The sequence below is a fragment of the Rhineura floridana genome, chromosome 17 (genome assembly GCF_030035675.1).
Source record: "Rhineura floridana isolate rRhiFlo1 chromosome 17, rRhiFlo1.hap2, whole genome shotgun sequence".
NCBI classification, from domain to species: domain Eukaryota; kingdom Metazoa; phylum Chordata; class Lepidosauria; order Squamata; family Rhineuridae; genus Rhineura; species Rhineura floridana.
The window spans coordinates 23,914,479-24,159,858 of record NC_084496.1 but is presented as its reverse complement, the minus strand read 5'-3'; the positions used below and the strand labels follow the sequence as shown (position 1 = coordinate 24,159,858).

General features: G+C 45.4%; 1 protein-coding gene and 1 pseudogene across 5 annotated transcripts; both read right to left on the bottom strand.

Moving 5' to 3' along the window:
• Positions 1-11,905: 11,905 nt before the first annotated feature.
• LOC133371852 (voltage-dependent T-type calcium channel subunit alpha-1H-like) lies at positions 11,906-241,672 on the bottom strand. 5 transcript variants are annotated; one of them, XM_061599740.1, is made up of 3 exons: positions 241,449-241,659; positions 226,443-226,748; positions 11,906-11,932 (listed from the first exon to the last, which is right to left on the bottom strand). In XM_061599740.1, the coding sequence occupies exons 2-3, from the start codon at positions 226,731-226,733 to the stop codon at positions 11,921-11,923; spliced, it is 303 nt and encodes a 100-aa protein (XP_061455724.1). In that variant the 5' UTR covers positions 226,734-226,748; positions 241,449-241,659; the 3' UTR covers positions 11,906-11,920. The 5 variants fall into 5 exon arrangements, with proteins under 5 accessions (XP_061455724.1, XP_061455720.1, XP_061455719.1 ...); XM_061599736.1 differs by lacking the exon at positions 11,906-11,932 and adding an exon at positions 122,756-123,372 and having other exon boundaries at positions 241,449-241,668; XM_061599735.1 differs by lacking the exons at positions 11,906-11,932; positions 241,449-241,659 and adding exons at positions 137,393-137,676; positions 233,387-234,490.
• Positions 219,224-219,327, bottom strand: LOC133372139 (5S ribosomal RNA; annotated as a pseudogene).
• Positions 241,673-245,380: the final 3,708 nt, after the last annotated feature.

Sequence of the window (245,380 nt, the reverse complement as noted above, 5' to 3'; positions counted from 1 at the left end):
TCTGCCCTCGTCCAGCCCCCACTTGGCCCTCTTCTTACTTAGAACTAGCAATAGGCTCCATTTCTGCAATAATAGGATTTGCCATCGGCTTAATTAATAATATTTTCTATCTTTGTGGAGAGAATTTTGAAGTAGCTACTCTCCATGCCTGGTTTCCAACTCATTCATTCTTTTTTTCTGATTCTTTTTTTTAAATCGCTTTGAAATCATCAATACTTTTATCGATCTACTTTCTATGTGTGCCCTTCAAATGTGTATTCCCTTGCACTGATGTCAATGAAGTGTTGATTGTAACTAACAGACAGAAAGCAGCAGGGAGGAATGAGGTGTTGCAGCAGGGGGGAAGACACTGACCTGATTATCTGCCTTGATCTGCTCTGCAGTGCACTTGAAAAGGAATATAAACAGGCAATCATTACAGAGTTCAGAATAAAGATTGATGCCAGTGGAGACTTGTGAATAAACAACAATTATAATATTAATAATTCTCTGCAAAGCAAAAATTTAAAAAATTGGAGAACAGAAAAATGAAAAGATGTCACAGGAAAAAGGAATTGTATCATTAATGACCACCAGGGGGGCCACACTTAAAAACAAAACATAAAAAAGGAGAGGATTTCATCGCTACTTACAACCAATCCAGGCACTGCCTATCAGCTTCCTTCTCCCTAGTCTCATAGTTGCTCCTTGTAGAACTAAGCAGCGAGGACGATGGGGACACAATTAGAATTTATTGTTAGAATTTTGTCTCACAAAAGCTAACAAAAGACTAACAAAAGAGTAGATAAGTTGAAACCCAGGGTAAATCTCCCAAAGTGGAAGTGCAACAGAAGGAATCATTCAGTTAGTAACTTAAGAGTTAACTGTTTATGTTAAACTCAACCAGCCAAGAGAGGGACAAGTAGAACATTTTGCAACTAGGCAAAGCGGCATGATATTTGTTCAGGTAGCATGTGCTCTGACTGAATGTCTTCCTGCTACGTACAAGGCCTGAAGAAAGAAAGACAAAACCTCTCTGTTCCATTTCTCCTCAAATTATACACTGTTTTTGTTCCATTTTCTCAGTAAAGTGTTCTCATGATTTCTTTTGTCTCTGGATTCCATCTGCATTATTTAAATGACTTTGCTAACTGAGGGTGTTGTTGTTTTGCTGGCTTTGGAGAGGGTTGGTGGGAGGTGAGTTGGAGGGAGGTGACACAGTTGGCTCATCAGCCTTCACATACCCTTGTTAATTTGATGATTGTGGGATGGAGCAGGAGGTGGGTGGAAGAAAGCTAACTGTTTTGTGAATGATCCACTTTTCCGTTCTTGAAATAATGCAAAACAGCAAATAGCGAAAAAGCCAGTCTATTTACTGAGCGCAAGCAGCAGGGTAGAAAATTAGGAAAAATGACTTAAAGTGGAATTCCCACTGGGCAGATTGCATTAAATTATGCAATAGTACCAGTTAAGAAACATTTTTTTTAAAAAAGAATTCAGATGAATTAAATGCCATTTTAGGTGGCAGGGGACAAAAAAAACCTCAGCAACATGGGTTCATTCGGATAAAAGCAATGCTGTTTCAAGGTCAGCTTCTGGTGAAATGTGTACAAGGAAACAAATTTTGCAGAGATATACCGTTTTCCACTTCAGAAACACTTTTTCAAAATCTGGAGCTTTGCAGACAAGAGAGAGCTCATGTGCACAGAGTAGGGGCGAGGATGCTTTTCCAGCCGCAGAGCCACGTTCCCTTCTGCCCAACCTTCTGGGCAGCCCATGCCAGGGATGGACAGGGCCAGAGGCAAAAGTGGGTGGGGCAATAGATGCAAATTTTACCTTTGTACAGCAGGTTAGTGTCTATACATGCTCACACCCCTCTCTCTCCTCCATCCATCCATCCAAGCAAGCAAGGTCAGAGTTCAAGGACATATTCTAGCCGGGCAAAACCACTCAAAGATGGTCTGGAGCAAGGGTGGTGAGGGGGTGTGGTCTGGAGAGAGTCCCGAGGGCCAGACAGAGGCCTGGAGGGCCACTTCCGGTCCTTGGGGCTGAGGTTCCTTACCCCTGACGTAGAGCAATGGTGTCTGAGGATGCTTGTGAACCATCTGCCTCCACCGCTTCCCCCTTCCCGAAGGCCCAGAAATGTACTCTGGAGCCAAGGAAGGTGATGGAGGCGGCTCAGCACTCCAAGGCCTTGGCAGGGCACCTTTTCTACGAGGGATTGGATCTGGGACTACAAGTCCCAGAATCCCTGGTGCGAAACTGACCTTGCACGTGTCATTCCATCAAATAGGATGCTTCAGCATCTGAACATCAGAATAGCCCTGCTGGGTCAGCCCAGTGGCCAACCTAGTCCACATCATGTTCTCACAGTGGACAAGCAGATGTCCCAATGGGAAATCTACAAGTAGGGCTGGAGGCCAACAGGACTCTCCCCTGAGTGGTTTCCAGCAACTCATATTCAGAAGTACGCTGCCTCCGACCATGGAGGAAAAGCATAGCCAACATGGCCAGAAGCCACTGATAGCCTTCTCCTCCAAGTATTTGTCTAAACCACTTTTCCAGCCATCTTAGTTGATGGTCATCATTGTCTCCTGCGGTCATGTTGATAAAACAGACTTGTCAAATGTCACTCATCTGCAAGGAATAACAATTGCCAGCAGGGGATCAAGTTTTGGAAAGCTTGAGAAGAGTCGTGTCTTGCCTACCCTCCCTCTTGCTGTCTGGCACACGTGGCAGGCAGGAAAGTACTGTTTTGGATGGACTAGAAACTTTTCTGCACTCATTCACAGCATTCGAAAAGAAAACACATTGGCGCAAAGCCTTGGCAAAGGGCTCTTGTTTCAAAAAGGATTCACCTATCTTACTTAATCATTGCATTCCAACTGTTTGCTTAAGAATTGGGGGGGGCAGCTCCTACAACTCTCAGTTTGATTTATGCAATATACTTGTTTGTATGCTGGAGGTGTGTAGCAGATATGCCCGGATGAGAGGAGGTTTCACATTTCCAAAAGTGTAAACAACTCATTTTCCCCCTGCAATACACTCTACTTGTGGTGATTTATTTGTTTATATAAAGAACAGTGCTGGGTGATTCACACAGTTCCTGTTATTATTGGCATTCAACCAAGGGCCCACTCTGGAATAATTAACCATGGAGGGCAGAGGGATGGCTTTATTTGTTGGTAGATTGTGTTGATATTTCCAGCCAAACCTTGTCCTCCGCTAGGCTTGAATGGGGGAGTGCAAAGAAGTTATTCTTAAGCTGCCAGTTATTTTGCCTTGTTCCAAGACTGGAATCAGAGACAGTGAGTGGAAACAAAGGGTATTTAGAGATGAAGGACAAGTGTGATTCAGTTTGCATTTAAGAGAACCGAAATACATCCGTCCTTCAAAATTTGCATGTATCTGAATTTTGCAATGCAATTCTCCAATGTTTACAAAAATGCAGCTCTTAGGGGAAAATGTGCATAAATATGAATGTATTAGTGAAAACAACATACAAAAGTGCATTATATTAGGAAGAATTGCTTGCAAAAATGTGAACATTAGTCAAAACTACATACGCTAATGTAGCTATTAGGATATATTCACACTAAAATGTTGAAGAATTTTCAGGAGAATTTTTTTAAAAAAAAATAGCAAATTGTTGCAGAAATGCTGAGAACTGAATTTAAGATTGGAAAAATGAGAACTGAGGTTACTGAAATTGACAGAGCCATCCATCCATCCCTAGCCATATCCACTGCTATCTCTACTCAGAGTAGACCCATTTAAATTAATGGTCATGACTAACACAGGTCCTTTAATTTCAAGGGGTTTTACCATGGGTAGAACTTAGTTGAATACAACTGAAAGAATTACGATGGTCATCAGTTACTATAAAACAATATCCTTCAACCTTCAGTCCCCCCAATGTTGTCAGACTACAACTCCCATCATCCCCAATCAGCTGACTCAATGATCAGGGATGATCATTGATAGTCCAACCCATTGGTGGACCGAAGGTTGAAGCACACTGCACACTGCAAACACTCTGTAAGCTACCTTATACCATGTCAGACCATTGGTATGTCTAACTCAGTGGTACCTACACCAACTTTTCCCAACCTGGTGCCCTCCAGATGTTTGGGACCACAATTCCGAGTTCACAGTACAATCCAAAACATTAATAAGGGTTGTGCCCGAGTTTGCTTCTTTTCCTCTTCCCTCGCCATCCCTTTTTCCTTTTGTGTTGTGTCTTTTCAAATGGTAAGCCTGAGGGTAGGCACTGTGTTGTTATTGATATATATAAGCTGCTCTGGAATTTTTCCTGCCTGAGAAGTTCAATATAAATGCTTTGAATAAATAAACAAGCAAGCAACCTGACCCCAATAATAGTATAAACACTAAAAAGAGCCCTTTTGGTTGAGACCAAGGGTGCACATTTAGACCAGTATCCTGTATTCAGCAGCAGCCAACCAGATGCCAGAGGCCTTGATCAACAGTTTGGTCCCAGCAGCTGTTTTTCAGACGCGGACCGCCCCTGAAAATGGATGTTCCAATTGGTCAGGGATGGGGAACCTCTTTTAGTCCGAGGGTCATATTCCCTCATGGACAACCTTCCAGGGGCCTCATGCCAATGGTCAATGTGGCAAATCGGGTAGGGTGAGACACACACCTCTCTCCATCCTCCATCCTGGATGGCTTGTCAAGAGGACGAGGCAAATTCTCCTTCCACAGTTGGGGGCTGGATGCCTCTGAACGCCAGTTGCTGGGAATCGCAAGTGGAGCAAGCGCCGTTACACTCAGATCCTGGTTGCTGGCTTCTCATGGGCATCTGGTTGGCCACTGTGAGAACAGGGTGTTGGAGCAGATGGGCTCCAAGCTCTTCTTAGGTTCTTCTCCTGACAACCAAGAGGCATCACAATTCAAGGACAAAATGGAAATGGACATGGACTGCCTTCAAGCCGATCCCGACTTATGGGTGACCCTATGAATAGGGTTTTCATGGTAAGTGGTATTCAGAGGGGGTTTACCATTGTCTTCCTCTGAGGCCGAGAGGCAATGACTGGCCCCAGGTCACCCAGTGAGCTTTGTGGCTGTGTGGGGATTTGAACCCTGGTCTCCCAGGTCGTAGTCCAACGCCTTAGCCAGTACCAGGTAAAATCACTAGCAGAAGGTGCAGGGCAGGGGAGGCCTGGGTAGAGCTCTGAGGGCCAGATAGATTGGACTGGGGGACACATTTTACCCTGGGCCTGACATTCCCCATTCCTGCAGTTGGCATTTATGGCAAATACCCATAGAGATCTCTCTCTCCCCTGGCTCTGTCCAATCCCCTACAAAACCATCTAAGCCCAGGCCATCACCACATCTCCCAGCAGCAACTCTGATGCGCAGCATGATGAGAGATCCTTCCCTTCGTCTGTCTCGAGCCAAGGCTGCAACGTCCTGTGCTTTGCTTACAAGCATCCAACGCAACTGTCTTTCTCCCCCCCTCCCCACACCTTGCCTTTATTATTTTTGAAAGGGTCTTTGGGAGCCTTGCCGGAAAAAAATAATAATACACTTCAGCGGCTGTAATCAATCAGTGGCCACCTAAGGTTTCACAAGCATAAGCTGAAGCGAACACCGGCTCCCTTTCCTGCTATAGAAGATTAAGTCTCTGCCACAGTATCAAAAGGAGCATAATCTCTTGCTCCTTTTTATTATTAACCCTACAGATATATTAGTTTGTAAGAGGCTGCTGACTACTCACCTGAGGCATACCCGGTTCAGTACCTGCATCTCGCTCTCAAGGAGAAGGAGGTGTGAGGAGCCAATGCAAAACGTGCTTTCACCCCACCCTCTGGCATGGGTCGAGCTTTGCTTTTTACCCCCCTTTGGACCTGCCAAGCCTGCTTAATGCAGCATGAAAGAGGGGGAGCTGGCATTTAACATTCAAACTGCAGCCCATTTTAAAGTCTCAGTTGCCGTCCCCAGGAGCGGGACGGCAAAGGCTGCATCACCCAAGCTTTTATATCTACAGAGGCATATGCGGGCACAGGAAAAGACGATGATGTGGATTACCACGTGTGATGGTTATGCATGTGTCTGCACCTTCAGGGGGAAGCCATTGCCATCTTTCCTTCCGGAACCAGAATCCGTCAATTGCAATTGCTCTCTGTTTCTCAGACAGCATTTGCTCATTTTTGCTGTTCTTCACATTTCCGCCATTATCTGTCTACCGACAGTTATTGCCCTATCAATGTCATAGGAACAGAGGAAGCAACCTTATGCTTCTAACGTGGACTCGGGTGGTCTGGAACTAGAATCTGTCAATTTCAGTTCTTCATTTCCCCCCTCTTAAGTTCACTCTCCTCATTTCCATATCAGTTTGTATTAATAATTTAAGTCCTCCTGGAAATTCATCAGCATTTTAAGTGTTAATTTATCCCGAAATACACGTTTGTATGCAATTTTGCCTAATATACACATTTTTGGGGACAAAGCAATTTCCTCTAACCATTGGGTTGCCTTCAACTAAATCCTACTCAGAGTAGACCTACTGAAATTAAAGGACCAACATTAGTCATGTCCATTAAGTTCCATGAATCTACTCTAAGTAGGACTAACACTGGCTATAACCTATTATACTGTAAGTTAACTACATAGTGAATTCTTAATGAGTGTCTGGGTCCCAGTTCCTGCACAGCAGGATACACACCCAAGCCTCTTTGCAAAGGTTTCACATTTTTCATTTGCCACTGGGGGTGGGGGATTCTTTAACAGCCATCCACACTTATTGTATAGAAGTATTTGTGGAAAATAACTTCTAAGCAGTACCTGATCTCAGATGAACCCACTAGAAGAGAGGTGCATCCCCGGCTGCCAGGATAAAAACTAGAAAATAAGATAGAAGCAAAAAACAGCAACTCTTTAGGGCACTATTGCCTGACTTCCCTCACTGGCTAAAAATGCTGGAAAGCGGGGAGAAAACTGGCTTATGTCACAGAAATGGGGGGTGTCACATTTTTTGCTTTTTACCTTTTTTTCTTCTGGAGCATGTAGAAACTTACTTTTTTAAAAAAATGGAAGCTAAGTGTCCAGACTTCTTGCTTGCTCTGGGCTTGATACCCCCTGTCCCTGCCTTTCAGGTTCCCTGGTGGTGAGCAATAGCGTAGAGGGATTTATCAGGGAAAATAAGATTAATTCATGGAAGAAGAGAAGTCCGCCAACAGTTAGTAGGCTATCAATGTCATAGGCACATAGGAAAGTGCCTTATACTGAATCAGTGGCCCATCTAGATCAGTAATGTCTACACTGACTGGCAGTGTCTCTCCTAGATTTCAGGCAGGAGTTTCTCCCAGCCGTATCTGGAGATGCTGGGGATTGAGCCTGGGTCTTTCTGCATTATGTATGTATTTATATATTATTATTTTTTTATTTATATATTTTTTAAAAAACTATGCTTTAACCTTTTTCTTTTTTAGAAAAAGATGGCTTGAAAGCTTTTAAAAATGTTTTTAAAGATGTTTTGTTCTAATGTATTTTAAAGTCTGTTTTCATGATGTTTTAAAGTGTTTTTAGTGCTTTTGCTTGCTGCCCTGGGCTCCTGCTGGGAGGAAGGGTGGGATATAAATAAAATAATACATAAATAAATTGTTGCTGGCCATATTGCCACAGGCACCTTGTCCACGTCATCAAGCCTCATCAACTGAAACCGTTCCCAAGAAGTTGCAGCAGAAGTTGCGTGCAAGGCAGATGCTCTGCCACTGAGCGGTAGCCCTTTCTCTACTGTCTATCGTTATGGATGCTAAATAGAACTTCCGTGTCCAGAGGAAGTCTACTTCTGAACGACCTGGGGAACAGCAACAGGTGAGTCCTGTTGCCTCCATGTACTGCTTCTGGACTTTCTGGAGACATCTGATTGGCCACCTTGGGAAACAGGATATTTGACTAAATAGGCCTTTGGTGTGAATCAGCAGGGCTCTCCTTATTCATCAGCTTTGTGCCATCTGCAGAGCCCAAGGTACAGTGTCAACGCTGGATTCCTCAGCTTTACATTGTACACCCTCGTTTTTTAAAAATTGAATATGCACACTTTCAACAAAAACAGTGCAGGTCTAGACAGAAGGGATTGGGAACCTGCTGCTCATCAGAGGTTGTTGGGCCCCAATTCCTCCCAGCCTCAGCCTGCATGGTCAACAAATGGTCAGGGATGATATCGTCCCTGCTATACAGAATTGGACTGGGAGTGCCTCAGAGCTTCCGTGCCAACAGCCAATGATGTTCATGGGCTTCTCCTTGGAGGTCCTTCCTCATGACAGAATCCAGCTCTGAATTCAGTTTATCAACAAGCAGAGCAAACTCAAAAGGTGGCACAAGTCAAGGAATGAGTAACCCAGGAGTGAGTGTGCAAACACTGCAGCCATGCAAGGCACCCTGATTTGGTGATCCTGATTGGACCCCAATCCGACCTAGAACAATTCAAGGCTCGAACCAAATTGCAGGCCTTGCATAGCCCTGAATGTACAAAAAATGAGGGTTTAAACCCTTAATTAAACGTGTGATTGGCGGCATCGTCCCCGTCTCCCTCCTCCCAATAGCATGTTTAATAAGGTTTAATCCCTAATTCAACATGTGTCTCCTTGCTGCCCAGCTGCCTCCTGTTTTGACTGCCACAGATGGCTTCTGAGGACCCAACCCAGGGCGGTTTGGAGTGTCTTGAGCCGCTCTGGACAAATCCAGGATCAACTCGAATCGGCCTAGTTTGCTTTGGGATCTGGGATTTGTCCAGACTGGATGCACGTCCTAATAAAAAGGTCTCAGGGTCACATCCTTTCATCAGCCATAAATACAGCATGCCTGAAAAGTGCTCATCCTCCAGAGTAGCAGTCTATAGTGCCTAAGACAGCCTTTCCCAACTAGTGGGCCAGCAGATGATGTTGGACCACAACTCCCATCAGCCTCAGCCAGCATTGCCAATGGTCAGGAAAGATGGGAATTGTGGTCTGACAACATCTGGTGGCCCACTAGTTGGGAAAGGCTGGCCTAAGAGTTCTGATGTACTGAAAGGCAGGCATTTTCCAAAATTACACACAACACACACATGAAAACAGCCTGATTCTGCTAGCCGCCGAGCCATTCTCAGAGATGCTATGTTCCAAGGGACTATAAACCGAATTTGGGATTGCGCAGGATTTGAATCGCAGCAGCATTAACAATACCACTTAAAAAGCTGGATGCTTTTTCCAGCCCCTTCCCCAAATGAACCGGCTTGCTGCAGTTTCAAAAGCGTGACATGACTCAGCATCTTGGACTCACTTATTGTAATTATGGGATTGGTTTCTAGAGAATGCAATAATGGCTGCAATTACACCGATTGTCACAATTTGTCACTGGCACAAACTAGGTCAGCGCTTGCGATCTGGAATGCGTTTCAATATCCTGAGTGGCTGACCTTCCTTTTTTCATTCTGTGCACATACACCCTCTCCCCTTGCCAAACACATCTTTAGATAACGTATTCGGACCCCCACCATGCTGAAGAATTGTCAGGAGCAATTCCGTGAAAGCTAATGACATTTTGAACACGTCTTCTGTATAGGAGTGGACAAATCTGGTTTCTTTCCTTTTCTCAAATTCAGTTTTCCACATTTCTGCAGAAATTCGTAAGGCTTTTAAAAAAATCCTCATCATAATTTCTCTGCATTTTAGCCAGAATCTGTCCTATCAAATACTTTTTTGTATGCAGCTTTGACATGTTTGGCAAACAGTTTCCCCCTACTATAATGCATTTTTGTATATTATTTTCATAAATATATGCATTTTTATACATGCATTTCTGTACCTATCATTTGATTGGAAAACTGCACTGCATAATTTGGGGAAGTGTGGATTTTGGAGGCTAGCTGTGTTTTGGTTTGCATACTGATTTGAGAAGTGCAAATTAGGTAGTTTCTCATTAATATGCAAAGAAAACTGAATTTGTCCCCCATCCCAACTCCTGCGTATGGTTTACACCTTCTTTTCCAGAACAAGAGGCCCTTCTCAGTTGCCATCAACACACACAAGGGCATCTACAAAGCCAGGACCAGGCATGGAAAAATGTGTCAGTTCTGGTTCTCTCAGTTTCTCATTTTCCCAAACTTAAATTCAGTTCTCCACATTTCTACAGCAATTTGCAGTAGAAAATATCCTCACGGATATTCTCCCTAAAATAAAAATAAAAATGTAGGAAGTTTTGACTAATGTATGCATTTTTGCAAGCACTTTCATGTCATATAATGCATTTTTCTATGTTATTTTCACTCATATATTCATTTTTATACACACTTTCCCCTAACATATTTAGTTTTGTAAATGCTGTTTGGGCGGTGACCTGCATTGCAAAATTCTAAGAAGTGTGAATTTTGAAGGATGGTTATATTTCAGTCCTCATATTGTTTTGGAAAGTGCAAACTTGGTAGATTGGCTTGAAATGCGAACTGAATCAAATTTCTCTCCCATCCCCAGCAAGGACGCACACAGCGCTGGTGTCAGTTTAAATCCATCTGGTGTTCAAACTCTCATCATTTCTAAATCTACATTAGAAACATTGTTCACATCCACACGATTCAGAGCACACTGCTTTCCCCAAATAATCCTGGGAACTGTAGTTGCTGGGAATTGTGGCTTTGTGAGGGGTACAGTTCCCAAGATTATTTTTTTTAAGAAGCCATGTGCTTTCATTGCGTTTTAAATGTATGGTATGGATGAGCTCTGCTCATGGCCGGAGTTCGATTCCAACGGAAGGAGGAAGTCGAATCTCCGGTAAAAGGGGTCAAGATCCACTCAGCCTTCCATCCATCCGTGGTCGGTAAAATGAGTACCCGGCATATGCTGGGGGGTAAAGAAAGGCCGGGGAAGGAACTGGCAATCCCACCCCATATATACAGTCTGCCTAGTAAACGTCGCAAGATGTCACCCTAAGAGTCGGAAACGACTCGCACTATAAGTGCGGGGACACCTTTACCTTGTCTGGATGAGTTCACAACCCTTCTTGAGGAATGGGGGAGAGAATCAAGGTTACAAGTTTAGAACATTTGGAGCATAGAATCATAGAATAGTAGAGTTGGAAGGGGCCTCTAAGGCCATCAAGTCCAACCCCCTGCTCAATGCAGGAATCCAAATCAAAGCATTCCCGACAGGTAGCTGTCCAGCTGCATATTAAGTTTAGAAAAAAGGTGAGTGAAGCGGGTTGTGTTAACAGCATACAGAATTATGTGTGGTGTTGGGAAAGTGAGAAAGAAAGTTTTTCTCCCTCTCTCATAGCAGCAGAACCGAGACAATCCAATGAAGCTGAATGCTGGAAGATTCAAGACAGACAGGTGCAGAAAGTTCTCCTTCACACGGTGCATAGTTAAACTGTAGAATTCGCTCGCACAAGATGTAGCAATGGCAACCAGTTTGGATGGCTTTCAAGATTAGACAAATCCATGGAGGATAAGGCTATCAAAAGCTCCTAGCAATGATGTCTGTGTTCTACCTCCCCTGTCGGAAGCTGTATGCCTCTAAATGCCAGTTGCTGGGAATCACAAGTGGGAAGAGTGCTGCTGCACTCAGCTCCTGCTTGTGGGATTCCCATGAGCATCTGGTTGGCCACTATGAGAACAGAATGCCGGACTGGATGAGCCTTTGGCTTGATCCAGAAGCTGGGCTCTTCTGATGTCCTTATCAACAGTTGGGTGTCAGAGGGTCAAGGTGCAAACCCTTAAAAACAGCCATACACCTTTGATCCATTAGACCAGTGTGGTTTATTCTGAATCTCCAAGGTCCCAGGTAGAGGGGAGCAGTCTTTCCCAATCTTGCTTCCTGGTTTTTGATGGTTTGCTTCTTTTGTGTACACTGGAGATGCTGCCGACTGGAATCTGCGCATGCAAAGCACTGTGCTCCACCACTGAACTCTGGGCCCTCTCCAGTGTTTGGTCTTCCGTTGCATCTCATTTGGGGGACTGCAAAGAGTTGGACACAGAGGTGGCTTTGAAGATGGATTGGAAAGTGCAATGGGTTCAAAACACAGGGAGCAGATTACTGACACAGAGCGGGCAAATGGCACGTCTCAGACCACATTTAAGAACAATGACACTGGCTCCCAGTCTCATTCAAAGCACAATTCAAGGTCACACACCCTTTCCCCAGGCTGCACATCCCAGCCAGGCAAAAGCACCGGAAGAGTTCATGGAGCAGGGCTAGTGAGGAGTGTGGCGTCGGAAGAGGGGATGCAGTGTGGAACAAGGGTGTGGACTGGGGAGAGGCCTGATAGTTGGACAGAGAGATCTGGAGGACCACATCTGGCCTCCAGGCCTGAGGTTCCCCATTCCTGATCTAGCCCCACAGTGGCCAACCAAGATGCCTCCCAGAAGCCCACAGGCAGATCAGGAAGCCAATAATCCTTCCCTACCATTTACCATCCAACAACTGATATTCAGTGGTATACTGGTCCGACCATGGAGTTTTCATTTAGCAGCAACAGCTAAGGAGCATAAGAGGCGTGGCGTCTAGCATCCTAGACCCAATGGCTCTTATGTCAGCCAATCAGATGCCTCTGGGAAGCCGTCAAGCAGGGGCGCCAGGGCAATAGCCCCCCTCCCTGTTGTCCATAGTATCCAATGCACAGATTTCTGTGTGGAGGTTCACGGAGAGAGAGCTATCTCCATGCATGTCTAGTTCTTCGCTCAAAACCCATCTAAACTAAATGTTGCCACTCTAGTTTTGGCAGTGAATGCCGTAAGTTAATTGGATGTTCTGCAGAGAAAGTTTGTGTTTTGTGTGACATGAATGTACTGCCAATTTTTGTTGCTGCTGGCTGACCCCACCTTCTAGGATTTGCCTACTACTGAGAATATTTGTGCTTAGCTCCAGTGCAAGCTCTCAGTTTTATGTGGTGTTTTTATCTGGTATTATAAGAGAGAGAGAGAACAATTTCTCTCTCCCTGCCTACCACTGAAAATATGTGTCCTTAGCTCCAGCGCCCAAGTTTACATGGTCTTCCTACCTGGCTGGAAGGCAAAGAGGTAGCTAGAGACTCATTGCAGCTGACGTTTATTTCCTGATCAACAGCACCGAGTCATTACACCAGTTAAAAAGGATCAGGCCAAGGCTGGCTTTGCTTTGAGTTCCTTCAGCTTGCATTACGATCGCATGCTCGCTTAAATGGAAAACTTAATTTTCTCTGCCCTGCTTTGGGAAGGGAGGTGGGGAATGGTCGGAGGTTAGAGGCAGCCCCCGTCAAGGTGATGAGTGCAGGGGAACAGAGGTGCCTTCCACCTCATTGCTAGAGAGGTACAAGGGAGTGTGTGAGGAATTGGATCTCTCGAATTCTGATGCAAGCAGACCTGATCTAAAGCTCCTGGACTTGGGTGCAGTTTGGAAGTCAACTATGCACCGGTTTTTGCACTTGCCAAAGCATGCCCAAAGGCCAGCAACAAAAAAGGTATCATAATAGATTTTTAATCTTGGGTAGTTTCAGAGAAAATGTATTTTAAGATGCATAACTAAATGTGTAATTTTGTATTTTTTAAAACAAAAAAATTACTAATGAGAAAAAGGCTCCCAGAGCTACTTACAGATCAATAAAAAACCAAGACAGACCCTACCCTTAGCCATACAATCTAAAAGACACAGCATAAAAGGAAAAAAAAATAGATGGGAAGGGAGGAGGAAAAAACAACAACCCCAGGCACTGGTTCTTAAAGTTACACAGATGAAAGCGACACTGAATGGAAATAGATGGATTTGTCTACTTCTCATTAGACTACAAGTGATGGTCAGAATTAAGCACCTCCAAATAAATCTTTAAAGCATATTAGCTAGAACACTGATTTCAGGAGGAGCTCATTCTTGGTGGTGGAGGTGCATAACTCAATGGCAGAGCACAAGGTCTGCATAAACAACATCCTGATTAGAAGGAGATGAGGAATTCTCTAACATGGGCTCCAGTCTTTTGCGCCATCTAGTCTAGTACAGCCCAATTTGATTGGTTGCAAGTGCAGAGATTCTTTACCGGAGACTCTATTAAGGGGCTGCAGTTTGGAGGCAAAGCACCTGTTTTGCATGCAGAAGGCCCCAGATTCAGTCCCTGGTGTCTCCAGTTACAAGGATCCAGTAGCAGGCAATGTGAAAGATGAGGCTCTGTTTGAGGCCCTGAAGAGCAGCTGCCAGTCAGAGTAGATTATACTGGGCTAGATGGACAAATGGTCTGACTTGGTAAAAGGCAGGTTTCCTATTTACCTATTAGTAAAAAAGAAAGAAAGAAAAGACTTTGCAAAAGCAACAGAGGTCAGACCAGAGAAAATTGTCAGATTTCTCTTACAATACCCCAAAAGGCATTTTTTTCACTTACAACCAGGGGTGTAGTTGTCCGGGGTCTCAGAGGGTCTTAAACTCTTTATTTTTTTGGAAGCAGGGTCCCTATGTCTCCAGCATCGTATGAGTCAATCAGCATGAAAGGGGAGTGTGTTAGCCACTGAAAAGAGTCTTCTAACATGCTTCCTTGTCCTTTCCTGCTGATTGGAGTCAATCAGAGGTAAAGGAGGGGAGTCAGACTCTGAGAAGACTCCCTTCAGTAGCTAACACTCTCCCCTTTCATGCTGATAGGCTCCTAGGGAGTTCTGCTTTTGTGGGAGAAGGCATTAACAAGGATCTCATTCTCAGCTGCGCAGAAAAAAGGGGAGGGACGTGGCTGTGACTAACATGAATGGACCCTGCACTTCTGAATTTGCCAATACACTACTGCTTACAATATTCCTTCCTCCAACCTGGTGATGCCCTCCAGATGTTGTTGGACTCCAGCTCCCATTAACCCTGCCCAGCACGGCCAATGGTCAGGGACAGTGGGATTTGTAATTCATCAAATGTCATGTTGGGGAAGGCTGCTCCTTCACGTCAGCTTCTGCCATTCATGAATCTCCAAATAATGAGTGCTTCTAAACGTTTAGAGCCAAACTATAAGTGATTTGGGAGCTCCATGTTCTGATCACCCACTGTCTTTGTCTATCCTTAAAAGCAGGGGTGTAGTCGTCCAGGGTCTCAGGGGGTCTTAGACCCTTTACTTTTTTGGGAGCAGGGTCCCAGCAGGGTCCCTATGTCTCCAGCATCCTCTGAGCCAATCAACACGAAAGGGGAATGTCTTAGCTACTGAGAAGGATCTTCTAACATGCTTCTTTAACATTTCCTGCTGTCAATCAGAGTGAAAGAAGATGAGTCAGCCACTGAGAAGAGTCTTCTCAGTAGCTAGCACTCTCCCCTTTCATGCTTATTGGCTCCTAGGGATGTCTACTGTGGGAGGAGGCATTAACAAGGATCTCATTCTCAACCCGCAGCAGAAAAGGAGGAGGGGCATGGCTATGATTAACAGGAAGGGACCCTGCACTTCTGAATTTGCCACTATACTCCTGCTTAAAAGCAGCCGTGCCAGGTTCTGATTTGGATCAGGGCTGTGATGCAAGGAGAGGGGCAGGGCTTAACTCTCCTCCCCCTTCACCATTTCTCTGACTTAAATCCCTTCTCTTCAATGCTGTTATTAGCCTTGGAGGTGGGGTAGGTGAGGAAGACAAGCAGAATATTAATACAATTTGGTATCATCTGATGCAATGCACACAGTTTTGCAGATCTGGGTGTATTTTATTCTGCTAGGTCTCCACGCCCCCCCCCCGGTGCCCCGAGGAGGCTTTATTTTAATAGTTGATCTGCCTCAAATCCTTGAGAGATCACAGGTTAAAAAATCCATATCCTATTTCTGAACCACCACACAAACACACTCTCCAGGCAAACTCAACATTAAAATGTTTTTGATGTCTTAGACAGGCCCTGAGTCAACCAATTTGCAGGGATATATATATATATATATATCCTGCAGATCAGATGGGGGATCAAAATGGCTGTAATAATCCATCCCTGAGCTTATGAGTTTGAATCAGCTGCAGGCTGGATGTTCAAAAGCAAGCATCTTTTTTGAAGATGGAGAGAGATAGGTTTTAAATACCAAAAACTCTAGGACGTTGCGGGGGGGGATGATGGGATGCAGACCTGAGTGCCATCCAGAGAGCTTTAAACCATTTGGTCCAGCTCATTGAGTTGTCTTTGTTCTCCCTTCTTTCAGCAGAGGTTTTTAGCTCCAAGCAAACACACTTCTTGCCTCCAACTGAAATCCATCACCTTTAAGGGTAATAGTGGGAGCCGAGGGAATCCAGCAATCCGGAGAACAAGACAGATGTGGCAAATGCAGCGGACAAATTTGTGATTGCATTTCACTGGTTGGAGGAATTAGCTTACGAGAGGCTGGAGCAGAGCGTTGAAACTGCCACTCAGAAAGCGAAAGGCATAAAACAAGAGACAGACCCTCTTCCCTTGTGCTGAAGTTGCTTTCATCAGCACACGTGGGCAGGTGTCAGGACTGGAACCCACAGCGGGACCAGAAAGGGTGACCTGATTGATGTCAGGAAAGGGACCAGCTTGCATGCAACCACTTATTTCTGGCTAAAGGAAAAGACTGTGGGGAGATCAAACCCACCTGTATCAGAACCTCTTTACCTCAAAAGAGGGGGAAAAGTGCTATACCTTCACCTCTACCAAGACCTCTTGGTGAAGTTTGCTTGGTCATCAGAGCAACAAGCATTGGAAGTGTTTGTTTGTTTGTTTGTTTATTTATTTATTACCTTTGTATACCACCCCATAGCTGAAGCTCTCTGGGTGGTTTACAACATTAAAAAGTGTTGGGATGCATCTCAGCTTGCTGAGAGGGTTTGCACGGGGCTAAAGGAGATAGAGAGGGGAAATTCCAAGCTTCCTAGACTGTCTTCCTAGAGTGTCTTTCCTAGACCGTCCAACCTCTGCTGACCTTCCTTCAGGTGCTAGACTGATGCTCTTAGGGCTGCAACTTGCTGTCCTCATTTCTTGACTCCTCCGTTCTTCTCCATACCACTTGGGAAGAGGAAGCATTTCCCCCCTTTCTTTATCTCTCTCTTCACAGAGATGAAAGAGCAAGTCTATCTCTTTGCACCTCCGACTTAGTTAGCCAGAACTAGGATCTTTACTATTTCAGTAGGCACTTCCTGTAATAAACTAAGCTTTCACGTTGTCCAAAACAAAGTTTCTGTGTGATTGGAACCAAAGGGAAGATGACTCATACAGCATCCAATAGACAGCCACCTTCCATGCTGCACCCACTAATTCCGCTATGTAAATCCAACAATTAGACAACTTGCTTTTATTTGCTGTGCAAGCCCGTTGCCTTGCTATCTCTCAGTCTCTCCTTACCTTACCTCTCCCACAGCATAGGATGAATCAGGTCTGATTGCAAGGTACATGAGCCTCACATAATTCTTGTTCAAGAACAGGGATGGAGAACCTGAGGCCTGCAGATTCAATGTAGCGCTCCATGGGTATCTATCTGGCCCTCAAGACTTTCCACAGGCCATGCTCCTCCCCAGCCTTGCTGAAAGTCTTCCTCAGACTTTGCCAGGCATGGATAGGTCCTTGAGCCATGATCATGCCTCTGGCTTGCCTCGATGGATGATGGAGACATATGTGCACACACAGAAACCCGTGGCTTTTGTGCCGCTGAAATGTCGCCCACTGTTGCTCCACCCACTTTTTGCATCTGGCTCCACCCACCACCAACATAGCCCAATTGGTAGGCTGCCTGTGAGGGAATGTTGCCCTCAAACGTTTCGCACCCATCTTCATGAGGAATGAGAAAACTCCAGTATGGCTATGAAAGCTTCAGCACCTTGGACAGCACCTTGATTAGCAGGGGAGAAACTGAATCTGGCGTCAGACGGCTGGCCTGTCTTACCTCTCCCCGACCCAGTTAATGTTTCCTTCTCTTCCACTAACTGTTGTTCATACACTGGTAACCTCCAGGCTGGATTACTGTAAAGTGCTCTATGTGGGGTTGCCCTTGAGGTTGGTCCAGAAGCTGCAACTGGTGCAAAATGCAGCAGTGAGACTGCTCACTGGGGAAGAGTATCACCAACATGTCACCCCGCTGCTGAATGAATTGCACTGGCTGCCCATTAGCTACCAGGCTAAGTTCAAGGTTCTGGTTTTGGTATACAAAGCCCTATACAGTTTGGGACTAGGATACCTGAAAGACTGTCTTACTCCTTATATATCAGTCGATCACTGCACTCTGCAGGTGAGGGCCTCCTGCAGATACCATCTTATCAGGAGGTCCGTTCTGCACAACATAGGAAACGGACCTTTAGTGTGGTGGCACCAACCCTTTGGAGTTCCCTCCCCTTAAATATTAGACAGGTGCCATATCTGTTATCTGTTTGGCACCTACTGAAGACCTTTCTCTTTCAACAAGCCTTTTAAGTAGAGACCTTATCCCAGTCTGCGTCTGTGTTGGAATTGATTTTTTAAAAGATTTTACAGCTTTTTTTTTTAAAGAAAGATGTTTTAAAAGATGTTTTGTTTTAATATGTTTTTAAGGATGTTTTAATATATTTTAAAGTTTGTTTTTATGATGTTAGGAGTGTTTTTAGTGCTCTTGTTTACCATCCTGGGCTCCTCCTGGGAGGAAGGGCAGGATATAAACAAACAAACAAACAAACAAATACTCACAAGTCAAAACTATGCAAGTAGTGGCTGGTTCCATAACCACCTTCTGAGTCCCCATGGCTCCATCACATGCCATTCTGGTAACTATCTATTTTATTTACAGCATTTGCACCCTGCTCTTAATCGAAAAAGGCTCCCAGAGTGGCTTACATACAATCAATTAAAACAAGACAGTCCCTGTCCCCAGGCTTACAACCTAAAGCAACAACAACACATGACACACAAAAGGAAAGCAGGCAGGGAGGGAAGAGGAAAAAAGCAAACTCCGGCACCGACTCTTAAAGGGTAGTTCTTAGAATGACCAGCTGGCATAGAAACAGTTCGGGGGCAGGAGGTGCCTGATGAAGCTGGTCTTTCAGCGAAGCTGTTGGAAGAAGCCACCTTACCCACTGAGGCAGCCTGATGGAATGTAGGGATCATACAGCAACTCTGGGATTGCATAGGAAGAACCACAGTAGTGTTGGTCAGCTCAGATACCCTCCCATGTGTACACATAGGTTCTCTACAGCAGCACGGGGAATCTCTGTCCTGGGGAGCCAAATGCAGTCCTTCAGGGCTCTCTGTCTACCCCCAGACCATACCCCCTTCCCAGACCACACCTCTCACTGCACCCCTCAACTGCTTTTGTGTGGCTGGAAGGTACCCTTGAGCTCTGATGATGCATCCGGCTTGCCTGGAGAGGAGAGTGTGTGTATAGAAACCTCTGACTCTTACATAGCTGACCTCTGTCATATTGCTGCTCCATCCACTTTTTAATTAATCTGGCCACACCCACCTTTTATTTAAAAAACTGGCCACGCCCACTTTTATTTTCGAAAACTCTGGCCACACCTGTTTTTATGTAAAAACCCTGGTCACACCCCTTTAAAAAAATCTGACCACACCCCCTTTTAAAAATCTGACCACACCCTCTTTTTATAAAAGCCTGACCACATCCCCTTTTTAAAAAAATCTAACCACAGCCTTTTTCTTAAAACAAAACTGACCACACCCTCTTTCCCCCCCAAAATTCTGACCACACCTGCTTTTTTCAAAAGACCAGAGAACATCTTTTTTAAAAATAAAAAATCTGGCCACATCCTCTTTAAAAAAAATTTAAAAAATTCTGGCCACACCCACTATGGCATGCAGGCCTGGGAAGGTTGACGGAGAGAGAGAATGAAAAGGGTTCATTGGCTTGAAAATGTTCCCTCCCCCTTCAGGCTTTACAGCCTTACGTTGCTATCTCTGCTACCATGGGACTAGCTCTGCATGCCCAATGGTCTCAGGGAGAACTTGTTCTTCCAACAGCAGTTCACCCCACTCCCTGCCCCACTCCCCCCCCAAAAAAATGCTACATAGCAAACTGCTTTTGCAACGGAAAAGTTTTAAAAGCAGCTTATGATATTTGCCTAGCTTGAAAATTTTTTTTTAACCACAGCTCACAGCCTAGGCTCTCAAAGTGCCTTAGGATGTTGAAAATCTAAAATAAAATATGCAACAGATCACAAGCAACAATTCCATCCCATGACCACCCTTTCAAGCCAACGCTCAGACGTTTGTCCAAGGCAACAGATACGGTGTTATGTGTGTTATCTGCTATTTTATTAAAACGCAGAGCTTGGAAAAGTTGCTTTTTTGAACTACAACTCCCATCAGCCCCAGCCAGCATGGCCACTGGATTGGGCTGATGGAAGTTGTAGTTCAAAAAAGGAACTTTTCCAAGCTCTGAAGCAGAAGGCAACTAACCCACTAGGGCAATAACGGTACAGTAATACCTCAATTAACAAAGCACATGCACTCCTGGAGATTACTCCTTTAACCAAAACTTTGGTACCAGAGGTAGGAATACGAATAGGGATAGGTTCCTACATGACAAAAAAGAAGAGCTCTTCAACACATTTCAGCAAACCTTTTATTCAAAACTAACAATAACGCACGCCTGAAATGAAACAACCAAGTCAGATAAGCCTTGCACACAGACCACTTGAAGGCTTCTTCCAAAATGCATCCAGCAATGTCTGCCTTGCCTTTTTTCTTTTATCATGTAGTACCTTTCTACAGCAATCTAAAGCTTTGAGCACAGTTCTCCTCTCCTCAAGCAGGTAGGTAAGGGGCAGGCACAGCCACCACCACCCTGTGCTTGGTCTCTCTCTCTCTCTCTCTGCCATCCTCCCCTACACTCGAGCAAGTACGTCTGCAGTAAACAGGACACCCGATGCACTGTTTACTGCGGAGGCACCTGCTCCACTTGGCAAGGAGAGCCATTCCAGCCACGCGTGAGAGAGCTGTCTGCAGCCGCCGCAATCTAGTAGACAAGGAGCCACATGCTGACTTTATCCCATAGTGCACAGCCCCCCATGCCACCCACACCCCAAAAAAGAGCTTATTTCCTGGAGGATTTGTTAACTGAGATTTTACTGTATTATTAAGTATTAATTGCCCCTGCATGTCAGCTATCAAACAGTGCAAAATTCAAATACTGAATGAACCTGGTATCAAGTCAGTTGCCTGAGGGAAGAACTGTGTGGCAGGAGTGGCCCTGTCATCCTGGCCTGGATGTTATCAGCTCTGTTTTTGGATCTGATTGGCAGGGGGGAGTGCTTCAGGAGAGGGACTGCTCTCAATCAAGAGCCACCACTGACATCAACTGTAACTTTAAGAAATGTGACATGGAGGATAAGACTATCAGTGGCTACTAGCTATGATAGCTGTGCTCTGCTTCCATGGCAGAGGCAGCATCTTTCTGAATACCAGTATCTGGAAACCACAGGAGGGGAGAGGTGCTGTTGCACACAGGTCCTGCTTGCAGGCTTCCCATAGGCATCTGGTTGACCACTGTGAGAACAGGATGCTGGATGAGATGGGCCACTGGCCTGATCCAGTAAGCACTTCTTCTGTTTTTAACATGAAGAACAAGTGCTTGAGCTTACATTCTCCTCCTCCCTCCTCCTCCTTTTTTCTTCATGCACCATGTCTTTTTAGATTGTGAACCCAAGGGCAGCGGTTGTCTTCGAACTGATTTTTGTAAGCTGCAGAGGTATAAACGCTGCAAATAAATAAATATTAATAAACCAATACCAAAACATCCAGAGAAAAGTCAGTGTTAAATTCCCCCAGAGGACAGTTTTAGGGAACAAATTTATTTCACGTTCACCTCCATGCAGCACCCGTTTCTGTCAGCCTCTCTCCTCCCCAGCCTGCCGTGCCCTTGGGTATATTTCATGAGACACAGGCTGCTTTTGCTGAATAACCTGGCAAGGACTCTGAAAGCTCTTCTTACCTAATGTTCACTTAAGGCTTGGGTGCGAAAAGGTTTAGAGGATGGTGGGATCCCATTAGGTTTCATTATCGCAGCACAAGGGAGGCAATTACAAGATTCCTGTTCTGTTCCCCGTACCCCCCCATACAAAAGACACACAGAAAGAAAGTGTTCCGTCTCATAACAATGGAATCCATTGCCACAAAATGCAAGGGTGACCATTAGTTTAGGTGGCTCTAATGTAGGGTTAGACAGCTATTCGCCACATTCATGAAACAAAACTTCCATCAGCAGGGGCAGTATATCTCTGAGTATTAGAAAGTACAGGCGAATAACAAGGCAAAGGCCATCTCATTCATTATATATGTATGGGCTTCAGGTTGGCACTTTCTTGGCTGCTATAGGGAAAGAGGATGCTGGCTCTTTTGGTGTTCCTTTAGCTTATTTGCGCTGGGGACAATTTCTGTGTTTCTACTGAGTGATAACATGTCAGCAACACTAAATAACATGTCTTCTTTTCTTGTGCAATTATTCAGCAACCCATGAAAGAGGGTGAAGGAGGTATGCAGGTTATTGAAACTTCATCCCCTGTCTGCTTGGAGCATTCCTACCTAGCCACACAGAGGAGGGCCAGGATCCCTTCTCAATCATCCCAGAGTGCAGGACACGGAATAATGGGCTCAAGTTGCAGGAAGCCAGATTTTGGCTGAACATTAAGAAAAACTTCCTAACTATTAGCGCAGTATGACAATGCAACCAATGACCTAGGGAGATGGTGAGCTCTCCAACACTGGAGGCATTCAAGAGGCAGCTGGACAGCCACCTGTCAGGAATGGTTTAAGTTGGATTCCTGCATTGAGCAGGGGGTTGGACTCTATGATTCTATGATAACTTTCCATCCAAGGTCTGATATTCTATGAAACATCACCCACATGCTTTCAAATGCACAGCCATGAAAGCTAGAAAGATACTTTAAAAAACCCATAAACCAAAATTAATACTGAATTCTGCCACATATATCCCATGCTCTTGCTGTTACATTCGGCACACCAATGAATTGGTATTCATGGTACATAGCCTTCCCTGTTCCTGGAAGGATAGATTCGGAAAGACAAACACTACAAACCTCTATTGGTTTTGTATTAGTCTAACTGCAAAAAAGACAAATAATTGGGTGTTAGAACAAATTAAACCACAACTATCACTAGAAGCTAAAATGATGAAACTGAGGTTCTCATACTTTGGACACATCATGAGAAGACATGATTCTCTAGAAAAGAGAATAATGCTCGGAAAAACAGAAGGGAGTAGAAAAAGAGGAAGACCAAACAAGAGATGGATTGATACCATAAAGGAAGCCACAGATCTGAACCTACAAGATCTAAAAAGGGTGGTTTATAACAGATGCTGTTGGAGGTTGCTGTTTCATAGGGTCGCCATAACTTGTAATCAACTTGAAGGCACATAACTACAAAAAACTGTCATAGATGTTGGTGAATGACTGGCAATCCATAGCTCACTCACAAAAAATTGTGCGCTCAAACTAGAGATGTGAAGGCCTGGGGAAAACCCCCACAAAGAATCAGGGGAATTTTTATTCATTTTTTCTGCCCCCCCCCCGGTTTTCCAGTTCAAGCCAGTTTCACTGTAGCCCTCTCCATTGTACCCCCATTGCTAGAGATGGGCGACAAATTAAATTCTGTTCCCAGTTAAAGGTAAATTTGCCTAAATTGCACTTGCCAAAACAAAACACAAACTGAAATGCAGCCATCCTTTGAAATCTACACCTCTCCAAATTTTGCAAGCCAATTCTCCCAGCAAGGAACGTGTACAAACCTGCATATACTAGTGTGCATAAAAATGCAAATATTAATCAAAATAACATACAAGCATCTCGTATTTTATGGGAAATGGCTCCCCCCTCCCTTTGTGCCATCAGCGGGCGGAGGCATAGTAGTAAGTTCTGAAGTGCAAGAACTGACCATGACAACCCCCATTGTCACACCCCCATGGAGGGTCCACATCCATGTGAATTGGAATTCACTCCCCTTAAATATTAGAGAGGCGCTGCCATTTTGGTGCCTACTGAAGACCGTTCTTTTTCAACAAGCCTTTTAAGAAGAGACCTTATCTGCATCTGTAGTATAACTGTTCTTAAGATGTTTTGTTTTTAAGATTTTTTCAAAAAGATGTTTAATTTTTAAAGTGTTTTTAAAGACGCTTTTAGTGTTTTATTGTTTGCCATCTTGGGGTGCTTTAGGGAGCAAAAGTGTGATATTAATTAATTAATTAAAATGTTTGCAAAGAAAGTCCAAAAAGGCAGGGAGCTTTGCTGATAATTCAGACCGACCGACCGACCGACCGACCGACCGATCGATCTATCTATCTATCTATCTATCTATCTATCTATCTATCTATCTATCTATCTATCTATCTATCTATCTATCTATCTATCTATCTATCTATCTATCTATCTATCTATCTATCTATCTATCTATCTATCTATCTATCTATCTATCTATCTATCTATCTATCTATCTATCTATCTATCAGTTCATTTAACTCAGTAGTGCTTACCCCTGACTGCATTGGTTCCCCATGCAAAACACATTTATCTATAAAATGATCTTCAGATGAAATGAAACTTTTGCCTTTTGAACAGAAATGTAACCACAAAATTCTACCTTTTACAGTGCTAGCTTGAAGGGAGGAGCCCATCAAAGAAAAGGAAAGATGGTTCCAGCCTCTGCCTGATTATTTCCCCCACTCCCCCACTTCCTCTGTGGTAAACTGTCACAACCAACAACAAAACCTGAATGCCTCATTATCACCTCATTCACTTGCTATAGCAAGTGGGATCTGTCAAATTACTCTGGCACTCTGGCAGAGAATATCATCATTACTTTTCTGAACAATAACAACATGCCCTTCCCAGCCCTGTTCCTGTCAATGAGTATGGGACTTGAACCAATCCCCCCCCCAATTTTTTACGAGTGTGGTGTTGCTATATTTAATGCGGCATCCCTAAAAGTAGGAAAATAGGGATAATGGATCACGAAATAGAAATTGTCCTTGGTGAATAAGGACAACCTGAGTGTATACTACCTTCAATCTTGGGTTCCCAAAAGCTGTTAGACTACAAATCCCATCATCCATGGCCAGTTTGGCCAGTGGTTAGGGATGATGGGAGTTGTAGCCCAACAACATCTGGGGCCCAAGTCTGAAGAATACTGTACTAGTCCTTTCTAGAAGGAAGCAGGGGTGTAGTCATCTGAGGTGGTAGTGGTGGGGTCATAGACCTGTTACTTTTTGGGGACCAGGTTCTCAGCCATGTCGCTATGTATGAGCCAATCAGCATGAAAAGTGTGTTAGCCATGGAGAAGAGTCCTTTTCTTTTCATGCTGATTGGAGCAATCAGAGTGAAAGGAGGTGAGTCAGCACTGAGAAGACTCTTCTCAGCAGCTAACACCCCCTTTCATGCTGATTAGCTCCTAGAGATGTCTGTTGTAGTGGAGTGTGGACCCACAAGACAACAGGGAAAGCAAGGGAGATGAGGGAAAGTGGAAAAGGGTGGTGGTGGCTGTGACTATCATGAAGGTACCCTGCACTTCTGAATTTGCCACTACACTACTGGGAGAGAGGGCTAAGTTTATACCTCCGCAGTGACCACAGGTTTTAATCTTATTTCAATAGTGACAGATTCAAGCCCTTCTCCCCTCTCCTGGGGGCATCAATTTGGCTATATTTGCCTCCTGGCTGGCATCTATCTTTGCCCACCATGGCCAGTTCAAGTCGCACTGATAAATCAACCCTCCTGTTGGAAGGCACGCAGCGTGGCAATCAACAGAGGCTTCATCAGAGCGCAAAGCCGAATCAGGGGCGGTGGGAAAGGAATCGTCCCCCAGCCAAAGCCTCCATGCTAAATTTGGAACAGCTTGAATGTCCAGCTGATGAAGCGAGGCCATCATTACCCCCTACCCACCCTCGAAAGGGTACTTTAAGCAGCTTTTGATTCAAAAGACAGCTCAAAGTGACGCTTCAAATGAGCTCCGATTGTACGGGCCTCTTACTGTCCGTTGGCAGATTCCTCCTCAAACTGCTTTAAATAACTCAAGGCCCCCATCATCGTTTGCCATGTGAAAAGTCCCCCAGTCATAATAATCTCAGTAGGCAACAGGGCTGCAAGGATTGGGTGACCTGAACTGCTGTTGTTGCAGTTAAACAGGCTGGAAAAGATAGGAACATAGGAAGCTGCCTTGTACTGAATCAGGCCATTGGCTTGTCTAGTGCAGTATTGTCTGCACTGACTGGCAGCAGCTCTCCAGAGCTTTAGGGCAGGAGTCTCTGCCTGCCCTACATGGAGTTGCGGGGGATTGAACCCGGGACCTTCTGCACGCAAGGCAGATGCGCCGCCACTGAGCTGCGGCTCTTCCCAAAGATGCCATTCAGAGAGGAGACACAGAAGGCCCAACAGCCTGGAACTAGGCTGGCTGGAAGAAATGGCCTCTGCAGGGCTTGGTGGGCCAGCACAGCCCCCAGCTATTCCAGATCCACTTCCTAATCCAGGGGTGGGAGATCATTTTGGAAACACTAACAGAAGATCCCAGCTGAAGAATCATTTTCTTGATTCCTCTGTACGCTTTTAATGGCATTGTATGCTTTTTGCACTGTGGCTGTACACGGCCCTACATTTTATATGAGGGGTGGCCTATAAATATTTTTATAAATAAGCAAAACAAGCCCCTGGCATCTCCAGATTGGGCTAGGAGAGACCCCTGCCTGAAACCCTGCAGAGCTGCTGCCTGTCAGTGTGGGTGATACGGAGCTAGATGCACCAGTGGCCTGACTCGGTATAATGCAACTTCCTCTGTCCCAGAACAAAGTGACGCAGCCCATGCTTAGTATTTAGAAAGGCCCATATTTACACCCCTCGCACCTGACCCCTTTTGAAAAGACCTTAACTCAGCGGTAGAGCATCTGTCTTGCATGCAGAAGGTCCCCGGCTCAATCCGTGGCATCTCCAGGTAGGGCTGGCAGAGACCCCTGTCCGAAACCTTGGAGAGCCACTGCCAGTCAGTGTAGACAGCACTGAGCTAGATGGACCAGTGGTCTGATTCGGTAAAAGACAAGATTCCTGTATTCCTGTACCTTGTCATGGAAGCAGATTCTCTCTTTTCTGCCTCCAGCCTGGTCCTCCCTTCCTCCACAAAGGTCTGGTCTTCCCTTTCCCTCCAGAGGTCGATCAGCAAAACCTGTTATTGTGTTGCGTAATCGGCCTTTGTACCATTCTCAGCAGGAAGCCGAGTGGGGTGAGCACCATCTTTGGGAGCCACCCACCCACCACCCACACCCCACACCAGAGGCTTAGGCGGGCACTCGCTCCAATCTCTGCACTGCTGATCAGCTACATTGCCACTGACATCTAGTTAAGGTAACACTGATAAAAAAATTGTGCTGCTAATGAAGGGATGGGGTTAGGAAGAAGCAGTCTTTCCATGTGGCCAAAGGAGGCATTAGCCTCAAGGCAGTTTTTTGGGGTCTCTGGAGAAAAAAGGACAATCAGGAGCTTGGATGTAATTTGCTCCACATTGTAACACAGGGTGCATGCACACCACACATTTAAAGCACATGTAATGCACATTCTTCCTCTCCCCCACACACAAAAAAGGAATCCTGGGGATGGCAGTTTGTTATGGGTGCTGGGAATTGTAGCGCTGTGAGGGGTAGGAGTGTATTGGCAAATTCAGACGTGCAGGGTCCTTTCATGTTAGTGACAGCCAGGTCCCCCAATTGTTTTCTGCAGGGTTGAAAATGAGATCCTTCTTAATGCCTTCTCCCACAAAAGCAGAAATCCCTAAGAGCCCATACGAATGAAAGTGTGGTGCAGTGGTTAAGGCAGCCTTTCCCAACCAGTGTGCCTCCAGATGTTGTTGGACCACAACTCCCATCAGCCTCAGCCAGCACTGCCAATGGTCAGGAAAGATGGGAGTTGTGGTCCAACAACATCTGGAGGCACACTGGTTGGGAAAGGCTGGGTTAAGGTGTTGGACTACGACCTGGGAGACCAGAGTTCAAATCCCCACACAGCCATGAAGTTCACTGGGTGACCTTGGGTCAGTCCTGCCTCTCAGCCTCAGAGGAAGGCAATGGAAAACCCCCTCTGAATACCACTTACCATGAAAACCCTATTCGTAGGGTCGCCATAAGTTGGGATCGACTTGAAGGCAGTCCATTTCATTTCACCCCTGGGGGCCACCTTTGAGAGGCGGGTGGGGCCACCCCCCTGTCTGTCACTGTTATCATAATGATGTCAGGTGACTGATAGGTGGGCAGTCCTCCCCGCCTCTCAAAGCTGACCCACAGGGGAAGGGGTCTGCTTTGCCTGTGTGTTCCCTGCAAGGCTCTAGCCAGGGGTGTGCCTTGCCAGGGCTTTCCCGGCAGGGAATGTCCTGGCAAAGCACACTCGGCAAGGTTGAAGCCCACCCATCAGCTGACATCACCTGGTGACATCAGCTGATGGACAGGTGGGGACGGTTTGGAGAAAACGGTCTCGCGGGCCAATTTGGACCCCGAGCAGACCAAGATTGGCCTGTAGCCCAAAGGTTCCCCAGCCTGATGTAGCAAAATGTGGGTGCATGCCCAGAGGACACAACGGACCCCCATCCTACCCTCCCAAGGCATCCCTGATTGAAATAACCTTATTGTTTTCCTAAAAACAATATCGGTCTCCTTCTCTTGGGCTCTGTCCTCTGCAGTCCAGCCATCCAGAACTTTGTGGTCAGACTTTCTAATTAAGTTAAGTGGAATTGGGCTGCCAGAAGGAGTTTTCCTAATCACCTTCAGTGGTGGAACTATTGATCGCTCTGCCACCTGAGCGCTTTCTGCTAGCAAGGCTAGTCTGGTCTGGCCTTAGCGACGCATTCACCTTCCTCAATTTATTGCAACCAAAAACAGCTCTGGACGAGTAGCTGCTGGGACCCCTTTTGACCCTTCTCCCCGGCAGCCAAGATCAAAGCAAGAAAGAGATGGAACCGGGGCAGCTGTGTTATACTCAACCAGACCATTGGCCCATATAGCTCAGTGCTGTCTACACTGACTGGCAGTGATTCTCATGGGTTTCAGACCAGGAATCCCTCCCAGCCTTACTTGGAGATGCTGGAGACTGAACCTGGGACCTTCTGCATGCCAGACAGATGCTCTACGTCTGAGCTACACACAGCCCCTTTGCCCTAGCAAAATTCAAACAGTTCCTTTCCCCTTCCCCCCCCATCACTTGTGCTCTGTCCTGACTCTGCCCTTCCACACGTGTTTTCATTTCAATAGGGCTTGTAAGGGACAACCTCACAGCAGATCTGTCTCCCACTCTATTGACCCCCGTACCACCCAAGAAGAAGAGTTCTGATGGATCTGACCAAGGTCCAACCATGGCCAGATGCCTTCAGACCTACGACAAACAAGGCATGATGACAACACTGTTCTTCCCCAGCATCTGGTATTTAGACAGAGGTATACTACTACTGACCATGGAGTTTCCATTTAGTGATCACAGCTAATAATCTGTGGCAAACATGTCTAATCCCCCTCTAAAGCCATCTAAGCCAGTGGCTCACCACTGCATCTTGTGGCAGTGAGTCCCATGCATTAGGGGCTGGATGAAATAGCACTTCCTTTTGAGTGAGGTGGCTCCAATTTCTAGTGTTGTGAGAGAGGTTGACAAACATTTCTCTAGCCACACTTCTAAATATTTTTCATACTCCTCTATCATATCGCCCTTAGTTGTCATTCCATCTGAACTAAAAAGAGAAGGAATGGGAGAAAAAGCCTCCAGTGGTTTCGGCTTTCCTTTCAAGGAAAGTCAAGATTTCTGCAGCAGATCATAGAATCATAGAATAGCAGAGTTGGAAGGAGTCTCAATGCAGGAATCCAAGTTAAAACATGCCCAACAGATGGCTGCCCAGCTGTCTCCTGAATGCCTCCAGTTTTGGAGAGCCCACCACCTTCCTAGGTCATTGGTTCCATTGCTGTACTGTTCTAACAGTTAGGAAGTTTTTCCTGATGTTCACCAAAATCTGACTTCCTGTAACTTGAGTCCATTATTCTTGCACTCCGGGACAATCGGGAAGAGATCCTGGCCCTTCTCTGTGTGGCAACCTGTCAAATACTTGAAGAGTGCTATCACATATCCCCTCAAGGCTATCATATATTCTCTTCTCAAGGCTAAACATGCCTGGTTCATTCAGTCTCTCCTCATAGGGCTTTGTTTCCAGTCCCCTGATCATCTTCGTTACCCTCGTCTGAGCCTCTTCCAGCCTGTTACAAACGTAAGCTGGCTTCAGACTTGCACCAATCGAGGCATTACAGGGAAAAAAAGTAGCTTGCAGGAGCACATAGGTGGCAAAACCTATTACTAAGGGATTACAGATACTCTCTTGTCATAAAGGGCCTTAATGTTTTGTGGCTGAAAGCTGGGGGAATGAATGGGAGAGTAAAAAAAATATTTGTGGGAACACTCCCTGGCTCTTGGGCGTCAACCCTGGCTCCAAGTCATTCAATATTTTATCTTTCCCCTAGCTGGCAGAATCCTGAGTATTTTATTTGCATGCCTTGTGTTTTCCCACCGTGACTAAACTGCATGATGGGTTTTGTAATCATTGGCCTGCAGAAATGCTAATTCTCCTGCTTGTGCACACTCAGACCAAATACTGTTGTTCCTAATTAATTGTCTTCCATGCACAAATCTCAAAGCAGTGTGCAAGACCCAATAAAAAAAGGTAAAAAAATAGTTAAAAATATGGAAAACCGCAGCAAAGGTATATTTTAAAAAACAACACAGAGTGGACAACCACGACAGAATCCCATTTATCCAGCTGGGAAGGTTTTTCAAAACAAATATGTCTCCAATAGTTTCCAGAAAGTGCAGATAGTGGGCACATGTATCTTGACAAGGATGCTATTCCATAGGATGGGGCAACCGCTCAGAGTAACTGCGGAGTGCGCTTCTGATATCTTTGGAAGTTGTAGGCTAGACTGTAGTGACCTACTAGGTATAAGAGGGGTAAGGTGGTCTCTCAAGTAACCTGGTCCTGAGCTGTATAAGGTCTTACACGGTAGTACCAATGCCTTGAACTTGGCCGAGGAACTGATCAGCAGTCAGTGCAAATCCCGCAAGCAAAGTGTTATATGCAAGAAGTAGTTTGCCCCCACAAGCAAGCTAGCTGCTGGACCAACCTCAAGGGTAGCCCTACATATCATACGGTTTGTATGATGCCACAGAATCTGGACAGATCGAAGATGACACGGCACTCAAGGGTTAACACATTGGATGAATTCAGTTGCTTTGGTAAGGCAAGCTTAAAAACAGGACGATTTTTTTTAAAAACGGCGTGCACGGCATCAGTACTTACTGATAAAGACCTTCCTTGGAGTTGTGATTCCAATTCTCCCTCCTTAGATCACTATCATTGGAGGAACAAAGCTATCCATCTCCAGTTTACAGGTGACAGGAAAAATTGCTTCCCCATTGCCTTCATAAGCATCATGTGAAACAAAAATATCTATTTTATGGCATATCTTAAACCATGTTTTCTCATTCAGTTTGGATCAAAACTTCAGGGGTTTTAGTGAAAGAAGAAAGAGGGAAAGAATGAGTCTCTGCACCCCGAATGCTTAATATTTAGGGGGGTGTTATTGTGTTACTTTAAACAGCAATAAAAAGCCTTCTGTTACAGAAAGATCCCTTTGCAAGAAAGATAATATAATCTTTGTCTTCTAATGCGGGAGAGATGTGGAACAGCTGCAGTTCAACTGCTGGAAAGGAGGGGGTCAGCTGAGGACAAGGGTGCAAGTCCTCTAGAAGGGTTGGATGCCTGTCCTACAAGCCCTGATGCTTGGGAGCAGAGAATAGGGGCTGTTCCGAGTAAATCACATCCATGCTGCACATTTAAGGTAAAGATAGACAAACGGGTTAGCTTTGCCAACTGTTTTTCATTTTTCCAATTTGAAATTCGGTTCTCCACCATTTTTTAAAAAGTCTTCATGAATACTCATCAGCATTTTTGCAAAGGAATTTCCCCTAATATAATTCCTTTTTGTATGTTACTTCCACTGATAGATGCATTTTATGCACATAGTGTAGACATCTTTGTCTATGTTACCTGGCTGGAAAACGGCACTGCAAAATTCAGAGAATAGATTTCAAAGGAAGGCTGTGTTTTGGTTTGCATGTTGTTTCTGAAAGTGTGAATTCAGTATGTTTACCGTTAAATGCAAACTGAATTTAATTTCTCACCTATCCCTAATTTAAAGCATTCTTATTCCACTTTAGCAGACATGGCTTTCCTCAAAGAAACCTGGGAACTACAGTTTGTTAAGGGTGCTGGGAATTGTCGTTCTGTGAGGGGGGGGTCTCCTAACAACTCTTAGTACCCTTAACAAACTAGAGTTCCCAGGATTTTGGGGGGGAAGCCATGACTGTTAAAAAGGAATATGGAAAATGGAAATGGACTGCCTTCAAGTCGATCCCGACTTATGGCGACCCTATGAATAGGGTGTTCATGGTAAGTGGTATTCAGAGGGGTTTACTATTGCCTCCCTCTGAGGCTAGTCCTCCCCAGCTGGCTAGGGCCTGCTCAGCTTGCCACAGCGGCACAAGCCAGCCCCTTCCTTGTCTGCAACTGCCAGCTGGGGGGTCACTGGGCTCCTTGGGACTATGCAGCTTGCCCACGGCTGCACAGGTGGTAGGGCGCGTAACCCCAGAGCCGCTCCCTGTGGGGGTGATCTTTAGCTGGCCCTTGACCCCCAGGAGACACAAGCGGGGATTTGAACTCACAGACTCTGGTCTCCCAGCCAGGCTCTCCTCCCCACTGTGCTATACCAGCTGTTGAAAATGGAACACAAGAGTGTTTTAAATGTGTGTTGTAGATGCAACCAAAGTTGCTGAGAATCCTTAATGAGAGATTCTCCGCCGTCAGTTCTCTCAGAACTGTAATTACCAGGGTGCTCAGGGGAGAAGTAAAGGCTATTTAGCTCTTAGGCTGCAATCCTATACACTGGGGGAGAGGGCGTTCAGACTGAGGGCCACTTTCCCTTATGGGCAACTTTCCGGGGGCCATGTGCCAGGAGTGGGTGGGGCTGTGGGCAAAAGTGGGCGGAGCAATGCATTCCAGCCAGGCAAAAGCCTGCTGTTGCATCTAATTACATCCTACTCAGAGAAGGCCTCTCAACATTAATGGATCTAAGTTGGACACACCGATTAACTTCAGTGGGTCTGCTCTGAGCAGGAGTAACTCTAGTGATAGCCCCAGAGGTTTTTACATGCCCATCGCATCCACCTTACTCCATCCTAACAAGCGAGAGGCATGATCGCAGTTCAGGAATACATTCCTGCTAGGCCAAAGTCCTTGAGGAGGTGGTCATGAAGGGTGGGCTGGTGAGGGGTGTGACGGAAGGAGGATCATGAGGGCCGCATTTGGCCCCCAAACCTGAGGTTCCACATCCCTGCTCTCCACACTCACCTGGGACTAAATCTCACCAAATTCGATGGTTCTTACTCCTGAGGAGACATGGAAAGGATTGCCCTTTTAGTGTCTCCAGAGAGAGGAAGAAGCGCCTGTTTTCTGCCCAATTAATTTAGCAGAAGGGCATCAATTTTTTGCAGTGGGCTAACCACCGCTTGGAATTCTCCACCCTAGCAGCAAGCAGAGAAGTTGGTTGCCAGACTCTCCAAAGTCATCTGGGAGCAGGGACCTCCCAAGGGCTGCCCCGAGACATTTTGCAGCCTGCGGTGGCAAAATGACAAGATGTTGACTCCTGCCCATCCTGTGTACAGAAACTGACCGGAATGACAGTTGAATCTTACTTCAGCACTGGTGACGAGGTTGCATCCTTCGCTGTACTTGAGGGAAGCAGACTAGTTTGGCGGGGTTGGGATGGCCATGTAAGATATACAGCTCTGTCTTCCAATTGGGGGGCTAGCTGGGGGCGTGGGGCTTAGGAGGAACATCCCGAAGGCTACTGCCCTCCTAGCTCTCAGTGCCTGAGGCAGATGCCTCATGTTGCCTAATGGCAGGGCCGGCCCTCTACTTGCTGCCAGCTCATTTCCACCTTCAAAAAGAAAAGAAAAAGAAGTCACTTTTGACAGAGCGGGTTACAACCCGATTGCCGAGCGAAAAACAGTCAGCCAATCAGATCACGGGGATTTATCAACTGCTATCTTAAATAACCCACGGAGCTGTTTGAACAAAGGGGTCTGGCAATAAACGCGCCATGGCAACAGGGTGGAAGAGATCCAGCATTATCTTCAAGGCAGCAGATGAGTTGCTCTTGTCACCTCTGTGCTTAGGGGGGCGACGGACATCGCTGCCCCCCACAGCATTTGAGCCTCCTTGAAAAGCTCATGCACATTCTTCCTTCCGCAGCTGCATGTTGTTCTTTTGCAATGTCAGAACATTAAGTGACATCAATGAGTTCTTCCCTTTGCGGGGAGGGGGGGACGACGACAACAACAACCACCTTTCTCAGAGGAAGGAGGTGAAACTCAGTGATAGAGCATCTGCCTTGCATGCAGAAGGTCCTAGGTGCAATCCATGTCATCTCCAGGCTGGGCTGGGAAAGTCTCCTGGTCTGAATCCCCTGGAGAGCCTCTGCCAGTCAGTGTAGACAATTCTGAGCTAGGTGGGCCAATGATCTGACTTGGTATAGGGCATCTTCCTATTGGGAAGGGCTGTAGCTCTGTGTCTTGCATGCAGAAGATACCAGGTTCAATTTCTGGCATCTCCAGGACGCGCTGGAAGAGACTCCCTCACTGAAAGCCTTGGAGGGTTGCTGCCGGTCAGTGTTGGTGACCCTGAGCTCAATGAACCCCAATGGTCTGACTCAGTATAAACCAGCTTCCTATGTTCCTAAGTATTCAGGGTGAACAACTGTTCATAACTGCCAAAGAACATTTTTTTTTATAAAGCAACTAAAAATGAAATTAGGAATACTAACAACATGAGTAGTCACCACGACAAGAAAGAGCCCAACATCCTGTCCCATGCTTTCTACCCTGATGTCCCTGATGTGCTCGGTTTCTATGTGCAGGGATACAGAGAAAGGCAGGGAGAAAAGTTAGAAGACTTTAAAAAGGGTAAGATACATCCACCTAGGACAAGTCTTCCGACACATAGATTGAATGCAAGAGCTGGACCAAATATTCAGAACTCACCAGTCTTTCCCAATTCTGCCACTCAAATTTTGGATGCAAAATTTCAAACCCTGCCTTCTGATTCGCACGTGCAAGGTGAAATTAATGCGACCTCCAACTTGCACGGGTTAGATTCCTTCGAATCTTGCAACCGGTGTAGCAAGCAGCATGTGCAAAGAGCCATCAGTGGTCAGCTGTTAAATACCGTGAATCACACCATTACAAGTTGGACCTCAAATGCCACAGACTATTGCATGCCAGTTATTTAACCTGTTGAAAATCAAAGATCACTGGCTGTCAAATAGGGGTCTCAGCTATTCATGGAATATTTAACAATTATAAAAAAATCTAGGTATGGGGAAACCTGTGGCCCTTCAGTTGCTGCGGGACGACAACTCCCGTCAGCCCTGACTTTTGGCCATGCTGTCTGGGGCTGACAGGAGTTGGAGTCCAACAAACGTCTGGAGGGCCATAGGTTCCCCATCCCAGACTCCTGAAGAACGTTTGAGGAGAAGTACTGAAAGGCAATTCTTCTCTGCTGCATTTAATGCTTCCCATCAGTTTGCAGACATAATACCTCTCTGTGCAACATGCAAACAGAATCTCCATGACGGATGCTTTTAGAAATCCCCCGCCCCACATTCCAGCTGTGCGGGACACCAGGCCGGTCGCCTCAAGGCTCTGTTGGCTGTGCTTTTGGGAAAGCAATTAAAATGATGGATTATCCAGGTACGGGGCTAGCGCTCTCAACCAGGAAAATAAATTCATCAGGTTGCGGGGAGGGGGTGTTAAGATACGTTTATGTAATCGTGCTAAAGGGTCACTATGGCATTGGCTTGCTTGTTGATAAGGGAAACGGCGGATGATGGGAAGTAAGTGAGGACTACAATCTTTTCTATTCAAGTATGTACTTCCTATAATAAAGTGAGCTTTATCGTAGGGCCATAGCTCAGTGGTAGAACATCTGCTTTGCATGCAGAAGGCCCCAGGTTTAATCCCTGGGATCTCCAGGGAGGTCTGGGAGAGACTCCCTGGCCACATTCACATCACACATTTATTCCACTATTATTCCACTTTAAAGAGTCATGGCTTCCCCCAAAGAATCTTGGGAAGTGTTGCTTGTGAAGGGTGCACAGGTGAAGGGTTAGGCAGGGCCAGCGCCAGGCATGACTGGGCCCTTGGACACCAGCCTTCCCCAGGAGCACAATGCCATATAGCCTATCATCCCTTCCCGAATCCCAGTACAGGCAGTGTGGGGCTTAAACAGGCCCACCCACCCTACCTACCTCTCATGTCCCTGTGCATGCTGTGTATGCTACATGTGCACGCCTGCCATCAACCAAGATGGTGGCGGGGGCATCAACCCCTTAGGGACGCCCCTGCCACAATCTTAGGTGATGGCAGGCATGCGGGCACAGAACATGGGGCATGCACACTGATGCACTAAAGCAACAGGTAGGTGGGGTGGGCAGTCTTATTGAAGCCTGCGCTGCCTGTATCAGGTGTATGTACCTGACAGCTTCCGCTCCATGATCCGCAGCAGCATTGGGTCACCTGATCGATGCTGCCGCGGATCGTGGAGCAGGAGCGCCACCCCCCGACCCTAAGGAGGGCCCCCTCTGGGCTGCAGGAGCCCTCGGCCAGGGCCCAACCTGGCCACTCGCTGATGCCGGGCCTGTTGTTAGGAGACTCCAATTCTCCCCACAAAGCTACAATTCTGAGAGTTCTCTGAGAAGAGGGGCTGACTGTTAAACCACTCTGGAACTGCCCCCTTGCCCCCCACAAGTGGACACTCATGCTTCCATCCCTACTCTACAGCCAGCTGTATTAACCCAACCGTGTTGAGCACTGTCTCTTTCCTGGAGTATTTCATCCAGTGCACTGATTACCTGCACTCTGCTGCCACCCTTCACACCATGGCAAATCAAGACAAAGGAACCACCACAGTGGGCAGGGATCATTCAGACTGGGCTTTGCAGTGGCCCCCTCCGAGTTGCAGCGCAGCAAGGTGGAAAATGCTCTCCTTCCGGCCTCCACCATCAACAGCAAGGACAACCGATCAATACTTAAGCTAATTTCACAGGTCATAAAGTTTGCAATAATGAGGCGGAGAATGTAAGCAAGTGGGAAATCCACTGGGAAGAGGAGTTTCGCTCCTGTGGCAAGAAGCGGAGAAGTTAAAAGAGAGATTTGGGAGGGCGAGCCGGGAGAGGGGATGCCTCATGGGGCTAAGGCAGGTTTCCTGCAAGGAAATGCAAAAGCAGTTCTGGAGGCTTTTTTCCTTTTGTGAGGTTAAGAACGATGACTAAGGGAAGAGAGGGAAGAGGCTGGCAAAACGACAAACTGTGGGGAGGGAGCTCACAGAGAGGGAATGTTCTCCTCCTCTGACACTATAAGTCAGAGTGACCTGACAGATCTGATTGGAGGCAGATACCGGCCAGAGCAAAAGAAAAGAATGGTAAAAGTGCAAAACAAATCCTTCTGTTTCGGAAAGCTCTTTTCGCTACATTTGCAAGCCAAGGGAAACCGCATTTCCAAAGGGAGCCGCAAAGTATGATGGGAGAGTCTGTCAGTCTTGGATCTCTCTTTTCTCATTTTTTCAAACCTTAAATTCAGTTCACCATATTTCTGCAGCAATTTGTGATTTTTTTTAAAAAAATCCTCATGAAAATTTATCAGCATTTCAGCACAAATTTCGCCTGATAAACACATTTTCGTATGCAGTTTCAACTCCACATTGGTGCAAGCACTTTCCCCTAATATAATGCATTTTTTTAATGATATGCTCACTAATATATGCATTTTTATGCACACTTTCCCTTAATGTATGCATTTTTGTACGCACTGACTGGAGAACTGCATTGCAACATTCGGATAAGCATGGATTTTGAAGGAGAGCAGTGTTTCTGTTTTGCATATCGTTTCAGAAAGTGCAAATGTGATTGATTCACCTTTAAATGCTGACGGAATTCAATTTCTCCCCCATCCCTACAGGGAAGCAACTTCAGTTCTGCTGGTGGAAATACTTCAGTGCGCAATGCGTAGCTCATAGGGCTGTCACCCAGTTCAAGGAATCTTGGAATCTTTGTTCATCCAGCAATCTGTTAAACTAGAGTTCGCAAGCTCCAACCTGGTGCCCCCTTGATGTTGTTGGGACTTCCATCAATCCCAGCCAGCATGGGCTATGGTCCTAGTCTGTGTCGGTGCTGGAATGGCTTTTTAAGTGGTTTTTAAAGTTGTTTCTTAAAGTTGTTTTTTGTTTTAATATGTTTTTAAAGATGTTTTGTTTTAATATGTTTTAAAGTCTTTTGTTTTTAAGATGCTTTAAAGTGCTTTCGGTGTTTTTGTTTGCTGCCCTGGGCTCCTTCCCTGGGAGGAAGGGCGGGATATAAATTTAATAAGTAAATAAATATATAATGGTCAGGGATGCTGCTGCTTTGAATCCAGCAATGTGTGGAGGGCACCAGGTTGGAGAAGGCTGTTCTAAAGGGGGGAAATGATACTTCCTTGGTTCCCTGTCCAATGATATCTGAATGTATCACAGCAAACATTATCTCTTACCCAAGGGTGTGCGTGCATGTGCACACCTCTTTTAAAGATGGTGTTGGCCATGTGGAGGTTTTCTACCTTTGAGGCTGATAAATATTTTCAGTCAATTTGAAATGCTGACTGATTAATCGGGGTATGCCTTTTCATGGAATCATAGATTAGTAGAGTTGGAAGGGGCCTATAAGGCCATCGAGTCCACCCTCTGTTCAATGCAGGAAAAGCAATGACAACGCTGCAGCCCCAGGTATTACGTTATAGAAATGGCTACTCCAAGACAGGAGAACAAAACAGAATAAAACTATATATCGCTCATGAAAGTGAGCAATGCACAAAACAGGGAACAAAGAGCCAGAATAGTTTGGGAAACAACCCATATACATTTTCAAAGAGGTATTTAAAAGTCATGACCGTCTCCAACTCACAAAGTGCTCAAGGGAGGGCATTCCAGAGGCTGGATGCTAACCACTGAGAAGGCTCACTTTCACATAGTCACCAACTGCAGATCTTCTTGGAAGATCTCAAAGATCAGCTTATTCTGAACCTGGCACGTCAGTCTGCTAGACATCCTGGTCCAAGGGTTTAGGGTTGTTAAATGTCCACAACAAAACCATTAACTTCATCTGGTAGCTAGTAGGTAGTCAGTGCAGGGCTTTCAACACCACTGAAGAGTGGTAAGCGGCAGTAACGCAGCCGAAGCTCTGCTCACGGCCGGAGTTCGATTCCAACGGAAGGAGGAAGTCGAATCTCTGGTAAAAGGGGCTGAGGTCCACTCAGCCTTCCATCCATCCGTGGTCGGTAAAATGAGTACCCGGCATATGCTGGGGAGTAAAGAAAGGCCGGGGAAGGAACTGGCAATCCCACCCCATATATACGGTCTGCCTAGTAAACGTCGCCAGACTTCACCCTAAGAGTCGGAAACGACTCGCACTACAAGTGCGGGGACACCTTTACCTTCAATAGTAATAGTAATTTATATCCCACCCTGCAAAGGAGCCCATAGTAGTGAAAACAAAAATGTTCAAACAATTAAAAGATATATTTCAAAAATACAATACAGATGCAGACTGGGAAATATCTCTACTTAAAACACTTGTTGAAAGAGGAAGGTCTTAAGTAGGTGTCCAATAGACAACAGAGACGGTGCCTGTCTAATATTTAAGGGGAGGGAATTCAAAAGGGTAGGTGCCACATCACTAAGGGCCATTCCTATATTGTGCAGAACAGACCTCCAGACAAGATGGTATTTGCAGGTAGCCCTTGCCTGTAGAGCATAGTGATCGACTAGGTATATAAGGGGTGAGATGATTTTTCAGGCATCCTGGTCCCAAGCCATATAAGGCTCTTTAATCCAAAACCAGAACCTTGAACTTAGCCTGGTAGATAATTGGCTAAAGATAAGGTTGGTCTGTACCAGGGGAGGCTAGATATCCTGCTCCCAAGTTGTTTAGGGTTTAGGGCTTTTAAATGTAATTATCATCACCATCGTCTTGACTTGGTAGCTAATAGGCACCCAGCGCAGATCTTTCAACACTGGTGTAATATGTGTAAAGGTGAGTGTTCCACCTCTGGTTGCACACTTCCCTGGGGGAAATGGCTGACCTTTGGGTGACTCAGTAGAGGCCAACAGACAATACAGATACCACATTGACTGAGGCCTTCATTCAGTAACTGAGCAGAACTCCAAGGCCAGGCTTACTATTCTGTTACCCAGGGATTCACCTTCTGCCACAGAAATTTTCCATGTCCCTACTTAAATTGCCCACTTCAAAATTCTTTTTTTCCCACTCTGAAAACGGATGCAGCAGAAAGGCAGAGCAGCATGCTGAAATTAGGCCATGGGTTTTGCTTAGACAGGCACCACGAGGGGGGAAAAGTGGAAAGCTTGTAATTTGCTCTTTTCAAAGGCGTTAATGTTTACAGAGCGCTTTTGTATCAGCCCGGGCGGCTGTCGAGCAGCACGCTGGAGGAAAATGCTAATTCGGCACGGCAATCAATGGGACTTTTCTTGAGAGACGCAGGATCATTTTGCCGAAAGAGAAACAAATTCTGCAAAAGTGGTAAACAGCTGAAATTCATGAATGCCTTCCCCCACCCCATCTACAGCCCCAGCCATCCTCTGAATGGATTGGTGCCTTTGGCAAAACGTGCCTGTGTATACCAAACATTGTGAAACTGCAGTGCCATTTGAATATCTGTGGTTCCCAAATGATGTCTGTCTGACGGAGCCATCAGTCACCACAGACTAGGGGAAGGGTCACAGCTCGGTGGCAGAGCATCCACCTTGCATGCAGAAGGTCCCAGGTTCAATCCTTGGCATCTCCAGTTAGGGCTGCGAAAGACCCCTACCTGAAACCCTAGAGAGCCACTGCCAGTCAGTGAAGACAATACTGAACTGGTTGGTCTGACTCGGTGTAAGGCAGCCCCAGGCAACATGGCCAAAGGTCAGGGATGATGGGAGTTGGAGTCCAGCAACATCTGAAGGGTACCACCTTCACTGCTCCTGAACTAGATCAGCTGAAAGGAGTATGAATGCAAGTTGGGGCTCATGCGAGAGGGCTTCTTCCATGGTGGCTCCACAATCTTGGACTTCATTGCCAGTGGATCTCCGTGAAGCTGCTACAAGTCTTCTGAGAGGGCTTGAAGCAGTGATGGCTGATGCCCATTGGGACTGGTGGGGCAGAAGGCAGGGAGACCAACAGTAGGTGGACCCAAAGCCAATGGTGGGCAGAGCCAACTCATTCTAGTTTTCTCCATCCTTTTCTCTGTTGTTCTGCAGGGGGCGATACTGAGACAAGGAGGAGGAAACAGACAGCAAGTGTCACCTCCTGAACCGGTCAGAGGTATGGCAGGTGGATGCTGGCTGACAGCAGAGGGAGGCTGGTGAAGCAGAGTCCTTTCATCTCTAATGAACCAGCTTCCACTGCCTCAAAGACCACCTTATTTTTTCCTTCCTGGCTTATTCATGAGACATTTCCTATGCTGCTACTGAGCTCTTTTGGGTTGGTGGATCTGTGGGCAACTTTGTGTTCCATCTTTGGGCTTGCTGTATATTTATTATTGTGGATTTTATTAATGATGTGAATGATTGTTTAATGAGAATTAGCGAGTTTGATGGGATACCTTTCCATCATATTCTATTGTAGTTACTTTTTGGAAATGTCATTTTTACCTGTTACTTGTCACACCTCCTTAAGTGGGTTTCACCCATTAGGACAGCCTACGTATACCTTAAGAAAAGAAATTGAAAGCATCCTTTATTACTTCTAACCCTCCTCCCAAACAAGTTTTTTATTTTCTTTTGGCTCTTTGGCCAAAAAGAAAAGAAAAAAGTGGCTCCCAAAGCAGCTGTCAAATAACCATGATCAGAGAGTCCCAGCCCTTAGTCTTACAATCTAAAACACAATTTCCCAAAGTGTGGTCCATGGACCACCAGTGGTCTGTGATCTTCATTTGGGCGGTCTGCAGCATGTCCGTATTAAATATTTATATTTATTTTAATTGTATTTTGTGTTCTTCTGTTTCTTATATTACATTTTATTGCATTATAACTGGAATTCTGTGGAATGCAATTTGTAATGCAATATAAGAAATAAAGGAAGCAATCAAAATACAATTACAAATCATACCGCATCTAGCACAGCACGTTACAATTGCTACAACAGGAAGAAAAACAATTATGTGGTCCACCAAGACCATCAGCAATTTTCAAGTGGTCTGTGGGGGAAAATGTTTGGGAACCATTGATCCAGAAGACACAACACAAAAAGAAAAACATTTGGGAGGGTAGAGGGAAAAAAATAATCAAACTCAGATACTGTGTCTTAGTGACAGAGTTCTTGTAATGAGTGTTCTTAAGTGCTATGTAAATGCAGTTTTTATTATCTTGCTTGTATACCTGGAGTAAATACGTTGAAGTAGGCAACCTTGGGCTCTCAGCAACGGGAGATGTTTGCTGAAGGAGAGAGGGGAGCTTACAGCCACAGATGACAGACCGCTGCACCCTTAGTCACGTAGCTGTAGCATCAGTGATTGCAAACCCTCTTCCATTAAATCATTTCCCCTCTTTGATATCAAGAGCAGAAACACCTTGCGTGTTTATTACTGAGAAAACACCAGTAATCTGGTTCTGTTTTCTGTTCAGCGCTTCACTGATGGGTGTGCAATAGAACCAGGTCTCCACCTTGCCATCAAAAAGTGGACACTTTAATGCGTTCAACAGTAAACTGTTAGGCAACCTGAAGATCACTGATGAAATAATGTTTTTAAATTGTGCTTTGGATTAGTTTTAACTGGGCTTTACAATATTTTTAACTGTGTCTTAGAATGTTTTTAATTGTAATTGTTTTGGAGTGTTTTTAACTGTTTTTGTTTTTCTTTTTAAACTGTTTTGTTTCTGTTTGCTGCGAGCTCCTTGGGAGGAACGGTGGGATATAAATTCAGTAAATAAACAACAACAACAACAATAAATGGAATAAGTGTTGGAGGTATATCAACATGGCAATGCATACAGATCGGGGGGAAAAAATCGGTCCAGTTCGCATTTAAAGGCAAACGGGCCAAATCTGCATTTCCCGAACTAACTCATAAACCGAAACCCAGCTATCCTTCAAAATTCACGCTTCTCTGGACTTTGCAATGCCGTTCTCCAACCAATGTGCACAAAAATGCATGTATTAGGGGAAACAACTTACTGCAGTGCATTAGGTGAGGGGAAATTGCTTGCAAAAACATGTGGATTAGTCAAAACTGCATACGAAGATGTGTTTATTAGGAGGCGTTCACACTACACTGCTGGCAAAATTTTCATGGGGAAAAATTTGCAAATTGCAAAAAGGTGGAGAACTGAATTTGATTGGAAAAATAAAAAACTGACAGAAACCCACTGCAGATTTGTCCATCCCTAGCAATACAATAGAATCTGGGAGCTTGTAGGGATGGATGGGTCAGTTTGTTTCTGGTCCCTGTTAGTTTCACATATATTTATGGATACGTCTCATTGGCACAATAAATCTGTGATTTAAAAAAATATATGTTCAAAAATCAGATTGAATTATATATTTAAATGCATACTTAAATATGTATTTTGTCACAAAATATATAAATACAGTAGGGCCCTGCTTACCGGCACTTCGCTTCCTGGCGTTCCGCTACTGCGGCGGCTTTCATTCCCCCTTTTAAAAGCCAATTTTGTGATTTTGCGTCATTTTTGCATCATTTTTGTGCGACGCGCCCCATTATATTCAATGGGGTTCCGCTTTACGGCGGGGGTCCAGAACGGAACCTGCCATATAAGCGGGGCCCGCCTGTACATATTTTCTCTCAATGTACATCTTTTCCCTTATCTGCTACAGCTGTGGCACCATCCACCCTCCCAGTTAAGTTCCTTTCACTTTCATAGAGTGGTTCTAGCCAATCAGGGATCACACTGTAAACATGATGTTACAGCATTACATAGCCTATTAAAACGCTATTATGTGCTGACCTCAGAGTGAAAGGAAAACTTCCTGGATGAGTTGCATGGGTGATCCTAGCCAATCAGGGAAGCGGTGGCCTCACCAAGGACAAGTGAAGCAGATTCAAGGGAATGTTTCCTGAATAGGTGAACTCTGCTGTTCCATTTTGCAATGATCTTTGACAGCTTTCCAAAAGGGCACATTTTTAATGCTGATGAAAATTAAAATTGCACCCCTTTTCAGACTAGACCTAATCTAAAAGGAAACAGAGACCTACAAGAAAAGAAAAACCTCTCCCTGAATACCCACTGAACAAAAGAAATATATCCCTCAGATATACTAGGCAAGTTTAGTTAACTCTTTGCTGCCATTGGTTGATAGAACACGGTTACCTAGTAACCAAAGTTCCCATCCGTGGCTTTGAGACACGAGGGAAATGCACCAATGATTCTATGGAAACGGGCATTGTCTCTTTGAGAGCCTGACGCTGGTTCTTTGCTCTCGAGCTGGCCACCACCACCTCTCTCGCTGTCTGTTGAGGAACAATGTGAATTCAAATAAGAAGGACAACAGTGTGAGAGTCTATTATGACCTTGACAATTAACTATCCCAGAGCGGACTCAAATGAAACCAAGATAAGTGAGTGGGGATCACCTCTTAAACCTTCCTTTAAATATTTTGCTTCATACCAAGGGTTTTAAAAAGAGGAGCTTTCAAGACACCCCTTGAAATCCCACATTCTGCCCTAAAAGCTGAAAGTGGTGTACATGGTCCCTCCCCATGTTTTATCCTTACAGCAACCCTGTGATGTAGGCAAGACAGAGAGAGAGAGAGGGAGACTGGCCTAAAGTCACCCACTGAGCTGGGTTGAGGGAGATCTGAATCTGGTTCTCCTTGGTCCTAGCATGGCACCCCAAGCCTGGTGTGAGGAACGTTTGGCCCTTCAGAAATTGCTGAATTACAACTGCCATCAGTCCCAGCAAACATGGCTAATAGCAAGGGATGATGGGAGGTGTAGTTCAGCAACATCTGGAGTTCCAAAGGTTCTCCACACCTACTCTAAGCTCTCAGAGTTCTCTGCGAAAGTGAAGGAAAACTGTGCTAATTCTGATGTGAGCCAGGTATTGTTTCACCCATTGTCATATTAATGCTCTTCTAAGTGATAGGCTTGTCTTTTCATTCATCTTTATTTCAGGGCTCTCTGTTCTAGCACCAGTCAAAATGGAGAGGAATTCCTCTCCCTCCCCCGCCTCCCCCCTGGGCAACCCTGACAATTGCAATGAAATGCAGAACAGGAGCACTTGAACAGAAAGGAAAGTGTGTTCTATTATGTGCGCTAAATGGTTATTAAAAGCAATGACTTCACATTCCGTAAGAGCTTTGGAGTAAATCACCTTGCAATAAACCGCATCATTAATAAATTCTCTGCCACCAAGGCTATAACAATGTACCGATAAACACACAGAATCACACACACGTAGTCACTTGTTAAACCCCAAGTCAAGAGCTGCATTAATGCACATGTTGAAATTGATTAGAGGTCTATTTGGGGTAGTTACCCATGAAATATGATGCTGGCATCAACCTAGGATAATTAACCAAAGAGCCCATATTCCACTACCCTCAGTTCTAAATCTAGTTCCCTCCAGTTGTCTCACAAGTGCCTCCCCCACAGGGTCAGGGTCTTTCAGAGCAAGAAGATGATTTGATTTGGGGTTTGGATCCAGGTCAGCCCCAGATGATCCAGGGCCAGACTAGGGCCAGTCCAAAATGCCAGATAGGCCCCAGATCTGATCGGGAGGGGGCATGCACAGCTCTACTGGAGAACGTGCAATGCTAGGAAGCAGGGATAGGACTGGAGACTATAAGATGCATGTCATGGATGCTTTGCTGCACAAAGTCTGATAAATGATCCCAAGGTCCCACAAATCTATGTGGGGCTGCCCTTGAGGTTGGTCCGGAAGCTGCAACTGGTGCAAAATGCTGCAGCGAGACTGCTCACTGGGGCAGGTTATCGCCAAGATGTCACCCCGCTGCTGAAAGAATTGCACTGGCTGCCCATTTGCTACTGGGCCAAGTTCAAGGTTCTAGTTTTGGTGTACAAAGCCCTATACAGCTTGGGACCAGGATACCTGAAAGACCGTCTTACCCCTTATATACCCAGTCGATCACTGCGCTCTGCAGGCAAGGGCCTCCTGCAGATACCATCTTATCAGGAGGTCCATTCCACACAACATAGGAAACGGACCTTTAGTGTGGCGGCACTGACCCTGTGGAACTCCCTCCCCTTAAATATTAGACAGGCACCATCTCTGTTATCTTTTCAGCACCTATTGAAGACCTTCCTCTTTCAACAAGCCTTTTAAGTAGAGACCTTATTCCAGTCTGTATCTGTGCTGGAATTGCTTTTTAAGATGTTCTTAAACCTTGTTTAAAAAAATGTTTTTAATCTTAGAAGATGTTTCGATAGCTTTGTTCAAGTAACATTTTTGAAGATGCTTTGTTTTAATTTGTTTTAAAGTTTGCTTTTATGATGTTTTAATGTTTTTAGTGCTTCTGTTTGCCACCCTGGGCTCCTGCTGGGAGGAAGGGAGGGATATTATAATAATAATAATAATAATAATAACAACAACAACAACAACAACAACAAATGAATTGGGAGTTTATATAGGGTCCATGGAGGTCTGAGGCTTTCCATAAAAGTAAGTGCTCCCTGGAAGCCCTCAGGTCCTCCTAAGCTTTTGGATTTCACACTGATATTAGGAACATAATGAGCTGCCTTATCCTGAGTCAGACCTTTGGTCCACCAAGCTCAGTATTGTCAACAACAGTGGCAGGGAACCTCTACCCTGCAGGCCAGATTAGATCAGGCAGGGGTCCTAATTTCGTCCATGAGGCCATTTCCCTCAGACAGCTCCCATCTGCCTCACACCAGACATCCTATGTGAGGTCAGGAGCAGTGCAGGTAAAGACGTGGCTTTGAAGGATTAATCAGGAGCCTTAGAGTATGCTCCTGATTGTTCCTTAGAAAGTGAGGCTTGCTGTCAGTGCCTATAAGCTGAACAGTGCTGGTAGCAAGCCCTGCTGGGATTGGCTGCACTACCAATCTCTGTACTGCCATTGATTCCTGCCCAAAGTGGGGCTTACTGTAAGTGCCAATCAGCAGACCAGTGCTTAAAACAAGCCCCATAGCGATGAGCTGCACCTCAGAGTTCCCAATTGGGAGCTCCACAGTGCAGCCAATCCCTGTCCAAAGTGGGGCTTGCTGTCAGCTCCATTCAGCTGATAGGCACTGATAGCAAGCCCTGCAGGGAAACATTTCTTTTGCCCACACAGTTTGATTTCAAACTGTGCAGGCAAAAGAAGTGGGGTTTGCATCTGATCTTCAGCAATGGCAAACCCAGTTTCCGTTACCTGTGCAGTTTGATTTCAAAGGAAAACGCATCACTTGACATCATGGTGATGGCAGGAGGGTGTATATTTTAGCAGAAGATGTGAATCAACGTTCATGTGGACTTTTAAACAAAGTGTCACCAAGTGGTGCTGAAATGGATCAAACTGAACTTATGACTGGACAAATATGAACCGAGAGAAATCAGGCTAGGCAGATTCGCTCATCACTCCTCTGATAAAGAACACTGACCCTTGGGAGGAAAAAAGATGGAAAGGGGGAGAGAGCAACTGGTGGAGAGTTAAGGGTTGGCAAAGAAAAGGAAGCAAAGTAACTGCCAACGCGAGTCACAAATTAGGCAGCAGAGAAGCCAGAAACCCTTTCAAGGGGTTTCATCTAATCTTTTCTGATAGAGATATATGTGAGGGTCTTGCTGTAGAAAACCCATTCCAATTTTGCTTTCTTCCCAAAGGCATCTGTTTTTGCATTTCCTGCATCTGTTTGATGGGGTCATGCCAAAGACACTGCATTAAATGTATGCATAAGTGATTATGTATGCATTTTTTAATGGTGCTGTTGGGAATCACATTGTCGCATTATGCAACACGTTACAATAGCTTTTAAACTTTGGGGAGGAGTGTTTAGGGGACAAGAGCCAGCGGCTTCAAACAGGAGTCCCACTGAGAAGGGGGTAATTTATACGTTGAAGGCAGAGAGGTGTGCAAAGTGAAGGAGCATCAATTTGGAATTAGCTGGGAGAGCGCTTGATTTATTGGAGGGCGGCTAGTGTTGCTTTGGGACTAGCCTCACCTGCCTGTGTGCTTGCCCCTGGACCTACAGTAATGGCTACCCAACCTGCAGTCTTGTAAAGAAGCTATGAGTGTTCTGATTTATTTTATTATATTTAAAATATATATTCTCAACTGCCCTTCATCAAAAGATGCCAAGGTGGTGTATGGAAGTGTGATTAAAATTAATCCACAGAACATAAACACAGTTTAAAACCAACAAATAAGCACAGCAAGATACAATGAGACAAAAATGAAACCCACAAAGCTGAAAACAGAAAAATCACCGACAAAATATCAGCACCGTTATTCCTGGGCAAATAGGAAAGTCTTTATCCGGTACTGATATCTACTGATATGGCTATTTCTATCAGCAGGCCTTGTTTCTGAGACTGAAAGATCAAGGGATACTTTTCATTGGATAAGTCAGGGGCAACCAATGTGATATACAGTCCAGATGTTTTGGTCTACAACTCCCATCAGCCTCAGCAAGCATAGCCAGTGATCAGGGATGATAGAAACTGTGCTTCGCAGCATTTGGAGGACACCACATTGGCCAACCCTGGTCAGAGTATGCCTAATTTTTTTTTTTTACATGTGGCAACTGAACATCTCTCTCACTCTCTCCCACCTCACCTTTCAGTCTTATCTGGAAGCTGTCCAGCAGAGATTTCCCATGAAAGAAAAAAGAAGAGGAAACAAAGAAATAGTCACACTATAAACATCTGGCACAACTATTCCTTTTCTTTGATGCACCATCATACTCTGCAGTCTTAAGTACTTTGAAAACTACAGCCATTCTTGCAAATATTGTGGGATCCAAATAACTGGTCTGTCCTTCCATATTTCAGCAAAGGAACAATGGAAAGCCTACTTTAACCTCCTGATTGTCCCTCTGAAGGTCTTACATGCCCCACAATCATGTATGACATTTGTTTTTAAGATGTATTAAAGTGCTTTCAATGCTTTTTGTTTGCCGCCCTGGGCAACATGGGGGAGGAAGGGCAGGATATAGCAAATAAATAATAAATACATAAATAATAAACTATCTGATTATTCTGACGACAGTCAAGATCAAAATTCACAGGAAAGACGTTTGGGGGGCAAATCCATTGCAGTGCTAAGTGGGATCCCATCAGATGCCAGGGATGGTGGCCCAACGTTGTCCCAAGACCGTGTGGCTTCTATCAGACCAGCCTGCAGGAAGTCTGGATTTTGACAGACTAATTGCCCAGAGGGATCATTGCAGGAGAGATGACAGACAAACGCCAAGGAGGCCACTGTTTACCGGCTGTTCCACAAATTGGCTGCAAGGCGGTTCTTAGATTCATTCACCTCCACTCCCCAAAGCAGAACATACTGGCTGCCCTCCATGTCTCTGCAGCTCAGTGTTTGCTACAAGCATACAGGAACAAGACTAGAAAACCAGAGGAGGGAGGGAACAGAGAAGCCGGGGGGGGGAGGAATCTGTCAAAGGAAGGGCTATGGAAGCTAGGAACATAGGAGTATATTCAAGTAAGTTACACTCAGAGTAGACCCACTGAAATTAATGGACCTAAATTAGTCATGTCTGCTAAATTCAATAGGTCCACTTTGAATGGGACTGACGTTGGATGCAATCCTTAGTAAGTTGCTTGATTGCAAATCAGACCATTGGTCCACCTAAGCTCAATATTGTCTACACTGACCGGCAGGAGCTTTTCAGGGTTTCATACAGGGAGTCTCTCCCAGCCCTACCTGGAGATGCTGGGCATTGAACCTGAGACCTTGACCCTGGAAGGCAGATGCTCTACCCACTGAGCGATGGCCTTTCCTGCGGGCAAATGCACAAGTCTGAACCAAATGGCATTGCTAGATATTGGAACTCTTGGTTTCCTGTGTGGAGTTCCAACTATTACTCATGACAGGTGACACAAAAAGAACATTCACCACAGGGAGGAAATCCTCTCACAGCCTAGACAAGCCCAATGGTTACCAGGAAGTGGTGAACTGTGAGTGCATGACGCTTTCCATCTGATCATTCAGGCCATTGGCCCATCTAGCCCAGAGTGATCTATGCCAGGGTAGCCAATGTGGTGCCCTCTAGATGTTGTTAGACTCCCAACTCCCATAATCTCTGACCACTGGCCATGCTGGCTGGCGCTGATGGGAACTGGCACCCAACAACATTGGCTGGCCCTGCTCTGTTCCAACTGGTAGCACCTTTCCAGGATCTCAGGCTGAAGTCTCATCCATTTCAGCTGAGATCATTTAAGTGGAGTTGCTAGGGACTGAACCCAGGGCCTTCTGCATATTTATGAGTTATGTCCCCCCCACATCAGCCAATGAAATGGCCTTATCATAGAATCATAGAATCATAAAGTTGGAAGGGTCCTATAAGGCCATCAAGTCCTGCTCAATGCAGAAATCCAAATTAAAGCACATCTGGCAGGTGGCTGTCCAGCTGCCTCTTGAAGACCAGTGTTGAAGAGCCCACCACCTCCCTAGGTCATTGGTTCCATTGTCGCACTGCTCTAACAGTTAGAAAGGTTTTCCTGATGTTCAGTTGAAATCTGGCTTCCTGTGACTTGAGCCCATTATTCTGTGTCCTGCACTCTGGAACAAGTTTCCCCCAGGACCGGAGGAACAGAGGAGATGGCGAACCAGGCAAATGCTTCTAGGCTGCTAGCCAAGTGGCCAGGTAGACTACTTGGGAGGATGGGGAAGCAGATACAAGCACCTGCCTGGATCAGGGCCTGGCTGAAAGCCTGGATGGGGTGGTCTGCAAAGCTTATACAAGCTCTCCGTCTGACTGCCAAAGCAAGAGCCCCTGAGAGTTCCAAGCTCAAGGGAGTAGCTGGTCCTTTTGAATGGTTGCTGTTGTTAAAGTTTTCCTTTTAATGTTGCTGTACACTGCCTGGAAATTTTGTGAGACAGCGGTATATAAACACTTCTATAAAATAGATGACGTGCAAAGCCTTCCTGGACCAGGGAGAAGAACCATGAGCCACAAGTGTCGCAGACCCAGTTGTGCCAAAAAACCCGCCCTTGAGAGCTTTCCTGGATATAAACCCTTATCCTGGCTCCACAAAACTCCTTAGATATTGTGCCTTTGAAGGCAGAACTTAAGCCAGATTGGCACATGAAACACAATAATGATTTAGAAATTGGGGGTAGGAGGGGAAGGAAAAGGGAAAAACTCAAAAACATTGTCATCTGTATTTGCAGAGGACTGTCCCAAACTCAGTGGTGTAATCATGCGGGGTCATAGACCCATTACTTTTTGGTAAGCAGAGTCCCAGCAGTGTCCCTATTTACAAGACAATCAGCGTGAAAGAGGAACATGTTCCCCTCTGAAAAGAGCCTTCTCACTTTTCTTTTTGTACTGATTGGAGCCAATCAGAGTGAAAGGAGGCGAGTCAGTCACTGAGAAGACTCTTCTCAGTAGCTAACACGACCCCCCCCTTCCATGCTGATTGGCTCCTAGGGTAAGTGAGAAGTGAGCTTCGTAGCAAAGTACCTTGGTCTCCCAAGTCCCAGTCCCACACTTGCCTTCATTTCAGAATCCTTAAAATCAAAAGGCAACATTTAGCCCCCAGAGACAGAGAGAGTGAGGTTTTTTTGGAGGCGGGGAACCTGTGTACACAGCAGTTTTATTCTGGCTCTATAATTCTGTAATTGCAGAAAAGACAGTGAATCCTAGGGGTGTGGCTATATGGGGATGTGGCGTGACGATCATGAAGGGACTGTTCCTTTTCTGAATTTGCCACTATGCTGCTGCTGAACATGCAACACAAACATGGACGATGGAAGCCGTACCATCCAAAGAGATCGGAAGAGGGGAATGTTCAACAGGGAAAGGCAGGGGGAAAAAACAGCATGTGGAACAGAGGGCTAAGAGGGGAATTCAATTCACTTTGCATTTTAAGGCGAACCTACTTCATTCACACTTCCGGAAATAACGCGGACACTGAGACACAGCCGCCCTTTGAAATCTGCACCAATCTGAATTTTGCAGTGTGGTTCTCCAACCACGCAATGTGTACACAAATGCATAAGCTAGCATAAAGTATCTGTTAGAATGCCTATAAATAGTGAAAGCAACATGCAAAAGTGCATCGCATTAGGGGAAACCACTCTGGAAAAATGTGCGTGTTAGGTAAAATGCGGATGTTGTGAGAAATTTGCACTGAAACGATGGTGAATTTTCACGAGGACTTAAAAAAAAAATAAACAAACCCCAAACAGATGTGGAACTGTACTTAAGACTGGGAAAAAATATGAAACTGACAGATTCACCCATTCCTAACACAACAATCCATTAAAGACTGTTGCTCCATTTTAAATAAAATGCAGCCCTTCTGACCAGCACAGCCAACTGCTTCCTTCATCCACCCTTTCCTCCCCATGTCCCTGAACCTGGTGCTTTTGCTGCGTTGCTGATGCAACCCCACCGTCGCCCTCCCCTTCTTATGAGATGAACAAAGCCCAACCGCTTGTCGCACATCACAAGCCTTATCTACCATGATGTATCTGGTGGGCCCTGATGAAAAACTGTAAACCTCCCCCAGACAACATCTCTTATTGTGGCCCGTATATATTTATTGCTTGAGATCACAGCAAATATATCAGTGTTGAATGCTGGACTTCTCCTCGGAGACACTCACAAACTATCTTTGCTCCCTGTCTGCAGTTTGATATTGAGATGTTTTCGCTCCGAACCTGCCGATCTTATCAGTGGAAAGCATTCTCTCAGTAAAGCTTCGGGATGCACAGGCAATTTTGGAGAGGACGTGAATTGGCTCAGAACACCCCTCACCCCACAAACACAACCCGATGCCCTCCAGATATTTAGGACTACAACTTCCATCATCTCCAGCCAGCTTGCCAAAGGCCAGGGCTGATGGGTGCTGGAGTCCCAATAACATCTGGAGGGCACAACATTATCTATCTCTGGGCTGCAGGTTCTCCGTCATCTTGGCCTCTCTCCATGGGAAACATCAGTTTTACTTTCAATAGTCATGGCCTGACAAATGTTAAGGTGATGCAGGTGACCTGGAGCCAGGCTCTCAATTCACTCCAGAGTTGAGAAATCAAGGCATATGTTTGCAGGTGTGTAGGTGCAGGGCTGGGTTAAGAGATGCTGCAGCCCTACGCTGTGTCATGTTTAAGAGGCCTCAAAGCATTACCCAAAACCCCCCAAAACAGAATGGACAATAACAAATAGAAACAATAAACTTTTATATTTGCACATATACCGATAAGCAGGTGAGGATGCAAATAAAACATAAAATATTGTTTTGTATTTAGAGGCCCCTCCTTAACTGAGAACCTAAGCTGCAGCATACTTCGCTTGTGTGTAAATCAGGCTGTGTGTGTGTGTGAGAGAGAACTGGGCCTTGATGACAGGTGGCTCAGTGTGTGAACTGAATGTATATGGAAAAGCGTGGTGTCTGCTGCTCACTCTACAATGGCCCATTCCCACATGCAAGCTGCCACCTCACGTCACAGCCTTCAAGAGTTAAAGATGAACTCCTGAGCTCAGTGGTAGAACACCTGCCTTGCATGCAGCAGGTCCCAGATTCAATCCCTGGAGGTAGCTCCAGGTAGAGCTTGGAAAGACTCTTGCCTGAAACCCTGGATAGCTGCTGCCAGTCAGTGTAGACAGCACTGAGCTAGATGGAGCAATGGCCTGACTCAGTATAAGGCACCTTCCTCTGTTCCTCTGTCTTTGGGGAAGGGTTGTGGCTCAGCAGCAGAGCATATGCCTTGCATGCAGCAGGTCCCAGGTTCAATCCCCAGCGGTATCTCCAGGTCGAATTGGAAGAGGCTGCTGCCTGAAACCCTAGAGTGCCGCTGCCAGTCAGTGTAGATGATACTGTATCTAGATGGGCCAATGGCTCTGACTCAATATAAGGCTGCTTCCTAGGTTCCTGTGAAGAAGCCCTACTTAGCCAAGCACTGCCCAAGCAGATGTGACCTGACCCTTTGAGTTTGTGGCTTCCAAAATATTGGGGGGGGTGGCAGGGACGGAATTAAAAAAAAAAGAGTGGCAAAGCTATCTGTCCTTTCAAGTTCTCCTGCCTTGTGTTGAGGGACGAGGCAGGCTGCTCCACCACATGTGAAATCCCAACATTGCCTTGTGTAAATTGCCTCCCCTCTCCCTTCCGGCTACTGTTACAAGCAGGGCTGACATGGCCTCCCCTTCATCTCTCTGAAGTTGTCAATATTGCAATTACGGGCTAGAGTGGAAGTCAATTATATCCATTATGTCCTCCCCTTACAGTTGATGTTGCCATTCTGTCTTCTGTGAAAGAGCTTCTTCCCAACCAGACATTTGAGTCTCATTTTCCTTAACGTCAAAATTACCCGCTGCGGATCCTTTCTCCTGAAGCTGCTCGTCTCCTGCTTCTCCCACTCGGTTGCCTCCAGTTTTTTCCCTTCTGGGTCCTTCCTTCAGTTCTTGCCCTGGCTTCCTGTCAAGACCAAGCTCCTTGTCCTTACCATAGAAGCATAGAGTTGGAAGGACCTCCAAGTTCATCTGGTTCAGGGGTTCCCAAAATGGTCCACAAGCGTCATTCAGGTGACCCTGGGCATGTCTGCATTAAATATTAAGATTTATTACTTACAACCCGTCCAGGGGGTGGCACTGCCTACCACCTTCCTCCTCCCAAGTCTTTTGCTGTTGTTGTTGTTATGTGCCTTCAAGTCGGCTACGACTTATGGCGACCCTATGAATCAGTGACCTCCAAGAGCATCTGTCATGAACCACCCGCTCAGATCTTGTAAGTTCAGGTCTTTGGCTTCCTTTATGGCTCACATTCCATGTTCTTATTGTGTGCATCATACAACTCCGGACTCTCCTTTTGTATCTGTGCGCATCAGCCTCTGGGCTTCCTTTCGGCTTTGACCCAGCTGTGTCATTAGTCACAGCGCTACTCATACTTGTCCTTTCTTCTTCCCCAGTAGCTTGGTGAGTGCCTTCTGACCTGGGGGGTCTCATCTTCCAGCACTATCTCATGTTGCATTTTGGATACTCTGTTCATAGGGGGGGGGGAGAATGATGGGGAGAAATCTAGAATGAGTTGGCTCTGCCTGTCATTGGCTCTACTGTTTCATCTTCCTGCTTTCTGCCTACCAGTCCCAGTGGGCACCACTGCAATAACCCTCTGGATGATCAGGCTATCCATGGCTGCAAGCTATGATGTGTAGGTACTACCTCCTCAGTCAGAGGCAGGATGCCTCTCAATGTCAGTGGCTGGGAATCACCAGCGGGGAGACTGCTGCTTGCACTCAGCTCCTGATTTTGGGCTTCCCAGGGGCAAAGAGTTGGCTATTGTGAGAACAGGATGCAGGACTAGACGGGCCTTCATCCAGCAGGGCTCTTCTGATGCTCTTCTGAGTAAAATGCATGTAAAATAAGGTTGCCATCTTCCCCCATAACATAAACCCGTGTGCTTCCAAAGTGCTGAATTAGTAGGCCAGAAACCAACAGGCTAAGCTTTCTCCATTGCTGGCTTTTCAGGGTTGAAAAAGCTTCATTATACAAAAGAGGATGAGAGAAGGAAGACAGTGACAGTGTCAATGCTTCATAGTTTTGTTCTCAGAGCAGGGTGGCATGGACATCTGTTGCATAAAGCCTCAGAGACAGCCAGGTCCCAGATTGCCTGAGAACACTTTTCCAGTGCTATAAATAATATTTCCAGAATTAGATCTCTGGAGCCCATTGAAGCTGTTTCCCAATGGAAGATGCAGATTCTTGTCTATGGGAAATTAGGGTTAGGGGAGCAACGTGGCCCACATTTTAATTCACACTTCCCAACACAACGTACAGACCAAAATGCCCCATGCTTAGAAATGTGCACTTCTCTGCATTTTGCAATGTAGCTCTTCAATCTAATAATGTGCAGGGGAAATTATTTATTTATTTATTTATTTTATTATCTTGATTTGTACCCCGCCCTTTTTCCAGCGGAACTCAGGGTGGCTTACAACAACATCAGTACAGATGATTAAAACATTCAAAATTCTACATTAAAATAAGATGAAACCCTTAGCAAGATTAAAACATTTAACATCCACTTCAAATAAATAAAACAAATTAAAATAGTGCAATTAAGCAATAGACAATGCAGCAACCAAACTGCAGGGGGCCAAACCACGCTCTTCCCAAATTCAGACAAACAAGCTGGGTGGCATCCAATGCTTGTCTTGCTCAGAGTAGGCCCATTGAAGTTATTAGATATGACTCGCTTAGAGTCATTAATTTCAGTGGGTCTACTGCGAGTCGGACAATCATTGGAGGCAACCCATTAGGAGGAAGTGTGTGTAAAAAGCATACATTACTGGCAGTAACATATAAACATGCATTATATTAGGGAAATTACATGCAAAATGTTTATAAAAGGACATAAGATGGACATGGACTGCCTTCCAGTCGATTCTTATAGGCGATCCTCAGAGCTTGGAAATGTTACTTTTTTTGAACTACAACTCCCATCAGCCCCAGCCAGTATGGCCACTGGATTGGGCTGATGGGAGCTGTAGTTCAAAGAAGTAACTTTTCCAAGCTCTGGCGATCCTATGAACAGGGTTTTCATGGTAAGCGGTATTCAGAGAGGGTTTCCCATTGACTTCCTCTGAGGCTGAGAGGTAGTGACTGGCCCAAGGTCACCCAGTGAGCTTCGTGGCTGTGTGGGGATTCGAACCCTGGTCTCCCAGGTCATAGTCCAATGCTCTAACCACTACGCCACACTGGCTCTGCTACAAAAGGACAAATAAGCACTAAAATACTGACACATTTTCATGAGCTGTTTTGTTTTTTTTAATTGCAAACTGATGTGGAAACGTGGAGAGAGAGAATTTACAGTTGGAAAAATGAGAAACTGGCATTCAGATATTTATCCATCCCTGGGAGGAGGGGACTGGAAGTCTCCATATTATGGAAGGTACTGCAATGCTTATCTGGGCTATCTTTTCCAACACAATGCAGCCACTGAGACTACAGCAGAGACACAAGAAGCTGCTTTCCAATGAGTCAGATCACTGCTCCATCTAACTCAGCGTTCTATACACCGTCTGGAGTTTCAGGGAGGGGACCTTTCCAGCCCTTGGCCTTGTCAGGGATTTATTGTGATGAAAGCTACTATCCTGCGCACACTTCCTTGAGGATAAGCCTCATTACATGAAATGGGACTTGCTCAGGAATACAGGAAGCTGCCTTCCACTGAGTCAGACCATGGGGTCCATCTAGCTCAGTACTGTCTACACTGACTGGCAGCGGCTCTCCAAGGTTTTGGACAGGGGTCTCTGCCAGCCCTACCTGGAGATGCCACGGATTGAGCCGGGGACCTTCTGCATGCAAGACAGATGCTCTACCGCTGAGTTAAGGTCTTTTCAAAAGGGGTCAGGTGCGAGGGGTGTAAATATGGGCCTTTCTAAATACTAAGCATGGGCTGCGTCACTTTGTTCTGGGACAGAGGAAGTTGCATTATACCGAGTCAGGCCACTGGTGCATCTAGCTCCGTATCACCCACACTGACTGGCAGCAGCTCTGCAGGGGTCTCTCCTAGCCCAATCCGGAGATGCCAGGGGCTTATTTTGCTTATTTATAGACCACCCCTTATATAAAATAGCTGAGCAGTTTTGTCAACAAAAGGGCAAAATGCATAAAGTATCGGGGTTTCAGGAAGGGACATCCCCAGTTGTACTTGGAGATGCCGGGGTTGAACCTGGGACCTTCTGCATGCAAAGCAGAAGCTCTGCCACTGAGCTACAGCCCTTTGGAAAATGCAGGTTGTGAGGGTGTGCTTTTGCCAGTGTGGTGTAGTGGTTAGAGTGTTGGACTACGACCTGGGAGACCAGGGTTCGAATCCCCACATAGCCATGAAGCTCACTGGGTGACCTTGGGCCACTCACTGCCTCTCGGCCTCATGAAAACCCCCTTCATAGGGTCGCCATAAGTTGGAATTGCAGGCAGTACATTTACATTGTCGTTCTAGAACTCCTCCTGCAAATTTCCTTCTCCCTGTTGTTATTGCTCCTGCTAGGGAAAATATATAAATCCCGGAATCAAATGGGATGGGTGATTTTCAGCAGAAAAACACCTAGAAGGGAAATGGTTAAGAAGCCCCTCACCCTCTGCATGGCTCTTCCAATTCAGTGTACGAATAGATGTCCACCCCCAAAGAACTAAACGCAACAGGGAAGGGCTGTGGCTCAGCGGTTAGAACATCTCCCTTGCATGCAGGAGGTCTCATCTCAAAAAGGATATTATAGAGTTGGAAAAGGTTCAGAAGAGGGCAACCAGAATGATCAAGGGGATGGAGCGACTCCCTTACGAGGAAAGGTTGCAGCATTTGGGGCTTTTTAGTTCAGAGAAAAGGTGGGTCAGAGGAGACATGATAGAAGTGTATAAAATTATGCATGGCATTGAGAAAGTGGATAGAGAAAAGTTCTTCTCCCTCTCGCATAATACTAGAACTCGTGGACATTCAAAGAAACTGAATGTTGGAAGATTCAGGACAGACAAAAGGAAGTACTTCTTTACTCAGCGCATAGTTAAACTATGGAATTTGCTCCCACAAGATGCAGTAATGGCCACCAGCTTGGATGGCTTTAAAAGAAGATTAGACAAATTCATGGAGAACAGGGCTATCAAAGGCTACTAGCCATGATGGCTGTGCTCTGCCACCCTAGTCAGAGGCAGCATGCTTCTGAAAACCAGTTGCCGGAAGCCTCAGGAGGGGAGAGTGTTCTTGCACTCGGGTCCTGCTTGCGGGCTTCCCCCAGGCACCTGGTTGGCCACTGTGAGAACAGGATGCTGGACTAGATGGGCCACTGGCCTGATCCAGCAGGCTCTTCTTATGTTCTTATGTTCTTATGATTTGTGTCTTAGACCTGGAGGTAAGGGTTAGATGGTTTGCTTAGGAATGGGGAAGGGTCCTAGCTCAGTGGAAAAGCATCTCCCTTGGTCGCAGCAGGCCCCAGGTCCAATCCCTGGCATCACTAGGGAAGGCTGGGAGAGAACCTGGCTTGCAACCCTGGCGAACCGCTGCCAGCCAGTGTAAACAACCTTGCGCTAGGTGGACCAGTGAGTCTGACTCAGTATAAGGCAGCTTCCTATGGTCATGTCACTCACTGACTTGGGAATAAGTCTCCCTAAACTCACCACGGCTGGGTAAACATGCACCGTGGTGGGGAACAAATGTGGCCCTCCAGGACTCTCTGTCTGGCCCTCAGCACTCTCCCTCGGCCACATCACATCACTGGCCCTGCTTTGCACCCTCCTTGAGTGTGTTTGCCCAGAAGGAATATGTCCCCGAACTCTGACCTTGCTTCTTGCTTCTCTGGATGAAGGACAGAGAAAGGTGTGTGTGAGTAGAAATGAGCCTGCTGGACAAAGGTAAAAGTTACATTAATCGCTCCACCCACTTTGGCTCTGACATGCGGCCCTTGGAAGATTGCCCAGAAGGGAATGTGGCCCTCAATCGGAAAAAATGTTCCCTATCCCTGATGTATAGGAATGAGCTGCAAGCGCCACAGTATACAAGAAGGCTAACTCTTCATGGACTGGGATGCTACAGGCTGCTAGCGGGGGATTCCATGTTTTAATGCTCCACTTTGGTTAAAAAAAAATCTCTGCACACAGAAAGCATGTCAGGGTAAGGCTAAACTTCAGCTGTAAAGTATTATTAGGGTTGGCTATATTTTCCCTGGCTGAAGCTCTCTGCCTTTAATTGCTTGTTAATATGTTTTTAAACCTTTTCTTTTTTAAAAAAAAGATGTTTTTAAAGCTTTTAAAAATGTTTTTAAAGATGTTTTGTTTTAATGTATTTTAAAGTCTGTTTTTATGATGTTTTAAAGTGTTTTTAGTGTTTCTGTTTGCTGCCCTGGGCTCCTACTGGGAAGAGGGTGGGATATAAATTAAATAATATAAATAAATATATAAATAAATAATAAATAATTGGTGTCAACAGCCAAACATTCAACTGATGAAGGTTTGTCAAATTACTGCACCTCCATGGAGGGGGAAGTTACACCAGCTGAATTTCTGCCTGTTTTGTAGATGTTAAAAGACCCAAAAACTCAGCAATCTTTTTTTAAAAAAAGATGGCAACATCACATTAAATACTGGAAATATTCAGATATTTGTCATTGCATGGGGTGTGTGACTAAATCAATAGTGACACTTTCAATGTCAGATCAAAAGCAATGCCAACAGACGCCATTGGTGGTATGAATGAAATATGACTAGCTGTGAAGGATGCTTTTAAAAAACAAAGAATGAACACATACATATTTAAAACATTAAAGCTGCCATTACATATTTTACCAGCATTTCCAATTCTCTGCAAATTGTCTCATTTGGGTAATCTCTCTATTCATGGAATATTAAAAAGGTGTCACAGCTGTGGAATGTACATCAGGAATGAACTGCTAATCTGAGCTGCAGGCAACTTTCTGTCTTGGACAATGGAGGCCAAACATAGCCCTGGTGACCATCGGTAGACTTGTCCTCCATGAATTTGATGAATCCACTTTTAAAGTCATCCGAGCTGGTAGCCATCACTACTTTTTGTGGAAGCAAATTAAGTGGTTTTAACAACAAGCTGTGTGACGCAGGACTCTTTATTTGCCTGTCCTGAATCTTCCACCGCTTCACTGAGCTTCCAGGCCACATTCGCACCACACATTTATTCCACTATTGTTCCACTTCCAGAGTGGTTGAACGGTCAGTCCCTCTTTCCTGGGAACTCTGGGGATCGTAGCTCTGTGAAAGGTCTCCTAGCAACTCTCAGCACCCTCCACAAACTACACTTCCCAGGATCCTTTGGGGGAAGCCATGAGTGTTTAAAGTGGAATAATAGTGGAATAAATGTAAGGTGTGAATGTGGCCATAATATTATGAGAGGCGGAGAAAAATGCTCGATCCACTTTCCCCTCACTGTGCCTAATTTTACAAGCTTTGTCATGTCTCCCTTTAAATTCATAACATTATATAAAAAAGACATGGGAAATCTTTTCCAACCCATGGGCGGCATTCTCTTGGGGGTAACTTTCTAGAGGCCGCATAGCAGTGGTGCGCTAGGGTCAATCAATGGCTGTGACTCTTACATCTTTGTACAGGACGTTCTATTCCAGCCAGGCAAATCTTGGAGGTTTCTACACACACATTAGTCAGTTACCTTTCAGTGTAGGGTACTGCAGTGGTTCGAGTATCAAACTGGGACTTGGGTGACCAGGATTCAAATCCCTGCTTGGCCATGAAGCTCACTGGGTAATCTTGGACCAGTCACTGTCTCTCAGCCTAACCTACCTCACAGGATTGTTGTGAGGATAAAATCGGAAGGGGGAGAACCATGTTTGGATGCCACCTTGAGCTCCTTGGAGGAATGCTGGTTTAGATATGTAATAACAACAATAGCACAACAACAAAAAATAATGAGGCTTGAGGAGTGCTTCATTTGGCCCCCAGGCCAGAGGACCTTGATATAAAGCAACATAATTACAACTAGGGATGGAGCATTCTGTCGAGTTTGGTTCTTTCAGTTTCTCTGTTTTCCAGTCTTGAATTTATTTTATTTTTTTAAAAAAATCCTCGTGAAAATTCTCCAACATTTTAGTGCAGACTTCTCCCTATAAACACATTTTGCAGGCAGTTTAGACTAATGCGCACATTTTTGGCAAGCCATTTCTTATCATGTCATGTATTTTTGTATGTTATTTTCACGCACATATTCATTTTTATGCACACTTTCCCCTAACATGCACATTTTTGTAAACATTGGTTGGCAAACTGCATTGCAAAATTCAAATAAGTGCAGATTTTGAAGGATGGCTGCGTTTCGATTCTCATGTCGTTTCAGAAAGTGCACATTTGATAGATGCAAAGGAGCTTCTACAGAGCTTTTGGAAGGAGTGCCAGGGAAACAAGTAGCCATAGTGTCCTGCAGATCCACAACCTTATGAGCCGCCTTGAGGGCCTCTTGGCCAAAAGGCGGCATAGAAATAGAATAAATAAATAATAAATTAATAAATGCAATATAATATATATATGTGCAAAAAAGCATGTCATATCTAATACGTAGGGAAAACTACAACTGACCAACACACACGCTCAGAAACAACAAATCAGCAATCTTGACTAAAAAAGTGGAGCAACCAGTTACAAAACATTTTAACCCTGAGGGCCACACAGCCTGTTGGACTTCTCTATAACAGCTGAATAGGTGCCAACAGATTCAACAGCATTGACTAAGAGGGAGAATCAGCTTCAGATGCAAACTAAATTGAAATTCCTGTCCATACAGTAGCATAGTGGCAAGTTCAGAAGTGCAGGATTTCGTGTTAGTCATAGCCACCACCTCCCTCTTTTTTGCTGCTGAGTTGAGACTGAGATCCTTGTTAATGCCTTTACAACAACAGACAGTCCTAGGAGCCAAGAAGCATGAAAGGAGAGAGTGTTAGGTACTGAGAAGACTCTTCTCAGTGGTTGACTCACCTCCGTTCACTCTGATTGGCTACAATCCACAGGAAAGGACAAGGAAGCATGTTATTCTTCTCAGTGGCCAACACCTTTCATGCTGATTGGCTTGCAGGACACAGGAAACATAGGAACTCCACTGGGATCCTGCTCTGAAAAAAGTAAAGGGTCTAAGACCCCCTGAGACCCTGGATGACTACACCCATCTCTAATGAGAACCAAAGAACGCAAGCCCAGTGCCATCAATAAACAACAACAGGCAATGATAAATATCGAAATGTGTCAGAAATGATTGTGGATGTTCATGTACTCTTATATTCTGGGGGTGGGGGCTAAAAGGTGGGCAATGAAACTGGCTTCTCCAAGCCCTTATGGCAGCTATGAGACTTACAGAGCAATCTAAATGATAGGAGGCCAGCATGATTTTTGCCAGGGTAAAGTATGCCAGTGTAATGTACCTCTGTTTCAAACTCCATTCAGGAGTGGGGTTACCACTGGCTGAGCTGTCCCCCAAGCTTGGCAGAGGGAAAACAGGCCTTTAAAACAGAGGTTGGCTTACCGCACCATTTCTGCCAGTGTAACTTCCGGGGGCTTGCTAGGTCATGTGAACGAGCTGAACGGAGTTTGGAATACGGATCAACGTCTGCATGCCCTGTCCTCCTCCTGCCACTCCCCCAGAACACCCCCTTTTCAAGACTTACCCTAGCCTTGGCTGAGCTGGCTGAGAGAGACCCAGCTGAGCTGGGATGGAGGATCTACATCGGCACATCTTCATCTGAACCAGGATGAGAGACTTCAGCCAGGTGAGTCCCAGCTCAGCCAGAAATCTGCCTATTCCAAACTCCACTCCTCCTGGAGAATCTTGGGTTTGGATTCCTCCCTTATGTTGCAAGGCTGGAAGGACAAACATCCATCATCTATAACCCAGTGGTTTGAGGATCTCACTGCCCTTTCTACATTTGAACGCATAACTTGTAATTGTCAGTTTCATTTAAATACCTATTTTGATGGCTTATATTAATGTATATGTTTAAAACTGCACTGATGGAATATTCTTATTGTCAGTGTCAGCGGGCAACTGGGCTTTTAAAATTACGTTATTATTGTCATTTGCTTTTATTTTTCTTCTTTTTTCTGTTATAATTACAAATAAACATGCACGCACAGAGAGAGAGAGAGACACACAGACAAGGGATGGAAAGATCTGTCAATTTCAATTTTCTCAGTTTCTCAGTTTTCTAATCTTAAATTCAGTCCCCCACATTTTTGCAGCAATTTGCAAACTTTTTATTTAAAAAAGCCCTCATGAAAATTCTTCAGCATTTTAGTGTGAATTTCTCCTAATAAATACATGTTTATATGCCGTTTTGACTAATGTACACATTTTTGTAAGCCATTTCCAGTCATATAATGCATTTTTGTATGCTATTTTTACCAATATATGTATTTTATACACATTTCCCTTTAATATAGGCATTCTCCAACCAACCAGTGTTTATAAAACAGTACTGCAAAATTCAGATAAGTGTGAATTGTGAAGGGTGGCTGTGTTTCGATTCTCACATTGCCGCGGAAAGTGTGTTTGATTGATTCAGCTCGAAATGCGAACTGAATCAAATTTCTCACCCATCTCTCTCTCTCTCTCTCTCTCTCTCTCTCACACACACACACACACACACACACACACACACACACACAGGTCCTGCAACATAACTTATGTCATTGAATGCAAAAAAAAGGATGCCATTATGTAAGAAAAACTACAACTGACACATGCTTCAGAAACCACAAATTGGCAATCTTGACGAAAAAGTGGAGCAACCAGTTGCAAAACATTTTAACACTCAGGGCCACAGCCTGTTGGACTTATCTATAACAGCTATAGAGATGCCAACAGATTCAGCAGCATTGACTAAGGGGGAGAAATTCTGGATATACTCCCTGGACACATTGGCACCCCATGGCCTTAACCTGGAGGACAGTTCAAACCTCACCTTCTGCAAATGAAGACCCTCTGAGCATTTCATCCTCAAAGCTCTATAACTGCCAGCTTGGTAGCATTTGTATATTAGCAGATGATGAAGGCGGAAGCAGAAATGTTTAGCTAGTAAAATAAAAAAACCTCTGTTTTGTTAATCAGAATTCTGTGTACGTGTGTATGTAGTGTATATATACACACACACACACATACATACTGCGTTGCCTTCCCATTGCTCCCAATGGGAGGGAAATCAATCATGCCACTTTCAGGGATGGCATCATTTCACACCGCTCCTATTCCAGGAGCGTTTTGGATCTCCGACACTCCTGGGCTTCTTTGTGGATTAAAACACAACTCCCGGTTGGATTACTCAGCTCTCTGGACTTTACAACAGAGGCAATCTGGGAGTGTCAGGCTGGGTCAATCCACTGTAGAAAACGCAATGAATGGATTGTTCCTCTGCTCCGGGAAGAGCGGAAGGGGAATCTTGGAAGTCTAGGTATGATGCACAGTTCCGCAATGGATGAAGAATTGTAGAAACTGTGACAAAACTAACGAGGCTTTGTCTAGGACAGCCTTTCCCAACTAGTGGGCCACCAGATGTTGTTGGACCACAACTCCCATCAGCCTCAGCCAGCATTGCCAATGGTCAGGAAAGATGGGAATTGTGGTCCAACAACATCTGGTGGCCCACTAGTTGGGAAAGGCTGGTCTAGGGCTATTTCCCTGTATTTCAGTCTAATGACCATACTAACACACTACTGCTGCCTAGCAAAGGGGCGGGGATTTTGGTTCAGTTTGGATTTTGATTCAACCCTATCTAATTTGCACTCCCCAAAAGAAGTTTTTCTCCTTCTGTCACAACACTCAGGGACATTCAATGAAGCTGAATGATGGAAGGTTTAAGGCGGACAAAACTATGGAGTTCACTCCCACAGGAAGCAGTGATGGCCACCAGCTTGGATGGCTTATAAAAAAGATTAGACAAATTAATGGAGGGCACTAGCCATGATGGCTGTGCTCTGGCACCATAGTCAGAGTCAATATGCTTCTGAATTCCAACTGCTGGAAACCTCAGGAAGGGAGAGCGCTCTTGGGCTCAGGTCCTGCTTGTGGGCTTCCCATGGGCATCTGGTTGGCCACTGTGTTAACAGGATGCTGGACTAGATGGGCCACTGGCTTGATCCCACAGGCTCTTCTTATGTTCTTAATATCCTGCTCAAAATGTCAAGGCACTCATTGTGGGCATTGCCTCCACCATGAAGAGATGCCAGTGGCTGCTCTGTTTAGAAAACTGACTCTTTTCTTCCATGTGCCAATCTATGCCAACTCCTTTCAACAGAGCTCAGGTTTTCACTTTTGAAAGAGAAGGACCCCTGACCTACTGCAATGAATCAATTAATTTCCAAGCCTCTTTTCTCCTTGTTTCAGATGAACAAAGAATAGGTTTATAGAGCAACACTCGGTCCTAATTAAATGGTGTTGGTAAAGATGACGCACTGGTGTTGGCCTAAAGCCATGCTACTGAAGATTTATTAAACCCAGCAGGCTAATATGCCCCGGATATTCTTGCCCCTTGGAAAGTAGTCCTTAGAAAACAGTTCAAATATGCTCTCAATTTAATGAGAATTCATAAGATGCCATAGCTCTCGCTGTCCCACAAGGGCGGTAGTGGCCCTGGGGGATGGACTAACCTTCCCTGCAAATCTTGTGTAAAAATCTGCAGCAATGGAGGAGTTGATCACAGACATTGCAGGGGTGTTTAGAAGACAATCCCACCTTGGAATGATAAGGTACAGGGCAGGGTTATAGCTCAGTGGCACAGCACATGCAGAAGGTTCCAGTTCAGCCTGATCCCAAGTTAAAAAGACATCTTAGTTAGCAGAGCTGGGGAAGAACCTCATCTACTCAAAGTCCCAAAGAACAATTGCCAGTAAGAATATCCTGTTCTGTAAAGTGGTACTGAATAATCAGCCCTTTGCAAGTCAAGGCAAGGCAAGGCAAGGTAAGGTAAGGCAAGGCAAGGCAAATCAGGACCCTGGCCAGCTCCCAATGGGCCCTGCTGGTCCAATATGTGCTGTCTGAGCAAAGGCTTAGAGTCTTAAAAAAGACTTAAAAAGAGTCTTAAAAAGGCTGCCAGGGCTTGACTTTCCAGTGGTTCCCCCCCCCAAAAAAAGATATTTGCCATATTTGGACCTGTTGCCCATTCCTCAGTTGGATGCTCCTGCATGGTTGTGGAGCAGGACAGATTGCAGGGGAAAGAACCTCAGAGTCTGAGGATGATGGAACAGCCACATCCCCAGTTTGAGGCTGTAGAGAAGGAGGATGCTGAGGGCTCCTCCTTAAGTGGAGCAGCTGGTGCAGTGCTGTAAATTAGTTACAGCATTGTAAATTAGTCCAGAAAATTTACTAGCCTATAAAAAAGTGTTACCAGTCTGCTGGGATCTTGGAGAGGAGGAATGGAGAGTTCATCCTCCAATAGCTTGCATCATTTCTGTGCTTGGTGCAGATAAGGGGGCTTCCTCCCTCTGGCAACCCAGTCGGTTTCTACAGTGGGCACAGAGGGTGTGTGTGAAGCACTGTATTCCAGCTTCACCTACCGGCTAACTCACCTGCATGCCATTTCTTGTCGCCCCAAGCGAGCACTGAAATAGAAAGATGCAATGCTGGGCCAGGTAGACCAATGGCCTGGTTCAGAATAACAGTTTATTCTGAAGGAATATCCATTGCTTATTGATAGGGATGGGGGAGGATTTCAATTCAGTTCACATTTAAAGGCAACCCTATCTAACTTCCACTTTCCCAAGCAATACAAGAGCCGAAACACAGCCATCCTTTGAAATGAAAATTTCTCCAAATTTTGCAATGCCATTCTTCAGCAAATAACGTGGATGAAAACGAATGTGCGGGGATAAAGTGTCCATAAAAATGCATACGTTGGTGAAAACCAAATCGAAAAAATGAATTATTGTAGAGAAAACGGCATTGCAAAAATATGTAGATGAGACACAACTGCATACAAGCGTGTGCATGTTAGGAGGAATCCACACTAAAATGCTGTTGAATTTTCATGGTTTTTTTTAAAAAATGTAGATTGTTGCAGAAATGTGGAGAACTGAATTTAAGATTGGGAACATGAGAGAGAACTGAAAGATTTGCCCACCCCTAGACGATGGTCAGAGTGAACGCTTTGCATCCCAGTCTAAAGCCTCTCCAGTTCAGAAGGATCTCAGACAGAAGGTGATGGGAATGGGCATCCACAGGGGGAGACAAGAGGGGGGCAGTTGCCCCACCTGGATAAACCATCGCCCAGAGATTCCCAGTTTTCTCTTAAAAGAGTAAGTGTCTAGCATGCAGTGACGGCTGGTGGCTGCAGGTCAGTGGGGCAGTGCAATCCACTCTGGGTTTTAATGTGAACTTTCAAGGTGCTGAAATCTATTCCCACAACAGGTCCAGAACCTTGGACAGCTCCTTGAAAGTTCTGACTAAACCCCGGAGCGGATCCCACTGCCCCACTGACACCGCCTCTGCTAGCATGCACAGAACCTGAGTTATAAGGCAACAGGTGCAGGCATTTTTACTCTCAGCTAGCCTTCTCCTCCATTTCAGGGTTTCACTCCCCACCCTGGAAAAAATCCTACGGATGCCCAGCAGAGCTGCTTTCAGTCAGATCTGACGATCCTGAAGCAGAGGGATTAATGCCCTGACTCGGTATAGGTCACCTGTTCACATGTCAGTTTGGGACTTCAAAATAACAGCTAAGAGTGAAGCTCTAACAAAGTCATACGAACCCAAGCAGAACCCTGCTGGATCAGGCCAAAAGGGCCATGCCGTCCTGCAGCCTGTTTTCACAGCGGCCAACCTGATGCCTCACTGGATAGACCACAAACAGGAAATGAACACGACAACACTCTTTCCACCGGTGGTAGGTGCTCCACTTGGGCAAACGCAGCACTGCCCCACCTGCCTCACTCTGCCCTCAGCCAGCTCCCACCTGCCTGACTTCTTACATACAACTAATCCAGGGGATGGATGATCCTGGCTATCAGTTTCTTCCTCTTCCATCTCAGTGTTGTCCCTTGCAGAACTAGCAGGGAGGAGAATGGGGGACAAAACTAGAATTAGTTGTCTCTGCCTGTCATTGGCTCTGGCCCCACCTACTATTGGCCCCTCTGCCTTCTGCCCTGCAAGTTCTAGTGGGCGCCAGCCACCGCTGCTTCTAACTCGTGGCTCAGGCTTTTTTGCTTGCTAGATTTGATCAGCGAAGGGCATTTCCCCCTGTGATGTCTCCCACGGTTGCTTGTTTCAAACGCTGTGTTATTTTGTGCATCGCCGTTGCTGCATTTTGTTTCGGGTATTTTGAAGATATATTGTTAATTGCATTGCGGTTTTAAGAATGGTTGCAAGCCACCCTGAGTGGTGAATGGGCATGAGAAGGATGGGATAGAAATTCCTATGCAAATAAATCAGTTGGATATACTTCGCCCAAGCAAACTTCCTAAATCCTACCTTGCCCCTAAACCACCCAGGAGGCTTCACTGTCTCATGAGTGCACATGTGAACAGCTCTGCCTTGACCAAAGTGGAGAACCTTTTGTTCAGCCTGAGGGCCGCATTTCCTTCAGGGCAACCTTACAGGGGCTGCGTGCCAGTGGTGGGAGGGGCCAGAGGCAAAAGTGGGCAGAGCAATGGATGTGTCCAATGGATGGATGCACAGCCATCTGTCGGGAATGCTTTGATTTGGATTCCTGCATTGAGCAGGGGGGGGTTGGACTTGATGGCCTTGTAAGACCCTTCCAACTCTACTATTCTATGATTCTATGATTTCACCTTTGTACAGTAGGCTAGTTTCTACACACACAACTATCCCGCTCCCTCCTCCATCCCGGCACGCACGAGGCATTACCAGAGTTCAAGAACACAGGCAAAAACTCGCAAGAAGAGTGTGATGCAGGGCCAGTGAAAGCTGTGGTCGTTGAGGGGGTGTGGCCCTTGGAGAGTCCCAAGGGCCAGACAGAGAGGGTGACATTCATCCCCAAGGCCTGAGGTTCTTGGTCTACACCCATGTATTTTTTGCAGTGCCAGCCCATACTGTTCCCTCTCTGACTTCTTAAAGTTTGCCTCTCAAGAGCAAAAACCAGAGTGCAGTTTTGCTTAGGCAGACTAGTTTCCCCGCCCTCCCCCAGGACTGGTTAATTAAAACGAAAGCCACTACCTTTGCCCTTAAACTACTGTGGCAAAAGGAATGATGTCCCCACGGGGCAACTGGACTCAGGCAGCCTTGCTGGACGTCTGGCAATGTTATGAAGCTATCTGCAACGAGAACTCGGGCAAGAATCAGATGGTGTTAGTGAGCAAATCCTTTACAACAGCTGCTCAATGTTTGAGGACTAAAATTCCTGGAGTGGCAGTGCTACATCTTAAGGACAGATTATCTCCAGGCCTGTAAAGAACCTTGTTTTTTAAACAATGTTAATGTTTTGTTGTTTGAATTTCTGTGCACTGTATTCTTTTCTGATGTGTATTTTGTATTTGTGTTTATTTTATTTTTTTGTGAGCCGCCTTGAGGGCCTTCGGCCAAAAGGCGGCATAGAAATAGAATGAATGAATGAATGAATGAATGAATGAATGAACTCACCGCGACAACTTTCTGGAGGAGGAGGAAACCTAGACAAAGGGAACTAACAAGCCGCCTGGCCTACGCAGCCTTTAATTTGATTTATTTATTTTTTATTTATTTTATTTATTTGTTTCATTTTTAAACCGCCCATAGCGAGTAGCTCTCTGGGCGGTGTACAAAAGATTAAAAATACAAAAATACAAAATATCACAATAAATAAACAGTAAACAAAGAGATTTAAAATTGTAACATTAAACGCATTAAAATGCCTGGGAGCATAGCCAGGTCTTAACCTGGCACCGAAAAGATAGAAGTGTCGGTGCCAGGCGTACTTCTTCGGGGAGGCTATTCCACAGTTCGGGGGCCACTACAGAAAAGGCCCTAGATCGAGTAACTGTCCTCCGGGCTTCCTGATGGGTTGGTACCTGGAGGAGGGCCTTAGATGCTGAGCGAAGTGACCGGGTCGGTTCATAGCGGGAGAGGCGTTCCACAAGATACTGCGGTCCCACGCCATGTAAGGCTTTATAGGTCAAAACCAGAACCTTGAATCTGGGTCGGAAGCAAATGGGTAGCCAGTGCAAACGGGCCAGAACAGGTGTTATATGCGCTGACCGGCTGGTCCTCATCAGCAGTCTGGCTGCTGCGTTTTGCACTAGCTGAAGCTTCCGAACTGTCTTCAAGGGCAGCCCTACGTAGAGCGCATTACAGTAATCCAACCTAGAAGTTACCAGAGCTTGAACAACTGAGGCGAGGTCATCCCTGTCTAGATAGGGGCGTAGCTGGGCTACCAAACGAAGGTGGTAGAACACATTCCTTGCCACCGTGGCCACTTGCGCCTCAAGAGACAAGGAAGGATCGAAAAGAACCCCAAGACTACGAACCTGTTCCTTCAAGGGGAGTGTAACCCCATCTAGAACAGGGTAAACATCCACCATCTGGGCAGGGAAGGCATTCACCAACAGTGTCTCAGTCTTGTCTGGATTGAGTCTCAGTTTATTAGCTCTCATCCAGTCCATTATTGCGGTCAGGCAGTGATTCAGCACATCCACAGACTCACCTGTAGAAGATGAAAAGGAGAAATAGAGCTGCGTGTCATCAGCGTACTGGTGGCAACGCACTCCAAAACTCCTGATGACGGCACCCAGAGGCTGCATGTAGATGTTAAAAAGCATGGGGGACAAAACCGACCCCTGAGGGACTCCACAATGGAGAGTCCAAGGTGTCGAGCAATGTTCCCCAAGTACTACCTTCTGGCGACGATCCGCCAAGTAGGAGCGGAACCACTGCCAAGCAGTGCCTCCAACTCCCAACTCTGCGAGTCTCCCCAGAAGGATACCATGGTCGATGGTATCAAACGCCGCTGAGAGATCAAGGAGAATCAACAGAGTCACACTCCCTCTGTCCCTCTCCCGACAAAGGTCATCATACAGGGCGACCAAGGCTGTTTCAGTGCCAAAACCAGGCCTAAAACCAGATTGAAACGGATCCAGATAATCAGTCTCATCCAAGAGCACCTGGAGTTGACCGGCGACCACCCGCTCCAGAACCTTGCCCAAAAAGGGGACATTCGCCACCGGTCTATAATTGTTCAAGTTATCTGGGTCTAAGGAAGGTTTCTTTAAAAGAGGTCTCACTACTGCCTCCTTGAGACTACTAGGGACTACTCCCTCACTCAATGAGGCATTTATCACTTCCTTGGCCCAGCCGGTGGTAGTAGTCCTGCTAGCCTTCACTAGCCAAGATGGACAAGGATCCAGAACAGACGTGGTCGCCCGCACCAATGCAAGCACCTTGTCCACTTCCTCAAGCTGCACCAACTGAAACTCATCCAATAACGAAGGACAAGGCCGTGTTCTGGACACTTCAATGGATTCGTCTGTCATAACATCGGAGTCTAGGTCCCTAACTGACAGGCTTGTAATTAGGGAACAGAGGAAGCTGCCTTACACTGAGTCAGACCATTGGTCCATCTAGCTCAGTACTGTCTACACTGACTGGAAGCAGCTCTCCAGATTTCAGGCAAGCTCTGTCTGGAGATGCCAGGTATTTGAACCTGGGACCTTCTGCGTGCAAAGTAGGCACTCTGCCTCTGAGCTATGGTCCTTCCCCTAAATTACTACCACGGGCTATTCGACAGTATAAATGTGTGCCTGGTGGACTCATTTGAGGTAGCTTTGGCCTTGGCCATCCTCCTTTAGCCATGCCCATTTTGCAACATCCCTCTCCCTCCCTCTGGCCACACCCATCTTGAAATGGCTACCTAGCCATTTCAAATACTGATAGTATGGTGTAGCAGCCAGAGGGTCAAACTAGGACTGACAGCTAGAGCAGGCTGGTGACAGTGGCAGTGGGCCCCTGGCATTTGCCCCACTGTGCCGGGTGGTAGCGCTGGGTCTTCCAAACTCAGGCTCCATCGACACAATACATTTAAAGAACTATGATACCACTTTAAACAGCCGTGGCTTCCCCCAAAGAATCATGGGAACTGTAGTTTGTAAAGGGCGCTCAGCATTGTTCGGAGAACCCTAATCCCCTCACAGAGCTACAGTTCCCAGAGTTCCTTGGGAAGAGGGACTGACTGTTCAACCATTCTCAAACCTCATACCCAAAGGCCTCTTGTGGAAATCTGGAACTACAATTCTTATGGTTCCCATTTCCCAAATCTGGAATCTGCCAGCTACTGTAAGTCTCCCATCCTGGCTGCAAAAATGATGAGAAACTGACCAACGCATTAAGGTCAGACCCTGTCCGTCACATCATTCTTATGAGCCACTAGTAGCATGCGATTAATAACACAATAACACAACTGAAAAAATTGTTGGATACAGTCCAAAACCTTACTGAATATTCAGAGGATGAATTTAGATTCCTGAGGTGCCAAGTCCCTACAACTGAATTCCACTAGAGCAGGGATAATCAGCGTGGTGCCCTTCAGATGTTGCTGGACTCTAACTCCCATCAGCCCTAGCTAGCATGGCCAACGGTCAGGAATGATGGGATTTGTAGTCCACGACACCTGGAGGGCACCACATTGGCTACAACTGCAACACACAAGTCTAGGATTATAACTTCTTTCACCATGTGGCAGTGCAGTGCCTGTAAAATAAATCTGGGGGAAAGGATGAGGACTGCAAACATTTTCATCAGAAAAAAATATGTGGAATTTAATTGACTAAATTCATTCCAAAAGATACAGAGAAGATGTTAGGGTCACCTTCTGACCTCCACATGAGTTATGCATTCCACTCAGTTGTGAAGGCATTTTGTGTGTGTTATGAGCGGTGAACTCTGACTACAGATCCAAGAATGCCTGCTTTCAATCTTTAAACAAGCTGCTAGTCCTCATGCATATCCACGAAAGTTCAAAAACTCAATGGGAAATCAAACTATAAGATTGGAAATATGTTGGAGTTGATGATAATGGTGAACTGCCTTCAAGATGATACTTATCATCTGACTTATGGCGACCCTATGAATAGGATTTTCATGGTAAGCAGCATCGGAGGTGGCTTACCAATGCCTTCCTCTGAGGCTGAGAGGCAGTGACTGGCCCAAGGCCACCCAGTGAGCTTCATGGCTGTGTGGGGATTCAAACCCTGGTCTCCCAGGTCGTAGTCCAACACTCTAACCAGTATGCCACACTGGCTCCCTTGTTGGTATTAAGAAATGATAACCCTTCTTTACTGAGAGCTGACACGACTCTGGACTGGGATCCAAAAAAAAGCCAGAAAAGATGCTCATTTCTGTCCCCAAATGAATTGCTGTCAAGTGTTGCATGTGTGCCCATCTATGACGCTTGATGTGCAAACTAATACGCTTTTGGAAACTGTGCGTCTCAGTGTCATCATGCATTGAACTTTATTTAATCATGTTAAAAGCTGCAGAGATAATATTATGATGGATTAGAGATGAATACAGCTTTAAAAGGAAGGCAAGGGAGGGAGAGAGTCGGGGTAGAATAAAAGGCCAGCAAGTGAAGCTGGTGGAATCAATCTCTTTGAAAACAGCTTTAGGATCAAGGGAAAATCAGATTGGAGGCATTAAATGCATCCTAGTGTAAAAACAACAACAAGAAGAAACCAATAAAACTTAGAAACGTCCAGGTGATGCTATGCTGCGAAAGAGGCTGTTTAGAGCTGCATTTTTCCATGAACCACTCCACCATCGTCTTTTGTGAGAGACGGAAGGCAAATTGGGCTCAGATCCAAAGACCTGGGGGGAAGGGAAGTAAACATCATGAAGAGACATCGACCTCTTCAACCCTAGCTGACTTTGGTCCAGAACAACAGGAAGACCATTTGTGGAATGTATGTTTGCCCACAGGCCTTAAGATACTCTGGGGAAGCCCTGCCTATGGTGTCACCCCACCTGGGAGGTGGCTACTGGTTCAAGGGTCTTCTTGGTAGCGGATCTCCACCCCAGCTGAGCCCCATTTGGCACTGTCCTGGAACAGCTAAAGCCTTGCTCAGGGAAGACTGGGTGAAGAGTGAAGCAGCGTGGCTCATTTGCAACACCCTTGCATAGGGTTTAATGTGTCCCTAAGAGGACTCTGTCCTTGGGTGGCTAACAGAGGTGGGGACATCCTTCTGCCCTGTGCGTTGGCCAGAGCTTGGGAAAGTTACTTTTTTGAACTACAACTCCCATCAGCCCCAGCCAGCATGGCCACTGGATTGGGCTGATGGGAGTTGTAGTTTAAAAAAGTAACTTTTCCAAGCTCTGGCGTTGGCTCAAAATGGGGATAGGGTCCCTGTGATGTCCCTGTACATTTAATACTGTAAATATGGTAAGTGCGGGTTTATTAGAGTATATGTGGTAAGCAGACTGAGTGAGAGGGGGGAGTATATGGGTTGGAATGTTGAAGAATATTGTATGGTGATTGGCTGAGTGTCTGGAGGAATAAATGAGAGGATGACAGTTGGGAGGGGCTCAGTTTGGTTCGTTCTGAGGGTTCTGGAGGGTTGGTTGGTTTTGGAGAGGGTTGTTGGGTGGATTGGATTAGGTGGGTAGTGGGGCAGATTATTGATGACTAGAAACATAAAGAGTAACACATCTTATGAAACCACACACTTGTTGACTAAACCTTTAAGTAATCTTGTTATTCCCTGTGTAAATAAATAAATAAATAAATAGTTCTTGGTTTACCAAAACGCCTGATCCTTGGCTGGGTTTTCACAGACCAGACGGGTGGGCAGGGCATGTACCAAGGTTGGGAAACAGTATCAGTGGTGGCAGCGGTGAAGGGATAGTGTAACATCACAGGTATCCAGAGCAACCCAGGGCTGTAATCTTTATAGGCACAAAGATACAGGGAGGTTGTGGCCTGTAAGTACACCCAGACACAACGCAGCAATAAGCCAGGAGGAGACGAAGGCACAGTCTCAAGGCAATATTGTTTACAGGGAGTGTCTGGTGGTGCTGCCTAGCAGTGGGATCTTGAAAGATCTTTGCTAGAGCCGGTGAGAGAACCGTTTGGAGAGCAGGACTCTGAGGTGGGACTGTGACAAGGTGGAGACCACGGAAGGGGACTGACAGTCCCTAGTTCAGTGGTGAACTTGAGTGATAAAATAGGGAATCAGTGCCTGAGCTGAAGGGCTCCCAATGTGAAGGCTGCAGAACCTAACAGGATCTCACACAGGGGTGGGGAACCTTCAGTCTGGCACTGAATGAAGCCCTCCAGGCCTCTCTCTGTGCCCCTCAGGACTCTCCCATGTCACTCCCCTCTCTCTAAGGAACACCCCTCAGACCTCACCCTCACCCCAGGCGATATCCCTGCTCGACACCCTGAGTGTTTTCGCCAGGCCAGAATGGGTCCTTGAACTCTGATGGGACTTCTTGGACAGAGCACAGACAGGAGTGTGTGGGCGTGTGTAGAAACGGGCCTGCTATACAAAGGGGAAATTTCCATTTATTTATCCATGTAGCCTCTGGACCTGCCCACCACTGGCACTCCGGATGGGCTGCCCAGAAGGGAATGCGGCCCTCAGGCTGAAAACGATTCCTCACTCCTGCTCTAACAGATGGGAGGAATGTTCTAGACAAGGCATAACAGAATTGCAGGATATATAGACCAGTTCTTTTAGATGCAAGCAGGAGTTCCACCTGAAAGAGCGATATGGACAGCGAGGAGAGTGGTCTGTTGGGGTGAATGTGGCACTGCCTCATCACCCTCAGACTGCCCTCAGCCAACCCCAACCACCAGGACTGGTGCCAGGCATGATTGGGCCCTTGGGCACCAGCCTGCCCCGGGCCTGCGGCACCTCACCCTCTCCTGTTCCTGTGAATGCCATGCGCACTGTGTGTGCATGCCTACCATCAACCATCAACACGTCAGCCCCTCAGGAAAGCCCCTGCTGCCATCTTAGTTGATGGCAGGCATGTGTGTGTAGCATACACAACATTCACAGTGATGGAGGAGGTAGGTGGGGCATGTGTGTGTGCTTATTGAAGCCTGCACTGTCTGTATGGGGGGTGCCTGGGTCCCCTCAATCTGCAGCAGGGTCGGGAGCCACCACTGCTGCAGATCACAGAACGGGAGCACTACCCTTCCACCCTAAGGAGGGGCCCTTTAGGGGCCCCTCTGGGCCACAGGGGCCCTTGGCCAGGGCCTGATCTGACCACATTCTGGTGCCATTCCTGCCCACCACCTTGCCTGCCTTCTTTCTTAAAACCAGCCCAGGAGATGGCACTGCCAGTCGGGTTCATCCTCCTCAACCTCAGGGTTAACCCTTGCAGAACTCAGCAGGGGACGGGGAGGGAAAACTAAAATCACTTGCCTCTGCCTGTCCTTGGCTCTGGCTTCATCTACTGTTGGGCTCCCTGCCTTCTGCCCCCCCAGTCCCAAAGGGGCACCAGCTACCATTCAATCCAACGTTCTTCCAGGAGGAACCTTCTGGATGACCTGCAATTTCGAAGTGCCGGGAAGGGGTGCGGGGATATCCCCTTTGCGCCTAGGAAGGTTCTGTGCTTTTCATTTCTTTTTCATTTTGCAAACAGAAGACGGCAAGGTAGTTTGGGGTGAAAAGGAAAGAGTGCTCCGGCTCTCCGGGAGAATGTGTAGGAGAGGGTTTGGCTGGCTTTTAATTTGTTCTTTTTCCAGTTAAAACATTTCTGATGTGCTGGGGGCGGGGGGCAGAGAAAAGCCTTTCTTTTGCTACAAAGGAGTGTCCACAGGGTACTTTTTCATGTTCGGATATTGGTGGGGGTCAGAGAAAAGTGGGCGTCGAGTGTGGGGGATGTGCTTTGGGGGAACGTGTTGGTTTCGGCTGGTCTGCTTTTTCAAAGCTTTTCAAGAATCAAAGGAGAATAGTAGAAGCTCTTATTTCCCCCCCAAAAGAACACCAGGTGTGCAGGGGAAACCACAGGGTTCCCTATCAACTTGGTTAGCTGCCTTTTGTTTGGGTCATCGCCCCTGCCCTCTAAAACTCTTTATTTCTGAGGCACCTCTGTTGAAGCACAGAAACTGGAAAGTTCCTCAAGGCAATGAAAAAGAAACACTCTTTTTTTGTTGTTCTGCACTCCCCAGCCATCTAGTGGAGGGAGAGCTAAGTCAGTGAGAGACACTGAGGGACATTCCAAGGTCACCCAGCCGTAGAACATCCTCTGATCGGTTCTGGAGGATTCAAAATGTGTGGCCTTGAGAAAGAAGGGAATTCCTATACAGCTTGGGACCAGGATACCCCTTATATACCCGGCCAATCACTGCGCTCTGCAGGTGAGGGCCTCCTGCAGATACCATCTTATCAGGAGGTCTGTTCCGCACAACATAGGAAGCGGACCTTTAGTGTCACACCCTTTGGAATGCCCTCCCCTAAAATATCTTTTTGGCACCTCCTGAAGACCTTCCTCTTCCAACAAGCCTTTTAAGTCGAGACCTTATCCCAGTCCGTGTCTGTGTTGGAATTGCTTTTTAAGATTTTTTTTTAAAGATATTGTTTTAATATGTTTTTAAAGATGTTTCATTGTAATATATTTGAAAGTCTGTTTTTAAGGTGTTTTAGAGTGTTTCTGTTTGCCGCCCTGGGCTCCTTCTGGGAGGAAGGGCGGGATAGAAATTTAATAAAATAAACAAATACATGCATAAGTCCTCAGAGCAGGGGAAGGTAATGGAGGCTGGTTCATTAGGGCAAGTGGGGGCACTGTCCCCTTAACCTCAGTCCTGCCCTCAGCTAGCCACCACCGGCCTGCTTTTCAACTTACAGCCAGCCCAGCAGGTGGCCCTGACTATCAACCTCCTCCTTTTTGGCCTCCGTGTTGCCCCACACAGAACTCGGCGAGGAGGAGGAAGAGGAGGACAAAACTAGAATGAGTTTGCTCTGCTATCATTGGCTCCAGGCTCTGCCTGTCATTGGCTCCGGCTCCACCTACTGTTGGGCTCCCTGCCTTCTGCCCCACCAGTCCGAGCAGCCACTGGGGGAATGAGAACGCCGGCATCATTGGGAGCAATGCAGGTTGACAGACGGAAAGAGAGAGGGAGGGAGGAGGAATTGTGAAGCCAGAGCGCAGCCAAACTTTCTCAGAAGGCCCTTTTCTACATTTTGGAGATTTATCTTTCTCTCACCCCTCCCTGAGGGGAAAAAAGCTTCCTTTGCAGAATGCCCTCTGAATGTTCTCCACCTTTCCTCCCCCAACAATGCTCTGGAATGAGGCTAGGTCTGGGGCACGGTGGAGGTTGCAAAATGGTGAGCAAGCTGCTTACACTGTGGCACCCCCTCCCACAAAAAGAAATGACCTTATGGAAAAAACAGATGCTGTGCTACCACCTCTGCTCAATGGGTGAGTCCCACCACCCGTGAGTCGTCCCCCACAAACAAGGTGGAGACTTTTAAGGGCCCTTGATGCTCCAGCCTGTCAAGCAACCAGACCATACTTTTTACCGGCACCGGAATCTGATCACTGCTGTTGCTCTCAGCGGCATTGGGGGCGTCGATGTATGAGGCTCAGGGCTTTATCAACTGCGGCTGTCTCTGCAGGGTAGGGCAACAGAGACTTAAATCTACCAGGAAGGAACCTCTCCAATGTCGGTGGTCAAAAGGGAGGGTGCATGGCTGAGTGGCAGAGCGCCTGCTTTGCACGCAGAAAGACCCAGGTTCAATCCCCAGCATCTCCAGGTAGGTAGGCCTGGGAGAATGCCTCCTGCCTGAAACCCTGCAAAGCTGCTTCTAGTCAGCATAGACAACACGGAGCTCCATGGACCAATGGTCTGACTCAGTATAAGACAGCTTCTATGTGAAATGCCTCCTGCTCCCTCAGCAGATGATGCCCTTTCATCTTCCTCCCCCACATGCCTTCTAGGCCAACTGAATGATGCCCCCCACTCACTTTTCCTCAAATCCTTCCCCGTAATTCACCTTCTCCATGAAGCCTCTGGCATCCCCCTTTAGTCCTTATGTACCACTGTAACTAAGGATAATGATGCGTAACTGATCACAGGAACATAGGATGTTGCCTTGTGCAGGCAATTGCTCCATCTAGCTCAGGCAGGGAGTCTCTTCCAGCCCCACCTGGAGATGCCAGGGATGGAACTTCGGATCTTCTCCATGCAAGGCAGACACTCTCCTCCTGAGCTGCAGCCATCCCCCAATTGGTAAGGAGCCGCTTTATATGTTCAGACCATTAGTCTCTTGAGCTCAGGATCGTCACCAACTGGCACCAGCTCTCCACGATTTCAAAAGAGGAATCTCCCAACCTGGAGATGCCAAGGATTGAACCCGGGACCTTCTGCATGAAAGGCAGATGCTCTGCCACTGAGCTATGGCCCGTCCACAATGGGACTGAAATTAATTACACCTAACTTTTCACATGGATTTCAGTGGGTATGTAATGGGAACCAACTTCATCCGGATCCAGCCTAGTGTTCTAGGTGAGGTCTGACCAAAGCAGAATAGAGTGATGACCGTTAGATCTCATGATTGCAAAAGGCTCAGTTGCAGCCCTGCTGTATGAGATGCTGGATGGCATCCAACTTTTACTCAAAATTAGGGATGGAAAGATCTGTCCATTTTGATCCTCCCAGTTTCTCATTTTTCTAATCTTAAATTCAGTTCTCCACATTTCTGCAGCAATTTGCAGGGTTTTTTTTAAAAAAAAATCCTCATGAAAATTCTCTACCATTTTAGTGTGACTTTCTTCAAATGAACATTTTTTTGTGGGCAGTTTTGACTAAGGTACACATTTTTGCAAGCAATTTCTCATCATAGAATGCATTTTTGTATGCTGTTTTCATTAATATCTTCATTTTAAAGCACATTTTCTCTTGATATATGTATTTTTGTAAACACTGTTTGGCTGGAGAACTACATCGCCAAATTTGAATAAGTGTGAATATTGAAAGATGGCTGTGCTTCAGTTATTGTTTAAGAAAGTGCGGATTTGATAGTTTCACGCTGAAATGCAAACTGACTCAAATTTCTCACCCATCCCTACACAGAACAGACCCACTGAAACTAATGATCCATTGATTTAACTGCATCTTCTGTGAGTAAGACTAGCATTGGACACAACCCATCTTTCCTGCTCCTGAAGCAGCCCAGGAGAAAAAGCACAGACTTGCCTATTGCCTCACATCCCCTTGAACATCATGCGCTGCAGTAGAGCAAATTACCATCGCAAGAGTGGTAAGCCTACCTGTGAATCAAGGTTTGTGTTTTAGTCTGATGCCTCCAAAATGATGGACTGGGAAACAGGAAACTTGACAGAGTTATCACAGCAATGGAGAATCTTATTTTGGATTAGGAGAGAAAAAGAAAGAGGAGCGGAGCGATAAGGAGTGAAGTTTGTCTGTTTTTGAAAAGAGATGGAGATGAAAAAGGAGGACTATCCTCCAGGAAAACCTCTGATAATCTCTGAGTCCGTGCACGCCTGTGATACCACAAACCATTTGTCTCACTCAAGAAATGCTAAATAATGTAGGCGCTTCTTAAAGCAAATTCCCCTCTGCTTGATTTTTATTAACTTTGTTTTGTGCAATGAAAAAAGCAACCCGCTTCTGGAAGTCTTTACGGCAAGCTGAGGAGCTTCACAGCACAGGCTGCCCATTGTCGAGAGTTGACAGAAGGGTAAGCGAGTGAGACCCTTTTTTTTCAAACACGTGTCATTCTCCCCCCCACGCCCCCATTGCTGTCTCCAGATAATATCGCACAACAGCTTCCTTGGAAAAATAAAAGCAAGCCACAGTAAAACCAAACGAGAATGTTGGCTGTTCTTTCAAAACATTTTTTTTTCGGTGCAATCAACAGCTTCAACCATTTCAGAGAAGGTACAGAGTACATTATGTTCTGAGTCTGTTGACTCAGATGGGTAGAATCTGAAAATATGACTGTTTGCAAAAGGGAATGTTGGACATTCCGTCAAAATAACAGAGATGGGAAAGAATCCTCGCTGTATCTGCCTAGATATGCTGTGTGAGCCTACGTTTGGGTGGATGGGGCATATTTTTGAAGTAGCTTCCCCCTCTGGGCAGGGCCACCTCTCAGTGGTAGAGCAACTGCTTTGTGTTCAGAAAGTCCCAGGTTCAATATCCAATCCCTCTAGGTAGGGCTGGGAGAGACTCCTGCCTGAAACCCTGGGGAGCTGCTGCCTGTCAGTGTAGACAATACTGAGCTAGATGGACCAGTGGTATAAGGCACTTCCTATGTTCCCAACCTCGGTTGGTTTCAGATACCAACTGAAAATGGGGACCTAACATCAGGCCTTTCATGAGCAAGATTCCTGGACGGTACTTAAAAAAAACACACCCTGATGTTAATATTTGTGTTTGTCGGTATTGATTGTTGTAACTTTTCCTCAGTTTATGGACAAATGGAAGGCTATAGATTAAAACCAACCAACCAACAAATAATTTTTTTGGGGGGGGAGGGAGAACCCTCTTAAAATGCCTAAATGAAACATGTGAATCAGATAAAGGGTAAAGGTTGATCCCTCCCAAGGGATTACTCATTTCCAACATTTGTAGACCACCCTACAGAACAGGCATGGAGAACCTCTGGCCTTCCATGTGTTGCTGAACTACAACTCCCATCAGCCCCAGCAAGCAAGGCGTATGGCCAGGGATGATGGGAGTTGTCGTTCAGCAACATCTGGAGGTCCAAAGTCTCCCCACACTTGCTATAGAACCTATAATCAGGTTCTTTAATAATGGACAGATTAAAAATGAATACAATGACCTAAAGTGGGGGTGGATGACCTCAGGCCCACGGGCTGAATATAGCCCTCCAAGCCTCTCTGTCCGGCCCACGGGACTCTCTCCAGGCCACATCTTTGGTTTAGCTGCTGTTTGAGCTAGTTCTGAATTTTCCATATTTAGGACTCTGGGAATCCACCACGAGGCATCCAGCTGAACAGATGGGCTGCAGATCAGAATGATAATGAAATGAAATGTTTCGCCAGAGGGCAAATCGCTGGTATTAACAATAAAGTGATATAATTTTATTAAAAACAAAATTATACCTTGCTGTAGGGATGGGGGGGATTTGATTCAGTTTTCATTTAAAGGTGAATCTTTCTCATCTACACTTTGTGGAACACTATGTGAACTGACACAGCCATCCTTTGAAATTCGCACTTATCTGAATTTTTCAATACAGTTCTCTAACCAACTAATGGGTACAAAAATGCACGTACCAGGGTAAAGTGTGCAAAAAAGGCATAGATTAGTGAAAATGACATACAAAAATACATTGAACTAGGGAAAATTGCTTTGCAAAAATGTGTATATTAGGAAAACGGCATGAAAAATGTGTAAGTCAGGAGAAATTCACACTAAAAATGCTGATGAAATTTCATGAAGCCTTTAAATGTATATATCATCAACTGATGTAAGAATTTGGAGAATTTAGCTTACATTTGGAAAAATGAGAAACCTAGAGAAAGCAAAATTGACTAATTGGCCCATCCTTAGCTTAAAAGGCACAGGAGAGGCCGTGTATAGGGACACACAGGTCTGTCCTCCAATTTCTCACCCCCTCCCAGCATCTGCTACATGAGGCAGCTGCTTCGCTTTGTCTAATGGTAGGACCAGCTCCTGTGCCCTCAACTTCCTCTACTGGAAACCTCTGTGCCTGAGAATCCCTGCAAGGGAAATGATGAGGCAGTATTTTAACATTTCTTCCCCAATGCCATAGTTGGCTCCATAAAAGCATATAGATACTCTCCCCTCAGGTACTTCACAAGGGGCAAGTGAAAAGTAGTGACCTACTTTGGTTCACAGGAAAAAACACACGAGACCAAGGTTTGAAAAGTATCTTGCCCAGTTAGAAATATTGTTAAACCATCATTCTTTGCTGCAATGAAAAATACCTTTGGGCGTAAACAGGGGTTTCTTTTCGGGACCTAGCTTCATATATCCATCCAGAGCAATTGGATGCAAAAGGTTCTGTGAACTGCAATTTCATATATATATATATATATATATATATATATATATATATATATATATATGGGCGATCTCAGGCCAGTTTCCTAGCCCTTGTGGGTATTTTTTTGGGGGGGGGGGAAAGATAAATTTAAGAATGTGTAAGCATAAGAATAGAGCCCTGCTAGATTAGGCCAAAGGCTCATCTAGTCCAACATCCTGTTCTCATAGATGCCTCTGGGAAGCCTGAAAGCCATTATGCACGTATTTGGAACTGTGCTCAGTACAGGTCAGGCAATGTGGATTGCCAGTGGCTGAAGACAGAGGCTTCCCAGAGTACTGATGTCGTCTGTGTAGTTCACACTCAGATCACCATTGCCCCAGCCCCCCCCCCCCACTCTTTGGCCTATGTGTCCCCATTGCTCTGTTTACCAACCAGCCTCCGGAAAAGTCCTGGAGAACCCAAAGGGATGCATCCAACTGAATTCTACTCTGGGTAGACCCACCAAAATGGATGGACCTAATTTGCTCATGCCCACTCCTTTCAAGGGGTCTACTCAGAGCAGAACTTAATTGGAGACAACCCAACAGCTTGTGTCCGGAGAAGTCGAGAATGCACACTATGTTGTGATATGCTGTGTGGCCTAATAAAGGTATTGCCTTAATATGGATGTCAGAATGATGGGGATGGAATCCAACAGGCGCGGGGGCTCTCAGTTTACATGGTGGCCCCCAGGGGGTTCCCTCAGTCAATGTATAGCTGGAATTTGATCTCTCTTGGTCCTTAACACCATTGGCAGGTCTAAAAATAAGTGTGGGGCATGGGGGCACGTGTCTCATTACTTGGCAGACAGAAATAGCCAAGTATTCAAGGAACTGCATGGAGGGGGGGCTCACCCTGCAATTAAACAGGATAGTGTAGAGTTTGGGATCTCCCTCTGCCCTACAGCTATGACACATCTTTTCTTTTTTCTTTTAAAGTGTTGTCAAGGAAACGATCTGGGAATTCACTCGAGGGCAGCTGCCGCCGAATTAAAGTCAAAACAAATTTGAAGCAAGCTGGTTATAATTCCTTGCAAAGCAAGAGATGGGAGAGGCAATCACTGCATGGCCTCTCTTGAACTCAGGTGTGGGGAGACTTGGGCCCTCCAGATGTTGCCGAACGACCACTCCTATCAACCACAGCAAACATGGGCAATTGCCAGAGATGATGAGAGTTGTGCCTCATCTGGAGCGCCAAAGGTTCCCCACAACTGCTCCAACTGGTTTATCTGGAAGGCCTGAAGGACAGCATTGATCCTAGGCTGATGTGTATTCATGCCTTCCCCCAAAGTACCCCTGGAATCAGGAGTCTGGGGAGGGTGCCAATAGTTTTTGGTTAGAGGCTTTTCACCCCCACCTCCTCCAGGACTCTGGTTACGAGGATTCCCCTCACATGAAGAGGAAACCAGTACAAATCTACAGAGACCAAAAAAAGAAGCTAGTGTGTTTAGTTCTGGCTAGCGCCATCAGCATTGGAAGTCCCCATGCAACCACATAGTTTGCTGGGCGATCTCAGGCCAGCCGCTCTCACCCTAACCTGCCTCACAGGGTTGGGGTGAAGGCAAACGTGGGTGTAACCCACATCATTGTATGCCACCCTGAGTTCAATGGGGGAAAGGTGGGGGTGCATAGGTGAATTACTTATTTTATTGATTGATCAATTGATTTCAGGGTTAGGGAGCCTGTTGCCCACCAGATGTTGCTGGACTCCACCTCCTATAACCTCTGACCATTGGCCATGCTGGCTGGGACTGATGGGAGTTGGTGTCCAACAACATCTGCCAAGCCACAGATTCCCCACCACCAATTAATTTTATTATAATTGTAAATTATTATAATTTTATTATAATTATAAATTATTATAATTTTATTATAATTATATCCCACCCAGGCACTCAAGGTGCCAAACTTCTTCTTTTCCCCTCCCTAATTCCATCCTCACAACTACCCTGTGAGGTAGGCTAGGCTAAGAGTTGGTGGCTGGCCCTGGGTTGCCCGGTGTGCTTCATAGATGAATGGGAACTTGAACCTAGGTCTCCATGGTCCTAGTCTAACCCAGTGGTTCCCAAACTTTTAAAATTTATTTTATATATTTATTTTCTTATATCCTGCCTTTCTTTCATCAAGGAACCCAAGGCAGCATGCATGTGGTTCCCAGGCGGTCTCCCATCCAGGCACTGACCAGGCCCAGACCTGCTTAGCTTCAGCAAGGTCGTGGCCTCATATGCCTTCAAACCATAACCTGGGACCACTTGAAAATTGCTGATGGTCTTGGTGGACCACTTAATGATTTTTCTGCCTCTCTGAGCAATTGTAATGCACTGTGCTAGATGCTGTGTGATCTTTAATTGCATTTGTATTGCTTCTTTGGTTTCTTATGTTGCATTTTATGTGTTACAATTTGCATTCTGTAGAATTCAGACTAATACCAAAAAATGCAACATAAGAGACAAATGAAGCAATAAAATACAATCAAAAGCCAATATGAATATTAGTGGTGAAGGTGCTGGACTACAACCTGGGAGAGCAGGGTTCGAATCCTCACGCAGCCATGAAGCTCACTGGGTGACCTTGGGCCAGTCACTGCCTCTCAGCCTCAAAGGGAGGCAATGGTAAACCACCTCTGAATACCGCTTACCATGAAAACCCTATTCATAGAGTCACATTCATAGAGTTGGGAGCGACTTGAAGGCAGTCCGTTTCCATTTTCCATGAATATTCAATGCTAATATGCCACAGACCACCTGAATGAAGCTCAGGGACCACTGTTGGTCCACGGACCATAGTTTGGGAACCCCTGCTGTAACCACTACCCCAAACTGACTCTCTAACGGTGACAGGGATGGGGAACATTTCTCCACCTTTTTCTTTCCTCTGGACAAGCACGGCTAACTTTAACAGCTCAAGAGACGGTGTGGCTGAAATTGGACCTGATGGATTTCTGCCTTCCTTGAGGTACAGGTTAAGGGCTTCTACAGGAAATGCCACCGATCCTCTGCCTTACTGTCGGTAATCCTATCTCCCCTAGAAACCTAAGTGTTCATCTTTGCTGAGTTGAAGAGGGTTCATTTCAGATGGATCTCATCCCCCCCCCCGGATGTCTTTGTCTGATTTATAATGATAATGATGATGATGATAATGATGATGATAAATAATAATAACAATTCTTTGCTTTTTGCTCTTCAGGGAGCAGCAGAATATCTGCTTCCTTTCAGAAGCAACACTGAGAGAAAGATACTTGGCATTATACTTGCTTATCTCAGTAATGAAGGGCATAGTTTCCTTGACTTGATAGCCCACATCCTGTTCTCTCCCCCCTCTTAAAGGATGGAGAGGCAGGGAGCATTCCACTTCGTTAAACAGGCCCTGGAATGCCATTGCCCTTTGTCTCTGCACACGACACCCGGAATGTGAATTTGCTCAATGCGCCAAAGAGAGACAACGGGCCATTCAAGGGGAGAAAGGCCATGTCCTCTCTCCTCTCCGGTCTGAATTGCCTGTCTAAGATGATGCCGCACAGATGCCCCGATGCAGTGTCCATTTTGCCAGACTGCAAGGCAGTTTAAAAGGAACAGAGTTGCATTCAACCAAGTTCTACTCAGCAGTGGCTCCATGTCAGTGGGGCAATGGAATCCGCTCTGGGTTTTAGTCCAAACTTTCAAGGAGATCCCAGAGCGGATTCCACTGCCCCACTGACATGGAGGCACCATCTGCTACTGCTACTCAGAGTAGACCCACTGAAATGAATGAACTCACACTAGTCATGTCCATTAACTTCAATGGGTCTACTCTGAGAAGGACTAGGGTTGAATACCACCCATAATAATTTTAATTGTTCCCTCTATTTCTGAAGTTCCCTCCCCTTAAACATTACACCGGCTGCCACCTCTGTTATCTTTTCGGCACCTATTGAAGACCTTCCTCTTTCAACAAGCCTTTTAAGTTGAGACCTTATCCCAGCTTGCATCTGTGTTGAAATTGCCTTTTAATATGTTTCTAAACCTTATTGTTTTTTTTTAAAAAAATATGTTTTTAACCTTTTTAAAAAATGTTTTGGAAGCTTTAAAAAAATTTTTTTTTGAAAGACATTTTGTTTTAATGTATTTTAGTCTGTTTTTATGACATTTTAAAGTGTTTTTGGTGCTTTTGTTTGCCGCCCTGGGCTCCTGCTGGGAGGAAGGGTGGGATATAAATAAAATAATACATAAATAAATAAATAAGTAAGTAAGTTCAAGCTGTGAGTCCCTCATTTAGCAAAAACATCATCGGGTTGTCACAGGATTCTGACGAAAACAGAAACAGGAGCGGAAATGGCAGATGTTCACTTGTCTGTCCCATGTCTGGAACAGAAATCAATCCACTGAATGTGATTGGAATTTGCTGTTGCCTTTAGTCCAGAAATGATACATAATTGATTGCACCACCCTCTTGGCACTGTGTTTCCTTTGCATTGAAATGAATGGGGTGGAATAATGTAACTTTAGTGTATGTAACTTACGCAGTTGGTTACATAAATCATGCCACTACACTGGACAGTAGGATGAATAACGTAGTTTTTGGAGGAAGATGGACTGCAGCAGAATGGAAACAGATCTGCATACAATGCACAGGAAAACTATGCCTTATTAAAGCCCTAATCACAAAAGGGAGACATTAGCAGACTCAGGGGAATCCCAAGTCTTGTGGAAGTGCAAAAAGACAATCTTTAGGGGAGGAAAAAACCCTAAAGCAGGGGTGGGGAACATTTTTCAACCAAGGGCCACATTCTCTTCTGGGCAACCTTCCGAGGGCCACATGCCAGTGGTGGGCAGGGCCAGAAGCTAGAGTGGGCAGAGCAACCATAGTAAATGTTACCTTTGGGCTAATTTATGTACACATTCACACCTAATTTATATATACATGTACCTCTCTCTATCCTCTGTTCAGGCAAGCAAAAGGGAGTGTTAGAGTTCAAACACACCTTCCGGGCAGGCAAAAACACTTAAGCAGAGTGCAAAACAGGGCCAGTGAGAGGCTTGGCCGCGGGAGAAAGTATAGCTAGGGGAGGGTGGGAAGAGTACTGAGTAGGGCTGTGGAGTCGGAAGCAATTTTGGGCGGAATCGGAGTCGGAAGAAATGTACCGACTCCGGCTTAAAAATAAAATTAGTATATTAATATTAATAAATTAATATTAATAAATTAATATACATTTGCCATTTATGAAGGAGTCGGAGTCGGACAGTAGAAAAACAGAGGAGTCAGAGTTGGAGTCGAAGGTTTGATGCACCGACTCCACAGCCCTGGTACTGAGGGCCAGATAGAGAGTCTTGGAGGGCTGCATTTGGCCCCTGGGACTGAGATTCATCACCCCTGCCCTAAAGGGTGGGTGGGGCTCCAAAGCACCCCGGGTGGGGCCCAAAGCACCCCAATGAGGATTGAGCATGCTCAGTGCCCATAGAATGGTAACTAACTGTTGGAAGCAGCAGAGATGGAAAATGGGGGGAATGAGAGGGGGTGGAATGGGTGTCTGGAACCAGGAGGAGGATTCAACACTGCAGCATTTTGTTGCAGATCTCACTTCCAATAGTAAAAATGTTTATGTCGCTTGCTTCAACTGCTTCATACGCATCACCATAATGACACCAGTAGTGTAAGCAGTGGAGGCTGATCCATTAGGGCGAATGGGGATCTGCCCCACCAATGTCAGCCTGCCCTCAGCCAGCCCCAAGCCGCCTGCTGCCTCACTTACAGTGGGTCTCCCTGCCTTCCGCCCCACCAGTCTTAATGAGGACTAGCCACCACTGATTGTAAGGTAGGCCCATATTGCCATCACCATATGTGGGTGTGGGGGCTGCGGCTGACGGAACAGCACATTCTAACACCCTGCAGATGGAAATACCTCAAAGACCCTAATTTCTTATACCAACAACCAATCCTCAAGCCGCACCTCCTCTGGTACAAGTCGCAGAGGGCTCTAACTCTGCAAGCCGCCTGCCCTGCTACTCATTTCAAAGTAATGAAAGAAAGGGGAAGAAAGAAGTACTGGGGAAAAGATAATTGTCCCAGAATCCACGATCGACACTTCAAAACAGTCCTCAACAGCTGCAGGGCATGAAATAGCAGGCGGCGCACTGCACCACGCTTTATATATCATATACACCTTATATATGCTGCTCTGGGCTCCTGCCGGGAGGGAAGGCGGGGATCGATCAATCAATCAAGAATATATCACCCCTCCAAAAAGAGGACACCATTTTGCATGAAAACTGCATTTGCTAGTTTATATGCAGAGATGCAAATGTAGAAACCATTACTATACTTTAAATAGAGAGACGTCTTCCCCATGATGGGGGACGATGTGACCAGCTGAGGGCCTGCTCTGCCTGCGGCCCAGGTGCTCACTGTTGATGGGCTCCTCTGTTCTCTCTTCTTAGGGTTCTGTAACCCAGCCTTGGGGCAGACAGCCCTTCAACCAGAGGACTCTCCTCTGCACCCCAGAGATGTGTCAGCTTTGGTTTCTCTGAGTCTCATTTATCCAAACTTAGACCCCATCTGCACTATACATTATACAAGTGTGATGCCACTTTAAACAGTCATGGCTCCCCTCACAGAATCCTGGGAGTGGTAGCTTGCGTATGTGCCCAGGTTAGTTACGTCCATCAATTTCAGTGGATCTACTCCAAAGATTGGATGCTACCCACAGAATCTAACCATGTTATTTCTACCTTGGTGATGGGACAACATCCTCCACCGCACCTGAGGGCAGCAGGTTGGCTTACGAAGTGCAGAGGAGGCCAACTTTGGAGATTCAGGAAGAATGAAGGAAGGCCGATATAGCTCAGTGGTAGAGCATCAGCTTGGCTTGTAGAAGGTCCCAGGTTCAATCCCCGGCATCTCCAGGTAGGACTGGGAGAGTCTCCCTGTCTGGAACCCTGGAGAGCCGCTGCCGGCCAGCGTAGACGATACTGAGCTAGGTTGACCAATGGTCTGGCTCAGTATAAGGCAGCTTTCTATGTCTTCGGTTTCTGAACTTGAAGTGTTATTCTGAATGACGGAGCCCACTCTTCCATTTCATGACTCTGCCGTCTTATTTTCACCCTGTGCCACTGCATGTAACCAACAATGCCCACCCTGAACTTTTCAATGCCAGAGGACAACCAGGTACAAGCCAGCTTCCTAGGTCCCAAGGTTCCCAAAGGGATGCTCGGACAGAAGGGACGGAAGGATCTGTCAATTTCAGTTCTATCCATTTTCCTTTTTTCCATTTTTTAATTTTTGTTTTAATGGACATTGTTCTTATATGGTACGTAGCGTACACTGCTGAAGAGATATTTTAAAAAAATATTAAGTGGTTTAGACATGCTTTTAAATAAATAAATAAATAAAATGCAGCTCTTTCTTTTCTTTCGATTGTATCCAACGTGAGTCCTACTCAGAGTAGACCCACTGAAGTTCTTGAAATGACTGATGTTATTTCATTAATTCCAATGGGTTGTATTAAAGTCCTAATCAGAATTGAACCATTGAAATTAATGAACCTAACTTAGCCATGCCCATTCACTTTAGTGAGTCTATTCTGGGTAGCACTAGTGTTGAATACCACCCAGTCGAGCAGGACTACCATTGGATGCAGCCCTTTCTTTCTTTGATGTCGAATTTGGATAAAGATGGTAGCAAGGTTTCCTGAGATGAGATGGGCACGCTAGTTGAAGTTCCTGCTTTAGGCCCAAAGAATCTTTGGGATCATCCCTGCCTAATATTCTCAACCCTGAGGGTCCTTTCTAGGAAGGAAAGGGGGAAAAAACCCGACCCAACAACCCCAGAAGCTGAAAATTTCATGAGACTGAAATGATCCAAAGATCCCAAGCATCCTACTTGGTGGCTTCTCTCCTGATTGGCGGCATTTGCTACGCCTGAGATTCGGATATCCTAGACTAACAGCTGTTCCCTGAAGGCCCCATGGGAAGCCTTATTCCATCAATAAAAAGGAAAGAAAGGGGGTGGGCAGGGAGAAAGCCGCTATGTTTGGAACAGCTTTGGTGTCTCATCCGTCTCCAATGGCAGTATGTTGAAGGAAGCAGCTGAGAAACAGCTGCATAATTACCAGAACAAAGCTGACAATAGTTGGGGACAGAGAATCAACAGGGGAGACGGAGAGGGAGAGGAGTGTGGAGAGAAGCTGAGGTATAGGCGCCATCAGGCCACAATTTGAACTTATAGGAGAGCAATGGAGGCTGTTGGCTCCATGTCAGTGGGGCAATGGAATCCACTCTTGATATTTCCAGGAGCTCTCCAAGGTGATGAGACCTATTGTTTAAGCACCTCGGGCAGTTCCTGGAAAAATCCAGAGTGGATTCCACTGCCCCACTGACATGGAGCCATCAGCTTCTATTGTAGGAAAGCAAATGTATGCATAAGCATTCTTTGAGGAGGGAATGCTGAATGTATGGGGCAGAAGAATCAATTAGATTTGCCAGTGTTCCATCAAGAAAAGAAAGATTTTCTGATTCCTGTCCTCCCTCCAAACAAATATATGATATCTTTATTTACCCAGGCCTTTGGAGCTTATTTTTAGTCAGGTGGGGATGAATTGGATTTTGGTTTTTATGCATTTTGTGAACATTTTAGGATGTTTTTATTCTTGTTTTCCTAGCTGTTTTTGGGGAAAAAAGCAATTATTATTATTATTATTATTATTATTATTATTATTATTATTATTATTATTTCTGCCACAAATAGCCAGAAGAAGGGTCACTCTCTCTAGGATTTTGTGAAACAGGAGGGAGGGAAGCTTTTCAGCCTGAGGGCCACATTCTCTCATGGGCAACCTTCCAGAGGCCACATGCCAGTGGCAGGCAGGGCCAGAGGCAAAAAGTGGGTGGAGCAAGAGGTGTGACTCTGACCTTTGTACAGGAGGCTTCATTCCAGCTATGCAAAAAGTCAGCGGTTTCAACACAGATAGCTCTCCATCTGGGTAAGCAAGAGGCATGAATATAGTTTAAGGATACATTCCGGCCAGGCAAAAGCACTCAAGGAGAGCATGGCACAGGGCCAGCGAGAGGTGTGGCCTGGGTAGAGTTTCAACTGGATTCCAGTGCTACTTACTCTGATGGCTATGTTCTCCCTCCATGGTTGGAGGCAGTATGCTTCTGAATACCGGTTGCTGGACACCTCAGGAGGGGAAAGTGTTGTTGTGCTCGGGTCCAGCTTTTGACCTTCCCACGGGCAAGAACTTTAGTCAAATTTAGACATGTTCATGTAGGATAAAGCTACGTGGCTACTAGCCATGATGGCTATGTTCTGCCTCCACTGTAGGGTGCAGCATGCCTCTGAATGGCAATTGTTGGGAATCACGAGTGGGGAGAGTTGCTGTTGCTCTCTGCTCCTGCCTGCTGGCTTCCCACTGGGGCACCTGACTGGCCACTGTGAGAATAGGATGGCGGACTACACAGGCTTGATCCAGCAGGATTTCTCAAGTGCCAAATAGAGAGGGATGGAGGGCCATGTTTGGCCCTTGGATGTGAGGTTCAATACCCCCATTAAATAGCTTTCTACTTAATGGAGAATAAGCGGTGCCCATTTAGTGGGCACTTAGGCTACTCTTTATCTGAAGTCGCAGCTGGTATAGCACAGTGGGGAGGAGAGTCTGGCTGGAGTCCAGAGTCTGTGAGTTCAAATCCCCGCTCGTGTCTCCTGGGTGTCAAGGGCCAGCTAAAGTTCACCCCCACAGGGAGTGGGTCAGGGGTTATGTGCCCTGCCACCTGTGCAGCCGTGGGCAAGCTGCATAATCCCAAGGAGCCCAGTTGTCCCCCAGCTGGCAGCTGCGGACAAGGAAGGGGCTGGCTTGTGCAGCTGTGGCAAGCTGAGCAGGCCCTCGCCAGCTGGGGAGGACTAGCCTCAGAGGGAGGCAATGGGAAACCCCCTCTGAACACCGCTTACCATGAAATCCCTATTCATAGGGTAGCCATAAGTCAGGATCGACTTGAAGACAGTCCATTTCCATTTTTATCTGAAGTCAACATGTACTCCGACATGCTGATTCTTGTTTGGCTTTTTCTGCAGGGGCCCTGTGGGTGCAGCTAGGTAATTTTAGACCCCGGACTTTAAACGGTCTTATGCGCCCTTCCACACTTTAGATGTCGATATGGAGGAGTTCAGTGGTGAAGTGCATCGCTGACCTTTCTCTTCTCTCCCCTTCCCCCACCCTTCTGTGCTTTCCAACAGCTTCCACGTTCCTGATGTGCTAATACAATCACCCCAAAAAATGTTTCACCAGCCCTGAATAAAAACACACAAAAGGAATACTCTTGTGCATTTGACAAAGTGACTGGAATCACTGTCACCATCAGGACTGCAGGAATGGCAAGAGGTTTGCTTCTGTTGACCTAATCAAGGCCAGAGATCAAATGTGGCCCTCACTATCTGGCCCCTGGGACCCTTTCCCATCCATGTCCATCACAACGCAACCTTCTCAATATTTTTGCCAAGCTGAGATGTAGCCCTGGATTCTGAGAATGCCTTTTGCTTGCCTGGATGGGGAACGGGGTGTGTGTGAGAGCGTGTGTAGAAACTAGCCTACTGTACAAAGGGAAATTTACATTCATTGTTCCACCCATTTGCCTCTGGCCCCGCCCACCAGTGGCATGTGGCCCTCAGAAGGTTGCCCAACAGTAGGTATGGAAAGATCAGTCAATTTTGGTTCTCTCAGTTTCTCACTTTTCTAATGTTTTCAGTTCTCTACATTTCCGCAGCAATCTGCAATTTTTTTTAAAAAAAAAATCCTCATGAAAATTCACCGTTTTAGTGCGAATTTCTCCATGTAAACCCATTTTTGTAGGCAGTTTGGACAAAGGTATACATTTTTGCAAGCCATTTCTCATCCCATCATGCCTTTTTGCATGTTATTTTCACTCATATATGCACTTTTATAAATATTGTTTAGTTGGCAGACTGCATCCCAAAATTCTAATACATGCAAATTTCAAAGGACGGCTGTGTTTCGGTTCTCATATTGTTTCAGAAAATGCAAATTTGATAAATTCTGCTTGAAATGCAAACTGAATCGAAATTCTCACCCATCCCTACCCAGAAGGGAATGTGGCCCTCAGGCTGAAATAGTTTTCCCAGCCCTGCCCTAATGCTAAACACCTTTACTTGTACACATTTTGGATGCTCTTCCCGTAAAACGCACATTTCCCCATGCTTTTCAATAATATGCATGGTGTATGCATTTTTTTAAAAAATGGGGAACATTGCATTTTTTGGGGGTGCACATTTTGGGACAGAAACTGCACTGCAAAATCCAGGGACGTGTGTAATCTGACTGATAATTGTGCTCCAAGCTGTACAAGAAAGTTTGAGAACACTGAACTGGGTCAGTCCATCGTCAAAAGTAGGCCAAATAAATTCTTCCTCTATTCCTTCCAGGTCATCATGGTTCGTTAAGCCAAGGGTCGCCACTCTTTTGGGCCATTGGGCACATTTGAAATGTTGAGAGAGTGCTGCGAGTGCCAGTCACAAAATGGCTGCAATGGAACATGTAACATAAGACAAAATGGCTGCCATATCTAAAATAGGAGAAAAAGAGACAGGGCTACAAAATGGTATGGGAATACCTCCCCTATCAGCCACCCCTCTCAAGAGAGAAAAAAGATACCTACATCAACCACCACTGCACTTACTCACAGAGAAACTCTTTGCACCTCTCCTCTGTTCAGAATGGAAGGTGAGTGGACGTCCATTCCTGGCATCTCTGCGTGTTCAATACAGAAAAGTTGCAGCCAGTGTAAAGAGGAACTGAGCAGGAAAATGAAAAGTTTTTGAGGGGATATTTACTGAGACCATTCACAGGCACTACAGAAGGTACTGGCGGTCATTGATGCCGATGGGCACCATATTGGCAACTCCTACTTTAATCCCATCCCGTAGTTTTTCCTATGTTTATACACTTTGGAAGAACTGCCCCAATCCTGTGGAATTGTGTTGACCTCATGGCTCCTTAACTCTAGATTAATAACTCCAATCGAGCTGGCAGAGGCCACCAGCCAAAGGTGTTGTGGCCTGCAAGGATCTCAACACCCCCCCCCCCACTCCATGGCTGTTCTCGCAATCCCAGGCAGGGGACAAAAAGGTTTATCAAGTCCTTGGCAGACTCCTCCATTCCTGTCTGGGGACAGCTGCACTGCAGCTTGATGGGTCGAAAGATTTCTGCTGGTTTATTTGGGTGTGATGGAAAGCCCTTTTCCATTTTGGATGCTGGGCATCGAGTGGGGGGACACCCAATCCTGAGAAAAGAAAGTGGAGAACTGCAGCGCCATTTCAAACATGGTGGCACATCTCAGAGAGACTCCAAGACACCAATTAATTATCCATCCTGTGCCATGCTTTGCCAGCCACACCCGCCACATGCTGCTTTCCTGAACTTAGCCAGGGCTTCTTGATTAAGCCTTGGGCTTGTGTGACCCCCAGCTTCCATTTTCTGGAATAATTATAGCCATTCCAGCAGATCAGCTGCTCTCTGCAAATGTTTACTGCTTCCTGTCAGTCACTTGGTAAGCATGTATAATTAATGGCCCTCCCATGCCGTGGCTGAGCTCTCAAACACCACGGGGTGCTGGGAGGCCAACTTGTCCTTATTGATTGAGCACTACTATGCAGGGTGTGTCACAATAGCTGGTGGTGCTGAGTCAAAAGTTCTGTTCAGAAAGATTTGGGATGTGGGCTGGAGGAAAGGTACCCTGAAATTGCCTCCCAACTCGCTCTGCCAGTTTCAAGGGGGTGAAGCATCGTTAAGATGGCAGTTGGCCTCTATTTATCCCCACAGTGGGGATGTTTGGATGTCATTGTCGTGAGCCATGCTAGCGGTGGGTGGATGATGAGGATGAGGTGGGTGAGGAGGACTTGGTGGGTGACGTCCCAGGTGGGGAAGGACTAAGCAAGGGGTGTGACACTGCCCCTGCGCTGGAGGTAGACAAGTCACCTCCAGCAGTTCCATGTACCCCTTGGAGAGACCACCAGACAAGGCTCCTTTCCCAGTGCCCATGCCACCACCGGACAGCCCTCCCCCCATGGAGGAAGAGGACAGGACACCTTGGACCAGAAGATGTATGAGGCAGGAGATTCAACAATCCCAGCTGAGGAGGAGTCTGTGCTTATGTGCATGCACCCAACTGTGACTCGGGGCACATGCAAACAGGGAGCCCGCCTGGCCTCACTTAAGCTGGGCGAGGGGGAAGGGTTAGTTGCTGAGTCAACATCTTATTGCAGCCAAGTTGTGCTAGATAGCTAGAGAGGGATGCTGAGTTCTGAGTAAGTCGTAGGTAGGTTCATGAAGCGCACTGAACCAAAATGTTCTCTTACGTCAATAACAGAGAAAAATACAGCTGTATCTGAGTCCTTCGCGTTCGGGCAGGACAGTCATCATGGTGTGGTGTAGCCGGTGTGGTGCAGTGGCCAGTGTGTCAGGCTACAACCTGGGAGATCAGGGTTTAAATCTCACTCAGGCATAAGGAATGTCCTGCTGGATCTGACCAGGGGCCCATCTAGTCATAGTGGCCAACCAGATGTGGATCCTCAGCCATAAAGCTCACTGGGTGATCTTGGGCAGGTCACTGTCTCTCAGCCTGTATCCATATTGTTTTTTTTCCCTTTTAGTACATGTTTTTATCGTTGCCGTTTCTATTACGAAACCACTCCAAGATGTTTCATATGAACTGATTCGTAAATGAAAGAAATGAATAACATCTGGAGGGCACCTCTTTGTCTAAGTGTGGTTGAGACAATGCTGAACGAGATGGGGCAATGGAGGCAGTGAGGGCCAACAGCTTGGATGGTTTTCAAAGATGACTAGACAAAAACATGGTGGATAAGGCTACGCTCTGCCTCCACAGTCAGAGGCAGTATGCATCTGAACACCAGCTGCTGGAAACTGCAGGAGGGGAGAGTTGTTGCACACAGGCCCTGCTTTTCGGCTTCCCTTTTGGGCATCTGGTTGGCCACTGTGAGAACAGGAAGCTGGGCTAGATGGTCCATTGGCCTCATCCAGCAGGCTCTTCTTGTGTTCTTACAACTGGCCACCTCCTTCCTATGTCTAGATCTCCATTCACTTTCTAAGTTCCTTTCCCTTCTTCACTTAGGCAATCCACAGAAGAGTAGACAAACCCATGGAGGATAGCGTGATCAGTGGCTACTAGCAATGATGGCTGTGTTCTCCCCACACTGCCGGAGGAAGCCTGTCTCTGAATGCCGGTTGCTGGGAATCACCAGTGGGCAGAATGCTGTTTCACTCTAGTCCTGCTTGTGGGCTTCCCATGGGCATCTGGTTGGCCACTATGAGAACAGGATGCTGGATTAGATGGGCCACTGGCCTGATGCAGCGGGCTTCTCTTATGGTCTTAATGGCCTGTCTCAGAACAGGGCAGCTTCTGAACCAGCAGGCAGCATGTGGTCCACGGAATTACAACATATCTTCTGACTTTGTCTCTTCTGTGCACTCTCTCTCTAGTCTGAGACTAGGCATGGGGGAGATTTTCAGTCCAGTTCACCTTTAAAGGCAAACCTGCATTTGCATTTCCTGAAAGAACACCCAAATTAAAACATAGCCGTCCTTCGAAATTCTAGCAGTGAGGATAAAGGTTATAACTTACATTGCCAACCATCAGTTCCACTGAGGTTTCCCAGTTGTTATAATGTCATTGCTGTCCAAGTTAACTTCCCGAGAGTCTGATTCATAAACAATCCTCAGTACATATTTCTCCACCAAGGAGAGTGAAGAATGCTTTGCTGTTATGCTAGGAAATAAATTGATTGGGACCCAATGACCCAATCCATGGTTTTCTGCCGGAGAGAGATTCACATATTGAAACTCGCTTCGACGTTTCCTCTAATGCCATGCCTTCAAATTTAATTACGACCATGAGAAACACAAATAAACAATTTCTCTGTATTTTGTTTGCTATGGCTGGTTAAAGCTGATTGGTCTCGGTGGGTGCAGGATCACCCAAAGATGCTTTAGCGGCATGGGAGAAAAATCAACCAGGGAAGCGGGGGTTGGGGAAGAAGAGAATGTTTTTGAAGAGGATCAATATGAGGAATTGATTGCTAAGAAAAGACATCTGAGTGCAATGACCAGATGAACAGCAGAAGCAACCCAGGGGGTATTTGGGGGCATAGCCAAAGCAAAAGCATCAAAGACAAGGAGGGTAAAAAGGGAAAGGTGAATTATCCTGAACTACAGATGCACAAAGCAATCGTCAAGGGAGAAGGGCAACCTGGAAAGGATCCACAACTCGACATCTCTGACAAGTTAATGGAAACAGATGGCCTTCTGGGCAAGAGCTTCCTCTCATCTCTCCTTGTTTAGAAAAATTGGCTTGATAATTTCATTTGCCAATTTTTGTTTTAACCTTCCAAGGAACACGAGCTGGAGAACCACCACCTTCTGCAGACACCAGGCTGCTCTGAAGGTATCGAGCTCCCCTATATCAAGTCAGGCAATTAAGATGGCCACATGTCCTACTTTGCAGAGAGGAAAGTCCTCTATTTGAAGGCGTTAGATAGGGTTTCTGATCCAAGTCTGGATCAGACTTATATATATCTTATATAGATAGATAGATAGATAGATAGATAGATAGATAGATAGATAGATAGATAGATAGATAGATAGATAGATAGATAGATATAAACGTAATTGTGATTAACCAAACAGAGGTTTTTATTATATTAACAAAACGTTTCAGCTGATGAAGGTGGAAGCTGAAACATTTTGTTAATATAATAAAAACCTCTGTTTGGTTAATCACAATTACGTTTTTATATATATATATATATTAGGTGATTAACGGAATCCTTATAGGGATCCAGAGCAAGCTTGAGTGAAGTTCTGTTTGTTGCTTTCTAAACTGTCTTATATATATATATAAGACAGTATATATATATATATATATATATATATATATATATATATATATATATATATCTCCCGCCCTTCCTCCCAGTAGGAGCTCAGGGCAGCAAACACATGAACAATAAACAGTCTCTATATACATGAAAAATGTAAGGTCATCACACTGCAGTCATGCTGTAGTTTGCTTCGCTGGAGAGAGGTGGCGCAGCAGACTACAGTGTGGCTGCTCCTGCCCAGCCAATTATGTTGAAGGGACGGTCGTGTGAACGACCGATCGTGAAGTGCAAGTGGGTGCTAGGTGGGCTGGCATCTGGTGAGTGAGGCAGAGGTGGCCACTCACCAATGCCTGGGGGCACTGGAGGTGGTTTGGTGAGGGGGTGGGGTACATGGGTTGCCATTCCTGGGGTTAGATGGTGGGGATGGCATGTGGAAAGCACAGGGGGGGTAGCCAATAGTGAGGGAGACAGATGCATCTCACCTGGGAGGGCAGTCCACAAATGGGGAACTCTGACTGAAAAGGCCTTGTCATGGGTCATAGCCAACCGGGCAGCCCCCAGCGGCACCACCACCAACAAGGCCTCTCTGCCGATCACAGGGTCCACAATGGACTGCTAAGAAGGGACACCAGGGTGGGGGGCTCAAAGGTGTCCGTCAATCTGCAACGAGCAGCTAGACAGCAGACTGGGAAGGCACACTGCTCACCTAGTCACAGTCTGGTGAGATGGACTGCATTTCTCTTTAAATTACAGTAAATTGTATCCAAATTTGCATATTTTCCTATAAATCAGCACATGCAGATTTTATGCAAATCTGTGTCCACTGACCTGGGATAAAGCACCAACTTATATTAACCTATATTGCAACAGCCCTATAAGGTAGAGTCAGCCAAGTAAGCCAAGAAATGTACACAAACATACATATGCTGGTAAAGTGTTCATAACAATTCATATAGCAGTGAAGATAAAATAAAAGCATGCAGTATATTAGGCAAAATCGCGTGCAAAAATATGTATATTAGGGGAGATCCACATTAAAATGCTGGTGAATTTTCATGAAGACTTTTAAAAAAACACGCAAGAAACCAAAGAAGCCAAAATTGATGTATTTGTCCAACCCTGCGACAGCCATGATGAAAAAGTATGGTTGGTTAAACAGAAAGGCTACCCTCCCCCTTGATTTGAGCATTGATAAAATTATCTTCTAACCCTATGTTCATCGCTCACAGGCCATGGGGCCTATGTAGTGATAAACATTTTTTTAAAAGCCTTTGCAAACAAATTGTTATTGCAAGTGGCAGCCTTTCCAGAGAAATTGCCAAGGGTCTTTCAACTCTCTCTCTCTCTCTCGGTTTTTTTTAAAGACAGCATATTTCTCAGCAAATGTGACCCATATCTTTGCTAGAGGCCTTCCACATCAGAATTCATAGTATAAAAATAGTACAAAATTTTGATTCAGTTATCCCAGTTCCTGCTGAAGAAGCAGCAACTTTTCCAGCAAAGCAGGACCCTATTATTGAAAGTGGCAATGCTGCTCATGAATATTTCTGAAAGCAGATTCCCTCTCTCTGCACCCAGAAAGGTGCCTGATATCTGCCTCCACTCCCAAAGAATAGACCATTTACTTCTCCTGCACCAAGCACTCTTTCTTGAGCTTCCAAATTCTGCAGAGAGCTATAGCATATACCATTGATCCTGCCCGTTGTAGCCATCCCAAAAGCAGCTGTTACTCATATCCTAGTGTTAAACTCGTCTGCTTTTGGTTCGTGTGTGCGTGGCTGGCACCAGCCTGCCCCAGGATTAAGGTGCCGGTCCGCATGTGCCACCTCTTTCTCCTGCTGCGGTAAATGGCACACTTGCCTACCATCAACCAAGATGGCACCAGGGGCATCAGCCCCTTAGGGAAACCTTGCCTGCCACTTTGGTTGATGGCAGGCATGCGGGCACAGCACGGCAGGCATTCGCCACAATGGGAGAGGTAGGTGGGGCGTGCAGGCAGGCATTGCGGGCCTGGGCAGTTGTGTGTGTGGGTGCCTGGGAGCTCCCCCTCTGCAATCTGTGACAGGGTTGGGAACCGAAGCTGCCATAGATTGCAGAACAGAAGCAGTACCCACCCACCTTAAGGAGGGGCCCTTTAGGGGCCCTTGGCAAGAGTCCGACCTGCCCACCTTTGGTGCCGGCCCTGTGTGTGTGTGTGCAACCTTTGCAGTATTGGGCTGGGATCCAGCAGGTTCAAAAAGGGCAGCATCTGGTATTCACAGCCCAAGTTACTCAAGCAGTGTAGATGACCCATCTGGTAGCAACAAGGATCCTTATCCTGAGGGGTCCTATTATCTCCAGCCAGGGGATTGCTGTTTGTTCATAGGCACGGATCAAACTGCTTACTTTAACTTTGAAAAATCTTATATGGCAAAGGTAGGGAACCTTTTTCAGTCCGAGGGCCACATTCCCTTCTGGGCAACCTTCTGAGGGCCACATGCCAGTGGTGGGTGGGGCTAGAAGCAAAAGTGGGTGGAGCAACAAATGCTAGCTTACCTTTGCATGGTAGACTAATTGCTACACACTCACACAGCCCTTCATATCCCCCATCTGAGCAAGCAAGAGGCATCGTTGTTCTTGTTAGACTTGTCAGTTGTTGCGCCGGGGTCTCCAAGTGACTGACAACACATTTCAAAACATAGGGTTGTATTCAACTAACTTTTACACAGAGTACACCCATTGAAATTAATAGACCTTAGTCACGGCCATGAAATGTGGTGTTGGAGGAGAGCTTTGCACACACCATGGACCATGAAAAAGACAAATAATTGGGAAGGACAGCTATGAGAGAACTAGAACAGGTCCTCAAATGCAAAGATGTATCACTGAACACTAAAGTCAGGATCATTCAGACCATGGTATTCCCGATCTCTATGTTGGATGTGAAAGTTGGACAGTGAAAAAAGCGGATAAGAGAAAAATCAACTCCTTTAAATTGTGGTGTTGGAGGAGTGCTTTGCAGACACCGTGGACCATGAAAAAGACAAATAAATGGGTGTTAGAACAAATTAAACCAGAACTATCACTAGAAGCTAAAATGATAAAACTGAGGTAATCATACTTTGGACACATCTTATTTATTTATTGAATTTATTAGTCGCCCATCTGGCTGGTTATCCAGCCACTTCACATCATGAGAAGACATGATTAACTAGAAAATACAGGGGAAAACAGCAGGGAGTAGAAAAAGAGGAAGGACAAACAAGAGATGGATTGATTCCATCAAGGAAGCCACAGACCTGAACTTACGAGATCTGAACAGGGTGGTCCATGACAGATGCTCTTGAAGGTCGCTGATTCATAGGGTCGCCATAAAACATAATCGACTTGAAGGCATATAACAACAACAATAAAGTCACGGCCATTAATTTCATTGGGTCTACTCTGAGTAAAAGTTAGTTGAATACCACCCTTATACATACGTAATAATATTAACACAGTCATTAAAAAAATATATCAGAGTTCATTGAGGAGTGCAGCCTGGGGAAATGATGGTGTCACCAGGGGAGAGTTCCAATGGCCAGGTAGATAGGCCTGAAGGTTCCTCACCCATGTGCACAGCGTTAATGTTTTATTATTACTAAAAGTTCTACGGTTGTTGCTGTTTTGAACATGTTGTAAACCGCTTTGATGTTTTTAACAAAATAACGGTATACAAATGTTTTTACAAATAAATAATTTTAATATCTACTTTTAACACCTACATCTATCACTCACAATCTTAATTTTAGTAATTTTAACATTAACATCTTAAACAGCTTAATATTTTAACTGATTTAATACGTTTTTATACTTAACATTTTAGGATTGTGTCTGCCGTTGTCCATGTGCTTAACTATGTTTAGTTATTTTGTTATATTGTTTCCATGTGTTTGATATATGTTTTTAATTGTATACTGGATGTTTTTATGCTGCAAACCGCCCAGAGAGCTTCGGCTATTGGGCGGTATAGAAATATAATTAATAAATAAATAATAAATAAAATAAATAAATAAACGTGGGACCTGGGTGGCTGAAGGACCCTCTTCTACCCTAAATTGCCCAGGCATTAAGATGAGATGCCCCTGACATCTGAGATTAGATGTTTGCTGACTTGGAGAAGGACCAGTTCAGTGTTGTCCCCAGCCCAATTGCTATGAAACACCCCACGCCTGCTGCTTAGCCTGATAAGTTTTAAGAGCCAGGAAGAGGCTTGCATTTAGCCAGGCTTCGACAGACTGTAGCTGGCATTTGACAAGATTTCTGCGGTGTTTTCTGCTGTTTTAATTGCACATTTTATGTTGCTTACTCATTGTCCCACATACACGCTTCAGCCAGATGCTTGTGCTGGAAAGTGGGATACAAGCATTTACAAGAAATACGATAAAACAAAGATCGGTATCCACGGTCAGCAGCTTTTTAAAGCACAGGGTATATTTGCTGGCTGCTTGCTTCCCATACACAGGCCCAGCGCCAGCAGGCAGCCAGGTTGGGCCCTGGCTGAGGGCCCCTGCTGCTGAGAGGGTCCCCTGCTGCTAGGCCCTGGGGGTGTAGCTGTGGGGCATAGGCTGATGCTGGCATGGATCACAAAGGGGGAGCCACCCTTCTGGGCAACACCCCCCTGCTGCCGGCCCTGATGATACACTGAGGTAGGCCTCGCCTTCCTGGTTGTCTATCCCTAAGCCAGGGGCGATGAAACTTTTTGAGCCTAAGGGCCACATTCTTTCCTGGGCAACCTTCTGGGGGCCACATGTCAGTACTAGCCAGGGCCAGACGATAATCTAAGTCACCAATCCAATCCGAACAGTTCTTAATCTGGATCTCATAGAATCACAGAATAGTAGAGTTGGAAGGGGCCTACAAGGCCATAAAGTCCAACCCCCTGCTCAATGCAGGAATCCAAATCAAAGCATTCTCGACAGGTGGCTGTCCAGCTGCCTCTTGAATGCCTCTAGTGTCAGAGAGCTCACTACCTCTCTAGGTAATTGGTTCAATTGTTGTATGGCTCTAACAGTTACAAAGTTTTTCCTGATGTTCAGTCGAAATCTGGCTTCCTACAAGGCCATAAAGTCCAACCCCCTGCTCAATGCAGGAATCCAAATCAAAGCATTCTCGACAGGTGGCTGTCCAGCTGCCTCTTGAATGCCTCTAGTGTCAGAGAGCTCACTACCTCTCTAGGTAATTGGTTCAATTGTTGTATGGCTCTAACAGTTACAAAGTTTTTCCTGATGTTCAGTCGAAATCTGGCTTCCTGCAACTTGAGCCCATTATTCCGTGTCCTGCACTCTGGGACGATCGAGAAGAGATCCCGGATCTATTTTTTCCCCACCCATTGCAACATTTGCATCTGGTTCATAAGCATTTTTTACTCTGGTCCTCTTTCCAGAAATCTTCATTTACTACTTAATGCTTGAATCGTATTAGAGGTGGTATTATTCTCCATATTCTGTCCTTACAGTAACCTCTTGTCCAGAGTATAGGTTGCACATCTGGACAATCAGATGCTGTGGCACCCCCATAGAGAAACTGATTGGTTCCCAATTGGAAAGGGTGTGAGACAGGGGTGTATTTTATCATCCTCTTTGTTTAATCTATATGCAGAACATATCATATGGAAAGCAGGATTGGACCAAGATGAAGGTGGTGTGAAAACTGGAGGGAGAAATATCAATAATTTAAGATATGCAGATGATACCATACTACTAGCAAAAACCAGTAAAGATTTGAAATGAATGCTGATGAAAGTTAAAGAGGAAAGCACAAAAGCAGGACTACAGCTGAACGTCAAGAAGACAAAAGTAATAACAGAAGATTTATGTAACTTTAAAGTTGACAATGAGGACATTGAACTTGTCAAGGATTATCAATACCTTGGCACAGTCAACCAAAATGGAGACAATTGTCAAGAAATCAGAAGAAGGCTAGGACTGGGGAGGGCAGAATTGAGAGAACTAGAAAAGGTCCTCAAATGCAAAGATGTATCACTGAACACTAAAGTCAGGATCATTCAGACCATGGTATTCCCAATCTCTAGGTATGGATGTGAAAGTTGGACAGTGAAAAAAATGGATAAGAGAAAAATAAATTCATTTGAAATGTAGTGTTGGAGGAGAGCTCTGCAGATACTATGGACCACAAAAAAGACAAATAATTAGGTGTTAGAACAAATTAAACCAGAACTATCACTAGAAGCTAAAATGATGAAACTGAGATTATCGTACTTTGGACACATCATGAGAAGCCATGATTCACTAGAAAAGACAAGAATGCTGGGAAAAACAGAAGGGAGTAGAAAAAGAGGAAGGCCAAACAAGAAATGGATTGATTCCATCAAGGAAGCCACAGACCTGAACTTACGAGATCTGAACAGGGTGGTCCATGACAGATGCTCTTGGAGGTCACTGACTCTTAGGGGCGCCATAAATCATAATCGACTTGAAGGCATATAACAACAACAATAAAGTCACGGCCATTAATTTCATTGGGTCTACTCTGAGTAAAAGTTAGTTGAATACCACCCTTAAACATACATACGTAATAATATTAACACGGCCATTAAAAAAAATCAGAGTTCAGTGAGCACTGCAGCCTGGAGAAATGATGGTGTCACCAGGGGAGAGTTCCAAGGGCCAGACAGATAGGCCTGAAGGGCCACATTTCGCCCCAGGACCCGAGGTGCTGCTGGAGGTCGCTGATTCCTAGGGTTGCCATAAGTCATAATCGACTTGAAGGCACATAACAACTTATATAATAATGAGCCTCTGAACGCACAGCAATAATTATACAGAGGAAAGTGGAGATATGCAACAGTACCATCTATCAAAGAATATGGAACTATGCTTCAGTGGCTCCATTAACTCATTTTATTAGATTCAGAGAACAAAACCAAAGGCCATAAAGCTATTTGGAAGGAGCCACCCCCTCCCACCTGCCCTACCCTGATATTAAACGGATTATCACTACTATTGACTTTTAAGAAGACCTCAAGAACATTCCCAGGGGGCAGTTCCTCGCAACCTGAAGATCACTGGATGGAAGAATGTTCTTAAACTTTAACTGCATCTTAGAACGTGTTTCTAGAATGCCTTTCTTTCTTGTCGCTGACAAATTGTTTTGTTACGTTTGCCACCGTGGGCTCCTCTGGCAGGAAAGGCGGGATATAAATTTAATAAGAATAAGAAATAGACCATAAAATACACAACCCCAGAGGTGGGGCAGGTAGACAGGGCTTCAAAGGAACAACTGGGAACGTAAAGCAGGCTCTTGATTGTCCCTCTGCTGGAGCAAAGCACGCTCCCAACCTCTCAAGGAAGGGGAAGAGCTTTCTAGTCAATGGAAATGGCTTCTTCCTCCAAGGGCTGGTCTTTGAAGCTGCCCCACGCCCCCATGTTCAATCTCTGATGCTGGAGATGAAAGGATCCATGCGGGCAGGGGTGGGTTGCTGGGCTTTGCAAGCCTCCCCACACCCCCTTCCAACTCAGAGACTGAAAGGATCAGAGTGGGGTGGTTTGCAAAGCGTGGGGCTGGCAACGCCCCTCGGGCTGCGGTTCCCAAGGTTTGGAACCCTGAGCAACCGATTTTGTCAGGTGGGTGGGTGACAGGTAGGTAATGACATCCTGCGATTGACAAATGGGTTGCGCCACTCACCTGCCAAAGTTGGCCTGCAGGGTCGGGACAGGTAAAGATCCGGGCCCCGGAGCCAAAAATGTTTCCCATCCCTGCTTTAAGCCAAAATGATAGGGTTAGGGGCAAAGACAAATGACATGCTCTCACTTTTGCATTAGGTGAGAAATGTGCATTGTAAATGGATATAAGGGTGATATTCACCAGGGCAACTGTATGCCCGACCCCTCAACACACAGTATCTTTTTATTTAGCAATCATCATCATCATCATCATCATCATCATCTCTATTTAAAACAGAAAGAAAAAGATGCACACACACACACATTGTGTCATAACCATCTGGAAGTCTCACATTTCAGCAAATTCTGTATTATTCGGGTACACAAGGACAGCATGCCTGAGATGCTCTGCCTGATGTATTGATTTAATAAAGTTTCTCCCCCCACTCCACAACCCCCATCTGCCTGCTTGTTGCTATGGAGGCGAGCTGCTGACTATGTATAAGAGAGAGAGAGGAAAGAGGCTCTTTGAGCAACCTACCCATTTCCTTCTCTAGTGCCCTTGGCTGTTTAGAACCCTAGGAAACATGGGAGGTTCCGGCGATTTTCCAGGCAAGGGGATTCCCTCATCAGCCTAACAAAGCAGGAACCGTTCAACCTGCAAAACGGACCTGGCCTTGCAGAGTCTGCCATTGTTCCTCGGCAAGGCCAGAAACTCAGAGGAGATGGTCAGGGGGTGTGGTGAGCCATCTCTGCCTTACATATGGGACTGGTTTCTCCTGCATAAATGGGATGAGAGATTATGTCGATGAGGTACTTGCATTTGTGGCTTACTGCAAAACTGCCTCAAAGCAACTTGCAATTAAAAAAAGCATGCAAATTTTAAAGTACATAGAGAAAAGAAAAGATTCCTCCTGTGTGACTTTGGACAGATGGCATCCAAAGGTGCTGTTGCTTGCTATTTTGGAGAAGCTAACGCATCATTCAAAGACTCTTTGAGGCCAGGCAGACCCAGAGGATTTTGTTGCAATTTGATGGCAGTTTATTCTACGTATGAGAAAACAACGGTTTCAGGCTTTTATTCCATCTAAGCGTGGATTTATTTGGAGGGGGAATTTGTAATTTCCTTCTCATTGTCCTTTTGATTCTTGCCTCTGTTACCCTATCGGATGCCCTTGGCGTTGCTAGGTGTATTCGTAGAATATGTTACCGTTGATTTTCTTGGTGATTTACTTGAATTCGTGTTTATCATCTGCTTGATGTATAGGATCTTCTTGTTTGTTCTTTAAATACAATTCAGAAAAGCTGAACACTAATGAGTTTGGGTATAATCATATTTGATGACCCCAATTAAGACCCAAGTGCTTTAGACCTTCTTTCAAATGCCGTTTAGTGCAAAAACATTTATCTACCCTTGGACCTGGACAGTTCCGCTCCAGCTGGTGGCAAAATGCTGCGCCTAGACTGTACATGGGGACAGACTACCTCCAGCACATAACTCTGGTGCTATAAAGCTTGCTCTGGCCTCCCATATGCTACCGGGCCAAGTTCATGGTTCTTGCATTAATTTACGAGTCCCTTAACAACCTGGGTCCAGGATACCTCAAGGACTGCCTGATTCCTTGTATTCCTGCCCAGTCCCTGAGGTGACTGGGGGAATCACTGTTAGTAGTCCCTCAAGCCTTGGCCCCATGCCTCATATCCCCCAAGAGCCATGTATTTAGTATTGTGGGCCCAATTCTATGGAATTTCCTCCTGCCTCCTCTATGGAATTTCCTCCCTGTTGGATTTCCGGCATTTGGTGAAGACCTTTTTCATTTCAGCAGGTATTCTGAGTAAGGAGAGCCTGCTGGATCAGGCCAGTGGCCCATCTAGTCCAGCATCCTGCTCTCACAGTGGCCAACCAGGTGCCTGCGGGAAGCCCGCAAGCAGGACCCGAGTGCAAGAACACTCTTCCCTCCTGAGGCTTCCGGCAACTGGTTTTCAGAAGCATGCTGCCTCTGACTAGGGTGGCAGAGCACAGCCATCATGGCTAGTAGCCATTGATAGCCCTGTCCTCCATGAATTTGTCTAATCTTCTTTTAAAGCCATCCAAGCTGGTGGCCAGTACTGCGTCTTGTGGCAGCAAATTCCATAGTTTAACTATGCGCTGAGTAAAGAAGTACTTCCTTTTGTCTGTCCTGAATCTTCCAACATTCAGCTTCTTTGAATGTCCACGAGTTCTAGTATTACAAAGCTTGTTGAAAGAGGAAGGTCTTCAGTAGGCACCAAAAAAGACAACAGAGATGGCGCCTGTCTAATATTTAAGGGGAGGGGATTCCCAAGGGCCAATGACGCCACACTAAAGGTCCACTTCCTATGTTGTGCAGAACTGATCTCCTGATAAGATGGTATCTGCAGGATATCGACTGGATATATAAGAGATATGACAATCTTTCAGGTATCTTTTATGATTAATTTTCACTGATTTTAATGTTTGTCTTTTGTAACCTTAAATCACTTAGAGACTGTGGTGTTAAGCTGTATATAAAGTTTTGAAACAGACAAACAACAAAATAATCATCTAAAAAACAAGGAAAGTATGCTTCTCCTCTCCCTGCTTCAGAACCATTGCCTTTATTCATAGGCAAACACAGGATTATAAAGTTGGACCCTGTTCTTTCTTTATCTTATAATACTGTGTTTTTATTTTATTTTTTCATTTCGTGACTTTTTAGTGATTCTATATGGATGGGTTTATTGTATATCTGAGTTTGCTGTCCACCAGCGATGATCATCATCATCATTGCCCACCCTTCACTAGCAGGTTCCAGGGTGGGTTACAACACTTTAAAATTCAAAACAGTTAAAACAAATTACAGTCACAGGAATGAGGTGGGCCCTGAAAACATACAGCTCAGGTGTTGAAGGCAGGTTAAAGACGAGCATCTTTAGCATTCACCAGAAAATGAAAATGGAAGGTGCCGGGTGCACCTCTGTGATATCTCTCTATCCACCTAATTCAACTCTCTGCTTGATGCAGGATACCCAGAGCTAGAGGAACTCCAACAGATGGCTGTCTAGGCTTCTGCCAGAATACCAACATGATCAGGGGGATGGAGCAACTCCCCAAGGAGGAAAGGACACTACATTTGGGGCTTTTTAGTTTAGGGAAAAGGTAAGTGGGAATACTGGCTCTCGGGAACATGACAAAGAAATGGACTGCCTTCAAGTCGATCCCAACTTATGGTGACCCTATGAATAGGGTTTTCGTGGGAAGTGGTATTCAGAGGGGGTTTACCATTGCCTCCCTCTGAGGCTGAGAGGCAGTGACTGGCCCAAGGTCACCCAGTGAGCTCCATGGCTGTGTGGGGATTCGAACCCTGCTCTCCCAGGTCGTAGTCCAACACCTTAACCACTACACCACACTGGCTCTTCGGGAACATGATAGAGGTGTTTAAAATGGCACATGGTATGGAGAAAGTGGAGAGAGAGAGTATAGAGTGTATTCTCCCTTTCTCAGATGCTGCTTATGGGTTTTCCACAGGTATCTAGTTGACCACTATGAGAACAGGATGCTGGATTTGATGGGCCTCTGGCCTGATCCAGCATGGCTCTTCTCTTATGTTCTCATAATTTTAGATCTTGGGGACATCAAGTGAAGAAGTGGAGAGAGCGCTCTTGCACTCAGGTCCTGCTTGCAGGCTTCCCATAAGCAACTAGTTGGCCAATGTGAGAACAGGATGCCAGACTAGATGGCCCTTAGGCTGATTTTACATCTAGCAAGGGAGAACCTACCACCTTAGGTAACTGGTTCCGCTGCCACGCTGCTCTTCCCATTAAGAAGATTCTCCTACCCTTCAACTGAAATCTACCCGCCTATAACTTAAGCCCATTAGATCTCGTCTTGCCCTGTGGGCCAAAGGAGAACAAACCATTGTCCTCTTCTGTGTGACAACTCCTCAGGTCTTTGAAGAATGCAATATAAATCTGAAAAGATAGACTATGCGAATATGTAGCACAATGTTTTCTACAGAAATGAGCCTGATTTTTCCTAGGTAGGCTTCATTTGTTGACCAAGGCTGCAATCCTAGCCAATTAATATTCTAGGCTTTCTTTAATTGGATTTATTTATCAGATTGTTTTTGTATTAGTCTCATTTCTACAACAAAGTACTCAGTGCGGTGTACTAAACAACACCATACCCGACATGTAAAACTCGCATGAAATGCAATCCATAAGAACAGCAGAAACTAACTAAGATCATATTTTAAAAGGTGACTAATCAATATATCACACTATCACCTAAAGATGTTTTCAGCTGGCAACGGTAGACAAAAACTGCTCTGGATAAATCTTCCTTGGCAGGGAGTTTCATAGGAGTGGCACTACCATGAAGAAGGCTCTGCTCGGGACCTAAGCAGATCTCCTTAGTGTAAAGCGAGGGGAGGGGGGGGAATCTTAGACCTGGGGCCTGAATGAGGCCCTCAAGGCTTCTCTATCTAGGAACATAGGAAGCTGCCTTAGACTGAATCAGACCATTAACTCAGTACTGTCTACACTGACTGGCAGCAGCTCTCCAGGGTTTCAAGCAGGAATCTCTTCCAGCTCTCCTTGGAGATGCTGGGGGTTGAACCTGGGACCTTCTGCATGCAAGGCAGATGCTTTACCACTGAGATATGGCCTTTTCCCCAAATCTGGCCCTCAGAACTCTTCCCAGGCCACGCCTCCTCTTCCCAGGCCACATCCCTCACTGGCCCTGCTTTGCAACCAGGGCATTTTTGCCCGGTTGAACAGCATACGTCCCTGAACTCTGATCATGCCTTTTGCTTGCCTAGATTGGGACAGCGAAGGGGATGCGTAAAAACTTTTGCCTCTGGCCCCATTCACCATTGCCACGTGGCCCTTGGAAGAGTGCCCAGAAGGGAATGAGGCCCTGAAAAAGGCGTCCCACACTCCTGGCATAAAGAAGACACGGAGCAGAGTCTGAGCGCAATATCTTGGGAGGGAAGGTGCTGATTCTACGGACAGCAAAACAAAGCAAAAAAGGAGACAGTTAAGTTTTATGGTTAGGTACCACTTGGGGCCTCAAATAGCCCACGTGCCATTCATGACAGGGAGGTTAACTCGAAATTGCAGGCTCTCTTTCAGCAGTGTCCCCCTGAGCCCAGAAGGGAGAGCCAAACAGAGCAAGATCATGCCTGTCCTTTGACAAGATTTATGGCTTAGCCTGTTCTTGTTGCAAGCCTAACGGGCCTACTCTATTATCCTGGACCTCGTGGTCAGGTCTTCGGGGACATCTATTACAAACTAAGGAGGCCCTTGGAATAACTTTTCTGCTGCCTACAAGCCTGAAAAGTTGGGGATGGAGTGAGGCAGAGTGAAAATTGTCGGAGTGGGAGATGGGATGGAGGGGGCAATATTTCATCCCTGCATGGTGCTGCCAACCCCTTGAGCAAACGGAGAAGCACATTTTCTGAAAAGTTGCATTTATTGTTTTTGGCACCTGGGTCTGCTGATTTTTTTTTTTTTTGCTAGCTCCTCACATCTGTTTAACCCATTTTACTCTTAACTGGAATTCACTCGTTGTCACTCTTTCAAATTCACTCTCCCCCCCTTTTTTTTTTTGCAGAAATCAAAAAATAACTGGAGATTGATTCAGCTGAAGTTGCCCCAGTGCTTGGAACAAACAAGTTTGGTCTAATGAAGTTCACTGAATAAGTTGAAAAATCTCTGAACTACACCTGAAAGAGCTCTTGGGCTCAGATCCAGCTTACGGGCTTCTCATGGGCATCTGGCTGGCCACTGTGAGAACAGGATGCTGGTCCAGACGGGCCACTGGCCTGATCCAGCAGGCTCTCCTGATTTATTTATTTGTTTATTTTATTGTATTTGTATACCGCCCCATAGCCGAAGCTCTCTGGGCGGTTTACAGTAACTAAAAACATTAAAACAAATAGACAAATTTAAAAACACATCTTTTAAAAACAATTTAAAACACAATTAAAAAATTTAAAACACATGCTAAAATGCCTGGGAGAAGAAGAAAGTCTTGACCTGGCATTGAAAAGATAACAGTGTTGGCGCCAGGCGCACCTTGTCATCCACATCATTCCATAGTTTGGGGGCCACCACTGAGAAGGCCCTCTCCCTTGTTGCCATCCTCCCAGCTTCCCTCAGAGTAGGCACCCCGAGGAAGGCCTTTGATCTTGAACGTAGTGTATGGGTGGGTTCGTATCGGGAGAGGCGTTCCATCAGGTATTGTGGTCCCAAGCCATGTAAGGCTTTATAGGTCAAAACCAGCACCTTGAATCGAGCTCAGAAACATACAGGCAGCCAATGCAAGCGGGCCAGAATCGGTTTTATATGTTCAGACCATCTGGTCCCTGTTACCAATCTGGCTGCTGCATTTTGCACAAGCTGCAGTTTCCGAACCATCTTCAAAGGCATCCCCACGTAGAGTGCATTGCAGTAATCTAATTTGGAGGTTACCAGAGCATGGACAACTGAAGCCAGGTTATCCCTGTCCAGATAGGGACATAGTTGGGCCACCAACCGAAGTTGATAGAAGGCACTCCGTGCCACCGAGGCTACCTGAGCCTCAAGTGACAGAGATGGTTCTAGGAGAACCCCCAAGCTATGAACCTGCTCCTTCAGGGGGAGTGCAACCTCATCCAGGACAGGTTGGACATCCACCATCTTGTCAGAAGAACCACTCACTAGCAGCATCTCAGTCTGATGTCCTTATATTCTTAAGAAAGTTGTTCTCAACTTCAAGGTTCTGGTTTTGGTGTACAAAGCCTTATAGAACTTAAGACCAGGATACCTGAAAGATCATTTTACCCCTTATATACCCAGTTGATCACTGCACTCTGCAGGTGAGGGCCTCCTGCAGATACCGTCTTATCAGGAGGTCTGTTCCGCACAACATTGGAAGTGGATCTTTAGTGTTGTGGCACCAACACTTTGGAATTCCCTTCCCTTAACTATGAGACAGGCGCCATCTCTATTATCATTTTGGCACCTACTAAAGACCTGCCTCTTTCAACAAGCTTTTTAAAGTAGAGACCTTATCACAGTCTGTGTCTGTGTTGGATAGCTTTTTAAGATGTTTTAAAGCTTTTTTTTTTTTTTTTAAAGATGTTTTATTTTAATATGTTTTGAAAGATGCTTTGTTTTAATATATTTTAAAGTCTGTTTTCATGCTGTTTTAAAGGTTTTTAGTGCTTCTGTTTGCCGCCCTGGGCTCCTCCTGGGAGGAAGGGTGGGACATAATTTTAACAAATAAATAAATAATTGCCAGGTGAACTGAATGTGAACTAAGTTCATTTTGGGGGTGACCATTGAATGATTTCGACTTCATCTTCAAGTTTATTCTCTTACATTTTTTGTTTTACTCTTTAGACTGTTTGGGCTTTTACACTTAGAGATCATAACTGTTGGGAAGGATATGTGACACAATTCACATTCCACACTATGAGCGTGTTTTCGTGTTTTCTTAGTCTTCTTAAGATCTTATACTTCAGCACAGCAGCCTGTAACATTCTGAATGCTGATTTTTTTCCCCCAAGGGGATCATTTGGATGAAATTGCACTGAATGTGAACTGAACTAGTTTGGTTTGTAAAGGGCCGAACATGAACCGGAATTAGTTCCTTTTTCGACATGTACTTGAATTAGTTGCTTTTTAAAATGAACTTTTCTGTCTCTGGGTTGCCCTTTTCTTTTCTGGAATTCATATATTTCTTCCTCTCCTCTGGACCATCAAGGGCCAGAGGGCGGGGAGGAAGGGTTTTGTCAGCCGTCAGATGTTCATGTCCGTTCCAGTGTGGCTCGTTTAATTACTGCCCTGCTCTAATTATGCCTTTTAAAAGTTATCTCTCATCAAACCATAATTTTATAGAGCATTCATTAAAGCACTTTGGCATTCAAGACAATAGCCTTGCCAAAGAGCATCCTCCACTGCCATTTGCCTCTCGCATGTAGCAAGGCTAGTCCATCCTATCAGGATGCTCTCACCCCTCTAGGGCTTTCTCAATTTTTCCTACATTCTCCCCCTCCCAGGTGAACCCACCAGTCTGCCAGTCCTTTCAGTTACATCCATTCACATACAAAAACCTAGAATTCTTGGATCCTGTAATAACCCTCGTATTTCAAGAGCGTGAAAAACAAAGCACTGCTGCATTCTGTCATTGTTTTTCAGGTACATAGGAAGCTGCCTTATAATGAGTTAGGCCATTGTTCCATCTAACTCAGTATCATCTACACTGACTGGTAGGGGCTCTCCAGGATTTTAGACAGGGGTCCCTTCCAGCCCTACTGGAAATGCCAGGGAATTGAACTTGGGACCTTCTGGATGCAAGGCAGATGCTCTAACACTGTGCTACGACCCTTCCCTTTTACAGTAGGGCCGCACTCATAAAGCAGGTTCTGTTCCAGGTTTCGAGGTCCCCCTCGAAAAGCAAAAAGTGCAGGAAATTGGGGCCCTACTCAGCTGTAGCACACGATCAGCTGTAGCGCGAGGAGCTCACACGCTCCAGCTGATCCCTGTCAGCTGATCCCACTCCAGCTGATCGCCCCGCTGGCACCGCCACAAGCAGGGCCCTACTGTGAATGTGAGGGATAGTCACAGTTACATTCTTTGTGCATGTGGGGAGGAGGCATAGCTTTGCATGTAGATGGCACCAAGTTCAATCCCTCGATTGGGGAGAAGATGACAAAGTGATGAAGAAAGCTGTGCCGTGCAACTCTAGGGAGCAATATCTACATGAGAACATAAGACAGTCTGAGTCTGTGTTAGAATTGCTTTTAATATGTCTTTTAATATCTTTAACTCCTCTTTTTAAAGAAGTTTTTAAAGTTTTTTTAATGTCTTGTTTTAACGTTTTTTAAAATGTTTTTAACATTGTTTTGTTTTAATGTATTTTACGGTCTTTTTATGATGTTTTAGAGTGTTTTTAGTGTTTTTAGTGTTCTTAATGATGTTTTAGAGTGTTTTTAATGATGTTTTAGAGTGTTTTTTATGATGTTTTACAGTGTTTTTAGTGTTTCTGTTTGCTGCCCTGGGCTCCTGCTGGAAGGAAGGGCGGGGTATAAATAAAATAATAAACAAACAAACAAACATAAGACTGCTGGATCTGGCCAGTGCCCATCTAGTCCAGCGGCCCAGCTAGTCCAGCATCCTAGCCTCACAGCGGCCATCCCGATGCCTAGTGGAAGCCCACATGCAAGGCCTGAGAGCAACAGCACTCTCCCCTCTTGCAGCTTCTAGTATTTGGAAGCATACTGCCTCTGCTTATGGAAGCAGAACTTAGCCATCATGGCTAGTAGCCATTGATAGCCTTTTCCTCCATGAATTTGTCTAATCCTCCTTTAAAGCCATCCAAGTTGGTGGCCATCGCTGCCTCTCGTGGGAGAGGATTCTATGGACTGTGTAAAGGAGGACTTCCTTTTGTCTGTCCTGGATCTTCCAGCATTCAGTTTCATAGGATGTCCACAAGCTCTAGTGTTGTAACAGAAGCATCAACTGCATCCGAGAGCCCATTTGCGCTAAACATCTAAAGGGGTATTATGCCACTTTAAACAGTCATGGCTTCCCCCAAAGAATCAATCTCATTTCCCAGAGGGAACTCTGGGAAATGTAGCTCCATGAGGGGAATGGGGTCTCCTAACAACTCTCAGCACCCTTCCCAAATTACACTTCTCAGGATTCTTTGGGGAAAGCCATGACTGTTGAAGGTGGCATAATACGGCTTTAAATGTATAGTGCAGATGGTGCCCAAGTTTTTAAAGAACTCGTAATAACACTTGTTCACATTCCACCCTCGCTCCTTTAACTTTCCTTCTCTCCCCCAATTCTTCCCCATTGTCTAGTTTAGATTGTAAGCTCCCTGCGGCAGAGACTCGTCTATGTATACATACAGCGACAAACATAAAGACAGACTGAATAAGTCAGAGAAGCTCAAACATCTTATATATACCGAGTCAGTGAAAGGAACAAATCTTGGTCGTAGACATGCCCTTCCTCCTTAATTCCAAGACGACTCGACGAAAACCTAAACTCAGTTGTGCCTGCTGTTTTAGCTATTCAGGAAAGGATTATGATGAGTCACCCTCCAGCAAATACTCGCAGAGGAAGGAAGGGGAATGAAAGGGAGATGTCCAAAGAAGGCAATGTTTGTTTTAAATTCAGCCTGGAGTAGATATTCTGCAAGAGAGGGGAGGGGTATATTTCTTTGCAATTGCGCCGGCCGCCTTGCAAATGTTGCCAGCTGTCTATGCCAAAGCAACAGGAAACAAGGGAGCTGAGATGAAAATTCCTCCCCCTTCCTCAAATGCATTTGCGGACAGGCTATAAAATCCCACTCAACTTGATAAGGGATCTGATGGATTCCATTTGTGTTACACAATGCAAGTCTTCACAGCAGTTCAAGTACCTCATCTCAGTAATCCTTACTCTTTGCCTGTAAGGCAGATCATCATCATCATCATCATTATATCATCATCATCTCCATACAGCAGATGGATGGTCAAGGCTGAGGGTGCTCCCAGACAACCTGTTAAGTGAGCATTCATCCATATTTGTTTGCAGGGAGATAAGACGATGCCGGCTATGGAATTAGCATTCATTCTGATTTGTTTGCGGAGAGGTTAAATGACGTTGCGTGAAAGCAAGTGTTACTACATTTTCCAGTTCATTTTTCTCATCACTTATTGCAAAGAGTCCAGGTTTTATAAAGTGGGTTTATGGCACAATATAATTGTGTAACCTGAAATTTGCTGGTATATGATTGAATCCCACCTGAAATTAGTGACAGCCTGGAAGGCACCCTGAAAAAGGAATAGCTTATCTAATGGATCCTTCATGAGTTTTTGGCAGGGGTGAGAGCTGAACTGGGACTTGGATGCACATCCCTAGTCATTATGGTAGACCAGCTCATATCTTCTAGGTAGGGTGGGCAGGTCAGTCTATTTCCGATCTATGTCAATATCACATATAGTCGTTCTGGCCCAGTTTTACATTTATCTGTGATTTTTATTTTTAAAAAACCACAATTAAATATGTACTTATTAAAATAGTATCTTCTCTCTATGTACACATTTCTAAATGTGTATTTTATCATAAAATACTTTTAATACATTTTCGTACATTTTTGAAGAACTCAAGTTTGAAATCAAGGATAATTACCTCTGATCTGTTCATTAGACCAGGAGGTGAATGACGTGGTTTGCTTAGGAATGGGGAAGAGCTGTAACTCAGTGGAAAAGCATCTTCCTTGCATGCAGAAGATCCCAGGTTCAATCCTCAGCATCTCCAGGTAAGGCCAGGAAAGGCTCCCTGTCTGAAACCCTGGAGAGATGCTGACCATCAGTGTAGACAATACTGAGCTAGGTTAACCAACAGTTAGGGCAGTTTCCTTTGTTTTTCTGTTCCTAACTAAATCCTCCTCCATCCCTAACTTGAAGTATTTTATTTATTGATTTGATTTATATCCTGCCCTTCCTCCCGGCAGGAGCCCATTTCAGAAGTGCGAGCCATTTCAGAAGTGCCATTGCTCCTTTCTCTGAAGGTGTTTCAAATATGAACACAACAAAAACATGTTTGCAAATGTTTTGTATCATACAGGTAAACTCAGTGGTGTAGTGGCAAATTCAGAACTGCAAGGTCCCTTCACGATAGTCACACCACGCCCCCTTTTTTTGCTGCTGGGTTGAAGATGAGATCCTTGTTAATGCCTTCTTCCACAGCAACGGACATTCCTAGGAGCCAGCAAGCATGAAAGGAGGAGAGAGTTAGCTACTGAGAAGAGTCTTCTCAGGGGCTGACTCAGCTCCTTTCACTCTGATTGGCTCCAATCAGCACGAAAGGGCAAGGAAGCATGTCAGAAGACTCTTCTCAGTGGCTAACACACTCCCCTTTCATGCTGTCTGGCTCACAGGATGCTGGAGACATAGGGACCCTGCTGGGACCCAGCTCCCAAAAAGTAAGGGGTCTAAGACCCCCTGAGACCCCAGACAACTATACCTCTGGGTGAACTCACCAGAGATAGCGGCCTGCAGTTTTGTGCTAAGTGTATACTCAATATCAAACTTGGGTTTGCCTCTGTGAAATGTGAATGCCTCTTGCGTCACAGACCCAACTCCAGTTTCCTGTTTGTCCATTAAGATATGCCAGGGACAAACAACAGAAAAGGTTCTGCTTGTCATATATCTACTACTACAATGCATTACATGTGGGGCTGCCCTAGGGGACTCTCTGGAAAACCCAGTTAGTATAGAATGCAGTTGCTAGGGTACTGACTGGGACTGGTCACTGGAAACAGTGTTGGATGAGCTCCACTGGGTTCAGTCCATTTCTGAGCTCAATTCAAGATGCTGCATCTTAGCCACAAAGCCTACATGCCTTGGGCCTCAGGTAGGGATGAACAAATCTGTTGATTTCTCATTTTAAGTTCAATTCTTCACATTTCCACATCAGTTTGTGGGTTTTTTAAAAAAGTCATCGTAAAATTCCTCATCATTTTGGTGCAAATTTCTCCTGACACATACAGGTCTGTATGCAATTTTTGCTTAACATGCACATTTTTGCAAAGCATATTTCCCCTGGTATTTATATTTTCCTGAATATCATACATTTGTGTCTGCTGTTTTCACTAACACATGCATTTTTATCCCAACTTTACCTCAGCAGATGCATTTTTGTATACATGGCTGGGGAACTGCCTGGCAACATTCGGAGAGGTGTGAATTTCAAAAGGTGATTGTGTTTCAGCTCGCATAGTGTTTTGGAAAGTGCAGATTCATTTTTAAATGTGAATGCAAGTGAATCTCCCTCCCCAACCCTGGCCTCAGGTACCTGGAGAAACACCTGCTCCCAAGGCAATCTGCCTGTACGCTGCCTCCTCCAACCCAAGTGCATCTGCCACTGAAGGTGAGAGGAGTACCAGCCCAGGAGAGGGCTTTTTGGGTACTGGAACTCTCTCTCTCTCTGGAACTCTAGCTTGATCCAAAAAGGCTCTTCTTATTTTCATATCAACCTCCACCGCTGGAGGCGAATCCCATTCCAAACAGCATAGGAAGCAGACCTTTTGTGTTGTGGCACCTGCCCTTTGGAATTATTTATTTATTTATTTAAGTAATTTATACCCCACCCTAGTTCATAGAATTCAGGGCGGCGAACAAATAAGACAAGTCCAATACAATCCTATATAAAATTAATAAAAAATAAAACAATTCAAATACTGACTTTAAAAGCTTGACGAAACAAAAATGTTTTTAACTGACGACGAAAATCTATGAGTGAGGGGGAACGTCGGATCTCTAGTGGCAGGTTATTCCATAAGATGGGAGCTATGGTTGAGAAGGCTTTGTTCCTTGTATTGGAACGGCGAATTAAAAAGGTAGAAGGAATAATAAGAGAGTGTTTGAAGCATACTCTTGTTGGTCGCTGAGATTTATACTCCAGAATACAATTTGATAGATATGTTGGAGCTAATCCATGTAGGGCCTTAAAAGTTAATACCAAGATTTTAAACTGGTGATGAAATGAGATTGGTAGCCAATGAAGTCGGTAAAGAAGAGGTGTGGTATGCATTTGTGGGCCAGCTCCAGTCAGCATTCTGGCCGCCGCTCTCTGTACCAACTTAAGCGGATGGAGTGATCTTACAGAAAGTCCAATATAAAGAGAATTACAATAATCCAATTTAGAGGTCACAAGGGCCTGTGTCACTTGCCTCAAGTCTGACGATCCTAGAAACGGACGGAGTTGGAATTCCCTCCCCTTGAATCAACCCCCTTTAGTCAAGAAGACTAAAGCAATGACAACAGAAGATTTATGTCACTTTAAAGTTGACAATGAGGACATTGAACTTGTCAAGGATTATCAATATCTTGGCACAGTCATTAACCAAAATGGAGTCAATACTCAAGACATCAGAAGAAGGCTAGGACTGGGGAAGGCAGCTGTGAGACCAGAGGCAACAGTGGGCAGAGCAAGGGATGTAAATGTCACCTTTCTACAATAGGCTCGTTTCTACATGCATTCACACAGCCTGGTATCCTCCATCCAGGCACATAAGAAGCATTATAAGAGTTCAGGGTGTTCACATTTGGGATGTGAAGAAGGGTTACTGAGGTGGCTTGGAGAGAGTTCCGAGGGCCAGACTAAAAGGCCTGGAGGGTGCCCCCAGGCCTGAGGCTCCCCAACAATGAGGTAAAAATACAGTTTAGTCTTAATCTGGAAACGCTTGGTTAAAAAAAATAAGGGTTTTAGCAGGTGCCAAAATGTATACCGATTTGATGCCTGTCTTCTATACATGGAACAGTTTGTATACCATAGTGGGGAGGAGAGCCTGGCTGGGAGTCCAGAGTCTGAGAGTTCAAATCCCTGCTTGTGTCTCCTGGGTGTCAAGGGCCAGCTAAAGATCACTCCCACAGGGAGTGGTTCAGGGGTTACGTGCCCTGCCACCTGTGCAGCCGTGGGCAAGCTGCATAGTCCCAAGGAGCCCAGTTGCCCCCCAGCTGGCAATTGCAGACAAGGAAGGGGCTGGCTTGTGCAGCTGTGGCAAGCTGAGCAGGCCCTAGCCAGCTGGGGAGGACTAGCCTCAGAGGGAGGCAATGGTAAACCCCCTCTGAATACCGCTTACCATGAACACCCTATTCATAAGTCGGGATCGACTTGAAGGCAGTCCATTTCCTTTTTTCTATACATGGGGATGGAGTTCTATAAAGTGGGGGCTACCCAGCTGAAGGCTCTGTACTGTGCTGCAAATAACTACTGTTTCTGATGTTTTGATCATATATTTTTTTGTATCGATGTTATTGGTAAGCCACCCTTAAAAGTTATGTTGGGCAATATAGAAATTCCTTCCTAGGATCAGCTGGCAAGCTGTTGTTGGAGACAGACTCCTACCCTCGCTGAGTTGGTGTTGACCCAACGGTTCTGGAGCGCCCAGTTAGGAAACAAAAAGGAAACGGTAATGTGTGTGTGAACAAGGCAGTGAGATTTGCAGCAGATCAGGGCTGAAACAAAGGACTGTTTCCTTTGTTGTCCAATCCGCCTGTGAGTGGTTCTGACATGTTTGTGGCGCCCTGCATGGAAATGGGAGGAGCTGCGGCATCAATCTGCCAGGGGTCCACTTGCCTTGATTTGTGGAGGGAAACAGTCAAAAACATCCTTTAAATCAGATAAATGTAAAGGCTAGGGACAGGGTTGCAATCCTTCTGAAAGACCACCGGTTCTCCTCTACACTATCTGAAAAATACAGGAGTCTCATCCTTGGTTCATCAAGCCCAGTATTGTCTGCACTGACTGGCAGCAGCTTCCCAGGGTTTCACACAGGAAACATTCCCAGCCCTACCTGGAGATACCAGGAACTGAACTTGGGACCTTCTGCTCTGCCACTTCGCTATAAACCGTCCCCAAAGATGTACGAACAGAGGAAGCTGCCTTATACAGAGTCAGATCCCTGGTCTATCTACTCAGTATAGTCTACACTGGCCGGTAGTGGCTCTCCAGGCGATCAGACAGGTTTTATGGAGATGAAGGTAATACATTAAATAATGATGACAACAACAACTTAGGTTCTTTAATTTCAATGGTTCTACTCTAAGCAGAGCATGCTTATTTATTATTGCATTTATATCCCAGGAACTCAAGGTGGGATCCATGATTCCCCCCACCATTTTTTTCTCACAACAGCCCTGTGAGGTAGCATGGGGTGCGAGATAAGGGCTAGTCCAAGGTCACCCTGTCAGCTTCGTGGCTGAGTGGGGATTTGAACCCTGGCTTCCCCGGTCCTAGTTCAGCACTCTAACCGCTATACCACACTGGCTTTCTGTGGGGTTGCATCTGGGACCTTCTGCATGCAAAACAGATGCTCTTCCATGAGCTACATCCCTCTCCTGAGGTAGCATGGATGGCTAGGGGTGTCTTTTCACAGTTTAGGCTGGTTTGCCAGCTGCGATCGTATCCAAGGAAAGCTGATCTTACCCTAGTCACACATGCCTCAGTTACATCCAGACTCAGCTCCTGTATAATGCTTTTCCTTTAAAGATGGTTTGGAAACTCCAGCTGGTTCCGAGCGTAGTTGCCTGGAGGCTTGTTACGGCCAGGCATTCCGATCACAGACCACACTTATCCTGTACCAGATGTGTTGGCCGCCTGTTCATTTCTGGAGCCATTTGAAGCGCTGGTTTTTAAAGCTTTGCACCCTCCTTGAGTGGTCTTGCCTAGCTAGAATGTGTCTCTCATAATGTTTCTTGCTTGCCTGGAAGGAAGACAAGAGAGGGATGTGCATGTGGGTATAGAAACTAATCTACTGCAGAAAAGTAAAAATTGTATTCATTGTTCTGCCCCCCTTTGCCTCTGGCTCTGCCTACTATTAGCATCTGGCCCCTGGAAGGTCACCCAGAAGGGAATGTGGACCTTGGGCTGAAAAAGTTTCTCCACCTCAGCTGTAAGCTACCCCCCTCCCCAGCCTCTCCCATCCTAGCAGGAATATGTCCAAAGGGTGTTGAAATTAAACAAATATCTAAGGCTACACTCTCATGAAGGATCAAATGGCATGCCTTTGCCAATACAGATGCAGATTCTTATTTTGGACATGTTGTATCCTCTAAATGTATTGTTGCACTTAGACCTTCATTTAAAAACAAAAATGAGCCAAAACAGCTCCCATGATTTTCAAAAGATGGCCGTGAATTGAAGGGAAAAAAGATCTTCATCTCAATATATGTTTTGCCCCAGTCAGTTTTATCAAGACATATTTGATAAATAATATCCTGTTTCTAAAGATTTATAAAAATAGACCAACGCCTCCGAGTCACCAAAGTCAAAAGGGTTTTAGTCAATGCTTGCCTTATAAGTCCTTATTTTCTGGAAGTTTATCTCTGTACCAAGGTACTCGCTCGGCTTCCTTCTCAGATATTCCAAGGGTTGCTCCATGGGAAAGAGAAAAGCATTCCTCTGAAATAGCCCATGTGGTGTGCTCCAGCTGTTGTTGGACTACAACTCCCAGAGCTTGGAAAAGTTACTTTTTTGAAGTACTACTCCCATCAGCCCCAGCCAGCATGACCACTGGACTGGGCTGATGGGAGCTGTAGTTCAAAAAAGGAACTTTTCCAAGCTCTGCTCCCAGCTGTCCCAGCCAACATGACCATGGGTGAAGGGTGATGGGAGTTATACTTCAACAACACCTGAAGCACCCTCCTGAACCAGGGTAACCAGAAGCAGGTGGCAGGAAAGAGCAGTGGAGTGCACCTGGTCTCTTGGCACTGCTATCACCCCACAGCTTACTGGGAGGTAGAGTGTGAGAAACAAGGTGGCAAGGATGTCAGATATGTGCAGATGTACGAGGGGAAGCACCGGATGGTCTCCACCGTGTGTCCACACATTGCTAACCTCCCCACCGCCTTACATGTCCTCCTTTTCCTCCCAGTAAGCTGCAGAAATTATCATGGAGCATGCATGACTTTTCATGCTGGCTTTAATTCAGGGACACCTGCATGCAAGAGGATTCTTCTGGTGGGGCCCCAACAGCCTCTTCCAGTGGATGCCCTTTCCCAATGACGACCTCAAGCGGGGATAATCTGCCCAGGAGACCCATCATTCCAGAAATAGTTATCAGCCAAATAAAACCCATATAGTCCAGCATTATCTACTCTGATTGGCAGTGGCTCTCTGCAGGTTGCAGGCAGGGAAGAGTCTATCCTGTTACCTGTGTCATGGCCCCAGCCTCAAGATCAGAATCAGAGGAGGAGAAGAGAGTCGAGTCCAGGACTCAGAAAGCCCATAGCTCAGGGGGAGAGGACACGCTTTGCATGCAGAAGGTCCTAGGTTCAATCTCCAGCATCTCCAGGTAGGGTCGGGAGACAACCTTATCTGAAACCCTGAAGAGTGACTTCAAATTACTGTAGACAGTACCAAGCTAGATGGGCCAGTGGTCTGACTTAGCAGTTTCCAATGTTCTTATGAGTGCTGTAATACTGGCTGGGGAATTACAGCAGACTCTACAGCTGGTGGTCTAGAACTCATGGAGCCTGAGCCAGCATCCTCATAGATGCTGTCCTCCAAACCTGACTTGTCAGAGGAATCACCATGCCTCCCCAATGCCTCATAGAATCATAGAGTTGGAAAGGGCCTATTAGGCCACAGAGTCCAACCCCCCTGCTCAACACAGGAATCCAATTTAAAGCATCCCTGACAGGTGGCTATCCAGCTGCCTCTTGAAGGCCTCCAGCGTTGGAGAGCCCACCACATTCCTAGGTCATTGGTTCCATTGTCGAACTGCTCTTATAGTTCAGACGTTTTTCCTGATTTCAGCCAAAATCTGGCTTCCTGTAACTTCAACCCATTATTCCGTGTCCTGCACTCTGGGACAATCGAGAAGAGATCCTGGCCCTCCTCTGTGTGACAACCTTCCAAGTCCTGGAAGAGTGCTATCATATCTCCCCACAGTCTTCTTTTCTCCAGGCTAAACATGCCCAGTTCTTTCAGTCTTTCCTCCTGGGGCTTTGTTTCCAGTCCCCTGGTCATCTTTTTGGCCAAGGGGTTGGCCTTTTAAGAGTACAGGCTTGGGAAAGATGGGCTGGAGGAAAAGATCCACTGCTCCTCCTTCTTGTGGTTCCTGATCTTGAATCTGGATTTGGCCGCCCTACAAATTGAGGACTGTACAGGAGGACACCCAGCCACTCAGTACACTCATTACCACCCAATGGCAGCTGGTGCTCATTGGAGCTGGCAGGGCGGAAAGCAAGGAGATGAGCAACAGGTGGAGCCAGAGCCAATGACAGGCAGAGCCAGCTCATGCCAGGTTTGCCCCCATCCTCCTCCTCCTTGTTGAGTTCTACAAGGGCAACATTGAGACAAAGGAGGGAACTGACAGGCAGTTCCATCCCTGGAATGGTTGCAAGTAAAAAGGCAGGCAGGTGGGGGCTGGCTGAGGGCAGACTGAGATTTGTGCGGCAGTGTCCCACTTGCCCTAATAGACTGGCCTCCACTGTTACCACTGCTGTTAAGGTAGGTCAGCAGTACTATTATGTCTGGATTGCAAATGTGGGGTTTATTATTTGATTTATATCCCGCCTTTCCTCCCAGCAGGAGCCCAGGGCGGCAAACAAAAGCACTAAAAACACTTTGAAACATCATAAAAGCAGACTTTAAAATATATTAAAACAAAACATCTTCAAAAACAGCTTTTTAAAAAAGCTTTAAAAACAGCTTTCTTTAAAAAAGAGAAAGAAAAGGTTTAAAAACATATTAAAAATCTTGCCTATGATTACCTGGGGGCTTCATTGCAGTGGCAACGTTTCAGCAGGAGATTCTCTCCCGCTGTCTTTTAGCCACTCTGCGCCCCCCGTCCCACCCCCTGGAAGGATCCTCCCTTAAAGTTCTCCCAGGTCCTGCACAGCCTGATGTCGCCTGTGCTGCTCGCAACCACCAGCTGCTGCCTGCTTGTCACAGTTAGATGTCTCCTGCACAATGCTGGCCCCTACCAGCTTACTCAGCTCTCCTCTTTACAGGAAACATTGGAAGCCGCGTTATGCCCAGCTCAGGCAGGCACTGATCCATCGAGCAGACCACTGACCCAGGATTAAGACGCTGTATGAGTTAGCTACAAATAGCAAGGGTGGTATTTTCAGGACGCTGGGTCTCTTGGCTCTCTTCCTTAGCAATGGTCAGCTGCCTTTTGAAAGCAAATGACCCATCCCCCAAGGCAAGGAGAAATTCAAAGGGAAGGGAGAGGGATAGAAATCCTATTCCTGCCACATTGTTGCTGCCTGCCTGTGTAATAGCAGATGCCATCATTTTAATACCTGCTTTAATATACATATCCAGCCAGAGCATTGTAAGTGTTTGTTTAGCTTTGACTGACGCCATCCATCAGCTGAGAATAGAGGCTATGGAATGTTCACGCCATCTCCCAGGTACACAACGCGTCTCGCAAAACATAAAAAGATGTATTTACACAATAAACTCGACAATTGCACAATCTTTCAAGCCTGACAGGGAGAAACGTTACAGCCAGTCTGGAGATAACACTTTGGGTACTGCAAACGAAATAGAGTATTTTCTTAGGGGGTGTACACATGGCAATGGGTAAGAGGCGAACATTGCTACTGATACTTCATTTAGGGTGGAATTCAGAGCAGGGAATTTCCTGAGATTCAACATCTGAGTGGAGTCAATTATGGGATTCGCAACCCCAAGAGGTACTGACAGCCACTAAGCTTGGCTGGTTTTAAAAGGGGATTCAGACAAGTACTTAGAGCAGGGGTGGGCCACCTTTGAAAGGTGGGCAGGGCAACCCACCTGCAAATCACATGATGTCATTACAATGTCACATGATTGACAGGTGGGTTGTCCCACCCACATGTCAAAGCCCCTTGCCCTTTGTGAGTCTCCCCATATTTCTTCTCATCCCTGAAGTTGGAGATGGAAACAGGAAGCACTGGATGGATTCAAAGGGTGCTTTCCAGAGCAGTTTACAATTCCCAGAGTGGTTTAAAATTCAATACCTCTTCTCAGGGAACTGTGGGAATTGTAGCTCTGTGAGGGGAATAGGGGTCCTCTAACAATTCTCAGAACCCTTCACAATCTACAGTTTCCAAGGGTCTTTGGGTGAAACAATGCCTTTTTAAAGTGATATGATACTGGCTTTGGGGGCTTATTTTCTTAGTGCAGACTGGGGCCTTATTTTTACTAATACACACATTTTTAAGCACATTTTAACCTAGTATATCCATTTTTGTGCATATTACTTGGCTAGTCAGCTGTATTGCACAATTCAAGTGTGAAGTTCAAAGGATGGCGGTGTTGCAGTTTGCATCTTGTTTCGGAAAGTGCGAATTTGGTAGTTTGGCCTTCAAAAGCAAACTGAATTGAAATTCTTCCCGCCCCCATACCTACTCACCCGTAATCTTTTTCATGCATTTGCAGAGAAGTGTTGCTGTGATCGAAAAGAATATGACCTACCATCATTTCATGCGCTAGTAGAATTTGCATTGTTTGGAAACCCACATCCCATGACCGACACTTGAAATCTAGTGCTGGATTACAAATTACTCCGAAGCCAGAAAAGTTTTAAATATGCAGTAAAGAAACAGTCTTATTGGGCCTGGCTATATATAGGCATTTGCCAAGGCAAAAATAAGTAAGTAGAGCTGGCATTGTGTGGCCCAAGGGAACGGCTATATCTGGGTGACCCAGAGGACAGTGAAAAATAAAATAAAAGAGATCATTGTGGGAAAATGCATCCTACATTGGTGATCTCTTTACTCTGTAACAGAAGGTAAGACTGGTTCATTGGGTAGAAAGTTTGGCCTGGAGAGGGTGGCTTTGGGTCAGGTCCCCAATAGGGGTGGGGAGGAAATTCATTTGGCTTCTTTGTTTTCACTATTGCTATCCTTGTATTAGATTAATTATTGTTATTTCATTTCAAAGTTTATTTAATTATATGACTACTAATATTGTCTAGTTTATTGTTCTATAATTGATATGATTGATATTTAGGGTTTTTTGTCACTGCTATTCTTCATATGTATATATGGTATATCAAAAGGTCATCTAGTCCAACCCCCACCAATGCAGGAAATCTATTACTACAGCATCCTGATAAGTGCCTCTTATCCAGCCTCTGCTTAAAAATCTCTAATGAAAGAGAATCCACCACTTTTGAAGGCAGCTTGTTCCACTGTTAAACAACTCATGCTGTCAGGATGTTCTTCTGAATCCTTTTCTTGTCATTTGAACCCATTGGTTCAAGTCCTACTGTGTGGAGCCTAGGGATGGGCAAATCTGTCAGTTTCAATTTCTCTCTGTGTCTCCTTTCTTCAGTCTTAAATTCAGTTCTCCACTTTTCCATATCCATTCGTGATTTTTTAAAAAAAGTCCTTGTGAAAATTTATCAGCATTTTAGTGCAAATTTCTCACAACATTTTTGTATGCAATTTTGCCTTATAAACACATTTTTACAAGGCAGTTTCCCTTAATATAATGGACTTTTATGAACATATAAACATCATTAATATATGCATTTAGATGCACACTTTACCCTAGTAGAGGCATCTTTTTGTACACATTACTTGACTGGAGAACTGCATTGCAAAATCAGGAATAGTGTGAATTTCAAAGGATGTCTGTGTTTCAGTTGGTGTATTTTTTCAGAAAGTGCAAACTCAGTAAGTTTGCTTTTAAAGGCAAACTGAATCAAATTCCCCCTCCATAATTACTCTCAGCTCATGGTGATTGTGTAGGGGGGAGGCTTCCTCTCCCCCCCAGGACATGCCTAGGTATAGCCCCCCCAAATTCTAACATTTATAGTAATTGTGGGAGCGATTTGATCTGATAGTTCCAATCTCATCCTCACGTCTCTCCTGTGCATTTCTTTCCTTTCATCATAAGAGAGTGCCAAGAAGACGTGATGCTCAATGTACCATCTGTTTTGTTCCCTTGTTATCAGCTGTTTCTAAATTCCACCTTCATGACAGTAAATGCTCTGGCCAAGGATGCTCAACATTATCTCCCACCCAATCTCTCTCTCTTATTTGTCATTTTCCTAGAAAAACAGCTACAATGTTCCAGCCCCGATTATTCTGAGCATCTTACCAGACACTCAATTGATTCCCCGTGCCTGGTCACCTGTGGCCTGTAAGAGTCGCCTTAAGCGACCAGGCATGGGGAAATTGTTTGAACATTGGGGGGGGAGGGCGTACCAACTTTCACATTTTTAGCATGCCACACAATGTGATTTAGATATGTGTTTGGACAGGCAGATCCATAGGAGTTCTAAAGGGCTAGCGATTGTTGTGGATTTATGTGCAGAGCTAGGTTATTCCACTAGCAAAATCTCCATGGCTTTGGGGACTGTTCGTTGCAGGGATTCCATAGAGGGGCGTGCATCAATATTGCACTTCCCAGGGATCTCTTCTGGTGGCTGCTGTCAAGGATTGCTAAGGTGAAAATCTGGAACCCTTGTGGTTGGCCAACAGGGTAACATGCAGGAATGGCCCCAAGGCAGTAAAGGATTCCCAGGCTCTAGAGTGACCCTGCTCAACCAGAGTCCCCCATTATTTTCCCCCTGTGAGGTAGGTTGGGCTGAAAGATAGTGACTAGTCACCCGGTGAGCTTCATGGCCAAGTGGGAATCTGAACCCTGGTCTCCCAGGTCCTAGTCTGACACTCTATTTACTGCACCATACTGGTTCTTGGTTTCTGACACACTCCGGCTGCTTACCATGCCACACACAGAGGAAGGAAGATGAGTTTTCTGCCCCACCGCAACACTAAATCTAAGTGTAGCACTTTATCTCTTCCATTCTGAGAGAATGACAGCTGTTTCTTTATATAGTGGGGAGTCAAATAATGCATCCACAGCTGCTATTAAGGTGAAGGGCTAGAGTCGACTCAGCCTTGCAAGCAAGTTGACAAAAAAAGTTACCAGCCAATTGAGAATGACAACAATGATTCTGGCATCAATCACATCAGTGATCCTAGCCCATCAGGGATCACATAGCCATTGGTATGACAGCATGTGATACATGGCCAGTCAGATTTGGGTGAGTGTTTGGATCCCGAAGGGCAAATGAAGCCAGTTCAGGAAGTACTGCCTTCACACTTCATAGACAAACCCTTCAACCCCGTTCAAAGCAATCTTGGCCAATCTTTGATTTTTCCCCCCCTAGGGGTGCTTTTTGATGCTGCTGAAAATATTTGTGAAAAGCAACCCTCTTTCTTTTGGTTCACCCCTAATTCTAATGTGATTCAGTGCTATGATGTCCCTGTGACAAAATCTCATGATACAGAAGAAACGTATGTGGGGGCCCTTCCAACTAGCAACCTCCCTCTCCCTGGTGTGTGTGTGTGTGTGAGAGAGAGAGAGAGGAATATACCATATCTGAAATGGTCAGGGGTGGTGGAAGCTGTAGTGCAGTAGCTGAGGGTCGTCAACTTGGATGGCGTCAAAAGAGGGTTAGACACCTTCATGGACAATAAGGCTATTCATGGCTACTAACCATTCAGGTTAAAGCCAGTGTGGCGTAGTGGTTAGAGAGTTGGACTACGACCTGGGAGACCAGGATTCGAATCCCCACACAGCCATGAAGCGCACTGGGTGACCTTGGGCCAGTCACTGCCTCTCAGCCTCAGAGGAAGGCAATGGTAAACCACCTCTGAATACCGCTTACCATGTAAACCCTATTCATAGGGTCGCCATAAGTCGGAATCGACTTGAAGGCGGTCCATTTCATTTTCAACCATTCTGGTTAGCTGACAGAGGCAGCGCACTTAGGCATGTGATTGGCCACTCTGAGAACCGGATGCTGGACTAGACAGGCCATCAGCCTGATCCAGCAGGCTCCCCTTATGTTGACAGGCAGTGCCACCCCCGGGACTGGTGGTAAGTAAAAAGAGAGGCAGGTAGGGGATGGCTGGCTGAGGGCAGACTGAGCCTGATGGGACAGTGGCCCATTCACCCCAATGGATCAAATGTTCCATGCCTATTAAGGAGAAGAGCTGTTCCAGGCCACCCTTGTGCACCTAACTCTCTGTTCCTCTGTGTTCTCCTGGCCTAACTCCTCCAGTCTATTTATCTCAGAGAACTCAGATCTTCATTGGATTGATGCCTGGCAGTGTCAGTCTTGTGCATTGTCACAGGCTCCCCATTTCTGATATAGACGCATACAAACTAGGAACAACACTCGTGGCTACCCAACGAAGCTGAGCGCTGGAAGATTCACGACAGAAAAAAGGAAGTACTTATTCAAACAGTGCATAGTTAAACTATGGAATTCACTCCCACCGGAGGCAGTGGTGGCCACCAGCTTGGATAGTTTTAAGAGAGGATTAGACAAATGCATGGAGGATAAGTCTACCAAGGGCTACTGGCCACGATGGGTAGGCTCTGACACCCACCCACCCCAGTCAGAGGCAGCGTGCTTGTGAATACCAGTTGCTCGAAACCACAGGAGGGGAGAGTGCTGTGATGCTCAGCTCTTGCTTGTAAGGTTCCCATGGGCATCTGGTTGGCCACTGTGAGAACAGGATACTGGACTACTTGGGCCACTGGCCTGATTCAGCAGGCTGTTCGCATGTTCTTAACAAGTCCAATCCATAGAGCAGAAATTACTTTTCCAGAAAAGTGCATATCATGTACTGTAGCCATTCCTGTCCAAAACAACCTTCCGAGCCTCAGAACGGCAACTTTTGGCAACTTGCTGGAAAAGTTATCAAGAATCAGTTCACACCTGACGTAGCCTTGAGCTTTTGCATCCTGGGCATGATCAAGCCACATTTGTATCATCCAACACGTCCTCTTGCACTCCTGGGTGTGCTTTCCCAAGTCTGTCTGGCAGCAACGATTTTAACACCTTTTATATATCTCTACTAGCGTGAAATACGTCTTTAGCTTTTACAGCTCCAGACACTATGAAATTGTTTGCTTCTGCCTTAAAATATCTCTCTTTCTCTTAGAAATGCAGCTGTAAAAAAAAACAAGCCTCCCCAAAATAAATCCAAATGTTTTTGTTTCAGTGTCTGCCTAAGACTGGGCTCCTGCTGAGAGGAAAGGCGGGATATAAATCAAATAAATAAAATAAGACACTCTCCTCCTGACATCATACCTACTAATAGCAAACTCACTTGCTGAGTGCTGATCATTATGTACCTGAAACGGTACTATCTGTGTCCAAGAGGGAGGGATCCACAGGGTTGGGGGACCTCCAGGTTTGCAGAAGGACAAAACACTAAAAAAAAGGAACAGACCCAAGGGTGGGAGAAACAAACAACGACGACGACACAACAGCCCAATAAGAACAGAGCATGCTCAGTGGCCACAGACTGCTGAGTGTCCCTTCGGATGACGGGGACAGAAAACTGGGTGGAGTGGGTAGAGTCTTGGAAAAGAGCATGTCTGTCCGGCACCCTAAACATTTTGCTGTAGGTTCCACTTGCACATACATTAATTTACATAGGGGAGGAGGTCTTCTGCACAGCAGTGGCCTTGTGCAGATCCCATGTTTCAGTTTCCCTGTGCATCATTCTTATCGGTCCCATCTGCCCTTTCGTCATTTTTCTGTCCCTTGATGGTGGAATGTCTGTTCCAGGCAGTTGAGAAGATCCCATCCTTAACTTTGCAAATTAACTAAAGGCAGGTATTAAAAATTAAGCCTACCAACGCTTCATTATTTAGGGTGGGGTGGGGGAACCCCTAACACCCAGGGATCAAATAAGGCCCTCCAGGCCTCTCAATCTGGCCCTCTAAACTCTCCCCACGCCACCCCACCCCACCCCTACTGGCTCCCCGTCTGTTTTTGCTTGAAGGGAACGTGTCCTCGAGCTTTGATGATGCCACTTCCTTGTCTGAATGGAAAATACAAAGGGGTGTGAGAGAGCATGTAGAAACTAGCCTACCGTACAAAGGCAGTATTTGTTGCTCTGGATCAGGATCAGCGAGTCACCTCCATTGCCACACCCACTTTCGCTTCTGATCCCATCCAACACTGTCGTACGGCCCTCAGAAAGTTGTCCATGAAGGAATGTGGCCCTCCTTACCCCTAGTATACAGGGCTAGAGCCAATTAAGCACTGCAGCCCTAATAAATACATCACACCACTTGTGGAATGAACATCATCCATTGGACATCTAACGATAAGCACTTACAACAGACCCGTGGGGCGGTACGGGGGGAATTTTGACGATTCAAGTTCTGTCTTGCTTTCTCACTTTGGTTGCTAAGCAACTTGGCACTTAAAAATATATATATCTAGAATGGAATCAGCTGTTCTCAGGAGAAATCCTTACATAGTTCACTCAAAGAGTTTCTTGTTAGTTAAGCCACACAGTTCAATAAACAACACATTTTCGCTCCCTGTCTTGTTGCACAGCAACCTTTGTGCTGAATTAATACACACCAACGGCTCCCTCCTTGCCATGACAAATTCCCACTAACTAGAGGCAAGGAAGATTTGAGCCTGAGTTTCAAGGGAGGAAAAACAAACAGTGTTGGCGCCAGGCGCACCTTGTCAGGAAGGTCATTCCATAATTTGGGGGCCACCACTGAGAAGGCCCTCTCCCTTGTTGCCATCCTCCCAGCTTCCCTCGGAGTAGGCATCTGGAGGAGGGCCTTGGATCTTGAATGTAGTGTACGTGTGGGTTTGTATCAGGAAAGGCGTTCCATCAGGCATCGTGGTCCCAAGCCATGTAAGGCTTTATAGGTCAAAACCAGCACCTTGAATTGAGCTCGGAAACATACAGGCAGCCAATGCAAGCGGGCCAGAATCGGTTTTATATGTTCGGACCGTCTTAAACAGTCATGGCTTTCCCCAATGAATACTGAGAACTGCTAAGGGTGCTGAAAGTTGTCAGGAGACCCCCTATTCCCCTCACAGAGCTACAAATCCCAGAGTGGTTTAACAATTAAGCTCTCTTCCCAGGGAATTCTAGGAATTGTAGCTCTGTTCAATAGGGGAGCTCTGTGAACAGGTGACCACTGCATTCTGCACTAGTTGCAGCTTCAGGCTCAAATACAAGGGCAGACCCCCATAATGCGTATGTATATGGAATGGGGCCCCCATCTTGCCCTTCCCTGTAAGTAGCATTGTTTTCGGTATTATTATTATAAATTAAATTTATGTCCCATCCTTCCTCCCAAAGCAGCCCAGGACAGCGAACGCACGAGCGATAAAACTTACAAAACGTCTACAAACCATTCCAATACAGATCGGTTCAAAGGAAGTTGCCTTATACTGAGTCACAACATTGCTCAATACTGTTTGCACGGACTGGCAGCGGCTCTCCAGGATTTCAGGCAGGAGTCCCTCTCAGCCCTACCCGGAGATGCTGGGGCTTGAATCTATGGCCTTCTGCATGCAAGGCAGATGTTCTGCCACTGACCTATCGACTGCAGAGTGGAAACAATCCCTGCTTAAAAGGTTTGTTGTCAGCAAGCCCTGCAAAGGCAACAGAGATGGTACCTGTCTAATATTTAATGGGAGGGAATTCCAAAGGGTAGGAATGATGTGTTGACCTTGGCTACAAACATCATCCTGACTACTTTTCCTTTGCTGCTGGCCACCTACAGCTTCTCTCCAGCCATTGAAACCTTGCCCGGCCCCACTAAGTTCTCCAAGAATCCTGTTTTTTGTGCAGATTCACCCCATCCAGTGTCAGAATCTGAATGCAAGGTTGTGGAGTTGGGGAGGACCATATGAGATGAGTGAAGTTGTCAATGGTTTCCAAACAGGGAATCCCAGCCAAATTTCAGTGTTACGGTTGCAGTTCCTTGATTAAAACTTTAATTAGAATCAGAGACTTATTCAGAGTTTGCATCAGAGCTTTTAAAAGAATTTATTCTGCACCCTTTTCAATGCAAAAAGGTTAAATACTCTTCAGAAAGCAAATAAAGAAGGGGGGAGAGAACATTAAAACATTATTCTACAGGGAAATTGGGAAGTTGATGTTGACTGGAAAGGGTAAAGGCACTTATGGTGCCAGCAATGCTCAAGGTGGCATTTGGCAGTGTCCGCTTAGCTGTTACCAAAGATGAAGGGTTTTAATAAGAGCTTTGCTTGAAACAGTTTTTTTTTTCCTTGAGCAGAGGGCGGGTGAGCCAAATGTTGTGGAAGTGGTTGTGATGACAGAAATTCGCACAATAGCATCATCTGGAGGTTTGGAGGATCTCAGGTGGCTACTTACACATTGCCAAAAATAGAGGAAATGCATCATCCCTAGAGATGGGCGAATCTGTCCATTTTGGTTTCGCTCCGTTTCTTGTTTTTTTCTAGCGCTAAGTTCAATTCTCTGCATTTTTGCATGCATTTTTTTTCTCTTTCAAAAGTCCTTATGCAAATTCATCACCCTTTTAGTGCAAAATGTATCCTAATGTACATATTTTTGAATGCCTGATATGCACATTTTTACAACGCATTTCCCCTTAATGGGATGCATTTTGGTATGTTACTTCCATCAACATATGCCTTTTTTTTAAATACACACTTTCCCCTAATATATGCTTTTTGGCACACATTATTTGACTTGAGAACCATATCACAATATTCAAGGCACTGAAGATTTCAAAGGACAGCTGTGTTTTGATCCTCACCTTGCTTCAGAAAGTGCAAACTGGTAGGTTTGCATTAAAATCCTAGGATAATTTCTACCTTCCTTAAACACACCTCTTCCCAAAAAGAGGACACAGATTTGCACATGCTGATTTATTTATGTAGCTGCACATATAGAAGAAATTACTAAACAGAAATAGAGTCTGTCTCTAACAGTAGTATAGTGGCAAATTCAGAAGTGCAGGGTGCCTTCTTGACAGCCACGCTCCCTCCCATCCTCTTTCCCCCCCTGCTGAGTTGAGAATGAGATCCTTATTAATGCCTTCTCCCACAACTAGGAGCCAATAAGCATGAAAGGGCAGAGTGCTAGCTACTGAGAAGAGTCTTCTCAGTGGCTGACTCACCTCCTTTCACTCTGATTGGCTCCAATCAGCAGGAAAGGACAATGAAGCATGTTAGAAGACTCTTCTCAGTAGCTAACAAGCTCTCCTTTCATGCTGATTGGCTCACTGGACGCTGGAGACATGGGTACCCTGCTGAGACCCTGCTCCAAAAAAGGTAAGGGGTCCAAAAATCCCCAAGACCCTCTATGACTATATCTTGGGTCTCCCTGTAGTGAGGAAGACTGTGACTGGGTCACCTGTGTGCCTGCTCAGTCTACTGTCCAGGTGCTGACTCGTGATGGACAACTTCAAGGCTCTTCCTGCTGGCCTTTCTTATAGGTCTTTAAACTGGACATGGGCTGGACAACCCTTTAAATAGAGGACTGTAAAATAGACCAGCTGGTTACCCTAGAGGAACGGGACGGTCTGTCAAGGCTCCTCACTTTACAAAGCAGAAGGGAGTTTGGATTTTAGTTTGTATACCCTGTAGAGGGGGGGATCAATTCAGTTCACATTTAAAGCCAAATTGATCAAATTCACACTTTCCAAAATGACATGAAATTCAAAACACAGCCATCCTTTGAAATTCATACTTCTCTGAATTTTTCGATGCAGTGCTCCAACCAAAGTTTACAAAAACACATATATTAGGGGGTAATGTTCATAAAACGAATATATTAGTGAAAATAATACACAAAAATTATATTAGGATAAATTGCTTGTGAAAATAAGTACATTAGTCAAAACTGCATAGAAAAATGTATTTATTTAAAAAAATTGCAGTAAAATGCTGAAGAATTTTCATGAGGATTTTTTTTAAAAAAAATGGCAAATAGAAGATGAAAAAGAAATTAAAGGGAAGGAGCAAATTCTGGAGATTGGATCAGATATATCAAATGTGGAATTGGAAAAAGATTTGGACTTTATGGCAAAAATTAAAGGGGGGATGCAAGTCCTGGAGATTGGAACAGATATATCAAGTGTGGAACTGGAAAAATATTTGGAGTTTGTGGATCCTGGAGATAAAGATTACTGTTTGGAATTCGGCGTTGTCCCTGGAGAAATTGATGAAGATATCAGAGATAAAGTTATCAATGCTTCGATGGAATTTCTGGACTGGAATGATTTGATGGAACTTGAAAAAGAGAAAATTTATAGAATTAATTCCAGATATGTGACAATGGAAAAACTCTCAAGAGATGTGCTAGTGCATTTCGTAAAAAAAGAGGAACAGAGATATGACTTTACAACAATATTTCAGCAACACATTCAGAATTGACGGCAAGGAAATATTTGTGATGAAGGAAATTCCCATCAGACTCTTACTATATGACTATGACTATGACAGCAAGATTATTATGGGTGCAAGGATGGAAGTTGGAAGATGGAATTAACACTGATAATGGAAAAATGGGTATTGAAATTACTGGACCTAGCAGACTTGATGAGATGGATTAATTGACATGTTTATTTGGAGAAAAATCGATGGATATATTTCTCAAGGAGTGGAAACCTCTCTTTGACTTTTTGCGGAAATAATAAAGTGATGTTAATGAGATTTGATGATTAATTAAGATAACTACTGGAGGAAAGTGATTTTGTAATATATTAAGAGACAGGTCTGTTATATATCATAGACCTATAACTGATCTGCGACAAATCGGAAGTCAACATTTTATTTTATTGTTTAATCTGTTTCTGTTTCTGTTTTGTTTTGTTTTGTGTTTGAAAATTTGAATAAAATTAATGATAAAAAAAATAAAAATGGCAAATTGCTGCAGAAAGGTTGAGAACAGAATTTAAGATAAGGCAAATGAGAAACTGAGGGAACCAAAACTGACCGATCATTTCATCCCTCCCCGTAGATGAGCTGGTTAACCTGTTTGGGGGGGCTGCACCACTTCAGACTGCAGGTGGAGGAGGAAGGCTCATCTGATGGAATATTCCCCCAAAGAAGAACATAAAACAACAAATCCCTGCATATAGAAAGCTAGCTTGTCAGGGAGGACCATCATTTTGCCTCCAAAATTATCACAAGCCTAGTTGAAATCAGATTATGGATAAAGGTTTGGTAGGGCCATTTGTAAAATCCAATGGGGAAAAAACATACAATGCAGATTTATTTATTTTTAAAAATGGTGCAGAATAAAATAAAATGCAAAAATAGAATAAAAAAATACATTGCAGATTTTCTACAGGATGCTCACAACATTAATAAAACAGCAGCACTAAAAAACACACATCCAGCCCAGAATATAGAACCCTGTTTCTGACAAGAATATAAGAAGAGCCTGACTGCGGGATCAGAGGAAGGGCCCACCTGGTTCAGCACTTGGTTCTTATTTGCAGAGCTTGGAAAAGTTACTTTTTTGAACTACAGCTCCCATCAGCCCCAGCCAGCATGGCCACTGGACTGGGCTGATGGGAGCTGTAGTTCAAAAAAGTAACTTTTCCAGGCTCTGCTCGTTTGATTCTCACCAACAGTACAATTCTTCCCACAATGGTGCAGCTCTTGTCAGCAACAGTGCAACTCTTCCCCCTTGTGATTCTCAGCAACTGGTATTCAGAGATGTACTGCCACCAACAGCAGAGGTAAAAAGTAGCCTTATCCTCCAAGGCATTAGTTAAAAGGAGCAACAAAAAAAAGAAAATATCTCTCATGCACAAATAGGCCTTTGATTACAAAGGCGTGGGGCCACCACAGAGAAGGCCCCCTGCCTCATGCCCATCAATTTTGACAACTGTGGTGAAATCATATCAAAGCTACATTGTGATGTCGTGATTAGAGTGTTGAACTAAGATCTGGGTGACAAGGATTAAATCTGCAGTCAGCCATGAAACTCCCTGGGTAGCCTTGGGCCAGTCATAGTCTCTCTCAGCCTAACCTACCTCGCAGGGTTGTGACATGGGGAGGGGGAGAACCATGTACACCACCATCAGCTCCTTGAAGCAAGGGAGCATATAAATGTAATAATAAAATAATTGATCTTAATGAAATGGATGACGTTCTTGCGTTCATTATTATTAACAGGGCCTTTCTTGTTCACTTATTTATATGCATGTATACCAGAATGGAAACAATATTCTGAGCTTGTGTATGCGTGTGGGGGGATAGATCTAACTTCTGAGGCTGGGGAGAAGGAATCTGAAACCTAATCGGACAACATTCAACTTTAAATGGGGAGGGGGAGGAGAAACTTGGGCAGGGTGAAAGGGTTTGCAAGTGGCAGCCACCGTCCCCTGCCTCTGTGCCTCCAAAGTAATGCTGTATCACGGGGATGTGAACCTCAGGTCCGGGGGCCAGATGCGCCCCTCTAAGCCTCTCTGTCCAGCCCTCAAGAGCCTCACCAGGATACACCTCTCAGTGGCCTTCACAGCCTCTTTGAATGTTTTTGCCTGGCTGGCAAGGCATTTTTAAAGCAATTGGGATGTGTGGACATAACATTTAATCAATGAACCAAGAAGACAAATTCAGATTGGAAGCCACTGAAACACTGACTGGAGGTATGAAATGTTAGTGACATTTAACAGAAACAGAAGAACATAGGGGTGCATTGCACAATAATTCTTAGGATTCTTACAAACCACCCATCTCTCTGGAAAAGCTCTTAACAAAATCTCTTTCCCCTGTACTACACTGCAACGTTTGGCTCTCTGAATCATCACTCTTTCTTCATAAGAATTCTGCTTCAGCAGGGCATAGATCATGAACAACATTTTTTAATTTTAATTTGCTTTTTAATTCATGTATATACTGGTGGGTGGGCAGGCTAATAAGAATTTTGCTAGGATAGTAACTTGTGCAAATGCATTTGCAAGGCTGTATTCATGCTTTTTTAAAAACCGCTTTTGCCTCAGTCCAAAGATCAGGGCTTGTACACGACAGAGAGGTTTCCAGGAGCAAGTCATGTGAGTGAGAGAGAAAAAAAGGACGCTCAGTAACAATTCCTTAAAAAATGCCCTGCTGGCTGGAATATTTCCTTGAATTCCGATAATGACTCGTTTGCCTGGATGGAGGATAGAATGGGATGCGTATGTGTGTGAAGAAGTCAACCTATTGTACAAAAGTGAAATGTACATTCATTGCTCCACCCACTTTTGCCTCTGGCTCCGCCCATGACTGGCATACAGCCCTCGGATGGTTGTCCAGAAAGGAATGCAGCCCTCAGGGTGGAAAAGGTTCCCTACCCTTGATGTAGCATTATTCTGGGGAGAATGACAGCAACCAAATCCCAGGAGAAGCATTCCCACCCCCACTGCCATCAGTTAGTCTGGCCGGTTCCCCTCCCTTCCTGCAACCGCATCATTAAAATGACCCCTCTCCAAAACGCCGCCTGCAAGTGGGATGGTCAATTTCAACTCAGGACTCAAGCCTAAATCCTGCCAGCCTTTAAGGTGCATGTGCGCCCCCTAACACCATACTCACACACCATACATTTAAAACCCCTTTTTTATATCCCAAAGAATCCTGGGAACTGCAGTTTACCTCTCGCAGAGCTACAATTCCCAGCACCCTTAACAAACAACTGTCCCCAGATTTCTTTTGGTGGGGGGAACGTGCTTTAAATGTATGGTATGTACACAGCCTTTGACCAGCCCTCCCCAAACCCTCCTTCCAAATACAAAATACTGGCTCAGGAGTTTAGTCAAATGTCAATTTTTAGCAGATATGTTCCCTTAATACCCCCAGCAAGATCTTTTTGACTGTGTAAATGACAGTCCTGCGTGGATAACAGTCGCATACACCTGGAGAGCTGCTTCCAGTGGAGAATGGATGTAGTGGTGCAGAAGCACCTTGGACAGCTCCTTGAAAGTTCAGGCTAAAACCTGGAGTGGATTCCACTGCCCTGTTGACATGGAGCCACCACTGTTTCCTTGACTTAACACATACAGCTCAGGCAATCATTAGCACACCTTGTCAGATAGACGGGGATAGAGGGACAGATTGGGTTCTCTTTGTAATGCATTCATTCCCACCCCTATTTTATTCTGCACATTGAGTTCTAAGAGGCTTCTGTGGCTATTGATAGCCTGACCCTGTTTTATATTTGTTCCGTTTCCTCGCAGCCTCCTGGGGAGGGAGAAGAAGAACAGACAGAAACAGCTCTCAACACCCTTGAGGCACCCCCAAATGGGCCACGGCCTTCTACCTTGGCCAAGATGCATGCAAAAGCCTCGGAAGAGGAGTGGCTTCTTGCTTTTAGATACGCTTACCCTCCCCCTGGTGCCTCAGATGCCCCCCACATGCAGAGAAGGGACAGCATTTGGTTTGGTTCTTGCAAATACCTGAGCCATCGCCCCACTCCACCATCTCACCTGTCACTGTCATCATGAAGGGCGGATTTCGATCACTCCCAATAAAATGTGTCCAAGACACATTTCTGCTGGTTCTCATAGGGGCGTAGGAAGCCACCTTCTACAGGATCAGACCCCTGGCCCATCTACCTCAGTGTTGTCTACACTAACTGGCTGCGGCTCTCCGCTCCGGGTTTTAGGGTGGACTTTCAAGGAGCTGCCCAAGGTATTGAAACTCCATCCAACCTTTCAAGGAGCTGTCCAAGGTTCTGCAACCTTGGACAGCTCCTTGAAAGTTCAGACTAAGACCTGGAGCTCATTCACTGCTGCATTGACATCAGCACCACCAGCCGCCACTGCGCAGCCGCCACCGCGTTAGCTTGAACCCTCCTACACCTAATCTTGCCTCAGTCAGTCTGGTATCCACCCTGCACCCAGCCTCAGTTTTACCTCGCCTTGCCTTAGCACAAAGCACAACAGCCTGAGAAGAGGCCCAGGACCAGACTGAAAGACCTAGATGGATATGTTTTGTCTAGACTCGGATGCAGGCTTCCCACCCATGTTTTAACCCCAGAGGCCAGAGATTGAACCTGGGAACTTCTGCACAGAAAGCAGGTGCTCTATCACTAATCTAGGGTCCCAGCCGAAGAAGTCTGGCTGTCTTGCATTCATGTCACCTAGATAAATAATCAAAGCTTCCCTTGTTGAAGTGGATGGCTGCAGCAATTGGACTGAAGCACCTACCATCTGAAACATGTGAAGTTAAAGTAAATGTTCCTGTTTTGTGGGATATCTTCCCTGCTCTAGCTCAGTGAGACAGCATCTGCTTTGCATGCAGAAGGTCACATGTTCAGTTCTTGGCATCTCCAGGTATTATTATTCTCATTATTGCTTGCACTATGCCAGTAGTTCCCAGGGCAGGTTCCAGAAATGTAAAATACAGTATTAAAAGCAATCAAAACACATTGCATTCATAGGAATAAGGTGGGTCCTGAAAACATCTCAAGCGCCGAAGGTCAGAGTAAAGAGGTGCATCTTTAGCATTCACTGGAAACTGTACAGGGAAGATGCCAGATGTACCTCTGTAGGGAGGGAATTCCACAACTTAGGGGCTGCCACAGAAAAACAGGGGGATGGAATGTTCCCTGCCTGGCGCCCTGGAGAGCCACTGCCAATCAGTGCAGATGACACTGAGCGAAATGGACCAATGACTCAGGGTACGGCAGAGCTGTGTGTTCCTATGACATTAGACATGTGTCACCAAGTTTGAATTTTCTGATGCATATTAAAGATTTTCTTATTTTCCCAAGCATTCCTGGTTTACCAATCTAGCCACTTTTCATTGAATTATTCTTTTTTTTACATAAAATGAAATATTTAATTGTTTCCGTTGTTGGATTTTGTATTTTCTGTGCACCGCTTTGAAATGTTTATGATTAAGCAGTCCATCAGTTCTAAAAAGACACATAAATAAACAGAAAAACAATTGATACAAAGCAGCAATATCCAATATACAGATAACATCCCAGAATCAAACATAAATGTTGATAGTGGGTCATTTAAGAACACATACGATCTTTCCTCATTTTCTTGCAACTGAGCAACTTTATGGACAAATCATTATCATCTGGTAACAGCTCAGTGTTCCGGGCAGAAGAACGAAAAGAATACAAGAATCTGCCTTATACTGAGTCCATCTGGCTCAGTATTGTCTACACAGCCCTACATGGAGACTCCAGGGGTTGAACCTGAGACCTTCTACATGTAAGGCAGATGCTCTACCACTGAGCAACAGTCCTTCACAAAGGATATGAGCCTGGCTTGGGTCCTGAACTGGTGACCCGGGAGGAATCTCGGGCGGAGAAGGATTCAGTCTGTGTGCCACCATCATGCTTTGGCCAAAGGATGGAACTACATGGAGACCATACGTCCTAGCTAAGGATTGGACAAACCTAGTCAGGCGATAATCCTCAGCCTAAATGGAAGAATCTAAGTCAGACCTGGATGCTGGCTAAGAGACAGGTTTTTTGGGGGTGGAGCGATAGTTTCTATGTAATTGGTTGCCTTCGTTGTACTGTTTTTAATGCCTGGTACAAGTTGTTTTGCCTAGATAAGCCTACCAAGACAAGTCATTTTATGATGTGTATTTGTTTTTGAACAAGTGTTGATTTTTCTCTGCCTTTGGATCATTTTATTATGTCGACTGTTTTAATGTGTGTTTTGTCACTATTTTTTAATGATTTTTATCCTTTTTTGGCAAGCTGCTTAGAAATTTTTGAATTAAGGTGTATATAAATCTCGCTAATGAGTAAACAAACTAATAAATAAAATGCATTCTGGGCAAAATCTTGAAGTAAGAATTCTTCTAAATTTACCACACAACATGACTTTTATTGATTAATTATTTTGTAAAATTATTTGCATATCACCTTTCCACTTTGGTCCTAAGAATATGCTTACTTTTCCTTGAGAGTTCGAGTGAACAGCCCGACCACAGAAAACCCCAGAACACTAGAACTCGGAGACTTACAATGAAGCTGAGGGCTGGAAGATTCAGGACAGATAAAAGAAAGGAAATCTTCACACAATGCAGTTAAACTATGGAATTCACTCCCTCAAGAGGATTAGGCAGATTCATGGAGGGTAAGGCTATTAATAGCTACTAGCCACAATGGCTATGTTGTTAATTGATTGATTGATTGATTAGTATCTCACCCTTCCTCCCAGCAGGAGCCCAGGGTGGCAAACAAAACACTAAAAACCCTCTAAAACATCTTAAAAATGGACTTTAAAATCTATTTAAAAACATATTTAAAAACAAATTAAAACAAACCATCTTTAAAAACATCTTTTTTTAAAAAAAGCTTTAAAAACATCTTAAACAGAAATTCCAACACAGATGCAGACTGAGATAAGGGCTCTACTTAAAAGGCTTGTTGAAAGAGGAAGACCTTCATTCGGGCGTGAACAGATAACAGAAATGGTGCCTGTCTAATGTTTAAGGGAAGGGGATTCCAAAGTATTGATGCCACAACGCTAAAGGTCCACTTCTTATCAGGACCTCCTGATAAGATGGTATCTGCAGGAGGCCCTCACCTGCAGAGTACAGTGACTGGGTGGGTATATAAGGGGTAAGATGATCTTTCAGGTATTCTGGTCTCAAGTTGTATAGAGTTTTGTACACCAAAACTAGAACCTTGAACTTAGCCTAATGGGCAGCCAGTGCAATTCTTTCTGCAGCGAGGTGATATGTTGGCGATACCCTGCTTCAGTTGCACTGCTGCTTTTTGAACCAGCTGTAGCTACCTCCACTGTCAGAGACAGAAAACCTCTGAGTTGTTAGGAATCACAAGTGGAGAGAGCACAATTGTGCCCAGTCCTGCTTTCAGCAGACCCATGGGCATCTGGCTGACCACTGTGAGAACAGGATGGTGGAACAGCTGGGCCATTGGCCTGATCCAGCAGAGGTCGCCTTATATTCTTACGGTGCCAAGGCACAGGATCAGCTTTTCCCCATGATCTGAGTGGAGGAGCATTGCACTGTTTGCTGGGGCTCCCAAGGAAAAGCAAGCATTTCCTGTTCCCCGGTTTGGCATGAAAACCCAAATAAATTCTCAAATAAATGAGCAGACGTTGCCCTTTTCTAACGTCACATTTATCTGAAAAGAGCACAAAAGGAAATTCTCACCGGTGGGCTCATAAGTTCAGAATAGTTTGAGAGGAAGCTTCTGCAGTGTAATAATATGAGAGCCATTTTGCCATTCATCTGGAAAGACCATTCCAAAAGGCCCTTGGGGGTCTAGCTCAGCCAGAGCTGGGTTTATTTTTTTGGGGGGGGGGGGATTACTAGACATCAACCTTCTAGATGCTCATAGTTTTACAACCCCGGTGGAACTCAACCCAAGACTAAGGTAGTTTACAATGGCTGCTGGGAGGAGATGTCAGCACTGATTGAGTGGCCTGTCGTTTGGTCAGGCACCAGGGTTTCAGAGCGGACTCCTTCACAACCCACAGAAATATTCCTCCCTGGAGTTGTAAAACAAGCACAAAAGAGTCAATCCACCTTAAAACCATGCTCCCGGAAGCAAGGCACATAAACATTTAAATGGCTGGCAGATTTTCCCCAGCCCCAGAACAAGTTAAGTGAACTTGGGACAGTGACAAGTAGTTCCTGCAGATGACTGGAAACAGATCCCTGTTCTGTTAAAAACAGATGCCCCACCTTATTTGTGCAGGGTAGCCCCATGGAAAGCGTTCAAGATTTGGATGCTTATGGAAACCCCAACTGCCAAACCTTTTCAGGCCTAACCGAGTGAGCTCCCTGGAACCAAGTTTACTCCCCTCTGAGAGAGACGGGAATGTGATCTATTACTAGGGTTGTCTCACATAGAAATGTTGGTCAAACAACTGCAGCAGGAGTTTGAGGTGGTGTAGATGCCATATGTTTAAACACCACCACCCCAAAAAAGAATCCTGGGAACTGTAGTTTCCTAAGGATGATGGGAATTGTTGCTCTGTGAACTCATGCTTTCTTCAAGTGCCCATCATAGCCGACCTCTTTGGAAGAGGTATTTCCTCCTAAGCCAGAGAAACAGAGGAAACAGAGTAGCTCCTTTAAAATATAAAACAGAGACTTGTGGCACCTTAAAGACTGACAGATTGATTATGGTGTAAGCTTTGCTGTTGTCTCTGGGGCAAGGGACTAACATGCCTACCCCTCTGGAAATTCATTTAAGATGGTGTCTGCTGCCTGCAGCTTTAATAAGTATTTGTACTAATTACTTAGTGCACTTGTGTGTGTTGATCAAAATGCATCATGTCTGGGCTGGGCCATGAGGAGAAGTCAGAGATAAATAAGTAATAAAACAACTTTTTAGAACTAAGGTGTTATTGAAATAAAGTTGTTAGGAATATCGAGGGGGTTGTTATATAGCACAAGCTTTTCTTTGGTAACAGAGCTGGTATAGCACAGTGGGGAGGAGAGCCTGGCTGGGATTCCAGTCTGTGAGTTCAAATCCCCGCTCATGTCTCCTGGGTGTCAAGGGCCAGCTAAAGATCCCCCCCACAGGGAGTGGCTCAGGCGTTATGCGCCCTGCCACCTGTGCAACCGTGGGCAAGCTGCATAGTCCCAAGGACCCCAGTTGCCCCCCAGCTGGCAGTTGCGGACAAGGAAGGGGCTGGCTTGTGCAGCTGTGGCAAGCTGAGCAGGCCCTAGCCAGCTGGGGAAGACTAGCCTCAGAGGGAGGCAATGGGAAATCCCTCTTCATAGGGTAGCCATCAGTCGGGATCGACTTGAAGGCAGCCCATTTCCATTTTTTCCCCCTTTGGTAGAACCACAGGGCTGATGTTTCAGATAATAATGCACACACATGTCCTTCCTCAGTGAGGTTTATATTGTGTGGTGATGTGCTTTGAATGCAGATCATGATGCACAAAGTGAGCCAGTTGCAGATAATAATATGAATACAATGAACAATAATGATTCACATTTGCATTACTCTTGGAGAATGGTTTGTATGGAGACTGCAGTGTGCAGGAGTGGCTCCGATTTGAATCAAACTGCAGTCTGTGCTGTCAAATGGATGGCCTGATGTGCACTTCAGCTGACTGTAGGTGACCATACTCATGCTATGTGCCACAGGGTTTCAAGCCTGACTGCTGCTGCTTTGCATTCCGTGTTTTTGAATGGGGAATGTAATGTGCAGTTAAGCCAATCACAGATACCCAGGTAAGCATGTGGTGTGTGGCAATGTTGTAGACTTTGCTTTTTGCAGATGTGTTCTGTACATACAACTTGGGTGAGCTGAAAGGTGGAAATAAAGGGATAGGTTCTTCAGACTGGGGGAGGAATTTGGTTCGGTTCGTATTTTAACACTACCTGGCTCATACTTCCCAAAACAATATGCAGGCTGAACGCAACTATCTTTCAAAATCCATATTTCTCTGAACTTTGCCATTATTATTTTTTCAATTATTACATTTATATCCCGCTTTTCCTCCAAGAAGCTCATGGTAGCATATACGGTTCTTGTCCTCCTGATTTTATCTTCACAACAACCCTGTGAAATAGGTGAGGCTGAGAAGCAGTGGCTGGCCAGCAGTTACCCAGTGAACTTCATGGCTGAGGGGAGATTCGAACTCTGGTCTCCCGGGTCTTAATCAGACACTTTAAGCACTACACCACAGTGACTGCAGTTCTCTAGCCAAGTGGTGTGTGTGAAAATTCATATACTAGGCTACATTGTGCACAAAAATGTATGTTAGAGAAAACAACATAGAAAACCACTTGCAAATTGCTTGCAAAGTCATGTGCGTTATACTAGGCAAAACCACATTTAAAAATGTAAGTTGGGGAAAAGTACACTACAATGCTGCTGAAATTTCAAATGGACTTTCTGAAAAAATTGCAAACTGATCTGAAAATGCAGAGAAGCGAAAAATAAGAAACTGAGAGAAACCGAAATGGATGGATCTGTCCATCCCTAAAGGTTGTGTCCACCCCATGGGAAATGGAGAAATGAGGGGGAAATCAATCAATCATTTTGGCAACAGAGAGACACCCCAGCAAATTTGCTCTATGGCATGTGTGGGGACCCCATGGCTCTCCAAATGCTGCCAAACTACAACTCCCGTCAGGCCCAGGAAGCAAGGCCAATTACCAGGGCTGATGGGAATTGTAGTTCAGCAGCATCTGGAGGGATACAGGTTTTCCACCCCTGCTCGACAGGGTTCTATCCAACTAAATCTACTCAGAATAGACCCATTTAAATAAACAGACTGGAGTTAGTCATTTCAATGGGTCTCCTCTGAGTAGGACTAACATTGGAGACAGCCCGGTGAATACAACTCTCTGTCTCAGGCCTTGAAGATAAATGAAGTTCATACTGTACATGGTTACATATTTTTGGCACCCGGCTGTCACAACATTGCAAAAACACTTTCTTCACTTGGCTGTGCAGCCTTCTTGGCCTCGTCAGCCCAAAGGAGAAACGTTTACCTTTCTACTAGCACCAAGAATTTGGCATTGCTGAGGAAGACGGATAAACACTGCCTCTGCACAGACGCCACTAGCACTGTTTCACAGGAGGGGAGAGTGGACGGCCTGATCTGCATGCACCATGCTGATCTTACAGGGTGTCTGGCTGTTAGAACAACCACCCTTTGACTTGTAGTAAAATTAGCACATTCACATGGAAAGCCCCAAGGAAGAATGAGCGATGAAGGCCCACTATTTCAAGTCTTGGCTATAATTGTTTTTTATGTTCCTCCTGTCCAGTAGTGTAGTGGCAAATTCAGAAGTGCAGGGTCCATTTATGACAGCATGCCACGCCCCCTCCCAGCCATACCCCTATCTAAGACTACACAATAAAATTGTATTCAGTGCCTTACTTTGTTTAGAGTTCTGTTGAGCAATGAATGCAGGATGAGCGTACGTCTTTTTGAGGTTCAGCAAAAAGAAGACAATGACAGCTTCCAGAACATTCTTCTCAGTGACTAACACCCCCCTTTCATGCTGATTGGCTCGTAGGATGCTGAAGACATAAGGACCCTCCTGGGACCCTGCTCCTATAAAAGTAAGGGGCCTATCACCCCCCGTTCCCATCTATAAAGAAGAGGAATATATTTTCTGAGGAAAATGAAGGGGGGGGGAAAGCATCTGGATACAGAAGTGAGAAGCCAGAGAGGACCAGCAGCTGTTCTCCAAGGTCTTAACTCAGAAAGAGGACTTTCCTGTTACCTGCTCCCAGATTCTTTTAATACGAGAAGTGGGGGGGGATTGAAACTGGGACCTTCTGCTTGCTAAACATATGCTCTGTCAACGAGGTATGGTCCCTCCCAAGGTTCATTGCATGGTGCCTTAGCGTCCCTAGGTGTTGCGTTCATACATGTATGGGCAAGAGGCATTCTCCGCTCAGAGGTTTAACTTCTGTAGAATTTGGGAAATGAACCCTGAAGAATGACAGCCTCCAAAAAGGCAAAAACTGAACTGCTTGGGTAGAGATGGTTTTTCCATGAGACAAGATGAGATGCAGGGCAGCCGCTTACACGTTGACAAAAAAGAGAAGGCACATATTTGCTAATCCATGTGCATAGAGGCAAATGCAGAAAGAATTATTCTACCGTAAAAAGAACAAGACGTCTCACCATGGTGGAGAACACTGTTACCAGCTGACTTGCGTTCCCTGCTGTCCAAGTGCTCACTATTGACAGGCAACCTCAAGACCCCTGTTCTCCATTCTTATGGCTCTTTATCTTTAAACCTCAGTGGCAAGGAGTGCCTTTTTTCAGCTCCAGCTGGTTCTCCAGCTTTGGCCCCTTTGGGACAGAGAAAATATGGCTACAGTACTCCATGCTCAGGTAACTTCCAGACTGGATTATTACAACGCACTCTACATAGGACTGCCCTTGAAGACGACTCAGAAACTGGTCCAAAATGCAGCCGTCAGATTACTGCCAGGAGTTCCCTTTAGAACTCATACAACCTCTGCTTTAAAACAGCTGTACTGGTTGTCAGTTTGTTTCTGGGCACAGTTCAAGGTGCTCACGTTGTTATTTAAAGCCCTAAACAACTTAGGGCCCAAATATCTGAAAGACCACCTCCTTCCCTACAGACCATCTTGGGTGTTGAGTTCAGCAGAGGGGGCCCTTTTGGTAGTTCTGCAATCCTTGGAAGCTCAGGGGGGGGGCCCGGGAGTCGGCATTCTCTGTGGTAGCCCCTAGGCTACGGAACTCCCTGGCAACTTCATTGTACAACTTTTGGTGAATGCTGAAGATACACCTGTTTACCTTGGCCCTCGACACCTGAGATGTATATTTTTAGAACTCACCTTATTTTCTGTGACGTTGTTTAGGTTGCTTTTAGCTGTTTTAATTATGTGTTTTAAAATTGTTATAACCCACCCTGGGACCTCTGGGTGAAGGGTGGGTAAATTATTATTATTATTATTATTATTATTAATAATAATAATAATGATATGATGATGATGATGATGATGATGATGATAAAACAACTGGACAGGCTGGACTGCCCTTGGAATAAAGGACTCCTTCAAAGAGAGGGCTGTTATCCAATAGCTCTTCAAATAGAGGACTGTCCTCTGTAACATAGGACACATGGCCCACCCTAATGAGATATCCTCAAGAGATCATGAATGTGCATAACTCTCCCCCAAACTGAAATGGCCTTCATAGTGCTTACCTCTGACCTGTGTGTGTGGAACCATTAGCCCTCCAGAAGTTGCTGAACGACAACTCCCATCAGCCCTAGAAGGCATGACCAATGGTGAGGAATGATGGGAATTGTAGGTCAGCAACATCTGGAGGGCCAAAGATCCCTCACATCTGTACTGACGGTATTGTGCCCTCAATGTATACACCTCAAACACTGCAGTTTAAGCAGATAATACAATGTTGGTGTGTGGAGCCTTGCTTGTTCTGTCAAACTAAAATAATTTCTGAGAAAAATGAACAAAAATTGCATTTGGGTGCAATAGGAAACCAGTTCTCAGACATTTTTGACATGCCCTGTGTCTCTGAGGCTAAAAGTATTCCTAGTATTACAGTGGCGTGCTTCGCCTGGATGAAAAACAGTGTTTTAAAAGTAAAATTGGCCGGATTCCTCACTAAATTGTCGTTGCTATTCCTCTGTTGAGAGACGTCTTCTCCTCTAAAACATTGTGCCATCTAAATTGGATGTTGAAGGCAAAAAATGTGGGGGAGTTAAGCCACCGGGAAGTGCTTCTCTCTGGAGAAATCTTGCCCGTGCTTAAGGATTCATATATTCCTTACCTCCGTCATTTGGTATAACAAACTGCGGACATTTTTAAATGGTCACGGAGTGAGGCTATCAGGCGGGAAACACTTACAGGTGCCAACTCACAGGCTGTTGACAATAAAAAGTGCCAGACTGTGGGAAGTGATTTCGGGGTCTGATTAGCTGAGGGAAAGATCTCTCAAGCTCCAGGTCCTGAATACGCTTACTAGGAAGTAGAGACAGGAGGATCCGTCAATTTCAGTTCTTTTCATTTGTCATTCTCCCCAATCTCAAATCCAATCTTCCCCATTTCTGTACCTGGACTGGCAACAGGGTTGATGGCCAATCAGTTTTGACGTCTATGTGAAGCTGATTTTAAGTTAAAATGCCCTCGTGGTGCAACTTCCAAGGTTTTGGAATAAAAGGGGACAGAGATTTATTTGCGTCATGTGTCCCCGCATTTAGAAAATGTAGGTGGAGCCACACTGAAGCCAGAACAACAGCAAGTGTGTCTTTACTCTTAGAGTCCTGCTCACTGCTGGATTCCGGGATTTGGCAGTGCTGGGCGGAGGGAGACCTCCATCCTATCCAATCCCCCAGCCCAGCATAAAGGGGGCCTTGGATTGCTCTGCAGCTCTCAGATGGAGAAGAATACAGCTTTAAACATGGCTTTGCCAAAATCCCTCAGCTTCACAACAGAATAAACTAGACTATTGTTGCACCATGGGCATCTCTCCAGCCTCCTTTAAACTCTTCCAGTTTTCCTTTTTACTACTAGTTTTGGATTTTTTGCAGCTGCTTCATAGCCCCAAACCCACAAAATTAACGGCCCTCAAAGTTTTATTTAACTGTCAGTGGATGACGGTAGTCAACCCACAATGCCCAATCTTTTTTCTTTTTTTAATAGATGCTATTTCATTTCTTTCTTCCTCTGAGAGATGTTGGATTTTGAAAGATTTATTGCTATGGCAAAGCACAGGGGCTCCCTCTCATTGGAAGGATCTCCTCCTTTGGCTGAATTTCAGAGCCCTATTTCATTCATAGGTCACAGGCTATGGTCTGAAGGCACATGAGGCCAGCACCCTGCTGAAGCTAAGCAGGGTCAGGCCTGGTCAGTGCCTGGATGGAAGACTGCTTGGGAACCATATGTAAGCCACCTTGGCTTTCCATCATGGAAAAAAAGGTGGGGTATAAATTTAATAAATAATAATAATAATCACATTCTAGGATAATGTTAGGTGAATGAAACTGGCGGGGAAGTGGACGGTGCTGGCTCAATGATCAAATGAGATCTTGAGAAAGATGAACAAAAAAAAGGGTATTCCTTGCTCAAAGAAGAGTTAAGTCTTCTCGTCACAGTCCATGTCCTTGTTTGGATCGCAGAGTGGAAGCTGGCGTCAACAGCGGGGAGAAGAGAATTTCCCCAGTTCAGAGGAAGCTGCCTTATACTGAATCAACCCACAGACAGAAAAACCCAAATTTATGAAAATATATTATATTGTACAGTATAAATCGACTGCCTTCAAGTCAATTCTGACTTATGGTGACCCTGTGAATAGGGTTTTCATGGTAAGTGGTATTCAGAGGTGATTTACCATTGCCTTCCTCTAATTGTACTGTATAGGGAATAATTAATAATAATGATTCTGTTCTTATCCTGGGAAGAATGGGAGAATGTAATTTGGGTCAAAAATCCTCTTTGCATCTCGGTGAACAGCCTATTAGCAAGAAAGCAAGCCGCTCATGCAAAATATTACTTATCGGCTGTTGATGCATATGAAGAAATGGACATATTCCCCAAAGAAGGAATTCCCAAGGACTTAAAATTATTGGGACATAATTGAAAAAAGAACTCCTTGGTCAAAATGGATGCCTTACTGATTGTTCTGTCAAATTCTGCGTACTGCTTACTGTCCTAATTTTATTATTGTTTATTCCCTTTCATATATGTTGCTTCAGTACAATATAGTATCTGTTCACAACTGTGGGCCTTTCTGTTGTCTGTGTGTTGTTACATAGGGACCCTTGTTGCAGATTGTACTTTATACTGAATCAGTCCATCGGTCCATCTAACTCAGTATTGTCTATGCTGATTGGCAACAGCTCTGCAGGATTTTCAGGCTAGCCTCTCTCCCAGTCCCACCTGGAGGTGCCAGGGATTGAATCAGGGCCCTTCCGGATGCAAAACAGATGCTCCAACACTGAACTATTGTTCCAGAAGTCCCCTTTCCACTACTTCCCTCTCCTCCTCCATTCCAACTTACAGAGCTGAAACCAAGGCATGGGGCAAGATATTGCCTCCATCCGTTCCATGTACAAAAACCAAACAGCCTGGCAACCTTACTTCAGTATCCTTCACTGCACCCAACAATAGGCTGGCTAGCTTTGGGGGCGCAGGACAGATTGCATGGCACTTGCAACCAGGGCTCTGCCCACTTTCCAGCCCTCAGTATCTGCTGCCTCAGGCAGTTGTGTCACTCTGCCTAACAGCAGGGCTGGCACTGCCAACTTAACTAGGTAGGCAGGTTTATTGCATTTTATAGACCGTGCCAGTGGAGAACATAAGAACAGAAAGTTGGAGGATTCAGGAGAGGCAAAAGGACGTCTTTGCACAACGCATAAACTATGGAATTTACTCCCACAAGAGGCTGCAATGGCCACCAACTTGGACAAGCATTAAAAAAAAAAAAAAAAAGACTAGGCAAATTCTTGGAGAAAAAACAGCTACATCATGATGGCTGTGTGCTATCTCCAATATTAGCGGCAGTGTGCTTCTGGGTACCATTTGTTGGGGAGCGTGAGTGAGAGAATGCTATTGTATCCGTGTCCTGCTTGTGAACTTCTTTGAGGCATCTGGTTGGCCACTGTGAGAACAGGATGGTGGACCGGTTTTGATATGATTCAGGGTTCTTCTGAGATTAACTGGTTTCAACTCAAGATGCTTATTGTTGGTGTGATCATCTCATAGCTAAGTGGTTCCCAAACTCCCCACCCCACCCCAAACCACTTGAAAACCACTGAGAATCTTGGTGGACCACTTGATAGATTTTATCCGCCTGTTGTCGCAATTGTGCTGCACCGTGCTAGATGCTGTTTGATTTTTAACTTGTGTTACAGACGCGCTGCGGACCACCTGAATGAAGTTCTTGGACAGAGCTTGGAAAAGTTACTTTTTTGAACTACAACTCCCATCAGCCCCAGCCAGCATGGCCACTGGATTGGGCTGATGGGAGTTGTAGTTCAAAAAAGTAACTTTTCCAAGCTCTGTTCTTGGATCACCAGTGGTCCACAGATCACAGTTTGGGAGCCTCTCATAGCTCATGTCACTGGTCAACCTAACTAGGAGAAGTTCTTAAAACAGTTCTGGAAGCAAGAGTACACACACTTTTACTTACAGAGACAAAAAGCAAAACATAAATGCTGGAATCCACTCAGTAGAAAGAAACCTTCTTCTGCCTCCCAGAGTTCTGGCCAATACATGCAAGTGGGTGATTGACAATCTCCCTGGGCATTTTTTTGAAGTTTCTTTTTCGTTTTTTAAATCAATCCTTTTTAGGCAAATTGAATAAATGAAACGGCTTCCATTTAAACATATTAGGTTACATGGATATAGATTTCTGACTGTTATGAATGGTTACTATCCCCCGCCCTCCTCTGAAGTACACATTTCTGAATTATAGCATGAATCATTTTTTAAAGTAAGCATGGAAAGGCAGAAATCTGAGCAATGCTAGATGCAGAAGTCATAAAGTAAAATATGGTTTTGTTTGGTTTTTGCATTTTAAGGAGAGACTACCTAATTTGCATTTCTCATACAGTAGGGCCCCGCTTCCCGGAGCTTCGCTTCCCGGCGTTCTGCTAATGCGGCGGCTTTCATTTTCCATTTTAAAGCTGATTTTTGCTCTTTTGCGACGTTTTGCAACGTTTTTGCGTCATTTTTGCACTCCATTATAGTCTATGGGTTCCGCTTTACGGCGATTTCTGCTTTACGGCGGGGGCCTGGTCCCTATCCGGCCCTACTGTACCAAGACACAAACTGACACACAGCCATCCTTTGAAACTGGCACTTCCCTGGATTTTGTGATGCAGTTCTCCAGTTGAACAACGCATACAAAAATGCATATCTCCAGGGACAGCGTGCACAGAAATGCATACATCACAGAAAACAACATACAAAAATGCATATTGGAGAGCATTGGTTGCAAAAAATGTATGTTAGTCAAAACTGTTTATAAAAATATGTTTGCTAGGAGAGACATTAAAATAATGACTTTTCATGAGGATTTAAACCATAATAAATAATTGCAAATTGCTGCAGGAATGCGGAGAACTGAAATTACGGTTGCAAAAATGAGAAACTGAAACAAACCAAAATGGACAGATTTGCCTACCCACCCTAATAATGTGGGTCCCTTCTTCTGCTGCTCTGTAGGCTGAAGGCTAACAAGGATACACTGCAGAAGTCCAACAAAGTTGTTATGCCTTCCACTTTGCAGGCAGGGACAGTTCACCTACTTTGCACTATCACATGGTGCAGCTCTTCCTGGACTCTACCACTTCCATGTTGTGATAGGGTGGTGACCAGGAGGAGGGGTGGAAAGAAGGGATATTTTAATCCCCCCATTTTTTTTAAAAAAAAAACAAACACTGCATACACACAGAAAAAATGGGCATGTCCAGGAAAAGGCTAAGATGCAGAGCTGGTGCCAGAGGGTAGCCAGGTCAGGCTCTGGTCAAGGACCCCTGAAGGGCCCTTCCTTAGGGTGGGAGGGTAGTGCTCCACGATCTGCGTCAGTGTCAGCTCCTGACCCTGCCATGGATCGCAGAGAGGGAGCTCTCAGGCACGCCCTACAACCTCATAGGCCTGTGACGCTCGCCTGCATGCATCAGCCCCTTAGGGATGCCCCCACTGACATTTTGATTGATGGTAGGCATGCATGCACAGCATGGCCAGCATTCACCAAAGTGGGAGTGGTAGGTGGCACATGTGGGTGGGTGGGTGCTGTGGGCCCGGGGCAGGCTGTTGCCCAAATGCCCAGTCATGCCTGGTGCCGGCCCTGCTAAGATGAACCCATTACCCTGATATGCTAGTTATCTACATGCAGGGATCTCCCCCAGCAAAAAAATAAAAATAGGGGAGCTTTGAAATATGCACACATAGAGAGAGACTGATGTGGCACAGTCCAGCAAAAAATTTCACCACTTTGTTCTACTGATTGTGAAGAACCAGGTGAGGGCTTAGGTGATGGCATGCTTCTGCTGACTGTAGAAGGTCACAAACCAGGATGTTGACCTAGATGGACCGTTGGTCTCATCCAACAGCACTTCATCTCCTTTATAAAGGATTAGTGATACATTCCAGGTGGACAGGCCAATCTGCATGCAGAAGGCAGAAGAGCAAAGAATGGAATCTACGTGTTCAGAGGCTGTCTATCTTACAGTACCAGATGCCGGGAAGGGGGTGGGTTGAGGAAACAATAGGAGGAGTTGGCCATTTTATGTCCTGTTTGTGAGCATCCAAAAGATGGCTTTTTGGTCTGTTCATAAAGGGGGGGGTAGCAATGTTTTAAAATAATGCTGGAAAAAATTTAAGAGTGTAATTATGCTGGGGGAAGGAGTGTTTATTTTTTCCTTTTGTTAATATCCCACTTTTTTCCATCATGGAACCGAAGGCACCATACCTGTGGTTCCCAGGAGGTCTCTCATTCAAAAACTGACCAGACTTGAACCTGCTTAGTTTCAGCAAGGCGGTAGCGTTGTGTGCCTCCAGACCAGTCCATACCCTGAGACAGTTATGCTTAACCTTTTCAAACTCAGGAGCCATCTTCAGCTCAAACATGACTTCAAGGACCCACTCCTCTTTTTAAATCACATATCTGCATGGTGGTAGAGCTGCTGTTGCAACCCACCTTCGATCAGGCTTGATCCACCCGTTGAAGACCACTGATAAGCACAATTTGCCCCAACGTGCCTGACCCGTATGACCCACACGTCTGCATCAAAGTACTAGGTCACTGCGCACGCCTGCCTCTAGTGCAGGGGCGGGGAATCTTTTTCAGCCCAAGGGCCACATCCCCTTGTGGGCAACCTTCTGGGGGCCAGATGACAGCGTTGGGGGACACCCGAGGAAAAACTGGGCAGAGCAACTCTTGCCTTTGCACCGTACAGCCACACAAACGTTGGCGGTTTCAATGCTCCCCGCATCTCTCCATCCTCCTTCCAGACAAGTATTTATTTATTTATTACATTTCTACCCCACCTTTCTTTCAATGATAGAAACCCAAGGCGGCTTACATATGGTTCCCAGGCAGCCTCCCATCCAGGCACTGACCAGACCTGACCCTGCTTAGCTTCAGCAGGGAGCTGGCCTTGTGTGCCTTCAGACCATGGAATGCAGTTCAAGGGCCCATTCCAGCCAGGCAAAAGAACTCCAAGGAGAGATGGCCTGAGGGAGGTGGTATGACCTGTGCAAGGGGCCCCAGGGCCAAAGAGATGCCTGCAGGGCTGCATTTGGCCCCTAGGTTTGAGGTTTTCCACCCATGCTCTAGTGCAGGTGTGGGGAACCTTTAGCCCTCCAGATGGTGCTGAACTACCATCATCCCATGGCATGACCCAGTTTCTTTCAAAGGAGAAGTCAGTAAACCTTACCCGCGCCCCAAAATAAACCGACTGAGCTAACACAAGCAGCCGCCGCCGCACCATGAAAAAGTCACAGCAAGGAAGAAGCCCCGAGCAGATGGAACCAGGAAGTCAAATTGGCCTTTAGCATGATTACCCCCCTTTGGATCAATAGGCTCTGAACACAGAAAAAGCTCTGTAAAATAACTCAGGAAATGAACTTGTCAATGTCACTCCAGGAAAAAAGAAAGAAAGAGAAAAGATGCCATTGGTTCAGCCTTCTTTTATGGGCTCTACTTTATTAAACCTAGCGGTTGCAAATGCGCAATGCTCAGCAATTTAATGTGCTATGCAAAGTTTGAGCCATGCATTTTTATTTTTTTTTAAGAACAAGACAGGGAGGAAAAAACAGTCCCACACACAGTCTGCCTTATTTTCTCTGATTAAAGTATCCAAGTGCGTTGGGAGACCTAAACAATGAGTGATTAGCCTGCAGAATAATAAGGCTCCAATTTATACGTCTCCAAGGACTGCGCCCGACAAATGTCAATTACATCATGGCGCGCTGCGTATTTGCATGCATTTATTTTGCTTCCTGGGTTTGATTGACCTCCTTTCCCTGCAAGGATTTACTATCCAGAAAAAAAAAAAAGGAGGAGGAAAAAGGAGACAGAGGAGGCCGACGGCGAAGCAAGAGCAAAGAAGTGGCGAGCCGTCTTGCCAAACGTTGGTTGCTTTCCTTTCTTTCTTTTTAAGTATAGTGAACAATCATGTTCAAAAGAGACAGGGAAAACAAAACCAGAGGAATCAAAGGGCTGGCATGGTGTGATTAGATGCTGTAGAAAGTAGAAAGAGAAAAGTATGAATAATGAACAGGAACAAAATGGAGGGAATAGAACTAGATTTGTAAAGAATGTAAGCGCTCTGCTGGATAAGACTCAGAGTCCATTGAGTCCAGCATTCCGATGCCCAGCAGTAGCCAATCATGCCTTTGGGAATGCCACAAGCAGGGCAGAAATGCAACAGCCCTGTCTTGCTGCTTGCTGGTTTTGAGAAGTTCACTGCTCTGAACGAAAGGGTCCCATACAGCTTCTACAGCTAATATCTGTTGATAGGGTTTGCATCCCTAAGAGCTTGGATGAGATCTATCTGGGTCGGATCAGATCTATCTAGTCTACCACTTTGCTTCTCTCTGTGGCCAATCAGATGCCTCCAGGAAGCCCACAGGCAGGGTGTGAAGGCAGCAGCCCTCCTTGGCTGTTTGTCTGCAGTGCCTGGCTTTTAGAGGTTCACTGCCTTTGAACATGAGGGTTGGGCTCCTTGTTGTAAACCAGATCATAGAATCGCAGAGTTGGAAGAAGCCTGTAAGGCTACCGAGACCAACCCCTGCTCAATGCAGGAATCCATGTTAAAGCATACTGACAGGAGTCTGTCCAACTGCCTTTTGAATGCCTCCAGTGTTGGAGAGCCCACCACCTGCCTAGGTCATTGGTTCCATTGTCGTACCGCTCTAACAGTTGGGAAGTTTTTCCTGATGTTCAATCGAAATCTGGCTTCCTGCAACCTGAGCCCATTATTCTGTGTCCTGCACTCTGGGATGATCGAGAAGAGATCCTGGCCCTCCTCTGTGTGGCAACCTTTCAAGCACTTCCTAGAATCATAGAGTAGGAAGGGTCCTATAAGGCCATCAAGTCCAACCCTCTGCTCAATGCAGGAATCCAACTTAAAGCATACCCAACAGGTGGCTCTCCAGCTGCCTCTGGAATGCTGCAGTGTTGGAGAGCCCACCACCTGCCTAGCTCATTGGTTCCATTGTCGGACCGCTCTAACAGTTAGGAAGTTTTTCCTGATGTTCACCCGAAATCTGGCTTCCTGCAACTTGATGCCTTTGCCTTTCAGAGTAAGGAATGGAGGAGCACAGGAAGCTGCCTTATACAGAGTCAGACCATTGGTCCATCTAGCTCAGCACTGTCTACACTGACTGGCAGCAGCTCTCCATGTTTTCCAGACAGGGTTATCTCCCAAGCCCTACCCAAAGGTGCTGAGGATTGAACCAGGGACCTTCTGAAAGCAAGGGAGATGCTCTACCACTGAGCCCGTGGTGCTGATGCCCATGCGAGGTTTCTAGGGTCCAACTCGCAATGCTCCTCCCAACCAAGGCCTTCCGTCCTGTTACAGTTGCCGTTATTGCGGCAGGAAGAGTTTTATGCTCGCACACAGAGACCCGTGCCCAAAAATTGTGCCATTGCAGCAGCAACGGCAGTAGTTGTGTTCTTAGAAAACAGGATCGACCCAAGCATTCAAGTTGCTCCCTAGAAGGCTACCCGATATGGGTGCCACCACTTTGGGTGTACACATGTACAAAGGAGCTGCATATGGAACAACCTGAAGACTGTCAATCCAAGACACTGCCTAGCATGAATAGGCTTTGTTTCCTGCTTGGGCCCGTGGAGGAGGGCAAGATACCAAACAACTCCAATGGGTGCACCAATATGTCTTTCATTTGACTGTCAGAATTGGCCCCAGGACAATTCTGGCATAAATGCAGTTTTACCCAACTTCAGTTGATGTACCCATGGTTTAGGACTTTATAAGTTTTTAACCATTATGCTATCAGATGAGTTGGATTCCAGGCCATTTCTGAGTGCAGTTGAAGGTGCTTCTTATTACCTAAAACAATTTGGGACCAAGCTACTTAAAGGATCATCTCCTCTTTTGTGAATCTGCCCATCCTTTAAGATTGGCTGTTGTGTCTCCCCCTGCATGCGCCATTGCCCTTGGAGGCAAGCTTGGTGGCAGTGTACAAGAGGGATTTTTCTGTCGGTAGCACCCTGCCTGCGGAAGTCTCTGGCTCAGGATGTTTATGTATGGTGTGGAGAAAGTGGATAGGGAGACAATTTTCTCCCTCTGTCATAATACTAGAACTCGTGGACATCCAATGAAGCTGAACGTTGGAAGATTCAGGATGGACAAAAGCAAGGACTTCTTCACACACTGCCTGGTTCAGTTACGGCAGCCTTTCCCAACCTTTGGGTCTCCAAATATTGCTGGATGACCATCAGCCCCAGCTAGCGTGGCCAATGGTCAGGAATTATGGGAACTGTAGTCCAGCAACTACATTGGGAAACTACATAGGTTGGGAAAGGCTGAATTATGGAATTTGCTCCCACAAGAGGCAATGATGGCCACCAACCTGGATGTCTTTAAAAGCAGATTAGGCAAACTCATGGAAGATAAGACTGTTGATGGTTACTAACCCCAAAGGCTATGCACTAAGTTGGGCATCACAAGTGGGGATAACTGCTGTTGCATTCAGGTCCCACTTGCTGCCTTCCAAAAGGCATCTGGTTGGCTCCTTTGAGAACAGGATGCTGAACTAGACAGGCATTTGGCCTGACCCAAATGAACTCTTCTGATGTTCCTGTGTGGTTAAGCTTATCTCCCTCTGCGATGCAGCTGTGCTCTGGGGGTTCTTCTTGCCGCTGCTTTTAGTTTGGTCACTTGCATTTTTTTGAGTTGCGATTATGTTGGTTTTTAATATTTGAACTTATGTCTGTAAGCTGCTTTAAGCAATTCTTTTATAAAAAGGAAAGCGGAGTATCCTTTAAAAAAAAAACACATTACGGGTAAAAAGCAGAGAGAAAAGTGATCCACGAGTGATGGAAAAGATGTCAGTTTGGCTCAGAGAAGAACAAAAATTGAATATTTAGAACGTGCATCAGAAAGGATTCACAGTTACACGAAGTTCCGTTTGGTGAGGACAACTTCGCATTGTGGCAATATACAAAAAAGACTGAGTTGCTCTGAAACCCAACAGCAGTGCCTTGTAGGAATTCATCTTTTTCTCTCTCCATTTATACTTTTGGTAGGCAAGACTAGTATCTCCCCGAGCCCACAATCTACCACACAGTAATAAGAGAGGTGCCAGACGGACTGACTAACGGAGGTCCCTTGTCTAGCCGGATAGCCTTGCAGAGACATCATCAACCCAATGCTTCGCGGAACCATTATCACGTTTCCAGACATCTTACCCTTTTACTGTCTCTCAACCATTTTCATGTTGCTTTTGTCTTCAGAAAGGCATAGCAGGCTCCTCTTAGGAAATGCACAAGGGCTTGTAGAGAACTATCACCACTCCCCCTGCCTTCTGGCTTATTATTTTCTGCGTCTGGGATATACATCAGCCAAACAGCCAAAACGTCTGCAACAACCTTTCTAGGCAAGGTGAAATAACGATAAAGCAGGGGTGAGCCATGGAGGCTGGTCCATTAGGACCAGTGGGGCACCCCCGCACTAACTTCACTCTGCTCTCAGCCAGCCTCCACCTGCCCTCCTTCTTACTTACAACCAGTTCAAGGGATGGAGGACGATGGGAGCAAAACTAGCTTTAGTTGGCTCTGCCTGTCATTGGCTCTGGTTCCATCTATTGTTGGGCTCCCTGCCTTCCGCCCTACCAGTCTTAATGGGCTCCAGCCACCACTGGGGGGGGGGGAGACTCTCAGGTAAAGTGGCCATTTGTCCTGCTTTACAGAGGATAGTCCTCTACTTGGAGGCTGTTGTAGGGATGGGAGAATATGCCAGTTTTGGTTTCTCTCATTTCCCCCCCAATTTTAAGTTCAGATTTTAATATTTGCACATCAGTTTGCATTCTTTTTTTTTTAAAAAAAGTCCTCATGAAAATGTATCAGCATTTTAGCGTGAATTTCTCCTAATATTTGCAGGCAATTTTGCCTAATATACACTTCTTTTGCAAAGCATTTTCCCCTAATATATGCTGCATTTTAAAAGTTATTTTCAGTCATCTACTCATTTTTATGCAGACTTTACTGCAGTATATTCAGCCTTGTACATGTTACTTGGCTGCACATCTGCACTGCAAAATTCAGAGAAGTGCCAATTTCAAAGGATCCCTGTGTTTGGTTTGTGTATTGTTTCAGAAAGTGCAATTATGTAAATTTACATAAGTTTGCCTTTATATGCAAACGGAATCAAATGTCCCCTCCATCCCTAGCTGTGTGGTTTAAAGGAAAGAACCCTTAGAAAGGGGAACATTGGGGTCCTCTTTTGGCGTGTCCTCTTTTTTTAGCAATGTGCAACTGTCCTCCCTCGGCCCAGGGCCTTGGCCTAGAAGGCCTTTTGCCTTCAAGCCAAACCCTTAAGGGCTAGAATCTTGTTTTCTCCTTTTGAAAAGAAGTGAAGGTTCTCAGGGCACAGCTCAAGCACAAGGATTGCTGGTGGTGGGCTGGTTCCTGGGGAGCATCGCATCTTCCAGGCTTAGCTGCTGGTGCAGCCATTTCCAGCAGAAAGCTGGGAACGACTTCACAGACCATTACAAGGCTGTCAATTCTATTGATTAAGATACAAGGTTAACTATCGGTGGTAAAAAGCAGCATGGAGAGCCAATAACATTTTAAGTGGGTGGTAAAGCAGTGCTTCAACCACTGTCTCTTACGAAGGCGATTTCAACGTCCTGTCAGTTTCAAAAACCCATTAGGGTTGGAGGCTCTGGAGTTGTTCTATTAGGGCAACTGGGGTGCTGCCCCACCAACTTCGGTCTGCCATCTGTCAACCCCTGCCTGCCTTATTTCTTTCAACCAGACCAGGAAGTGGCACTGCCTGTCAGAGCCCTCCTCCTTCATCTCACCGTTGCCCTTGCAGAACTCAGCTGAGTGGAGGAGGATGGGAGCAAGACGAGGATTAGTTGGCTCTGCCTGTGATTGGCTCCAGCTCCACCTACTGTTGGGCTCCCTGCCTTCCGCCCCACCAGTTCAAATGGACACTAGCCGCTATTGGATGGGAGAGAAATTCCACTCAGTTCACATTTAAGAATGAAGCTCCCTGATTTGCACTTGCTGAAACAAAATGCAAACTGAAACTCCTCACCATTCACACTTCTCTGAATTTTGCAGTGCAAGTCTCCAGCCAAATAATGTACATACAAATACATATACTAGGGTAAAGTGTGCATAAAAATGCATAGACTACTGAAACTATCATCGAAAAGGGCATTATATTAGGGGAAATTGCGTACAAAAATGTGCATATTGGAAGATATTTGCACTAAAATGCCAGTGAATTTTCATGAGAAGGTTAAAAAAAACACCTCAAACTCATGTGGAAATGTGGAGTACTTAACAGTGGAAAAGTAAGAAATGAAATGAAACCACAGTTGACAGATCAGACTATCCCCAGGCTAGAGCTGAGCTCCTTGATTTTGTTACCTCCATATTAACCACTGGAATAATCTTCCCCTTTCAGGAAATCTCCTCTGGTGAAGGGGTGGAGGGAGGGAAACCTTTTGCTAATGTAAAAGCAAGGAATATCTGATTCTATATTCATACTGCTTAAGAAACAAAGGAACATGGGAAGCTGCCTTGCACCCAGTCCATCTAGGTCAGGGTTGTCCACACTGACTGGCAGAGGTTCTTTAGGGTTTTAGACAGGAGACTTTCCCAGACTTACTGGAGAAGCCAGGGATTGACCCCTTGGACCTTCTGCATGAAAAACCGATGCTCTACCACTGAACTACAACCTTCTTTCTCTGCTATCGCTTCCTTCAAGCTGGTGAAGGGAAAGACAGAAGTCGCTGCAGATACTCTCCCCTCCCTTAACTGAGGCATCTTTTCACACAAAGACTGGGGACCAGTAGTGTAGTGACAAATTCAGAAGGGCAGGATCCCTTCATAACACTCACAGCCATGCCACCTTCTAAGATTATACAAACCTTCTGTGATTGTAGAATAATCTGGCCAGACTTGAATACTGCTTTCTGCTTCTCTGTCACTGTCACTTTTTGACTGTCCTTGCTCACTGTCAGAGATATGGCTTCAGTTACTTAATTCAGTATCTATACATTTATATCCTGCTGCTACTAAACCGCTTGATGATGTAGATGGGATGCTATCATTTGGATTCACTGTCTCTTCTTCTGCATAACTTGTCCTGGCTTTCTGAAGTAGGAACTAATAAAGGCTTGCAATTGACACTCACTGGGACACTTTGCAGTGGCTAACACACTCCCCTCTCATGCTGATTGGCTTGTAGGACACTGGAAACATAGGGACCCTGCTGGGACCTGATTCCCAAAAAAACTAAGACCCCCTGAGACCCTGGATGACTACATCCCTGCTGGGGACTGTGTGCCCTAGCATCCTCGCTAGGAAAGTGATGCTGGGCCCACCATTCCTACTGAGGGATCCCCCGCATATTCCAACATGGCACAGGTTGGCATGCCTCTGAATAGTATCAGTTGCTGGCAATTTTGAGTGCAAAGGGGGCTGTTGAGTTCATTTCCTGCTTGCCGGCTTCCCGCAGCCATCTGGTTGGCCACTGTGGGCAGCAGGATGCTGGACTAGATGGGCCGCTGGCCTGATCCAGCAGCCAGACTCTTCTTATATTCTACATTGGGGTGCAGAACATTTTTCAGCCCAAGGTCCAGATGCCCTTCTGGGCAAACTTCCAGGGGCCAGATGCCAGTAGCGGGCAGGGCCAGAAACAAAAGTGGGAGGAGCAATGAATGCAAATTTTACCTTTGTACAGTATGACAGCTTCTACATATACTCAGTGCACCCTCCTCTATCCAGGCAGGCAAGGAGTACTATCAGAGTTCAAGCACACATTCCAGCTGTGCCAGAGTACTCAAGGAGGGTGAAAAGCAGGGGCCGTGAGATGAATATCCTGGGGAGAGTCCCTGGGGCCAGGCAGAGCGGCCTAGAGGGCTGCATCTGGTCTCTGGGCCTGAGGCTCCCCACTTTTGTGCCAAGTCTTACTATTTTTCTGCCATTTTGGTGGTTGTTATTACTCCAGTTGCAGTGCAGACTGATGGCTCCAATGTCAGTGGGGCAGTGAATCCACTTGGGGTTTTAGTCCGAAATGTCAAGGAGCTGTCCGGTGTGCTGAAAGTTCCTTGAAAGTTCAGACTAAAACCGAGAGCAGATTCACTGCCCCATTGATATCTGAGCCATTCGTCACCACTGGCCAATTTCATTAAAGGGGGTTGCAAAGCCAGATTGCACCCCACAATTCTCTGTGGGCTCCTTGCTTTCAGAGCAGTTTTTTCCCCCCCAGCAGCAATAATGAGCCTTGCTGCTGGGAGCCACGGGTACTCACACCTTTTGCAAGACAGTCCCAAGTGAGGTTTGAAAGAATAGCATTTCTCTCTCTGCCAAATCCCCCTTCCTCCTCCTCTCTACCCGTCTAGGAGCTGATCAGTCAGCTGCATAAAAGGAGCTTTCCAGAGGTTGGCTTATTTATGAAATGAGATTTATGCTCCACTTCAAGCTCAGGAGATGCAGACAGCGGGGGTGGAGGGACAGGAACACCAAGGAAGTGAAAAGCGGGGTGGGGAAATGTTGCAATCAAATAGAATCTTTTTATCGTAGGAATAGGGAAAATTTTCAGGCTGAGGGCCGCATTCCCTTCTGGGCAGCCTCCCAGGGGCCACATGCCACTGGTGAACAGGACCAGAGGCAAAAGTGGGTGGAGCCATGAATGCAAATTGTACCTTTGTACAATAGGCTAGTTTCTACACACACTCACACATCCCTCTCTATCCTCCACCTAGGCAAGCGAGACACATTGTCAGAGTTTAAGTATATTTTCCAGCTAGGCAAAAACACTCAAAGAGGGTGCAAAGCATTCCTCCCATGTCTGGCTTATGCCTTAGCTGTGTCAGGCCTGGACTCCATGCCAGGTTGTTACAAGTGAGGCCCCAGGATTGACTCACCAAAGCTTAAGAGAAAAGCATGCTTTTATTAGTTAGATCGGGTGTCACCAGCCTGTTTAGGCCTCTGGGCACATTTGGAGGTTTGAGCAAGTAAGGTGGGTGCCGCTCCCTCTGGTCACTTTTCCCCCCTCGCACAAATCAGCCCCACTCCCCAAGAGACAGAAAGAAAACACCCATACAAATTTCACTTTTCCAACGGAACTGGATAAAAGCTGGATACAGTGGAATTAATCCGAAGCTTGAAAAGCACACACAGAGCTGAAAGAGGAAATGGGAAAGAGTGTCATTCTTCCAATTTCCTCCTTCAGTTCTAAGTACTTTTGAGGGGGGGGGGAAGGGGCAACCACCCTCACCTCTTCATTACATGTCACTTGCTCAAGCTTCCAAATGTGCCTAGAGTTGAAAGAGGAAGTGAGAAAGAACATCACCCATGGGTGCCACGTTGGTGACCCCCAATTAGGATTTCAGTGCATACCCTGCCTTGTTTATATAGCTTCCTTGGGTACTAACAACAATGACAATGCAAATCCTCCTCTGTTCCACTGAAGTACTCATACAATAGTAAAAAGTGAGAAGGAGTTACATTTAAAGCAAATCAAAACAACCACAGCGGCAACCAGAACCCCCCCACCCCCCATGCACACATCCAATCAATTTTTCTCCTGTTATCTTTGGTTGTGGTGTAAGGCCTCTGGGGACAGGTTTGTGAACCCAACAGGAGAATCTTAAATAGAAGCAAATAAATGTTCTAATGGATTTCTGTTCAAATTAGAGTCAGAAAAAAGTATTTCCATTAAGGCGTGTTTTAAATCATATCTCTCCACTTGCTCCCAAATGCATTCCAAATTTAAAGCACTAGGAGTGGGCCTATTAATTCAGACACCACAAAGACAGTTCACTAAGGAAGTTCCCACCACTCTAGGCCCCCCACCCCAATTAATATTCCTTGAGCAGAGATGACACTTTTTTAAAAAAAAGATCCATTTGTTAAGGCAATTACTGGAATCAGCCCTTGAAATAATTAAAAGAGTTTTCCCCCCTTCCCTCCAATTTAACTGCTTTTGTGCTATCAGAATGAAAATTAAATGATTAGAGGCATCACACATTAGCAAGGAAGGGAAGGGAAGTTTCTATAGCTGTTGAGTTTCTTTTTGTGTCATTTCCCTATCTGCAGAAGATTTTTATTTTATTCTTTTTTTTCCAATCCAACAACGAAGCAATTTAATTTTGGCATTGGTAAAGCAGGGGAAGATCTTAAACCAAATTACTTCAGGGGGAAAACAGCTTCTGTGCCACTAAAATAAAGAAGCTGTTCTGTTATTTAATTTAATGTCATATTTATTTATTTTTAAAAAAACCTACATTGCCAACTCGCATACCAAGGTGACGTACAAACAATCCACAGAAGGAGAATAAAATATCAAAAACACCATAAAAGCAATGCAAAATAATCACTGTAACTGGCTAATCAAGAAAGTTTAAAGAGTTGCACAAGCAGGTCAGCATAGAAAAGTCTTCAAGAGAAGCCTGAAAGTTGGTAGTGAGGATGCCTGCTGAATCTCTGCTGGAAGAGCATTCCACAGTGGGAACAGTAACATTAAATGCCTGACTTCTAGATAAAGCCCATTGGGCCTAGGCAGGATGGGGGGGTACTCAATGTAGTTTGGATTTAAAGGTGAGCCGACCTCATTTGCAGTTTCTGAATCAATATGAAGAGTGATGCGCAGCAACCCTTTGAAATCCACTTTTCTGAATAATATATAATAAATAAATAAATAAATAAATATACTGGGGTAAGCATCTGCAAAAAATCATTTGTGAGGATAACATGCAAAAATGCATTGTATTAGGGGAAATTGCTCTGCAAAATTGTGTGTATTAGCAGCAGTGTAGTCATCCAGTATTTCAGAGAAGGGGATCTTAGACCCCTTTTTTGGGAGCAGGGTCCCTACGTCTCCAGCATCCTATGAGCCAATCAGCACAAAAGGCAAATGTGTTAGCAAGAGTCTTCTAACATGTTTCCTGGTCTTTTACTGCTGATTGGAGCCAATCAGAGCGAAAGGAGGTGACTTAGTCACTGAGAATACTCTTTCCAGTCGTTAATTCTCGTCCCTTTCATGCGTCTTGGCTCTTAAGGATGTCTGTTGTCTAATTCTCAACCCAGCACCAAAAAAGGGAGGAGGGGTTTGGCTGTGATTATCGTGAAGGGACCCCACAATTCTGAATTTGCCACCATACTACTGCATATTAGGCAAAATTGCATACAGACATGACATTTCTGTACATTAGGAGAAATTCACACTAAGGGCCCATCCATACCTAACCGCATAATCCACATTTTCCATATTCGGATGGTGGCCTTGAGATCCATACGTGTCCTGTTTATGGTTGGATTATTGTGAAAACCCGATTATCAAGCATCCTTACATGTGGGTTTTCTTTTTCTTATTTTGCTGTAGCATTGGCCGCTCCTCTAAGTCCACCCCTTTTCAGTGATTGGTCCGTAACGGTTGTTTGCTTTTCATGCACTCGGGAATGCTTCGATTTGGATTCTTGCATTGTGCACGGGGTTGGGCTTGATGGCCTTATAGGCCCCTTCCAACTCTGCTATTCTATGATTCTATGCACAGGTTTGTGGATGTGCTACTGGGTGGGAAAGAGACAAGGGGCCTGGCATATGATGGAGGAATAGCCATGGACCACCTATTGCAGGAAAGTCCACGGCATTGTGTCCGAGCCCACAGGCTTTAGTGCAATTGATTATCAGTACAGGAAAACATATTGGTTTTTCAGTGGTAATTCTAATGCAGATTTGTGAATGCAAAAATCCGTACTAGCTTGCAACGTCATATGGATGACGGTGAATCAATGAGGACACAAAGCAGTAACACTGCAGATTATGCAGTCATATGGACGGGCCCTAAAACACCGATGAATTTTCACTTTTTAAAAAATTGCAAACTGATTTGGAAACATGGAGAGCTGAACTTAAGAATGGAAACTGAAAGAAACCGAAATTGACGATTGATCCATATCTAGTCAGGCCTCTGTAACATGGGGACAATCAACAGCATTTCTCCATGCGATCTCAGTGATCATGTTGGGATATAAGGGCTCCGGTGGTTATCCCTGGAACAAATACGTACCCAGCCCCCAGTATGGGATGCTACCTCCATGGACTACAATAGCGATAGAGGGTGGGGTGCCCAGCAGCACCCCAAGTAACAAATGAAAAAGTCATCTTGTGGACATGGTGACAAGCCCCTGGGAAAAAAATGGGTTGGATTAAAAGTAACTCTGCCCTATATTCCTTTATGATATTTTAGAATGGTTATATGTTTTTTTAAAAAATGGCACAAAGATTAAGTAGTTCTTAAAGGAGGATTTACCAAAACTAGAAACTAGAAACGTTATGATTAGCCTTCCCCAACCTAGTTCCATCCAGATGTTGTTGGACTTTAACTTCCATCAGCCCCAGCTAGCATGGCCAATGATCGGGGATGAATGGGAGATGGGAATCCAAGAACATATGGAAGGCACCAGGTTGAGGAAGACTGCAGTCATAACCATGTCTGCTCAGGAGGAAGGGGAAGGGCCGTTGCTCAGGGGCAGAAGATCTGCTTTGCATGCAGAAGGTCCCAGGTTCAGTCCCCGACATCTCCAGTTAGGTTTGGGGAAAAGTCAAAATCTGAAGCCCTGGAGAACTGCTGCCAGTCAGTGTAGACAATACTGAGCTAGGTGGGTCAAGGATCAGACCTGCTATAAGGCAGCTTCCAATGCTCTTGTGTTCCGCTGGACTTAATAGGGCTTACTCCTAGATAAGTGGGTTAGGGTGGATGTGAAAGTTGGACAGTGAAAAAAGCGGATAAGAGAAAAATTAACTCCTTTGAAATGTGGTGTTGGAAGAGAGCTTTGCAGATACCATGGACTGCGGAAAAGACAAATAATTGGGTGTCAGAACATATTAAACCAGATCTGTCACTAGAAGCTAAAATGACGAAGCTGAGGTTATCAGACTTTGGACACATCACGAGAAGACAGCATTCACTAGAAAAGACAATAATGCTGGGAAAAACAGAAGGGAGTTGAAAAAGAGGAAGACCAAACAAGAGATGGATTGGTTCCATCAAGGAAGCCACAGACCTGAACGTACAAGATCTGAACAGGGTGGCTCATGACAGATGCTCTTGGAGGTCACTGCCATAAGTCGTAATCGACTTGGAGGCACATAACAACAACAACAGTAACCACACCAAATTACACATAATTCCACTTGCCCCCGTTTCTCCCCTTGGACATAACGTAAGAAGAGCCCGGCTGGATCAGATCAAAGGTCCATAATAACAGAAAACCGTAACTAGAGCCCTGCTGGAGAAGGCCAGTGGCCCATCGAGTCCAGCGTCCCGTTCTCACCGTGGCCAACCAGATGCCCCAAAGTCCAGAAGCAGGGCAGGAGCTCAACAGCATTTTGCCTACTTATGTTTCCCAGCAACTGGCATTCAGGGGTAGACTTCCTCTGACAGTGGAAGTCGACCATAGCCATCATGGCTAGTAGCCATTGATAGCCTTATCCTCCATGAGGGCCGTCTAGTCCACATGTGGGGAACCTTTGGCCCTCCAGTTGTTGCTGAACTGCAACTCCCATCAGCTTCAGCTGGTGTGGCCAATGGCCAGAGATTAGGATCGCTGTCTTTCAGCAACTTCTGGGAGGGCCTAAGGTACCCCACAGCTGATCTAGTCAATCCTCCTGTTCCCACAATGGCCAACCAGAAGCCTCTTGGAAGCCCACAAAAAGGACATAAGCTCCGCTCTCACTCATGTTCCCCCGTGACTGGCATTCAAAGGCAACTTGCCTCCAGTACCAGAGGTAGTAGGTAGCCACAAGGACCAGTAGACACTGACAGCTTTTCTCTTTCTCCGTTCCTCTCCTGTTTCTCCCTGTTTCTGGTTTGGAGGCTCCTTGGGGCAATGTCTTTTCATTACATAACCCTGTCAGGCTCCGTGCTGTAGATCAGTCCGAAATCTACACTATCAAAGACCCGGAAAGGCTAACCTTCCCATTAATATTATGTTTGTAGTCAAAGAGAACTTGAGTTATGCATGAGGGCTGTCTATCATTCACCACGTCTTTTGTGCATGTGTCAGGCACCGGTCCTAACAGCGAGAAGCACACAAGCAGACACCTCTGCGCTGACTGTCTTTGCGGCATGCTTATGTAATCACCTGCCACCAAATTAACTCAAGCAGACAGTTAAAGGTCTTGCAACGCTGGGAGAATTAGAGAGAGAGAGAGAGAGAGAGAGAGAGAGACAGAATGAACTAGGGGGAACAAAACTAAGTGTTTGTAGGGTAAGGACAAGGATCTTGCAGCCAACTACATCTAAACTTGCTCTGCTGTGATTTTGCAATGCTCCTGGCCACAGTTTCTGTCATGATGCTGGTCTACAGGAAATCTAGAAATCTGGAAGACTGGGTGAAATGGATCTGGGACTATAATCTTAAACCGGGATGGAAGGATGGGTCCATTTTGGTTCTTTCTGTTTCTCATTTTTCCAACCTTAAATTCAGTTCTCCCCATTTCTGCAGCAATTTGCAAATCTTATTTTTTTTTTAAAAAAACCCAATGAAAATGTTTCAACATTTTAGTGAGAATTTCTCTGAATAAACATACAGCATTTTTGCATATGGCATTGACTAATGCACACATGGTAGCAAGCTGTTTCTCCTAATACAATGCATTTTTATATGTTGATTTCATTCATACCTTCATTTTTATGCACACTTTCCTCTAATGTAAACATTGTTCAGTCGGAAAACCGCATTGCAAAAATCCAGAATTTCAAAGGATGGCTGTGTTTCGGTTCTGATGTTGTTTCGTAAAGTGCAAATTGAATAGATTCGTCTGGAAAGGTGAACTGGATCGAATTTCTCCCCTCCCCCTCCTCTTAAGCAGGGGTGGGGAACCTTTATCAGCCTGACTGCTATGTTCCCTTCTGGGCGAAATGACAGTGGCAGAGTCAAAAGGTTAACAGAGGAAGAACTCCACATGCGATGGTAGGCTTGTATACACACACCCCCCCTCCTGTATGTGCCATCCAGGCACGCAAGACATATTGTCAGAGTTCAAAGACATGCTGCAGTCTGACAAAAACATGCAGGATGTGGCCTGGGGAGAGTTCCAAGGGCCAGACAGAAAGAGCTGGAGGGCCACATTTGGGCCCCAGTCCTGAGGTCTCCCACTTTAAGACAGAAGCAGGCAATGTAGTGCACCTCCAAATGTTGTTGGACTCAAATCCCTTCAGCCCCAGGCAGCATGGCCAACGGTCAGGGATGATAGGAGAGAGAGTCCAGAAACACCTGGAAAGCACCACCCCTGCTCAGGGGAATGTAGGTCAGGCACGGCAATCTGGAAGACATGGAGAAACTTATGGTTGCCCAAACTTTGGAAAGAGATCTCTTTGTTTCCTCTTATCAGCTGGCAGTGTTTGTAGAGCTCACTCCTAGCACACAGGGGTGAGTAGGAATATATGCGGCTACTATATGCCAACTATAAGTCACGTTGAGCTCGATTGCATTAAAACCACTGATGTAAAAAATAAGGAGTAAAAGTTCAAAAAGTTAAAAGGTCCAAGGGTTTTTAAAAGTTTAAAATTATACTTTAAAAGAAGTAGGAAGAGGAAACACCAACATACGTGCTCCCCTAATCAGGCTCTTATCGGGACATGTAATAAATGTAGATAAATGCGGAGCTCTGACCAAACACTCTTACTCGGATGCCATCTTGCCGGCGAGTTCCAGGTAAAGATCATGCCTGCTCTGATTTTTTTTTAATAGGCCTACCAGGCCAGGGTGAGGCTTATGTACAGCTAGATGGGCAGAGTCCCCCCACAGACCAGAACAAGGCGAGTCAACATAGGGCCCTCCAGATGTTGTTGGGACTCCAATTCCCAGCACCCTTGACCATTGGGCCATGTTGTCTGGGGCTGATGGAAGCCGGAGCCCAACAACATCCATAGGGAACCATGTTGTCTAGGGATGTACAGTACTACAACCCTGCCCAACTCAGATTTGGTACCAACTTTTCCATTCATTTGCTTATTCTCTATCGTTGCGGACTGGGTTTTTATGTAGTGGTTTTCTGTGGCTATTTTTGAAAATTGATTTTTTTTAAAAAAAATTGCCACTAAAATATCAATATTAAGAATAATAATTTTGTCGATATTTCCATTCATTTATCAATATTTCTTTTCAAAATATCAGTGTTTCCTGTCAAATCATCAATACTGATATCAATATATTTTTTTTGCAAGAGGAAAAAAACAGATCAAGAAAAGCAGCTGCTAGCAGAGCATAGAATAAATGCAAATCAATATGGCCTGTTAGGTTGAAGGAAGGCTTTCGAACTGGCATCAGCCAACGGATCCCATTCCTAATGTTGGCTACCTTTGGCCTAGGCCAGCCTTTCCCAACCAGTGGGCCTCCAGATGTTGTTGGACCACAATTCCCATCTTTCCTGACCATTGGCAAAGCTGGCTGAGGCTGATGGGAGTTGTGGTCCAACAACATCTGGTGGCCCACTAGTTGGGAAAGGCTGGCCTAGGAGGACATCAGAGCACTGAGAACCGTTCAACCTGCCACAAATAAGAGCAGAGCATGGATCTGAAAGTTGCCCACTATAGGCCAGGCAGCTCCAAAGATTACCTACCTTCTGATTTCACCCCATGTGCTGTCCTCTCTGGCATGACACAGAGGAAAACCCAAGAAGAAAGCTGTGTGTGTGTCTGTGTGTGTTTAACCACACGCTGATCACAAGAGGTCCAGATTCTTGCACCCAGAAAACATTAATGCATGCCATAGATGAACCTTGGAAAGATTAAAGTGGGTTGGGTTGGTATGACAACGAGGGAGGGAAAATCCACTCAGTGTTGCTCTGGCTGAAATAAAGTGTTTTCTTAATTAAATTGATTCTAATGGCATATATTGAGGAGGCCTCAACAAGGTTGCAGAATGGCTCTTGCATTTCAATTGTATCAGAGAAATGGAGGGGGGAGAGGTTCAATGCAGATACTCTTTATTGAAAGAGGGAAATTTTAACATAGGATTAAAAAAATACTGTTAAATTTCCCCCGATTTATTTATTTAAAACATTAATGCAGCTACTTAATCATTTGCATTTCTAAGCAGTGTACATTGAGGCATACATAAAATAAACAATGAAACAATCAAATAATCATAAAACCAAGCACTGCCAGCTGGAACAAGAAAGTTTTAATCATGTGCCTCAGTTTCCCCTTCCTTAATGATACAGGCCTGTTATATACAAGAGAACCACAGAGCTCAGATTGACAGCCTAAGGACAGGATAATGGCCTAGATAGGTTACTGTCTTGAACCAGCTGCAGGGGTATAGTCGTCCAGGGTCTTGGGGGGGGTGTCTTAGACTCTTTACTTGTTTGGGAGCAGGGTCCCAGCAGGGTCCCTATGTCTCCAGCATCCTAGGAGACAATCAGCATGAAAGGAGAGTGTGCTAGCCACTGAGAAGAGTCTTCTAGCATGCTTCCTTGTCTTTTCCTGCTGATTGGAACCAATCAAAGTGAAAGGAGGTGAGTCAGCCACTGAGAAGCCACTTTCCTCAGTCGTTAACACACTTCCCTTTCATGCTGATTGGCACCTAGGAATGTCTGTTGTTGTAAGAGAAAGCATTAACAAGGACAGAGAAGCAGAAAGCAGTATTCAAACCTGGCCAGATCATTCTATAATATTAGGCTGTATAATTTTAGAAGGGGTGTGGCCACGAAGGGGCCCTGTACTTCCCAATTTGCCACTACGCTACTGACCAGCAGACTCTTCTTATGCTCTAAGGCATAAAACTAGCCCCTTTCTCATTGCAAAAATAACGGCAGGCGGTTCAAAAGACTTGCAGGCACTTCAAGGCAGCAGGCAGAAATGTGTAAGCAGGTTCCTCCTACCCAGAGGGTCAGCTAATGCACAGGAACCAATCACCACCCATTTTCTCCTATAAAAATAGAAGCCACCTTGGCCCTGTTCAAGCATTTAGTACCAGATGCATGAAGGGGGAAGGGGAGCACTGATACTCACCAACTGGCCACACCCCCAGCCAGAGTTCCTGTCCCCCTATTGGTAACAGTATGTGCAGAGGAGGAAGCCCTCTTCAGACTGGGCCAATCACATTCAAGTGATATGTGATTGACTCAGCCTGAAGGGAACCGCCTTACAGGAGCTTTCCAATACAGAGACTGGAACTTTGGTGGGGTGTGTGGCCTGCGCATGCAGCGCCACTGAGAAGGCGGAACTAGCCTCACAGTGTCCCACTTGCCCCATCACACATGTGGTACTGATTGGCATTTGCAACTGCTCTGCAAATCTCCAGGCTTCCTAGTCTGAACCTTTTGCTGTGCTGTCCAAGGTGCTGAAACCTGTTCCCCCATAGGTTCAGCAACTTGGACAGTTCCTTGAAAGTTCTGACTAAAACCCAGAGCATATTCCACTGCCCCACTGACATGGAGCCACCGGCCACCACTGCACTCGCTTCTGTGAGCCCCACATGCCATCTTAATCTAAAGCAGGGTGATAAGATTATTCCTATCAATCAATCCAAATTGCTGGCTACAAACAGGGAACCCCTGTGCTCAAGCTGGCTCAAGAGGAAGGGGGCGCACAGATCAAAGAGCGAGCGCGTGTGTACGTGTGAGAGAAAGGGAAATCAAAAGAACCTGGCACTTTCATGCCAAGCCCAGGCTCAGATAAAAGAGATTGCCTTGTCAAGCAACATAACCTGGAGTTCCATCTGGATGTATGGGGGTGTAGCATTCAATCTCCACTCAGTTTTAGCGACTGCGGTTGCCAGGGCAACGTTATTACTAGGAAACTTGTTGGCAGAGAGTTGCCTGCTTTTAAGAGCTCCATCAAGGTAAAAAGGAAACCCCAGAGATTCATTAGCAACAGGTTACCATAGTAACCCTCTGAACTCATTAATAATTTCTCTATTGCATCCCCTACTCCCCCACCCCACCTCCGTGCAAACAGCTCTTCCTTCCTGACCATTTTATTCCATGTGTGGGTGTCAAAACTCTCAGGAAAACCACGGGGAAGAAGAGAACCCTTCCACAGAAATGCCATACCTGGTCTTTTCGTACAGGTAAGCCAGCTGTTTACATGTGATGCTGCAAATTTTCAAAAGGATCCCTTGCATCATGACCTAAAACCATGCACATCACACAACAAGGCAGGTGTTAAAACAACATCACAGAAGTATACTTAAAGGGGAAGGATTTTGTGCCAAACTTCCGTATTCAGGGTACCCATTTTGCAGATTTGATCAAAATTCCAATTAACTAAGCATATTTAAAAAATAAGATAAAAATTAAGCATAGGATTATAACATTCTGTTCCTGGCAGAATCTGATCAGAATCTGAGCGTTCAATGCAGGCAAAAATATTTGTGGAATGGACTCCAGGCCTGGTGTTTGATGGAGGGTTCATGGACAATCAAAGCACTGAGAAGCAAGTAGATTTTTTTCCTGCTTAGGCATCCCTGCCTTAGAACAGTGTTCTTCTGCCTTGGCTTCCTGGATGTTGCTGTACTACAACTCCCCTCATCCCCAGTCATGTTATCCAATAGTCAAGGATGATGGGAGTTATAGTCCAGCAACATTTAGGGACCATGGTTGAAGGACACTGCCTTAGAATATACAATTTCTTTTTTATGGAAGCAGAGAAGCATTTCCATAAGGGGACTGTAAGTACACACACACACCTCTTCTTGCCAAATTGCCTCTGCAGTATAGATATTAAGAACGCACTGGCAGACATTTGCACCTCATCAGCAGCATTGGTATCATGGTAGTCATCCTGGCTTTACTTAAAGTGCATTGGCCTTAACTGACCAACACTAAAGTACCCTGAAATACATTGTGAATTCAGAGTTTGCTTCAGCTCTCAGCAAGCAGAGATGCTGCTTGGGCTCAAACTCCCTCAGGAAAATACTACTTAAAAGAGTGGTGGTTGCTCTTTAAAATAATTTTAAAATCCAAACAAATCTGCAGCCACCGGACAGTTGGCTCCAGTAGTTAGTCCAGACTATCAGAGGAAAGGAGTCCCTAACACAGCCTGGGCTACTTAGAACTAAAACCCCTGCATCTGATAGTCGTCATCATCTGCAGGCACTGGTGTGCAACAATGCTAGCTTCCCCACTCTATTGCTCTCCAGCAAGGTCTCTCTCTCTCGCTGCCCTGTTCCCATCTGGCTTGTCAGGAGACAGGAGACTTCCCAGCAACTCCCTAACAGCCAACGGCAACCCCAAGGCAGTATCCAGGGCCAGTGCAAACTCAGAGTCCAAACAGAGTCCACAACAGCCACAAAGGGGCCACTTAAGAAGCAAAGTCCAAACAGTCCAAGGTTAAGATCCAAGCAGACCATGGCCATGGGCAGGTCTGGAGATCTCAACAGACGGTTCAGGTGCACAGACATTGTTCCAGCAGACCTTCAAGCCCAGCACTGGGGTTTTTATGCAGGAGCTGCTGGAACCACACCCCAAACCTCAGCGGGCTCCCACTGACCACCTGCAGCCAGAACTTTACTTCCAAGGTGTCCTTTACTCCCAAGGAGTTCAGGTCTGCAGTCAGGCACCCTTTTGGATGGGCCAGGTATCCAGCTGGTGTTTGAGGCAAAGCCTCGCCCTTGGGCTTGGGACCCGTTTGGCCTTGATGTCAGAGGCTGAACTTGCCCTGGGTGCAGATGGCCCATCCTGAACCTCATTGCAGGATCTTGGCTCCTCATCCCCAGATGGAGCCTGACCCAGGGCTGGGTCTAAGACTGAAGCCTCCAGGTCTTCTTCTGATGAGGACTCCCCCGGCTGGGACCTCCCTCTCCCTCCCTCTCCCCCCTCCTCTCTCTCACACACAATCTCCATCAGTTTAAGACGAATGAAGGGAGGTGTGCGTGTATGTGTTTTAATTATTTTAAGAAGTGCATTGGTGAAACTGACAAGCATTTTAACCACCTTGGTGGCCAGCGCAGGCTCTTTGCAATGCAATGTGTGAAATAGCTGTTAGCATATATGTTTTTAAAGATACCAGGTAATCCCTCTCTTTTGAACACACACACATACACAGAGCTTTACAGAGAGCATAAGGGGAAGAAATGACCACAGCGCTTGCAGCAAGACCTTTAATCTTAGCATTTCTGTAACATTTCATCCCAACAAAACATCCTAGTGCAGGGCTGCAGACAAGCCATTGTTTGCCCAATGGCCTGTACTGAGTAAGCATTGCCTCTCAGCCACTAGGGAGTAAGGGACACTTTATGTGCCTGAAGAGTGTGGATTCTTTTCCCCCTGTCAGGCTGCCCAGGAGCTAGGGATGGGGGAGGAATTAATTTGGCTTGATTTCCCCTAGCAGACAAATCCAATCTGATCCTCTTGAACTTACTTGTGGATCAGAAAACAACTCCCACTTGGATTCAGCACCTCTCCAGATTTTGCAGTGCATTTTCACATTGCAAAAAGGGACACAAAACACATATTTTATGCAACATATACATACAAATGCATATTTTACTGGAAAATGCACTGAAAAGCACCAGGCAGTGGTATTTTATGTTAAAAAAAAAAGCATCTTTGTGAAAATGGTTGCGCATGCAATCAGATCTGTAGATGAGGCTCTCCTAGTGGTCTCTGTGTTCAGTGAGGCGCATAGTACAAGGATCTGCAGAAGAGCCTTTTCAGTAGTGGCTCCACATCTATGGAACCACCTCCCCACTGAAGTGCATCTTCCACAATTTTATATTCATTTAGACATCAGATAAAAAAACTAGAGCAGTGCATGAGACCCCCTATCCAACCTAGGATGATCCGGGGCTGATCCAACCTGGATTCAGACCCCAAACCAATTTGGCGAACTTGCACAATCGTGTGGTCAGGGCATGAGTGCGTGCGGGTGGGGGGGTGGAGAAGGAGGAATGCCTGTCCTCTCCCCTCCTGACCATATGTTTAATCAGAGTTTTAAATATCCCTCTCAATCCCTCTTCATCAGACAGCCCTGGAGTGCTCCAGGTGGATGCAATCTGATCTGGGGCTGCCTCAACCCAATCTGGCCACATCCTCGGTTGACCAGCTGGATCCAGTGCACAATCCTTGTAAAAAAAAAAAAACCCTCACCTTTTTGTCAGACTTTTGGAAGCTGATGGATTAAAGTCAATGCTGAATTCTGCTAAATATTTTATTTTCATTATATTTTTTTCCAATGTTCTTGTTTATGAGATTTTATATTGCCTATTTCATTTTAAACCACCTTGTGAGCATGTTGGGGAAAGGGTGGTACAGAAATCTCTCAATAAAATAAACAAATGTGCACAACATGTATACAAGAGGAAAGAATGGCATGCAAGTGGTTAAGAACAGGACAGGACATATTCATGACTGAGTGCCAGCAAGTATGAGTGTTGTGGCAAGTTCAGAAGTGCAGAGTCCCTTCATGTTAGTCACAGCCGTGCCCCTCCCACCTTTTTTTGCTGCTGGGTTGAGAATGAGATCCTTGTTAATGCCTTCTCCCACAACAACAGACATCCCTAGGAGCCAACCAGCATGAAAGGAAAAAGAATTAGCTACTGAGAAGAGTCTTCTCAGTGGCTGACTCGCCTCCTTTCACTCTGATTAGCTCCAATAAGCAGGAAAAAGACAAGGAAAGATTTTGGAAGACTCTTCTCAGTGGCTAACACACTCCCTTCATGGTGATTGGCTCATAGGATGCTAGAGCCAAAATGACACTGCTGGGACCCTACGCCCCCCAAAAAGTTAAGGGTCTAACCCCCTCGAGACCCTGGATGATTACATTTCTGCCAGCAAGACCAAAACAGGGAAGAAACTATCTATTCCAACCAGTTTCCGCTAGTGGCTAATATCCAGGACAGATTACTGCAGCACCTTCCATGCGAGGCTGTCTTTGAAAAGGGCCTGGGAACTTCAGACAATAGAAAATGTTGCACTAAAGTTTTTGACTGGGGCCGATTCACTGGATCATAGGATCCTATATTATCCATTGTCATTAAGCTACCTTGGCAGTCCCACAGATGGAACCGAAAAATATCTCAATAATAAATTAAAAAAATGAGCATGTGTGTCGATAGGCTACTGCAAAACGCTGTGGACTAGCAGCTTTTGTGGGCTTATTTGGGTGGCTGTTCTAACCTCCATTTCCCCCACTCCTCCCACAAGAAAGATTCTTTCCCCCCTCTTCCAGCCTTCAGAAATAACATTTCTTCAAAATGTAATGTGCAGAGAAAGGACAATGGGTCAAGGAAAACAGTCCCATTATTCACCCAAAAATATGCCTAGAGGAAGGATATTAATAGGACTCATCAGGGAGTTGCTTGACTTATGACCGTACAAGGGCCAGCTGCTCAGTGTAAAACTAGAAATGTGGTTTCGGGCACATGAAGTGGGATAATCAGGGCATGTTGATGAGGCTCAACCCCCTAACCATGGATCATAGCTGGTCCCAAGGACAAAGAGCAAAACAAGTCCACAGGCCTGGGGTAGAAGGTAACATCAGTAGTGTTTGCAAGATAACATCCCAGGGACACCAGACGACAACCAAGCACATCGGACTGACCCTGTCAGGCATCAGTCCAATGGAGATAATTTGAGCCCTCCAAGATAAATGCAAGTGTTGGGCCAGGAGAACAGGGAGGAATGGATAGCCAGGCGCACAAGGATAGCCTGGAACAGCTCTTCTCCTTAATAAGCATGGAACATTTGATGCAAAACCAGTGTGGATTTCCCAGGAGCCTGGCTCGGTAATTCTAGCAGCCAATGAGGTAGTGGCAGCTTGTCTATTGGGGTCAATGGTCCATTGACCCATCAACCTCAGCCAGCCAGCGAACCCCTACCTGCCTGTCTTCTTATTTACTACCAGTCCAGGAAATAGCACCGCTTGTCATCTTCCTTCTACATAAGAAGAGCCCTGCTGGATCAGGCCAACGCCCCACCAGTCCAGTATCCTGTTCTCACAGTGGCCAACCAGATGCCTTTGTGAAGCCGGCAAGCAGGACCTGAGCGCAAGAGCACTCTTCCCACTTGTGATTCCCAGCAACTGGCATTCAGAGGCAAGATGCCTTCAACAGTGGAGGGAGAACATAGCCACTGTGGCTAGTAGCCGTTGGTAGCTTTATCCTTCGTGAGTTTGTCTTTTAAAGCCATCCAAGTGATGGTGGCCATCGCTACCCCTTGCAGGATCAGATCCGCTGTGTAGGGATGGGGTTCACTGCCTAGGTCGGATCTGCTTGTATTCCAATAGTCCGTCGTTCAATCCCGATCTGCCTTTTTGTTGTTGTTCTCACGTGCTTTTGCATCTGCCGATTTGATCTGCTGTGTGTTTGGGTTTTGTTGTGGCCAAAAAAAAATTATGTCGTTTTTAACATAAATCTTACATAAATCCATGGAAGTTTATGAATATCAGCAATCGTCATTACGAAAATAATTACTTAAAATTTGGGGGGAGAATTTAAAAAGAAAGTGGTGCCAAATACAGCTGTGGCCTGCTGCAAGAAACCAGTGCCCATAGAAAAAGACAGCGGACTGTCGGATTCAGCCAAAATCCGGTACTAAGTCCAATTTAGCGGATATTCTCCTTCATTCCCCGTGTGAAGAAGTACTTCCTTGAATCTCCTAAATGTTCAGCTTCATTAGATGTCCATGAGTTCAAGCACTGAGAGAGAAAAACTTGTCTTGATCTACTTTCTCCACCCAATGCATCATTTTATACACCAATTATAGGCCAATTTGGTTTTTAATGCATTTGACGTTTAATCACCAAGCTTTAATGGGCTTGCAAGGGAGAAGCTGCTTTCTGCCCAAGACATCCGGAACAGCTGCATACTATAAAATGGGTTCTAGTTTATTTGGGGGTTTAGGGAGGAGGCAAGAGAGAGGAACTTGACAGTTCTGAGTTTTTATTGCAGTGAAGAGAAGTTAGATAGCAATGGACTTGCAAATTAAATGGCCACCATCTTCTACCCTGCTTTGTGTCAATACAATTGATTTCCCCATCTGATCTTTTACCACACTGGCTGTGTGGTCTCAAAGGGAGGGAGAGAGAAAGGCATGCAAAGCTACAGTCAGTAAATGAGGGCTTCTGAGTATCTCCTAATGTTAACTGCACAGGAAAATTATTCAAGAGAGGCAATGGGATTTCAGAGGGATAAGCACATTTTGCCAGCTTAAAAGAAACAAGAAAAAAGGCATGTGTGTGTGTGTGTGTGTTGGGGGGGGGGCTTAGTCTATTTCTGCTCTGCTGTCCCGAGAGACGAGAAGAGTTTAGTAAATGTGAACCTCTTCACATGCAAAAAAACCCCAGCCTATTGAGGAAGAAAGGAGAGAGAGAGAGAGAGAGAGAGAGAGAGAGAGAGATGCAGTTCCATTTTAGACTATTTAAGATGCGAGCCTTCCGATTCCATTTTGGGGAGCAATGTTAACACAAAATTACCACTAGAAATTGGCAAAAATCAGGAAAAGAAGCCGTACTTTGCAGCTGGTACACCTCCCCAGGTCACACTGGTAGTGAAAATAAATGTAGTTCGGTCATACACAGAACAAGGTAATGACTACGCTGGTATGGAAAAATATATACAATTTTAGGAGTGAAAATTAATTCCTGCATATCACAGAGCCTTCTCTAACTTGCTGCCCTCCAGATGTTGCTGCCGGATTCCAACTCCTATAAGCACCAGCCAGCACAGCCAAGAATGATGGGAGCTGTGGTCAGGGGCATCAGACTGGGGAAGATTGGTCGATAGGATATAAGTTACCTACATCCTGATATAATGGCGTCAGAAAAGAGAGCCAGGTGGGGGGACCACCAGTTACAGATCTGCTGGAGCAAAGAGAACATTCATCCATGAAATTGGCAATTTGGCGAGTTTCACGAGGGAGGTAAAAGTTGGTTGTTCTACATCCTCTAATATAGTGTCTCAGTGCCCTGGATTGTAAAATCCTGAGGGCCTGTTTGCCCATCCAAGAGAAGTGTTCCATGCTTGCTTGAATGCAGGTGTGCAAAGTTGTTTTTGATTTAGTGGCAGCAAGGGAGAGCATGGAAGGCGATTTCTTGAACTGCAACAATGGTGGTTTCTCCCTACAAAGATCTGGCTTCCAAAACAGACGCTTCAGAGGAAGAGGTTAAGCATGTGCATGTGTACACACCTTTGTACAGGGCCAGGTTGACTGCATTAAGAATATTTATTGGTTATGCAAAATGGCCCATTCTCGCTAGCTTTTCGTAAAGGGTGGCCTTCGAAGATAGGCAACAGAGTCCTGATCAGTGGCCTTGGATAGCCGGTGGCCCCTCCAAATCACTACCCGTCTGCATTGTTAAGCCACTCCTGCCTGGGTGGGGAGGACCGAAAGGAACTATTTCTGCAGTTTGAATGGGCAGCGGCAAAAAGATAGTCTGGAACATGCTGGTAGAAAACTTCTAAGAGGCTTCCAGCTTGCAGGAACAACTTCTAACATCCTCTGTAAGTCTGTCCTGCTACTTGGAGAGTGTGGAGTACAAAGGAGGGGTGGAATGGTGGGGGAAGGGAGGAGTATAAATGGCATTCATGGATGCCATGACATGAGATTGGTTGCACAGGAACTGATCTTTTGGTAGCAGTTGTTTCAGGCCCCATCTGCACTATACCATTAAAGCAGTGTCATACCGCTTTAAACAGTCATGGCCTCCCCCAAAGAATCCGGGGAACTGTTGTTTGTTAAGATTGCTGCAAATTGTTCGGAGAACGCAATTCCCCTCACAAAGCTACAGTTTCCAGAGTTCTCTAGGAAGAGGGACTGACCGCGAAACCACCGTGAATTGTATGGAAAAATATACACGGTTTTAGAAGTGAAAATTAATTCCTGCATATCACATATCTGCAAAGAGAATAGGGGGTCTCCTTACAACTGTCAGCACGTTAAAAAACTACAGTTCCCAGCATTGTTTGGGGAAGCAATGAGTGTTACAGTGGTATCAAAGTGCTTTAAATGTGCAGTGCAGATGATTCACCCAAGTGAGATTTTCCTGGGATATTCTGTCACATTGGGAAATAACAGAAGACAAGTGTCTGGTCTTGGTTCCTAGGCCCTCAAGGAAGCGTGTTCTTCTTATTTAGCTCTTCCAGAGCCCTGTTAACGTTGCTCCACTGATATCTTATCCATTCCGTGTGATGTCCCTCCATATCACAAAACTGGTTTTGGCTGCCAAAAAATGGCAGCTGTGAAAAGGCAAGAATCAAAGCAACAGAAGCACATGTTTTAGAGAGCTTGGGTGCAGCCTTTTAGAAGAACGAGACAAAAAAAAATTGGTGGTGGTGGGGAGGTGGAAGAGGAGAGGAACTTGTCAGGTTGATAGAAACAAGACTATTTATGGGACTGCAGTACTTAAGTCAAGTTGTACACTGCAGATCAGCTACAACATACACATCCTTTCATCCACACGCTGAGAGGAATTTCACCCTGCGCCTGCAGATCCTGGGGTGTTTTGATAAGAGACAGTTAAAGGAACACTAGTGTAAACAGAAGCCACATTTTGTATAGATAAACCCTGTAAATGGCCTTTAAATATGCCCTCCCAACTGTATTTGCCACGTCGCATTTGGTGATCACCAAATATATATATATATATATATGGCAGAACAACAACAACAAAATGTTATTTGCCCCATCTGGAGTACTTCTGCCCAGCTGAGCCAAATGTAGCCTGTGATCACCATAGATGTAAATGTGACAGAACTAAACAACAAAGGAAATGAGTCCCCAAACATGGGTGTGGGGGTCCTAGACCCCTCACTTTTTCAGGAGCAGCATCCCAATGTCTCCAGCATCATACAAGCCAATGAGCATGAAAGGGGCATGTATTAGCCACTGAGAAGAGTCTTCCAACATGCTTCCTTGTCCTTTCCTGGTGATTGGAGCCAATCAAAGTAAAAGGAGGTGAGTCAGACACTGAGAAGACTCTTTTCAGTAGCTAACACTCTGACCTTCCATGCAGATTGGCTCTTAGGGATGTCTTGTGGGAGAAGGCATTAATAAGAATTGCATTCTCAACCCAGCAGTAAAAAGGGGGAAGGGTCCATGGCTGTGACTATCATGAATGGACCCTGCGCTTCTGAATTTGCCACTACACTACTGCTCCCAAAGGGTGGAGAAGCTTCTTCTTTTTCAGCCATGTTAAACTCTGGTTTCTATCAAACCAGAACCAGACCAGGCAATCAGCTGGGCCTTGGATTTAAGCGACTCCCAGGATGCCAAATGCTTCTGAGACTTACAGCTGCCACTGATTCACAACCCTCTTTGAAAACATCCCCAAGTATCTGAAACATGGTCACCAAATATTTGAGATCTACATTTGAAAGAACAATGATATCTGTCACTATCTGAACATTTTTGGTAGTTGATATGCAATAGTATTTGACAAATGACATGCAATCGCATTTAGAGACAAGATGCAATGGCATTTAGAATTTGGCAGGGCTGAGTCGACAACTTACAAGATTCCACATTTGACTCTGGGCAAAATCAAACCACCAAGAAGAGGCCAGAATATCTAAAACACTCAAAGTAAAGAGCAAAATTTACTGCACATTTGAAATTTGAAGCAAACTGAGTATGTTTAGACTGGAAAAGAGAAGATGTGGGAGGGGGGACAGGATCACACCCCTCAAATAACTGCAGGGCTGTCACACAGTAGAGAACAAAGATTTGCTTTTTGCTGCCCCAGAGAGCAGGTCTAAAATCTAAGTTAAGTTACAGAGTGAAATATTTCAGTTGACCATCAGGAAAATAGTTTGATGGCAAGGGCAGATTGATAATGGAACCAGCGACTTCGAGGGGTGGTGGTGTCTCCTTAGCTGGTTGTCATCAAGCACAGGTTGGACAGCCAACTCTTGGAGATTCCCTAGCTCTGTGTTTCCTGCATACAAAAGCAGGTTAGACTTGATGGTCTACAACAGGGGTGGGGGACCTTTTTCAGTCTACGGACCACAACCCCTTCTAAGCAGCCTTCCAGGGGCCACATGCCAGGGGCAGATGGGGCCTAGGGACAGGGGAGAAGTTTGATTTTGTTCATATTTAAAGCTGAATTTATCCAATTTGCACTTTCCAAAACAATATGAGAACCAAAACCCAGCCGTCCTTCAAAATTCACACCTATTCGAATTTTGCGATGCAGTTCTCCAACCAACCACTGCTTACAAAAATGCATAGATTAGCGGAAAGCGTGCATAAAAATGAGAATTCCAGTGAAAATAACAAAAACGCTTGTTGCAAACAAATAATGTTTACAAACATGCATTGTATTAGGAGAAACTGCTTGCAAAACATGGCTCACTTGCATATGCATGCGTTTATTAGGAGAAACTTGCACAAGAGTTCGGAAGCATTTTCATTTTTAAAAAAATCACAAATTGGCGCAGAGCTGAGTTAGAGAGAACAAGCAGTGACCGAGTTTTCTGTCCCTAGCCCTAGTCTTTTCTGCTCTTATGCCGGGTTCAGATGGGCAGACATGAAGAGACCTCCAAGGATACTTTGATGCTTGTTTGTGTGTTAACGGACGGTCGTACATTTCCATTTCTCCCATTTCCAACGTCTGTAGCAGCCTCCTGTCCCAGCTGCTACTGCTGGTGTTAATGGTCTTGTATGCATTGTGCTAGAAGCCTCCATTTCCTAAAAAACTTTTTATGAGGCTGTCATTAAAAAAAAATCCAAACAGCTGAATCATATCTTCTCCTTGTGAATAAAAAAAGGATTCGAAAGGTGCCAGAATAAGATCCTTGAAATCGTAAAACAGGGCTAGCCATGTGTGGGACTGACAGGAGTTGCAGGCAAAAACATTTGGAAGGGCACCGTGTTGACTGCTTGGGCTTAGCATTTCACTCCCCACTCCAAAAAGAGAAAGAGGCCATGTCCACACTATACGTTTAAAGCACTATGATGCCACCAAGCACCAGGGGTGTAGTCATCCAGGGTCTCGGGGGGTCTTAGACCCGTTACATTTTTGGGAGCCGGGTCCCAGCAGAGTCCCTATATCTCCCGCATGGAAGGGGAGTGTGTTAGCCACTGAGAAGAGTCTTCTAACATGCTTCCTTGTCCTTTCCTGCTGTTTGGAGCCAATCAGAGTGAAAGGAGGTGAGTCAGCCACTGAGAAGCATCTTCTCAGCAGCTGACACTCTCCCCTTTCATGCTTATTGGCTCCTAGGGATGTCTCGTGTGACAAAGCATTGACAAGAATCTTATTCACAACCCAGCAACAACAAAAAAGGGGGGGAGGTATAGCTGTGACAAATATGAAGGGACCCTGCAACTTCTGAATTTGCCACTACACCACTGCTAAGCACTGCACTGACTACTCCTGAACTAGGTGGTCCTACAGCCAAAGTCAGATTCCTGGAGAAAGAGCATGAAGGCCACTGCTAGACACACTCAAGTCTCAAAGCAAGGGCGAGCGGAGTTGGGGAAAAAGCGATCCCAGAGTGGGAAAAAGGTGACAACCTACATCTCACCACCTTCAAAGATGACAGTACTCTGAACCCCTGAACCAGAAAATGAAGACAGGATGATACCACAGGGTGAAGTTAACCGCTGGGCCTGCAACTGGAACCAAATGCAATAAAAATACAGTTTATTTATATTTATTATTAGATTTACATTCCACCCTTCCTCCAAAAGGGAGTCCACATACACCAACTACTGTTGTGTTTATGGGGTGATCAGGGAGAGGATGAAGCTTTATGGTACAGAGCTGTCCTTAAACAGCCCAGAGGGGGTACCACTCACTGCATCTCAGATCGCAAGAAAGAGCTTCTGATAAAGAGCTCAATCTACAGGTAAGCACATATAGGGACATACCTTCTCCCCATATATAAATGTCTGGTGCTAATATGATGAGAACATAAGAAGAGCCCTGTTGGATCAGGCAGGGCCAGCACCAGAGGGCAGCCAGGTAGGGCTCTGGCTGAGGACCCCTGAAGGGTCCCTCCTTAGAGTGGGTGGGTACATAAGAACATAAGAACATAAGAAGAGCCTGCTGGATCAGGCCAGTGGCCCATCTAGTCCAGCATCCTGTTCTCACAGTGGCCAACCAGGTGCCTGGGGGAAGCCCGCAAGCAGGACCCGAGTGCAAGAACACTCTCCCCTCCTGAGGCTTCCGGCAACTGGTTTTCAGAAGCATGCTGCCTCTGACTAGGGTGGCAGAGCACAGCCATCATGGCTAGTAGCCATTGATAGCCCTGTCCTCCATGAATTTGTCTAATCTTCTTTTAAAGCCGTCCAAGCTGGTGGCCATTACTGCATCTTGTGGGAGCAAATTCCATAGTTTAACTATGCGCTGAGTAAAGAAGTACTTCCTTTTGTCTGTCCTGAATCTTCCAACATTCAGCTTCTTTGAATGTCCACGAGTTCTAGTATTATGCGAGAGGGAGAAGAACTTTTCTCTATCCACTTTCTCAATGCCATGCATAATTTTATACACTTCTATCATGTCTCCTCTGACCCGCCTTTTCTCTAAACTAAAAAGCCCCAAATGCTGCAACCTTTCCTCGTAAGGGAGTCGCTCCATCCCCTTGATCATTCTGGTTGCCCTCTTCTGAACCTTTTCCAACTCTATAATATCCTTTTTGAGATGAGGCGACCAGAACTGTACACAGTATTCCAAATGCGGCCGCACCATAGATTTATACAATGGCATTATGATATCAGCTGTTTTATTTTCAATACCTTTCCTAATTATCGCTAGCATGGAATTTGCCTTTTTCACAGCTGCCGCACACTGGGTCGACATTTTCATCGTGCTGTCCACTACAACCCCGAGGTCTCTCTCCTGGTCGGTCACCGCCAGTTCAGACCCCATGAGCGTATATGTGAAATTCAGATTTTTTGCTCCAATATGCATAATTTTACACTTGTTTATATTGAATTGCATTTGCCATTTTTCTGCCCATTCACTCAGTTTGGAGAGGTCTTTTTGGAGCTCTTCACAATCCCTTTTTGTTTTAACAACCCTGAACAATTTAGTGTCATCAGCAAACTTGGCCACTTCACTGCTCACTCCTAATTCTAGGTCATTAATGAACAAAGTACAGGTCCCAATACCGATCCTTGAGGGACTCCACTTTCTACAGCCCTCCATTGGGAGAACTGTCCGTTGATTCCTACTCTCTGCTTTCTGCTTCTTAACCAATTTCTTCTCCACAAGAGGACCTCTCCTCTTATTCCATGACTGCTAAGCTTCCTCAGAAGCCTTTGGTGAGGTACCTTGTCAAACGCTTTTTGAAAGTCTAAGTACACTATGTCCACTGGATCACCTCTATCTATATGCTTGTTGACACTCTCAAAGAATTCTAATAGGTTACTGAGACAGGACTTTCCCTTGCAGAAGCCATGCTGGCTCTGCTTCAGCAAGGCTTGTTCTTCTATGTGCTTAGTTAATCTAGCTTTAATCATACTTTCTACCAGTTTTCCAGGGACAGAAGTTAAGCTAACTGGCCTGTAATTTCCGGGATCCCCTCTGGATCCCTTTTTGAAGATTGGTGTTACATTTGCCACTTTCCAGTCCTCAGGCACGGAGGAGGACCCAAGGGACAAGTTACATATTTTAGTTAGCAGATCAGCAATTTCACCTTTGAGTTCTTTGAGAACTCTCAGGTGGATGCCATCCGGGCCCGGTGATTTGTCAGTTTTTATATTGTCCATTAAGCTTAGAACTTCCTCTCTCGTTACCACTATTTGTCTCAGTTCCTCAGAATCCCTTCCTGCAAATGTTAGTTCAGGTTCAGGGATCTGCCCTATATCTTCCACTGTGAAGACAGATGCAAAGAATTCATTTAGCTTCTCTGCAATCTCCTTATCGTTCTTTAGTACACCTTTGACTCCCTTATCATCCAAGGGTCCAATTGTCTCCCTAGATGGTCTCCTGCTTTGAATGTATTTATAGAATTTTTTGTTGTTGGTTTTTATGTTCTTAGCAATGGGTAGCGCTCCCTTCCGTGATCTGTGGCAGCGTTGGCTCCCAACCCTGCCCCATATCGCAAGAGGGAGCTCGCAGAGACCCCCCTACTGCCGCAAAGGCCCGTGACACCCACCTGCATGCTGCACCTACCTTTCCCTTGACATAAATGCTGGCTGCGCTCTGGGCGCAAGCCTGCAATCAACCAAGATGGAGGCCAAGGTTTCCCTATGGAGCTGATTCCCCTTCTGCTATCTTGGTTGACGGCAGGAATGCACGCACGTAGCACGCATGCTAAGGGCTTCCCCTTAGGGAAGCCTCGGCCGCCATCTTGGTTGATGGCAGGCTTGCACCTGCAGCCCAACCAGAATTTACATCAAGGGAGAGGTAGGTGCGGCATGCGGGTGGGCATGCGGGTGGGCATCACGGGCCTGCATGGCAGTAGGGGGGTGTTTGGGAGCACCATCTCCACGATCCGTGGCAGGGCCACAGAACACAGAAAGTAGGTAGGTGGGGTTCGCATGCGGGTGCCGGGGCAGGCTGGGGCCCCAGGGCCCCAGCATGCCTGGCCCTGGCCCTGGGATTAGGTGAAAGGCCCCTCTAGCCTAGCATCCTCTTCTCACGGTGGCCAACCAGATGCTCCAATGGGAAGCCCCCAAGCTGGAGCAGAATGCAAACAGCACTTTCCCTGTTTGCAATTCCTGGAACCAACTGGTAATTAGAGGCACACTGTCTCTGACAACAGAGGTAGGACATAGCCTTGTTTCCCCTTATAAAGGATAATGCCCATGATGAGCATGTGACTAATCATAAATAAACCTTATATTCTGCCCTTCTGAAACACAATGGACCAACTCTGCAGACCCTAAACTTGTGATTGCCTCTTACTCCCAGCAAATTCGATGTGAGAAGGATTCAACCCACCAGTGTTTTGCAAGGTAATGACAGAGAAGGCTCAGGAGACTTGCAAATGCAAGTTCAGTTAACTCCACTGCAGTAGGAAAAGAGAAAACACAGTGTCCTTTTATGATCCCGGATTTCCATTTGCTGGGGCCTTCCTGATGCAAAATGACGAGATGCTACGGACTTTGCAAGTGCGCCCTGTTTCACAATCTGTCATCTGGAGATGAGCAAAATTAGATCTGGAATGGGTGCTTAATCTGTTGCCAAAAGCCAGCCTGACTGTTTCAAGAGCAATAAAACAGATTGTATGAAATGAGAGAAAATTGACATCTGCAACTACAGCTTGTCAAATTGCTATGTGTGGAAATCAAATCCCCCTAAAACAGTGACTGGGATATGATTGCAACATAGAATATACTGTGCCAGTGTGATTTCAAAAGGCTTTTGAGTGAGGGTGCAGTAACTCATGGCAAGGAAGGATGCAGCTGCCTCAAGAATGAGAGTTGCTGTGCAGGACACATTTCCTAGATGGGGAAGCTGCAGCCCTCCAGATGTTGTTGGACTCCAACTTCCATCAGCTCCAGTTAGCATGACCAATTGGCAAAAGATGATGGGAGTTGTAGTCCAGCACCATCTGGAGGGCCAGTGCTTTCCCACTACTGGATTGGCTGACGCCCTTAAGAATCCAGGGTTGTAGCCAGTGTCAGTCCTACTCAGAGTAGATGCATTAAAAGCAATGGAGATGACTAACCGGTTAGTAATGCAGTAATGGCCACCAGCTTGGATGGCTTTAAAAGAAGATTAGACAAATTCATGGAGGACAGGGCTATCAATGGCTACTAGCCATGATGGCTGTGCTCTGCCACCCTAGTCAGAGGCAGCATGCTTCTGAAAACCAGTTGCCGGAAGCCTCAGGAGGGGAGAGTGTTCTTGCACTCGGGTCCTGCTTGCGGGCTTCCCCCAGGCATCTGGTTGGCCACTGTGAGAACAGGATGCTGGACTGGATGGGCCACTGGCCTGATCCAGCAGGCTCTTCTTATGTTCTTAGGTGCATCAATTTCACCGGGTCTACCCAGAGTAGAAACAACCCACTGTCTCTCTAATTGTTGATACTTGGACACATTTGCTTTCAGGATTTGGGTAAAGCTGCAGCCAAGAAATCTGTCAGTCACAGAGCTAAGCTAAAATGCTCCCCAACTTCATCACCCCATTTTTCAGCAGCAAGTATCGGATTGTGGGAGAGTGTGTGTGTGTGGGGTGTGCAAACATAGGAAAAGCATTCAGTCTAGCTACTTGTGATAGCCTCTACTTCATTATATTGCTGCTGGACACTATTGCCCCCCCTTACAAAATCCCTTCCATTCCTTCCCAGACAGGAAGCCTCAAACCGTTGTTCTGTCCTTAATCTAAGGAAGCCAAATTGGAGCAAGGGCAAGATAGCAGGCACTGCTTTCTGTTCTTATTCCGGCATCTTCTGCTTCCTGCTCTGTCCCTCACTCAGAGCTGGCTTCAGGATGAGACCATCAGAGTGAGGGCAAAAGAAAAATGATACTCAGCAGTGGTGGAGAAGAGTAAACACCTACTGCTGGCAGAATCAACAGAACCAACAGCAAATAAGGTAGGTAGGTAGGTAGGTAGGTGTGTGTGTGTGTGTGTGTATGACAGAGAGAGAGAGAGAGAGAGAGAGAGAGAGAGAGAGAGAGAGAGAGAGTTTCAGTAAACCTTTTCTTCCTTCGCCCATTCCTCCAAATTTGAGTTGGAAAAGGTTTGCGGGGGAGAGAAGTTAGCTGAAATCTAACCAATCAGGCATCATCAATAAGCCCAGAGTGAACTTTTGGAACCCAAGAGGATGATTCAACTCGCTAACCAATCTGAAAATGTGTTAACCTACATCTAATTGTCTTTGCGCCCTTTGCAATATTTGTATCTAGCTTTTTATCGTTTCTAAAATGGTCCTTATTTGAGAAATCTCCATTTACTACAAAGTGCACGAAGGGAGCCTAATTAGAAGTGGCACCCCAGTTCAATTTCAGGAAAAGGAAATTGGCCTAAAGCACTTTTGAAAGCACTGGCCACTTCAGTGCCATTCCTTGATTCACAGTGTGCAACCATACGCCTGTCTACTGCAAATTCAGTCCCACTGAGGTCAATGGGACTTGCCTATACCCAGGTGAGCATGCGTAGCAGGGGTGGAAAACCTTTCTTCGCCCGAAGGCCTTATTCCTTTGTGGACAGCCTTTTGGGGGTCACATCCCAGCGGTGGGTGGGTTCAGAGGCAAAAGCGTTAGAGCATCAGGTGTGACTTTTACCTTTGCACAGTGGGTTACATTGCAGCCAGGTAAACGTCAGGCATTTACAAACACACACACACACACACCCCTCCATCCTCTGGTCAGGTAAGCAAAAGGACTCATCAGAGTTCATGAACACAAAAACACTCAAGGAGACCGTAGAGTGGGGCTGGTGAGGGGTAAGGCCTAATTACTGCTGCAAGGGCTGGACGAGAGGTCTGCAGGGCAACGCTTGATCCCTATGCCTATGCCTAAAATCCCTTTGAACTCCATGGTGGTTATTTCTGAGAAGGTGTGTGTGATTCTAAATTCTATCAATGGCTGCTAGTTGTGACGGTGAAATTGAACCTCCTTGTTCAGAGGTAGGGTACCTTTGAATACCAGTTGCTGGGAATGGCTATTGCCTTCAAGTGCCACTTGTGGGCTTCCCATAAGCACCTGGTTGGTTCAGCACCTTGGATAGCTCCTTGAAAGTTCAGACTAAGACCCGGAGCAGATTCCACTGCCCCACTGACATGGAGTCACCAGCTGCCAGTGGAATTGGGTGGCTTTACTATAAAATGCAAACTGAACTGAACTTTTCTGCCTTCCCTAATTTTTCCCTACCAAATGTGAAGCTCCAGTTTGAGCCAGGGTTGAATTTTTTGTTTATTGAAAAAAAAATTGACAGAATATCGACGGCAGCCAGTGAGTCTATTTACTCCAAGGCTGTGTTATATCTATTGATCCACTCCACAGAATCCCCATCATTTTATAGAAGGCTTTGATTTAAACAGAAAGGAGTCCTTTCAAGCATGCAAGGATCATCAGAGCAAAGTTGTCTTATACAAACAGGCAGTTGCTTCTGGTTACCCTTTTAAGCTTAAACGTTCCATCCACAGAGCACATGCTAAACCCACTCACATTATGCTCATTGGGCGTGCTCTGGGCCGTCAACGATCACATTGTTGGTTAAATCCAGCATGGCTATTAATCCACTTACAAGGCACCAGAGACGAATAAACGCCAAGAGCTTGCTAGAAATGAAAAAGAAAAGAACTCTGATGGACTTTACCAAGAATAAATATGTTAAACTCCAAGCAGGATTTGTCCCTGCAGTTCTGATAATGTTGGTAGTTTAAAAGCTAAGGAAGGAACAAATGGGAAAAAATTATGACAACTAGCATAAGACTTCATCCGTCCATATCACCTCCCCCCCCCAAAAAAAAATCATGATGGAAATCTATGGTGCTGAAACACAAGATACATAAGACGCTATCTCAGAGCTTGGAAAAGTCACTTCTTTGATCTACAACTCCCATCAGCCCAATCCAGTGGCCACACTGGCTGGGGCTGATGGGAGTTGTAGTTCAAAAAAAGTAAGTTTTCCAAGCTCTGGCTATCACATACATCATATCATCTGTTTGCCCATCCAGCCCAAGATTATTTGCTCTGACTGGTCTAACATCACCAAGAGTCTTGAGGCATCTTAAAGACTAACAACTGACTACTACTACTATTGCAGCAGCATAAGCTTCCATGGACCAGAGTTCATGAAAGCTTATGTGATAATCTGCCACCCTGGGCTCCTACTGGGAGAAAGAGCAGGATATAAATCTAATAAAGAAATAATAAATTTTGTTGGCCTTCAAGGTGCCACAAGGCTCTTGGTAGGTTTTGCTGCAAAATGGAAACCTTCTTAGAATTGCTGCCAGCTAGAAATCCCAAGAATGTAAGAAGAGCCTGCTGAATGAGGCCAGTGGCCCATCTGGTCCAGCATCTTGTCCTGAATGTGGCCAAGCAGTTGCTGATGGGAAGACCGTAAAGAGGAGCTGAAGGCAACAACTCTCCCCACTTATGATTCCCAGCAACTGGCATTCAGAAGCATACTGCCTTTGAAAGTGGAGGCAGAACATAGCCATAGCGGCTAGTAGTCATTAATAGCCTTATCATAGAATCATAGAGTTGGAAGGGGTCTATAAGGCCATCAAGTCCAACCCCCTGCTCAATGCAGGAATCCAAATCAAAGCATTCCTGACAGATGGCTGCCCAGCTGCCTCTTGAATGCTTCCAGTGTCGGAGAGCCCACTACCTCCCTAGGTAATTGGTTCCATTGTCATATGGCTTTAACAGTTAGGAAGTTTTTTCCTGATGTCCCGATGAAATCTGGCTTCCTGCAACTTGAGCCCATTATTCCGTGTCCTGCACTCTGGGACCATCAAGAAGAGATCCCGGTCCTCCTCTATGTGACAACTTTTCATGTACTTGAAGAGTGCTGTCATATCTCCCCTCAGTCTTCTCTTCTCCAGGCTAAGTATGCCCAGTTCTTTCAGTCTCTCCTCACAGGGCTGTTTCCAGTCCCCTGATCATCCTTGTTGCCCTCCTCTGAACCTGTCCCACTTTGAGATGAATTATCATCCATGAACTTGTCTAATATTCTTTTAAAACCATCCAGCCCTCCAGGATTCTCTGGCTGAGAGAGGCTCTTCCTGCCACTTGCTACCTGATCCTTTTTCAACTGGAGATGCCCGGGACTGAACCAGGGATCTTGTGCAAGCAAAACCACCGCCTCACCACTTGAGCTATAGCTCCTCCCCTCAGTATTGCCACATTGTGAATGTTGTCATTCATTTGAAGTGTTCGTATACTGTATTTCTCTTACAGCCTCCAAAGCAGTTTATGATTTTTTAAAAAAAATAAAATCATAAAACAAAAGGGTGAATGGGAAACACAGCCTAAAATCAGAAGGCAACCATCATTAATCTCCAATTAAAAGCTTAGGTGTCTAATTGTTATGCATTAGAACAGCCTTTCCCAACCAGTGTGCCTCCAGATGTTGTTGGACCACAACTCCCATCAGCCTCAGCCAGCATTGCCAATGGTCAGGAAAGATGGGAGTTGTGGTCCAACAACATCTGGAGGCATACTGGTTGGGAAAGGCTGCATTAGAAAGCGGGTAAAATGATACCAAGCAAGAGGTGGGTAGTGGCTAGAGCAGAGATCAGAGTCTATGGCCCTCCAGATGTTGCTGGACTACTGCTCCCATAATCCCTTGTCAGTGGTCATGCTGGCTGGGGCTGATGGGAGTTGGAGTTCACCAATATCTGGAAGGCCACAGACACCCTGCCCTTAAGATTAGAACACCAGACAAAAGGTAGGAAACGTGGCAATGTTGTAGACTATGACTCCCATCAGCCCTAGCCAGCATGACCAATGGTCAGTAGAGATGAGGGAGTAATTCAATTCCGTTCTCATTTCTAGGGAAATCTATCCAGTCTGCATTTCCCAGAACAATATGAAACATAGCCAACTTTCAAAATGCGCACATCTCAATTTTTGAAAAAATGCGTTCATTAGGGGAAAGTGTGCATAAAAATGAATATAAAAATGAAAATAACATACAAAAATGCATCATAGGATGAGAAATTGCCTACAAAAATGAGTGTCTTAAGAGAAACTATCACTAAAATGCTGAAGAATTTTCATTAAGATTTTTTTTAAAAAAACCTGCAGATTGCTGCAAAAATGTGAACTGAATTTAAGATTGGAAAAATGACAAACTGAGACAACTGAAATGGACAGATCTTTCTATCCCTAATGGTCAGACATTTCGCTGTCCGAGGCTGACAAAATGACACCCCTCATTTTACATATAGAGGTCAAATAGACGGGTAACTGAAGCTTACTTCAACACTGGGGACAGGATAGCATCTTCCATTACAACAATAGACATCAGACTAGCAAGGGGCACAGGGTAAGACATGGGGCACACAGAGCCCTGTCCTTCAACAGAAGGGTACAGTCAAGGGGCTCAGAAGGAATATCTAGGGCACTGTTCTTCAACCTTGGGTCCCCAGATGTTGTTGGACTACAGTTCCCATCATCCTTGGCCATTGGCTAAGCTGGCTGGGGTTGATGGGAGTTGTAGTCTCACAACAACTGGGGACCCAAGGGTGAAGAAAACTAATCTAGGGGGCTCCTGCTGTGGCTCCACCCAGCATCTGCCATCTGACACAGCCACCTCACTGTGCCATGTGGTATGGCTGGCCTTGCCAATGGCTAGGAATTATGTGATGTAGTCTCCAACATCTGGAAGGCACCACGCTGGCTATGTGCAGACTTGAGGCGATCTGGGGGTTTGTCCAATCCTAGTTCTTCTCAGAATTGCCCATTGCAATTGATGACACGGTTAGCTTTAGGTTCATTCACTTCAATGTTTCTACTCTGAGTAGAACATAGTTGGAGACAGCCCCTGAGATAAAATCCCATTTCAGCTATGAAGCTCACTGGGGGGACTTTAGCCATCAGACCCTTTCAATCTAACCCATTCTTGTCAAGAAAAAATGAAAGAGAAGGTGCTAGCTACGTATGTTTCCCTGAAAAAAAGGATTAAAAAAAAAAAACCTCAAAGGAAAAACCCATCAGAATCTCAAACAACAACCCACCACAACAGAGTTTCTGAGCATTACAGCAAACACACAACAAATCCCACCCACGGGTCTCTATAAATAACCCCGTGTAGGAGAACTTGCTCTGGCTGAAATAAGCTCACTTCACACCAGATCTTAAAAAACACACAGGAGCCGCATCCTAAAGGTTGCTTGGGCAACAGAGGAGGAACTTTAAGATTGGTACCAATAACTGCCACCATGTTACCATGACCTATGGGGTCCTACGGGTGTCAAGGGATGGCCATAATGCCACACCAGTCCAAGAGGATGCGTTGGTGCCTTTGCCCCAGTAACACCCCCCACTACCAGATATCATATTAGTATTATGCAGGGGTCGGAATCTCAGGCCCGAGGGACAAATATGGCCCTCCAGACTAGCTGGCCCGTGGAATTTCTCCAGATCACACCTCCTCCTTAGCCACACCCATCTCCCCAGGCCACACCCCTTTGTAGCCACACACCCTCTCCCCAGGCCACACACCCCTTGCCACCTCTACTTCACACGCTCCATGAATGTTTTTGCCTGGCTAGAATGTGTCCTTCAGCTCTGATACTGCCTACCTGTTGTTTGCCTGGATGGAGGTAGGATAGAGAGGAGTGTGTGTGTAGAAACTAGCATAGCCCCACCCCATCCCATGGCTCCAATCCGGGGGGGGGGGCAAACCCAAGACAGGAAAAACCTCAAGGTACCAAGGTCCAAAAAAAGAGAGTGATAAACAGCATGGATATAAACTATTCCAGTGTTTATTCAGGCTTGAAGCATTGCAGGTCAAGACTCTTTTTCAAGGGCAATCTTAAAACCCAACAATGACTCCTTGTAGAATATCAGACAAAACGCAGGTTTCCCTGTTGTTTCTGTCTATTCCAGGAGGCATCAGGCCAACCAGCCCCGGGCTGACCTGGGGACCGCCACTCTGCCCTTCTCTGGATCATGTCCCAAATAAGTTCAGGGGTGGGCCTAATGTTTAAGTAGGGTTTTAAAACCCTAATTAAACTTATAACCAGGAGAGGGGTGTGAGGGGTCTCCTTCCCTACCTTCCTGACCGAGATGGGGATCAATTCTGCAGGGTGCTGCAATGCCTTCCCTCCTCGGATCAATGCCTCAGCACAGGCATTGATGGGGGGGGAGGCATCGTAGCACCCTGCAGAATCAACCCCTCTGCTGAACAGCTGAACAGCTGAAACAGCAACCCTGCAGGGAAAGAAAGCCACTTTCTATAGGAAAGCCATTTGTGGAGGATCACCCACACCATGCAGAACTGACCCCTCAGTTCTGTGAGGTGTGGCTCAGCAAGTGACTTTCTTTTAGGGAAGCTACTTCCAGAGCATGACCTGCACAATGCAGAATTGCTGAGGGATCTATCCTGGGGGGTGGGGAGCTGTCAGGCAGACAGGAAGCTGTGCCTACTTTCTCCTAGAAGATCTTGGCCTTTTCCACATGGTTTTCTCACTCTGTCTGGCTCTCCTTCTTGCCTGATGCCCTGCTCCCTGATAGCCACGGATTGCTCTGGGTCATCCAACCTGACCCGTAGCGATCCATAGACGTCTGAACCCGACTTGTCTGAGGCCCGAATACCTCAGAATAGGCCTGATTTGGCTTGGGACTTGGCCGAATCTGGTGCACAGCCCTAGTCAAAACTAGCCTACTGCACAAAGGCTGCTCCACCACCTTTGGCATCTGCCCCCTCCCACCATTGGCATGCGGCCCCCGGGAGGTTGCCCAGAAGGGAATGCGGCCCTCAGGCTGAAAAAGAGAGGAGGAAACAGCAGTGATGGGAATAGCTCGTCTAACAGTAACTTGGCCACCACAGACACAGCGACCCCAGTGCAACTTTTCTATGCCACAGCAGCCTTTTATCGTCTTACTTGTTCTTAGGTAACAAGAGGCAGCTGGAGAGCCATTTGTCGGGAATGCTTTGATTTGTATTCCTGCATTGAGCAGGGGGTTGGACTTGATGGCCTTACAGGCCCCTTCCAACTCTACTATTCTATGATTCTATGTGCCAGCTTTGCATTTTTTTGTATACGTTCTTCCTGCCGTAGGAGGGAAATGACACACATTTTCATTTTCACAATGAGAAACATAATTGCAGTGACAATACCGTCCCAGGGAATCATCGATCTAAAAAAATTAACAATATGTAGAGAAGCTACACTCAATCCACCACTTAGGATTCAGAAGATTAATTAAAAACCATATGGCTCTAGATATCATTTGCTGGAGGACAGGCAATGCGAGAGGGCTGTGGCCTCCCAGCCCTGCTTGGGGGCTTCCCAAAGGCTTCTGGGTGGCTACTGTAGACAACAGGATGCTAGCCAGGCTTGAGTGGACCTTTGATCTGATTCATCAGGGCTCTCCTAACTTTTTTTTTTTTTTAAACAAGATGGCAAGCTGAATATAAAAGGCGGGGAACCTGATAGGCTGTGCAATGGCTCCAGCCGAATCCTGGATCCTGAACCGAACCAGGCCAATTCAGGTCAACTCAGGATTTGAACATTAGGGGTTGAGACAGCCCCAGAATGCCCTGGGTCAGATTGGGGCCACACAGAGTGATCCAGGGCTGTCAAAAGGGGGAGGTCTGGTGGCGAGAAGAGGAGATGTGCACACCAGCCAGTGTGGATCTCATTTGCCAACTCCCAGTCACAGGTTTAATTGTGCAAGGTTTCTAAATTTGTTTGGAGTCTGGATCCAGGCTGGGTTTATTTTTAAATACAACTTTCATCTGCAGGTGGGGAAAGGATGTCCACATGTCCTACTTCACAGAGGATAGTCCTTTGCTTCAAGGGCTGCCCTTGCTAAGTCCATTTTAAAGATAAGAGAACCCTAAGAGTGGTAAGTGGCGGTAACGCAGCCGAAGCTCTGCTCACGGCCGGAGTTTGATTCCAACGGAAGGAGGAAGTCGAATCTCCGGTAAAAGGGGTCGAGGTCCACTCAGCCTTCCATCCATCCGTGGTTGGTAAAACGAGTACCCGGCATATGCTGGGGGGTAAAGAAAGGCCGGGGAAGGAATTGGCAATCCCACCCCATATATACAGTCTGCCTAGTAAACGTCACAAGACGTCACCCTAAGAGTCGGAAACGACTCGCACTATAAGTGCGGGGACACCTTTACCTTTAAGAAGGGAGAACTGCAAGGGCCCTTGAAGTTGCACCTCAAGAGTTAGTACCCGGATTGTGCCACCCTGGGCTCCTGCTGGGAGGAAGGGCAGGATATAAATCAAATAATGATGATAATGATGATGATTAATAATAATAATAATAATAATAATAATAATAATAATTGTAGCCCGAGCAGGCACAGAGTTCACCTGTTCACAGCCTTCCCCACAAAGGTGAGAGATATCACATTTCTATTTAAGTTATAGTAACTATTTCTAAATACATATAAGAGCCGGTGTGGTGTAGTGGTTAAGGTGTTGGACTACGACCTGGGAGACCAGGGTTCGAATCCCCACACAGCCATGAAGCTCACGGGGTGACCTTGGGCCAGTCACTGCCTCTCAGCCTCAGAGGGAGGCAATGGGAAACCCCCTCTGAATACCGCTTACCATGAAAACCCTATTCATAGGGTCACCATAAGTCAGAATTGACTTGAAGGCGGTCCATTTCCATTACATATAAAATGGGGTCGGGCAATTTTATGCAAGGCTATGTTCACTTTTGTCCTCTTTTTTGGTACGGCACAATTATCCACCTGGGGGGGAGAGTGCACATGCACAAGCTGATCAAGACTGGAGTTAAATGAGAAGGTTTTTCATGTCATGCCTTTCATAGGAGACTTCCCTTTTGTGCTCGATCAGGTGTGCAGAGCTTCAGGCCCTCCAGATGTTGCTGAAGTACAACTCCCATCAGCCCTAGCAAACATGGCCACAGATGGTGCGAGTTGTAGTTCAGCAACATCTAGAGGGCCTGTGCTAAATAGAAGCTTTTGGTGGTTGTGGTGGTGGATTTTTATTGGTGTGGCAGAGGAGGAAAGGGTTAACCCCTCCCCAATGCTGTGGTCCTGCTCCCTTCCCCCACCCGCCCCACATGCAGAGCTAATGTTTAAAGTTAAACAGGAATCACATGTTGGGTTGTATCCAGCATTAGTCTTGCTCTGAGTAGACCTCTTGAAATTAATAGACAAAAAAGATGGACAAGAGCCTGATCCAGGCTGTTGGATGACCTGTTGGCCTCTGAGTTTATTGCAATGAGGACTATTGATTGGTGCTGCGGCTTGTATGATTTGATAGGTGGAGGTATCAAGGATCGTTTTATGATTTATTTTTAAATGTACTTGATTGTAACCCACTCTGAGGTGGCCTTTGTTAACGAAGAACAAGCTAGAAATAAATAAATAAGCAAAATAATGGGCATGATGTTCTTATTCCATTAATTTCAAAGGATCTACGTCTGAGCAGAATTTAGTTGAATGCAATAAAAGATAGGGGGAAAGTTCAGTTCAGTCCACATTTAAAGGCAAGCTTGCCAAATTTGCACTTTCTGAAACAATGCAGAAATCAAAAAACAGCCAGCCTTCAAAATTTGCACTTCTGAGTTTTGCAATGGAATTTTCCAGCCAATGAATGTGTACAAAAATGCTTCTGTCAGGGGAAAGCCTGCATAGAAATCCATACATTAGCAAAAACTACACAGAAAAATGCATTCATTCTGCACAATACAGGAAACAGACCTTTAGTGTGGTGGCACCTACCCCGTGGAATTCCCTCCCCTTAAATATTAGGCAGGCGCCATCTCTGCTATCTTTTCGGCACCTTTTGAAGACTTTCCTCTTTCAACAAGCCTGTTAGGTTGAGACCTATCCCAGTCTGTGTCTGTGTTAGAAATGCTTTTTAATATATTTTTTAACAATCTGTTTTTAACCCTTTAAAAAGATGTTTTTAAAGCTTTTTTGTTTGTTTTTAATGTATTTTGGGGTTTGTTTTTGTGATGTTCTAAAGTGTTTTTAGCATTTTTGTATGCCGCCCGGGCTCCTGCTGGGAGGAAGGGCGGGATATAAATCAAATTATTATTATTATTATTATTATATTAGGCAAAATTGCTTTGCCAAAATGTATATATTAAGCAAAATTGCATACAAAAAAGTGTATATTAGGAGAAATTCGCACTAAAAGGCTAATGAATTTTCATGGGGACTTCTAAAACAGCCACCACCATATGGAAAGTGGAGAACCCCATTTAAGATTGGAAAAATGGGAAACAAGAGAGAAAACTGAAATTGACATATTCGTTCATCCTTAGACACAACCCATTAAACATAATGTACATTTTTGGAGATCTGCTGGTCTAGCATTGCAGCAGAGATCTCCCTTTGCCTTCATCCTGCATCATTAAACCGCCCAGAGAGCTTCGGCTATGGAGCAGTATACAAATACAAATACAATAAATAAATAAATAAATAAAGCTTTCAAAATGTGGGAACTAAGCAGCTAGTTTTGCATTCACTGTGGCTCTCAGACACATCCAGGAAAGGAGGGAGGGTGGGTGTGGGATTTCTCCCAGGCATGCTCAGAATGCTTGACCTTTGACCCCCGGTGGTAAACTGATCATATGGGCACCTGCCCACCCCTAAAGAGCATGCAAAAGCTTTTTTTAGAGACCTATAATTGAGGAGCAACACTCCCCCCTTCAAATCCCCTTTGCTCAGCCCACAGAAACCAGTCTGTCCCAGACATCTGTTCAGAACACCCCCACCTGCTGCAGGTCACAGATATTTGCTGCCAAGAAATATTCAAGAGTCCATCAGGCAGCTTTCAAAGCTAGGATGGTATCGGATAGGAAGCCTTTCTTCAAGGGAGGTGGAGGAGGGATGTCTCCATTTGGGACTGATTTAAAAACAGCTCCAGCCTTTGCAGAGAAAAGAGCAGGCAAGGTCTCTCAATGGCTGTAGACCCTCCATGTGCCACAGTAGTGTACCTGTGAATCAGGGTGGCCACATCTCCTGCTTTACAGAGGGCAGTCTTCTGTTCCAAGGGTCTGTCAGAGGAGGATTTGAAGGAATGCTCTGTTTCAAGGGCTGTCCAGTCAAAAAAAATGGAAATTGACTGCCTTCAAGTGGATCCTGACTTATGGCGACCCTATGAATAGTGTTTTCATGGTAAGCAGTGTTCAGAGGGGGTTTGCCATTGCCTCCCTCTAAGGCTAGTCCTCCCCAGCTGGCTAGGGCCTGCTCAGCTTGCCACAGCTGCACAAACCAGCCCCTTCCTTGTCCACAACTGCTAGCTGGGGGGCAACTGGGCTCCTTGGGACCATGCAGCTTGCCCACGGCTGCACAGGTGCCAGGGCACATAACCCCTGAGCCACTCACTGTGAGAGTGATCTTTAGCTGGCCCTTGACCCCCAGGACACGCGAGCGGGGATTTGAACCCACAGACTCTGGACTCCCAGCCAGGCTCTCCTCTCCGTGCTATAAGGCTGGTTTAAAGATAGGACTGAAGACTGTTGCCCTTAGTCCCTGCTTATGGGCTTCCCAAAAGGATCCAGGTAGCCACAGTGGAAAAAAGGTTACTGGACTAGATGGTCCAGTCCTACAGAGCTCTTCTAGGAGTGTCCATATTATTATTATTATTGTCTTTATTTATACCCCGCCCTTTTTCCAAACTGGAACTCAAGGCGGCTTCCAGATAAAAATAAGTACATATCATTAAGAATCTATAAAAATATAAAACATATAAACGTATAAAATCAGCATTAAAACAGGATTAAACTATTAAGATGTTAAAACCAATTAGGTATACACTTAAAATACTGCAACCCAGTTAAGGAGCATACAAGTAAAACAATAACATACAGCACCCTCTTCAGTCACTACCCTTAAAACCTTCAGTTCCAAAGGCCTGCCGGAAGAAAAAAGTCTTTAGCTGTCAGCGGAAGGACTGAACAGAGGAGGCCATTCTTGCCTCCCTAGGGAGGGAGTTCCAGAGCCTAGGGGCAGCCACCGAAAAGGCCCTATCTCGTGTCCCCACCAGTCACACTTGTGAAGGTGTTGGGATCATGAGAAGGGTCTCTCCTGAAGATCTCAGGGCCCGGGCAGGTTCATATAGGAAGATACAGCCATGATCAGCAGCAGTCTATTCCTGGATGCCAGATTTTGACAGGGAGGGGAGTCAAACCCCATGTGAGGGCCACTATCATTCCCTTCTTGTGGGCTTCCCAGTGGCATTAGATTGGTACGATCCTCTTATTCTCATGTGTGTGTATGTGTATTTGTGTGTATGAGTGTATTTACATTAGGGATGGGTGAGAAATTCACTTCACATTTAAAGCCAAATTTATCAAATCTGCACCTTCTGAAACACTATGCAAATCGAAACACAGCCATCCTTCAAAATTTGCACTTATCCGAATTTTGCGATGCAGTTCTCCAAATATGCAATGCTTGCCAAAAAAAAAAAAGCATATATTAGGGGCATAAGTGCATAAAAATGAATATATTAATGAAAATAACAAAAATGCATTACATTGGGAGAAATTGCTTGCACACTTGTGTACATTAGCCAAAACTGCATAGAAGAATGGGTCTAGTAATAGCCGTTTTCAATAAAATGCTGGAGAATTTTCGTGAGGATTTTAAACAAAATTGCAAATTGCCGAAGAAATGTGGAGAACTGAATTTAAGATTGGAAAAATGGGAAAATGAGAACACTGAAATTAAAGTTCCTCCCATCCCTAATTTACACACGCACAGAGCACTTTCTTCAAAGGGGTGATCTAAATGTTACTAACAGACTCGTGGGAGCTGTTTAATTATATCTATTATGGATTTCCCCACGTCATTCTTTGTAAGAAACCACATTTATCTACTATAATTATATCCCGCCTTTCCTCTAAGGAGCTCGAAGCAGCATGCATGGCTCTTCCCCTTCTGTTTCATCACTGCAACAACCCTGTGAGGGAAATTTAGGCCGAGAGAGGATGACTGGCCTAAGGTCACCCAGAGTGGTTCAACACCGACGGAGGTATTCAAACTCGAATCTCCCAGCTCCTAGTCTAGCCACTATGCCACACTCAGTGAATGGAGCCATGTAGGCTATTTCTTACTATCTAATAGTCAGCTTCCCGCCCGCCCTGGGGATGTAGTTGCTCGCCTTTTTAGATAACCAAGCAGTAAATCAAATGTGCTTTTCACCTCGTTTTTAAAGCCATTTGATTGAATGTTGTCATGTTTTTATGCAGACCATTTGGAGATTTTTATTACGTTCGACAGTATACATTTTAAACAAACACCCTACATGCACCCTACATGCAAGGGCACAGTTCCCAGACACAACGGTGTATGTAGAAAAAGTCACAGCCCTCCGCCCCTCTTTTTTTTTTAACATATTCAGCAGCAGTCTCTCTCTTTAAAGACATAGCTATGAAGTGATAATAGAAAACAAAATGACGTCTAGGCATGTGCAGAACGATTTCCCCTTACTACTGAGCAACTTCAGACTAAATGAAAACACTTGACATTCAGGACCTGGCCTTTCTATTTTTTTTTTCAATAATTTTTATTCAGATTTTCATAAAACATACAAGACAAAATCATAAAACATTCAAAGACAAAAAACAAAATCAAAAATAGTTAAACAAAAAGAAAAAAAGAAAAAAAAAACAAAAATAAAAAATAAAGAGTAAAATATTGACTTCCCATTTGTCAAAGATCAAATCAGTTATAAGTCTATAATATATAACAATCCTGTCTCTTAAGTCATATTATAAAATCACTTTCCTCCAGTAGTTATCTTACTTAATCATCAAATCTCATAAACATTACTTTATTCTTTCCACAAAAAGTCAAAGAGAGGTTTCAATTCTTTAAGAAATATATCTATCAATTTTTTTTTCCAGATAAGCATATCGATTAATCCATCTCATTACTAATTATGATAATCTTATTGTCATAACCATAGTCAAAATAAACATTTCAATTAATCCATCACATCAGAATCTGTTAGGTTCAATAATTTCAGTAGCCATTGTTCTATTATCTCTATTAGTTCCATTTTCCATCTTCCATCTTCAGTAGTCTTGTTAAGTCCAGTAATTTCAATATCCAATCTTCCATTATCAGTATTCCATAATAATCTTGCTGTCAAAGCCATAGTCATATAGTAAGAGTCTGATGGGGATTACCTCTATCCCAAATATTTTCTTGCCATCCATTCTGAATAGGTTGCTGAAATACTGCTGTAAAATCATATCTCTGTTCTTTTTTTCAAAATACACTGGGTCATCTCTTAAAAGTTTTTCCATTGTCACATGGCTGCAGTTAATTCCATAGATTTTCTCTATATTGGGCTCCATCACATCATTCCAGTCCAGAAGATTATCCATGCCATTGATAACTTTATCTCTAGAATCTTCATTCATTTCTTCAGAGATAACATTGAGTTCCAAACAATAGATTTTATTTCTAAAGTCCATAGACTCCAAATCTTGTTCCTGTTCCACGTTGGTTCCAATCTCCGGGATCTCCTCTCTCACAGGGACCCCTATTCCAGTCTCCAGGGTCACCTCTCTCACAGGGACCCCTGTTCCAATCTCCGGGGTCTCCTCTCTCACAGGGACCCCTTCCAGGGTCACCTCTCTCACAGGGACCCTTATATCTTTAATCTCCTGCTTCATTTTACTCAATTCAATTTTCATTATCTCAATCTCATCCATTATTTTCTGAAACATAGTTATTTCCAGATTTTCAGCCACTTTCTTAATTGCCATTTTAAAAGAAAAATATAGGAAAACCACTTCTTATTTCAGCAACAATTGGGTTAATACTCCAAACTTGGTGACATCACAGTATAAACAGAGCAGACAGCCTTATCTCTCCAATAGTTAAGTAAACAAAATGCAGTTCCCAGGATCGAAACAATTAATGGCAATCGTCAAGAAACAGATTCGTCAAAATAAAATAGACCAAAAAGAGAGTAGTCTCAAAACAGTATAATATTTTTCAAAATAAAAATCTGGAATAGAAATCCCTCTTCTGTGTATATCTTTAGAATGCAAATCCAGGACAGCTTTTTGCAACAAAAACAGAGATAAGCTATTAATTAGTGCGTAGCAGAGAGAAGTTATGGCTCCCCAGTGAGATGTCAAAAACTGATCAATCTGGCAAATCTCTTTTAAACAGCAACAATTTAAGTCAAGTAAAAGAAAAATATAGAAAGAAGGGTGCTTGCCTGTTAGTGCGTTCTCTCTTAGAAGATAAGGTGAACGTTCGCTTTATCAGATAGAGCTTGCTGTTAAAAATCCGTCCCACCTTCGTCGGCTGGACCTCGTCCCATAAATTAATGAGATCTGGTCGTCCCAACAAAAATAGGCTTTGAGGTTAATCTCTTCGTTTCTCCCTACCCGGGAGAAGTTTAATCAGTCAAAAAAAAAAGAAAAAACTGACTGATATATCTGAATAAGCTTCTTTTGAGGCAGGAGCCCGTCTCAAAAGCAGGCACAGGCTAAGTCACCCTTCCCGGAAGTCAGGACCTGGCCTTTCTAGAGCAGAGGATTATTCACCCTGTGCAAACCTCACTTCTGTCATTTTTAAGCCCTTCCTTCCTCATTGACCGTTGACAACTTCCAGAAAACATAGTCCAAAGCATTGCTTTTAGAAATCACTAAAGTGTATAGGTTTTTAACCATTATTTCTCATATTGCATATTCAGGCCTTCCTTTGAGTAGCCCAGGGTGGATACATGATATGTGTGTGTGGGTACTGCCTTCAAGTCGATTCTGACTTATGGCGACCCTATGAACAGGTTTTTCATGAGGCTGAGAGGTAGTGACTGGCCCAAGGTCACCCAGTGAGCTTCATGGCTATGTGGGGATAGTTATCCTCATTTTATCTTCACAATAGCCCTGTGGGGCAGGCTAGGCTGGGTGTGCCTCTGACTGGCAAAGGGTCAACTATTGAGCTTTAATGGATGGAGAGGGTTTCAAACCCAAGTGTTCCCACATCTTAGGTGAGAGAAGCAAGGGGCTACTGTCTGCAGCTCATTTGCAAGTCATTGAAGTGCACACAAAATGACATTCTATCCAGCTACAATCATGGAAACTGTGCTTAACACAGATTTTTTTTAAAAAAACTGTAGCCCGGTTCTAGGAAGGTCATCTTAGTCTAGAAAGCACCACACTGTGCATGCCTACTCAGAAGTAAAGTTCCACTTTGGTCCATTAGGCTTATCCATGTACAGCAGCAATCCTAACCTCACTTCCTGTGGAGGAAGCCCCACTGAACTCAATAGGACGTACTTCTGAGCAGACATGGTTAAGATTACATTCTAATTTTGTGTATGTGGGGTCCCCAACATGGCACCTTCAGAAACCCCCTTGAAATCCACCAAGCTCCCTGCCCCTTTCATTTTTTTAAAGTGAGTTTCAGGATTGCCTATTTTTGGGGGGGGTCTGTCTGTGCTTTATTTGGTTTTATTTGGGGGAGGGATATTTTGCCTGGTTTTGGGGGGGGCTTTGATCATCACCAGTTTTTCTTCTGTGAGATTTTTATTTATTGATTGATTTTTAGATTAACTACTGATTGTGGCTTGTTGATTTGTATATTGTATTTTACTATGTTATTGTACGTCGCCTAGAGTGTCCGTTAATTCGGACAGATAGGCGACTCACAAATAAAATTTTATTTTATTATTATTATTAGATTTATATTCTGCCCTTCCTCCTAGTAGGAAATGTATCTGAGGAAACATTTACAGCCTTGGGCTGTTAGGTATTTAATGAATGGGGGGTTATACTCACCACAGCACTTTTGCAGATTTCCAGATATGCCCCTCTGTCTGAAAAGGGAGACCTGGTGTGTACTATAGGAGTGCAGTCTCAGTTAGGACTGCGGATGGGGATGAAATTTGATTCAGTTCTCATTTACAGCCGAATCGATCAAATTCAGTTTCCAAAACGATATGAGAGCTGAAACACGGCAATTCTTCAACATTCACAATTTTTTGGAATTTTGCACTGCAGTGCACCAACCTAACAGTATTTACAAAAATGCATCTGTTAGGGGCAAGTGTGCATAAAAACGAATATATGAGTGAAAGCAACTTACCAAAATGACATTGTATTAGAAGAAATTGTTTGCAAAAATGTACCTTAAGTCAAATCTGCATGCAAAAATGTGTCCACTAAAATGCTGGAGAATTTTCAGGACTTTTTTTTTATTGCAAATTGCTGCAGATATGTCGGAGAACCAAATTTCAGGCTTGAAAAAATAAGAGAACCAAAACTGACAGATCCTTCCATCCCTAGTTAGGACTCAGAAGTAAATCCCACTGAATCCCCAGGGACTTTCCTCTGAGGAAACATTTACGGTCTTGGGCTGCTAGGTATTAAACGTCTGGAGGGTTTGGTTTAGTCTGTTTTAAATCTTGCCATTTTGCAACTTCCTTAGACAATCCTAGTTATGTGCAAACTGGGGAGAAACGCATACAAAACTTGTAGCAAGATTCACGGATGTCTGAATATATAGGTGCATATATTTTTTCCCTGGATTGTAAATATTTAAAGTCAGTGATTTATGGAGGAAGTGGGAAGACAGGGTTTCTTCCTGCCAAATAGATCACTCCCTAATTGCCGGCTAAATAAGAAATCTATTTTGCTTAAAAGAAAAAGGAAGGGAGGGGGAGCGAGACAGAGAGATGCCATTTGTAGTAAAACTTTCATCTGGAAAGATACTGTTGAGCAGATTTATTAAAATATTTTTTTATCTTGCTCTTCAGCCAAAAAAAAGGCTCCCAGAGTGGCTTACAAATCACTTTAAAAGGAAAAAAAAAAGACAGTCCCTGCCTGTCAGACACGACACAAAAGGAAAAAAATGGATTGGAGGGAGGAGGAAATTGGCAGACATGGGTTCAAATGCTTATGCTACAAGGTGTAAAACAACGGATGGAAAACCAGCAGGCGTTCTGGCATTTACTAACCCTCCAAGAAACATCAGTTCAGCTCTGGAATATCTAATCTAGAGAAGGGGTAGCTAAGCTGTGAGGCTCCTGATGCCATTAGATCGCGGCTCCCATAATCTTTGACCATTAGCCATGCTGGTTGGAGCGGACGGGTGTCCAAAAACATCTGAAGGGGCATGGCTTTCTTGTTTTCAGTCTACACTACCATAGCTCACTTGTTAAAACTCTTCTTGGCGTCAAGGACCTTGCCCCCCCACAAAATGAAGTATAAGGATCTGCCTTATATGGATCCAGACCCCTAGTTCATCCAGCACGCTATTGTCAACACTGACTGGCAGCTGTTCTCTAGGGTTTATTATTTATCAGTTTAACAAAATGTATAGGCCACTTGAATGTAAAGATCTCCAAGTGGTTTACAACCCCGCACACACACACACACACACTAAAATTCTTGATAAAACAGTTAAAGACAAGTATTTAAAAACTTTCAGAGAGAGGGATCTTTCCCAACCTTCCCTGGGATACCACTGCATCACTTCAGACTGCAGATTAAAAAAGGGGTGATCATGTGACTAAATGCAACCAGATGTGCATTTTCAAAACCTCCTTGCCGGCTCCTTACACACACACCATTCAAGCCGGCTCATTCACACCTGCTCGGTCCTTGCTCAGCAAGCTTTGTAATGACTACCCTGGGCCGAAAAGATCTCAGAACACTCTTTTCCATCAAGCCGAAAGACAGATGGGGGTGTGGTGCTCACTCTTAGAGCACTGAAAGCCATAAAGGAGAGTGTGTGCAAAGTGCCTTGTGCTCAGTGCAGAAAAAGCATTGCCTGCTCCTATACCCAATTCCTTCTGTTCCCTCCTCAAAACTCAATTTTCCCTGTGAAGCCTTTATTACAGATCATAAGAACATAAGAAGAGCCTGCTAGATCAGGCCAGTGGCCCATCTAGTCCAGCATCCTGTTCTCACAGTGGCCAACCAGGTGCCTGGGGGAAGCCCGCAAGCAGGACCCGAGTGCAAGAACACTCTCCCCTCCTGAGGCTTCCGGCAACTGGTTTTCAGAAGCTTGCTGCCTCTGACTAGGGTGGCACAGCACAGCCATCATGGCTAGTAGCCATTGATAGCCCTGTCCTCCATGAATTTGTCTAATCTTCTTTTAAAGCCATCCAAGCTGGTGGCCATTCCTGCGTCTTGTGGGAGCAAATGCCATAGTTTAACTATGTGCTGAGTAAAGAAGTACTTCCTTTTGTCTGTCCTGAATCTTCCAACATTCAGCTTCTTTGAATGTCCACGAGTTCTAGTATTATGAGAGAGGGAGAAAAAGTTTTCTCTATCCACTTTCTCAATGCCATGCATAATTTTATACACTTCTATCATGTCTCCTCTGACCTGCCTTTTCTCTAAACTAAAAAGCCCCAAATGCTGCAACCTTTCCTCATAAGGGAGTCGCTCCATCCCCTTGATCATTCTGGTTGCCCTCTTCATCCTCCATCCCATATCCCATATCCTATGGCAGGGCAGCCAGATGTCGCTGGACCACAACTCCCATCATCCCTGGCCATCAGCCATGCTGGCTGGGTCTTATGGGAGTTGGAATGGAGAAATCTGTCAATTTTGTTTTCACTCAGTTTCTCATCTTTCCAGTCTTGTTCAGTTCTTCTGCATCAGCTTGTTTTTTCTTTCAGTCCTCATGAAAATTCATCATAATTTTAGCGCACACGTCTCCCAACAAACACATTTTTGCAACCAATTTTCTTTAACATAATGCACGTGTGTGCGTTGTTGTCACAGTCATATGCATCCTTGGGCACACTTTCTGTTTGTGCCCTCATTTCACTGTTTGGCTGCAGAACTGCATCACAAAATGCAAGAGTACACGTTTCAAAGGATCGCTGTCAGTTTGCATATCATTTTGAGACGCACAAATGGCAAAGGATCACATTAAAATGCAAACAAAACCAAATTTCTCCCCCGTCCCTATTCGGGAAGTCGGCCTGGAGATTTCTCTTTCCAAAAATATATTGCAGATGCATAGAGTTCGAACATGCCTTGTTCCATTTCCAACATGTCCATCTCTGGAGATGTCAGTTTCCCACAAAACTGCTGTGGGGTTTTCAATGTAAAGGCATTGTTACTGCCAATTAAGGGACTCCTGACTTGGGAAGTCAAGCAATATCCTTCCGTGCAGATGGAAAACCGCTTTGCAACTCTGACATGTCTTTTTTTTTGCACAACTGCCGGCCCCTCCGACTCCCGAAGACAGGTGCTCTTTGAATCCTCCTGGCTCTTGTTGCAGCACACACACCCTGCACCCTGCTCGTCTCACCATCCGTCTTTCCGTCTCGCCGCTTTTAAAAGTGCCACAGAAATGCTTCGCCGGCATTCTTTCCAAAGCCCCTTGCCCTTTCGGCAGAGGCAATTTTGGAAACACATGCCATGCCTTTTCTTTCTTTTAATTCAGCAGGTTGCACAAAACTCAGCAAGCCCATTGCCGGAAAGCCCTGCGTTTTTAAAACGCCACGGCAGATAACAATCCAGACTTGGAAAACGACTGTCTCCAGCTAGCCCCCTGACCCAATGCAGGCTGTGGTTAATTTTTTTTTTAATAAAAAAAAGAACAGTGTCATGGTTTGAGACATCTTGGAAGATACATCACTCGTGAAGCCTTGTGTACAGCCCTTGAGCTCGGCTCTGTATACAGTGCTAAACTTTTCTTTCCGGTGGCGTCTCCATTACTTCAAGGGTGATGTGTTTGGGGTCATAGGCCAATTGTGGACAGGGCTGAAGCCAGAAGTGTGTGGGGCCACTCTCTGTCTCTCTCACACCCCTCTCTTTGTCACCCTCTTCTCCCTCTCTCTTCTTGAACAGCAAGCTGTCAGGAAAGGGACAGGTCACCTTTGCCAAAAGTCTGAACTGATTTCTTGCAGAGGGCTTGTAAACTCAGTTTGCCCAGTCCTGCTTGATTGCAACCAAGCCTCTCTCTATTCCAATCACATTTTCTTCCTGTGTTTACCACTGCCTCCACTTCCCTCCTACCATGTGCCATTTCCCCCCATGTCAAAACTGGGACTGTAAAGTCCTTTGGGGCAGGAACTTGTGTCCTTTTCTACTTTGTAAAGCACAAGGCACCCTGATTGAGCTGTAAGTAACCAAAACGAACTGTTTACCTATCCAAGGTGGAACCCCTGAGACAGGCACACCACTGCAGTGTGAGGGCTCAGTGGCAAGGCTAAAGTACTCTGTACTTCCTCAGAGGCACCTGAGGAATCAGTGGCACTTCTTCATGCAGTATATACTTTATTTATGGAACTTGCTGCTGCAAGGTATGGAGACACCAGCCACTCACTTCAGAAGGCTTTAGGCAATGTCACGGAGGAGAACAGGTACAGTCATGCTCGCTAAGTGGAACTTCCATGGACAGAGGTATGCTGCTGAGCAGAAAGAGTGAGAGAGGGCTGTTTGCCTCCCTTATCTGGTTGTGGGCTTTCCCATAGGCATCTGGTGGGTAACAGGATTCTTAACTAGACTGGACCTTTGGTCTTATCCAGGAAGGCCTTTCTTACACTCAGCCGTTATGGCTTTCTATATGTGAGGGTTTTTTGATGGAGATAATGGACCTTGGTCAGCTCCTTGAAAGTTTGAACTAAAAGCTGGAGTGGCTTTCACTGACCCACTGACATGGAGCCACCAGCCGCCACTGGATGGACCACACTGAACAAGGTAAATAATATTTCAACAGGTGGATCACGGATTCTCTCGTCTACTCTGTCACACAGCCCATGCACGAAGCTAGCAAGTTATGGAAAGAGACGGGCGTTCTGGGATAGGGGTGGGTTGGGGAAACCTTGGGACTTGTGCAACAGGCCCCCAGCTCTCCTGTCCTTTCTCACCTTTAAAAAGCATTTAAAAATGTTTAAGTTTGCTACAAAGCCTTAATTTGCATATCTATATATAAATTAGCATGTGCACATTTTGTCCAAATTATTATTTATTACATTTATATCCTCCCAAAGGAGCCCAAGACAGCAAACGTTATAAACAACTGAACAGCAACCAAAAGAATTTAAAAAAAAGGTTAAAAACATGCTAAAAACACAGTTATAGTTTTAAAACATTAGCCCATCCAGTGATCTCCAGGAAATGTTCATCACGGCTCATGCCACTTTTCAGAACTTAGCAATGCCCCTAAAAAGTAGATGAGAGTGGCCAGTGGGAAAAGAGTAAACAGATTTAAAGAAAACCTCTTTCATAGGTGGTTGGAAGAGGGGATTGCAGCAGGCCATTGCCATTTTTTCCCCTGACAGGAGAAACTGCATTTGTCAAAATTCTCTCTTCAGCACAGCTTGTTACAAGCTAGAGAGACTCTTATGTTCACCTTTCTGCCCTAGGTGTGTGTGGATGTATCTATAGGAGACTGGGTCTAGAATTCCAGATTGAATTTTCTGGACCACCATAATCCATTCCAGGTTTTCTCAGCTGCCCCTCTGCAATGTAAAACAGCATGGCAAGGAGGCAGGTGGGGCTATCTTGTTATGAGACAAGGGGCGGAGGGGGGAAAACAGCTGTTGTGGGAGCCACTAATCTGCAATCCAGGCCATCAGTGCAGGAACTGTGCTTTGAAAGTATGTTTGTATCCCATATTGGGATTTTAAAGCATGCTTACAACTAGAAGGTTGTGCATAAGAACCAAGATGTAGCAGTTAAAGGCTGTGGTCATTATCCCTTCTATTTCCAATGTTCAGGCTGTGAGTGCCAATCTTTTCATAGTCAAAACTGCACCATCCATGCAGAGAAAGGGGATTAGCAGACTTGGGGGAACCCCAAAGATTGCAGAAGTATAAAGTATCTTTAGGAGGGAAATATACAGTGGCGAGAACCCCCAAAACAGTCCATTGAAGATGCAGCATGTTCAGTGGGACAGAATGCTGACTCTGGGGAAGGGGGGATTGGAAAATATGAGAGGGGGACGGAATGATACTCCTGGATTCCTGAACAGCAGAAGTCCACACGACCACATCATGTTGCAGATTCCACTCATTCCTTCTAATAATCAAATTTGGTTGATCCATGTGATCCTGTACTTTTTTTAAAAGGTGTTGAGAGGAGGCTCCCTCGTTCTTCCCCTCACATAGCTACAATTCCCAGAGTTCCCTAGGAAGAGGGATTGATTGTCAAACCACTCTGGGAATTGTAGCTCTCTGAAGGGAATAGGGGGTCTCCTAAGAATTCTCAGCACCTTTAAGCAACTACAGTTCCCAGGATTCTTGGGCGGAGGGGGGGAACATTACTGTTAACAGTGATATTATAGTGCTTTAAATGCATACTGCAGATGGGGGCTTTCTTTGGAAAAGAACTGGGGGCGAACCAAAAAAGATTATGGTGTCTACGCAGTCAGAGGACTGCTCAGGAAGATGCACAGTCATATACAAGCCTGTAAATTAAGAGGGGGGGGGAGGATTAAAAAGCAAATAGCCTGATGAAGACCTGTACCAGTGACTTCCAGAACAAATGGAATTCTGGGAGTCACAGAACAAGTGGAGGGCTGGAATAGGTATGTATAGGAGCTGTGCATGTTGAGCCTCCCTAGTAGTTTATAGCAGGGCTGGGGAAACTTTTTCAGCATGAGGGCCGCATACCTTCATGGGCTTCCTTCCAAGGGTCGCATTCCAGTGGTGGGCGGGGCCTGAGGTAGGGACAGGCAAATCTGTCCATTGCAGTTCCTCACTTTCGACTCTTAAATTCAGTTCTCCAGATCAGTTTGCAATTTTGTAAAAACACCTGTCCCAACGAAACTTAACCAGCATTTTAGTGCTCTCTTCTCCTAATATGCAGTGTTTCTATGCAATTTGGCCGGATACACAGCTTTTGGCAAAGCAACGTCCCTTAACACAATGCATCCTCCATCCCTAGCTGGAGCCACACTCTTACTTTTGCACAGCCAGCAACCTTCCAGCAGCGCAGAAACCAGAGGTTTTTTCACCCCCCCTCATTCTCTCCATCTTCTGTCCAGGCAAGAGGGAGCCATCCTCACAGATCGAAGACACCTCCCAGCCAGGCAAAACGCGGTCAAGGAGGGTCCATAGCAGGGCTGGTGAGGGGTGCAGCCTGGAGAGATGGACCGGGGGCTTTGAAACACAGGAAGCTGCCTTATACTGAAGCAGACCCACTGTTCCCTCTAGCGCAGTATTGTCTACACTGACTGGCAGCGGCTCTCCAGGGTTTCAGGCCAGAGTCTCTCCCAGCCCTTCTTGGAGATGCCGGGACAGAACCCAGGGCCTTCTGCATGCGGGGCAGATGCTCTACCACTGAGATACACCTCTTCCCCAACACATCCAGCACAGGAAGCTGCTTTATACCAGGTCAGACCATTGGTCCATCTAGCTCAGTACTGCCTACACTGACTGGCAGCAGCTCTCTAGGATTTCAGACAGAAGTCTCCCCCAGGCCTACCTGGAGATTCTGCATGCCAGGCAGATGCTCTACCACTGAACTATGGCCCTTCCCCATATGTTTCTGGTTTTGAAGAGTTCTGAGAGCCGGAGAGGGAGGCCTGGAGGGCCATGTTGCTTGAAAAAACACTCAGAAAGCTCTCCTGCCTCTAGGACACCTAGCAAGTGGGCGGTTTGTCCCTTCCATGTGCCCTAGCTTCAAAGCCTTCAAAATGCAAATGGACTGCCTTCAAGTCAATCCCGACTTATGGCAACCCTTGAATAGGGTTCTCATGGTAAGCGGTATTCAGAGGGGGTTTACCATTGCCTCCCTCTGAGGCTGAGAGGCAGTGACTGGCCCAAGGTCACCCAACGAGCTTTATGGCTGTGTGGGGATTCAAACCCTGATCTCCCAGGTTGTAGTCCAGCACTCTAACCGCTACACCACACCGGCTCTCATTCGAAGCCTTCAGGACTTACTAAATTTAAAAGCCTGGCCAGCGATAGCAACTAGCTAAAGCACGGGGACAACCAAGCCCATAAAACTGATGCAGTCTCTCTCTTGCCACTGTTTGCTCCTAGGAATGGATTATTATGGGCTGTTGTCTCCGCAGAAGCCTTCTTCCCCCAGCAACCTCCTTCCTCTTCCCGTTACCAAGGGAGCCACGGAAGAGCCGGTTTGAAAGAACCCGAGTTTCATTGCTTAACTAAAGCGAGATCGATAATCACCATATTAATAAATAATGCTCATCAAAATGCTGGCAGGACAGAAGCTGCACAACGCCTGGCAGGTACTGAGCAGACACTGCACGTTCCTCATTGCCAAGATGCCTCGGCTGGAAACTGGATCTGGCGACTCATGCCGTAAAGCTCTTTGGAAAGAGTCATCCTCATTTCTGGAAGATGAGGCAAGACGTATACGTGGCCTTCTGTGTGCTGGATTGGGCCGACAGGAGTTACAGCCCCATACCGCTGGAGAGGGCACCAGTCTTGGGAAGGCTGCTGCACATCCATGGGCCCAAACTCCATATTGCAGGCAGGCGCATGGATGCCACTGCCCCACATCACTCTGGAAACACGGTGTGTGGGAGGAGCATGAGCAATGCACTTTCACTGTGCTAGCCCGGCAGTATGGATGGGATCCATTGGCCAGTGCCAGTTTGAAAGCAATCCATCAACCTAACAGACCGGTATCGATTTGAGTTTGTTCTTTGTCTGCTTTGTGGTTCTTATATGCCTTCAAGTCGATTACAACTGATGGTGACCCTATCAATGTTTTTTGGATATATTCATAGGGTTTTCATGGTAAGACGTATTCAGAGGTGGTTTAGCATTGCCTTCCTCTAAGCCTATGGCACCCGATATTCCCTAGCAGTCTCCCATCCAAGTACTAACCAGGCCTGTCCCTGCTTAGCTTCTGAGATCAGACGAGATCGGGAGTGTTCAGGGTAGTATGCTAACTTCTGCTTTTACTGATCCATCCTCCTGCCCCCCCAAATCAATATTAATAGCAATATTTTTAAAGCAATACCAATATTTTTTTAAAAAGAATTTTTTAAAAGGAAATGTCAATAAATTGAAGGAAATGTTGATTAATTGAAGGAAATGTTGATAAAATATCAATATTAATATCAATACTTTAGACAGATTTTTTAAAAATAAAATAAAATCAATTTCCCAAAACTGGGGAAAATCACTACATAAAAATCCAATCCACAACAATAGCGAATAAGCGAATTAATGGAGAATTTGGTACCAGATTCAAATTGGATGGAATTCTTGTACATCCCTACCCAGCAGTGGGGGACCTCAAGCCAGGGGCCAAATGTGGCACTCTAGGCATCTCTGTTTGGCCCCCAGAACTGTCCCCAGGCCACACTCCTCCCTGGCTAGAGTTTCCTTGCCTGGCTTGAAAGTGCCCTAGAATTGAAATAATGCCTCTCGCTTGCTAGGATGGAACTTAGAAAGGTCGGTGCGAGCGTGTGTAGACACTAGCCTATCGTACAAAGGTAAAATACATATACATTGCTCCGTCCACTTTTGCCACTGGCCCAAACTGTTACTGGCATATGGCCCCTGGAAGGTTGCCCAGAAGTGAACGTGCTCCTCAGGTTGAAAGAGCTTCCCCAGATTTCACGCTGAAAGAGCCCTGTGCTGCCCTAGACCGTTGCACTTCCTTGGCTGCTGCGCAGAATATTAACACAACCATGTCACCTCCTTAACCTATGGGGTTTTTTTTTTGGTGAAAAGCACTTTAAAATCAGCAGCCACTGAAATCAACGCAGGTTCTTTGTGCGCGTCTCTGTCTCCTGGTGTCAGTGTTTAAGCTAATCCTTCTTGGGGGCAGAGTGCTTCCTCTTGTGGTGCTTTTTTTGCAACTTGGCCTGCACCTTGATGGTACTGTTTAACAGCATTTACTCTCCCCACTACCACCACCACCAACGGGGAAGGGTCATAGCTCAGTGGCAGAGTATCCACTTTGCGTGCAAAAGGTCCCAGCAAGGGTGTAGTCATCCAGGGTCACTGAGGGTCGTAGACCGGTTACTTTGTTTGGGAGTAGGGTCACAGCCAGATCCCTATGTGTGAGCCAATCAGCATGAAAAGGAAGCATATTAGCCACTGAAAAGAATCCTTATCCTTTCCTGCTGATTGGCACCAATCTGAGTGAAAGGAGGCGAGTCAGCCACCAAGAAGACTCTTCTCAGTAGCTAACACAGAGACTCCCCTTTCATGCTGAATGGTTCCTAGGGATGTCTGTTGTAGTGGAGTGTGGACTCACGAGACAAAAGGGAGATGAGGAAAAGTGGAAAAGGGGGCATGGCTGTGAGGGGGCATGGTGCAAATTTCATAGAGGGACCCTGCACTTCTGGGTTTGCCACTACACTACTGGGTCCTAGGTTCGATCCCCCATGCTTCCAGCGAGTGCTGAGAGAAACCCTTGCCTGAAGCCCTTGAGAGCAGCTGCAAGACTGAGCTATATGAACGATGATCTGACTTGGTGTAAGGAAACTTCCTAAGTTACTAGATGACAGGACAAGGGAGACCCAAAGCTTGTATGCGTGTCATGCCATTTTAAATATTGAGGTTGAGCTGCCCATCCCCCCAAAATTCTTGGGAAATAATGTGTTTTCGAAGAGAAGAATCGTTCCCTTAGAGAGTACCAGTGATCTCCCCCCAAAACACTGCAATCGCCATGGTTTCCTGGGAAGAGGAAACAACCATCCAACCAGCTGAAATCTGCAGAGCAGATACAACAAACACCAGTTTAAAACTATAATGTGAGTACATCAGACCAGTTTGAGTGAGTTCACAGGAGTGCCAGGCCAGTTTAAATCTATAATGCTGCTACGTCAAACTGGTTTACATCTGTAGTGCAGAAGCAAGCCCAGCACCAGTGGTTGGCCAGCTTGGGCACTGGCTGAGGGCCCCTCACTGGCCCACTCTGGCTGTATTGCCTTACCACCGTTCTCCTAGTGGTATTTTAGAAGTGGACAGGTGGCAGCGCCACCTTTGAACCATGCACCAACCTCAGCTCCCATACACAGTGGCCAGCTGCTTTTTTCATTCAACCCAAAGGCAATGACCCTGTGAAACCTATAGATGACATATAATCTAAGAGCACTGAATTTTGGGTTCAAACTGCAGCTGCAAATGGACAAAGTGGGGCTCACTGATAGCGCTGATGAGCCCACTGATTGTATTAAGGAGTTTCCAATGTGGAACGTCCAAGCGTAGCAGAGATTACTGTCAGCCCCGATCAGCTGATTGGTGCTGTCAGTGAGCCCCACTTGCAAAGGAACAATTGGGAGATCACTTGGCGCTCCCAACTATTTCTTTGTAGATGAGTCCTTATTGGCTGTATCATCATCATCATCTTTATTGTTACGGTCATAGACCAGAACATTCACATATAACGCTATGAACAATTATACAAAAGTACGAAGATACAATCATAAAATAACGGTAAAACAGTTACATAGCGTGGCGAAAACACTCATAATAAAAACGGTAAAAACAATGGAGCAATAGAACAGTTATAAGACTATGGAGAAATGGGAACATCTGGAGGGGTGAATACCCTCCGAGCTGATTGGGCCGCAAAAATGTATTTAGCTACTAGCAAGGTAGTATCCCTGCTAGCCGCAGACAGAAGATAAAAAAGTAAGCGGTCAAGTGGTTTGTAAGGAAATTTATTTATAATAGGAGTTATAAATTTAGAACGAATATCATCATATAAAAAACATTCAAAGACGACATGAAATAAGGTTTCTATGCCGTTAACACCACATGGACATAAGCGATTTGCATAAGGAATGCGCTGGAATCTCCCTTCTAATAGGGCGGAGTTGAGACAGTTGAATCTAGCCTTCATAAAGGCTAGACGATATTTAGGGATCGTGAGGTATTCCAAATAGGGGACACTGAGTAGTGGCGCAAAACTTAAACCAAAATGAATAGGGGAACAGGTCGAAGTGGCAGCGGTGATGGAACTTTGAAAGTCCATGTCACTAATGCGAGTCAGGATTGAAAGCTTAGCTGACTTTAAATCCTGAGACGCCAGATGTTCATCTGAAAGGCCAATACTTACAAGATAGTTTGTATACGTTTGGGCCCATGTTGAGATGAAGGGATCTTCCCAAAGTAAAGGGAGGTAGCCAGAAGAATTTTCATATGACATTTTAAGCCAAAAATTTAGGGCAGCCTTCCAGGCTTGGGACTTAAGCGAAGCTAGACCAGTTTCTAACCTGAGGGCCGCCGATGGAACACATCTAGGAACACCTAGGATTTGTCTAAGAAATAGGGATAAAAACTGCCTCCATTGAGGGGTTAAAAGCGCCAATCCATAAAGGTACCCCGTAAAGAAGTTGGGAAATAGTTTTAGATCTGAAAACCTTAATGGCTGCCGGGATATATTGTCCTCCTTTAGTGAAGAAGAACCTTCGGATGCCATTAGCTGAATTTCAAGCAGTAGAGATGGCTCCTCTAATATGGGGAGTCCAGGACAGTGATGAGTGAAATAATAACCCAAGGTATTTAAAATGGGAAACCTGTTCAATTTTGTGGGAATTGATTATCCATTCATGAGGAGGAGAGTGTTTGGCAAAAGCTAATATCTTAGTTTTAGAGAAATTTATAATCAATTTGTTTTCGTGACAGTAACTCATAAAAGATCTAATTAGGCGTTTGAGACCAACTTTAGAAACCGATAAGAGAACAGCGTCGTCTGCATACAATAGCAATGGACAGTGCAGGTTCGCTAGTTTGGGGGGGTGAAAATCCGGGGAGTGACAGTAATGAGACAAATCATTCATAAAAAAATTGAATAATAGAGGGGCAAGAATGCAACCCTGTCTAACTCCTTTTGTTGTATTGATAGGATTTGTGAGGTGTCCTTCATGACTACACCTAACACGAAGAAAAGTGTGATGATGCAGTCGACTAATTAGAAAAAGGAGTCTCTTGTCAATTTTAGATTTAGCAAATTTTGCCCATAGTAACTCCCTGGGGATAGAGTCAAAGGCCGATTTCAAATCAACAAAAGCAACGAACAGACCGTTTCCCCAACGGTTCTTACATTTTTCGGCTAAGTGATTTAGGATCACACAATGCTCTATCCCAGACCTCCCTTTCCTGAAAGCTGCCTGCTCCCTCCCGAGAATGTTTTCCTCTTCTAGCCAGGAAGAAAGTTTCCCTTTTAAATAACAGGCATACAGTTTACCGATGATGGAAAGGAGGCTAATTGGACGGTAGTTTTCAGGGTCCTCATGGTTCCCTTTTTTGAATATGGGGATTACTATGGATTCAAGCCATGACTCAGGAATGCAACCCGAGGTGTTGATTAAAGTAAAGAAATTTGCAAGGAGAGGGACCCACCAAACTTGGTGGGCTTTCAGCAATTCAGGGAGAATATTATCGGAACCAGGGGCTTTGCCGGATTTCAAACAGGCAATCAGAACGGCAATTTCTTTTTGAGTTACTGGTGGCCATGTGGGGAGATTTGTTGGTTTATCAGAAAGATCCACATCTAGTCTCATTGCAATCAGAGAAATATTTTTCCCATAGATATGGAGAAATGTGGCAGGGGGCTGAATTTAGTGGTCTCATAGAGTATTGGCTGTATCATATACAACACCAGGTGTGGGGGAACTGGGCACTGTTTGGGGAAAAAAGGCCAAAAGTTCCCACCCCTTGCCATAGCCCAACGTCATCTGGAGGGCCCAGGTTCCCCATATTAGGGAGACAGGGACCCATGGACTGATTTTATCCAAGGCACTGTCAACACATTCAATAACCAAAGCAACCCAATGCCCCCAGTGAAGGGATCATCGCTAGCCAGTAGGCATCCTTTTTGTTGCATCCTCACTCTAGAAACCCACATTATGTTGGTGTTTTATTGAAGCACACAGCCGACATCAGCTATACAAACTGGGAGAAGTAGAGTGTGTTCCTCGCTGTCCTTCCCTTTATGCAACAATGATATGCAGTTCATCCCATCTGAATTAAAAGAACCAGGCTGGAGCCACGCATTGGGTCACAAGCTAATCCCTGTGCAAATATATATATATATATTCCAGTCCACATATCAGCCAGCATCGTCTAAGCCCTCTTACATAAACAGTTGAAGTGTCCCTGCTGTTCTCTGTTTCCTCAGAGCTTTTGCAATAACTAAAACATTTACTGTGGGCTGATATCACAGTAAAGACATTCATATCTAATGGGAACCAGCATTCCACCTTGCTGTTCCCATGAATGCTCCCATCCATCACGAAAATATTGCTGTGCCTAAGTTCATCTGCCTTGTTGGCCTTCCTGGGCCCTTCCACACTGTCACTATTTTCAGGTGGGATTCAATGGCATACCGGCAGATTTAGGTTGTGCACTTTGAGCTGATTGGGAAGTCTTATGCAATAACGCCCCCCCCCCAAAAAAGATCAATTAAGCAAAGTGAGGGGAAAATGAACTGGAAAGTGTGAAATAGCACTTGCTTTGGCACAACATGATCTAGACTTCCTGCAAACAAATCAGAGGGAATGCTCATTAAACACCCAACATTGTCTTAATTTTCCTGCAAACAAATCAGGATGAATGCTAAATAAACAGCTCACCTGGATGAGCCCTTTGATTCAATGCAGGGCTTTTGTTCCATTTCCTGGCAGAAACCAGCTACCTGCATTTTGATTTCGAATACACTGAGACAGAAATGGAAGATTGCTTGGGCTTGTCTTTTTGACGTCAGGGTACACATTTTTAAACATGTGCGTAAAAACAAAATGCTACTACATGGTTAAATGCAGCACTGAAAAGTAGGTCAGACACTATCTGAAGCTGTGATCCCCAACATGGTGCCCATGGGCATTATGACATCCTCAGAAAACCCCTTTGAGCACACCAAGACCACTTACGCTTCCCAATTATTAAAATGAGTTTTTTGGGAGGGGCTAGCAGCTCTCTGCTTTTCTTTTCTTTTCACTGTGCTTTTTGTTGAGGGGGTAGATGCTTTGCCTGTTATTTTGGAGAGGTTGTTCTGAGCATTGCTAGTCCTTCTGTGAAATGGGTATTTTTATTATTATTATTATTATTATTATCTAAAATTTATTAGACGCCTATCTGGCAGGTAAAATCCTGTCACTCTAGGCGACGTACAGCAAAAATATAATACAGATACATGTCAAAACACAAAATACAAAACAGTCAATTAAATCAAATTAAAAATCAAAGGAAACAGAAGACCAATCCACACCTTTAACTACACAGCTCTGACAATTTCCTCCCCCCTCCTTCCTCTATTTTGTGGTATCCATAGCAGTTTCTTAGATTTCCAAATGTGCTCCTGGCCCAAAAAATGTTGGGGACCCCTGTCCTAGAGAGAAGAAACATTCTACTAAAAAAGAGGTCTGCCTACTTCACATCACAAGAGCTCACCCAAAGATACCCACTCATAGTGAATCAAGGTTTGTTAGGGGTACGCTGCTGACACAGAGATATAAAATACATATCTTAATAATACATTAACCTAAAGCATGCAATTTCTCCTTCTTGCATTTGCTAGTGTTTCTTAGAATGGCGTAATAAATGAACACAGGATTTGACAAGTCCAAATAGAAATGGTTAGTTTTGCCACAATGAAATGGTTGCACACCCAACAACAAGGCAGGACTTCACTAGGATCAAATAAAACCATCCTCAGCTTGGACATCTCCTCTGGGTTCACCAACACAACACAAGACTAACCTACATCTCCTTCAACCTGGAACTCTCAGCTTATGACTTCATTAAGGCAGTCTTACCCACCACCACCACAACCACCAATCTCGCTTCTGGATTCAGAGAATTCAGCCTAGGTCAAAACAATCACAAACTATCCACAAGGCCATTGCAGGCGAGGAGAACAAGCTTAAAATAGTCGACCCATTAAGAGACAGGAAAATGATCAACCAAAGCCATTGCCTACCAAGATATCTTCTCAAATCCAGCACCAAAAAGCCAGAAGGCAAAGTGGATAAGGAAAAGAAAAACCGCACACAAAATTGATGCCACTCGGCTCAGACCAGGAAGGATATGGACTACAGACCAGTTTGAGACACCAGCTGCGCGGGCGGGTCGTCTGGTGGAGGCAGAAGAAGACGGTGGAGGCCAGTGCAGGGTAAGGGACCTGGTTCTCCCCCTCGTGGGCTGGATCCCGGGTGGATGATCCTGCTGAGGCCAGACTGTCCTGGATGGATTTACAAGCGCTGAGTGCATCCTCGTCTTTTTCCTCCCCAGGCTGGGGCCCCTGGCTGGTGGCTGTGCCGGAGGCTATAGGTACCTGCACCTCGTCGCTCGTCAGCGGCTGGAAGGGTTCTCTTCTCTCGCCATCAGTCATGATAGCAGCCGGCACCTGCAGGGGGCAAGGAGGACACAAAAGAAGTAGGTAAGGAAGGGGGCGTGACCTCTTGGGGAAGGGCATCGTCATCTGACAACAAATTCTTTCTTGCTGAAAGAATTGCACTGGCTACCGAGCTATGTTCAAGGTTCCAGTTCTGATGTAGAAAGCCCTAAGCAGCTTGGGACCAGGATACCTGAAAGACCGTCTTAGCCCTTATATACCCAGTCAAGCACTATGCTCTGCAGGTGAAGGGCTCCTGCAGATAGCATCTTATCAGGAGGTCTCTTCCACACAACATAAGAAACTGACCTTTAGTGTAGTGGCACCGACCCTTTGGAATTCCTTTCAATATTAGACAGGTGCCATCTCTGTTGTCTTTTTGATGCCTACTGAAGACCTTCCTCTTTCAACAAGCCTTTTATGTAGAGACCTTATCCCAGTCTGTGTCTGTGTTGGAATTGCTTGTTACTATGTTTTTAAACCTTTTAAAAAAATGCTTTGAAAGCTTTTAAAAAAAAGTTTTTAAGGATGTTTTGTTTTATGATGTTTTAAAGTGTTTTAGTGCTTTTGTTTGCCGCACCGGGCTCCTACTCGAGGAAGGGCGGGATATCAATCAATCAGGCTTTGGTAGGAGGAGATCTTAAGAAGTCTACAGAGCAGGGCTCACTTCAACCCTCAAGGAATCGAGAAAGAAACCTGTCTTACACCGAGTCACACCATTGATCCATCTGGAATTGGACGGCAATGATGCATCTGCTGTCTGCTTTGAACATCATCAGCTCTCTACACCAGAGGAAGGGAACCTTTTTCAGCCTGAGGGCCGCATTCCCTCATGGGCAACCTTCCAGGGGCTGCATGCCAGTTGCAGGCAGAACCAGAAGCAAAAAGTGGATGAAGCAACAGATGCGACTCTTACCTGTGCAGAGGCGGCTAGATTCCAGCCAAGCAAAAGTCAGAGATATCATCACAGTTCAAGGTTAACGCTCCAGCCAGGCAAAAGCACACGAGGAGGTACAGAGCCTGGCCGGTGAGAGGCAAAGCCTGGGAAGAGGGTGTTTGGTCTGGGAAGAGTCATAAGGGCCAGATAGAGAAGACTGGAGGCTTGCCTTCAGCTACACCCATTCCCATTCTGTTACCCAAGATCTTTTTCATCGGAGAAGCCACGGATTGAACCTAGGAACTAACGCTTGCAAAGCTTGTGCTTTACCATTAAACTAGAACCTACTCCAGATCAGGGTTGCAGGAGGAGCTGCAGGGTTTGTCCACACTGCAAAGCAAAACCCTGATTTATCCATTGTGATTTTCTAATCATTTGAAAGGCTGGGGGAAAGAATCAGAGTTCCCGATAACCTTGCAAAGCAGCTGAACCCTTTGACAGAAACCATGGGAATAAATTTGCAAGGGTCCAGACGGAGATAACGAAAGGGGAGAGGAAGAGACAGGATGTTATCCCCCTCCCTTGAAAAAAGGGTGTGGGGTGGAAGGAAATTACTGCAAAGGGGACAGAGGGAATAAGCAGAGTGGAATTTCTTTCTCCTAACCTGAAGATCAGTTTGAAGGATGGGATGCAGATAAGGTACAGCAGAGGTTGGTCCATTAGGGCAAAGAGGGCACTGCCCCACCAACTTTACTCTGCCCTCAGTGAGCCCTCACCTGCCTGCCTTCTTGCTTACAACCGATCAGGGTGTGGCTCTGTCTGTCATTGGCTCTGGCTCCACCTACTGTTGGTTTCCCTGTCTTACGCCCTCCCAGTCCCAATGAGCACCAGCCACCACTGCGCGGCAAACATGTTGCTCTGTCTGTGAAGAAGAGATGATAGAACAAAGTGGTGCCTGAGTCCCCAAAGACTTGGTGTCCACTGATCCAGAAGCAGCTAATTCACACCCCCTTTTGCTTCTCATCTGGTTATTTGGAGGGAGCAGATTTGGCTCAAGTTTCTTTGTGGCTGCTGACTCCTAAGCAATAGGACTGTCTAGAAAAGCCATTTGCAAAGAGGAGGGCCAGTCCTGTCATTAGGCGGAGTGAGGCAGCTGCCTTTAGTGGAAGGTTCTGGGTGATGGTGGTGGCAGCCCCCCCATTTCCCCGAATCCCCTAAGATAGCCTGCTGTCCTCTAGTATGGAGGAAGTAGTTCTCATTGCCAGTCCAGATTCAACTCCCTGTCCAGTCAGATTGAGAGAGTGACGGAGAGAGAGTGCGTGTGTGGCAGATCTTGTCCTTTCTCTGAGACAGCAAAATGCTTTAGGCTCGCCCTGCCAAAGAGTGACGGTTGGAATGAAGATAGATACAGCTTCAAGGGATCCAGTGTGGTGTAGCGGCTAGAGGGTCAGTCTAGGACCAGGGAGACCCGGGTTCAAATCCCCACTCAGCCATGAAGCTGACAGAGTGATCTTGGGCTGGTCACCAACTCTCAGCCTAACCTACCTCACATGGTTGTTGCAAGGATAAAATGAAGAGGGTGCATGCACCACCATGGAAGAGCTCAAGCTGGCAATACATACATGTGCACAGTTACTTGGAAGTAATCCCGCTTGAACTTTGGGGAACTTAGGAGGAAACAACATCTTACATTTATGTATTTATTACATATCGCACCATTCCTCCAAGGAGCTCCAAGCGGTGTACGTGGTTCTTCCCTTTCCACTCTGTCCTCAAATCAACCCTGTGAGGTAGGTCAGGCTGAGAGACACTGACTAGCCCAAGGTCACCCAGTGAGTTTCATGGCCAAGTGGTGATTTGAACCCTGGTCTTCTGGCTCATAGTCCAGCACTAAAACCATTACGCTATACTGGCTCTCACATTGGAGGTCTGGGTTTGGAGCTCCAGACATTTAATTTTTTTTTTATAAAAGCAGTCCCAGAGGGCTCTATTTTGGATTTGGCCATGGAAAGAGAGGTCCAATCCATGGTCCCAATCCAGATTGTCTGCTCCCCAGGTTGCTGCTATTAACCAGGGATGAAAAAAATATGTGGATACATTTTAAGCCTACAAGATTCCCCTTCTGTGGCTAATAGCAGCTCCACAGGAATGCTCTTTATCGGGGCCACAGTGAAGGATGGGGTGTGTGTGAAAAAGGGGATTAGTCTCCCCCTTCCCCTGCATAGTGGCCCTGACCCAAATCAAGACATACTTTTGCAAAAAAAAAAGGCAAATTAGATTGGCAACTCTGAACACAGAGCTCCAACGCAATGTCTAGTTCAGCCCTTACTTCTGAGTAAGCATGCATATGATTGGCTGTAGGGCTGGTGAACCACAATCTGTTTTCAGCACAGTGAAAGCAGGCTCAAACCTCTTCTGCCAAACAAATGGTTATCTCCATTAGAGATGGTGTAGAATATTCGCAAAATCAGATTTGGTATCGAGTTCTGGGATAATCCACAAGTTCATCTCATCATCAAATAGGCTCCCACCCTTAGCATGCGTTTGTGGCTGTCGGCAACGCCGTAGTGTTTTTTTTTTTTTAAAAAGAATCTGCACTAAGAATTAAGTAATTATGTACATAATTATTTACATAATTATTCCTGTAATCAGCTACTGCTGTATAATTAGATAAACTATATAGCAGCATAAGGAATAACAGAAAAATACATAATTTTTCAGAAAAAAATAACAAAAAAAGGGAGAACCAGGACTCGCAATAACTAGCAGAACACAATTTATGGTGAATTGTAACTGGCAGACCATTTAACAAACTGAAACATAATCAGAAAGTGAACCCCATCCCTAATCTTCATCCAGCTTGAAAGTGGCAGCATTTCTCAGGAGGGTGCATGTGTGTGAGTGAGAGAAGGAATGCTTTGAAAATATCTAAAGGAGAGGTGAAATAAAGCAGAAAAAATAAAGAATGGAAAAGGGAAGGGACAAGCTGTGGGGTGGCATTTTCATTCACAGATGAGAACAAATCCCCTTTTCTTGCACTGGCATTGAACGGCAATATAGCATTTATAGTGGCAGCAAAGGACGCATGCCCAACTGCTTCCCCACATCCCTTGTCCCATATTAATAATATTCTGGTGGGACAGTGATGTCTTTGTTTAGCTTTAAATGTGAAGTTGCAAGTGAAGGGTTTTTAAAAAAAGAACATGGAATAACTCCCTGCTAAGGTGTGGGTGCCATCAGAGAAGGGAAGGGAGGTGCAAAAGGGATAAACTGATCCTACAGGGAATGTTCTTATTTTCTTCAAATTAAAGGTGAATCCAGTCCACCAGCCTATTTCTCGGAAGATGCTGAGCAGGACCCAGTCTGCACCTCTGTCGGAATTACTTTTTAAGATGTTTTTAAAGCTTTGTTTTAATACATTCTCAAAGACGCTTTGTTTTAATGTGTTTTAAAAGTCTGTTCTTAAGATGCTTTAGAGTGGTGTTTTTCATGTTTTTGTTTGTTGCCCTGGGCTCCTTCCGGGAGGAAGGGCGGGACATAAATTTAATAAATAAAATAATTAATAAATAAGGAAAACAGCCTTCTCTTCTATTATACCCCCAGCAACTCTTTTGCCTCTGGAAAGGGAGGCTTCATTTACCTACCATGGCTGGTAGCCCTTGAGAGACTTCTCCTCTTCCTTAAGTCCCCATTAAATCATTAAAGAATGTTTTTAAAGTTTTTTTGTTTTAATGTATTTTAAAGTCTGTTTTTATGATGTTTTAAAGTGTTTTTAGTGCTTTTGTTTGCCTCCCTGGGCTCCTGCTGGGAGGAAGGGCGGCATACAAATCAAATACATAATAAATAGATAAGTCCCTCCTCCCTTTTCAAGCCATGAACCAGGGCATATCACCATTGCTCAGCGGTACAGCCACTACTTTGCATATAGAAGACTCTAGGTTCAACCCCAGGCATTCCCAGGCAGAGCTAGGAGAGACCCTGGCCTGAAAGCCTGGAGAGTCAGTGCAGACAGTGTACACTGCCGGTCAGTGCAGACAACACTGAGCTGGGTGGACCAATGGCCTGACAACTTCCTTTGTTTGCATCTTCTGGCAGTGAGTTCCATAAGGAATTTTGGTCAGTCTAAAATCTACTACCTATTGATGTAATGGTGTTGTCTTTTTAGTTTTAGGAGAACTGCAGAGGGGGTGGGGTGGAAGGAATGGAGGCAGAGAATTAAGAAGCGGGGCAGATAAATTAGCATTATCATTTCTTATATATATGAAATTACTGAGATACGTGGCTGTTCACAGAGTGGAAGGTCCCTGCCTCACAGAGCTTGCAATCTGCTTAGAAATACAGGAAGCTGCCTTATACTGAGTCGCAGCCTTGGCCCATCTACCTCAGTATTGTCTACACTGACTGGCAGCGGCTCTCCAGGATTTCAGGCAGGTGTCCCTCCCAGCCCTAATTGGAGATGCCAGGGATTGAACCTGGGACCTTCTGCATGCCAAGTGGTGCTCTACCCACTGAGCCATGCAGCTTCCCCAACCGCATTTACACAGGGCTTTTGCTTAAAAGAAGTTGCTACTGAACAATAATCATAGCTTTAAAAGACTTTTAAAAAATATGCAGTGGTGTAAATCTACATAGTGGGGGCAGGTGGAGAGAGAAGAGGGGGCAGGTGAAAAGGGGGGACAGGTCTGTAGCCAGGGGGCTAGGGGGTCCACAACCCTATTTTGTTTTTAGAAATAATTAAGTTTAGCACAGGTTTTTCTGCCCTCCCTATTTTTTTGGGTGCCTCTTGCCCTCCCCCTAACTTTTAGACTGGCTACAAGCCTGGAGGCAAAAAGCTAAGGAGGGCTGGCTGCAAGCCAATGTCAATGGGAAGGAAAAATCAGGAAGGAGCCAAATTGCTACGCAAGGTGACTCCAGAGCGAGGAAGGGTTAAAACGAGGCAGGAAAGAATTAAGTGGGGAGCTGGAAGGGGGGAGCGAGAGAGAGGGGGGGCGAGGAAAGAGTTAAACGGATGCAGCAGAAGGGAGAGGCAGGAAAGTGTTAATCGAGGCAGGCAAACCCCGAAAGTGGCACAGAGCGAAAAGGGGTGGAGAGCGGCTGGGGAGACCCACACGCCTCATTGTTCTCTCGCGCTCTCGGCAAGCAAACTCGGGTGGGTCCCCACAATGGCAGCCTCGCCGCTCCGCTCACGTGTCTGGAGGAGAGGGGACGCGCGCCCTCCCCTATAGGCACGGCCAGACGCAAAAAGTGAAAGGCGGGTGTGCGCGTTCCCCTTAATTAAAGGAGGACGCGCGAAAGTGATGGCGCCCCAGAATCCAGGCGGAAAGAAGCGCATCTCAGGAGGGGGGAAGGGGGAGGAAGGTGAGCGTGTGGTGGTGGGGGTCCCTATCGTTAGGCTGCCAGCCTCTGAGAGAAGAGGGAGGGGCGAAATGAGAGCTGGAGTGGAGGGGGGGGAAGGGAAGATTTCCATAAAGTCATGGTTAAAATGTATTTCATGGCGGGGGGGTGGGGTGGGTCAGAAAAAGCAGGGCGGTTAGCTACCAGCCCGGTCTTCTGCTGGTTTACTCGAAAGTAAGCCCCTTCCCCCCGTTCAAGGATGCTCCTGTGCGCGCTGACTTGGAGAGTAAGCTCTATTGGATTCTGTGGGATTTACTCCCGAGTAAACGTGACGAGGATCGGGGCGCAGAGGGGCAGGGCGTAGGAGGAGGGGAGAGACTGGAACTGGCTGGATGCTTCCCCACCCCTTCTGACAGGGGTTTGGGGGCTCCCTCCTTACCTTAGTTTCACGGACCTCTGTCTTCCCACATGCATAGCCGTCTCTTGCCGTTCACATGCGACCAGGCAGCAAAATCTACTTCCAAGGAATCCAAGCGGAGAGCAGCAGGGATTTTTCCCCCCTCTCCCCCACCTCCTCTCCTGGGGATAGGAGGTCTCCAGCTATGTCAATCCCACGAGTAGCTCCGGAGGAAGAGGGGGGAGTGTCCTGAGACGGGGTCAGGCGACGAAGCCAGGCATCCTCGGTGCCCGAAGCATGCCCGAGCTCTCTCTCCCCCCCTCAAACAGCTTTTTCGCCCCCCCACTCCTCCTCCTGTGGTTCCCCCAGGAAGGATGGAGAACGAGAGCAAGCGGCTCTTCTTCCAAATTGGCTTCTGTCCTCTTTGCACCAGGAGTCGGGAGGGGAGAGGGTGGGGGACACAGCCAGTTCCACCAAATCCTTTGCAGAAGGTGCGGGGGGGGGTTAGCAAAAGAGACAGAAGAGAATAAAGAAAGACTAGTGATGTATATCTGAGCGAGCGAGAGAAAAAGGAACCGCACGGAGCCGGGGAGCGCTTCGCCTTTGCGCACACGGGAAACTTCAGACTTCACCAAGGGGAGGGAAGAGGGAAAGGGGGTGGAGAGAAAGCGAGAAAGGGGGTGGGGAGCATGGAGAGCGGCTGGAAGCCCAGCCACGAGAGAGCGAACCGAGAGAAAAGGAAAGGATCCCACCCAGCCAAGCAGCGGCGGGATGGCCAGCCGGAGGTGACCGTGCGCTTTGGAGAGAGCGCCATGCGTAAAAGTACCCCGGGCGCACGGCCCAGAAGAGTCAAGACGTGGCCGGTCTCCAGGGCACACCGGCTCCTCTCGCTTCGCGGTTTTGGAGAGGCAGTGTGTGTCAACCTGCGTGCGTATCATAAAGGAGATGGCGTGTGTGTAAGGGGGGGTGCGTGCTTAAAAGAGGGTGGGGTTGCACTTTTCCCTCCTGCCTCAAAGTGCTGCTTAATACACCGCCACCCTCAATCTCTTGTTCTCTTTCCTCCCCTTTGTTCTCTCTCGCAACTGGCGCTGCCCAAGGTGCTTGCGCGGTGAAGGTCACTCTGCAAGCGGTTCAGAAGTTCAGCTGCTCTGCGGGGAGAGAGAAGGGTGGGTTAACCCCTTCCAGGTGGTCGTGCAATCTACGGAAAGGGAAAGGATGAGGAAGCTCATGCAGCCTCGCCCTGTACCTGGGGTGGGGTTGATAGAAAGCCTGCTAGAGGGAGGGGGTAACTCTGTTGCCCATCGCTGCTTAGGACTGCAAAACTGCCCACGTTCACGTTGACTCTGCCCCCTCCGCCTGAAATCGCTAGATTCGCAGTTCCCAATGTGCGGGGATGTAAAGTGAGTAGGGCGAGGTTCCATTAGATGGGGGGGGGAGAGGCAAGGATTCCGAAGAGAAAAAGCTTCCCTTTTCTCCTCCCATGAAGTCACATTTTTAACCCCAAACTCACCGCTCGTTCACTGTATTTTTGGCTCCGCCTTGGCAGCTAAGAGAAAGAAAGCCTCTTTCTCCATCCTCTCTCCCCGCCCCAGAAAAAAAAATAGGTCACTACAATAAATCCACAGATCTACTTTAAACCAGCCTTTTCCAGCCCGCTGCCCTCCAGATATTTTGGACTACAATCCCCATCAGCTTCAGGCAGGTGCTGTAGTACAAAACATCTGGAGGGCACCAGGTTGGCAAAGGCTGCTGTAAACAATCCTGATTTCCCCACTGTTAATTATTTAACGATTCAGAGACTTCACGGACCATCCTGACAGGAAGCCGTTCCTTAAGGGCTATGCCGTTATTGGGGACAGGGAGTAGCACCAAGGGTAGCAAATTAGCAGATTTTTTATATTTTTTTAACCACAACAGGAGAGTGCCACTTGAATTTTCTGCCTTGGTCACCCTCTGAGCTGTGTCAGGTTATAGATTCTTTTAAAATGACATTTTAAGAGATTGAAAAGCTACAGAAGGTCAACTGCAGCCTTTATTGAGGGCAAATTGTCTCCTTTGGTGCACATGTGTGGAAGGAGGGGAGGTAAGAGCCTGCACCAATCAAATACATCAAGAAGTTAGGATGCATTGATGAGAGCACTCTTGTCACCTGTTTCTCCATCTAATCTTCTCCAAGGCTTAGCTTTCCAGATAATCAGGTGGAGCAGCAAACATCCTATCATACCAGGGGTAGCACTGTGGTACCCTCCAAATATTGTGGACTACAACTCCCACCATCTCTGGCCACTGAACAGGGGAGGCTGGCCCATTAGAGTGAATAGGCTACTGCTCCAGCAAACTCAGACTGCCCGTAGCCAGCCTCCACCTGCTTGCTTTCAAACAGTGCGGGAGGTGATCATTGCTGACAAGTTCCTTTTCCTTCATCTCAGTGAATCACAGTTGATTTTTAGAATTCAACAGGGAGGAGGAGGATGGGAAGAACCCAGAATGAGTTGGTTCTGCCTGCCTTTGGCTCTGGCCCCACCTAGTGTTGGCACCGGCCACCCCAGCCGTTGAGCATGTGGGCTATGGTTGATGGGAGTTGGACTCCAACATCTGGAGGGCACCCCTGCCTTAAATCATGGGCTTTGGATCTACTCCAAAGAAGTGAGTTTTCATAGACTGAACAAGGGCATTGTTAGGGGGTATCCCAGGGAGCCTGAGCCCAGAGGCTTTTTCAACAGACCTCACTTCTTCTCCCTCCCTACCTTGTAGAGTTGGAGACCATTTGGCCCTCCAGATGTTGCTGGACTCCAACTCTCATCATCATTGGCCATGCATATGCAAACTTCACTCAAATTTGTGTCACGAACCTATGCCCTGAGCCTTTTAAGGGTCCAGCAAATGCTCCCGAAAGGGGAAAAGTTTAATAATTTAAAAAGAGAAAGCAGAAAATCCCTTGTAGACCAGATGCCTTCTCCCCTGGGACCTTTGAAAATTGATGGTTGTATTATAACGCTGCAGTGTTCAGTTTGCAAATGCAGGCTTTGATGCTATTCATTGCTCGTTAGTAACTGAGCATTGATTGAACATGGAGGTCAGAGATTTTCCAGAACAGAGATGAGGACTAACGGGGAACCCCATTCAAACACAAAGTCACAGTTCCACACCCAAACACACAGTGTTTCATTATGCTGCTGCAAGGTTGTGATGAATGAAATGTGGTTAGGAGGACTCTTATTCCTATTGCTGTTCTTTTGAAAAAGAAACAGCCTCGAATCAAAGGACATGAGCCTGCTTGAAGAAGGCTGAGACGCACAAACAAGAAAGCGAGTTAATTAGGGGGAAATAAATTTTTGCTATAGAGCGTTTGATTTGGGGATGCCTTGCTCATGAAAAATCATTTTGCTATTATATATGGCTGTAAGCTGTGAGCAGAATTGGGGGGGATGACCTTGGCTTGATTTGAGGGGGGGGGGGAGAAATCCAGAAAGAAAAGAAGAAAATGAGAGCTTCACTGAAAATGGAAAGTGTGGAGGAGGGAAAAGAGTAATCTCCAAGTGTCATGAGATGTTCTTGGCTGTTTTCCCCAAAAGGAAAGCCTTTTCCATTTCATACCCTTTCCCCTTTTGATGCTTTCCAAACTGTGCATTTGAAATAACAGTGCAGAGCCATCTCTAAAAATATTCCTTGCTGTATGTCAAGGCTACATGGTAAAGTTCAGCTGCTACTGCAAACCGATATTTAGGAAAAAAATTCTGCAGCTGGACGTCGCATGTTCAAGTTGACCTTTCTGAAGGCCGTTTCAGGAAGGATGTACAGAAATACACACACAGCAAGACCAGGCTTGGATACTGGAACCAGATGTTGGTGGTAGTGGTTTCTGCAATATGTCGCCCCCGCAGTAAGTTGCTGGAGCCAGGCATGAAACTAGCAGAGGGTTCTGATCTGTTGATGAGCCAAGGTCTGAAGGCTAGACGCCCTTGATTTTATGCCAGACCTGGCCAAGCCAAAGGCTTCAACCTGCCAACCAATCCCAGAGCCTGATACTGCACCCTCCTCTTGAGTGTCCAAAGAAGGCCCTGAAGGCTGACTTGCATATATGGACCGAGCTAGCTTGCTAGGCCAGGACTTGAGATTTCTGGTACAATGAGTCTTTGAGATCCCACTATTTTTGCAGCTATTTTCACCAGGGTCATGCAGCCCAGGGATGGGGGAGAACTTCAAGCCAGTTTGCTTTTCAACCAAATCCATCACATCTGCACTTTCCAAAACAATATGAGAACCAGAATGCACCCACCCTTCAAACGTTTGCACTTATCCAAACGTTGCAATGCGCTTCTCCAACCAAGCAACGTTTACAAAAACGCATGGGGGAAGTGTGCACAAAATGACTGTATTGGTGCAAATAAGATATCCAAATGCATGATCTTAGGATAAATTGCTTGCAAAAAAATGTGCTCGCTGGTCAACACTACATACAAAAATGTATTCATTAGGAGAAATTCACACTAAAAGCCTGAATAATTTTTGTGAGGATTTTTTTTAAAAAAGATCACAAATTCCTGCAGAAATGTGGAGAACTGAATTTAAGATTGGAAAAATGAGGAACTAACAGAACTGAAATTGACACATCCTTCCATCCCTAGCCATGCCACATTTTCTTCCCTGGAGAACGGTCTGTAAGCTGCAGCTAGTGCAGAATGCGGCGGCTCGCCTGATTAAGGGCCGCCGCCGCCGTGATCATATTGCCCCAGTACTTAAGGAACTGCACTGGCTACCAGTGGTTGCTAGGGCCACGTTTAAGATCCTGGCTTTAACTTTCAAGGCGCTCCACGAGGCTGGCCCACTTTACCTAAAGAGTTGCCTCCACTCGCACCAGGGGCGCCAGCTTACAAGATCATCCTTGAATGGTTCCCTTCTTATTCCCCCAACAAAAGCAGTGAGATTGGGGAGGACACGGTCCAGAGCTTTTTCAGTAGTGGCTCCCTCACTTTGGAATTCTTTGCCAACTGACCTCCGTCAGGCCCCTTCCTTGTTATGCTTTCATCGGGGCTTGAAAACCTGGCTCTTTAACCAGGCTTGCGAAGGGGGTTAGGGTGGCAGAGGGTAGTTCTGTGGGGATTTATTCAGTTTTTAAATTTTATACTGTTTGCTGTTTGAATTGTTTTTACGTAGATTGTATTGTATTTTGTTGTACGTCGCCCAGAATGGCAGATTAACCGCTGCCAGATGGGTGTCTAACAAATTAAATAAATAAATAAATAAATGGCCTTTATTTTGACTATTCAGAGAGGATGGGAGGTATCGCAAAGTGGCTGCAGGAGGAAAAGTGGATAGATGTTTTTCAAAGTTTTGAGGGATGAGGGGGCTGTGCTTATCAGGAACTACTTTACAAGGTGACCAAAAGATGTTTGTTTTTTTAAAAATTAATACAGTGGAGGGGAGCCTTGGGGCCCTCTAGATGTTTTCGGGACTGTTTCCCTTCAGTCCTGGCCAACATGGCAAATGGTTGAGAACAATAGGAGTTTTAGTCCAGCCATGCCTAAAAGGGCCAAAGGCTCCCCAACACTGATCTAGTAACATACTTTTTTTTTTTTAAAGCCCTATGCTTGCTCTCAGAGATGCAAGACTTTTTTTTGCAGGCAAGCAGGGGTATGGTCATCCAGGGTCTTGAGGGGTCTTAGACCTTTTGTTTTTTTGGGAGCTGGTTCCCAATGTCTCCAGTGTCCTACGAGGCAATCAGCATGAAAGAACATGCTAGCCACGGAGAGAAGTCTTCTAACCAGCTTCCTTGTCCTTTCCAGCTGATTGGAGCAATCAGAGTGAAGGGGGGGGTGAGTCAGCCATTCAGAAGACTCTTCTTAGTAGCTAACACTCCTTTCATGCTGATTGGCTCCTAGGGCCATCTATTGTCGTGGGGGAAAGCATTAGCAAGGATGTCATTCTCAACCCAGCAGCAAAAGAAAAGAGGGGTGTGTGTGTGGCTGTGACTTGTAATGAAGGGACCCTGCTCTTCTGAAGCTGCCACTACATCCCCACAGACAAGATCCCAGCTGGCCGAGCTTCCAGGAGCAATTGTGCCGCCAAGCAATGCCATGTGGTACATGGCAACTCTGGGAAGCTCTGCCAGGCCTTTGTCAGCAAAGGAATCTGTTGCTGCTGAAAGTGAGTGGAAGAATTTAAAAACCATCTCTGCTAAATGAAGAGAGCCCTGGGCCACCTTGTTCCATTCCTGAGGCGGGGGGACTCAGAACTGGAGCCCAACGTGGCCCTCCTTGTGTGGTTTTGCCGGTTGGAATGGGCCCTTGAACTCTGATAGCGCCTCTTGCTTGCCCGGATGGAGGACAGAGAGAGGGTTTGAGTGTGTGTAAGAACTAGCAGACTGCAGAAAGATAAAATTTATATTCATTGCTTTGGCCACTTTTGGCCCCACCCACCACTGGCACAAGGTTTCCCAGAAAGGAATGCAGCCCTTAGCAGTAGTATAGTGGCAAATTCAGAAGTGCAGGGGCCCTTCATGTTAGCCACTGGCACATACATCCTTTTTTTTTTGCTGCGGAGTTCAGAATGAGGTCCTTGTTAATGTCTTCTCCAACAACAGACATACCTAGGAGCCAATAAGCATGAAAGGGGAGAGTGTTATCTACTGAGAAGACTCTTCTCAGTGGCTGACTCACCTCCTTTCACTCTGATCGGCTCCAATCAGCAGGAAAGGACAAGGAAGCACATTAGAAGACTCTTCCTCTCATGCTGATTGGCTCGCAGGATGCTGGAGACATAGTGACCCTGCTGGGATCCCGATCCCAAAAATGTAAAGGGTCTAAGACTCCCTCTGAGACCCTGGACGACTACACCCCTGGCCCTCGGGTTGAAAGAGATGCCCCCCACCCCTGTCCACTAAATCAGACTTAGTACCGGATTCCAACTGAATTCGACAGTCTGCTATCTTTTCGAACCAGTACCGATTTCTTGCAGCAGGCTGCAGCTGTAATCAGCACTGATTTTTTTGTGGCGAGCCATGGCTGTGATTGGCACAGATTTTTTTTTTTAATTTCCCCGATTGTACTAATTATCTTTGTAATTCCCTCTAAGTTGATGCATTCATAACAACAGAAAAAATAAACCATGTGGAACACTGTGATCATTTACATAGGCATGTACATTAATTTTTTTTTTTTGCAACCCAGCTGATAGAATCGGCAAGTGCTAAAGGAAATGGGAACAAAAAAAGAAAGTACCGGAACAACAAACTATCGGAATACAAGAGGATCAGAACTAGGCAGCTAACCCCATTCCTACCAGTCAGTCTAGAGATAACACTAAAGCAAGGATCTGACTTGGTACAAGAGAGCTTCTTATGTAACCTGCCCAGGAACCCAGGTAACTGGTCTGGAGATCACCGGTCCTGGGTTAGGAATATCAAACTCTAACAGCTCTTCAGCATTCCTGACAATGCAGAGATCTGCTGGAGGGTTCTGCTCCCTCTCTGAGGAAGCTCCAAGTCTCAGCAGGGCTGAACCCTGACACAGCCCCAGGAAAGGCAAATGTGGGGTGACTGTGATTCTCAAAAGCATCCTGCTTAGGAGGAGGACAGCAACAGCAAGGCCAAGCAAAGTCAGCAGGAGATTGATTGAAAGAAATGAAGGCACCTGGGGGAACAGTGCAGTAAGCAATAAGGCTAAAGATGGCCCAGCTCTTTGCAACAGGACTTTCTAGCAGTCCTAACTGAGAAAAAGAGGAATGTCTTACACAGACAGGGATCATTGCTCAGTAACCAGGAAAGGGTTGTAGTTCACTGGTAAAGCACATACTTTTCATGCAAAAGGTCTAAGGTTCAATCATCCCCAAGTAGCAATGCAGACATAGCAGCTGCCAGTCTGTGTAGACAACACTGAACTAGATAGCATAGCTCTGTATAAGGCAGCTTTATATGCTCCCAATACACCTTTGTAGTCCCAGATCCAGTCCCTAGCATTTCCAGTTGAAGGGCCCCAGGCAGCAGGTAATGGGAGAGACCAATCTACACCTGAGATCCTGGAGAGCCACTGGTTCACTCCAGCAGGAGCCCTCAGGGGCTAGGATCCCAGTCCCAGAAGGTTAAACCTCTTAGCAAAACACTCACCAAAAAAGAGCAGATGTAAAGGCGCAGAGCAGTCCAAACAGACCCCAGGTCAAGCACAAAGAATCACTCTAGGTCCAAAATGTAATCCCGAGGCAAGGTCAGGCACCAATCCAAGGTCAATCACACAGGAGCTCAGCCACAGTGCAGCACTAACATCAAGAACAACCACAGACCTACACTGCTTTTGCAGATCAAAAGTTCAAGAGGAAGACTTTCTATACTCTGACTTCGTAGGCCACACCCTCACCACAGCTGATGGTAATGTAGGAGTATCAGGGATTGCTTACTCACGAGGAGACCCCTTAGCCACAAGCTAACTCTGGTTCCATAGACCAGCTTTTCCCAACCTTTGGGTCCCCAGATGTTGCTGGAGTACAATTACCATCATTCCCGACCATTGGCCATGCTGGCTGGGGCTGATGGGAGTAGTAGTCTGACAACACCTGAGGATCCAAAGGCTGGGAAAGGCTGCTGTAGACACATGCTATGACCTTTTGGCACCAATGTTCTTCTTCTAGGGTTGCCAGGCTCAGGGCCTGAGAATGATTCTGTATCTTTAAGAGAAGAGAACATTCAGCCAAGTGCAGGTTTTCTTGCAACACTGTGATGGGAAAAACCACAAGGTGAAATTCTCCCTTCTCCCTGCACAGCTTTTAAAGATACAGAAGACCTCTTGGTTGCCAGGCCCAGCCTCCTATGTCTTCTATGTTAAAAGTTTACCTTTGTAGTCCCTTTAGTACCAATATGTATGTATATGTGTGTGTATGTGTGTGTGTGTGTGTGTGTATATATATATATATATATATATATATATAGTATGTTTTGTATTTTATGTAGCTTAATTTATTTTAATGTTTTTGTGATTTTACTGTTTACAATTTTATTAAGTACATGTTTGATTTTATTTTTGTAAGCTGCTCTGAGTGCCCTATTATAGGGTAGAAGGGCGGGATAGAAATATTTTAAATAAATAAATAAATACATTTTGTGTTGCAAGAAAACCTGCACTTGGCTGAATTGTCTCTTCTTTTAAAGATGCAGAATCATTCTCAGGCCCTGAGCCCAGCAACCCTATAAATGTTCCAGCTTGCGTCAACTCAAGTCTCCAGCTCATACAACTGGCTGCAAGGACCATGAGCTAAACAACACACACATAGAGGACAGGATTTGGGTACAGCAACCCTGAGCTCTCAACCACCAGCCTTGACTGGGTAGCAGGTCCCTGGGCAACCCCCAGGCTTTCCTGCACATGCATTCCAGACCCAATTGGCCACGTTGGACATCACCTGTGTCAATGGACCCCAAGAAAGATTCACAACAGAATAGGGGTCCATCAGCCTTCTGTGATTCTAATGTGGTTTGTGGAAGGTTAATTTGTTTCCGTGGCACAATGCCATCCAGTTGAATCTAAAGGTTGTGTGACCTCAGTTTAGCTTACATCTCTGCTAATCCAGGTCAGTGCTTTGGCAAGTTAAAGGAGGCCTTTTAGAGCATGATTCTGTGACCTGAACCTCAGGATGGGTGGAAGACATTCTCTGTTCTCCCTGGCAATGTGTTTTTTTAGTGGTAATTAAAAAACAGGCCTCTTGTCTCTTGTGTTCTCATAAAATACTTTATGTACTTATCTCCTGCTAGTAATTGAACTCTTTTAAAAAAATATAGCCAGTATGAAAGTAATAGAATCCATCCTTTCATTTAGCCTGATAACAAGATCATGTGTTTTATAGAAAGTATTTTGTTCAAGTCCTTTTTTCAGAGTTAACGTGTATGTTGATTTGCTTGTTTTGGAATTACATTGTGTGTGTGTTCAAAACAAGCCAAAAATAAAGATCTCCAAGTCGCACAGAAAGAAAAAGGTTAGCCTTGTTGGCCCAATGAGAGAGAGAGAGAAAATCCAAAATATCTTTATTGGGCCAACTAAAATGTCACAAAAGAGTTACAAGCTTTTAAGTTTAACAGAACTATTCGCTTTAGCATCAGTCAACATTTTTCCTCCCTACCACTGTATGGCTTTGTCGACCAATTAGCCTGATGAAGAATTCCGGAGAACTCAAAAACTTGCATGCTATTTCATGACATTTTGGTTGGGCTTATATGGATTTGAAGGGGAAAAAAACCCCGTAAAGATGCTGAACTTGAAACCTCCCAAGACGCCCAGGAACTAATAATGCCAGAATGTTTTTCTTTTTCATAGAATACCAGAACTTCGGATGGTCTAGTGAAGTTTATTGAGCGGACAGATAGAAGGAAGCAGTTCTTCACATGATGGAGAATTCGCTTGTGGAACTTCCTGCCACAAGATGATGGCAGCTGGCTTTAGAGAGCTTTAGAAAAGACTGGACAGATTCACAGAGGAGATGCCTGTCAATCCCTATTAGAAATGATAGCTGAAGGAGACTTTGTGTCAGGCGTGGGGAACCTTTTTTAGTCTGAGGGCCCCATTCCTAACTGTGCAGCCTTCTAGGGGCCAGCTGCCAGTGGTAGATGAAGTAAATTTTTATCTCTCTGCAGTATATTTATTTATTAATGTTTATATCCCCCTTTCCTCTAAGGAGCTCAAGGTGGTGTACAGACTTGGTTCTCCCCCACCCCATTTTATCCTCACAACAACCCTGTGAGGTAGTTTAGTCTGAGAGACAGCGACTGGCCCAAGGTCACCCAAGGAGCTTCATGGCTGAGTGAAGATTCAAACCCTGGTCTCCTAGGTCATAGCCCAGCACCTTAACAGTTACACCATGCTGGCTCTCAGTAAGCTACTTTCTGTACACACATCCTCTTTATCCTTCATCCAGAGAAGCAAGAAGCATGATCAGAGATCAAGAACACATTCAAGCTTGGCAAAAACAATCGGGGAGGGTGCAAAGTAGGGTTTGTGAGGGGTGTGGCCTGGGGAGAGGAGGCATGTCTGAGGAGGAGGTGGAGCCTGGGGTCCCAGGGGTCAGATACAGAGGATTTGGCCCCTGGGTCTGAGGTTTCTCACCCCTGACATGTAGGGTCAGTTGAAGGCAAATAGGGCAACGTCACCTAGTCATGGTGGGCACATTTCTCCCCTAGGCAAACCTGCATCTTTGGGTCAGTATGTCACCTTCCTTCAATTATAGCCGGTGGCATCTTTGGCACTCCAAATGTTGCTGAACGGTAACTGCTGTCATCCCAGGCCATGCTCTGTGGGACTGATGGGAGTTTTAGTTCAGCAACATCTGGAGAGCCAGAGGTTCCCCACACCTGAATTACAGGATTCCCTTCTTGGATCTGTGATTCTCCAAAGCAGACAAAAGCAATAACTCAACAACAGCAATTTGACCTGTGATTTGTATGTAGGCCCTGAGCCAATGCTTTATGAACTGAACTCCCTTGGTTCTACAATCCACACTCTTCTAGCTTTATTGACTTCCGCGTTATCATCCCAGCCTTCTGTCAATATAGGAGAGAGTACCATTTGGCCAGCATCCATTCCTCCCCATCAATAAACCCACAATGTTTTGAAGATCAGTGCTGTCTCTGGAATTCTGAAGTATAAGTGAACGGGGAATTGGCTCGTAGGATCAAGGGCAGATGAATGAGACGCAGAATTCTCTTCGCCAGAGTCAGTATTTTGTCACATGTTGGCACTGGCCCAGGTCAATTACAGTGAGTGTAAAATGAAACAAGGAGAGGAAGGCAAAACAGGGCTTGTCTTCAGTGGCTGATAGCTAGAACTCAAGCCCATTTAGAAGGCCGCCGGCTGGAGGCTTGTTTTCCCACCAGCAGATTTCATTAACTGATGCACTGTATCATGGGTTTTATAGTCTTACATTTAGGCTGCAATCCAATATATGTCTACTCAGAAGCAAGCTCCATTGAGTTCAATGGGACTTACTTCCAGGTCAGTGAGTATTGGACTGCAGACATATATATATTCAGTGCTATTCCTACTCAGAGTAGACCCAGTG

What these genes read in the sequence shown, in the direction of transcription:
- LOC133371852 (XM_061599734.1), bottom strand. Translation starts at nt 226,733, where the DNA reads ATGACTGATGGCGAGAGAAGAGAACCCTTCCAGCCGCTGACGAGCGAC. An exon ending in GCAGCTGGTGTCTCAAACTG is followed by an intron (nt 137,677 to 226,442) that starts GTCTGTAGTCCA and finishes CTCTTTTTCAAG; the next exon opens with TTCCATCAAATCATTCCAGT.